The sequence below is a fragment of the Pseudonaja textilis genome, chromosome 2 (assembly GCF_049901715.1).
Source record: "Pseudonaja textilis isolate UNSWEBS1 chromosome 2, rPseTex1.2, whole genome shotgun sequence".
NCBI lineage: Eukaryota > Metazoa > Chordata > Lepidosauria > Squamata > Elapidae > Pseudonaja > Pseudonaja textilis.
The window spans coordinates 122,491,069-122,779,426 of NC_141991.1; the positions used below are offsets into that span (position 1 = coordinate 122,491,069).

The 288,358-nt window shown below is 38.9% G+C and overlaps 4 protein-coding genes across 11 annotated transcripts; 3 read left to right on the plus strand and 1 right to left on the minus strand.

Annotated features, from left to right (window-relative positions):
- Positions 1-2,041: 2,041 nt before the first annotated feature.
- CRLF3 (cytokine receptor like factor 3) lies at positions 2,042-33,899 on the plus strand. 2 transcript variants are annotated; one of them, XM_026711173.2, is made up of 8 exons: positions 2,042-2,254; positions 15,476-15,683; positions 17,670-17,757; positions 19,012-19,189; positions 20,313-20,535; positions 21,849-21,981; positions 29,436-29,548; positions 30,703-33,899. In XM_026711173.2, exons 1-8 carry the CDS (start codon positions 2,144-2,146, stop codon positions 30,954-30,956), a joined length of 1,308 nt encoding a protein of 435 aa, XP_026566958.2. In that variant the 5' UTR covers positions 2,042-2,143; the 3' UTR covers positions 30,957-33,899. The 2 variants fall into 2 exon arrangements, with proteins under 2 accessions (XP_026566958.2, XP_087781254.1); XM_087925128.1 differs by having other exon boundaries at positions 2,049-2,305.
- Positions 33,900-35,988: 2,089 nt separating this feature from the next.
- Positions 35,989-62,607, minus strand: SUZ12 (SUZ12 polycomb repressive complex 2 subunit). The gene is made up of 16 exons (XM_026711128.2): positions 62,013-62,607; positions 60,322-60,368; positions 60,171-60,235; positions 54,794-54,862; positions 49,318-49,367; positions 48,057-48,142; positions 46,072-46,303; positions 45,296-45,398; positions 43,370-43,475; positions 42,651-42,828; positions 41,563-41,654; positions 40,971-41,114; positions 40,495-40,652; positions 40,009-40,207; positions 38,465-38,544; positions 35,989-38,190 (listed from the first exon to the last, which is right to left on the minus strand). The coding sequence occupies exons 1-16, from the start codon at positions 62,377-62,379 to the stop codon at positions 37,842-37,844; spliced, it is 2,325 nt and encodes a 774-aa protein (XP_026566913.1). The 5' UTR covers positions 62,380-62,607; the 3' UTR covers positions 35,989-37,841.
- A 5,774-nt stretch (positions 62,608-68,381) lies between these two features.
- Positions 68,382-98,981, plus strand: UTP6 (UTP6 small subunit processome component). The gene is made up of 19 exons (XM_026711089.2): positions 68,382-68,640; positions 69,547-69,631; positions 77,736-77,777; positions 77,865-77,957; positions 79,744-79,791; positions 80,494-80,557; positions 81,425-81,543; positions 83,324-83,401; positions 85,619-85,700; positions 87,054-87,135; positions 89,003-89,187; positions 90,281-90,360; positions 91,955-92,032; positions 92,164-92,343; positions 94,227-94,307; positions 95,429-95,538; positions 95,647-95,713; positions 97,365-97,437; positions 98,160-98,981. Exons 1-19 carry the CDS (start codon positions 68,549-68,551, stop codon positions 98,315-98,317), a joined length of 1,797 nt encoding a protein of 598 aa, XP_026566874.1. The 5' UTR covers positions 68,382-68,548; the 3' UTR covers positions 98,318-98,981.
- A 2,875-nt stretch (positions 98,982-101,856) lies between these two features.
- Positions 101,857-172,214, plus strand: COPRS (coordinator of PRMT5 and differentiation stimulator). Of its 7 annotated transcripts, XM_087925134.1 has the most exons (5): positions 101,861-102,004; positions 106,804-106,888; positions 109,665-109,880; positions 169,677-169,773; positions 171,356-172,214. In XM_087925134.1, exons 1-4 carry the CDS (start codon positions 101,963-101,965, stop codon positions 169,760-169,762), a joined length of 429 nt encoding a protein of 142 aa, XP_087781260.1. In that variant the 5' UTR covers positions 101,861-101,962; the 3' UTR covers positions 169,763-169,773; positions 171,356-172,214. The 7 variants fall into 7 exon arrangements, with proteins under 7 accessions (XP_087781255.1, XP_087781258.1, XP_087781259.1 ...); XM_087925129.1 differs by lacking the exons at positions 169,677-169,773; positions 171,356-172,214 and adding an exon at positions 117,504-117,941 and having other exon boundaries at positions 101,857-102,004; XM_087925132.1 differs by lacking the exons at positions 169,677-169,773; positions 171,356-172,214 and adding an exon at positions 158,842-158,991 and having other exon boundaries at positions 101,858-102,004.
- The last annotated feature ends 116,144 nt before the right edge of the window (positions 172,215-288,358 follow it).

Genomic DNA, 288,358 nt, shown 5'->3' on the forward strand with positions numbered 1-288,358 from the left:
CTGCCTTCTGCAAGACTGATGGTGAAACTGTTTATTATTATTATATACATAACGTCAAATCACATCTCCCTGTTTTTTAGCTGGTGTTGGCCTTCATACACAGCAAATTATTCCCATGAAATTAGGATTTAGTATCATCTTAGTAGATACGTTGATTCAACTTGTAGAGTCTTGTAATTGACAGATGGAAATTTTTTCAATGTGCAGATTTTCTAAGGGCTGTCCAAGACTTTTTAGTAGGGCAACCATTGTGCTGACAACCACTGGAACCACCACAGGCATTTTATATCATAATCTTTCAACTTTGATTTTTAGATCAAGATTACAAACTTTGCAATCTTCTCCAGTTCAACTATTTATTATTAGTTGGTTTCACAGTCAGCCAGATGTTTAGACTGGATTTGGCATTTTAATTCATCTGTCAAGCCCTTCCCAAGTACCTGGGATAGGCAGATGTTGATATTTGATGGTATTAGAGGTATTGTCACAGGATGTAAGGCCCTTCCAAGTAAAACTGCCTTCTGTAATTGACTGCTAGTGATTTTGTCAATGCCAATGGTGTCTAGTGCTCCAGTTGTTTTGGGATTGCTCCCAAGTTACAGTAATTATTAGTAATATTGTTTTTGCTTTCTTTTGCCACAGTGTTCTATTTCTGCTTTATATTGTTATGTTTCCCCCCCCCAGTACTTTGTCTCCTATTCTGCTGTTTCTAAATATTGTAATGTCTGCTATCCAGACAATTTTATCTTTCTCATCAATAATTGTTAACTCCGGGGTATTATTTGGCAGGTGCTTGTCTGTTAGAATTCTGATGTCCCAGAGTACTTTGGCAAGTGGTATTACTGGACATTATTCCAATATACTATGCTACTATGTTATGGCATTGTTTTAATCTGTGCCACCTTTTTGTAACAGCTAACTTGTTGGTCCACTGTTTTTTGTGTTTTGCAGAGATGGCATTTGCTGGCTGTTGCTGTCTTCCCAACGCTGGATATATATGCATTTGTTTTTAAGCTATAGGGTTGGATGCTTCACAACTTATTCATATTTATGATGGTTGTAGTGTCCCAGGGTCATGTGATTATCTTTTGCGACCTTCTGGCAAGCAAAGTCAATGGAAAAGCCAGATTCACTTAACAACCATTTTATTAACCTAAAAACTGCAGTGATTCACTTAACAATTTTTAAAATGGGGCAAAACTCATTTAACAACTATCTCACTTAACAATAGAAATGTTGGGCTCCATTGTGATCATATGTCAAGGACTACCTCTGGGGATGTCAAATTTTCACCTTTCAATTTCCAAATATTAGGGGTGCTCAAAAGTTTTGACATACCTTGGGCATTGTAAATATATTTTGGTTACTTTAATGTAATTTAGATGTGTTTGGTAAGTAACTATATAAATATGACTTTTAACATTTTTTGTTTCATCTGTACAATAGCATGTAACACAAGTATGGAACAGTATAGCTTAGATTGTGACCTCAGAGCACACAATTTATCATTTTGGAATCTCTTGGCTAACTGAAAAAGCTATTCATAGATTCGTATTTACACTAATTGCTTTACAGTAATTATTGAAAGCTAGCGACTAATATTGAAAGCTAGTGATTTATATTTATAGTGATTTATATTGCCTCCAGCATCCTTCTCCATAGTACTATAACACTATTAGCTCTATAATGGGTTGGTGGATGGTGCAAGTCCCGAGTGAGAAAGAGGAACTATCAAGTTGACTGACTTATGAAATAGCTTCTCGGGATGACGACCCTATTCTTTTTAACACGTACCTGCCCATAATTTGGGTTTTTTTTTTAAGTCCTTTTTGGTGTAATTAACCACGTCGCTTCGGTTCAAATCAGTCAAGAAAACAGCTCCGGATTATAATCTTCATTCATTCTTCAGAGTTAGGCAATTGGAATCGGTGATAATTCCGAAAATAACAATATTAAAATAAGGGATTCGCATCACGAGTGGAAAACCTCGGAGACTCCGCCCCTCTTCCTGTCTCTTGCACGATTCAAATGCCCGGATGTTCTTCGCTTCCGGTTGTGAAGCTGCTGCCAATAGTGGGCTTGGCTGAGCCGAGGGCCTGCCGCTCTCGCTGCCGACTGGCGGTGGGTTATCATCGGGAGGGAAATGGAGACGGAGGCGTTGTTGCAGGAAGCGCACGAGAGCATCGAGGCGGCGCGTACTTACCGCCGTGAGCTGCAGCAACGCCTCAAAGGGCTGCACCTGGCTCGCCAGCAGGTAACGGATGCGGGGCGCGCCCGCCTGGAGAGCCTCGTCTTGCGGCGAAGGGTGTGTGGAGAGCGGATGTGTGGGGGAACCTGAGGAATGTACAGTACGCTCTTCATTGCAATGCCTTAGTCTCCTCTAAGGTGGAAATAGCGGGCTCCCTGTTTTTGCTGCGGCATCTTACTCTATCCGAGGGGCAGCTTTAGGCGTAGGTTGCCTTGCCCCCTCCGGTCTGCTCCTTTACGCGCTAGTTTGCAGGGAGAACTTTCCTCGAGAGCTTATCCTAAGTATTGCTTCTTTTCGCCGTGTACAGTAGTGGCTGCTTCCAGCCTGACCCAGGAAAGGAAATACAGTATAATTCTAGAAAGTTGGAGTGCCGTCTGTTATAATTTGAAGCATGCTTGTGGTCCAAAGGAGTGGGTTGGGAATGCAGAAGCGTTATCTCATACTAGATGAAGTATTGCTATGGTGCTGGCAAGAAATAATAGCACCAAAAGGAACTCTTAGCTCCAATTTTCGTGGCCTAGTCTTAAAATGGCAATATACCCTCGTTTTTATTTGTGGGCTGAAATAAGAACTTGCAAGGACTGCAAGCCTTTTAGGTAAGTTTGTGGGAACGAGTATTACAGAATGAATGATGTGGAAGGATAATATTAAAATGAAGTAAAAAGCTCCAGTATTGTTCTCTCTAGCTAGTTTAGATTTGTGTTGTAATGATGAGGCAGTCGAGTTGTTTGATCATGAACAACTGAATCATGATGAGCTTTATTGGAGTCTAGTCTCACATTTATACACATTTTTAGTTATCCTCCATCACTGGTTAACTTTGGTTACTGCTTAACTTTCATTACTGTTTAGCATAGTAATCCATACAATTAATTATCTCTAGTTAAAGCCTAACATATGTTTACTTCCTCTCTCTAATCCTCCTTTAGATTAGTGACTTTGTTTACCTGAGTTGTATTTGCTTGGAAACATTCTTTATCTGAGGTTTGCCATCCAAGATTGGAACATTCCTGCAATTACAACTCTACAGATTTGCTTTTATATTTTGAAATAAATTACTTATACAGATAGCCCTCAACTTAAAACCATTCATTTAAAGACTGTTTAGTTACAACAGCACGGCAAAAAGTGACTTCTTATAGTTTTTCACACTTACTACAGTTACAGCATCTCCATGGTCATGTGATCCAAATTTGGACTCTTGGTAGCTGGCTCATATTTATGAAGGTTATATTGTCCTGGGGTCATATGATCACTTTTAACTCATATTACAAAATACTGTATAGTGTACTTCCACTTTATGTATAGGTACACAAATATCAGACAATATATTTTTAGAAAGTGCTTACATCAGTCGAGAGTTTCTCAGTCTCTCCGTTACTCACAAGTTTTCATCTCCTTTATATATTTATTTACAACTTGATTTTGATTCCTTTTGTTTGATGAAACATCTTAAGGTGTTTTTTCATGTGGTATTCAATCTACATTCATTCAATCTTACCCGTACTTCTTGTTTTAGGGCAGACATGTTAAGAAAGCCATTCCCACTGCTTCCAATTTACTTTTATGTTTATCCTGATAAACAATTCTCCCTGTCACAAAACAGAACTTAGAGAAACATATAGAAGCCACTTTTGCTTCTTTGACCTTTATTCTGTAGAACAGATCACATACATACCACTGCCTTTCTACCAAAATTTCCATGTTTCCATACACAAACCTGGACTGATTTTTGACTTTGTATGTTTTTGTATATTTTTGAGTGTATTTTTAACACTGTCTATAACTTGAAATAGTTCATTCTCTTTTCACAAACATCCTCAGTCTTCAGTATGAATGCTGAGATTCATATATTATAGATCTGACTCTGACCATGAATTTAACATTTGCTGTAATCATTCAAGTTCTCAGTCAGTAATAATATGGCATAATCATGTTCAGAGCTACATTCATATTCATACTCCTAGTCAATATAGCTTTAATCACAAATATTCCTTACATGTTATTTAAGACATTCATTAAACAGTCAAGGGCTATCCTATATTCTTGTGTTACTCTATGTTTGGTTTTGAACCATGAAAATCTTATAATACTAAAGTCTGTTTACTACATTCTTTGATCAAATCTATATATATAAAAGCAAAATACCATTCATGCATCATCACAAAATCTCCAGAACTGTAAAGCCTACAAACTTGAAATTTGGCACATATGTTCCTCTTGGCTTCTGGGTGCTCAGTTTCAGTTTCATAGCAGCAACCAGCTTTAGTACAGAACCGTTGAGCTAAGCCATGCCCAGGCTCCTTGCTGTCTCCTTGCTCACACAGCAAATACTGCTTCAGTTTCCAAACAGCCCTCAACTCTTTCACACACTGACTGGATGCTAGCCAGATGAATACCGATGGGATGCTGGTAGGCAGAGACACAATTTTTTCCCCTTATTTTCCTCCTCAAAAACTAGGCCCGATCATATATTTTCATAGCGAAGCACAGGTATAGAGCTAGTATCAAATATCCATGTAAGATACCAGTCTCCATATTTTGATAATACCAACTAAACAACATTAAAAATTATATGTGGAGGTGGGAGGGAAACATCTTGCCCAGACACCCATACTTAACAGTTCTTACAATTTTTATGAAGACTAGGTAGATGGGTTATTTCATGTAGCAATGGATGGCTGCCTTTTTGGAGAGGGAAGAGAAGTAGCTAAAAGGTGGCTGGTATCTCAAGAGAAATGAGCATTTTCTTCTCTCCTTCTGCTCTGCATGATGGAAAAACCTCAAAATTAGTATAGTCCAATGTTCTGCTATCTAAAGTATCTCCAATGTGACTGATGCTTCTGAGTACCCTTGTCATGGCTGTTCAGTTTCATCTTAATTCTCGCCAATGAAATAGAGTTTATTAGCTCTTTGGGTAATCTGTTCTGCCTATGGTTCTTACTGTTAGGTCTTCAGAGTTGGACGGGACCAAGTTGGACCTCTCTTTGATTAGTTTCCATCTGTTTCTTGTCTTGCCTTTAGGTGCTTTGGAAAATAGGTTAATCCACCTCTTCTTTGAGGCAACTGAAATCTGCTTTCCTATAATTTTTAGCCACAGGTTCTTATTTGACTCAGCTCTGTCTTCTGTGATGTCCTTCAGATATTTATAAATTGCTACAATATTCCCCCATCTTCTTCTCATTTATGAAATAAATATATTTAGCTATTTCCATTGTTTCCCTTAGAGCTTTTCCAGACACTCAACATCCTGGTGAGTGTCTTTGAATGTATTCCAGCTCTCGCTGTCCTTAAATGTTGTGCCCAGTGTTCTAAATGAAGCCTAATTAACATGGAATACAGTGGAATTATTATTTCCTCAACCTGCTTCTAGGACTACATAATGCTTTTTTAAAAAAATAACTGCATCACACTGCTGAGTCATATTCGGTTTGTATTCCACTAAAAGCCCCAATTGCATATCAGTTGTCTGGGAAACACGCACACACACATTTTTAAATGACTAAAGTGCAAGATTTACATTCCTTTCAATTACATGTCATTTTAGTCACAAACATTTTACATGTATTGTGTTTCAGCTCAGTGTTCTTTTCTAGAGTCTGTCTTTTATTAGGTTGACTATCTCTACTACTGTAGAGTTAGTCTCTCTTTCCAATCTTTTTAATCTAATCTATGGAAAATGTTATATGAACCCTTTAAAAACATGAGTTTTTAAAGTCATTTATGGCTAAGAATGTTGTGTATGAACTTGACCAATTCAAGCTTATTCAATACAGTACTAAATAATAGACTAAATAATTGTTTAGTTTATGGGTTAACACTAGGACTAGAGAGATCCAAGTACATATTCCCGCTTAGTTATGGAGCTGATAGAGAGATTTTGGCCTAAGAGATAATGTACACCAATAGTCCTCCATTAGTGACCACAGTTGGGATGGGCAGCTCCATCTTTAACACTGCAATCACTAAAGCAGAAAGTCATGTGACCATGAATGTACAAAATCATTGCCTATTTGGTCATGAAATGAATCATCACCATGGTCATTAAAACTTCAGTGTTCTCTCCATTGTTGCATACTGGTTGGGAAACATGCAAACTGCAGTCCTGTGACCATAGAATGCTATCATGGTCATAAGTGCATGCTGGTTGAGAACTGTTGGAATGGCAATCATGACCATGGAACACTATAATTATATATAGTGCTATATAATAATAAATGTGGGGATTGGTTGCAAAACATTCTTTACACCCTTGTGACTTTGAGTGGTCACTAAACAAGGCAGTTGGTAAGTAAGGATTTCCTGTAGTCCAACCTATTCATAAGGTGGTTGCTATGAGAATAAAATTTGAGGATGATGGCTGCCTTAAACTTCCAGAGGCTAGATCATGGGATATATATGGCATAAATATTATTAATTTGTCAAATTTGTATCCTGCCATTTCTCCAGGAACTCAGACAGTGTTGTATAGGTATCTTCCTTATCCCTTAATAGGTAGCCTACAATAACCAATAAAGTTGGGGTCTAGAAGATAGGAGCAAAAACTTCCATGGCTTGGGTGAACTTGAATCTGAGTTTCCCCATCCCAGTTCAGATTTTAACTATAACAAGTAAATATGTGAACCAGATGGGGTTTTTCCTCCTCTCTCTGCCCACCTGGTTTTTCTGGGTGAAAAGCAGAGATTAACAAGTGGAATTTTCCTGGTTGGCTGCACCATTTCCAACAGCAACCATTTTATGATTAGTTGTGCCCCACTTCTCTACTATGCTCATTTTGTGGTTGAACCCATCATACTTTTTCAAAATGCACTGATTGAACCCAGCGTATCGACAGGGCTTCTCGTATTTTGTGTAGTAAGTAGTGTTGTAGCGTGAACTTCAGTGCAGATTGCGTTTCTGATAGCCTTTGCGGTCTGCATGGTGAGTAAAACAGTTTGTGTTCAGTGATATATGAAGATGTTCTGATCTAGGAGAGGGTAATGATACCATCCGTTTTTTATATAACTTTATTTTTGTTATGTGCTTCCATGGTGATTTTTCTAAGGGGAAGGAAATACAGTGTCAGCTTCTTAGTAAAAAAAATGGCTTAATTTTGCCTTAATTTTTAGAAAAGAGATTGGCCATGCTAGCTGACAGTTGTAGCCCCAGTACATATTGAGGATGCCAGATTGAGGAAGGCTGAGTTAATAAATGAATAAGTTTCTCCCTGGCTAATGAGCCCATTCTATTTTGTGCTATAGAACATTATAGAAGGATAGTTACTTTTATTTCAAGATCAGTATCACAATGCATAATGTGCCTGCAGATAGCCTTAACTTTTCTGGCATCCCCCATCTGCTTCCAGTCGCTGTAAAAGTTTCTTATAGTCATTTATAGATAGCCCTTGATTTACAACAGTTCATTTAGTACCATTCGAAGTTACAAGGGCACTGAAAAAAGTGACTTAGGACTGTTTTTCACTTACAACATGTAATATGATCATAGAACCATGGTTATATCTTCAAAATTCAGATGCTTGGCAACTGAGCCATATTTATGACGGTTGCAATGTCACAGGATCATGTGATCACCTTTTGCAACCTTCTGACACGCAATGTCAATGGGGAAGCCAGATTCACTTAACAACTGAGTTACTACCTTCACAACTGCAGTGATTCACTTAATAACTAGGGCAAGAAAAGTCATAAAAGGACTTCTGGTTTGAGCTTCTTCGGTGACAGACCAAAACCTTGTCTCTGCGAGGCTTCGATCCGTGCTTGCTGCTGGAGCATCCTGAGCCGGCTGGTTTCGGGGCTAAGCCACCCCGTAGAGGTGGTGAAGAAGGGGGAGACTGCCTGCAGGGTTGAGGAGAGCCGCAGCTCTCCTCCCCAGCTGGCCATTATTCCTTTTCCCGAAGGCGGTTGTAGCAGTGGTCAGAAATGGCCACCACAAAGAAGAACTCAACTGGAAAAGAATGTGCAGGAGGAAGATAAGAAGAGAAAGTTTTGGTTGACTGGGTCAAACAGCAGAAGCAACAAATAAGGTACCCTGGAATTGAAACTATTAAAAAACCAATAACATTGTTCCCTAAGAAGATTTTTAAGCTGCAAAGGAGAGAGAAAAGGGAAAAGATTTGTTTTTTTTTTCTCCTTTTCCTATACTGAGAGCTAAGAGACTTAAGCAAGAAAATGGAAAAAAATCCACTTTGACATTAATAGGCATTTAATGCTGAAAATAAAAAGTCAAAGGGATAATAAAGATTTCTGGATAATCAAAAGCTTTTGAAAACAGGAAAGGAGAGAAAAAGAATAAAAGGGCAGGATCTGGAAGGGAGGAAACTGCCTAGAATTAAAAAGAATTTACAGCAAAATCTCAACAAGACTTAACTGAAATATAGCAACAAAAAACCCAGGAAGAGAAAGTGGAAAAAGAAATAAGAAGAAATAACTTGGGATTATTTGGATTACTTGATGATTTCTGGATTTTTGATTATTGTATTTGAATGACTAAAATCAATCGGGTGGTTGTTTAAAACTGTTTAAAATGGCTCCACTTTTAGAAGAACTGAAAATGGAACTTAAAAAGTACAAAGAAGATGCACAAGAAGGGAGAGGTTCTTTTGGCTTTGTAGTTCAGTTTTTAGAAATGGAGATTTGGAATTATGAGAAACAACAAGAAATGCCTGCAGAACAAGAAGATTGCGACAAAGAAGAAGCCATCTTTAATGAACAAGTAATCTTAGGTGGGGGAAAAAGGAAAGGGGGGAAAGAGAATGGAAAGTTTAAGATTGGGAAAAACAACTCAAAAAAAGAGTGAAAAATAAGTATAAAATCAAAAAGCAACAGAAGAGGGAAATGCAGAAGAGAGAATTAGAAGTAGAGAGACAAGTGGGTAAAAAGGGAAGGGAGAAGATGGCAGGGAAGAAAGAAAGGAAAAGAAGTTATAAAGGACAGAAACAAAATATAGAGAAACAGGATCTATTTAGAGATAATGGGCAAAAATTTAAAGGAAAAAGGGATTCTGCAAAGGTACATAAAATAGTATTGTTATATCAGAAGCAGAAATAATTTTAGAAAATAAGAAACAATGTATGATTAAAATGTTTGATAAAATAGTTATTGTAATTCAGTGGAATACTTGTCAATAAACAAATGTAACAAAATGAATATTTAATGATTTACAAAACGTGAAGAGAAATAAGGGAAAAATTAATTATGGAGATTATATGTGTCTTTAAGGAAGTATGATATTTAATTGAAAAGATGTTAAGATTTTAATGATTATTAATGATAGAACTGAATTGGAATGGAATGAGGGTTTATAATTACATATATTTATAATCTTTTTTTTAAAAAGAATATAGTGTGCATTCTAAAAATGTACCAAGCAGAATTCAATGTATTATGTATTATATTGAAGGTCATAACCTTAAGGTATATATTGAAGTTTAAATAAGAGTTGAATGGATGTAATTAAAAGATATAAAGGTGTCATACTCCAATTAGTAACTACAGAAGAAAATTTGTTTAATGAGAAAAGATAATATGAAATTGAAACAGAACAGACAAAAGTATAAATATAATGATTTGAATTGAGATGAGACAATCAAAATAAAATTGAGAAAATTAAAAGCGGGGAAAAACTATATAGAAAATGTAGAATAGTATAATATATGGAATAGAACACAAAAAGGAGCATGAAATTGAGTTTTGTGTCTGTATAAAGAAGTTCAACCCGGGACCATGCTATTTTCAAAAAAGATGTTTTACTTGTATTTTGTATGTGTGAAAACCCAAATAAAACTTTATTAAAAAAAGAAAAATCATAAAATGGGGCAAAATTTACTAAACAACTGTCTTGGTTAGCAACTGAAACTTTGGGCTCAGTTGTGGTCATAAATTGAGACCTACCTATATATCCATGTCTACATTTCAATAATAAGGTTCTATTTGCATTTCAAAATTATGGTGTGAGCATATCCTTCCAATGTGAGCAAATCAGTCTACAGAAAAAAACTAGAATATAATAATTTCTAACAGACTGGTTTATACTTGGATGGAAAACCACTGAGGAATTTCAAGGCTACAGCTAGGCCAGAAGGTCCAATAAAATCAGAGAGAACCTTGGAAACAAATAATTTCTGTACCATTGCCAGAAAATTAGATGGATGCATTTATGAAATTGCCAGGTGTCAGTCTTGACTCATAACACTTTTATCTTCTATAATTTTACCAACTGATTGATCAAGGTTGAGTTTAGTTGAAATTCTGGATTTTCATTTTAAAGACTGCACATATATTTTGCCTTAGTATTAAATGCAAAAACACAAAAAACCCACTGGTACTTCACATTTCACCCCCATTATTAATTAAGAATAGTTTTAATCAATTGTCTTGACAGGTCAGAACTGTCAGCCTCATTGGGTACTGGATGATTAGCACTGGTAAACCACGGTACTCACTATATGGTGTAGTAATAAGGGTTTATTCCATCAGCAAATATCACACGTAATCTCAAATGGCAACACTGGATAAAATCCAAGTAAAGCTAGCGCTGCGAGCAACTGCCTCTCAGCGCTTATTATAGCTGCCTGTCCCATCCAGCTAACCTACATCCGCCCATGGCCTCCTAAGACTCCACCCCTCACCTATTTACGCCTAACCCATTTATAACCCATCACCTCCAAACCCCCAACACCCCAGGAGCAAAACCAGATAACCTCATCACCCAACACGCCACCCAACATTGCAGAGGGGCAAACAAGTCTGATGCCTTCCCATGCCGCCCATCATCTCCACACGCTGCTGATCGCCTCCACATGCCAAACACCTGATGGCCCGCCCTGGTGTTTCCGTGCAGTTGCAGCACAGTCCGTGAATGATGGCAGTTTGCAATGCTCCCCCACAAGCGTGAGGAGGCTGGTGTTGCTGTCCCCACCGTCTGCCGGAACAGGCTGGGCTCGCTCCCCCCACAAGCGACACTCCTCCACAGGCTTGAGGAGGCAGGCGTCTGCTTTCGCAAAAGTGTTGGGCTCCAGGGATGACTGCTCACCCTGAGCCCGACATGGACGCCTTTTAAAATTTTGTAATTAAGTGCCAGTCACTTGCAGTAAGCAGAAGGTGAAAAATCTGAGTGAATTTGAGGATGTTAGAATGTTTATAAATTTGATCTGTCCCAATTCTGGCTACTTACCAGGAGTTTCTTCCATGATGTCAAATTGGCATCGTAATCATCTATGAAGAGTGGAGGTAAAGGTTTCCCCTGTCCAGTTATGTCCGACTCTAGGGGGCGGTGCTCACCTTTGTTTCCTAGCCAAGGGGGGCCGACATTGTCCAAAAACACCTCTGTGATCATATGGCCGGCATGACTATATGCCAAGGCGCACAGGATGCTGTTACCTTTCCACTGAAGTGGTACCTATTCATCGACTCAAATTTGCATGCTTTCAAACTGCTAGGTTGGCAGGAGCAGCGGCAAGTAACACCAGCTCATCCCAGTGCGTGGCACTCAGGTCTCAAACTGCCGACCTTCTGGTTGACAAGACCAGTGTCTTAACCCATAGACCACCATGCCCCCTATGAAGAATATGTACCTGAATACATACATGTGTTTTCGGATGATAATATTGTTGTAAGAACAACAAGATCCTGATCAGTTGCTTGCATAACTTTGCTTGCTCTTCCTCCATTAACTTTAGCCCTAACTCTGCATTGTTGTCCAATTCATTGCAACCGGCATCCTCATACTTGCTCTGATGACAGTTTGCTCCTGCTTGAATGTCTTCTGCTGATGTTTTGCAGCAATGGGACAGGGATTGATAGAAATTAGAGAGAAAGGAAACCTAGCTGTACTTTTCCCTTCCACTCCTACAGAATGCTAGTGTCATGCGTGGCCATATCGCTATAGCTTTTGTTATGTGATGCTCTTATTTACCCACCACAGTGTAAAGAATTACATTCATGTAATCCAGATCTATGTCACCAGTGAGTCCTCCAGAGCTCTAATCTCCACCCTTCCCAGCACCCGTTTCATAGTCTCATGTTCAAGGCTTAAAAGAACTTGTTTTTTTTAAAAAATGAGAACATACTTATTTCATCTTTCCTGCCACCTCTGTGGGGTTTGTTTTTAACGTACCGAGGCATATACTTCCTTCTTTGAGTCATGAAGACTTGAAATAACAAAACTAACTGCACAGAGACTACAAAATCATACAAGTATGACATAAAGAGGAAGTGAGTTTTGCATAACCTGACCAATATAATGCATCCTATGTTGTTTGTTAGTACTTAAAGAGATCAAGGAGCAACTTCTGGCTGGTTTTGCTCAGCTTCCTCCATTCATAATAAGCCTTTTCCTCCTTGTCACTATTCATGACTATTTCCTTCCTAATCAGAATTTTAAAAATTGGATTAAACCTTATGGTGCTGACATGCCTTGCCTTTGCACTTCTGTACGCTCTGACTTTGTTTTAGGTTCTTTCAATTAAATAAAATAGATGAATGAAAACTTTTCAGATTGCAGGACACTTAAGTACGCTCCAGTTATGCTTTTTTTTTCTTTTATCCAGAACCCCACATACATCTTCTCAGGCCAGGGGTGTCAAACCTTGGCAACATTAAGACCTGTGGACTTCAAGTCCCAGAATTCCCCAGCCACAATAGGATACAGTAGCTGGCTGCAGAATTCTGGAAGTTGAAGTACACAAGTTTTATGGAATGAGGAATGACTGCTCAGATAAAATGACAATTCTAAGTTGCGATACTGCAGAACATTCTAGTTAACGTATCTAGAACAGCCAATAGAGAGAAACCTTTGCAGTTGCAATCACTGATCTTTGTAGGCATTTTGTGATAGCAACACAACATGCTGCTGAAGTTCCAAATGGTAAGAAAAGCAGCTTAATCTGTATTCTTGCTGCGTTTTGGCCTTTTCTCACTTATATCAGTCCATAGTTAAATAGCTCAGGAAAAAAAGGAATTAAAACTGATTCATTTTCAGATACATGTATTATTGTTACACACGCTCCTAGGTCTGGTTTACGGTCACAAATTCACAGGATCAACAGCCACATTGGAATCACTTTCAACCTAACAACTGAGGCACAACCCATTTTTTTCAGAATACTAGGAGATTTAGTGAATTTAAAATAACATCAAAACTTTACTGGTTGCGATGTACATTTGCTTTTTTCCGATACACACACATACACACTTACCTGTGTCCTTCTCAACTAGGTATTAGCCAGAAGGATGGAAGCCACCAAGCTGGGATCCAAAGATAACTCAAAGAGTGGGCTGGCTTCAGGATGCCTTTTATCCCCCAAAGTCCTTCCTCACTTTGTTGATTCTCAAGATCAACAGCAACACTTGCCTTGATTTTCAAGTCTGGTAGCTGTTGATGGGATGTGGGGAGGGGGTTTCCCATCATGCTCAGGCCCAATTTCTTTTGTCTGGTTCAGGTGATGTTTTTCCTTCATTTCCTTAGTGGATTTGTTCCTTCTTATCTATCTGCTTCTTACCTACCTCTTGATTCCTGACATGCTTATATGTCTGCTTCATCTTTAGGTATGGCAGTTTCAGCCTAGTCTCATACTATGAAATCTCTTTCTTTACTTTGGGATTGTTTTGGCATCAGATGCTACACCACAGAAAAGAGTGAAGGCCAGATAAGTGGGTCATCCATCTTTCCCTCCCCTTTCCCAGCTGAGTATGGTCCATTAATTAGACTTGGAGGTTAACAGGAGATTTAAAGTGGCTCCTTTTTTTGAATTTGCAGAAGTTAGACTTTTGAAGCATTGCTTTCTTGGAGGTTTCAGTTCTGATTTCATCTGAAATTGCAGCTGCACTGAGTTCAAGGCTAATTCTGGTCAATGAGATATGCATAATAACTCGTTCCTGCAGTTTATATGTCATGAGAATATGGCCTTGCTAGACTGGATATAAAGCAGCGTGTGGGAACCTGGAACTGACTCCAGGGTAAACGTTCTTTCCGGAAGATGTTTTCCAAACAACAGAGAAAAATTACTTCCAAATACCTGTTTTGAAATTAAAGTATTCTTCTTGGAATTCATTTCCTGCTATTTTTTTAATCTGCATTATATGTTTTCTTCTTGAATTAATATCGAGAAGAGAAACATCTGGAATGAGACATCATGCCAAGCTAGAATGTGATTTATTTGGAGGGCTTTTTGCAATGCAAGTAACAGCTGTAGTGTTTTATAAACCATGATTTATAGCTTAAAGCGGGGACCTCCAAACTTGGCAATTTTAAGACTTTCTGGCTGGGGGATTCTGGGAGTTTAAGTCCCTAAGTCTTAAGTTGCCATGTTTGGAGACTCCTGGCTTAAAGCATGGCACTGCAGGAGTTGTTAAACTGCATCTTAGAACAACCATAGCCAGTAGTGGGGGATGTTGGGAGTTGCAATTTAATGACATCTGGAATGCTAAAATTGTCTAATTCCAGACCTAGGTTGTATTAGGTTCTGGGGCTTGTTTCAGAAACCATGGCCTGGCATGACACATGACTTCAGCCACAGAGAAAATTTTGGAGGTACAATTGATCCTTTGGGAAATGGATGAGAATGGCTCATGCCCAACTATTTCTTCCTTTTTGTTTATTCTGTTTCAAATTTGAGAGATTTTATTTATAACATTTTTATGCTGCCCATCTCCCCTGTAAGGGGACTCTGGACTGTTTACAAATATGAAAAAGATAAAAAGTTATTAAAATATTAAAACTATGCAGATTAAACTTTTTGCATACTTTGCAGTCCTAAATATATATTTTTGGCTAGAACAAGTTGCAAAGGAACTTAATTTTATGGCTGAATTCACAGATCATGCAAACCCCAAAAGTGGCTCATTTGGTTCTTAGCTTAAAATGTGAATCTGACCTTTGTTACTTGAAAATGGTGGCCTACAGCAAAGGCTGTTAGAGATTTCCTGTGAAAAGCTTACTGCTAGAATTGTGAGTATTTTTATGTGATAAACAAGGACGCAGTTGGAGGGAACAGCAAAAAGAATTCAGACTTTTGTGGGGTTGCTGAATTTTTGGAAGAATCTGATTTTCTTCAGTTACTTTATGGGGCCATGGTTTGGTGAGGCAAACTCATTCAGTCCAAGATACGTTTTAATTCACCTGACATGCAGTGGTTGATAGCAGCCTTTTTGCTAGCAAATTCAGTGTGGTAGGAGCCTTCTTTGAGCCATTCTCCTTCAAGGCATTACAGATTTCTTTGTCTCCCTTCAGATCAAAAACAGTGCTGCACAAACCCGGGAAGTGCTGGAACAACATTTCAGCGACTTAAAAGGGACCTTGAAGAAGTTGCTGGATGAAAGATTGGCCTCCTTGCTCCAGGAAGTAGACAACATAGAACAGGAAAGTATCAAGCCCTTGGATGAGTGCCAGAAGCTCATAGAACAAGGAGTTGGGACAGCCAATGAACTTGTCCAGGAAGGTAGGAGGATCTGCCTTTAAAACATTTTCTTTGGGGTCCATAGAAGATTTCTATCAACCTAATGGCCACTGGAACTCTTGTATTTAATAGTTCCACCTGTCTGCCAAAGATATTCCATGTGTGTCTAGAGGTCTAAATTAGTCCTTTGTTCAAAATGCTTCTATATTTAAAGAGATATGGTTAAGACTTGCTTGGACAATGAGATGGCTTATACTTTGAACAAATAAGAACAAATAAGATAAGGCTGAGAAGGTCCACTCTTGAGGTGTAAAAGCTTGCTTGGTAAAATAGGCCCAGCTGGTATAATTTAACTGATCCTTCCTCATTATTGTTGTGTGTGTGTGTGAGGGGGGATCATGCAGAGAATACTGGGTTGTCAGGTTGAGCTTTTGTAAGAAAAACAGGGCATAACTCAAACAAATGATGATTATGCATAGAATGAGCATGCATATAAAGCACATTCATGAACCATTGAACAGAAATAAAATTTCAGATGCTATGTCTATTGTTGATCAAGAGTAAGGAGCTCTTGATGCATCTCCCTGTCTTTTTTTCCTCCATCTATATACACATTGGCTTGTCTGCATACTATGGTTTGTTGTAAAAACATAATGTCTGAGAATACATAAACACATTAATAGGTTTTACAGGCCATAGTATCTTGGTTTACATAAATAAAACATCAATAAAGCATGTTACTGAACTGTGGTGGCGCAGTGGTTAAAATGCAGTATTGCAGGCTGACTCTGCCCACTGCCAGGAGTTTGATCCCAATGGGGCTCAAGGGTGACTCAGTATTCCACCCTTCCAAGATCAGTAAAATGAGGACCCAGATTGTTCAGGGCAATATGCTGGCATTGTAAACTGCTCAGAGAGTGCTGTGAAAGCACTGTGAAGCAATGTATAAGTCTTAAGTGCTATTCCTATTATGGCTTCACATAGTGGATGAACCCTACCATTCTACCAATATTTTAATTCGATGAGATAAGTTTCAGACCCATTTGCTAGACACGCAGCAAATTATCATGGATAACAATATACTGAGAATTCAGAGCTGGGATATCTTAATCCAAAAAACAAATTAAAGATGTCTGTTGAATTGTTTTGGCTGTTGAATAAGATTGCAAGAGCCTCAATTAACAGGACTGGGACAAAAGGATGGAATATGTAACTCAGCTATCAGCAGTCTTGCAACTGCTTGTCACAGCTGTTCCTGGGCCTTCTTCTGCAAGGCCACAATAATACTTAATTAAACAAGTTGGGATGTCATTCTAGTCAGCATTTAACTCTGCATCATTCTGGACAAATGGCTGTCCAGCGTCTTCTTAAAAGCCTCCAGTGTTCACTTCTCATTGCAAGATGTTCCCCATGTTCAGGGGTGTCAAAGACCCATGGGCCAGATGCAACCCACGGGGTGCTTAGATCTGGCCTGCATGGCTGCCCTAGAAACAATGAAGGACTGGCCCGCGGTGCCTCTGTCAGCGAAAGAGGACTTCCATTTTTGCTGGCGGAGGCCATCCCAGCCAAAAACTGAGATCGGGAGCCTGTTTTCGCTGGCAGAGCATTCAGGCCGCCACAGGCGCCCCATCAACTAGTGCAGGGGTATCAATCTCACTTTCATCGAGGGCCACATCAGGATTGTGTTTAATCTCAGGGGACCAGGGTGGGCGTGGCCAGCTAGACATCACTCGTGTCAAGTGATGTCAAGCTGGGGGGGCCTACATGCGGGGGCCCTGATGCGGCCCTCAATGAAATTGAGATTGATACCCCTGTACTAGTTGATTGTCCTGTCAGGAAATTTCTCCACTGTGGTCAGAATGTAATGATCCATTGCATTTGGACCTCACGTGCTGTTAAAAATGGCCATAAATATACATGTTGGATGAATATCTGCAAAGGAGAAGTGAATGTCACAGAAGCCTGTGGAACACATGTCCTTGGCTGTGACGCCCTTCTTAATAATAACCCGCTGCTATTGCATTACAGGTGAAAATGCCATTTGTGGAATTACAACGGACAACAGTGACAAGCTGTGCAGTTTTACAAAAAAGGCTTTGCATATCCAGCTGGACAGGTAAGAGCCACAGGTTGGGGCTGGATTTTCACAGTTGGTGGCTGACAGAAGTATCCTTCGGTTGTAGAGGTCCCTTTTCCACTTAGGGTAGTTTATGTGAATGATGCAGAATTGCCGTTTCTAAGGTACACTTTAGACTACTTGATCTATTCAGATAGCAGGGTTGATGCTTATAACAACATCAATGTAACCTTCAGGTAGCATTATTTGACATTATTTGATTCAGAAGGCCATTGATTTACGTTGAAAAGCTTTCCTTTCAAAAGAGTAACCAAGTTAAACTAATCTTCAGCTAGAGTTGCTTTGGTTATTGAGATTATTATAAATTTAATAAAGAAACAAACAAACCATGTGCAGAACTATCCCAATGGGAAATCTGAGCACTCAAAAAAAAAAAAAAGGAAAATCTCAGCAAAGCTGAAAAGAATGTACAGGTAGGTAGTCCTTGACATATGACTATAATTGAGCCTGGAATTATGGTCATAAGTTGTGGCATCACCTCACCAGACCTGGGTTTTGTTTTGTTTTTTACATTTTTTGGTGGTGTTTGTTAAGAGAATTTCTCCCCAGTGGGCATTTGATTTGCCAAAAACCAGCAAAACAGTTGCAAATTGCAGTCACGGGATGGTGCAAATGGCTGCAAAGATGAGCTGGTTTCCAAGCACCCAGCTATCACATGACCATGTTTGTGCCTATTGTAACTTTAAGTAGCTTTATGTGTGTGTGTGTGTGTTGTAACTTTGAATGTTTGTTAAGTGAGTGGTCATAAATCAAGGATTACCCGTGTAAAATTTGAGAATCTCAAAATTTTAATGGAGAAAATTGTCTTCACGTTGGGGTAGACATTAATTAAACCAGCCCAATGAATTTTCTGAATATTTCCTTGGTGAAATATTCAGTCAAGGAACTTAATCAATCCAGAATCTCTTTCATGCCATCTTCACCACCTTTCAAGTTTATATTTTTCTGTTTGGGAAACACCAGGTGCACAGCTATTGGCTAGAACCCTGCCTTCAACCTTATGGAGGTAGGGTTGGTGAATAGAAGTCCATAGCCTAACGTTTTATACCTGTTTCGATATGCTTCTTTTTATGATAAAAATAAGTAAGATACGGATTGAAGTGGCTAGAGAAATTAATCTAAGACATTTGAAACAAAAACAAATCAAGCGTTCCAAACATCGTTAAAGGATCTGAATGGAAACAATTCCTTACCTACTATGCATATTGATAAATGAATGTTTTCTCTCTTTAGTTTACCTGAAGTGCCATCGCTGGTGGATGTGGCTAGCTTATCTGCTCAATGGGACGACTCCTTTTTTACAATAATGAAAAGCTACATCTTCAGCCATGGAACAGTAGCATCTCGACCTCCGATACAAATAGAGGAACTGATTGAGAAGCCTGGAGGCATCTTAGTACGGTGGTGCAAGGTGAGTTAACAGCCTTTTCAGGATCAGGTAACACCTAGGGCTTTTTCTTTTGTGTGGTGCTTTAACCCAACAGCCTGGTGGTGATTTTGCGATGGGCAGAAACACATGACAGGTAGTCCTCTACAGGTAGACTACATTTCAGCCCAGAATTTCTGTTGCTAAGCGAGATCGTTGTTAAGTGAGTTTTGCCCTATTTTGCCACCTTTCTTGCCATGGGTGTTAAGCAAATGACTGCAGTTAAGTTACCGGCATGGTATTTAGGTGAATCCGGCTTCCCCATACACTTTGCTCATCCAAAGGTCGCAAGATGTAATCACATGGCCCCAGAGACTGCAACCATCATAAATATGAACCAATTGCCAAGCATTTGAATTTTGATCATATGACCATGGGGATGCTGCAGTGATTGTAAGTGTGAAAAACAGTCATGAGTCACTTTTTTCAGTGACATAACTTTGAACAGTCATTAAATGAATTGGTGGAAGGTGGAAGAGATTTGGGATATTTTCTATTACATGAAAATCTCTTCCTTGAGAATAGAATGTAGATCAGGGGTCTTCAAACTTGACAGCTTTAAGACTTGTGGACTTTAGCTCCCAGAATTCCTCCTCCAATCATGTTAGGTGAGGAATTCTGGGAGTTGAAGTCCACAAGTCTTACAGCTGCCAAGTTTGAAGATCCTTGATGTAGATCGTAGTTAATGCAATGAATAGTGATTTTTATGTGGCTTATTGATTTCTGTTTGAGATGGCATTCTTTTTAAATTGCAACTAATTGAATAGCTGTCCGATAATTGGCACCTTGTGAAATAGATTCTATGTGATTGTTCCTGCTTCTTAATATTTATATCACTTTTCCAGATATGTTGGGACTGGAATTCTCAGGACTCTGGCCAATGTGACTGGCATAAGACTGGAACATATCTTTTGTGTCTAACCATTCACCTCACAATAGTAATTTCGCAACTGTGTCCAATGCACTTCTTGATAATGCCCAGTGTGCTTCTAATCTCAAAACACCGGGTGCTTCAAGCCTTCGCCTTTCAGAGAACAAGTTAGTCAAAACAAATGTTTAAAGAGGGAAGAGTTTCAAGATATGTGATAGTGTCATTTACTCTGCTTAGGTTGATGAGGACTTCATCCCTCAAGACTACAGACTTCAGTATCGCAAGAGCACCGCTTGCCATTTTGAAGATGTGTACGTTGGGTCAGACACTGAGTTCACGGTGTTGCACATCGACCCCAACGTCGATTATCAATTCAAGGTTTGTGCGCGGGGAGACGGCCGTCAGGAATGGAGCCCGTGGAGTGTTCCTCAGACTGGGCGTTCCACATTGGTGCCTCATGGTATGCATTTCATCATTTTATTCTGCAATAAAAAGTATTTTGGTCTTGCTTCATCTTCTTTCCCTGAGCTGTGAATCTAGCCTATTGCTATCATCTATTTTGCTCTGTATGATAACTTTTCATACTTGGGTACACTTGTTTGACAGTAAGGCCGTTTATTACACAAACATTTCATTCTATGGAATATTGCTGTATTTTCAAGTGCAGAGCATATGAAATCAATTAAATTGGTTTTTAAGCAACACTGTAACTCTGAGTTCTCCTTTGAACGTGTAAGTTTATTGATCCTAACAAGGCTTGTCTCATGGATTTAGCCCGCAGGTTTGTATGGGATCAGACCGTTGTGGGTTACAGTTAGTCCTCAACTTACAACCACCGTTGAGCCCAACATTTCCATCGCCAAGCAAGATAGTTGTGAGTTATGCCCCATTGTACAACCTTTTTTGGACACAGTTGTTAAGTGAATCACTGCAGTTGTAAAGTGAACCAGTCACTCATTAAGCAAATCTGGCTTCCCCTACTGACTTTGCTTGTTGGAAGCTGGCTGGGAAGGTGGTGATCAGGTGAGCCTGGGACAGTGCAACTGTGATAAACACATGCCAGTTGCCAAGCGTCTGAATTTTGATCACGTCTCCATGGGGATGGCTGCAATGGTCGTAAACGTGAAAAACATTCACAAGTCCCTTTTTTCAGTGCCGTCGTAACTTTGAATGGTCACTAAACAAACTGTTTTAAGTCGAGGACTGCTGTGTACAGGTAGTCCTCAAGGACCACCATTGAGGCCGAAATGTATGTTGTTAAAAGAGAAATTTGTTACGTGAGTTTGCTCCATTTGACAACTTTTCTCGCTTTGTTTGCAAAGTGAATCACTGCAGCTCTCAAATTAGTGACACGGTTGTTGAGTGGAACTCTGGCTTCCCCCATTGACTCTGCTTGTCAGAAGGTCGCAAAAGGAGATCACAAACGATCACCATCATAAATGTGAGTCAATCATCCGAATGACCATGGGGATGCCGTGAAGGTTGTAAGTGTGAAAAACAGTTCTAGGTCACTTTTTTCAGTGCTGTTGTAACTTTGAACGGTCACTAAATGAAAGGTTGTAAGTCGAGGACTACGTGTACATTCTTCTTTGTGCCCTTTCCTATTTTGGCATGTGTACAAAACCATAGCTAAAAATTGAAGCAAAGCACACATTGTTTTCTGAAAAGGCCGGGCCTGTGGGGGGTCAGAGAACGAAGAATATTATATTGTGTTTTGTAGTTTGTCCAAACTAGGCCGGGCCTCTGCATTACTGTTGCTTCTTCTTTCCTTAGAATGGACTCCAGGTATTGAGGGCTACAGCTTGAGCAGCCGAAGGAACATAGCCCTTCGAAACGATTCGCAAGCGGGTGGCATGCTGTATTCCAAGGCTCCAACTTATTGTTGTGGTCAGACGCTGACATTCCGGTAAGGAAAGATGGATCGATCAATTACCTGGTTGTATCTTCCCAAACTGAATTTTGATGGCATTGATGGCACTTAGACTCATATACCACTTCACAGTGCTTTTACAGCCCTCTCCAAGTGGTTTGCAGGGTCAGCCTATTGCCCCCAACAATCTGGGTCCTCATTTTACCGACGTCGGAAGGAGGGAAGGCTGAGTCAACCTTGAGCCTGGTGAGACTCGAACTGCCAAACCCCTGGCAGCTGGCAGTCAGCAGAAGTAGCCTGCAGGACTGCACTCTAACCACTGTGCCACCGCGGCTCCTCCTTTGATCTCTTCCTTTGTTGAGCTAGACTGTGTTCCAGTTACTCAGGGTTGACTCGCTAGGTGTCACTTCTGGTTTTTAATGCTCAAAACAAATGAAATCTAGACTGTAATATGAACATCGAAGGATTGTGTACAGGTAGCCCCATTCGAAGGGTGTCCATCCCACAGTGTATAGCTAAATGGTGCAGAAGTATGAAAGGATTTCCAGGAAAAAAAATTGCAGACTACAGGATTGAAGTGACACTGAGGGTGCAAATAAAGTTCCAAGTAGCCTCAACGACTCTCCGAAAAAGGGCTAATGACCACATGACTGCAAGGAATATAAATCCTTCCGTTCACCACCATTCAGTCAGAACTGAAGACGCTTCTTGGATGAGAGGTAAAATGTCTTCTAGTAAAACAAAGTCCAGTTGCCCCCTGAAAAAAAACAACACACATTTGGGACAGTCATGATCTGGACGACTGAGAATCTCCATAGGCATCTGGGAACAGAGTGAAAAGTGGAATCAGCCTAGACCTGTGTAGCCATAAGAATACTAAGTCCAAACCACCCCCACCACCCCCGTAGGCCAGACCATTGGCTGGAAAGATTCTTGTGCATAAACTTTTAGCAATAAACCAGTTTAATTGAATCTCCATATATAGGCCTGGTCTTTCCCACCAGGTGCCCTACTCTTTTAATCACTTCCCATGTTGCTGCTACTGCTTTTATAGCAGGGGTCTCCAAACTTGGCCACTTTAAGACTTATGACTTCAGTTCCCACAATTCCCCACCAGCCAGCATGGCACGGCTGGCTGAAGAATTCTGGAAGTCCATAAGTCTTAAAAGTTACCAAGCTTGAAGACTCCTGGCTTAGAGGTATTCAAAGCCCTCCATCCAGGGCACATAAAACTGGACGACTTTTTAAAGCTTATCTTTAAAAACCTACCTGATAACTTGACTGAATTTATTTTTCTACTTTAAAAAACGACCTAGAAAAATCCAGCTTTGGCTGAATTACAAGTCTAGCAGTCACCCAGCCACTGGGAGCCCAGCAACATCTGGAGGGTGACCAGTTTCTCCCTTCCTAGGTGGGTTCTTCTACTGTTGGGGAGCCTTTAATCACTTGAAATCAAAACATTCCTAGTTCAAGTGAAGTGCATTTCCTATTTCTGCGTGGAAAAAAGATAGGCTTCGTTTATTGGACATTTAGGTTTAGGGAGCCAGATTGTTCCAAGCTGGCCTATCTTTTGGTCTTAAATGTTGGCTTTCTCTGTTACTTGGCCTTGGGCTTCGTCCACCCCAAACTTTGTTTTCCAGCAAAGAGGAATGTCTGTCCTTGAATTCTCTAGATTTCCTTGGCCGGGCTTTTTCCTTCTCCTCCTCCTCCTCCTTTTCCCTGTGGACTTGATTATCTTTCTCCTCAAGGGTTGCTCTGCTCTTCTTTTGTGCTGGGGTTGACAGGATGTGTGTATGAAAAAGAGAGAAGCAATAACCTTTGCCAAACTGCAAAGAAACAATCAATATTCAACCGAGGGAAGAAAGTCTCTAGGGAAGCCAACGGGGTCACATTTCATTTCCAAATTGGGGGGAAATTATCAAAGGGCAATGCGAGAGAGTTGTGGAAAATGGCAAGAGAGATTTTTGTCACAACCTAAGCACAAGCAGGGCAGACATGTTGCTTTTATTGTGGGTCTTATTGGAAGAGAACCATCAATGAATTGAACCTCCTTTGTAATGACATAATTGCTTTTGGAAACTGGAAAACACTTTAAACTGCCCTCCTCCTAACCTTTTAGCCTAAGATTTTGTCTTTCAAAGCTTGGGTTGGAATTTAGAAGGGCTGTGTTTAGCTATTGGACTTACTAATATTGGATGCTTTGGTTTTGATTTGATTTCTATACTTTGTTTCTGCCAGACAAGCTTTTCTGGATAGATGTTGGGAAATGCCCAGTCAGGCAAGGAAAGGGGAATCAATCATTTTGCAGCTACAAGAGATCTAGGACTACCCTGTTCCAAGCTCTTATGAAATCTGATCTATCTGTTCCCAATGAAAGACAATCTTTGGGGAGATTCCTGTATTATAGGCAGAATACAATAGAAGAGTTTGCTTGAATTCTGCATGTGTAGCTCTAGTTATTTGTACTGCACAATAGGTGTGGGTGGGTGGGTGTAAGAGATTTTACTTAATTTTATATCATGGATATTCTATAAATGCAAATTCCCAAAAGAAAGATGTGCAAGCTTGATGGAGTCTGATTTGATATATGTTTTGATTTTATTTCTAGAAATATAATTTCTTCTGACTAAGAAAATCCACACAAATAAAATAATTATTTATTTAGAAGTCTAAACCTTGAAAAGAGGAGGAACATTCTGTAGCAAGGCTCAATAAACAAGCAAAACGATGAAGCGACTTGTAACAGCTTTGACATTTCAATAAGAAAGAAACGTTTAACGGGCCACAATGGTCTGTAGCCATTGCCACATACCTATGCTGCGGAGCAATTGATGGGTAAAAAGGGAGGTTGCAGAGGGCTGCGTGTTGTGTGGAGATGCATGCTGATTGGTTCTGACTTCCTACTGGGGTGGGGGAGGCAAGGCACATTCAAGCGGGAAATGTTAACATTTGCTATTGTATAAAAATAATTGCTGTGCAACCCACAAATGATAGCTGCTGTCATGCCCCTTTTGGAGTCTGAATCCGAGGAGGAATACGAACAGGGAGGGTGGCTCCATTGGCTGTGGAGGAAACTGGGGGAGGGCAAAGTCTGACTGGACAGAGCAGAGGAGAGATAGAACAAGGGACAGGGAGTTCAGAGGAAGACCCAGGCAGGGAGGAACAGAGAAAAGAGCAACGTGGGCTGCGTGGTTTACAGGGGAGGAAAGGGCCCTGATTCCCTTCATTAGCTACCCCTGGGAATGAGAGTTTAAAAGAAATGCATGCTGAGTGTGGCAACTGCTGGGAGCAAATGTGACTATATCCTGTGTTGTCTTTGCTTATCTGTGTTCCTGGCATCTTCTCAATCGTGTTGAGTTATTGCTGTGCTTTCACGCCTGGAATTCTTGCTCCTGCCTTGTTTGTCCAATTACTTCATTTTGCTTTGATTGGACTTATTATAATTACAGTTTTTGTTGACCACGTTTTGGACTTGATTCTTGGCAGCCAAAGGCTGTTCCTGGGAGAGTTTTTCTCCAGCCAGAACAGAAGATCGTGACAGCCTATGTGTCCTCGTATAGGGTGCCCTATTCTGTATTTCAGAGATTGCATTCAGTCATGATTCAACTTCACACATGTCTGGAGTTCCCTTCCCCATTCTGACTACTATGTAAGCTACCCGTGTTACTGGGAATCAAGCAATATCTAACTTCAATAAACAAATAGACGTATACATACGAGTATATGGTTTGCTGTTAGGTTGCCGTTTTATCCAGGGTTTGTGCTTTCTTGTAAACTTGCAAAACATTCTATTTTGAGCTTCTGTATCTGCAAGAAATTCCTGGATCGGAGCATAAGTTAATCCATATAACCACATGGCATTTCCATGAACTGCAGACATCCATCTAATAAAGATGCCGGGGTCACAGTTGGTAACCATTAGTTTCATGCTCTGCTTGGATACCTCCCAGAGACATCTAATCAGCTCCTTTTGGACATGAAACACTAGCCTAGAGGTTTATTCTCACAATGGACTGCTTATGTTCTTACCAGCTAGAGTTGTAATAAGAACTAAATGTAGCATCAAAGGGGAACATGTCAAGCTTAATGCAAAATTTCCACACCAAAATATATTGAAGTCCATGGTTAAAAACAGTCTTTTTGAAAAATGTATCAGTTAGCAGTGTATAATTAAGGATGAAACAACTGGAGATTGTAAATCTCAGTTTTTGCTTTTTTTTTTTACAAGTAACCTTCTCTTATGGATTGCTTCCAGATGTAAGAGATTCCTCCTCCCTCTCCCCCATTTTGTAACATTAGCCTTCAGCTGAGTCTCTTCCTGAAGAAAAGGAAGACTGGCTAAAATATTAGCAGGACAATATGGTTCCTGTTTTGAGGTCTATTCAAAATCGAGGGGAAGAATTAAGTTATTGCTGCCCGACCTGTACTCCTTAAAAACATGGGGGATGTTTTAACATTTCCCTGTTTCTGAAATAATTGTGCTTTCATTTTTGCTGGCACATGTACTGTATCTGCTTCGTTTGAAACACAAACTCTTATAAATGAGATGGTTTGTAAAATCAACCTGGATTTTTTCCCCCCCTTGTGTTGGAAGGAAAATCTGGTACAGGAGAAAGACACTGGAAATAAAATGGGGGCAGGCTGCAGAAAAGAAGGTCTCTGTTTATTTGGTAGCCAGAAACTTCAGTGACAGCAGCATGTCACTTGACAAAATGGGGTCGAGAGTAGGTGGGTTTGTATACATTCTTTGGGACTTTGTGATTGAGATGCTTGTTCCTGTGCAAGAACATGTCCTTCAGTATTCTGATGGCTGTTGCCAAATTCCTGTAGGGTCATGCAGGGGTCGTGGCTGGCTCTACAGGCAAAAGGGGAAATGCAAATCCCAATGTGTTTGTCTGAGCTAATCTTGTCTGCTTTGGCTGGACTAATTATATTGCTTATTTGGAGTCTCTTTGCTTATGAACAGATTGGCCCAGTCTTTCTGAATGGATACAAAATCTCCATTCCTAAAGACCAGCCTCTTCAAGCTTCTGCTTGAGGCTGCTTTCCTATGGCAGGAAGCCTTTGTTAAGCCTTTTCTCCATGTCTCCTTTGGGGCAAATATTCTATCCTGCCTCTTTTTAATATTAAGAATAAAGAATATTTTAATCTGGGGAGGGGGAACTTCCCTACACTTGTACAAATATACTGGCCAGAAGAAGCAGGCCATTTAAAGGTTCATTACTTTTCGGTTCTTATCTCCTACAGGGCAGATAACATAACCTTGTAAGGTTGAAAAAAAGACAATAAATTTCTAGCTCTCGCTCCTTTTTCCATTTTACTTCCTTTTCTTAGCAAGCAGGATTATCTCACATTTTATGGTTGCTACTTGATACAGGTAGTCCTCCACTTATAACAATTAATTTAGTCATGTGATCAAAATTTGGATGCTAGGCAACTGACATGTATTTATGACGGTTGCAGTGTCCTGGGGTCATGTGACCACTGTTTGCAACGTTCTGATAAGCAAAGTCAATGGGGAAGCCAGATTCACTAAACAGTTGTGTTACTAACTTAACAACTGTAGTGGTTCGCTTAACAACAATGGCAAGAAAGATCCTAAAATGGGGCAAAACTCACTTAAGAACTCTCTTGTTCAACAATAGAAATTTTGGGCTCAATTGTGGCCATAAATCAAGGACTATGTCTCAGGGTATCCTCAGAGTCATAACCATAAATTCCAAATGGTTAAATGAAACTTGGAAGATAACTCTTCCTGATTCCCCTTGTGTGTATATTCTGCTGTTCAGGCCATGACATCAACTTGTTTGAAATTTCTTCTCACATAGCAGATTTCTGCTTAGTATGGTACTTCCGACTGCTACCATTATTAATATAATGGAGAGCCTTTGTGCAACTGTGGGTTGTGCACCAATTACACCCTTTCCTGGACCAAAGGTCCCTAATCACAGTCACTCATGCCCCAGTCACTTCCCGTCTTGATTATTGCAACGCGCTCTACATGGGGCTGCCCTTGTAGAACATCCGGAAGCTCCAGTTGGTGCAAAATGCAGCTGCCCACATGGTTTTGTGCAGATCCCGGTGTGCACATGTTTCATCCCTCCTGTGGGAGCTGCATTGGTTGCTGATTTGCTTCCGGGTGCAATTCAAGGCGCTAGTTGTCACCTTTAAAGCCCTTCATGGCTTGGGACCAGGTTATCTGAGGGACCGTCTCTTGCTGGTCACAGCTACCCAACCCATTAGAGTGGGGAGGCAGGTCCCATCCCTGAGGGAGATACACCTGGTGGGACCCAGAAGAAGGGCCTTCTCCGTGGTGTCTCCCTCTCTCTGGAACATCTATCCCCCAGAGATTGGAATGGCCCCCACTCTTAATACTCTTCTGGAAGGCACTGAAGACCTGGCTCTGCCAGCGGGCCTGGGGAACCCAGAGCAGGATGGAGCCCATCAAGTGGCTCATGTGATCTGCTGTCGTTGGGGCGGGGGGTGGGGTGGGAGTTGGGGGTGATTTCTTAAATTTATTTTTTCCCAGATTTTGTTCTATTATACTTTATTAATTTATTTGATTCTTTTTGTTAGTTTTTGTTGTTTTTTATTTTAAATATGGTTTTACATTTGGTAAGCTGCCTCGAGTCGCCATGGGCAAATAGACGGTAATATAAATCAATCAATCGATCAATCAATCAAATAAATAAGAGCACCCGAACACATTCTCTGTTCTGGAGATTCTGACAATAAATGCTTATTTGGTTACTAATGAAAATTACTTTGAGCTTGTTTAAATAATGAAAAAGTGGGACATCTGTTCATAAATAAATAAATAAGTGGAGGAATGTTTAGTCTGAAAGTGGTACCCTGTAGAGAAAACTGAACAATTTTCCAAAGGAATGGTTTCAGGATAATTAGTTCTATCGGGAAAACCAACAAACTGCGTCACGACAGCAAATATCTTATTAATTAATGCTGGCAAGCAGAATGTTGCTTCTCCCAATATGACTGGAAGAAGTAACTGTATGGCAAATAGCTAGATAATAGGTGAGATCATTCATCTAGCTGTATTGTTCAGAGCATCAGGCATGGTTCGCTAACATCACTGGCAGATATTTTCACTAACACTTGCTCTAATGTATCATTTTAGCTAAAGAGGCCACTGATCCAATGAAGGCCTTTCCTTATGCAGAACGTGAGGGTGGTTGGTTTTCCCAATCCTAGAAATTTTCCATCTTTAAGAAAGATGAATTGAGGCAAACTGAAACTATCTCATCTACTAGACTAGTTTTCCCAAAGCTGGTAAGTGTAGTGAGCGTTGAAGACCGATATAGGTTGGGATTGTAGGATTCGGATTTCAGTATATGTGAGGAACACCAGATGGGAGAGAGCTGAATTGCAGATTCCTAGACTGTGAGATTTAAAGGAGGGCACATTTATCAAGGACGTGTTTTATATTAACATTTTCTTCTAAATATAACTGTCTTCCCCCTTTCTCTTCACAGAATTGAAACAGTTGGCCAGCCAGACAGGAAAGATAGTATTGGAGTTTGTGTTGAGCGGCTGAATGACTATGATTCTTTGCAACGGGATAGAGCTGTGTGCATTAGTACCAATGGTGAGTTGCAAAAAGATCTGATTTGGCCCACCTTCTGACCTGCAATCTCCACCTGTATCCTAAAGTACTGTTATTTTAAGACCTACTGTATATAGGATGACTGTATTATGACATGGAGGAATCCTAAATAGGTGATAAAAATAATAAATGTGATTTTCCAAGATTGCTAAGCACTGCTTTTGGGGAAAGAGGCAGTCAAAACACGGATGTCCATATCCTAGCAGGCTTCTAATTTTCAAAAGCCTGACTGGGCTAGAGCAAAGGTTCACAACTAACCCCTTCAGTACTTATCATAATGATGATGACAGTGTTATCCATTCAGTCGTGTCTGACTCTTTGCAAGGATCTCCACATCTTTTGACCTTGCACTATTTCTTGGAGTTTTTCTATGCTCTGGCTGATGTCAGCCTTGATGGTGTCCAACCCTCGTCTTCTTTGATGGCCTTGTTTTCTCTTAACATCATAATAATACATCCTTCTTTTCATTTGTCAGGGGGGAAATTATAAAGATCAGTAAATCCTAAGTTTTATGTGTCATTAAGCTTCTGTACAGAGAACGTAGCCCTTGACCTCAAAAACTTGGACAACCTTTTACAACATTATTTTAAAACATTTGCCATACCACTTGTAAATGAGAATTGTGAACTGAGAAAATAATTTTCCCTCTTTTCTTGCTGCCAGTATGGTAAATGAGTATCATTGATGTGTGTGTCAGACATTATGTAGAATAGTGTGGGAATCCTAACTATTTTGGAGGCAATGAGCACTCTTATAAAATGGTCTTTCTTGGGAAGTTTAACCATTAATAACTGTATTGGTCAGGAGACCAACTAATGAGAATGTTCTGCTACTATATCTAGTTCCCCAGGACAGTTTCCACCATTCACTTTTGATTTGGGGAGTTGGATATGAAAGGGAAGAGACATATTTGGGGATAATGAAATTGGAAATGCCCCTTTGTTTTGCAAGCAAGCCAACTTAGGGTCTCTAGTGACAGGAATGTAATTTAATAAGGTATCCATCAAGCGTGTTGCAAATCATTACAGATGGTGAATTCAGGAAGCTCAGAAGTTACTTGATTTCCATGGGAAATTGAAAAAAAAAAAACTCTTTTGTGACCGGGTAGGTTCACCAGCATTTCTTATCTATTGCAGGAGCTGTTTTTGTTAACGGAAAAGAGATGACGAACCAGTTACCTGCAGTGACTTCAGGATCAGCTGTAACCTTCGACATGGAATCTGTGAATTTAGGCTCTTGCAATAATAATGGGGGGAACTTCAAACTCAGAGTGACAATTAGTTCCAACAACAGGGAAGTAGTCTTTGACTGGGTACTTGATCAATGCTGTGGCACTCTGTATTTTGGATGCTCCTTCTTGTATCCCGGCTGGAAAGTTTTGGTGTTCTAACTCTTAGACGGAGAAATAGTAGTTGTTTTCCAGTGTCGTCATTCAAAGGGTTTGGACTCCAATGACACAATTATTTGCTCATCCAGGCTGTTAAATCTGTGTGTCTTTGGTATATACCGCGGTTGGTTCAGTGAGCTGCTTGAGGCCACTTTTCTGTAAGATGAACATTACTTGAACTCTGTCTTCTCTACTGGATTCACCTGAAACATTGGTGAAACGCTGAGTAATCTGGAAGAGTTTATGTGAGGTGTTGTGTTTGCTATCGACATCATGCATTTTGAGTATTATTGTTTTTTTTAGAACAGCTCTCTCCATTTGGATGTTCTCCAGAGGGGCTGGACATGATCTTCCACAATCCCTAGTCAAGGACTTAGTGAAAGAGGGATTATAGGAGTTGTAGTCCACCTCTGGAGATCACCAAGAGAGAGTGTGGTTTTGGAAGAAAAGGGTAGAGATAATTCTGTTACTGTGGTCCTGCTATCAAGGCTTGGTTATGCTTTATTAAGTTTGCCTAAGTGTTATTCTTTGGCTCAGGGTTAATGGACCAAAACTGTATGTATGTTTTCCTGTTCATCAGAGTCTGGTACTGAAATGCTGTACTTCCACCTGTTTCTGCCAAAAGTTTTCTGTCCACTGGGCAATAAGGCTTTTTGGCCTCTACATTATCCTCTTCCTTCAGTGCCTTGCTATTTACTGCAGAAGAAATCTGAGCCGAGCTGTTCGTTTTGGCGAGCGATACCGATGTGCCTTAATTTGATGCTTCTGTTGAACAATATTGCACATGTGACAGAGAAAATTTCATTCATGGCATTTGTCTCTTCAGCAGGATTTTCCCGCTCCTCTGCACTCATTGCAGTGCCTTCTACAACTTATGCCTTTTTCAAGATAATATCACACAGTCCCAAAAAATATTCAGGGCGCAAATGTTTTAGACCTTTCCTGAACAACTTGTACGGAGCCTAGAGTTTTGTGTAGCAAGTCAATTATGTTCACCACGCCTGCCTTTATCTAGACTTGCGTTCAGATAAATTGTATAGAAACGGGTCAGGCCAACAGGGTATGCAAGCCAACTTGCAAACAAGGAGGTACCATATAGAAAAGAATGCATTGTAGAGATCTCTTGTCATGCTTTTTAGAATTTGGTTGACGTAACCAAGTTAGCAGATGAGCCAGGTACTAACTTTAAGCAGAGAGCAACAGCTAAAGCATTCTTGCTCTCAGCCTCTGCAGTTAATCACCATTTTGCTGTTTTGACTTGGGCAAGTAAAATCCCTCTTTTGGGGATCCCTCCTTTGTATGATTAAATTGCCTGCATGCCCATCTTCCATTCTTGGCAGCTGTTTCCTTGCAGCAGGGGTATCCCTATTAAGTAAGATTTGCAACCAGTTTCCTTCTTAAACTTTTAAGTCTTCGTTCCCGGGGCCAGAGGCTTTTGCTGGAGTCCTTAGCTGCCATAACCCCGTGTGAAAAGTAAGCAAAGAAAAAAACAGCTGATAAAAAGAAGAGCAAAATTCCTCCCTTCCTTTTTTATACGGTGGGATTGCCAGCTACGAGTTACTCTGGTTTGATCCCAAAATAAAAGCTGTCAACCAGTATTAATATTTGATTAATGGGGTAGTAGGTCTTTTGGTTCAGGAATATGTAACCTTATCTCATGGTCTGTTGCAATCTGATGTTTTCTAGATATATTTCACTTCATTTCCTGTTGGTTATCAGAATTATGGGATTGAAGTTTCAATATATCTGGAGGAAGGATTTGGGGGAAGGCTAATGGGATATTCTGTGGAGCAGAATCTAAATAAAGATGGTTAGTTTCCCCCTCCCCCTCCCGATCTCAAGATATTCTCTAAGAAGCCAGGATTTAAGGATTATAGAATCCTATCTCTGCCCCTCCCCGGTTTAAAATCAAGCCAAACCAAAATTCTTCTCTTGTAATCAGATAAATCATCACTTGCCTGATGTTCATGTGAATATAGACTGGGGAAGGATATTAATGTATTAACATTCCTCTTTTAGTAATGTCAAATGCAAACCAGATCATCCATATACTTTTTACCTCTCATTATTGATCTCTGTGAAAATGTATCTGACATAAAACAAAACTGGTACAAAAAAAAACGAATGAGATACTTTAGTTCACCTTTAGCTTTGTATGTTCATTATATAATAGTAGGTAGAAAGTTCCCCCTTCTTTTTAGAATGCTACATATAAATCAGAATTTGCAAAGGTATTCAGACATGTATGTATGCAGTTTCCTCTTCTTGAAGGATTGCCACAGGACATTTGCAATCCCATGTATACCATACAAAATGCCTTTACTAAATAAGTAACTTCTTTATATCTGAAGACTTAATCCAAATGTTCTACTTTTAGAAGACCAAAAAAATGTAAATCAAATTTTAAAACAGCCGGATGCTATCCAGATGTCTGGATTGTAGTTCTTATCCTTCCCTTGGATAGAGTTTTTGAATATACCACAGACCTCTGTCTTGTATGAGGAAGGCATGCAGATGCTGAGTTAATAAGGAATTTTTTTCCCATTTCTGAAACTTTTGTAAAAGTTTTTTTTTGCTATAGAAATAGAAATTTGTTTCACCAGGAAAGACTGACTTGCTGCAGTTGGGGATGGAGGAGAAAGAGGAAATAGAGAGATTATATCTCTTGAGAGGGTAAAGTCTGTTTTTTTAAAGCTATAAAATAGGAAAGTTATTCAAAAGCTTACCTTGAACCTGATATGAGCAGCAAAAATTTTCAGAAGGAATTGAATCAGTATTTTAGAGCCATAAGAATTCTGAAAAATCAGACAGCATTATTCATATGAGGTGGCAATACTTGGAGGCAAAGCTAGCGCGGAATTATGTTTTGTATGCACTTGTATGTATTTACCTCAAGATACTTTGTATCATGACTTTTTAATAAAGATTTGACTTTATTGTACCCCACCTAGTTGTGGTGAAATCTTTTCTCTGGAGGTTCTCATTCATCCTGGTCAGGGTTGCATCAATGGTGCTTTTATTTTAAAGGCAAATGGATTTTCTGATTTAAAACAGAAAGTCCAGCTGCCTTTAAAATGAAAAAATACCTTTGAGTCTTTTCTGTGTTGATCTTCAGAGATACAACAGGAGATGAAAGCAAATAGAAGATAAAACAGTTGCTTAAAGCTAAGGAAAGGTTTCTTTGCAGGAAAATTTAGTTCTAAATTTAATCTATTATTTGTAAAAGCCTACAGTACCTTTTGATGGTGTCATGGCCCTCATTTCCAGGAATTTTGAAGCAGTTGTACACATGAACAGAGACGAGACTCAAAAGTTGTAAGATGGGATACAGAATAAATCTGATGTTTTTAGCATTTTTGGTAATGAGTCAATACAGCAACAAAATGAGCTTTTGTTTCTGTTCTGCGAAGACCCAAATTCTTTGAAAGTGTCTGATTGAAACTTCAGGTACAGAAAATTAGGAGCCATTCTTCAACATTGTAAGTCTTGCTTTCAATGGAAGCTCAGTAGACACCTGCCATCCTATTAAAAGTTTTAAAAGAAAAATTTAAATAATCAGAATTATTTACTTATTTTATTCAAAGTTTGAATACTGAAGAAGTTGCTTTTGGGAAGTAACTTAGCTCAATTTTGAAAATGTTCATTGCCTTTAGTACCAAAACAAGATACCAGTGTAGCAATTAGCAATATACAGAATAAGCCTTCAGGGCTTAGCAGTTTTATTCCCCAGAAACGTGGTGCTGAACATTGCATCAGCTCATAATGGAACATAAGAGAGTTTAGTAAATGTATGAACAGAGGTATACATATCTGCCAATTTATATCTCACACAGAAAAATTGCTCCTAGAAATAGCTGATCACCCCTCCTTAAATTAGGGCAAGGGGTTGGTTCAGAGGTTAAGGCGCTGATCTTGTCGGCTGGGAAGCTGGCAGCTCAAATTCGAAACCTGAGTGCCACACAACAGATGTAAGCTCCCGTCCTCACTCTGGCTCCTGCCAAGCTATTAGATATTACTGCAATTGATTTTCAGTATGAACAACTTCAAGAAACAGTTAGCTAAATGATGAAAGGACCTTATATGTAGCTAAGGTAGAGGAGGATGAAGCATGAACAATTGAGCAGGCCACATATTAAGTTTTTAAGCAATTACATTTTATGCCTTGAATTCAGCACAATACTAATAGCAGCTGAAATAAAATGCTAGAACTATTTGCTGAATTCCCATTAGAAAAAATTGAAAAACAGGTGGTCCTCGACTTAAAACCATCTAATAACTGTTCAAAAGCAAATGGCACTGAAAAAGTGACTTGTAACTGGTCCTCACATTTAAAACTACTGCAGTGTCCCTATGGTCACCTGATCAAAATTTGGGCAGTCAACCAGCATACACAGTCACATGATTGCTATTTGAATCTCCCCAGGGGCACCTGACAAAGTCAATGGAGGAAGCTGGATTTACTTAATGATCTTGGTAAAAAAAAATGACAAAAAATTGATGCGATTCAATGACCATATCGCTTAGCGAGGGAATAGAAGTTTGGATCCCTATTGTGACCCAAGTTGAAGATTAGAAAGGCTGCAGTTACGGCCCTGGTTGAATTTGTATAGATCAGAGACATACATTTGGAAGTATGTTTTTAACCATCTGAATTTTCTAAAATATTTCTACTTGATGTTAATGTTGTGAAAAATAATTGCTTTATGTATTTTACTGATTGGCAGACAGGAAAAGAAAATAATGTTTTGTTGCCTGTCTGAAAATTGACCATTTCTGATCCTTTCATAGACAATCATAGCATCAGACTTTGAGATACTATTGGTATGTTTTATCTTGATTACGTTTACTTTAACTGTAAATCTTTTTTTAAAGTATTATATCCAGAATGCAGGCAGAAAAAGCCCATTTCAAGCCCTATTAAAGATCACAATTAGTCCAAATGCAAATACTACATTCCCCCCGCCCCCCAACTAAATTTTCCTGGTTCTGAATTTACCATGGCATATATATGAAAAGATTCAACACGACACCTTCACAGATTTTACATATTGAACTTTATGTACAAAATTCAATTTCAAATAAACATTTAATGTAAAAACAAAAGGTTCATTAAACAATTGTCTTTATCTACTGTACCATTCAAATGTTCATCCAGTTTACATGATTTCTTCAAAGTCTCATTAAGAGTACATATAGAAAATCCATCTTTATTATAAATAGAAACAAAGGGATTCTCAGCTTTTATTATAAATGGACATGACATACAAAGTTTACTTGACAGAAGTAATTTGATTACTATTCTGGGGGGTCATCAACTTTTTGTGCAAAGAATGCTAGCCTCCTTTTAAGCATTGAGAGCGTAGCGTGACTGCTTAAGTGACATAAGCAATAACTCTACATCTATGTCTCTCCTAAAATATTTCTTTACATATGTGCACAGCTTTAGCAAATTAAAGCCCAAGAGAAATGCTTGCCGGCTATTCAGAGGTGTAATTAGAGTTTGCTACAACTCAGAGCAGACAAAAGACATCTAATGAAAACTGTAGTCTCCCTCTTTGCTATTGACACAAATCTGTGACTAAGAATTTAATACTGGATGACAAATCACATCCACACCATTAGTTAAATAGTCTCACAGTTAAACACACCTTTAGGGACCAAAGTCAGTATTTACAGTTTTTATAAAGTTTTGAAAATCTCCATTAGGAAGCTTCTTCCCCACCTATTCCAAAGCCAAAATCCAAAACAGGGAACTGCCTCCTTACGATGATGGAATGAAATAAAAACAAATGTTAAATTGTATTTACATAACTGATCCTTTATAAATAAGGAATATGAAAAATGAACTATAAGAATTTTTTTTAAAAAATGAGGTGATGTCACTCAACCACAGTGCTTGCTGGAACAAACCCTTGGTGCTGATACTGTACCAGTAGTGAAGCTACTTTCCATTGGAAAAAAAGAAAATCTGTAAACATATGCTTTAATGTGTTAAGAGCAGTGCAAGACTGCACCAGACTTTTAGTTAGCATCTGTATTAATGCAATACATCACGGAATACTTGCAAAAGAAGTGCAACACATTTTCTGGATCAATTTTACAGTGTATTTCCCCCCTTAAAAGTAGCATCTAAAAGTCCCAGGTTAACTGTGCTTTGATTCTGTAGTCTGTATACATGCAAATATAGGCAGAAGTTCCCACCATAACCTGAAAGTGTTAAAGCAGCATATCGTCATCTTCATCTGCCCTAAATAGTCTGATCTCATATACCAGATGATATCAACAAATTCTTTTAGGCTACTGGCACAATTAATATAGTATATCCCTGTGTTTGCAATAGATAAAGCAATTTCCCCCCTAAATGGACATTATAGAAGTGCAATATTACACTTGAATGCTTAAAAAGGTATTTAAAAACTGCAGCCTTCTAATTTGATAGAATAAAAACAAAAAGATCAAATTTAAATGATACATTATTTTCTACAAAAAGGAAACAGAACTTTTTAAGTACAAATTATAAACTGTTCCACTCTCTTCTCATTTTTAACTCCATGGTAGGAAAGTCAGCCATTACTGATGCAAAAATCTTTATATAAAAACTGGTTTACATATACTTAAGTTATGTAAATTCAGTACATCTCATAATTAAAATTTCCAAAAATTGTATTGCTCTTCATGCTCAAACTTTGAGTATTGTCATTACATCACTAGAACTGATATACATGTTGCACTTGCGTAATTATTTCAATAGGAACTGTATCAACACTGTGATGAAATCCTTCGTTTCCAGCAGTGCCTGTTAAAAATCTGTGTCTTATTAAATTCCTTATAGAGTTCATGAATCTTAGAATCTCGCTTCATTTTTTTTTGTCGGCTGGTCTCCTCTCTTCAGATCTTCTGTTTTCTATTCTGTTTTGTCATACAAGATGTAGTATCTATTTCTGAAGACCGTTCCCTAGAATTAGCATCGCAATAGCCATTAGTTGCACCCATCTGTTCTTCTGTAAACTCCTCAGATGCTGTGGCTGTAATGGACTCTCCTTTTTCTAATTTCTGTTGCATTTCTCGGAGCTTAGTAACAGCTTTGTCTATTGACATAATGCTTATAAGATTAAAGTCATGCATGCTGACTAGATGAAGCATAAAATTCCGACACAAGTTCTTCTTAATAATTTTGTGTCCATAATTTTCTACAAACAGCATACAGGCATGATTCATTTGATTGTCAGCAATAAATCTGTTAATATAAACAATAAAATAAATTATTACTACTTAGTTGGGCTCACCACTGAAAACAACAAAATTTGGATTGCTTGGAATGCTCTTTTGCTTAGAAATACCATTCTTGCTCATACTGCCACAATTTCCAACTTTTTAATTTTTAAAAAATTCTCAGTACATTAAAATAAGAATAGCAAAATATTTAATATTTTTTAAAATTTGACTTTAAAGTGAATAATTTTTCATCTGTACTTCTTGTTCTCATCCATTTTAGATTAAAAATAGCATACCCATGTTTCATAACATGTAGATTCCATAATTTCATGACTTCTTTTTCTCCTTCATTAACATCAGAAAATTCTTCAATTTGCTGCAGTAAGACAATAGTTGAAAGTTAGTTAAAGCAAAGGAAGTATTAACGAGGATGCCACAACACTTGTTTGGATGAGCAATATTAGGGTCTAAGTATTAAGAACTCTAGCATCTCTGGGAACAATTCCATCAGAAAATTATAGAATGTAATACCTAATAAAAAAGACTCTTTTTCTCATGCTAAATTGATTTTATGGGAAACACAACTTTAAAAATTGGGGAAGAAGATGTAACATAGAAAAATTGGATGGAAGGGGAGATATTTTGACTTTGAACCAATTGACAGATGATAAAGATGAATTTTTAACATATGCTGTGTTAAAAGATATATAACATCTATCAGATGTCACTCATTAGCAATAGTTACATTTTTAACAATACTATTTGGATCAACAGTATTTTTGGCTTCTGTGATACTAGAGCCATCAGTTAAATCCTTTAAAATAAAATAAAATACATAAACTACTACTAGTATTGGTTTTTATAGGTATTTGTTATCAATAAATCAGTGAGATATGCAGATGCCAAGAAACAAGCAGAATAAATAATTAATAAATAATTGGGTTCCTATATTGCCTAGACAATTAAAAAGTGTCTTAATTCTATAGCAAGAGTGTCAGTGGACCTGAAATTATGACTTAAGTCAGCAGCCCTCAACCTTTTGGGATTCAGGGACCGGAGAGGTTTGTCTGCGGACTGGAGGGGCTGTGATTTTGTGTGCTGCTTGCATCCCACAAATGGGGCTCAACTTGTTTATGCGGACTGGTTTCTGGCATGCTGCAAACTGATGCTGGTCCACGGATTGGGTGTTGGGGACCCCTGACTTATGCAACAAAAAATATTTAGAATTTATTGGACTCTCATTATGTTTACACAAAAAGTTTAAGACAGCATTTTATTGGAAATGTAATAATAATGTTTCTTTAAAACATGTGCTTTTACAATGTCCTACACATAGCAAGTTTTCGGAGAAAATAGTGGACTATATAATCAAGACAGTGCGACAAAAGCTAAAAATTTCAAATGATACCATTCTCTTGAAATATACACCTATATAAAATTTGACAATTGGACAATATAAATGGATTCTCTGGGCCCTTGCTAGAGAAAAAAAACCCTGATATTGTAAGATTGGAAAAATAAATATGGCCTCATTTTGTATCAAATACCTAACTATATTTGCCATCTATGAGCACCTACCTGTAAACTATGGAAATCTTATGACCAGCATCCAACCTTAACGTGAAAGGTTCTCTTCCCTACATTATATTATTTCCTTCCATAGTAATTAAATTAATATAGAAGAAACATTTCAGAATCTGATCGAGAATAAAAATTTTGTGTTCTGTACATAATCCAGCTCCTTGCTATTTACACCAGCAATTGTACCACCTTCATCTACTAATAATACCAGCAAATTAACAGGAGTTATCACAGTCTTCTGTGATACAGACAAAGTTACCGTTATAGTTTTCTCCCGTAGCCATTCAGGATCTTTTTCATCTTCACTATCAACTTCCATTTCTTGTGGGCGTAGAGGTAGACAAGTATCACTGTGAAAGTATAATCGATTATGGCCACTGCTATATGTTCTTTGCTGTTCTACTTCTCCATCTTCAGATTCAAGAAATTCTGACATGCTGGCTTTTGTACGCTTTGGTCTGAAAAATGAAGTGTTAATGTTTTCAACCAGGTATTGGAACATCTGAACAGCACAGCAACCCTACAAAAACCACTTGAGGACCGAAGCCTAGAAACCTGGTAGTTGTTTCCTGGCAGCAATATATCCAGATTATCAATTATTGTTGTAAAGTTCATTTAAAAACACCAACATATCACAACAGTAAGCTCTCATAATATCACAGTTTCTTTCCCTAATGTGACGAGAGCATCACAGATGTGCTTTTTACTCATATACATCTGCAGACGAACTCCATTTTCTACTGACCTGCATACAAGGATATGTGTTATTGGAGTTCGCTTGACTGGTCCATTACGACTGAAGGCAAACCCAGGCTGACGATGAATATCCTGAGGGTTTCCTGCATAGGAGCCATCATAACACTCATTGATAGAAACATCTATCCTAGCACCTTTTGGATGATACTGCAATAAATAAAAGAATGAGTTTTCCAAATCTTGCTGCACAAAGAGTCCAAACCAACTTTTAGTCACTATCCGTTTATTCTGAGTTACTGGGTACATTAAGAAGGATGACAGCACGTAATGTATATTTTTCACTGTTGTAATTAATATTGCTGAGTAGCATTGGAAAAAATAATTGTTCACTTACTCCATCTAGAAGTAAGTGGGCTCCATCTAGAAATTTACAATGTAGCTTTCTATAATAGAATACTCTTTCCCTAAGACAACACCAGTGGAAATAAAATATTAAACCCAAAGTGATTTTACTAGAATACTTACCACATAATTGAAAATAAAACGGCTGTGGCAAAGCTTGAGATGTTTAAGTAAGCTGTAAAGTTTGCGACAGTTCAACGTGCACCATGGGCAATGCAAATCATCTCTAGCTTCAGTCTGTTGCCTTGTGTTGTTATTATAAAGAAACTAAAAAAAGAGACGTTACCATGAGTTTGTTTAGAAAAAAAAACCTACATTGCAATTCATTCTCTTTTTAGTATGCATTTTATGAATCAGTGCATATTTCTACAAAAAAATCAAGTGATAGCTAGCTCCTTCTTTCAAAAAAAACAGGGAAATTATTATAAGCCGTTTTGCCTAGTGGTTAAAGCACCAGACTAAAAATCAAGAGGCAGTGAGTTCCAGTCCCACCTTAGGCATCAAAGCTGGCTAGGTGACTTTGGGCTGGTCACTTTCTCTCAGCCCAATACATCTCACAGTGTGATGTTTGTGGAGAAATTAGGGGGAGGAAGGAGTATTAGGTATATTTGCTGCCTTGAGTTATTTATAAAGTAACAAAGGTATAATAAACTCTAATAGACAGATAAAATAAACCAATGACCTGTAACAAACAGAAATATTTGATAGTCAATACCTGATAAAATATTCTCAATTTCTGGCGAGGCTCATTTGTAACATCTCTTTCTTTTCTTGTTTGTAGATCTGATGGCAAAGATTCCTTCACAGCTGAAATAGAACCTGAATAGTCAATGACTATATAGTCTTAATACAATGTACAAGACTGAAGTCTTTTGAAGGCCATTTTTGCTACATATGCCAATTATAGCAATCAGTAACTGAGAAATTTAGTTAAATTATTTATTTCACAAAGAGATGCTTTAATTAAGACAACAAATATCAGCACCTAGCTGATTTTCTTTAGGCTACAAATCTAAGAAGGGTTCATCCTGGTCAGTATTTTGATGGCAACTCCCATGATTCCAGCTAGACTGTGAAGGAAAAAAATCTGGAATATCTACAGTGAAGGAATGGTTGATGAATTTGATAGAATTATAGATGATAGAGTTCACAGAGATGGCAACGTTGACTTGAGTAGGGAAAAGACTACATTTGATAGTGATTGGAAACTGTACAGTGAAACCTCAGGTCACAGACTGTAATCTGTTCCAGGACTTCAATTGCAACCTGATTTGGTCACGAACAAAAGCGAGACTAATTGCACATGCATCTACAATTCTGCGCATGCACAGAAGGGGAAATCACCACGCCTGTGGTGACGCCCAAGGATCTGTTCGTGGCCAGAAACAACCATTTTCCCAAATTTTTGGTCGTGAACAGACATGTTCGTGACTCAAGGTTCCACTGTATGGACTTTTTGCTGAAAATGAACAAATAAAAAAGATTAACTTGTGTGATTTTTGAATTTTATGGATAGAAAGGATATAATGTGGAAGGGAGCCATTACATAACCTTATAGAGAGAGGATAACATAAATGTGCATATTTAAAACTGCTGTAAAGATCAGAAACCACTTTTATATATTTTTCTTTTTCATTTATTTTCTACTTACTTATCACTTTTAGTTTAATCTCAATATGTCTTATATAATATTTTACGTTTACTTTGAAATAAAAGAGTTTTAAAAATTGGCAAAGGAAGGGGGATCTACAGCAAGCAAGCAGCACAACTTAACTAGTATTTCTGTTTAAAATATTCACCTACCTATGGTCTGTGTAGGTTTAACAGAACTTGACTTATTTTCTTGAGGGAGACTCTCTGAATTCCGTGTTGAAAGGGGCTTAGCTATAGGAGTGGTAGGTTTATCATTTGTTTCTCCTGTCCATCGAAGTGTAAACTGAAGTGTTGGTCCCTGAGAAAATGTTTCAAATGGTGGAAGCCTCTGAAATAAAAAAGAGTGTTTTTAAAGAATTTTTTAAAGGAGTGTTTCATAAGGTGAAATGGAACAAGTCATTCATACAAAAATAATATTGAGAAAAGATAATTGTTTAAACTATTGTTAAGAGCCAAGTAAGCTTCACTGCAATAGTGGGACGGTGGAATGGTTTGTGTACTGCAAAGATTTATAGTGAGAACATATCATATTTTACATCTAATTATGTTCTCATGTGTCAATTTGTAAATTTTAATTCCCCCTTTTCTGTTCACTATCAGTCAGAAGACATTTCAAATTTGATCCCAACACACCAGTTAATGATTAGTCATCTGAACAGCAAACCTGATGTAGCGTATTCCTCTAAAGAAGTATTTATTTCAAAATATTTCATTTGAAACATTGCTGTATTACAGAACTAAATTGTTCTTTTCCCTTCTATTCAATTGCCCTATTACTAAAATTTCAAAAGTCACTAATATCAGAAGCTAAGGAAGTTCATCAACTCTATGCAACTTTTGAGGAGTTCTGGTGACATAGTGGTTCTTACCTTCCCATCAAGTATTGTTTCCCATGTTGCTCTTTTCTTGCTGATCGGACATTCTTCCATTTCTTGCATGGCTACTTCATATTCTCCATCAAGAAGCTGCAACCGTCTGTTACAAAAAATATTATTCAATATTTAATTAGTTGGTTTAATTTTTATGAATTTTATGGGGTTTCTTCATTATCTCTGAATTACCCGCTTTAATGTTGTCAAATAAATACAAATTTCTTAACGTGGAAAGGTAATAAACAATATAATTGGAATAAGAAAAAGATACAAAAAGTTAAAATGTCAAAACATACATATTAGGGTAAAGGATTAAAAACTATGACGCTAATGTGAACAAAATCATTCAACTATTTCCAAAACTAAAATCTGTTAAGGAATTCATAATTATACTACTGTATTATAATTCAACTGTTAACTATATTTCTATGTTATTTGGAAGAAATATAGTATTCTGAAATATTAATTGGCATTTTCCTTTACAAGTGATTGGTCTTTTTCAGACTGGCAAAATTTCTTTATCAGAAATATCATTAACATTTTTTTAAAGATTTAGTGCTAGAGATGTTAACTGTATGCCATATGCCCTTTGTCTGTGAAGGTGGTTTATATAAAATAACCTTCTACTTTAAAAGAAAAAAAATGCTGATTCTTTAGTACATTGATCCCTGCTATGTTAACTATGTATTCTGGACTGACTTATGACTTGGTTTAATAAAAAGAGGCTGGGTCCCAATAGCGTAAAGCAGCAGTCACCAACCGGTGGTCCGCAGACCACTGGTGGTCCATGAGAAAATTTTGGTGGTTTGCAGAAAAATTACTTGCATTTTTTATATTGCACTAAATGCTATTTATCTTTTTAAAAAATTCATATTAGTGGTCTGTGGGATTTAAAATTATGGATTTAGTGTTCCCTGAGTTGGCGACCCTGGTATAAAGGATTCTTGATCTATTTTAGGATTGTCAAATATAGATAGTTTTCAACTTATGACCACAACTGAGGCCAGGACAGTTGTTAAGTGAGTTTTGGCCCATTTTACAAACTTTTTGCCACAGTTGTTAAGTGAACGATACAATCATTAAGCAAATCTGCCTTGCTCCATTGACTTTGCTTTGTTGGAAGCAAAGTCAATGGGGGATTTTTTTTTCAGTACCATTGTAACTTAGAACAGTAACTAAATGAATAGCAATAGCACTTAAGACTTATATACTGCTTCACAGTGCTTTCCAGCCCTCTCTAAGCAGTTTACAGAGTCAGCCTATTGCCCCCAAAAATCTGAGTCCTCATTTTACCAACCTCAGAAGGATGGAGGGCTGAGTCAACCTTGAGCCTGGTGAGATTCGAACTACCAAATTGCAGTCAGGTGGCAGTCAGCAGAAGTAGCCTTCAGTATTGCATTTGAACCACTGCACCACCGTGGCTCATGGTTGTAAGTTGTTGACTATCTATATATAATATTATTCCTTCTATTATCTCTTCTAACAAGCTTTGTCTGCTTTTTAAATTTGCTCCCAATGACTGAACCCATGTTCAGACTTTTCTTGCTTCTTCCCACCCGTACAACCATACATTTACTTCTCATGTTTGGTCCATTTGGATTAATTCTTATTGTTTAAAAAACAGAAAAAATGTGGCATTTCAAAATATACTATACATATGCTTTGTGTGGTCCTAAAATAATACACAGTTTTAACATATCTTTTGCAGATATAACTACTTTTCAGTCTATTTAGTTGCCATAGCTACCATTGTTAATTGTGGTTAACAGAATTCTGACAAAAAGATAACCCTTTAAGTCCAGTAAAGGACCCTATTTTAAAGGTATTAAAATTAAATTTCATACAGAACTCTTAAGTTAAAATAAAATCCACATTTAAAAGGCTAATATGTCAGGAAAAAACTCCTTTTTAAGAGCACATTACCTATTTTTATCAAATACAGTCATTTGTGCTACAAAGGTCTTTTCCCCATCTTCACGGTTGGAAGAATTTCGTTTTCTTCGAGCTGGAAGCTCTTCATTAACATCTGTAATTAAATACAGTTACTATATAAACATACATATTAACTAATATAATTCACTATTTGTGTAGTTGAGATTTATTTATTTGAATTTGCTCATAAACAGCTGTTTACAGATAAATAGTAAAAATAGAAAGCAATGAAAAAATTAAAACCATACCCCTTCTTTGGTATAGAAATCCTTTCTAGGCAGCAAAGATTTAATATGCACAATAAGATTTTATTTAAAAAATCCACTGTTCTCAATTGCATATGCTCTAGATAAAGGGTACTAATGTACCAGATGCATAAAAGTAGATTCAATTTGCATTCTGCTAACATAGGCTCTTTGGATGATGACAGGAGATCCAACTTCAAGCTATGTTAAAAGAAAATGGAACTTGAAAATTTGTAGTCTTGTTTGGGCTGATCCTTCTTTTATTCAAGGTGTTTCATTTCTCAAATATTAGCCAATTTAGGCTCCTTTGAAAAATGAAAGATAGGAATAAAGTGATGTGAGAATCTTTTACAATCCTTCCTGAAAAAGAAAACCTTACGCAAGGACACATGGTGCTGAGACAAAACTGAACCTAGGCAGATAAAAGGTGTGCATAAAATATTATGCAATGAATGCCTACACATTCAAGAACTGGCTCCATCTTTTTATTTCAAGTGAAAATGAAACAGACTACACTCTTACCAATATTTTCATTTGTTTCACCATTTATCATCCCATTAAATTCTCTTCTTCCTGGGCGAGTTACTCTGAATAATAATGAATAAGACTTCACCATGTGGCTGTTACTGGGTTCAAACTCATTGCTGGAAACCGCCAATGATGGAAAGTTGCCTGGCTTTATTTGGTTGGTGTCTGGATTCAAAGGTACCTGCTTTTTCCCTGTAGGTACTTGTCTTATGGGACAACTAACATCCTGCAAACAAAGATATGATTTGCTGAACACAACAGAGCAGAACCCAGGACTACTTAATTTATTTATTGAACGGGATTTTATATAGTGCCCCAATACACAATCTGAGTGGTGCACAGCAGCTCCAATCCACATTAATATAAAGGAATAACTAGATGGTGTTCTGGAACAACCCACTGTGGGCCAAAGAAAGATTGTTTTTCAGGACCTTCCAAAAGGACAGGGTGTACTGGACAGTACCTCCAGTGGCAATTCCAGAGAGTGGAGGCTATTATCAAAAAGGCTTACATTTTCCTTCTCTTCTGTCTCTAAATATTTGAACCAGACAGGAAGAATCATACTTTGGACAATATTTTTTGTGGTTAACATTGGTCAGCTCACATACAAAAATGAAAACATCTTTACAGACTCTAAAGATCATTATTTTTATATCACCTAATTTGAGTTAGCTCATTTTGTAATTTTTCCAACATTTTCAGAAGATTTATTAATTATTTATTATTATAGCAATACACTCCATCTAAAATACACTGTAATAGACAATCAAACGAACAAGTTTTATATGGAAGCCTGAGGACTAAATCTACATTATGTCAAACACTAATCAGCAATACAGCCCTATCTTTTATTCTATCAGAAAATATATTTCCATTTTAGCTAAAAAGAGACTCCTGCCATCTAGATTCTTTTTGCATTCTGACCTTGAACTATATTAACATTTCATGTTTCTAAGCAGAACAAGGACTGGCAGTGTATTCACAATATTCAAGATAAAAAGGAGAAAGAAACTGCTGATTTGTAGAACAGCACCTGAGCCTAAACTATGATCCATTGACAGGTTTTACATCATTTACAAAATATCAATGACCAAAATAAAGTTACCAAGTTCACACATTTCATAATTTAGGTTTAACTAAAATTTTTAACAAAATATTTTCCTAACTTAATTATACCTTTCTAAAGTTGTAACACTATGCCTGAAATTCTGTTACATAATAATCTTGCTGAAATTCTAATTAACTTTAAAAAGTAGAATACTATGTTCTTTCAGTTTAGTCAGAATGTCTTCTTCACATTCCTTCCAAGCCCAAAGATAGAGAATCTAGTGAAGATTATCATATATCCACTTAGTTGCTCATCGACTCTCATCATTCTACCAGTGTTAAAAAAAATTAGGTGGCAGTTTCTAACAACCCTTTTCCAATGTGCCGAGGGGTCTAAAGAGGCACAAGGACTAACAAGGAGGTTTTGAACTTTCTCTCACTCTTGGTCTTTTGTTGGCACTTTTTAAGACTCACTATTCGGCTTGCAAAGCAAGCAGTTTTTAATTTTTTTGTAAAAATCTTAAGCTACATTTTTTTAAAAACCAACAAAGAGGAAAAGCCATCCGTTAAAAAATATTAAGCTTTTAAATTAAGTCTTTACATTGTATATTAAACTAAAGAGTTTGAGGCAAAATGTTCCCTCTCCTTAGAATTCAAGTAAATAAAGTGAAGAAAGTAAGACCTAATTAGAACATACTATTTTATCTGGCAGTAAAACGTGAAAAAACCCAGCCCTTAAATGAGAGATACGAATAAAACAACAGCGAAAGAGAAACTTGACAAAGCAAACAAACTACTTATTTAGATAATTTACAGTTTCTCATAAGAAACAGCCTAGGTTTAATAACACACTCTTCCTTTACCATCTACAACTTTTGCACACGTCTTTTCTATTTTTTCTGTTATTTTAACATTCACTTTCTAGTACTTACTTTTCGTTTTTTATGGCAAACTTTTACAAGTAATACTTCCAGAGTTACAGAACTTTGTTCATTTTCTGAATTTTGCAATGGCTTATCTAAACAGTCAATATAAAAAGAGAAATCATTAAAATCCTGAAAAGATTAAGAATTGAATTCTGCATAGCCAAGGTATATTTACAATAAGATATTTTGTTGGATGTCTTAGAAATGCCCACCCATCCCTAATAGAAGGCTCTCATATCAGTAAGAATTGCCTAATGTAGCTGCTATTTTTTTTGCAGAGGAATTTCTCAAGACACATTGTTAAAAAATGCAGAATTATGCAAACAGAAAAGCATTTGTCTAATGATGTCCATTAGCATACATTCTATATTTAAGCTCGACAAAAAAGCATGTTATTTTTAACCACCTTAGCTGCAAAAGCCGGACCTTTTTCAAATTCAAAAACATCCATTTATTACCTGTAAATGGAGCTGCCATTACTCAGAAATGATACAAGTTTATATTTTAAAATACTGAAACAATGTCCAATAAAATCTACAATACTCACCAACTAAATACAGTTGAAACACAAAGGCCCAGGAGCTTTAGATTTAGAGAAATACCATAGCACACAACATTCTTCTTGAAGCTCAGTTTCAATCCTGGGTACAGGTAGGCTTTAACTTACCACAAAAGAGCCCCAAATTTCCATTGTTAAACAAGACAGTAAATAAGTTGTGCCAAATTTTATAAATTTTTCTGCCACAATTGTTAAACGACCCACTTAAACTGCCAAGTGATTCATGCGTTTGTTAAGTGAATCTTGCTTCCCCCCATTGACTTTACTTGTCAGAAGCAATCTGGGAAGGTTACAAATGGTGATCACACAACCCCGGGACGCTGCAACCATCATAAATGCCAATTGTCAAGTGCCTGAATTTTGATCATGTGACCATGGGGAAGCTGCAATAGTCGTAAGTGTAAAAATAGGTCATAAGCCTTTCATAGTGCCGTTGTAACTATGAATGGTCACTAAATGGATGATTATAAGTTGAGAACTATAACAAATGTTTAGTACTCCACACTAATACATAGAAATAAAATCATTAAGATTGCGATTAACTTCAAGCCTTAAAGCCAATTAATTTGTCTGACAGACTGGATATAACTCATACTTTGCAGAACACAATAGTATTTTTATTGTCTTAGTTTTATTTCCCAATTCTACAACAAATGACATTTGTCAATTGAGAGAACAGCGCAATGGGAAAAGAGAAAAACTACTTACCATTTTTATGGAAGAAACCAGTAAAGGTGAGATGTAGATGAGCAGACAAGCTAAATTAAGAAAATAAAAATTTACTGATTTGAAGATGTGACATTTTTAAAGTCTTTATTTAAATAGTTTATGCAAACATAAAATTTTTACATTTTATCCACTAAAACCACATTTACAAATAACACATGTACCACTATACAACTACTTACATGAAATACAGCAAGTGTTATAAGTAATCATTTTGGCTCCTTTGCTAATATAACTTATATTATTAACTGGGCATTTCAAGTAGTTGAGATTAGATGTACAGATAGTTCTGAATGAAACTGTACTTTTCTTCTTCTAGAATCTAGTTTTAATTACTGTTTCAGATATGCTTGGTTAGCTGCAGTTGGCACTTCCTTACATTACACAAACTAACCTAGCATTAAGTCTTTAATTCCCGAATTGTCTGGATTAATATTGTACTCTACATTAGAATGCTTAAATTAAGAATTTCTCATGCTTGAAAGTACACTGCTCAAAAAAATAAAGGGAACACTTAAACAACACAATGTAACTCCAAGTCAATCATACTTCTGTGAAATCAAACTGTCCACTTAGGTAGCAACACTGATTGACAATCAATTTTACATGCTGTTCTGCAAATGGAATAGACAAGAGGTAGAAAGCATAGGCAGTTAGCAAGACATCCCCAATAAAGGAGTGGCTCTGCAGGTGGTGACCACAGACCACTTCTCAGTTCCTATGCTTTCTGGCTGATGGCTTGGTCACTTTTGAATGCTGGTGGTGCTTTCACTCTAGTGGTAGCATGAGACAGAGTCTACAATCCACACAGGATGGCACATCAATGCGAGCTGTGGCAAGAAGGTTTGCTGTGTCTGTCAGCACAGTGTCCAGAGCATGGAGGCACTACCAGGAGACAGGCCAGTACATCAGGAGATGTGGAGGCCATAGGAGGGCAACAACCCAGCATCAGGACTGCTACCTCCGCCGTTGTGCAAGGAGGGACAGGAGGAGCACTGCCAGAGCCCTGCAAAATGACCTCCAGTGGGCCACAAATGTGTATGTGGCTGCTCAAACGGTCAGAAACAGACTCCATGAGGGTGGTATGAGGGCCCGATGTCCACAGGTGGTGGTTCTGCTTACAGCCCAACACTGTGCAGGTCGTTTGGCATTTGCCAGAGAACACCAAGATTGGCAAATTCACCACTGGTGCCCTGTGCTCTTCACAGATGAAAGCAGGTTCACACTGAGCACATGTGACATACGTGACAGGGTCTGGAGACGCCATGGAGAACATTCTACTTCCCTGCAACATCCTCCAGCATGACCGGTTTGGCAGTGGGTCAGTAATGGTGTGGGATGGCATTTCTTTAGGGGGCCGCACAGCCCTCCATGTGCTCGCCAGAGGTAGCCTGACTGCCATTAGGTACCGAGATGAGATCCTCAGACCCCTTGTGAGACCATATGCTGGTGTGGTTTGCCCTGGCTTCCTCCTAATGCACAACGCTAGACCTCATGTGGCTGGGAGTGTGTCAGCAGTTCCTGCAAGACGAAGGCATTGATGCTATGGACTGGCCCACCCGTTCCCCAGACCTGAATCCAATTGAGCACATCTGGGACCTCATGTCTCGCTCCATCCACCAATGCCACATTGCACCACAGACTGTCCAGGAGTTGGGGGATGCTTTAGTCCAGGTGTGGGCGGAAATCCCTCAGGAGACCATCTGCCACCTCATCAGGAGCATGCTCAGGCATTGTAGGGAGGTCATACAGGCACATGGAGGCCACACACTACTTAGCCTCATTTTGACTTGTTTTAAGAACATTACATCAAAGTTGGATCAGCCTGTAGTGTTTTTTTCCACTTTCATTTTGAGTGTTAACTCCAAATCCAGACCTCCATGGGTTGCTAAATTTGATTTCCATTGATAATTTTTGTGTGATTTTGTTGTCAGCACATTCAACTATGTAATGAACAAAGTATTTAATAAGAGTATTTCATTCATTCAGATCTAGGATGTCTTATTTTTGCGTTCCCTTTATTTTTTTGAGCTGTGTATATTTTACTAATTATGACCTGTATTTACTTCATATATGCCAAAAGTACTCTGGGTCCAATTCAAAGTGTTCATTTTAATATTTAAAGGCCTCCACCAAACAAGACAAGACCTGGAAGACTCATTCACTAAGCTGGCACTATAACAATAGGATGGGGATGACGAGTTACACTGTAATATATCTGATGTCATTAATTGAGCAGGACGCTCCAAAAAAATTAAGTCAAAATTTCTGAACCTCTTTTTCTTTCATTATATGCCTAAATGGTTTAGTTTTTAAATAGAGTCAATTTGAAAGAACAATGTCATAAATTTACTTTGTTAAAATATTTATAAACAATTCTAGTTATGTGAATCATCACTCAAGGTATCTCACAATGTTTTAAAATTCAGTTTTGTAAAGACCATACAATAGTAAAGTCGCTGAATAAGAAGACAGAATCAATAATAGTATCCTAATCAAAACATTAGCTTCAACAACCTGCTGAAATCAAATGACCCTTAACAAGTACAAAACCAAGAGAGGGGAGTCAACTTCAAAGCATTCAATGAGATGGTACATCTTGTAAAAACAGGTGACGAGTTCGGCAGTAATTATATGAAAGTTATATGGTGGAAGTAATTGTACCCTAGCATTAATATGACTATGTTGTATACTAATAAGAATGCACTACAAAGAAATTTTAATAATGCAGACTTTTAAATTGGCTACTAATTATATGATTTATTATGTTTGCTTTCATTTCTTTCTAAAAGAAATATATACTACTTCCTAGATATAAAGTATTAATGATTGAAAGCCTTGTTTACTGAGAGAAAAGCATTGTCAGCAATTACTACACAATTAGTTTTTCTTTCCTTATAGTATTCATCAAAGCTTGACCCTTTCACGCACACTATAATACCAATGTTGGTGATCTCAGGATAAAATCACTGTCAAGAGCCATTTTAACCAATCTGATAAATATCTTGTTTAATTACAAGATTAATTGTTTAATTTATCACTGGCATCTAAAATGTACAAATTTAACATCTTAGTACTTTGACATTTTGATGGATGTTTATACTTTAAAACATATAACAATCTGTAATTTCCTATGAAGGGAAATGGTCGAAAATTTTATTTCAGAAGGACAAATAGGAAACTAACATCAGTTCCTAAAAACAAATGAACTCATCAACAAAAGCCATTAGGGTCATAAGTTAATTAAGCAATTCTTCACTTGAAGGATTTTGTTTTACATGATTTTTAAAATGTGTATGTTATGAGCCTATGTCATCCCCGCCAAAAATGAACTAGCAGCAGGTTCATGGAAAATAAAATGGTGTATTTCATAAGAAAAACAATTTACAGCCCTAAGAAGAGATGCATTTGGCTTGAGAAATTAAAGACAAATCTATGTTTGTACCTCTGCATATAATGGAGTATCTTTTTGTCTTAGAATTCAAAACAACTTACTGCTGAGCTTTAATGTAATCTAATCTGCATATAAGCAAAGTCTGAAAACATACTCTGTGTGTAAAAGTACATGGCTCATTCCCACATATTTTTTACTCACTAGAAAGCAATGATTTAGGCATTCTTGGGAAATAAATTTCCCAGAATAGAAGCAATTTTCATAATTATTATAGTTTTGTACAGCCCTGATAGCCTATCCTTCATTTGCCATATTTTTTCATTACATAAAGAAATGATTTCATTTGAAGTAAATTCACATTTCTAAAACAATTAAATAAAAGCTAATAAAAATATATACAACAGGTGGTGTTTATTTCACAACCACTTCTTCAGTGATCATTTTCCCGCAAAGTAAATAGGGAAGCCAGCAGGAAGTCTGAGGTTATAGTTACATGAGGCCCTTGCTTAACAATGACAACTGGGGCTGCTGGAACTGCCCTACTAAGCAGCACAGTCACATTTTTTTTTTAATTATGACAATATTGCTGAATAACAGACTTTCCAATCCCATTAGCATCATTAAGCAAGAACCACCTTTATAAACCTGATACCTAAATTAAAAAAAATGTATAAAGACATCATTGAAGGAAATACAATTCCTTAAAAGAAACAGCAAATGTCATAGCAGTGTATACCTATCTATCTCAATCACTAAAACGTAGTGCCTTCCTAAAAAAATAATTCATGCTGTGTCAAAAAACCCAGAGAAGTCAGACCAATTTCTGAAAGATAAATAGGCCACTCAACAGATTCCTTCTCCAGTTCCAATAAACTGAATTTCTAATTATATAAGAATTTTTCAAATACTGTATTGTTTCAGCAGGATCACACTTTTTGAAATATAGAAGTCCAAAACTATGTCAATGCACTGGGGGTAATAAAGTAGCACTTTGAACTGGTTCCAGAAATCAGCTGACGCTGCTGAATGTTTTAACTGCAATGTCACAATATTTTTGAACATAGTTTAAAGGTAGCCAAAAAGAGCACATAGCAGACATCTAGGTGTGATGTAACTGAGACTTGTTATTATCATTCTCAGGTTTGTCTTTTTGAGGAACAGATACAAATAGTGCGAGATAAACATAAACTAAAAAACAGCTATAATTGTTATCACCTGGGCATCTATGGACAACGCTAGTTTTAGCAGGAGAGTCCCATTTCCTCGAAACGTATGATTAAAATACACATTTTTAGAAAAACAATGTAGCCTCCATAAACGTGTCTAATAACCAAAAGCAGACACAATCGCATTACTTTTTGATTTAGCAGCCTTCTCACAAATTAACTCACAATTTAAGGATAATGCAGAAAGAGTAGTAATACTTGGATTTAAATTTTAAGTGAGTTTGGGGCTTTACATTAAGTTGAACAATCAGCTTGCATAAAAAAGAAAACCGATTTGTCACAAAACCATATGCTAGTCAATTTATGGTCAATTTTAGAAAACTTCCTAGCATATTTATTGGCTCTAGTAACTTGTTCGTAAGGTGTTGTAGCAATTAATGATCAGCAGCAAAAAAAAAATTAGAGAAGTATATCCTCATATGCAATATAACATATGTAATACTGATCCCAATCCATAGTACAATGCATAGTAAGTGGAAATTGAACTACATAATGGAAATCAATGAAATTTCAAAAAAAAAAATCAATCAGTGGATCAGCCTATATACTACCCAAAAATAAATGTCTACAGAAGTCTCCTTCTGCAAATACAACATTATTTATCAGTGTTAACTGGGACAATACACTATCAAAGTACAAAACACACACATCTTTTTAACAGAATTAATTTATGGATATTTTATTATGGGAGAAGCAGATGCAAATTATCTTCACCTACATCACATTTTTCACTTCCATTTCTGAATAAATTTTATTGACACATTATTTAATCTATCATGTATTCATCATGGCTGAAACATTGCTACTGAAACACACTGGTTGATAAAACAAATGTTACCTTTGCAAGTCGTGTTCTCCCTTTGTTTTCTCTACTTTCGTCAGCATCCCGTCTACTCTGAAAGTTTTCCTGCAATAGAAGTTGGCTTTTGAAATTGCACTGATTTCCATTATGTATTTTATGCAATTTTGTTGCATAAAAATTTTCTTCCAAAAAAACACCATCCTTCAGGAACCAAGTTTTGGGCTGCCCCCGCCCCCGCCCCCCCGCCCACCAAACATACTGAATTTATGAGGAGCATCCCAGCAATTCCTATTATTTTAGATTTTTTAATATATTATTTGTTGAATGCAATTAAAATATTGCTATGATAATATCGCTACATAATATTTAAAAGGTTTTAACCCAAAGTTAGAGATCACTCTGAACATAGCTAAAGTTACAACTGAAATTCACTTTTGCATTGAGGCCATTATGTCAAGTTACCTACCTATCCTTCCCATTTTTGATTCATCCAACATGCCCCCCACCTCCCCCCCCGCCCAATTTTGAAGTAGCTATGAATAACTACAGATAGCTATACTTCCTTAGGTAGGCAACATAATCCATTAATCTTAGCATTAATTACCACAGGAAAATTCCTGGACCCCATGCTACATTATTTGGGAGACTGATGCCAATGCTGAGTCACCAAAAACGGAGAAACATTGGCTCATCTATAAAATAATGGACCAACATAGAAAGCATCGCTGTAACCTCCTTTCAGGTTTTACTATTTCTATTAACTTTGTTCTATAAATGATATAATCAAGCTTCTATTGGTTTTCTATTGAAAACCAATAGAAGCAGTATTTGATTTTGAAAATATTTACACAAGGCAATAATACTGAAAAGGAGTAGAAAATGCTCCAAGCAGCCTCCTTATATTCAGAAAATCCCCAGCAACAAAGTGGCAACATTTCATATCTTCTTTATCAGAACTGATGACATTAAATCAAAGATTTTTCACCCTTCTAAAACATTTTTCATTATCATGCACAGGATATTAAAAAATATTAATATATCATACTGTGGCCACTGTTTTGAGATGCAGTTGTGAAAATTATTTGCCCCTTAAAGTTTAATATAGCTTTGCTGCTGAATGTTATGAGTTTCACATAGAGCTACTGTTATGTTATTGCTTAAATCTTTTAAAAATACTTATATATTGCTTGATACTTATAAAATTATATCTGAGCTTACTGGCATTTTTGAAACACTTGGGAAATTTTAGCCTTTCTTAGTCACTGTCTTTTTATGTCTTAGGCTGCTGCTATAGATCTGTAAACTGCTTTTTGATTGCTAGTTCTGAATGTGTTTCATGCAGAGAGACGATAGGTCATTATTATCTGAGAAAATGGAGAACAGGCTTTATTGTTGAAAAACAGCAACTGCCTTTGCATGATCTAATGCCCTCCCAACACAGTTTGCAATTCTTTTAACACACATAAAAATAGAAACCATAGATTAAAAAACAAAGAGAAAAGACAAGTAAGGTTAAGATAGTACATAATCATCCTTCTCTTCTTCTGGCTCATGGAGGTCAATCTACCTTACACTGTCTTGAGGAATTTGAATGATGCACATCAGAAGTTGCTGAAGAATTCATTATTACAATTATGTGAACAGAATAGTTAATCCTGGCTTTATGTTCTGGGTAAGAAGAGCTTGATTTAGAAATGGTAGAATTAAGTAGTGGTTCCTTTGACAATCCCTTCAAGCAACTATCCTGCATAGTGTGAAAACTAGCAATATAGTCTTGCCTCTGAACTGCACAGATCCACTGAGAAATCTACTCAAGAACATGAGTTTTGGGGAATCATAGTATGGGGAGAGCTTTCAGCTTTCTACAGCATGTAGAAACAATCGTCTCTACCAGTAGTCAAACTCAGCTGCCAAGCTTAGTTACCTTAGTTAGCTTTGTATAGTCAGATGGTGGCAGACTGTCTGAATCAGACTACCTACAAGTTATGGTTTCCGATCTATGTCCTGATCCAGGTCTAGGAATTAGTTTTACTTTGATTACACTGTATCTATTCAAAAGCTGCTTACAGCCTAGCCAAAGGAAAATAAATTGGATAGAAGATTCTCAGTGTCTAGTTCATTAGTACAATTGTTCACATCCACTTTGATCAATAGCACACATTTTACAGCTGGTCTTGAGTAATACTAAGGTTCTTTTTTTTTTCTACAAATACATCTAAACATATAAAAAGATGACAAATTTATACTATCTGAAGAGAATCCAGAGTAAACTTGTACAATCTAAATATGAATGTATAGTTTTGTGGCAGAATATCCTCATATATTTCCTTTTTTGCATACTGATTATAAAACCACTCAAAGTAAGTTACAGTGGAAAATGTATATTTGAAACTGAGATTCCGATAGTATTAAAATTGTTGGAAACAGCTTTAGAAAACATCTTACTCAATTTTGTTCATATCAAAAATCAACTGACTTGGAAAAACACCAAACCCACTATTATTTGGGTCTGAAGCAGGTCTAGAATGTACTGCTTTGCAACAGATATAGTATCTCTTTAAAGGTAGCCTTTGATTTATGTGATCAATTTGGCCTCCCATACTGTTAACTAGAACAAATTCCTAGATGACATAATTCTAACAGCTAGATCAGGTACCACAATTATTTGAATACCTGAATATATTTCATGTAGTGTTCTTTGATCGAAGCACAATAATGGAAGGCTAAACTAATGCTTAGGAATAACTGAGTATTAATTAAGATATATTTCACATAAGGTAGAATTTTGGGCAAGGAATCTGGAAATAATTTATTCTGCATGAGAATATATTTCAGCTAAACATTTATAGCCTGGACATGGGCTCTAGATTAAGCATTCAGGAAAAAGCTAAGATAAGGATTCTTTCACATATATAAGGAAGCTATAGCAGGAGTCATACAGTCATCTGACATATTTTGGTCATGATCAGGTTAGATCACTATAATAGGCTATTGTGCAAGAACTCCAAAAACTAGAATGGTATGTTCCAGCAGAAGCCAAGAGATCATCTCTTTTTCATTTGTTATACAGCGCTTGCAAATTTCTAGGCTGATTTAAATCCTAAAAGGTAGAATCAAAAAGTACTGAAATCTTATCAAAACCCATTCTATGAGTTAAGCAAGACCTTACGTTTCTCTGCTATTTAAAGTAAATTGAATTGATCTTCTAACTACAGTGTTCAAAATTTATAATACTTTCCTATCGGGAAAGTTCATTTCTATTTGTCATTTACAAAGTTTTATTTAAGTGAGAGTCTTTTAATTTTATTTTTGTAATAACCACTTTGTAGTAATTCATTAATCATGAAGCATCATCTTACATTTACTTGACAGAATAAAAATACCATAATTTACAGGACAAAAAAATCATTTATGAATATTTTATTTTAAAAGAACATGGCTAATTAAACTAATCATTTTCAATACAGATGTTTATTGAATTTTGTGTTATATCTCCCATAGCTATTTAAAAACACTTTTAAAGAGTATGTCAATAAATAGCTTGCAAAAATTCAGCAGACTACCTATGGTGTCAACTTTTCTGGATTATGAAACATTTTATTGGGACTTATGGACAGTGAATTATAAAAGATTTAAGGTAGACTGATTTTGTATATGGTAACTATAGCAAGATCATTCATTATATGAAGAACAATAAAAAAATAATGAAATCCGCAAAGTGGAGAAGGAAAGTGTGAAAATGTCAGAATTCGCAGGAATGGCAAAGCTGATTTGTTTGATCAGAGGAAAAAAAGCCTTTTTGAAAGATTGGAAACCTTATATGGATTTTTTGCTGGAAGAAATGAAATGATTCATGGATTTGAAGATTAAAGTGGACTTGGATAAAATGAAGAGCTGAAGGGATTTGTATATCATTTAAAAGGGGGGGGAGAGACAATATTGTAACTATCTTTTGAGAAGAAGTTCAGAAGTCATTTGTATATTCCTTTATTTTCTTTTTGTTCCTGCACTTCTTTTTCTGTTTTCATTTGTCTTTTATTATATTAAAAATAATTTAATAAAGTTTTAAAATTTATAATAGCTTCACTATCTAGCATCTTTGATTTGATTGCTTGTAGGTCAAATAATTACTTAAAATATCTTTTAAACCAGAATAGAGACCCTTGGATTGAAATAATTTATGATTCTCCCTAACAAATACTTTCAGAGTATACCACACAATAGGAGAGGTATATTAATCATTATGCACTTTTGAAGCAGAGTGAAATAACTGCATTACAGCAGTACAAGCTGGATACAGACTTTATATATATCAACACTCATTAGTCATGCTTTTTAAATACTTTCAAAACTGATAATTATATTAATCTATACATCACATATGGCACAAATTCAAAACAAAAAAATCATGGCTAAATAAAATAAATGGACTCAGTCTCAATATTGGGGAAAATATTCCAAGAAATTAATCTCTAAGTATGAAAACAAAGATTCAGAAGAAAAATTAAAGTCACACATTTTCTTTCTATTACAATCCAACAGCAGCAGTCATTAACAAAGTTTCAGTTACGCTGAATATTAGAAATTAATCCAAAAAATACCTCAGAATTAATCATACTTAAAACTTTATCTACTACCTTGCACCAGCAGCCATTAAGTCATGCTCCAATGTTCCTACATGATTTTGTCCAGTCACAACAGTGTGAAAGTATTAATTTTAAATTGCCGGAAATAGTTTTAATTACTGATACCTGTCCATTACACGTTTGAAGAATTCACACTGTAGCTTTTCCCCTACTAAATATATCCCATTAGCTCAGACTGTGTCTTCTTACATTACATCCCTGCATCTTTTTCATCATTGCCTAACATGTTACCTTATATTATTTAAATGGCACTGCATCATTAATGCTATGTAAGTTACAAAATATCTATAGCTTCTTACTAATATGATACTACAAAGAATCTAAAGAAAATTAAACCCACTAAAAAACAAATGTTAGAAATGCTTACTTTAAAATAGCCAGATAAACCTTAAGATGTTTAAAAATCAGCCACAATAAAACAGCAGAAAACTAGTGTTATAAATAGCAAAAAATAATCAATGCATATTTTTGTTATTCAGCAAGCATTTTGAATTACCTGTCTTGATTACTGGAATTGTATTAATTTATAAATAAATCACAGAGACAAAATTCCCAAAACTATCACATTAAATATGGGCACATCAAACAAGCAATAAATGTCAAGCTTCCTTGACATGAAATACCTGTATCAAGTTCATCTCATTATGTAGATCAGAAAAAATTAGTTTCAGCTTCAATGGCAGTTATAGACAAGACACATGGACACATATACTATTTTGTCACTTATTGGAAAACAAAGCCATTGTTTTAATTACTGCTTAAGTTACCTTTTAATATTTGTTCGGGAGTTTCTGTGAGACATATAAGTGAGAGTTCTATGCAAGAATATTGGCTGCAACAGAAAACGGGAAAAAAATCAATTCAATGCTGACATGAGAGAATCTATGAAATTAAAGACAAAGATTAATAGTTACTCACAGCTATAATATTGCGGGTACGTAGAAATCTATATATTTGTGTGGGTTCTGTGAGGAAAAAAATGAAATATTCTTTACTCAAAGGTGCTAATCTGAGACTTCACTAGCTTTTGTACAAGCACTGCAAAGTCATACATAAAACATTCTCACACATATCAAACCTGCGTTCATATAGATTTCAAATATGAGATGAATAGGCATTTTAAAATGGTAACCTAATAAATATTAACATCACTTTGTTGCAGAGATCACAGAAAGTCTGTGGAGATTCTCAATCATCCAATGTCATGATTTTCCCAAAGGTATTTTTTAACCCCAAAAGAGGCAACTGGGTTTTCTTGGTGTTTTTTTTTCCTCCCAAAACTTCGCTTCTCGTCCAATTCTAAGTTCTGTGATGAGAAGTGAAACTTAAAAAAAAAACCAAAAACCTACCAAGTTGCCTTTTGGAACAAACTTTGGGACAGGTCACAGAAAGATACCTCAGTTGGTAAATATCCTACTGTACAGCAGACAGTCAGGGATCTTAACATACACTAGTAACATTTATATGGAAATGGAGCATACACAACCTTGTATATTGGAACCTGTGGTACAACAGCTAGAGGAGCCAAGTAAGGAGCATAATGAACGAAGATTCTAACAATAATTTTAAGTATTTTAAAACTTTTCAAAAATCAAGCTGTGTTTATAGATAACATTATGCATAGCAGTATGGTAGCCTAGTTTGCACAAATCACCTAATGTATTATTTACAAATTAATCAAAGCTGTTAATTGTTTTGTTAAATAGTTAGAATTGTTTAGGTCTAAAAACCAGTCAAGTAAAAAAACCAATCTTCCCGTATTTTGGCTACTATATGTCAATGTTATAAGGTATCATACACTGGATACTCACCCATCTATTTAACATGTTACAATGCTCTTTAACAAGTTACTCTTTTTTTTGTTTGTTTAGTCCAAGAGTGTGGATCAACCTCAGCAATCCACTTCTCATGCACTAGTCTATCACCTTAATTAGAGCACAAGCGTTACACAGTTCGTTACAAACGAACTGTTGGGGCCGCATTTAGTACGTTAAATCTATTTACTGTACAAAGACACCTATATTTCTTAAGGAATTCTCGAGGGCAGGAAGACGATACTGGAAACAACACAAGTATCGTCCATACAGCAACCCCTCAGCTCCATCCCCATCCCTTCGAGAGAGAAAGAGGGCGACCCGAAAGGCAACTCTACACCGCGGTGCGCAATCCCACGGCTCCCGAAAGGCTCCCGGAGTGGGCGTGCGTGCGTGCCGCTGGCTCGTTAACGAAAATGATTAGCAAGGCACGAGTTTCCCCTAAAGAGATCTCCCGGACTGACAAGCCAGACCCAGAAGCCGCAGCAGTTTTTTCCTCCAGCAACCACCTCCCGCCCAAAGGTCCACGGAGTCTCTCCAAACATCCTGGTCGCCGCCGTTGTTCCCCAAAGGTGCTTCTCCAAAAGGCAAACAAGTCCAGTCGCCTCTTGGAAAAGCACCTCGGGGACTCCCGCCCGATGGGTCGCGGGGACCCAAAAGCCGCGGCTGCCCCCCAGCCCGCCTTGCCCCCCGCTCCCGCGCCGCAACTTGGGGCGGCGGGGGTGGGGGAGAAAGCGGCGGTTGCCGTGGCCCTTCATCCCTTCCCAGCCACCCCCCACCAGAGCCCACGCTCACTCTCGAAGGCCTGAAGGAAGAGCTCGTGGTCAGCCTGGATCTGCTCCATCTTCGGTTTTTTCACCGGAGGCAGGGCCGCCGCCGAACCGGCCGCCGCGGAAGATGCCGACGAACCCCCGCCGCCGCCGGAATAACTGCCGCCGCCGCCGCCTCCACCGCCGCCGCCTCCAACAGCACCGCCGGATTTGCCGCCCGGCGCTGCGGCTGAGGTGAAGCCGCCGAAGCTCCCGCCGGCGCCTCCGCCCGTGGCGGTGGCAGCGGCGGCGGCGCCTCCCCCTCCGCTCGGAGCACCTGAGCTGGGCCCCGCGTTACTCCCGCCGCTGCCTCCTCCTCCACCACCACCACCGCCGTGCTTTTGAGGAGCCATGAGGCCTTTTTTCCTGCGGGGCGGGAGCCGGACGGCAGGTGCGGACCGACCGCGAGAGGGGAAAAGGGCGCAGGAGCGCTCGCGAAGGTGAGGTGGCGAGGAGGAAGTGGAAGCGCTTCAACTCTTTCGGAGTAGCCCCGCTCGGTTTCTCCTCAAGCGCCCTCTCTGCCCAGCCAAACCCGACGGCGGCGCCACCGCCGCTCCCGCCCCCTCCGCCGCCTTCCTACTGGCTCCCGCGATGGCGCCGTCCCGCTTTATTGGCCGACGGAGATCCCGCCCAGCCATGACGGCAGAATGATTCTGCAAGAGTTTGGTTGGACCGCGCGCTTCACCGCCGGGAGCTTCCCTTTTCCCCTCCCCCTCGCTCTTCCTTTGAACTGAATTCGCGGGAAAACGAAGCTGTTGCTGCTTCGTCTCTTCCTTCCTCCTCCCCCCACCCGCCACCAACCTCTTTCCCCGGCCCCGGAGTGCATGATGGGAAAGAACGCGACTTGGAGCTCTGGATTTGCTCTTCTTTGAACCAGCGACGCGTGTCGGATTGCTAAGAGAAGCAACGGCGACCTGCAAATTCCGTCCGTGTCTCGGGGAACGGTTTTGAAAATCTGAAAAGCGACCACGCGCTAGTAAAGCTGGTCCCACACGTGCTGCGGAGTTTAGTTTGGGGTGCCATCTTTGAGATCCTATCTGTTGGTCAAATTCTACCAGTAGAAATTAATGTCTCGTTGTGGGAACGATTGATGATCCTTTTCTCCCCCCCCCCCCCAATTCCCTGTTGCGAACATGTTCTAGTTGTAGGATAGCGTTTGACGCGTCTTTCCTTCCATTATCTGGTGAAAAAAAATAGGTTGAGGGGGAAAAAAATTATCTTGAGCCCTTTCTAAGTTTTAAAAGTGATGTAAAGGTTATTCCTTAGCATCGATGCTACAAAACTTGAAAGGTGCAAAATGTTTCTCCTCACAAGATCTCTGAGACACAACCCAAAGGCAAGTTTAAATAAAACAACTACATGCCACAAAATTGTTAAAGGATGTAGTTTCTCTCGTGCAGGTGAACTATTGATAATGATCAAACTGCCATAATGTAGCTGTTCTGTTTAGAGTATGAAACAAACACATCAGAAGAATAAATATAAAAATAAAAAGTATTGCAAATGCAGGATATCCTAGTTTGTGAGTTTGTAGTGAAATTCCATGGAAGAGATGAACATAGTATGAACATAGTATGAACATAGTAAATTAGTAAATTGTCAACAGGGTTGAGCTTTTGGATACACAATGATAAGCATAGTATCAGAAATAGAATAACAGTTGGAAGGTACCTTGAAGGTCTTCTAATCCAACCCCCTGCCTAGGTAGGAAATCCTATGGAAATGGTTATGCAACATCTTTTTAAATACTTCCAGTGTTGGAACATTCACAACTTCTGGAGGCAAGTTGTTCCACTGGTTATAATTGTTCTATCAGGAAATTTCTCCTTAGATCTAGGTTGCTTCTCTCCTTGATTAGTTCCCACCCAAGAGCTTGACTCCCTCTTTTTTGTGGCAGCCCCTGAGATACTGGAACACTGCTCTCATGTCTCCTCTAGTCCTTCTTTTCATTAAGACTAGACATATCCAGTTCCTGCAACCGTTCTTCATATGTTTTAGCCTCCAGTCCCCTAATCACCTTTGTTGCTCTTCTCTGCACTCTTTCTAGAGTCTCAACATCTTTTTTATATCATGGCAACCAAAACTGAATGCAGTACATTCAGATATTTTTATTATGGTTCTTAATAAATTTGGTGTGTTCCACAGACCTCTTACCTGGAATGACTCTGCAGCTAATTAATATATGACAAGAAATAAAAGCAGCAAACAGTTTTGATCAAGCTTGTGATACAATAATTGCCACCTATCACTGTCTAGTTTTTAAGAGGCTGGACTACAGTCCATGCTTGCCTGAGGGAATCGCTGAGTCTTCGGACAGTCAATTTGTTTCAGCCTAATTTACCTTGCTGACTTGTAAAGAAAATTAGCGTAGGAAGTGCAGTGTGTGTCACTATGAGCTCTTGGAGGAAGGTGGGATAGATTTCGAAGAAATAAATATGCCATTTGCCTGATTCTGGACCTTTTTACCATCCATTTTAGAAACCAAGTATAGGGAAAATGATTCTTCATAATGAGTTGTTTTCCTTTCTTTCTTTTAATGTGTGCGCCTTTGAGACAGTTTTTAATTCCTGAATTAGTTTTCTTGCCAAGATTTTTCAGACGTGGGTAGTCCTTATCTGCTTCTCAGGGCTGAGAGAGAACTGCCCAAGGTCACCCAGCTGGCTTTGTGTGCTAGTTTTTATCCTGTTGTCTTAACCCCCACAGTACAGCAAACCAGCTGTCTTGTCTTGATATTATGAGAGTATAACTCAGAGATTTCCATTTTCTCCAATGTAAAAAACCAGTGTAAACAACTAACTTATGTATTGATACTAAAGGTTTGTTTTCAATGGAAATTCCCAGATGTTGGGATAGTACCAAACATTCATTATTTTGATTACACAACAGGTCTTTTGTTGGCATTGGAATTGGAAGATTAATTTTAGATACTTAATTGGGAATTATAATGAAAAGGATAGAATTGGCAACTTAGTATTTAAGTTAAAGGTTTAGGAGCAAGAGGGAAAAATTATTGTTTCCATGTAGATTAGCAGAACATGAAACTTTCTAATATACATTAATATTAATGAATAGATAAAGTAACTGGTCTCAGTGGCTTAATTCATTTGTGGCTAATATGAGAGATAAAATTTTAGAAGTACATTTTACTCACTGAAAACTGCACTCAAAAAAAAACTACTAAAAAACTACTTTTAATAAGTATAACACTACATTCTATATTTCAGCAGTTAACACATGAATGATATTTGATTGGTATTTAAGGGGAAATTGACGTCATAACCTATAGAAAATGATTCGCCTACATACTAGTTGTCCTCCAGATGGAACTAAGGCACAGTTAATTTTGGGTCTGAGTAATAAGAAAGATGACTCATAAAAATTCATGCTCAAGTTGATAATATATAATATTATGTAAGATCTCTGTTCACATAAAATCCCACAATTTTTGGACTTAGCTATTTGTCAGGATAAAAATTCAGAAACTTATGTTAGAGATTTCTGCTGCTGATATAAACACAAAGCTTGCTAGTTTAACCAAATAAGACATGTGATTCTCTAGAATATTTATTCCATATATTTACTGCTTTAGGGTATTTTAGTTTTGCCTCTTTGAAACTGCTATTGGTGGAAAAGCATGTTTGACTAGAGATTACCTGATGCTTTGTCTTAAAGCAGAAAGAGATAAAGAAGATACTGGACAGTAACAGGACTCTGTTGATGTGATTATTTAGGAATATTGGGCCACTAATTCTTGTACCGTAAAAAATAGTTAATTTTTTATTTATCTTAATATAAAATGTGATGTCTTGAAATAGTTTATATTGCATTCAAATAGGTTAAAGTGATCATTCTGATGCAGAATAATATAGATAATTCATATTATTTATTTGACTGTGGACCCATATTTTGGTAGAAGCTTACAGCAGTAGACAGATTTACAAGAATTTGCACTATAAATATCAGATTAACATATAGGTCTTGATACATTTGCCCAAGGTAAAACTACTCTGAAATTAATATGTGGTTAAAACATTGTAATAACGATAGTGAATGAAGAACAGCCACTGTCATCTATTCATTATTCCTTTGGCTAAGACTTTAGTCTCTGCTACTTAAAAAATCGATCCTTCACCTCATTAATTTTTTGTTATATGCTCAAATGGTGAACTTAAAGGTACATGGGAAACATTTACAGGAGATTTTCTGAAAGAGGCAGGAACAAAAGACATGTCAAGTTGCATTTTAGTTTGCATTCCAAATCTACTGAGCAGGGTTCTTACAAATCAAGTTCTTTCTTGCCTGCCAGACACTGCATTTGTTCCTCAGGTCTGAATACTTTTGACAGTCCATAATGTTAATTGTGCTAAGATAATTAGAAGCAGAATATTCTTCACATTTTCAGGTATACTTATATAAATTATATAACATACCATCATCCATACATTTGTCCCAGCATTTTCAACATCTTGTTTGTTGCTCATTGTCTCTGTTTTAGCAATTTGCGTTTATGAACTTCCAGAATAGAACACTGTTCAGATTATATTGTTCTGCCTGTATTGCTTTCTTTCTAACAACTATGGATCATGTAGAATGGTTTCAGCTTTGCTGTGATGGAAACTATGCCCCAGTTGTGGAATTGTTAAAATTCTGACAAGTTTTCACACATGGTTTTAATGGCCAGTTGGCCAGTATTGCAGTGTATTGTAATATAGAAAACATATGAATATTTAGTTTACTTTATTGTCATTGCACCTCGTACAAAGAAATCAAACACCATCTTCAGTGCACATCATGACCATGAAAATAAACACAAACCCTTCACACTCCACACATTGAATTGAAAACCCCGATATGTGTGTGTGTGTGTGTGTGTGTATGTGTATATGTATGTATGTATATATACGTTTTCTTAAGTTTTTGCGGTTACTTACATGTACATGTGTGTATATATATATATATATATATATATATATATATATATATATATATATATTTATACATACACACACACACACACACACACACACACACATAAACTATATATAAAGGATACTATAAATATGAATATAAACCACATTAAACAATTTACTGAAGCATGTTGCATAATATTACACAGAAAACATACATATCTGGTCTTACAAAAACCTAGGAGTAAATAAATAATGGAAAAATGTTTATTGAATTGGGATATTTGTTAATCATGTTAATTATGGATAATTTATTACTGTGGAAATAACATGGTCATTTGAATCAGTGAAACAACCCTCATAAGGAAAATATACAGATAGTTCTTGGCTTACAGCCATTCATTTAGTGACCATTTGAAGTTACAACAGCACTGAGAAAAGCGACTTATGACTGTTTTTCACGCTTAATGACTGTTGCAACATCCCTGTGGTCACATGATCAAAATTTGGGCACTTGGCAACTGACGTGTATTTATTTATGATGGTTTAAGTGTCCCAGGGTCATGTGACCACCTTTTATGAACTTCTGACAAGTGAAGTCATTTGGGAAGCCGGATTCAGTTTGCTAACTTAATAACAACTGTGGCAAAAAAGGTCATACAATGGGGCAAAATTCACTTGACTGGCTTAGCAATGGAAATTTTGGTCTCAATTGTGGGGTAAGTTGCTGGCTACTTGTATTAAAATTCTGTGGCTATTGGTTTGTCGAAGTACTTTCTCAAATCTGTGTTTTATATGATCAGAAAGCCTTTGCTTATCTTCCCCATCCTGAAGCAAATTCAGACAATCAAGGTGGATTTTTTTTTTCTGCTTTACCTGGCATGGGTTCCTTCAGGGAATCCTGAAACTGGAGTTTTGCAATAATGAAGAGCATTGTCTGCTGAAAATTCCTTAGGATCTTGCCACTGGAGCAGCAGGGTGACTATTAAACACAGTTTAGAGGTGCTCTCTCATGAGATAAATTGACTACAATGGGGGCAATGCTTGCTTCTAGCCTACAACTGCAGCAGTGCAAAAACCAAACAGGGTTTTGACATTCGGAAACACAAAGCTGGAAGTGGAAAACATCTCACTTGGTGTGCCATTTTTTTCCTGTAAGAAAGCGAGTTTTTCTAAGCAAAGCATTAACGGACGATTCCCTCACTCTATCAATTCTGTTAATACGGTACTACAGAGAAAGTCCCTAATTTAACTAGTGGGACCGCGAAAATCTCCTCTATCCCAAACAGATAATTACCCTGGAGGGTAGAGCTGGGTTGTTCCCATTTCGTTTTTTACTGCCCTTCTTTGGAACAATTTTTTTTTCTTTTTCCTAGTAACTTGTAGGCAGACATGGAGCACAAACGGCGTATTCCTGTGATTTTTTTTCCTCCCCTGTCCGAAACCAGAAAGGCTGCAATTATTCCAGGAGCCGCAAGGTGGAAGCACCGGGAGTCCAGGAAGAGAAAGGAGCGCCCCGGCTTTTCGAGGCAGCTGGCTGGGCTACAGGAAGCGGAGGGTGCTCCACGTGGGTTTCGGTTCGGTGTAGAGCCGAGCGGCTCGTCTTTTGCGGGTTATGGCTGAGAGGATCGAAGAACGCATCGAGGACCGAATTCCGGAGCTAGAGCAGTTAGAGAGAGTCGGGCTGTTCACTCGTAAGGAAATCAGGTAAACAGGGGAGGCCTGTGGAAGCGGGGCGTTCACATAACTAGGGAAGAGTGGGAAGAAAGTGTGACAAATGTAAGATTTGGGGGGAGCGTGATGGGGAAAAAAAGGTGGAAGGAGACCCTAGCCTAGATGCTTCTACTTGCAGCATTATCTTTCCGATTAAGAATCAACCATCACAAGGATGGCTTTATCCCCCCTTCTTCAATCTTGTGTCTTCCAGGTGCACTGGCATTTCTTTTAGTCCCAATACAAATGCATAAGATCACTTTAAGGGAGGCTTCTTAAAGGCTTTGTGCTGGACCTCCTAAAAGTCCTATATATACAGGTGGTCCTCGACTTTGCTAAGATGCAAAGTGAGACACTTGTGAGTTTTGCCCCATTTTATGATCTTGCTTGCCTTAGTTGTTAAGTGAGTCATGGCAGTTAAGTTAGTAACGCTGTTGTTAAGTGAATCTGGCTTCCCCATTGACTTTCCTGGTTGGAAGGTTGCTAGGGACCCCGGGACACTGAAACTGTCACAAATATGAACCAGTTGCCAAGCATTTGAATTTTGATCATGTGACTATGGGGATGGTGAAATGGTTGTGTGAAAAATAGTGATGTCGCTTAGTTTATTGCTGTTGTAACTATGAATGGTCACAAGATGAACTTATGTCAAGGACTACTTTTATTTATATGTGGGTATCCTTCCATCCTCCACCTATATTACACAGCAACTTGTCCAGGGTAATTGGCTGCATTAAAAAAATTCCATCAGCTCCAACAGTTGAAAGAAGCTGTGCTTGACAAGGTAGCGTGGAGAGCATTTTGCCTATACGTTGCCAAAAGGTAAACACAACTGAACTGTTAAAACTACTACTAATATGGATCAGAATTTGTGAAAGGATTCTGGCTTCATTTTTGCAGGGCGGTCATTAAGAAGGTCTCAGCTCTTGAATATAAGATACAGCGGAGAGCACTTCACAAGAAAGACTTCATTAGTTACATACAGGTAGTTTTCTGACAAAGGTCTTTTTCTATGTATTTTTATCTGTTGATATGAATACATCTATGATACATTGTTTATTCTGCCACTAACTACTTCAAATTTGTTTGTTTCTTAAAGTGAATCTGCAATGTGATGCGATAAAATGTAACTTAGGGGGAAGGTAAACAGTCTTTTAATTAGTTCACATGATGTCACAGGAACTTTCCAAAATATTTAAATGTTTGAAAATAGAAAACATAATTGAAATCAATTAATTTTCATAAGATTTTAGGAAAATTAGCAACCATTGTAAATTCAAGCTATTTTGCATTTGTTAAAAAGTTTTAGAAATTTGAGATCAGTAGGGAGAATGCATACATGTAGTCTTCAATTACGACCACAGTTGGGCCCAACATTTCTTCTCCTAAGCAAGGCAGTTGCTAAGTAAGCTGTGTCTCATTTTACAACTTTTTTGTCACAGTTGTTAAGAGAACAACTTAATGCAGTCATTAAGCAATTCTGGCTTTCCTCATTGATTTTGCTTGTTGGAAGCTGTCTGGGAAGATTAATGTTGACCACGACAGTGCAACTGCTATAAATTCATGCCAGTTGCTAAGCACCCACATTTTGATGACTGGCCCTCAGAGCTTCCAGTTCAGGAAGGAGCACTCCCTTGCCAAGCTTTAATTTTCCTCCTTCCTCCAAAACAGGTTTAATAAGTTGAATTAAATTCGGAATACATGTAGAAAAGGAATGAAAGCATGGAGAAAAATGGGAGAGGGGTCTATCTCAATGGTTTTTTTAATAAAATATTTTTTCTTTTTCTTTTTTTCTTCCACCTTAATTGGAAATTGCAAAAAAAGACAAGAATTTTAAGTGCTTACAAAATATTGATTGCAAGAATCGGTGACTAGCAGATTTATAGTATAACCAGTAAGCATATGGATCTACTTTGGTGCAGTGGTTAAAGCACCAGGTTAGAAACTAGGATGAGATGGGGAAACTGAAGGCTGAAATGAAAGCGGATATATCGAAGGTGGAGGGTAAGATAGGGTCTCTACAGCAGGCCATGGAGAGAAACGAAGTGAAAATAAAAGATATAGAGAGTAGAACAACACGCATGGAGACTAACTTTGAAAGGATGGATGAGGAATTTAAAAATGTACTTAGAGAAACGGAAGACTCTCTGGTCCACCTCGAGATGGACAAAGCAATGGCGTATTTAAGATTCCAGAATGTGGCGGAAGCCAAAAATGAAGAATTGGAACATTTGATGGCAGAAATATTGGCTGAATGGCTAGGAAAGGAAAAAGATGATCTAATTAAAGAGTTTGATCAGGTATATAGGGTTAGCACAAGCTACGCCAGGAGTAACAACTGTCCAAGAGAAATTCATATCCGCTTCTCTAGGAGATGTCTGAGGGATTTAATTTTGAAAATGTCTAGGGAGGAAACAATATCATATAAAGGCAGAGAAATTAGGATTTTAAAACAAATTCCAAAGAGAGTGAGGATGATAAGACAAGATTATAAATTTTTAGCTAATGATTTAAATAAAGAAGGAATCCATTTTAAATGGTTAATCCCGGAAGGGATGTTAATTACATGGAAAGAGAGGAAAATCAAAATAGAATCGATAGAACAGGCCCAAGTTTTTCATCAACAGCTCACAGATAAGAATAGTCAACCCACCAAAGAAGAACCTAAAACAAGACCACAGGAGGTCCGATATTATCACAGAACCCAAAAGGAACGACTTTCTCCAATTTCAGGAAGTGATAATCCACAACATGGGAGAGAAGAGCAAATCCCACAACAACAACAACAAGAGAACCGAATCATTACTAGGCAAAAATCTAAGCAGAAGTAGATAAATGGTGGAGGGGAAGAAGTTGCTCTCCATCAATATAAACGGATTAAATTCATTATCAAAAAGAAAAAGGATATTCTCAAAACTTATTCAACATAACACAGATATAATATGTCTTCAAGAGACACATATTTCGAAAAATGACGAAAGACATCTAATTTGTCCAAAATTAGGTAAACTTTTTACAGCACCGGCCGACAAACACAAGAAAAAGGGAATTGCAATTTACGTAAAACAAGATGTAAAGGCAGAATTAATCTGGTCGGATCCCGAAGGAAGAACTCTGGTTATACAAGTTTGGATAAACCACATCACATTTTTACTTGTAGCAATCTATGCCCCAAATGATGACCAGGGAAATTTTTTAAACACCTTCACCAAAAATAGTAGGCTTTGAAAAAAGAAACATTTGCTTGATTGGCGATTTTAACTCCATTGCAGACTACCAGAAAGACCATAGTAATATGGGGAAAAACAAGAAGGGGAAAAGGAACTTTCTGCGGCATGTAAGGAAATGTTGAGAGAGCTAAATTTAAAAGATCTATGGAGGGAACGGAATCTTGAAGGAAAACAATTTACATACTATTCTAACCCACATAAGACTTGGACCAGAATAGATATGGCTTGGATGGATTTGGACTTGGCTAATGAAATAAAAGAAATCAAAATCCTACCGAATGAATGGGCTGATCATAACCCAATACAGCTAATTTGGAGAGATAGGAGACGAATAAAAAAAAGATGGACACTAAACAACCAAATTGTAAACGAAGAAGAGTATATTAATAAACTGAAAGAGGAGCTAAACTATTTTCTAAAAGATAATAATAATGAAACAACTTCAAAACAGAACATTTGGGATACTATGAAAGCAATTATAAGAGGCACAACAATTTCCTATAATGCTATGAGAAACAAGAGAATTTATGCCCAACAAAACATGTTACAACAACAAATCCAAGACTTAGAAATACAATTACAAAAAACCCCTAAGGTCCAAGGACTACAAAATCAGTTAATACTAGCCAAACATAAGCTGAATTTAATTGAACAAGATAAAATAGAAGTTAGCTTGAGAAGGTCCAAACAAAATTATTTTGAACATGCCAATAAACCAGGAAGATGGCTATCTTATAAACTTAAAAAAGAAAAAGAAGAGAGATTGATACACCAATTAATAGATGAGAAAGGCATCCCACAACATGAGATTGAGAAGAAAAAGGATATTATATTAAACTATTTTCAAAGATTATATAAAAAAGAAGAAATCAATGAGGATAAAATAAGAACTTATCTGGAGAATACGAATGATAAAACAATAGGGGAAGGAGACAAAGAATTACTAAATAAGGATATTACATGGTCTGAGTTAAAATCTGCAATGGAAAATCAATGTAATAATAAATCCCCTGGTCCAGATGGGATTCCAGTAGAATTGTATAAAGCCACAATAGATTTAGTAGGGCCTCTGATGCTGGAAGTGTTTAACGAAGTACTTTTGGCTGCCAAAATGCCAGACTCATGGAGGGAGGCGTTGATTGCGTTAATTCCGAAGGAGGATGTGGATGCCAGATATATCAACAATTATAGACCAATCTCACTTTTAAACGCCGATTATAAATTATTTACCTCAATTATAGCGAATAGAGTAAAACAAGTTTTAAATTTATACATTCATGAAGACCAAAATGGTTTCCTTCCATTCCGCCAAATTAAAAACAATTTAAGAACCGTTAATGACGTCTTAGAATATTATGAAGCTCATCCAGAGAAACAATTTACACTCATGTTTCTAGATGCGGAGAAAGCATTCGATAACTTACATTGGCACTTTTTAATACAAAAATCTATAACATGAATCTGGGCACTAAATTCGAGAATATTATCACAACAATTTACAATACCCAACAAGCCAATATACTAATTAATGGTGAACGAACAGGCCCACTAAGCATTGAAAAGGGCGTTAGACAGGGTTGCCCTCTCTCACCCCTCTTATTTATATTTGCTTTAGAATCATTGTTAACGCGGATAAGACAAAATTCTGAAATCCAAGGAGTTAGGGTCAAAGCAGAGGAATATAAATTACAGGCGTTTGCAGACGATATGGTTTTCTTCCTAGAGGATCCCATGGAAAAAGGACATAATCTAATAAAAGAACTAGAACAATATGGCTCAGTAGCAGGATTAAAGATTAACAGAAATAAGACGAAATTACTGACTAAAAATCTAACAGGGAACCAGAGGAAAGAATTAGAAAAAACCATGGGGATACAGGCAACAAAAAAGGTCAAATATTTAGGCATATGGTTAACACCACATAGTAAATCACTCAAAGAGAATAATTATGATAAACTGTTACAGCAAATTAAGAAAGATCTAGAATCTTGGAATAAGTTGCAGCTTTCTCTACTGGGCAGGATTGCCACAATCAAAATGAACATCTTACCAAAACTCCTTTACTTATTCCAGACAATCCCAATAAAATTACCAAAAAATTTTTTGATGATATAAATAAGGTAACTCTTAAATTTATTTGGCAAGGGAAAAAGCTAGAATCAGTATTAAGGCCTTACAAGATGCAAAAAGTAGAGGTGGGCTAGCGCTTCCAAACTGGGAATTATATTATTGGGCAGCCAACTTATTATGGTTAAAAGACTGGGTCAATTTACGGAACAAAAGAACTCTAGTCTTGGAAGGGCACGACCTTCAGAGAGGATGGCACGCATTTCTATGGGATGTGGGGAAAACTAAACAGGCGTACTTTCATAGACATCTTATTAGAGATTCACTATTAACTAATTAGAAAAAAATATGTAAAAAACATTATTTAAAAATTCCGATTTGGCTTTCAACAATGGAGGCAATGGTTCATCCCAACAATTTGGATATAACAAAAACGACTAAATATAAAGATTTATTAGACCCTTTAGGAAAATTAAGAACTCGACAGGACTTACAGGAACAGGGATTTAAAATTGATCAGTGGTTATATATACAAATCCATAGTAGATACAAACAAGATATCAAAGAGTTTGGAATCTATAGCAAATTACAACACTTAGATAAAATCTTATTAGGATCAAATAAAAAGAATATCTCTAAATTTTATAAATATTTATTGGAGGTAGAATTAGAGCAAGAGATAGTGAAAGGGAACATGACAATGTGGAGTAGGAATATTGGAAGAAGCATTACATTAACAGAATGGGAAAAGATCTGGAATAGAATCATTAAGATTACGAAATCTGTGGCGTACAAAGAAAATATGTATAAAATGTTATATAGATGGCACTTATCCCCTTCGAGGTTAGCGAAAATGAACCCAAACTCTAGTCCAAAATGTTGGAAATGTAAAAACATAGAGGGAACCTACTTTCATATGTGGTGGACCTGTAAAGAAGCCCAGAAATACTGGCAAAAAATTAGAAAATGGCTGGAGGAGATAACCAAAGAACAAATCGAATACAAACCAGAGTTCTTCCTACTAGGGATCTCTGATAAACATTTTCCTAAAAAGACGAAATATATAATAATTCATATTCTAACTGCGGCCAGATTAGCATTTGCCCAGTGCTGGAAATCATCCTGTTTACCTACAGATCAATTGGTCATTCAGAAAATATGTGACTGCGCAGAAATGGACAATTTAACCATAGCTCTTAAAAATAAAGAGTCTTCAGCATTTGATAATAATTGGAATGCGTGGTATAATTGGTTATATCAGAGATAAACTGTTCAAGGAATAATGGGTAATTTAAGCATAAATAGTGATAAGATGTGTATATTTAAAGTAAGGTAGGAGAATTGGATCTTGCAGACTGTCAAAAAGAATATCTGTTTGGTTTTAACGTATTTTCTTTTTCTTCCGTCTCTTTGTTTTTTTTCTCTCTTTTATACTTCTTTTTCTCCTTTTTCGGTCGCAAGACCGAGCGTTTTTTTTTTCTTTTCCTCTCTCTTTCTCTTCTTTCTTTTTTTCTCTCTGTTGCATATGTAATGTTGTTATGTTATTTTTTAATTGTAAATTCAATAAAATTTATATATATAAAAAAAAGAAACTAGGAGGCCTAGTCTTCCTTTAGCCACCAAGCCACCTGGGTGACGTAGGGCCAGTCACTTCTCTCACACTAAAAAGAAGGAACTGGCAAGTTACTTTTGAAAAATGCTGCCAAGAAAAGCGCAGGGAGCAGGTTATATGGGTTAAGGACAAAATGACTTGAAGGCTCAACTTGCAATTGTGTATATGACATACCTTTTCTAGTTTCTGTATTTTAACTAAGAAGTATGTAAACATTTCCATATATTTCTATTGCCCATATTTGCAGTTTATAGATTTGTGCACAAATGCATGATTTGTCATTGTACAAGCAAATTTGTGGATAGTTGATGGGTGTGTACAAGTAGTTCTCGACTTACAACAATTCACTTGGTGACTTGTTCGAAGGTACAATGGCACTGAAAAAAGTGACTTATGACCATTTGTCACACTTATGACCCTTTCAGCATCCCCATGGCCATGTAATCAACATTCAGATGCTTGGCAAAGGGCTCATAGTTATGACGGTTGCAGTGTCCTGGGATCATATGATCTCCTTTTGTAGCCTTCTGACAAGCAAAGTCAATGGGGAAGCCAGATTCACTTAATAAACGTGTTACTAACTTAACAACTGCAGTAAGTCACTTAACAATTGTGGGAAGAAAGATTGTAAAATGGGACCAAACTCACTTAACAAATATCCTACTTAGCAACATAATTTTGGGCTCGGCTGTGGTCGTAAGTTGAGGATATCTGTACATATATGAAGATAGGAGGTAGGAAAAAGCAGCTGTATTATAGTGGGTAATATGTGACCGATCAGATTGTTGTTGAATTCGGTTCCGATTCCATGTTTGCTAAGACTGCTTGGAATTCAACAAGATGTGAAGGTGTGTTAAGAATGTAAGAAACCTGCACCCAGCCAAGCCCATTGCTGAATATTGCTTAGCATTACTATTCCCCAGGCTTTCGCTCCTACCTAAAGGTATTTCAGTGGGAGCTTATGAAGAGATTACTTGTCACTCAGCTACGATCCTTTCTTATAAAAAAATAGATTATTTGAGATGTGGCAGGCCTAAGAGATTATCGATGGAGAAAATGGTATTACATTAAATATGCTTGTTAGGAGAGGAATATAGAAAATGTACAAATGAGCTACGCTGCAGACTGATGCAAGTAGATTGAGGAAAGCAGAGCAAAGCTTCCCTGTAAGGGAATGATGGGTAGACCTTGTTATCTTCTCCCCTCCCTCCCCTTTGGGGAAGCAGTTAAGTAGAGGATCCCTTGGGGAGATGGGTTGTATATAAATTTAATAAAACAGACAGACAGACAAATCATGGGGATCTAAGCTGGTGAGTAACCTGAACTATACATTTCAATAAAAGCTGAAGTGACACATTTCTTTATTTTAGAATTCCGAATGGTTATAAATAGCAGCAGGGTCCTCACGATCAAAATTGAGCCCAAAATTTATTGTTGTTAAGTGAGAAATTTGTTAAGTGAGCTTTGCTCCATTTTATGACTTTTCTTGCCACATTTGTTAAGTGAATCACTGCTGTTGTTAAATTAGTAACACAGTTGTTAAATGAATCTGGCTTCCCCATTGTCTCTGCTTGTCAGAAAGTTGGAAAAAGTGTTCACACTGCGACCAGGCCGTCATAAATGCAAACTAGTTGTCAAGTATTCCAATGTAAATCATGTGACCATGGGGAATGCTGCAACGGTCATAAGTGTGAAAAATGACCATAAGTCACTTGTTTCAGTGCTGTTGTAACTTCAAATGGTCACTAAGTGAACTGTTGTAAGTTGAAGACTACCTATACTTTTGATCAGCTTGTTGATCACAACAACAAGAGATTGCTGGTCTATCCCCTCATTCCATTCTTCGCTTTCTGCAAACTTTGGGGTTTCCCGAGTGATATTAGTAATTGCCAGGAAGGATCAGGACAGTAAATCTTGGGTTTCTCCTTAACTTGCAAATACCCTAATTAGTGTGGATAGTGCTTGGCTGCCTTAGAATGAACATCTAGAAAATGGCTTTGCTATTAATATATTGGATTGAGGGATTAGAGTAATTCTTGATTAATCGTTGCGTTATTGGCAACTTGTTTCACTTGCAGCTGTTATCGTACGTTCTAGAAATGCTAAAAATGTAAGGCTTGATAGTGACAAACTATACAGCACAGTAATCCTTGAATTATTGTTGATCATTTTTCTCGCAGTATGAAATCAATCTCTTGGAACTCATTAAGACACGAAGACTGGTAAGTTACCCAGGGACTGATCATTTGAAAAAGCATATGGAGATTTTAAAGTCTGTACCAGTGACAGCCTCTGTTCTTTTCCTTTAGCGCATTGGATATTCATTCAAGAAAGAAGAGATTGAATATTCCATTGTGCAAAGAATCCATGGCGTTTTCAAGCGTGCTACAACAAAATGGAAGGTAAACCTATCATTGGTACAAAAATTCCTTTTTTCTAATTTTTTGATGCTATTAAAAATAAATAGAATTATCTTTATATTTGAATCAGATACCTACATCAAAAAATTAGCATGTGCACAATCTCCATGTTTAGTGATTGGAATTTATCTCAGAAGCAAAATGATTGTTAAGCAAATATGTTGCAGAGAAAGAGAGAGGTTGCAAAGACTGGTTCATGAGGTCTTATTTAGATAAAGTTTTCTTATACAGCTCACCAGCGTGTGTTATTGACAGGCACGTGAAATTTGATTATAAGTAAGTTCATTGGTCAGAAAAATGATTTTTTTGGTTACTGCCATTGTAGTTGTGAACAATTGCTAAACAAGGCAGCTGCTAAATGAGAAGTGGCTGTATCTAGTTTTTAGTAGTAAATTTCCTGTTTTTCATTATAAAATATATGACACAGGATAATATATAGGTAGTCTTTGCTTTCAAATCACTCAATCAATCACTGTTTAAAGTTGTGAATGAACAAGTGGTACTTGCGACTGGTCCTCAAAGTTCTGGCCATTGCTGCATCCCTGCAGTCACATGATCATGATTCAGGTGTTTCCAATCAAATTGTGCTTACAATAGTTGCAGTGTCCTGTAGTCACATGATCACCATTTGCAACCTTCCCTGCCAGCTTCCCACAAGCAAAATCAATGGGAAAACGGACAGGGAAATTCGCAAGTCGCTCTAGTAATTCTACCTTTGCTTCCCTGGGCCTTCTGCTATGCTTTCTTTCCCTTGGCCTCCCTGCACGACTGCAGACCTCTTTCTTCCCTTGGCCTCCTTGTGCTTGTGCAGTACTATTGCATCCCCTCCCCCAATTTACACGAGACCAATACAGGAGCTTTTCCACCTGTGTGTGTGTGGGGGCATTTCTATGCTTCTGCAGTTTAATCTGATCTAGAAGTTTTGTGGCGTGTTACATGGCATTGGTTGCCTTCCAGCAGGACCTGGGTAAAGCATGGAAGGGGAAGCCTTAAAGTACAGCAATTTCTATATAAATTCTAAAAATTGTTAGATATTTTCCATGAGTGGTGTGGTGCCCTAGTGGTGAAGACTCTCACCTCCCACTCGGAAGGATAAGAGTTCAATCCTACGTAGTGGCAGATGTTTCTCTCCTAGGGTGCAAAGAAAATAAGTGGCAGGAGTCCCAGGTAAAAATTGTGGGAAGGTAGACAGAGTTTGGAACACCCAGCACAGGCCACACATGAGTCAAGGGATACTGGAGAAGGACTGGAGAAGCCCAGCGTAGGCTTGCCCATGAGTCGAGGGAGGCTGGGGAAGGTTTTGGAAAGATCCACTACAGGCAGGCAGGACTGATTTACCAGTGATTTGTGACCTTTCCTGTTGGCTTCCCCATTGACTTTGTTTATCAGAAGCTGGCAGGGAAGGTTGCAAATGGTGCTCATGCAGTTCCCTGTGATGTTATAATCACAAGCAGGGCACTCTAACGCCCGGATCGTGACCGTGTGATAGCAGGGACTGGAGCTTTGAGTATTGATCATCATATGTTCATTTTTTTCAGCACCACTGCAATTTGAATGGTCACTGAGCAAATGAATGTAAGCTGAGGACTATTGTACTTATATCTGTATAAATACAGAAATCCTCAATTTCTAAAGTTGTTGCCCTATCTAAATGTTTGCTTGATTTCCTCCTTTTCCTCCCAATTCCTGATGATCTAGAGAGCATTGGAATGAATGAGTGGTCGTAAGTTCTCAGCTGATTCCTTTTCCCTTTGTCTCACTCCAACAGGATGACCTTCAGCTGTGGCTGTCTCACATTGCATTTTGCAAGGAATGGGTGAGTGGATATAATTTGCTTGGAATCAATTTGTGATTTATTATTTGAACTAAGCTTCCTCCTTCTGATTTTTATACTGTGGTGCTCTGTCCCATTTATTGGAATATGCAGCTTGAATGTATCATTTGCAGTGTAAAATGCTGTGGGCCTTCAAAGAAATTAATTAAGGGCAGGAAGCAAAACCATCCGTTGTGGGCCAAATGGATATTCAGGATAAGATACTTAATTTTGATACATTTTTTGTGGAAAGTATTCCTTTTTCTCTTCTGGAAATCACATCAAAAGTATTGCTGGAGAGTCTTTGCTATATGAAAATTGTACAGTCAAAATTGGTTTGTTAATTAAGCTAAGTCAATTAACCCATACAATCTGCCAAGAAGTAAGACAATCATCCACATTTCTGGATGATTAGGGATATTGTTTGTTGAGGTAATTCCCCGTTAGGAGAATGAATGACTTATATTCCTAACATTGTTTCTTTTACTTCTCCACATTTAATGCTATTTAATTGTTCTCAACTATTCCCAACTTTAATTATGGGAAATGTAGATACAGTGAGTTCAATCCTTGCTTCAATCCTTTGAAGGCTTGCATCTGTCTCTATTCTTGTTAGATCAAGAAAATTCAAGTTCTCTGCAGTGAAAGTGATTGGGTTTCATATTGAAATGCATAATTACAATTGTGTTTTCTGTTTCATTACAGAACAAGAAAATACAGCTGAGCAAGGTGTTTTCTTCCATGTTAGCGCTTCATCCCAACAAACCAGGTACATGTCTGTAATTCTTCCTACAAGAAGCACAAACCTTTTAAATTGCTAGTCCTTGGACATATGAACAGAAGTTGAGGACAGCTGGGGAGTGAGAGGTTTTTCTGATGTGTTTTTAATGACAGGTAGGCCTCAACTTATGACTCAATTTTATAATCTGTTTTTTGGTGGTGGTTTTGTTAAGTGAACGCAGTCATTCAGCAAAATGTATTCATGGTGCTTTTTTTGCTGCAAACTGAAAGTAAACATTTGTGGCAAATTTGTTGTAAATTATAGTCATGTGATCATGGGATGCTGCAAACCTTGCAACTGGATCGTAAGTACCTGTTGGGATGGTCTGTTGTAACTTTTAATGGTTGCTAAGTGACCGGCCAGAAGTCAAGGACTACCTGTATTGTTTTAAATGTGGTTTAATTTCATTTAAATGCTTTCTTGCTTGTCTGTTTTTTCTTACTTTTGCAAATCACATAAATAACTTCTGCTTCAACAAAACTGGATAGAACATAGAAAAGTGAATAATTTTATGACTGTTACACACAGAGAGAGAGGGAATTGCTGTAATTGCAGAAGTGGTTTGACATGAATGAATTTCAGGTGTTACAGAAATGAAAGAGATGACCCATGCTGAAATATGAAATGGGGTATTTACAATGCATCATTTTGTCTAGGAATCCTAGTAACGTTATCTAGTCCGGAATAGGAACCTCTGACTTTCGCACATTGTCAAGTTACAACTGCCCTCTTCAGGGGCCATGCTGGCTTGGCTGTTGTAAACAGCAAAGATTAAGGATTTCTTTTTGGATTGACTTCTAGTTTGATGCCTCATTCTGTATTGGCTGTCTTAAATAAGTCTGTCTCTTTGATTAGCTTTGTGGATCATGGCTGCAAAATGGGAGATGGAAGACCGCCTGTCATCAGAAAGTGCTCGGCAGTTGTTCCTGCGTGCATTGCGCTTCCATCCTGAATCTCCTAAACTTTACCAAGAGGTAGGCAGGTGATTCTCCCTCCCTCCTCTCTGCAATAGAATATAGAACAAATATAGATGACCTGTTCCTTGTCACGAAGAATAAAATATCATCGGGGTTGTTCATCTTTGTTCGGAAATTTTATCTTTGAGTTATTATAAGGTATGCTTTGGTGTACAATTGACCGTGCTTAACTGCCCTATTTAGCAACTGGTCAAAGTTATCACAGCACTGAAAAAGCAATTTTATGACCGCATATGCATGACAGTCACAGCGTCCCCTTGCTCAGGTGATCAAGGTTTGGGCACTTCACAAGTTATTCATTCATATTTTGATCTGTTGCCATCAGGGAAGTGTTATAGATGTCTTAAAATGAGGACTAATAGATTGAGAAACAGTTCCTTTTCCAAGGCAGTAATTGTCTTGAATCAAACAGTGCATTTGTGATTTAGTCCTATCATTATCAATATTATCATTATTTTAATTTTTAAGACTGTAGTGTGATTGTGATGTGGTGTGTGGGGCACTGTGCTGGAGTAGCTTGCAAATTTCATTGTATTCGTGGAATGCAATGACAATAACTCTATTCTATTCTAAGTTGTATTTATAGCTGTCACAGTGTCCCTGGGTCATGTGAATTTTATTTGTGTGTTTCACAAATGGCTTCCAACAAGTAGAGTCAATGGCAGTAAAAACACAAGTTGTAAAAAAATTCCTTAACTGTGAGTGATTTGTTTAATGACCATGGCATGGTAATGTGGTAAGTTTGTTATGGTCACGTGATGTTTTTCTTAGCAACCTGCATCATTTAGTGGCAGAGTTGCCAGTCCCAGTTGTAGTCACTAAGGAGGACTACCTCTATGCTTATATGTTTCAGGAGAAAAAGAAGTAGATTTTTTTTAAAAAAGATTTTCATCCCACTTTTTTTTTTTATATACAACTCAAGGCGGCAAACATAACAGTCCACCTTCCTTCTCCTATTTTCCCCACAACAACAAGTCTGTGCTGAGAGTTGGGTTGAGAGAAAGTGATTGGCCCAAAGTCACCCAGGGGGTCTTTGGTGCCATTCCTACCAGCAGCTTAAGAGTATTTTTGACAATTATCCAATCATTGTTCTTCCAATATAGTACTAATAGAGATACACATTTTGTCTCAGTAATGTTAGGTAATGCTAGTAGCTGCTGTATGTATAATGGAAATATATATATTTTTTAGCAAAAATGAGAAAACCATGCTTTTAGGGGGCTTTCTGAAACATACCATATGTTTCATGCCTAATGAAAATGCAGAAGAAATGTTTTGTTTTTTTTAAATCCCACCAGCCAAAAGAAGACACAATAGCTTTTGGAGTTATGCTGCCAGGTTGTCTTTGTGCTCTTAACATTTGAACGCCATGTACAGTGTCTATATATGGCAGGCTATTGTCAGCGGTAAATTCCAATTATGTATTCCTATCTTTCAGTTATGACCTTAGTTTTCTGATTAAGTGGCAGTAGTTGGAGAAAGAGATCCAGTCCACGAAAGTGACATAATTAATCAGGGCAAAAGTGCTGTTGGGGTGCAAATATAATACCGAGTCCCTGCAATCTTCGTTAAATGATGTGCCTGGGTTAGTTATAGGATAAAAATATCTTGTAGCAGAAACTATTCAAGAGTGCTTTAAGCAGCAGTATTAGCAAGGACTTCTTTTTAACCAGGAAGCTCTGATTATGTTCTTTGTAATTGTTGAATGCCTTGATACATTATTCTCTTCCCCTTCCCCGTCTTCCTTTCTCCTTTCCTCTTCCTCTTCCTTTCCTAGTATTTTAGAATGGAGCTGATGCATGCAGAAAAGCAAAGGAAAGAGAAGAAAGAATTTGAGCAAGCAAAGATAGATTTAGTAAGAAATCATTATGTTTGTTATAAAAAATATTTCTTTCTCTCCGTGGTACTTATTTAATTTAAATTGTCAGGTGGAAGTATTTGAACTGTCAGTTTATAGTGAGAGTAATTATTGCATATTTGTGCAGTGCTTTCCTGCACTTGCTATAGTTTAATAAATGAATCCAGTAACCCCTATCTGTGGTGCCCACCTGGGCTTCAAAGCAGGTTGCCTGACCAAGAAGAAACTCTCCCACATTCTTCTGTTGCCCGATTTTGATGTCCTTCCATTGCTAAATCAGGAATGTGAAAACACAGCAGATAAACAATGAAAGGACTTTATCAGCAGTCAGTGGTTGTTATCAAAGGCGGGATGCAAATGAGATCACATTTCTTTGCTTCCCTTTGCACTTCTAGGGGTCGCAACTTATATCAACATGTACCAGGTGTTGTTTTTTAAAATCTACTTTAGATCCTTCTTTCATTGAATTAGAACCCATCCAATTCCAAGATTTTGTAGCAGGTAAACAATATGGTCTTCCCGATGCCTAAGTACCAAAAACCAACGAGGAAAAATGTTTTACATTATTTGTAAAAGATGTGTGGGTCTGATCCTTAGCAAGTTACTGGAATTTTGTGACAGTTCTTTGTTTTCAAAGCCTTTCTTCTACCCTTCAGTTGCTCATTGAAAGCAGCTGCACTAGAAAGGTAAAGCATGACAATTAGATGTAGTAGTGCTGTTGTTGGGCTATGTTAGAGATGTCATTTAAAGAGGAGATACTCACGTTTTCTTAACAATGCCCCCCACAATCAATTGGGAATTGATTTCCATTTACAGTAAATTTGCAATTGATTCCATATGGAAACACTGTAATCCCCCATAATTCCAGACATGATTTTTGAGCTATATGTGGCCATGATTATTAATATCAGGGAAAGAAGAATATGATGCAGAATAGATTTGAATCTCACTGAAAGATGGAATTGATTAGGTGCTGGTATGTTGGCGTTCAAGATTCCGCACCACCATTTGCTTTTTATTAGGAGTGATAGATCAAATTTGACAGAGTTTGATAGAAAGATCAGAATGCCATAAGGGTTTCTACGAAAGATTATTCCTTTTGTGGATTAGGAAGTATGAATTCTGCCAAATCACTTTTATTTAAAAAAAGACAAAGGAAAGAAAATGGCTGTGCCAATTTTCAACATATGTAGTCAGTTTGGAATATTCTCTTTAGTTCTGAGCTCAGTTAATTGTTTACTATGATGGCCTCCTCCACTGCTAGATAAACCGAGAGAGCATGTGGTTCTCTGTTCTGTGCAGAGCTCCGTTCCAGAAGGGACTGTGTTATCTTTTCCACAGCAGAGAACGTTCAGTATGAATGTAATGACTCAGAAGCCACAGGTGGTACAGAATGCAATGGCTGGCCTGTTAGTAGATAAGAGCAGTTCCTCCCAAATTCCACTGCAGGCATTGTCACTGGGGTTATAGGCATCATCCAAAATGTTAGGTGTGACACTTACAGAACCCTAAATGGCTCTGTTCAGCATTGGTTTCTCCAGTAGAACTGGTCTGTGTATATCAAAGGTGTCAAACTCGCGGCCTGTGGGCTGGATGTGTCACACATTGGCCACTCTCTGGTTTAGCGAAGGAGAAAAAGTTGTGATACGTCCTGCGACAATGTGTCATCGGGAATTTGACACCCCTGGTGTATATGTTCATCCTAGACGGGAACATTGGGATTCCCACGATCCAAGAGATCGAGGTTAGTGGGAGCGTGGGTTACTGCTTCTCAGTTGTGTTCACCCCCAATCCATTGGGATAGTCTTCTCCCAGCAACCATTCTGGCCTCATTCCAGAAGACAAATAAGGGTTTTTGAAACCTGAAGTTACCTTACACTTGTGGGTTACCTGTAGGACAATTGTGTATATGTTTATGACAAGGTGTGTTGTTGTTTTTGTATTATCACTGCTTTTATTTGTATGGTTTTATAGGTTTTGTGGTGATATAGCACAAAGTCTTTGAACACTGGAAGCATAGAAATAATATGCACATGCAATGTTATCCTGACACTGGGAGACATCTGGCCTCCCCATTTTATTTAAACATTATAGCCCTCCAGAGTGTCTGAGTCTTGTGGCAGCTGAAGCCTTGGACAGGTGCTGTAAAGGTTTTTCTAGAAAAAAAAAGAAATAAAACTATAATCATAAAAGCCATTTTCTCTTGGTTTTTAGGGTGAGTTCAGTTTTTCTGAGGACATTCTTAATGGTGAACTGGCTAGAATTGTCTACAGAAATGCCACTGAAAAAATAAAAGGTAACCTATTACTCTTTAACTTGTAATCTTACCCACTTGTACATTATCTTGTTGTTCTTTTAATTTCAAACATGAGTATAGTTCATCTCAATTGTTTAACTATTTAGTTGCTTCAAGTCATTTTTGACTCCTGGAAACTTCCTGGATTGGTCCCTGCGGTTTCCCTAGTAAGATTTCAGAAGTGGTTTGCCATTGCCTTCTCCCTAGGGCTGAGAGAGGGTGACGGGCCCAAGATCACCCAGCTGGTTTCCTGTCGAAGGCGGGACTGGAATCCATAGTCTCCCAGTTTTTAGCCCGGTGCCTTAACCAATACACCAAACAGCTTAATGGTGCCTTCTTGATGCATCGAAATCTGGTCGCTCAAAATGGTCGGTTAGACGAATTAGCTAGTCAGCTATCTAGAAGTCCTAAAAATGCAGTTCATTTAGTGACTGTTCAAAATTACAAACATCACTGAAAAAAGTGACATGACCATTTTTTATACTGTTGCAGCATCCCCATGGTCATATGATTAAAATTCAGACTCTTGGCAACTGACTCACGTTTATGACCATTGCTGTGTCCCAGGGTCACATGAACACCTTCTGGCAAGCAATGTCAATGGGGAAGCTAGATTCATTTAACAACTGCAGTGATTCACTTAACAACTGAGGCAAGAAAAGCCTTAAAATTGAGCAAGGCTCATTTAATATCTGTCTCACTTAGCAACATAAAGTTTGGGCTCAATTGTGGTCATAAATCAAGGACTACCTGTATTTTCTTCAAGCATTGGGGAGATATCTTTTCTCTATGCAGTATTAGTTTAGAGTAAAAATGCTCTTATTTCCTTTTGTGGGTTTAGGGTAGACGTGCTTCAACTTTTTTAACACATTGGTGTTCTTTGGGCCAATAAGCAAGCATATCTGGAATTTTAAGCCTGTGTCATTAGTTGTTTAACAAAGGGGCTAACGCTGATGAGACTTGGAGACAGGTAATTGGCTAAGAAAATGAATAGGAGGAACAGAAAAGAGTCTGAGGAGAATAACTTGCATATTTGATGTCACCAATTGCAACAGAATATTCATTTCAAAGAAAATCTAGTTACTGACACTTGATTTGCATACAAGAGAAAAATACCAAGGTACTGGGCAAAATATACACAGCAAACATACCCTAGATAAAAATCACAGGGCCTGAATATTTTTTTGACAGTACGGCACAGAGGGAGTTTATTTTACAACATGCCAGCACCCCATTTATGTTAGATGGGGCAAGGATCCTGGGAACGTCAAAGGAGGTAGGGGTACAATTAGGGAAGCTGCAATTCTTATTATGATGCTTGGAGTACCCTGATTAATGTATCCTTTGTTATAGGTGCAGAGTTTGCACTTTCGCTTTTGTCAGTTGCAAAATGTTTCGATTTTACACAAGACCTTCAGAAAGAAATTCTTGAAAAGTAAGTTCTGGGTGCGGTTTGCACCCTTCAACAACCATTATTCTATCATGTGTTAGTCTACCCCCCAAAGACTGCATGTTTAAAGTTTAGAATTATTTCACCATATTCCAGAAGTCAGGATTAGATTAATTGCATAACTTGGTCTCATTTTTGGTTTGGCTCTGGCAAAAATGAATATTGTTTCTCTTCAACTTAAGATGCTCCAGTGCAAAGATGCAAGTCTTGTTATTATATTGGCTCTGTTTTTAATTAATAAGATTTTAATATGTATTTAAAAAGTAAAATTATTGAGTACTTGTCAGTGGCTTATGTTTGGGCAGATTTTCTTTTCTTAGGCTGTAACCATTTTTCAAATTCCCTTTTTCCCTGGAAAGCTCAGCCAGGTGAGAACTGCAGCATCAGTGCCTTGTTCCCTTCTGGGGAAAAGAGGTTAAAAGTGATCGTGCTATGAAATATTCTGTTTCCAGTCATGGTGCTTTTAACTATACCTTTGATATTCTGATGAATATACATTGATATTGATTATTGTGAATGTTTTCTAATGCAGCTTTTTAAATATGAGCTGCTTTCCAGTCCTTGGAAAGGAAGACAGGCTTAGCATACCATAAACAAGGGAAAATTCTTTTTAAGTCTAGATATTTATTAGCACAGCCTTGCTTTTAAACAGGTATCTTAACAGCTGATGCAATTTGTTTTATTTATTTTCATACATACACATATATACTGCCTATCTTTGCTATCCAAGATGGATAGCATCTGCCATTTATATCCACAAACAGCAGAATCTTCAGGCCACGATCAAATGTGTGAAAATATTTATTTGCCCATTTAATTATCTGGATTTGCCTTATGTACCTGCGTGAATTATGTGACTTAAAAATAATAGTAAGAAACAGCATAATTTAAGAGCTGCTGTTCAGAAAAGAGCAGGCCTCCCTTCCGCTCCCCTATTTTTATCTATTTGTATTTATTTTGTGTGGCAACCTGACTTTCACCTGGTAGCTCAACGTGCTGTAGCTCACTTTGTTTATTCTTACAACAGTACAATGGTGAGATTTGTTGGGCTGAGGCAGAAAGTAGATAAAATTGTCAAATGGGTCCCACGGTCAGATGGGCCTCCAGAGTCTTTTCATTCTGAGTCCATCATCTTAGCTGTGAGTATAAACAACTGATAAGCACACATCTGTTTAGATTTATGTATGTATCTCCCTTGCACTAAAAAATAATGTCCTTGATCTTCATAACTATGTTGTGTCTGCAGAGGCTTTGGGTGCAAGATAACCATTTTTTTAGTACTGGCACGTACAAATTCCTTTTAAGCTTCTAGCACGAGAAAAGAAAATGTGTTATCTAACTTACTTCTTCTTGTGCCAAGTTTCCTATCTTCTAGGATGGGTGGGCCGCTATGGCCCCTTTATGACCTGTGGATTTCAACTCCCAGAATTCCTGAGCCAGCCATCAATTCTCAGAGTTGAAGTCCACAGGTCATAAAGGGGCTATAGTTGTCCACCACCCCTGTTCTAGGAGGTATGTACATATTTAACACAATGAGCATGTAAATGGGACTGCTACCATCTGAAGGGATGTAATTCTAATGTAGGACACAGAAGCAGGAACGCGTCCTTCTCAAATCATTTGGCTAGGCTTATGTAGAGTGTGTGTTCGCCAGTCTTCGGAACATCCAAAGTACTTCTAGCTGAAGGCATTCCTGTTTCTGTGCACACTGGGGGAGTTCTATTAACATAAGCAAAATGTTCCTGCTTATGGTTGCTTACCTTTTATGGAACAAAAGCACTCACAATTACACCAGAGCTTTATAGGAAGGGAGTCACTCATAGCTAATAGCATAATGCAACTTTTCTTTTAGCTTGCAGGCAATGTATGCCAATGATCCTCTTGTGTGGGATTTCATGGCACGCCGGGAACTGGAGATGGAATCCCTGCCTCCTTCAGAACAACCTAAGTCAAAGCAGTCCAAGGCTTTAGAGGTTGCCCGCAAAGAAGAACGGTGTTGTGCTGTATTTGAGGAGGCAATCACACACCTTCCCACTGGTTAGACTTCTTTTTTTTTTCCTGGATACATTCTGAAGCTATGGACTTGAGAACTCAAATACAGGTAGTCCAGTTCATTTAGTGACTGTTCAAACAGCACTGAAAAAAAGTGACCTTTGGGCATTTCCCCCACTTACGACCATTGTAGCATCCCCATGGTCACGTGATTTACATTCAGACACTTGGCAACTGACTCACATTTATGACATTTGCAGTGTCCCAGGGTCATGTGATCACATTTTTGTGACCTTCTGACAAGCAAAGTCAACAGGGAAGGTAGATTCACTTAACAACCATGTTACTAATTTAAGAACTGTGGTGACTCACTTAACAAATGTAGAGAGAGAAGGTGTAAAATGGAGCAAACCCACTTAACCACATAAATTTTGGGCTCAATTCTGATCGTAAGTCTAGGACTACCTTTACCTGTCCAAAAAGTCTGTTCCATATACTCGAAATTATTGTCAAAGTTTTCCATAATAAAGGGGGCCGCCTATTTTTGTGTGAACTAATATTGAAAATCTGTATTCAGTTCATGGGGTTCAGTTCCAACAAGCAGCAGATGGAAATAGGCAACGTGTGGCCGAATGTTATTTGGCAGGCTGGCTCTTTTTGTCATTAAGCTTGCGAATTGCTTTATTTCATTTTTGTACTAATAGAGCATATCTAGCAAAGGCCCCCACCTTTTTATTCCTAAAGTCCACAAATTCAAATCTTCTAGTACCCATTTCTAATGTACTCTTGCAGTGAAATGAGAAGGAACATGAGGAGGATACGGCAGTTTGCGCCCTTAACAGTTTCCTTGTCATACTTTGGTATTGTCTCTGTCAGTCAACGTCGGGTGATTTGTACAAGGAAGCTAAGTGGGCTGTGTATGCTGACTTATCAGAAAGATGCAGAGCACCACAGTGCTCCCTTGAGGCTTAATGTGGTAATGCCACGTCTGCTGAAGGAGGAAAAGAGACTTGTGATGAATGAGCAGAACTGATGCTGACTTGAAACAGATTATTCAGAAGTTAGACTCCGCTTCACAGTTGCGGATAAATTTGTCTTTTGCTTTCAGAAGAAATAACAAGTGTTTTGAATTTTGCAGAGGAAATGTGGAAGTGTTATGTCACTTTTGCCTTGGAAAGATGTAACCGAAAGACCAACAATGAAGAATTAAGGAAAAAGGTAAGTGCTTTGCCTTTGGAATAATACCTGTGTCTTCTGTTACTGATGCTGCTATTTCCCCTGAAGGGACTTCACTGGCAAGTCCCTCAGTTCCCAGCCTGAAAAGATTTTTAGAAAATTGATTTATTAAATAGAATATTACGGCTTGATTAAGAGAGAGAGACTTCATTGAAGTAAACAATGGTCTGGAATGTGTGTGGCTTTGATTTGTATAGTTTGCCTGTGTTTATCTGTTCTTATGATTTTAGTGAGGCATGGTCAGAAGTGCCGTTCCACGCCTATAGCATATGCCTATGCAGGATGGACAGGCATATTCTGACTTATCTTCCCTGTTCTGATTACTCAATAATATAGTACTTCACTTAAACAAAGAGACACCTAGTCTCATCTTGAGAGCTTATCTGGTTGGCTCCTAATTTCTAAGGTTGGACTACAAAATGGCTATTCTGCTCCAAAATAAAAAGTAAAATCTTTGATATATGCCCTTAATGACTAATGGCTAGTTGACGTTTTTTTTTTTTTAAATAGGAAGATTTTGTGAAGAATCTTTGTGATATACAGTAATATTATGATAAAGCTAAGCTGAGCTAAGCTAATGAGAGACAGTTTGGTCTAGTGGTTAAGACAACAGGCTAGAATGTTGGAGACTGGGTTCAAGTCCTGCCTTAGCCATGAAAGCCAGCTGAGCGACTTTGGGCTAATCACTCACTCTCAGCCCAATCAGTCTCACGGGGTTGTTGTTTTGGGGAGTATTAGATATGTTTGCCACCTTATTTGTAAAAATAAAGGCCGGATACAAATGAAACAAATAACATTTAAAATTATTCATTATAACATTTTACAAGTGCTGGGAACTTTAAAAAATGATGGAAGAATATTAAAGTAGACTTGGATTCTCCTGTTAAGTTCAGCTTGTGATGCAGTTATAGATGTAACATCTAAGTATTCAGTTGTTGGCTGCTTTGCAGAAAAGCTGAACAGTCTTTTCAGTCCTGAGGGCCACATGTAATTATAAATACTGTAGATGGCTATTAATCTGGGCATAGATTCATGCCCAGTACTGCACTTCCACCTCTCAAGTTCATTGGAGTATGGAGAGGAGGCAATGGCTGCAGTAGTGAGGAAAAGAATTTGCATTGAGAAGAAACAGCAGAGGGCTACAAAAGAGTGCTTCTTGGCAACTGAGATTGTGGGCTACATGGCTCCTGCAGCAAAATCTTACAATATGGTATGCACTACAGGGTTTGAGGTTCAGCCAGATAAGAGAGTTTTCAGTATCTCCAAATTTTAATCCTTCCAGTTTTCCTCTTCTCTTCCCATCAAGTCAGTTCAAGATTCATTGATTTGATTGGCCTGGTGGGTGGAAGATTTTTTCCTTAATTTTTTAAACTTGGTTTTTGTCTGTTTCTTGAAATTCTCCCAAACCTGCCACTTTTTCCTTTGGTGCCATAAATAATATCATTTTGACTACACACAGTTCCAAAAAATTTAGCCATTAGTACTCAGGATCACGACTTCAAAAGCTCTGTGAGATTTTATGAAAACTCATTTGTACTGCAGTAAAAGTGTTTTTATTCCTTCCATCTTGTTTCAGAGACTGGAAAGGGTACAGAATGTTTTCAGCCAAGCTCATGAATCACAATTGCTGCCAGCTCCTCTCTATAAACAGTGGGTAAGGAAGGATGTGGTCCTTGCAGTTAAAACGTTCCTACTCACATAAACCGGAAAGGGTGGATTTGGAGCCGAGAAAACCATTCCTGGAAGCAACCATTTGGTGCTTATTTTGATGTGGTGTCTTTTCAGATTCAGCTCCTGCTGGAACTCGATCATGAGGACCAGGCCAGAGAGGTGGCTGCAGCAGCCACAAACCGTTTCAGCCAATTGGTGGATATGTGGGAAATGAGGCTGCAGTTGCTGCTGAAACTGAAGAGCAGTGAAGTGGCTACTTGTGCCCAGGAGGCTCTCAAAGTGGTTAAAGCTAAGGTAGGAGCTCTCTTCTGCATTTGAGGTTGTATGAAGGAATACTTGGAACCTGGGAGTTCTCTCTCACAAATGAAGGTCATCAGGAACTAGTAGTAACAGTAACATTCATTGAGTCATTGACCAGCAAAGTTTACCAAATCTACAATGCAAAAGTCAAATCAAATGGGTGAGATAGAATACCATCATAACAAGGAGTCTTATTATTAATAAAAGTGCAGCACAAGTTACGGATATAATGTGTATTAATAAATTGTGCAAGTATAAAATACTACAATCTATGAAGTAAAAATTCCATAAAAGTAGTCCTCGCTTATTGACTGACTCATTTAGTGACTGTTCAAAGATATTGTTGTGGGAAAAAAAAAAGCTTTGCGACTAATCTAACATCTTTAATGTTCTGCTGTCACGTGATTGCCATTCAGGCCCCTTCACAACTGGCTTCCAACCAGCAAAATTAATGAAGAATGTAGAAGTGAAATTTGCAAGTTGTGATCATGTGATTTCGCTTAATAACCAGTGTGATTTTCATAAAGACCAAATGGGAAGTAAGATCATAAGCCATCGTGGTCATATGACTTCCTGTGTTTAATGATAGAGTTGCCACTTCCAATTGTGGTCAGTAAACAAGGACTATATGTATTGCCTAAAATGAAGTAACTAGCACGATTTCAGAATCTGCTTAGTGATCTGAAATGCTTTCTCCATTCATAAGATCAACTTTTGACAGTCGCACTGTCAAAAAGTCAACATTTTACCACCTAGGGAAAGATGAATTGGCAGGGCTCCTGGCAGAGGCAGTGAAAGAGCTTTTTTTCATTTGTTTCTTGCACTTAACAGTGGGCTATCCCAGGCCTAGTGGGCTTGTATGAGTACCTGCTTACGATTGTCCATAGGATGATGAGCAGTGGTGGTATTCAGCAGGTTCTGATCAGTTCTGGAGCCGGTAGCGGAAATTTTGAGTAGTTTAGAGAACCGGCAAATACCACCTCTGACTGGAGATTTTACAGTATCCTTCCCCTGCCATGCCCACAGAACCAGTAGTAAAAAAAATTGAATCCCACCACTGATGAACACTTGTCATCAAGGCCATGGCATTCTATTGTGGTAACTGTTAGTAACTCCAGCACTATTACAATATAGTTCTTCACACCCCTTATATTTTAAAGATCCCAGAGACAAAACCATTTAGCTATGAAAATAACGTAGCTTATTTTCTGAGTTCCCCTTTTGTTTCTTTGTAAGCTTTTTGCATGGCCTGTGTAATGCAGGACTTCACTTACTTAAACTAGTCCCTTTCTATAGTAGAGAGGCTCCTTAATTTCATCATATTTTCTGCCATACTACAGGTAGTCCTTAACAGTTCATTTAGTGACCTTTCAAAGTTACAGCGGCACTGAAAAATGTCACATGACTGTTTTCCACGCTTACGACCATTGCAACATCTCCATGGTCACATGATCAAAATTCAGATGCTCGGTAACTGACTCCTATTTATGACGGTAGCAGAGTCCCGGGGGGGTCATGTGATAATCTTTTGTGACCTTCTGACAAGCAAAGTCAATGGGAAAGCCAGATTCACTTAACAACTGTGTTACTAACTTATCAACTGCAGTGATTCACTTAACAACTGTGGTAAGGAAAGCCGTAAAATGGGTCAAAACTCACTTAACAAATGTTTCACTTAGCAACATAAATTTTGGGCTCGTTTGTAGTCATAATTTAACTGTACTACCTGTACTTCAGGCATTTTGGTGCCTTTTAATTTGCCTGCTACAAAATCAAAATTTGCCAGCCATTCTCCAGTCTCACCTTATTACAGGTATTTTGTACAACTTGTATCCAATATTTTCTTCTCCTGGTTTTTTTGTTATTTTTCCCTGTAGGACACCTTACCCCTGTGGACTTTATGGCTAGAATGGAGTGAAGGCGCCAGCAGTAAAGCAGAGACTGAAGCTCTCTATCAGGTATTGTATTTTCCATTCATAAATGAATCGTGGTTTTTGTTGTAGTTGTGGAGAAACTAGGAGGTCAAAGGAGTACTAGGAATAGTTATATATAGATGCCTTGAAGTATTTATCAAAAATAACAAAAAAGGCAATAAATAAATAAATAAAAATAATATATTCCACCTAACAATACCAACATAAGATCATAAAGAGTATCCTGAAATGGAGTAATAAACATATGGAAGCACAGTCTTTAATTACAAATGAATGGTTTCAGAAATATTGGTTGTTTTCAGTTAACAAGGGTAATTAGGAGCAGAATTTCTATCGCTAAGCAACGCAATGGTAAAGCACAATGTCACGTGACCCTAGCACTTAGCAATGCAGTTCCATCATTTCCGGTCGCTATTGTTAAATGAATCCCAAGCCGTTGTTTTAAAAGTGCAGTGTCTTGTGATTGCCACATGTCACCTGCTGGCTTTCCTATTGACTTTGCTTATTGGAAACTGGTAGTGAAAGTTACAAATAGCAATCACATGATCATGGGATAGCAATAGCACTTAGACTTACAGAGTCAGCCTATTGCCCCCAACAATTTGGGCCCTCATTTTACCCACCTCGGAAAGATGGAAGGCTGAGTGAACCTTGAGCCCGGTGAGGTTTGAACTGCCAAACTCTAGGCAGCTGGCTGCAGAGGTAGCTTGCAGTACTGCACTCTAACCACTGTGCCACAGAGGCTCCTTCAACAGAGGGATGCTGCAACATGGTAATTGCAAGCTGATGGTCAAGTACCTGGTTTTCAATCATATGACCGCAAGGATTTTGAGACAGTTGCAGCTATGAGGACCTGTTCTAAGTTCCCCTCATTCTGCATCATTATAATTTCAAAAAGTTGCTGAATGAGTGAGTGGTTGTTAAGCAGGGACTGGTTGTAGATTCTCCAGAGCAGGTTTACTAAAGAGCAGGATTGCCTGCCTATGTATATCCTCTAGCCGAGTCAATAGATCCAATTTGGTGTGGGTAATTATCACAAAACAAAGTAACCGATCTTCTTGACTTTGGTTTCAAAGTCCACTGTGGATGCTTCAAAGCTTTGTGTCATTTAATGGACTTCACAATCATTTGCATTTAACTGGCAGAGATCTTTCCTTGCCACATGTCCTGCTGACTCCATAGCCTTGAAAGAAAAGTACCTTGAGTGGGCTCACAGAACCGGTGGCTATAAGAAAGCAAAGCAAGTCTTCACCAGGTTAGGACATCTCTTTTCTAAAGCATTATTCAATCACTTTTTTTCTATATTCCTCCACCCCCATTTGTTATTAAAATCAAGTGAGTTACCCCATTACTTCTCTCCTAGGCTGCAGGAATGCCGCCCGTTTTCACTCCAGTTCTTCAAAAAAATGATTGAGATTGAAAAGGAACGAGTAAGTTAAGAAGTATTATAAATAAGTGTAGGGATCGATTTCTTGGTTGTGTTAGTAATTATGGAGCGTACTATTTTCTCAGGTACCATGTGTTTTAATTTTTGTATGGTTGTATTTTTATTTTAAATTTGTTGATCACCTGGTGTCACTTGAGATGGGTAGCTAACCAAATCAAATGAATGAATAACAGCAGAGGTGGGTATTCAGCAGTTCTGACCAGTTCTGGAGAACCGGTAGCGGAAATTTTGAGTAGTTCGGAGAACCGGCAAATCCCACCTCTGACTGGAGATTTTACAGTATCCTTCCCCTGCCACGCCCACAGAACTGGTAGTAAAACAATTTGAATCCCACCACTGAATAACAGTGATATTAGTGGAAATATTTACCGATTGTTTGATAGAACAAATAAATGAATAAATAATGTGCAGTATTTGTAGAGGTATTTACCAATGTGAGGTTTCTAATGGAAAGCATGCTTTTCTAGGACTGGGCCACAGTAAAATACTTGAGCTGATTTTAAAAGCCACCTGGAAATAGTCATCCTGAAGCTTATAGGCAGATTATTGACACATGCCCAGTTTCTTGAAAATCCTGGCCTCATTGGCGTTCTAATGGAAAGGATGAGGCAGACCTCTGGATTCTCTAGATACTTCAAACTACAATTAAGAAATCCACTGCCAGCTGTTAGTGCTAAGGAATTGTAAATCAGCAACATTGGAAAGATCAAAAGTTTCTCATCTTTGTTTTAAAACATTAAATGTCTTAAGAGCTGAAAAGCCACTTATATTATTATGTTTCATACACACTGGTTATAGTGGTTGTCTTGGGTGCATAATGTCTTTGCATTATGTAAGTGTGTCTTTTGTGGGAGTATTTGAGGGAGGGAGTGCCCTGGAGCTTAATATAATACTTCCCTCAAAGGAGAGAAGCTGAAACTCCTACCCTGACTGCAATAGTTGGGGGGTGGGGCTTGGAAAAAAAAAAAGAGAGAGGGAGGGTTCTTTTGGTCCAGATGTTGTAGCTATAGGCCTATCAGGTTCCAAAACCAAGAAAGACATACATGATTATCTATAAATAGTTCTTGTCATCGTTCCTCTCCTATAGACAGAAATCTTGCTAAACTAAAGCAAATACTTGCATCATTAAGGATATATTCCCAGAGTTTATTCATTTTGAGAGTATATCTTAGATATGCTCTGAGAAGAATTTCTAACTCTTTCTCCTAACTAAACCGGCTGTCACTTTCATCCTCTGGAATGCATTCCTTCTCTCCTGGGAATCTAGACTATATGCCACTATAAGGGCTGAACCCCGTAAAGGGGCTCTGAGGAAGTCAGTACTGTAGCCAGCTGTGATCATGGAGAAAACCAGTAGGGCCTCTGAAAGAGCTGCCTTCTCTTGCCCTTTCTTGCTGTCCTTCAAAAGCAGCACAGTCAGGACTGTTCTTCTCTCACTTGCCAGGATTTCTTGTGCCTGGATTGTCCACATGCAAACTGCTCCTAGAAATTGGGAAGGAATGCCCCAAAAGATTTATTTATGAAGGCTGCATAAAGTTTCAGAAGATGATTAAGATTGCATGACAAATGTGCTTTATTCCAGTCATTTTATCATTGTTAAGCTCAGCATGGTAACCACCCACCATTTTTTAAAGGAATCCAGTAAAATATTTAACATCCGAGAATATTATGAACGTGCCTTGAGAGAATTTGGTGCTACAGAACCTGGTAAGAATTTTTACTTGTTGGTTTCTAAGACTACTCTCAGTTGTATTTCTGTTATAACTATGGCAATCACCTGCTTCTTCCTGTTAAAAGTCTTCTCAATGAACTAAGCAAAGCTTATTGTGGCAGTTGCTGATTTTCCTTTCTGTCTGTCTTGGAATTCTACAGAATACTGTGGAGTTGAAACATTCCATCTTTTTTTTATTCTATTCAAAACATTAAAATACAAATTCCAAAAAGAAAAATATAAAAGCAGAACAAGACAAGACTACATAAAAATGTGCATGAAAAGATAAAAACAAAACAAACATAAATTGCCCCTCCACCCCACTGAATAATGACAAATATCTTTCAGAGATAATAACTCCTCCCCCTTTGTGAAGCAAACACACTATTCATAAATTTCTACAATTTACAACCCACTTGGCCTGACATCTACTATTATGGAAACATAGTTAACAGATAAAACCATCAGCCAAATTTCAAAACCTTTTGTTAACAGTCTCTTATTGTAATTCATATGCAGAAAGTCCATAGTAGTTTCTGATCCATCATCAATCACCACAGTCATTGTCTCTGATCCATCTAGGATCATTCTACAGAATACAGCGAAGTTGCCACATTCCAATCAAGTACATAGTCAATGTTCTTTGCCGTGGGGAATCGCCTTTTTTGTAGCATTTCCATTATTAGAGTTATAACTATGTTTTTTTTTTAAATTGAAGATCTTTGGCTGGATTATATCAAAGAAGAGCTGAATCATTCTCAAGGCAAACCAGAGAATTGTGGCAGTATTCACTGGAGAGCTATGAAAATACTGCAGGGAGAACAAGTGGAAACTTTTATTTCAAAGTATACGCTGTTGCAAGCTGGGCACCTGTGAGAAATTATTTTTTATTCTAATGGCAAATTAACCTGTTAATTAAACAGGTTAAATTAACAACTATGGAAACTCTTGGCTTTTAGTTGAGTCAAGTGTATAATGAATGCTCCCTGAATAAATTACTTGCTACTAAAAATTGCCTAACATCCGTATTCTCTCCACATTACTGGAGTTAACATAAATGTAACAGTTTGAGATTTTAATTAATATACATTTATACTTTCAGGGAAAGTGGAAGAACAAACTTAATTTTACATTTATTTTGCTACTGTTTTGTGATAGGAACTATTTATATTTTATATTATTGTGATAGAACTGGATTTCATTCTGGCTACTGAATAGTTGTTGTTTGCCAAACAAATGTAAATGGTCACATAGAGATTGTTCCAGGAACAGCTAGTTTGGGGTGATTTGTGTAAAAAGTAAAACATGCATGCTTGTTCCAGATGGCAAACGGAAATACAGTTGTTTTAGGCAAAAGTATTTTGGTGCATTTGGGAGGGAAGGAGATAGGACCCCCCCCCCCCAAAAAAAAAGCCTTAGTGAAGTTAGGCTAACTTGTACCAAGCTAGGCACGTTTATTTTTATTTTTTAAAAAAAAGAATGAATGCATACTCATTATGTACAGATTAAAATAAAAAAACTGAATATATCAACTGTAAAAGTTTGGACATCATCTCTTCTTCTAGGTTGGGCATTTCAACCATACAACAATCTGAAACATTTCCAGAACAACCAGCAAAGCCTTACTGAAAATAAATACAGTATAAAGGTTCTGGAATGGTCTTCCATGCTTGCCAGACTTAACTTTTATTCCAAGACTGAAAGGAGGTCTCAAATGTGCAATGCATGCAGGGAGGGTTCTGCAAGGGAGAATGGGGAAAATTGCCTAAGCAAGAGTAGAAAATGTAGAAAATATTTACTAAGGAGATACTACAAAGCGATGATTAAAAATGGGTCTCTAAATTTTTCTCCTGGATATCTCTCAGAAATTCTTTTAAATATTCAGAATCCACTAGAACTAAAAGAGATCATCATCTGAATGCAGTCCAATTGCTATGACTAACCAAGGTCTGGAGTAAATTTACCAATCAGATGGTAACCTGGAAGAAATATGGAGAAGCGATAATCAGTTAAAGTCATCCATTTACACATCAATTTCATATAATGTGAACACTAAGATATTCCTTAACGTCATATTTGAGAGATGTCTTTTCCAACTGATAACAAAGATGCACATAAGTGCATCATCAAAAGAACAAGATGGTTCCAATGGGTTTTTTTTTCCTTCACAGCAATCAAAATGATTTAAAAGCTTTTTGTTTTATTTTTTAAATGAATGAACAATCTTCACAAACTGTTGTCATCAGGCAATTAGTGAATGGCCGTACCAGAAAACCCATGCCCCATTGCATCATTGTTTCAGAAATATTTCCTTACCTAAACGGAATCGGAATGACCCAAGAGTAGGCAAAAAAGCAATGGGAGCAGCGTGACATTGAATTTCCTTGTGGGAATCAGGCAGGGAGCATTCTTTCCTTACCTTCCCAGCAGGCAGGTAGGTAGCTGCTCTGGGTGAGGGATGGAGAGAAGGCTTTCAAATGTGGCTGGGAAATTGTTAACAGAAAATGGAGATCATGTGATTACAGCAGCAGTGTAGCAACAGTAAGTAGCACTGAAGCAGTCACAGCTTTCCCAAATTCCAGGAGATTTGGACACATTCTGTATTTGAGGTATTTGTATTTGCCCATTTGAGGTTCAAAAATTGTTGCCCCATGATGCACCGTTTCATCCAGTTAAAGGTCATGACAAGAGTTTTAGGTAGTAGTATATAGATTATCAAACCTAGTTTTATTTAACTGGATTGACACATCACAAACCAAGAATCAAATCCATTGTGGCTTAATGCAATTCGTAACTTAGTGGCTGAGTTCATACTTTGGGCTAAGTTTTAACTGTAAAAAATTTCAAAATAACTAGATTTGTGAAACAACACCAAAAATCACCTTTTACTTTAGCATGATAGATGAATTCAATTTATAACCCCTTGTGCATCAGAAACTAGCTGCAGGTAGTTTGGATAGACTTATAATAGCATGTACCTTGATCTGAGAAGTCAAATGGCCCTCAGGAGCAGTTGGGCTTGTACTCTGATATTTTGTGATCTGGTTTATAAATTGTAATTTACTGAGGTCACAATCTTGTCAACGATACCTATATATGAGAATATGCTTTATTACTAAGAAATAAAGGCAATTTCTTGTTTATGAATTTCTGAATGTCTTGATGTACAGCTCCTTGAATTATTTCCCCACTCTTGATTTCTACCCCTGATCAATTATTTGTGAAAAGATTTGAAATAAGTCATCAAGATTGTTAAACTGAGATGTCTGTTTGTGAGGTAAACGGCTAACACAACGAGGATTTGGGCCAGGCCCAGGGAGCTCTGAAAACCTCAATTTTTACATTGAAGACGACTTCAGAATGTTAACGTCAGAAACTTTTCAATGTCAGGCTTCACCTTTGAAAAATGAGCATTTCTGAGTATTAAATAATATTTAACTTTGTGTCACTGAACTCGACTAACTTTTGGCAGCTTACAACATAAGGAAATATAAAAATAACTATTTGCATAAGCAGCAAGCAGAAAACAAATCTGGTCCACACATGAATCAAATATCGGGTACCCAGCAGAGATCCAGTTGCCCTGGTCTAGCACCCAAGAGTACATAAAAGGGCATTTTTGTTGTTGTCATATTTGAGGAAGCACAGTTGGTACCAGGTTTTATTGGGCATGTTTCACCTTGAAATCAAAGATCCCTGAATGGAGTTTATGTATCTTTTCTTTTATGTATACTGAGAGTATGTACATCAAGACAAATTCCTTGTGTGTCGTCACACTTGGCCAATAAAATATTCTATTCTATTCTATTCTATTCTATTCTATTCTATTCTATTCTATTCTATCCTATCCTATAGGTAACACCAAGGAACTGGGATTTTCATCAAAACATTTTCTCTTTAGCCAAGGTATTCTCCCACAAGTAATGGAAAGATGGTGGTGCATAAAATGAAGTTCAACTCAGTTTCCTGGTTTTCTCCAGCAACACAAATCTGGCTTAGCTTTCACACACACACTCTCCATAACTTTCCAACATTGGCAGTTTTAAAAGGCAGATTTTCAATGTTGGCATGACCATCTAAATTCAGGTAATGATACGATTCCTTTGCCTGTACTCAAGAGAGGGGTTTCAATGAACAAGCCTTTCCTTCTTTCCTCTGAACCATTAAAAGTTTTTGAACACATCCATAGACCATGATCATTCAAGCACTTAAACCAATTTCTCACTTAGCCACATAAATTCTCGGCTTAATTGTGGTCTAAATCAAGAACTCCCTTTATTGGTACTGCGCGTTGGCTGTCTTGAGTTGTCTATGGGGGGAAAAAAGGCGGGATTAAATTAAAATAAATAAAAAAGGTGCAGCAGGCGCGCGCGCCAAGTCAAACAGACCCGGCCGGCGGATCGAGTGCAAAGCTTGGGCTGGCCACGTGAGCCGCGCCTTTGGCGAGTTTTCTCGTGAGAAGCTTGTTTGTGCGTGTGGGGCGGAATCTGCTTGGAGTCGGGAGAGCCCTGTCGGCCGGGCATGGAGACGGCCACTCCCCAGGGGCGTAGCCTAGATTGCAGGGTGAGGCAGGAGCCCGCGTGACTGAGGGATACGTTTCCCGGGCGCAAGGGCCGGGCAGCGGGGCAAAGGGTTTGACGGTGGCAGCCGAACAAGCGGAGTTGCAAGCCTTGAGCCACCCTTGGGGAAGGGAAGGGCTTTGCTTCCCAGGATTAGGAAACACGTTTTAATTGAACCGGTTCAATGAAATGCTTATTCTTCAATGGAGAACGGCGAGGTCGCTTATACGTGCCATTGACTGGGAAGCTGGGTAGATAATGCAGATAATTACCCACGAGACTCGAGAATTGGATTGGTGGCATTTCAAACTCGTGCTTTCGAGTTGATGCTTTAACCATTTTTTTTTTAAAGAAGCAGGTCGTTGTCAAACTCTGGAATATGCGTTACATATTCCCGCTTCTTGCTAGGTAACGAAGCACAACGTTTGAAATTAAAATAGCGTGCTGGGCGGGGTGTCAGGCGACCGTTGAACGCTGTCCGGGACGAGTGGGATTAATTAAATTCGAAGCACGCTAATTTCACTCGGAGGCGGTTTTTTTAAATGCAGTGGAAGTGCTGAGTGAACTTAATTGAATAAGATTAGGCAGCCATGTATTTTTCCTGAGGTAAAAAATATTTTAAAGCTTTCCCCATTCTGGTACCTGTTGGTCTACAACTCTCATAAGTCTGGCACCAGGAAGGCATCGATTGAAAAATATACATTAAGGGATCAGATAATCCCTTCTTCCAAGCAGTGACTGAAGAAACACTTCCATATCCTATATATGGTATCCTATTCTAATCATAGGCCACAAAGATCAGCTGATCTTTGTATCTAAGTTTAGGGTGGTTTTTCATACTTTACTCATTTACAGTTTCTTTAGATATATTTAAACCCATTCTGATTCTTTTTTGATCATGGCTATAATAACACATGAAACTGGCTATATAGTTAAGAATCCAAGCTATTAATTTTAATTATTAGCAAGCATCAAGAAGAGATGTTTTACCATTTGTGCCTCAGTGTTGCCATATCAGTGGAAATTATCTCATGCATTCCAATTAGCTAAAAAGATCCCTGCCTCTCTACTGTTAATTTTAAATTCTGACATATAAAGCACACACACTGATAGGCTTCCTAGTGACCTATTTAGCATTGCATCTAACTTTCAGGTTGATATCTGTTTGAATAGTTTCAGCATTTATTCGGTGCATCAAGTTTTTCTGTAATGCAAAGAGTCCTTGTGTGATGAAGCATCAGACAGACTGAAGAACAATAATGGTAGGCAGTGTGTATAAGATTTAAAATTCTTGGAAAAGCAGAGTTGTCAGAATACTTAAAGCCCAGATTTTTAAAGAATCATTTTAATGTGTAATTAATCCTCTCATGGACCCTAGCAATATAATTGGATTTATTGAAAAGGCTGGGCAAAGCTCATAGGTACAGAAAGGTAGAGAATTAAAAAGCTGGATGAGTGGAAGAAGGCTTAGTAATAGTATCCTGAGGGAGAAAGATGTGAGAATGGACAAGGAGATGTTTAAATAGCAGTTTCATTCATCTTTGAGGGAGATGGGTGGTTTAGAAATATGAAATATAAATGCATAAACTAAATGTTTTTCTTAATAATACAAAGTTTAAGAATATATGCAAGGGAAGTTAAGAGATGAAAGTACAGGTAGTCCTTGCCTTAAGACCACAATTAAGTCCCAAATGTCTGTTGCTAAGTGAAACATTTAAATGAATTTTGTCCTATCATGTCCTTTATTGCCACAGTTGTTAAGTGAATCACTGTAATTTTAAATTAGTAAGACAGTTGTTTAGTGAATTTGGCTTTCCCATTGACTTTGCTTATCAGAACATTGCAAAAGGGGACCACATGATCCTGGAATACTGTCACCACCATAAATAAGGATGTGTTGACAAGCATCTGAATTTTTATCACATGACCATGAGGATACTGCAATGTTGTAAGTGTGAAAAACAGTTATGTCACTTTTTCAGTGCTGTTGTAACTTCAAATGGTCACTAAATGAACTAAGTTAAGGAGTAATTGTAATAGGGTAGGGTAAAACCATGGTTCCCAAGAAATAACAGATGATGGTGATATATTGAAAAAAAGATGAAAAGGGTTAACGTTTTTCTTTTTTATCTTTCCTCACTTCTCTTTCCCCTCCCCCATTACTACTTTTCTGTCTATTTTGTATTTTATATTTTATAACTTAATCAAAATGCTAATGGGAAAAGAAAAAAAAGATGTGGTATGGGGAAATAAAAGAAGTAACAGTTAACAGAATAATTGGATGTTACAGGTTTAAAAGATTCTGGGTTTTAAATCTAGATTTACAGACAATTTTGTTAATCATGACTTCAATTGTTGTAACACAATTAATTGGTAACAAATAAGGACAGCAAGGCCTAAGAAACAAGGAACATGCACTTTATACAGTAGTTTGAATTGATATAACCAGCTTTTTCCTAGGGCCTAGGCTGTAAGCTTCCTGCTGGTATTTATTGCTCCTTTAAGAACTTCTCTAATCTGCTTAGGCAAGCATGTTAAGATTTGCTGAAAACTCAGAAAACTTATAAAGGGTACTGTAACAAACTACAATAGTGTCTTCATGATAGTGCTGTTGTAAAATATAATGGAATTGGATTACAGAGCCTGATACCGTTGCTTAAGTCATGGCATTGTGTCATGTCATCATTCCCCACCCCATCCCATCCCATAAAATGAAATACAAAAATGCAGTCAACTGAAATCTTATAGTGTGGAAACTCAAGTATGTTTACAAGCAAATGATTCCTTTGAAAATTGCTAGGAAAAGAACCTTTTACAGAAAATTGTCAGTATTTTTTTAAAGAAATCAGATGGCCATCAGGGATTATTACTATCAATTTTTGAATTCTAGATGTTAGTTGGAGCAACCCAGTGAAAATCAAACTGCCATCCTTCAGAAATTACTTGAACATGCTATATAATTAAAATGTTTTTATTCCTGAGTACACTTTTTATCCCTGGTAGCAATTTAATTAAATTCTGTTCTTTGTGTTCTACAGGTTAGCTGTCTTATATTTAACAAAGTATTTTTTAAATGTATGCCTTCTGTTTAATGTTTTAGATTGTGTATATGAACACTCCAGAAATACTTTCTGGTCTTATCATGATTCTTAACGCATTAATGTTTTAGGAGAATGGATTTTGGAGAGCTACAGCCAATAAGTAGACACTGCATTGAATTAGACAAACACGGTTATTTTATATGGGCATTCATATTTTGGGGAATTGTAGGAAATGGTGCCTCCTTTGGCCATATTCTCTTTTCTCAACTTTATTCTTAATTTTAAATAAATACACGGGAGATAGCCACATAACAAAGTAAAACCTTAATTTTCAGATCATATTTGTTTATATGAATGCTTGTGGACCATGTATCAGGCCCATGAGAACTTTTAGAAAGCCAGCATAGTGTAGCTCAGTGCTGTTCTGTCTAGAAAAAAAGACAAAGCTACTTTGAATTCATAGAAAGCATCCTTTGCTATAATATGAATAACAGAAATCTCAGTTTTTCTTCTGATAAATCTAGGTTTTGTGACTCCATGCATGCAACAACTATTTTGTGAAGAAGCAAATCCATTGATGGCCGCCATTTTGTAAATAGACATAGCACCCTTTTAAAATTCTAAAACATGCCAGGCAGTCCAAAAAATTGCCTATACCTGATCTGGAGAAATTTATTTTCTGTAGATTTTTTATTCCTTGAAAAAAATATTTACATTTTAATCATGGATTTCTCATTGTTATTCCTAAAAATTAGACAGCATTGTCACTTGGTCAGGTGCAAACTATCTGGGTAGAGAAGTGCTTGTTTTTCTTTTTTTCTTACTTTAGGTCAATGCTTCCCAACCATTTCCTTCATTATGCAAAATTACTTATCAGAAAGTATTCAAATATCTCTTGTGATTGTGTAGTGCAGGGGTATCAAACTCAAAGCCCAGAAGCTAGTCTGTGGGATACTTAGATCTGGCCCATGGGCTGCCCTGGAAACAGCAAAGGACAGGCCCACGGTACCTCTGCCAGTGAAAACGGAGCTAGGGTGGGCTGCAGGCTCTGTTTTCGCTGGCAGAGGACTGCAGGAGGCCATCGCAGCTGAAAACGGAGCTCGGGAGCCTGTTTTTGCTGGCAGAGCGTACAGGCCATCACAGGTACCCCCCAATATGAGTGATGTCAAGCTGGCCACACCCTTTCTGGCCACACCCATTCTGGCCCCCTGAGATAGAAGACAACCCTGATGCAGCCTTCAATAAAATTGAGTTTGATACCCCGGTATAGTGATTTTATGGTCATTACCAAAAGAATCCTCACTTTTATCCAATATTAAGTTATTTATCCAGGTTTGGGGAACATAATGTTAAATATTAAAAGCAGAATTTCAGAATTCATGATTATGTTATTTGCAATTCTGAACTGAGGAAACAGAATATTACAGTATTCTTATGGCAATTGCCCCTGCTTCTTTATGACAAATACAAAGATTGGTCTTAGAGCTTCACATGGTTTATTTTTCAAGAAGATATTTGAAGTCATTGTTAACTGACAAGTTAAAGTTTAATATTCTCACTATGAATTTAGCATCAAAATACATTTACAATTCCATATTTTAATAACAAGAACTTAAGGCCAACCTTTCCCCAAAAGACAGATTTAATCCAACTTTCAAGAAATCAACTATATTTGTTATCCAGCAATTTCGGGAGCATTTATATGAAAACAGTAGGAGATAGGAATCATTTTTTTTAAAAAAAAAGCATTTTTGCCTTGCAGATTGAAGTTAATGGATCCTCCACTACTGAACAGGAAGAAGTTGAAGTAAAGAAGGCAAAGGCATTCATTTGGAGACCTTGGAAAGGTACTTAGAGAAAAGTAACTGCATTTCTAGAAGAGGAAACAGTAGCTCAGTTGTAGAATACATACACTGCATGAGTGGATTTGCATGTTGCACTAAATCATAGGCTCTGTTCAGCTGTTGTGCAGTGCAATGCAGGAGGAAAATGAGGATCTAGATTGTTGGGGACAATGCTGATTCTATAAATCGCTTAAGGTTGTAAAGCACTATGAAGCTACATATAAGTCTAAATGCTATTGCTATTAGTAATTGAGTTGTTACTGAACAAGTTGGTTGATGGTCTGCTTAAGTATAGTGTCACTGACTGTTGCTGACAGCTTTACTATGCATGTCTAGGCTCCTATGTGAAATGCAATCTGGCATTATTATGGTTTAATTCAATGAGACAAAACCCAGCACCATGGCTTATTTTACCAAACTAGGCTTACTGTTGGATTTTCTAATTTTTGTTCTTAATTTAAGTCTTTTACTGGCAAGATGAAGCACAGAAAAAATAACCACATAAAATAGAAGCAATGAATTAGTCACAAGAGACTTAAGAAATTGGAATTAAAAAGAAACCTTAAACAAGATAAACTGAAATAGAATAGAACGTAGCAAATAAAAATAGAACAGGAAAAAATATTCAAAATGTCTCTGCTTCAATATTAGGACAAATAGAAAAAGAAAACAGGAACATAGTTAAGGAAGCCACGTCTGATTTTCTTCACATCAGATATAAACATATTTAAAACCATTTTTTCCATTCAAAATTATATAACGTAGTTCTTTTAATATGCTGCCCTTATTAATTGGTAAATCCAGATAATCATCACTACTGTGGATTAAATAGTACTTAAAGGCATTTGATCATTATAGGCACATGTCTGTGAACTAGACAAATTATGAAATACAGTTTTAGCTTTTAAAAGGATGGTAGGAACTACTCTCTTTAGAATGGAAAAGGCCCAGAATTGCCTTGGCACTGTTAGCTTTGGCAGCAATAGATCTAATTTGTTCTCTTCAACTTCTGGAAGCTTAAAAAATTATGCCAAGGTATTTAAAATCTGGAACATGTTCAGTTTTATTATTTCCTATTTGCCATAGATATCTGAAGGAACTTTCTTTCCCAAGAAGATTAAATCTTGGTTTTGGAAATAGTTGCTTATAAGACCTCCCTTTTTGAAAATATTTATTTATATCCTGCCATTATTATTTTTGCTCAAGTCTTAAGCTTCTCTTAAGGGCCACCTGGGAAGCAAAAGAATAGTTGCTTGTTGGCATATAGCGGTATTCATTGGCATGTAGCAGTATTATCAAATGTTTGTAACTGAATTTAGATGGAATTTAGAATGGTTGGAGCAATTACCACTGATATCCACAGAAATATTGAGCCTGTTTTGTGCCTCAATGGGTTGCAATGTATGCAGTAAGATAGCCAGCTCTATTCTCATCTGACTTGATGATTTTATGTTCATATTGTATCCTTATTAGAGTGAGTGACCACTGGTCAATGAATGGGAGGGACATTTTCATCAGTCTGTTCCTTGAAATAAAACTGAAGAATTGTTTTAAATAAAGACTATGTATAAAGGGTGACTTTGCTTACATTTATATTTTTCTGTTAGAAACTGTAAACTGACACACTGATTCACTACCTTTCTTAAGTTCTGCTAGAAATTTATCTTGATATACTCAATCCAAAAACTTATAATAAAAAAATGGGCATATGTTTTAAGCTTATTTTGTAGTGTAGGCTAACTGTGAAGGATTTTTATTTTTGCCATTTTTAGAGAAGGAGAATAGTTACAGAACTCTAGTCATCAAATGTTTGAAGTGTTTTACCGATGTGTTTAAAAAGGGACACCAAGACAGGGACCTATAAAGCAGCTTTTCCCTTTAGCACCTTAGGTGATATTAGATCTGGGGGGCTTTCCTGCTTTTCAGTTCAGCTGGGGGCTTTCCTGCTTTTCAGTTGGTCAATTTGTTTAAGAATCTGAATGGAAAAACAGTAGTAGAGGTGTGGAGTGAAGAAATATGGGGTATCCAGAAGAGAAAAGGCTAAATAGCTTACTGCAATCGCTTTCCATCTAGCATCTGAAATCCTAGCCTTCAAATATGGGTTCCCCTTATATATCAAGCAAGCAATTAGCTTCCAAAATAGGGAAATATTCCACAGCCTAAAAAACCCTACATTTGTTGGGCAAAGGCTTGTATTTTTTCCTTTTCAATTATTTTTTTCTAAAGCTTTTTCTGAGCAGTTAATTGGTTAACAAGACCAATTGCTCACTCTGTGTAGATTTTAAAAACTGTTACTAAACCTACATTATCAAATACAGTATATCATACCTGGGTTTCTGAGCGGCGCAGGCAAATGTTCTCCTAGCATGTTGCATTAGCATTAGATAATAGTGGCTGAAAGATAAGATGTCTAAGATGTTTATACATGGCTTGGGCCTTTGATGGGTTTGAAATTGTTAGCAGATGTTCCTGAAACTGATCTAGCAAATCTGAGGGTAATGCAAAATGTATTCATTGCAGTTCATGTGGTTAATTCGGGCTCCATAACTGCCATCCTTTCTCCTGATGTTAGTTGGTGAAATGGGCAAATGGAGGTAGTTGCTGTCTTGTCAAAACCCAATTATAAATGCAACTGTCAGATTAAATAAATTGCATGGAGCCAGCCTAACATTAATCGTACTTTATCTCTGCGTGCCCCTCCCCCCCATACTGCTATATAAGATCATTCTTATGATTGTTTATTTTTCTTTATTTTAAATACTGGCTACTTTCTTTGTAGGGCTGACAGAAAAAGTGGGGGCAAAAATAAGTACTCTTGAGGACTCTGATGATTTTGAAGACTTCCAGTCAGAAAATGAAGACTGGAAATCAGATGATGAAGATTACGATGTAGCTACCCAAACTGTTTTTCCTGAAATGACAGCAGTTATCCAGTATGAAGAAGAAGACTGGGATAAGGAGATGGAAGACTCTGAAAACAATAAAAACTCTTATGGTAAGGGAATGCTTATTTATGATTTTTTTCAAACATGTTAGGAAACTTAATCACTGGGAAAAATACATCATGTATTTGTCAGAGTCCTCATTGGTCAAATTAAAGCACTGATACATGAATTTCTTGGTGCTTCGTTCTAGGCTGTATCTAAATTTTAAATAGATACTAGACTGTTACTGATCTTTGGTACAAATAATGCTTATGGCATTGTCCAAGCTGGCTCTTTGGCTGTGAGTCATGAGATAAGCACTGTCCCCTAGAGTCAGATATGGATGATGGGGGAAATTTTACCTTTTATATATATATTCAGGTGCATAGAGTTATATCTATTGAAGAAATCTAATTGTATGTGAGCGTGGCTCCCTGCCTTCTTTCTAGTCCTAAATAATTGTAATGTTATAGCAGGCACAATTCTGAGCTGCAGTAGACTACACAGGAGCATGTTAAGAGAAAAAATAAGCGAGAATTGCAACTAAGCACTTCTATTATTGTTAATTTGACAGAAGTTGCATTATCAGAATATAAACATATTACAATTCTTAAAATTGTAATCTGCCCTGGGATTAAATAACAGAAACTCCTAAGTAGAAAGGCCTTGTCATTTGCTAGTAAATAACTGGTATAAGCAGCTGCATCTTCTTTTTTTATTCATTATCTCTGAGATTTTTCTTACATTGTGAAGATTTTTTAAAAATATTTATACTGCTTCTTTATTTTTTTCCCTTTGCATATTTTACAAATACTTGTCCCCAATAGTTTAATTTCATTGCCATTTTAATTATTGATAATGATTCCTTAGTAATCCTTCAGTAACTTTCTCTTAAATGTACACAGTTGGACTGTAAATTTAGAATAGTTGTGTAATTTCAATGAAGAACACAGTCCTCTGCAAAACCCTATTTGAAAACACAAGTTCTTTCTAACCAGAGCTATAACTTTAATTTTACAATTGTTTTGAATTAATAAATAATTTATTCAAGATATAAACCTTCTTTCTGTTAATCAAGTAATGTAAATACAATATCTACAATAATGTTAGGATAGTAATATACTAACTTATTATTTGAAGTGGAAGAATAGCATTTGATAATGAAAAATATACAGGGTTATTGCCAAGAAACTCTATAAAGCATTAGTACATGTACCCTCTCATTTTATGAATGTACAAATTAACAGACAGAAGTATATATTATACTTTAAAATTATAAGGTAAATGTATAGAGCAACTGCTGCACATGTAATGAATTGCCTACCTTTAAAAAGAGAAAAATTATTGCTAAGAATTTACTGTATTTTTGCACTTAACAAATTAGCTTATTATACAGTAATAGGACACAACCCTCTTTCTAAAGATATGCTCTTAGTGTTTATGTTTCTGATCTAGCTTTATAAAAAGATAACATCAAGTGTAAAATCTGCTAAACTGCTAAATTTAAGATAATACTCTGCTAAATTTAGGTTCCCAATATTTCTGTAATACAGTTATCATTGGGTTGTATCCTAGTGGATACTAATTTTTACTCTTAACTGTCTTGTCATGATAGAAACAAAAGGTTACACTTTTCCAAATAGGGATGTGTGATAGGCATTCTATTTTAAGTTATTTAGGATATGTTCAAAAATACACCACTTTCATTCTACCCAGGTTGCTTCCCCAGGTAAGAAATATAGTGCTCTATAAGAAATATAAAGTAATGTCTCTACCTCTCTTTTGAGGACAACTATAATAGTTCATTAACCATCTGTTCTATTATTTAATGGTTATGTCAACTAATTAAAGACATATAAAACTATGGTATTATAGACTAATTAATTAATTTGATATATTTATATGGCTACCTGTCTTGCAATAGTAATTCCTGGCAGCTAGCATACAATTCAAGAAATCACGATACAAAAAGCCAACAATATAAAAAAACATAATAACAATAATAGTTATTATTCTATTATTTTAAATGTGCCTGTGGTGACATAGCATATTTATTTTTCACAGATATGAGATAGTTTATGCATTTATTCAGTTTATAGGACTACTTATTTGTCTGGTTGACTCAAAAACATAAATGCAACTGCCATAAAAAAAAGAAAAGGTCCTCTCGGATTCACTGGATGCTGTTCTACTGGACTGTTCAGCAATGGAAAAAAACCATATATTGAATAGGAAAAGGGGGTTGGAGAGTTCACCTGCAAGAAATTTGTATTTTCAACCGTTTTGTTTTGCTTATTGACATGCATGACTGCCACTTGCTGCCATCTTCCAGCTTACCAATGCTCTTGGGAAAAGCCCTTGATCGTGTGATCAGAGAAGGAGTCACTCTAAACAATACATACCGATAGGCATAATGCAGATATTATTTCAAAATAGTTGTCAAACTCTTAGATTGCAATCACATGACCCTGAGAGTGGTGAGTTTTGAGGACCTCTTGTTAGTATCTCTTGTTTAGCACCATCATTTACTTTGAATGGTCAGTGAACAAGTAGTTGTTAAACAAGGATTATGTGTAGTGCCATTTTTATCTTTTGGCTCAATTAGCAAAAGAACAAACTGTCTTGGATACTTTTATTCTTAATATTTTTGTCTTCCTTTGATCTTGATTTGTCTTATTTCTTAATGTTTTCAAGAACAAGCCTGTGTTTTCAATCATTATTTAGAGGTCTGAAATTTAATCAGAATTTAATGTAATTATCAGAAGGATTTGCCTAAAGGTAATATAACAAGGATAAAATACATTTATTTAAAAAAATGGTAAAGATTTCTCTTCTTTAGTTGCCATTTTTCTTCATTTCTGTAAAATGTTAAAGTACTTGTGTGATGTGGAGAAGAGTTGCATATTACCATTTAAGGAATGCACATTTTTCTTTCTTGTCTCTAGCATTATTTTTCTGAGTCTTATGCTAGCAAACATAGATTCTTTTTTTTTCTTATGAGAACTTGCTGAAGTTTTTTGACATCAAGTATGAATTGGAGAAAGAAAGGAAATGAGTTACTGAGTATTGCAAGATTTCACAGTGTGTCGATTAGTAGTCCTTCATAAAATATAGCTTATAAATTAAAAGCATGTGTAGTGTTTATATTGAAATTGAAAACAATTTTTTGTAAAGTTAATTTAGTTACTTTTTTCTGTAACATGAAGATTTTATGACTTCGGTTCCTGGTTTAACTGGATGAAGAGGATAATTGAATCCTAGAATAATAAGTTTTGTTTATAGCTGCTGCAATATATACTTCTGTGTGTTAACTGAGCTTTCTAATCATATTGGTCAAAGAACACATTTTGTTTACTCTTTCTTTAAAAAAAAAAGAAAATAGCATGTTCCCGGTGCCATTAGCTGAAGCTCCTTGAAGGAAGGGCTGAATATAAATGGGCATAGTAATATTTATAAAAAGCGTTTCTTCAGAAGTTAATAGAACCTTAGCTTGGGTAATTTTGCAATCTACATATATATATTAACTTCAGCATTGTACAACAATATATATATGCATATATATATATATATATACAGTGCATTTTTACATTGTTCCCAAATTACTTCTTTAGATTTAGACGATATTATCTACTGTGGAAGTTTCTGGGATGGCAATGGACAGGCATCCTATTCAGTTCAAGAAGAACCTCTGTATGACCCAAGCTTACACCATGTAGCACCGTTGACTTTGATTCACTTAAAAGCTGTGACAGAGGATGGCCAATTTGAAGATGCTGTTGACTGAAACATTCCCAGCAGTAAGACAGAAACACTAAGTTCTAAATCAGATTTCTCCGTTCAGCTGCACAAAATGGAAATGACTGATGCTTTATATCTAGAGTACTGATCTATTAGGGACTGGATGAACGCAACTTTGTATCACCTTTTGGTTTAAACAAACTTGAAATGATTTAGGTTTAATTTGTAAAGTGGCTATTGCTGTTAAAGTGCTGTTAACTATTTTGTGTTATTACCTCAGTTTTAATTTTTAATTTTAATTTTGGGTTTGTCTTGCAAGCCTTCACTGAAATGACAATACACATTTATTTCCATCTATTAACACTCAGCAGGGGTTTCTGAAGCTATAGTTCTATGTTTTGGTATGTTGGATGCTGGTATGTCATTGGGATGCTGGTGGGATGGGTAGTAACAAGATTATTCTTCAGGAATACACGCTATTTCATTTTGTACAGCGTATGTATGTATTTAATTATAATAAACATGGAGAAATGCTGATAGAATATACTGTTTGGCTAGGGTCTGGATAATTATGTCCACATCTGCTGATTTTTTAAAAAATATTGCTTTTAAAATAATAAAAAGGAAAAAGAACAAACATAAAAAGAAATTAAAAATACATCATCGTACTTAAAAATAAGTGAAATAAGATACAAGAGAAAAAAGATTTTAATGTTATTAGAACACTATACAGTTACAATTCAATATACTGTATAATTATCTAATGCAAACAGTGTTCAAGTGTGTGTGTGTGTGTGTTTCTGATACACTTATATGACTATCATGCCTTTTTAAAAAACATTCTGTACTTTGTATAAATGAGTCTCATATTTCCTTATATTTGTCCATACAAAGTCTATTATCCGTAGGCAGTCCTCTCATAGGTAGCAAGTGTAATCAGGTATTCAGTCCACTGAGTGAATGGGGCTATGCATTTATCTTCCCAATGTTGCGATATCAGTCTTTTAGGTATAATAGGGGCACAGAGAATCCATTTTCATTGTATAATTTCACTATACATTCATATATGATTTATGCAGACTTAATAGAAATCTAATTGATAGTGGCTATATGGATACATAAATAAAGACTGGCTGCCATTATTAAGTCTAAACAATTATAGTTCTAAACTGTCCTCACTTTGTTAGAATGGTGTAGAAAGTTTCATTGGATTTTGAATGGATGGATGGATAAATATATAGATATTCTGAATATGCAAGATACATGTATGATAAAATTCCAGAAACTCTATAAGCTTAATCTTTTAGACCCTAGAACAGCATCTAGGGACTAGATTATTTGGTTCTACTCTACAAGTCTACAGGGCCCCTGTTGGGAGCTGAGGGAGGGCAAGGGATCTCCCTCCTGCCTCTCTGTCAACCACCGAAGTTGCTGCTTCCCAAGGAAGTTCTCTTTTTTGGAAAAGGGTGGGCCAAAGTTTATAGTGAGATGGGTGGGTTGATGAGCCACAAGATCTACTGCCCCTGCAGCATTCTTGTCATGCCTTGTGACCTCAAGGCTGAGGGAATGTAGACAAGCCTTTCAGCTACTCTGAAGAATTTTTCTTGTTGCTTCAAAGGCAGAGAAATATTTTGTTTTATAAAGAGCCCCAGAATTGACCAGTAAGAGGTTGGAATTTTTTGGAATGCTATGAAGTATGAGGAGAGTTTTGAATTGCTCTTTATGATTATAGTTAGTTATAAGCTTATACTTCAAAAATTGTATGTTTTGGCATAAGAAATTACCAAACCAAAATATTCAGATAAACTCAAGTATTGTTTACCTGATTTTGTGAGGTGGGGTAAATAATGCACCTACTCCCTCCTAGCCAGATTCCATCTACTTTTCCCTACTAAGTATAGACTGGGCTTGTCCTCATGTCCTACGGATTGCTATCCAAAGATACCTTGCTAACACGTCCACCTGGTAACCTGAAGCAGTTTGAAATCATGTTTAGTTCCATTGTTAAAATTTTCCCTGGCCCAAGTCTTGCCATAAAAATGTTTCCCTGGCCCAAGTCTTGCCATAAAACCCATCTACAATACATGTCATGGGGATGGGAATAATACAGTCACGGGTCTGTCGAGGTCTAATTGGTCACCTAATTCTGCTGTGTCTCCTTTTCTGATGGCTGGGCTCTGTCCTATGGCTATTTTGTCTTGGCTGACAGAGACCACGCTCAGGGCTTCTAGTCTCCCACCCCTTTTGTTCTTTTTCAATAGCAGTATGGACAGAGGACTGGCACCTCTGAAATGAGGTTAACGCAGCTGTGAAAGTTCTGACCTCACCCTGCTAGCTGAGGTTTGTGTTAAGCGATTCCAGTTGAAGTATGAAGTAAATTTGTATATTGTACTCTGAATTCCACACGGATTATATATTTATAATGTTTTTGGTTATTTTTACTGTAATTGCTCCACAATGTCCTAATACTAATATATTATTTTAAATATCTATAGAAAAAAAAATAGTAACTAGTACACTAGTATAAAAATTTCCCAGATGCCCACCCATATTTTATGCAACTGCGCTGTTTTGGATGGAGAATATGATATCTATTTCTCCCTGTCCAACAGGTCATAAAGTTGGGCACAACTTACCTAACAACTGCTTTGCTTAACAATGGAAATTTTGGTCCCAATTGTGGCCATAAGTCAAGGATTACCTATATACACATTTAGGTAGCGATTTAGGTTATTGAATGCTTCCTGCTACTATGTGGTTCAATCCCATTAAAAATTGGTATTTGTTATTCAGTCTTTCAAAACATCTATGGTATATGTGCATACATAGGCAGACCTCCGCTTTTTGTATTATTTTAGATTTTTACTGTTGCAATCTATAGAGTACAACCTATAGAGGGCAGCAGTCATCCAGGCCATAGTAAGTTTGTGCCTTATTTTTCCGAAATGTGCCTCTGCAAAAGTGATGCACTCTATTCCAGGGGCAAAAGCTTCTGCTAAGATGTTGAGATGAAATGAGGCCTGTTCAACTAATATATAAAGTGAATGCTTTTGAAAGATGTGTTTTGTCCACCTCCAAGGATTAAAAATAAAATGTTTAAGATCTGTCTGCATTAGCTTTGAAACAAATGTTGCATTTCCTTGTTTGCACAGTCCACGGCCCAGGTGCAGGTTATATCTTTATTCTTCCAATACACAATAGCTCAAAATTAACTAGTTAGAAATTAGAAAGCAGACTGAACCTTGTACCTAAGTTTCCCTTTCTTTATTTTACTATATTCTAATTGCACCTGCTCTTTTATACAAAAAAATGCATAACTTGCTCTGCTGGATCATAGTAAAGGCTTATCTTGTATACTATTTTTTCAAAGTGGTCCAATAAAGGCAGTACACAAAATATAGTAGGATAACATGCACACGTACATATTTTCTCAATAATTACTGACAGGTAAGTTTCTGATATTTGAAGTAGCATAGGGCATCAGGACTAATGGAAATTATTGCCTTATCCTCTGTGAATTTTAAAGTTGGTAGTAATAAAATCAATGCTTAACACTACATTACATATTTGTGGATAATTTATTTAAAATATTTTTGAAACCCCCTTTCAACTTGAAACAAAAAACAGAACCTTTAAAAAAACAAGATGATAAATACATAATGCAGAAAACCCCACAATTAACATTGTAGATTATATGGAGAAAAGTAGTGCTCCATAATGTAATGGTTGAAATATTGGACTTTGAAGAAACTCAGTGAGTGAGTTTGGGTCAATCAGTTCTTTCAAGCTTATCGTTCTTCATAAACTTCTATATAAAAGTCAAGTGTGTATGTATGTTTGTGTATGTGTGTGCATCATCATAAATTAAATATATGTGTATTATAATTTATAATGTAAGTAATCTATGTGTATATATGCACAAATACAATATACACAGTATTTAATTTTTTTTTTAGCCTGGCATTCAGCCTCTTTGTCCTGGTTGGAGTTGCTTCTCAGAGTGCCAAAGGATATATCCTCACAATGTTGCTTCTGTCTCATCTTCAACCTGCTACCAAGACCGTCCAAAGATGACTTTATTTGTTTGAGAGTGGATATCTTGGCACAGGACATTACAAGCAGACTGTTTACTACAAAGGAACAGATAGTTTCATTTCTTTTAAGAGTAATTTTATTTAAAAATATAGCTACAACAATAAAAAGTAATAAAGACTTTTAAAAAATGCTAGGCATAGGTATGAAAAATAGGAAGAAAACTCATTTGTCAACTACTGTAAAACTTTAGCACCTTACTCAGCAGCTGCACAAGTGATCACTAGATGGCAGTAAAGTAATGCAAACACCAACGTTTTGGTGCCATCTTGTGGTCAACAAGTCAACTAATAAAATAGTTGAAAAAATGTGTTGATGTACAAGAACACTCCACAGATTCACATGGCTTCTCAAATTGTTAGGTTGCAGTCAAAATATGTACACCCTTTCTGGCCATCTAGTGTTCATTAGGTCAATAGGTTGGGGAAGGGGGGAATTTAAAAAAAAAATGAATAGAGTGCCCAGACAATACAAATAGCTGACATATTCGGTGTGGCAGTTGGTAGTGGATTTTTATGCAGTTGGTGACATCTGAATTTCAGCCAGGGGAATGCAACAATGTTGTTCTTTCAGTATTGTGTGGTACAGCTGAAGGAACAATGGCACAATGGAGTCCCACTTGAGAGCATGGCAAAAGCATGCTATAGGGACAGCAAGATTAGAGTGACAGGAATCCTTGGCTCTGAAACAAGCAGCTATACGATTTCAAATGACATAGTAAGATTTTTTATTTTCATTTTTGGGAAGAAAAACTTAGGCTTACCTTTTAAAAAATATAAAGAGTAGAACCGGCACTTTTAAATTGCAATTGGAGATGGGTTGGAAGCCAGGGCATGGATAAAAATATAATTTGCATGGATGGTAGCATGTTAATAGCATGTTACATTCCATATAAAAGTGTTTCCCAATTTTGGGACAGTAATTCTAATTGTCTGCAGCCAACATGCCTATCCTGTTAGCTATGAATAATGGGGACCATAATCCAAGCTTCTGAATGACATCAGTTTGGGGAATAGTGTAATATAGTAATATTCCGTTTCCAAGTGTAAATCTTTATAAGGCCAGTATTACATATTCAGCAGGTCAAAAGGAGTTATAGAAAATCTTTCCTAAATTTTATATGATGAACACCCCAAAGAAGAACAGTTGATGTATCATTTCAATGCAAAACCAATTAGTTTTGAATTAATTTTTTGCTCGCAAACTATCTTGAAAAGTAGCCTTACATAGACCAGTGAAATGATCTAATATCAAGATTGTGAAACAAGGTTAGCAAGATGAAAATTGGAGCTTTGGTGCACAAGTAAGTCCAGAAGCCCCTCTAAGGTGCCTGATTAGAGGATAAGAGATAGAGAGCTAGCCTCGTGAGGCAACCTACCCATTCCTCAATAAAGGAAAGTGTCCTCTCCAGTCCAACATCTGGAGGATCACACTAGGTGGTTTTAATTTCTTAGCCCTTATTTATTCACCATTATTACAAGAGATGGTTGTACAAGATCCTTGGTAATGATTTATAGTGTAGTGTCACCTAGCCATGCTGTGATGATATAAAGCCTGTCTTCATTAGTGATTTGTTGCCACAGCAATGGCAGGGTAATGCTATAAGTCACAGTAAATCTCTAGCAAGGAAATATTCAGAATTGTGTAGGATTTTTGCTACTTTACTTTTTTTTCCCATTTACATTTGCTTGCTTGCTTGTTTGTTTCTAGACTGGCCATTTTTCTCAAAAAGGGGCTGATCATCTAGAGAGCCAAATACATTCTGCCTGGGGTTGCCTGAATACTTGCAAGTCTTTTTTTTTAAAAAAAAAACTTCATTACATTTCAAAATATATATAAAATACAAAATAACGAAAGGGAAAAATCGGGTGTGTGTGTGTGTGAGATGAGATCAAAAAAGACCAGAAGAAAGAACGGAATGACTTCAGATTTTCCTCAATGCAAGTAGAAACATATACAGTAAACTAATTTCTTGCTCTTAAAGTTAAAACAAAAACATGTAAAAATATACACATTAAACAATCAAGATAACATTAAAACCATGCAAGGAAAATCCTTGAATGGTTGCAACACATGATCCTGCAAAGGTCCCTTCAGCCATCAACATTTTTATTGAAGCTACCCAGTAGCTGAACGTAGAAAGTTAAGGACGTCAGCATTCATGCTGTCTAGCTTGCTAGGTGTAGAATTTAATGCCTCCTGCCCTCTTTCCAAGTTTTAAATCTTCAAAAATACACAACCACCTTTCCTCCTCCCTTTACAGCATCCAGCATCATCTTTCCTTCACATGCATCACTCATGAATTTATCACTTTGTGTGTGTGTGTGTGTGTGTGTATTGGGCTGGTAATTGGCCAAAAGCACCTCCTGAGGTGAAAATGGTTTTCTTAAAGCAATCAAGCAAATCCACAGAGAAGCCTGTAAAGCCTTCTCTATGTTAATGCCACATCAGCTCTCCTGGTGGGCTACATTACAAATTGTAACCAACCCAGGAAGAGTTTCATGCCAGAAAAGCAGTTTTCCCGGGACCGAGTCAAGCGTGGTGGTTCACTGCCGAGAGGCCAGGAAAATGAATAGCATTTTCTCTGGTGGGAACAGCATCCACATCTTTAGAAACAAGCCAATGAAATGTTGCCATCTATTCCTGAAGTGGGGTGAAGGGAAGGAGAAAGCCTTCCTTTTGCAAGGAGGAAGAAGAGGAGGAAGCAGATAATTTGAAAGTTTGCCAGAAGTCAGCTGGTAATATCTTGAGCCATGAAAGTTACATGTTCAAAATACATGAAATACATGAAAAACTCATTGTATGGCAGGCTCCATGTTAAAGAGATAAATATGAGTCAATATCCGCAGAGCTGAAGTCCCCAAGGCATCCTTTTCTAGAACCTGTTATGCAGATAAGAATTTGTGGGAAACGATGTTTTCATTCCTGTCCCTAAAACAGTGGTCCAGAAGGACATAAAACTAACTGGGAAGTCCAAGAAAATCAGTGAGATCCAGTTCTCTTGTCTGCATCCCACAGAAGGTCATCAAAGGGATATTCTTTATGGAAAACTGGAACTGAAGCCAAACTAACAAGCTTTCTACATAATCATTAATGTGCAATAGTTGTTTTTTTTTTTTAAATTATCCTGCTGGCACATGTTTTCTCATCTTTCCCCAGACTAATAATGTGGAGCGCATGCAATCATTCCTCAGCCTTGGCTTTTCCTCTCCTGGTTTTTAAACTCACAATCTTTCAGTCAATGTGCTATTTGTTTTTTGTTAATAAGATTAAATGCTTAGAGTGCTTCTAAGCAAGGCACTATATTGCCCTGCCTGATTCACTGAATTTTATGAGGGGCCTGGAAGCCAACATCCTCTGCTTGAAACCCTTCCATTTTTTTTCTATCACTTTTTAATTTTCCATTTATTAAAGAGTAAAGAAATCTGAATTGCCCCACCATTTCTTTTAACCAGTTAAGGTTAGCAGCCGTCCATCTGAAAATGGCCTTAATGACCAGAGATAATTACATTAGGCATCTGTTTCAATTTAATCCCCCTCCTCCAAAGAAGCAGAAGTAGTAGTTTTGTTGTTGTTCGCTGTTAGTTACATCATGAGTCTGCTTAACTTGCAAATGTCTCTGTGGCTATCTGCATCTCTAGCTGTAAAATAGGGCATGTCAATAATTTCAGAGACAGAAGAAAATGCTGAGTGCAGCAGCTCACTGAACCATCTGCTGTGCCTGGAGTTTCCAGGCTAAATCCCAGAGTCTCAGAGGTCACTAGATTGAGGAGGATGATAAGTTCCAGTACTGTATGTCTAAGAAAAAAAAAAAATCCGTTTGGAAAATACTCTGGGGAGCCTGAACGAAAAATGTGTAGTTGGCAGCCTGGAGTTAGCTGGGAAACTAGCTGTGTTTGCACGTGTTCAAGTCCCAACACTCTTTTCAGATGCAGGATGGAATGCTGGCCCCCAAAAATCAGCCTCTGAGGTTTGTAGACAGTATAAAGCCTCAGGATTGGCCAGGACTGGTACAGATGCTGGAAGCCAGTTTGAGAAAGTGTTATTGACTGTCCTTCAGGTCCCAACTTTCAGCATCTAAATAGCCTCCAGCTCCTAACAAGATTGATTGATTAATTGATTGATTATGTGCCATCAAGTCCTGGCTGAGTCTTAGTGATCATGTAGATTTTCTTCATGACAATTTGCCCCTAATCTGATTGTTTTGGTCTTCCAAAGGTGCACTTATCACCACCGTAAATGAGTTCATCCACCATGCTGTTGGTCATCCTCTTCTCTTTCCTTCCACCTTTCCCAACATTGGAGCCTTCTCCAGATATAATGGCTGTAAGTCGTCCAATAAGTTCATCTGAATTCCAGCCTCACCCTCCCATTCTTTATTGTGCAGATTCATAGAGACAAATAGATATCTGTGTCGTAGATTTGGAAAGGGATATTTAGGCCTATAAGGCAAAGTTTGTGCTAAGTGCTGAGATCCAGAATAAAGCATGATCAATGAATAGTGATTCAGTTTGTTCTTGATCACATTCAGCAAAGAGGAACCAAGGGATTTATACATTAAATGTAAATGTATGTCATGAAAAATAAATTGCAGTTTTTGAAAAGACCAGGGTTAAATGTCTGTTTAGTCTAGCTTTCCTAAGGTTGGAAATTGCAACTTTCAGAATTCCTAGGCAGCAGGAAAGTTGGCTAAATTGGTCAAAGTTGTTGCAGCTCTTTATCATCCAGTTATTTTCCCATTGAAGACTTCTATCAGCATAAATATGCAATTAAAGCAATCTGCATGGGTTTAAGAAGGCCGGCAGAGAGAGGGTTAAGCACTTTGATAGTTCCTCTTTCTAGAGCATCATCCGTCAGAGGGCTTCTTTCATTAATATAGGTAAATAAAAGGTTATTTGATCAGTGGGTCTATTCAGAAGGTGAGAGCATGTAGGTTCTGTGGAGGTAAGAGTTGATCCATTCCCCAAATCTCATTCTCCTAGGGTGGTCTGGCTAGTCTCATGCCAGATGGGATCTGAATGACAAGGTGACCAAATAGATGTCTGCAGGCATATGGATGCTCACATGCACCATATTGAGGATTTCTGATGTAGAGCCTCATAACACATAATTGCTCTTTAGTCAGTATATGGAATCACAGGCCATCCACACACAAACACTGTACTTAGCATTTGTGAACCAAATAAAGTACCGTATTTTTAGCTCCATAAGACACACTTTTTTTCCTGGGCCGCACGGCAGCAGGGTCCTTTTACAGTGCTGAACCCTGCCTCTTCTGTCTTTGTCATTGCCTGCCTCCTCTATCTCTTTTCCACAGTGCAGGAGTCAATAGGCAGAGCTGGCACATGAGAGGGCACCTATCTGTGGTCCTCTCAGGCTCTGCTTGAATTTTTTTTTCTTGTTTTCCTCCTCAACCTAGGTGTGTCTAATGGTCAGGTGCATCTTATAGTGCGAAAAATACGGTAAGTTTATTGCTTAAAGTTGCTTAAAGTAAGACCTTTGCAGCTTTGATTAAGCAGTTTCTTATGCAACTTGAAGACGCTGTTGCAAGCTAAACCGTGGCATTCGGGTGGGATTCAATTTTTTAACAACCGGTTCTGTGGGCGTGGCTTAGTTGGTGGGTGTGTCTTGTTGGTCATGTGACTGGGTGGGTGTGGCCAACTCGATATCACTCACATCAAGGGGCGCTTCTCCTCGCCTGGCCTCTCATGACAGTGGGGATGCTGCAATGGCTGTAAGTGTGAAAAATGGTCATAAGTCACTTTTTTCAGTGCTATGTAACTTTGAATGGTTACCAGTTTTAGACCAAAACTCAAAAAGAGTATGTAAACTCATGTTTGAGTGTCAATCTTTCTAGCTAGCCAAGAAGCCTTGCTGAATGTCACTCATCTTGGTTTCTTGTCATTAAAAGCTTCTTTCTGGCAACTCTGCTTCATTATTCAATTATTTTTTCAAAGTGCTAACTCCAACGGGAGCATTTCCTCCCAACAGCAGTGTAACAAGCTTAAAACAACCCTTCTCCTTTAAGAAAGTACCAGCAAAGGAAAAAAAAACCTCCTTCGGAGACAGTAAGTCTAGGCATACTGCCAAGAATGTAAGAAGGGTGGAAAAAAACAAAAGATTTCTTTCAACAACCAGTTCTCTGAACTGCTTAGAAAGTTAACAACCGATTCTAGCAAATAGGTGAGAACCTGTAGAATCTCACCCCTGGTGCCATTGCTTGCAGCTAACACTAGCATTTGGCAACTTGCTGCTTGAGGTTTTATTTTAACAAACAACAGTTCCCATCTCTTCAATAAGTGCAGCGATCTTTCTGGAAAAAGCCCAGTAGTAAATTTAGCCTGATCTTTGTTATTTTCCTTGTCCCTCCCATCTTTCCTTCCCTTTCAGAAATGATTTGTTTCTTATTTAGTGTCCAGTTGACATAGAAATGTAATAGGACGTTGCAGTACACTCGGTGCTGAATGGGAGAAATTGAATTGATTTGTCACCTCTAGAAGACCATTTAATGGGTGTTTAGAAATAGCCCAACTAACAGGTCACACTCACAGAGAAGTGCTGCATGAGTGAGTGACAGGAAGCATCCCTGTTTCACCAGGATAGTTCCTCCTGGTTCATCTTCCATTTCTCCCCATGCAGCTTGTCACTCCACAACTTGAAAGGTGCCTGAAGTTGCCATTTCAAGCACTAAGCACTGCTGGAATCCCTTTCCAGAACTCGGACCACATTAAATTTGGCAGGATTGCTGCCCTTGATACTGAGGGCGGAATGAAACCCAAGATACGGTAATTTTTGTTGGCCAACTTGCAGATTGGTAGAATGCACATGAGGGAAAGCCCGTAGAATATTGTCACTAAGCCTTAACTCTGTCATAGTCACATCCTGCATTGAATATACTAAGCTTTGCTAAGGTGCTCTACCCAGACTGCACACCCCACCAAAACTACTAATGAGGTTAGGTAAGATAAATAAGATAAGATAACCTTTATTGTCATTTTTTAATGTGGGCACACTGGCACACATCCAAAATGAATTTCTGCTGCCTGCTCTTGAAAGTGTACGTATACATAACACACATATAGACGTGCTGTATGCATACCGGTATATATGTACACGCCTACACCCTAGGAAGCTTGAGAGTTCACCAGATTGATACTGTATGGAACAAAACTGTCACTGTTCCTTCTGAAAACGGGCCACACTTCTTATGTGCTCCATCTTTGTATGCCTATTATCTGAATGTAGTAGCCAAATGCTAGCCTTTTCTTATTCCTATTATTTAGTTCTTGTAATTTTTTTCTGTCATTGTTATTATTGATCATCACACAGGCAGCCAGATTTCAGGCTGGGTTCTGGCATTTTTGTCTACCTATTGAGTCCTGCGATAGGCAGATCTGGATGTTTGATGGTGTTACAGACATAGTCTCAGGATGGAAGCTGTCCCCTGTAAAGCTGCCTATTTGAAATTGACTGATGGCAAATTTGTCAAAGCCAATGGGGTTCAAATGGTGCTTCAGTTGTTTTGGGATTGCATCCAAGTCCAAGTTTGTAGGTTTTTGCATTTTGTTATCTTCTCCAATTCTTTTTTCTTCTATTATTATTAAAAAATTAATCTTCGGTTCAATTCAGTCTGGGAATGGTAAAAATGTAACAGTTCAATTCCTAACCATGATGATGATGAAGGAGGAGGAGAAGAAGAACAACAAGCAGGAAGAAGAAGAGGAAGAAGAGGAGGAATTGTTTAGATCAGATTCCGTCTCAGGAATGCTCACCTATACAGAGAATACCTCAACTTCCATTATAAGCCCTTTTAAATACAATAATCAGAAGCAACAAAGAAAGTTTTAAGCATTTCCTCAACTGAGATCTGGGACTGGACCAGAGAGGATGTTTTTCATCCATTACCCTCTGAAGGCTTTTGGAGGTTCTGCTCCACAGATAACCGGATGTGAGATACTCTGGTTGAAGTTGTGTTTGCTACGGATGAATCCTGCTGTGTACCCAAGGCTGCTGGCGTGAGGAGATTTAAATTTGTCACCCTGTGTTATAGTATCTGGAGTAGCTCAGACGTTTGTGGCTTTCATAGCAGCCATGAACTTGTTTGAAATATCACTGGCCTGACGCATACCAGAAGCCAGCAGCCAAAGAAAGCCTTTGCACAATTCCATCTAGTAGGCCAGTGGTGACTTTTCCTGGATCAGGATGCCCTTCTGATCATACCCTAGTCACCGTATGTCTCAGCTTTGCAAGGTGCTCTACACGTGGCTGCCTTTGAAGATTCCTTCAAGTTTCAAATAGCCCAGAATGCAACAGCCTGGGGAGTTACGGATGGGTGGGTCTTGGTATCCCCCGCTGTGACATCCCTGCTTTGCAAGCTGTACTAGCTGCCAGTGTGCTTCAAAGTGCAATTCCAGGTACTGGTCATCACCTGTAAAAAGCCTTACATGGCACAGAGCCAGGTTATCTGAGGGACTGGTTATTTCCTGTGATGTCTGCCCAGCCAGTATAAGCCAGCAGGGTTGGCAGGTTCCAAGTCTCTTCAGTGAAAACAGTGTCATCTATTGAGCCTCAGAAAGTGTGCCTGCCTCCTGGGATGAAGCCCCTGCCCCACCCCGATATCCATGTGACTGCCACCCTGTTGACATTCTGGAAAGCCTAAAAGACCCGGCTGTCTCCCAGGCTGTAGGTTATGAAGGTTGGGGCTCCTGTTTGGTATGTTTGCATGTGTGAGTATTTTTGGCCAGACTCTTTATCTTGTTCTTTATTATTACTCTGTTTATTTTATACAGTATATTCTACCTTGTTTGGCTTTATTGTGAGCCACTTAGAGTCAGTCTGGAATCGGTCGGCATCTAAATTGAACAAATTAAATTAAATTAAGCTGAACTAAACTACATGAAATTAAATTAAGCCTCACACATAGGAAGTGAATAGGCATTCATTCTTAACCAAGTCTTTAAATGGGAAAACAAAATATTTATCTATTTATATAAATAATATTTTATATTTCCTAATCTAAAAATTCCAGATGATAGAAGATAGTGATAGGAATAACCATACCTCATAATTATAACAACATTTAAATATAGCTAGCTAGCATAACTCTAATTTTTAAGAGCTCTATTTTTATATTGTATACTTTCTGCACTGTCTCGCTAAAAATAACCTGGTCTCTTTTGCTGAATAGTTTTGAAGTTTCTCTGAGGTCCTCCTTTATATTAAGAGAGGTGACACATTATTATAATGAAAATTTTGCAGTATCTGACTAAAAAAACCAGTGCACTTGTCCCTGAAAGATCTACCCTCCCTGCTACTTTCCTTCCATTCTGTCTATAAATAAAGCATCTGCAGATGTTTTCTTTTGTACCTTCGGATACCTTCAGATACATCTATTTTTTTTCTAGTCGAATCTTTAATTGGTTCAAATCTAATTGGATTGCTTTGAATGTGGAAGTATAAACTCAAATGGAAATGAACCCTATCCTGTTTGAACATTACATCTCCCTTTCAAATTGAATCAGGGCTGGTTCTGATCGGTCTGGGGGAAAAAAATTGATCATGTATGAAATGTGGGGCGCTGGCCTTACTAGTGAGATGATCAGAAACTTGTCGGATGTTCGTGTAGCATGTTATGTGAATGAATATCCTGTTTTTAATTATTCAGTCAAGACTGCTATGGTCTTCCTCATCTTCCTGTGTTTCCATTAGACTGAAAGTGAAGACGTCAGGAAAGAACTTCACGCAGGCCTCAGGGGGCTTCCTCAGTTCATGAAGCAAGTTGTGTATCCTTGGAGATTGCGGAGGACAGATACATAACAGATCCGAACAGCGCCAGCAGCATTTCTTTTAAAAAAAGTAAAGTGCATTCAAAATCATCACAAAGAGATTCTAAGGAAGCTTGAGAAAAGTTCTTTTGTTCAGAAATGAAGCCTTCAGGGAGTTAGATTTGGGTGCAGTGTCTATTAAAACTTACGCAGAATGAGAGGATATTGGGTTGAGTAATGGCTCCCTTCCCCTGACTCTTATTAATAGTCTTATTAAATATCCAAATAACAGATGCATTAATAACATTTACGTACAACTTTTTTACTGTGTATTTTTAATGTATTTTCTCATTAAATGCAAATTTCTATACATATTGCATATTCTGCATACATACCCCCATTTGCAGAGCGTACTGTGCATTTATATATTGGGGATAGAGCTGAGCACTATAGCACAAAATTGGGAGAAGTGCAAAATCTGATGATTAACTTCTTTCTGGATACAGATTGGGTCCATTGATATGAGAACTGGCAGAACATCAAGCTTCTCTGATTCTGCTGGTTTTTATTTTTTAAACACTTGGTGCTTATATTCTTACATTTTTCTCTTTCTCTCTCTCTCTTTTACACAGACAAACCCACAAACACATACGAACACAGAGTATACATACACTATGGTTTGCTATGTAAAACTGAATATGACCTGTATCAGTATTTTGAGGACATTGGAGGAAGTGTTATTTTAGTGAAGAACAACATACATTTTTTTTTAAATCTTCAGAAGGAAAGCCCTTTTAGAAGAATATAGTTCCTCAGTAAGACCCACATTTGCCAGTAGGGGACGATGTTTAGCAATAGCTTACACAATTCTCAGGAACACTGAATATATCTCTACAAGAATAGCTAGTATTATCTTGGTACAATAATCCTGTAGAACAGGCAAATTGAGTTAAAGGAAAATGACAAACATCTCTCCCCCACCCCTTTCCCTAGTTGTACAGGGCAGGGATGAAGCAGAAAAACATGGTTGCATCTATAAGTGTTGTTAGTAGTAGTAGGTTCAGTAGGAACCTACATTTCCTCCCAACTAAGCAGAGCGAATGCTAATCCGAAACGAATATAGAAAAAAGCTATTTAACACCCCTTCCGCCAATCATTTTAATATGTTAGGTTCGCTATAAAACTGATCTTCCTCCAGAGCAATTGCTTGTGTTCAGAACTATACCTAGATGTGTCCAAAAGCACCTTATCCAAATCATCCTTTGGGGGAATCCTTCCTGACGGTCTTTCAGCAATCTGTTCCTCCCTCAAAGTAGAGTCCAGTAAGGATTTGAAGGAGAAAAGTGACAGCATCCATCATAGATGGTCTTCAAAGCTATTCTGAGTGCCACCTTCATTGGTCGGAACTCATTTTGTCTATTAAAAATTGGTCCATTTCTATTTTAGTCTAAATCTTCCATGACAATTAATTTGAGTCTTTATCAGTGATGTAAGGAGGGGGATGTTTAGATTTGCTGGACTATAAATTCTCTGATTCCCAACCAATGTAAATCTTGCCCTTGTTATGCAAGACTTACAACTCAACACATACCTGATGGACACCACATTGGAGGAGGGAGGATGGGAACAAGGACATTTAGTATTGCCCTTATTCAGGATCAACAATTACTATTTTCCCCCTGTGAAATCTGCTGTAGAATATGGATATGGAGACCAAAGATAGACCCATACTAGTATTTTAGCCAAGTGTACTGACATCTGTCTCACTCTTCAATTCAAATGATGCACTCTGCAACCTGTCATCTTGAAACTATTTTTCTCCTTAGTTATACCAGTGTACTTACATACTTGAGTTATAATCACAGTTTCTGTTTTAAACCAGGGATATTATAACATCTTGGTATGTATGGCTTCTGTCACCGAGATAGATAGATGGAGATTGCATATGTCGCTGAGACTGGGGAATTCGCATCTCCTTTGAGTGTCGTATTGCTAAGAGGGAATAAAAAGAAGCTTGAACAGGGCAATCAAAGATGTAATTGCTTTGACTCCAGCAGAGAGGAAATGATTGGGGAAGGAACAAAGGGTTGAAAGTGCACAAGCACATAATAATTATTCACTTTTTAAGATTTCATTATTTATAATTACCCCCCAAAAAAATATTGGATTGGACTTAAGCAGTGTTATGGATCATAAAACGTTTTGACATTTCCAACACCTCCTACGTCTCCTGTAGCTATAACATTTTGCTTTGATGGTTGCTTCAGGCTCATGTCTTCAACTCAGTGGATGCTGCCTTTTATTTGTCATGTTCCTACTGAAGAGCAGTTTTGAGAAGCCATAGCATTTGGGGTCTTGAAGTCCAACATAACTGAAATGCATCAGCTTGGGAAATTGGCTAAATATTTTTGTTACGTTACATCCATGTAAAGCTTCATGGAGAGGATGGGGGAAACTAGGGCTTTCCAAATACTGCCGAATTACAGTTCACAGCATTCATTACTGATGTCCTTGCTGGCTGGAATTTGGCAATTGAAGGATCAACATGTTTTATGATTCGAGTTGTCTTTTTTAAATTACCGGATGTTAAGCATATTGGCAAAGTGTTCGTAAGAGGCAGTTTGAATCCAAAGAAGTGGTGGTGGACACATTCCTAGATAGCAGAGCTGAAGACAGAAGTGGCAAGCCTGCAGAAATGGGAGTCAAAGCCAAACGAGAATAAAGAGAGTTTCTCTGTTAATATTATTAGCTCACTATCGATATTTGAGAAGGATGGGAGGAAGGTGGCCCCAGCGGTTCACGCAGCTTTAAAATAGCCCTGGATAAGCTTCAGGGAGAAGATCTAGAAATACCCATCTGAACAAGCATTAGCATAGCTTTGCAAGCAGGTGCATAGCTACAAATCAAGATATTTTTTTTCTCCCTAAGATATTGCAGATCAGATGAGCCCAAACCCCTTGGATTATAGCCTTGAGTTAATGTTATACAAGTGGACAATATAACTCTGGAGCAGGGAACACAAAAGACCAGGTCATGCCTTGAAAGGATGCCTATTGAGCATACCATCCTTCTCATTCCAGATTGCTCAAAGTCCCAGCCCGGAAAGGAATATAGCATGAGCCATATTTTGCGTTTGTCCCAGATCGAACCTTGGATTTCTGCATGCAGAGCATATGTTCCACTGCTGATCTATAGCTGTTCTGTACCAAGTTGTTGCTGGCTGGTAACTGTTCTTCTTTATTTCTTGTTGCTTCTGCCTCGACTAAACTTCTCTAACGTTTCAGAAGGAAAATTGCAAACCATATCAAAAACCGAAAGCAGGAGGGGGAAAAAAAATCCTGCAAGTCTTTTCTTCTTTCGGACTAGGAGCTTCTTTTGCTATGGATGAGTGATTACAGCCGAAGTTCTTTCTTCTCCTCCTTGGCTGTAATTTATTTATTTAAGCAGCTTCAGAGCTGGCCAAAAGGGCACAGATGGGGAGGGGGGTATAAGTAGGCGGTGGGAGTTGAAGTGCCCCTGCGGTTGTGCCAGAAGTTTGATCATGTGACCGCAGGGGTGCTGCATTGGTCATAATTTCAGACATGGGCCATCGGACCGTATTTTCCAGCGCTATCATCAGTTCAAATGGTCGCTGAACAAATGGTCCTAAGTTGAGGACTACCTATAACAATCAGCACTGCAAAACAAAGATACCCATTGTTTATGTAACCATTTACTCAGTTACTCCAGTGCCTGGACTCATATGATACACGGAGCCATAATGTTTAGCCTTGTGACAGGGGTAGGATTCTACCAGTTTGCACCTATTCGCTACAACCAGTTGTTAATATTCTAAGCAGTTCGGAAAACCGGTTGTTAGAAGAAATTACTGGCCTAATCCTGTAAGGAAGACAGGAAGGAAACATTCTGGTGTTGCTTACAGAAACTGTCTCTCTGTTAACCCTTATTACATTCTTGGCAGATCTAGACTTCCTGTCTCAGGAACATCTCTGGAGTTTTTTTCCCCCTCCTTTGCTGGTACTTTGCTTGTGTGGAGTGACTATTGAAAAAAGTGACTTATGACCATTTTTCACACTTATGACTGTTGCAGCATCCCCACAGTCATGAGAGGCCAGGCGAGGAGATGCGTGCCTCGATGTGAGTGATGTTGAGTTGGCCACGCCCAGCCAGTAACATGACCACCAAGCCACGCCCACCACCTACGCCATGCCCCTGGAACCAGTTGTTAAAAAATTTGAATCCCACCCCTGCCTTGTGAGATAGTTCAGACAAGAAGCATAGTCAGGATTACTAGCTCTATCTTTACTGCAGGGTTACATGAACAGACTCTTACAAGACTAAGACTATTCCTCTCCTTTCCTTTTACTCTCTGGAAAACTGGGGAGGGCCCCTTCCGAAAGGTTTCTCATGCTACCCTCCCTTCTGTGGAGCGGAGACATCTTTCACATGCAGGTTGTATAGACTGCAGCTTTCCCTCCTATCTCCCAAAATCTTTCCCATACACTATGGCAGGGGTCACCAACCTTTTGGATCTCAGGGACCACCAAACTCATAATTTTAAAACCCGCTGACCAGAGACCCTGGGAAAATGCCCCCCAAAAGTCTGCAGAAAATTACCCATCCCGTTTTCCTACCGATCAATCATTCTTTATTTAGGATCGCAGGATACCGTCTCCAGCTCCATTCTTGGCGGGGGGGCGGGGGGGAGAGAGACTTTTGGCTTCATGCAAGGAAAGCAGCAGAAGCAACAGAAGTCTTTCTTTCTCTCCCCCAAATTCTGCCAGTAATGAGTCTTTGCTGGTTGTAGCCTCTTGGAGCAGGATGCCTTGCAGGATCCCAAAGATTCATATCTGGCAGAGTTTAGGGGAGAGAAAGAAAGGCTTGCTGTTTTCCTTGCGTGCAGCCAAAAGCAAAAGAAGAAAGAAGTGGAAAGAAGCAGCCCGGTGGCCAGGTGAGGCTCATGGGGTGAGTGGGACAAATTCCCCCCCTCCGCCCTTTCCCCACCCCTCACTACCTCGTATTGTTTGCAATGCAAGGGATGCAAGCCTTGTGTTCCCACAGGCCATGTGGGCGGCGCAGCCTTGTGTTCCTGTGCATCCTGGATTAATTGCTTGGGGGTTCTTTGGGGGGTGACATTTATCTGCGGACCACCAAAATTTTCTTGCGGACCACCAGTGGTCCCCAGCCCACTGGTTGGCGACCACTGCACTATAGAAGCCATGGTGGCTAGAATGCTATATTGCAGGCTAATCCTGCTAACTCCTGATTGCCAGCAGTTCAGCAGTTCAAATCTCACCAGCTCAAACCTTCCATCCTTCTGAGGACAGTAAAATGAGAACCCAGATTGTTGCAGGCAATATCCTGGCTCTGTAAACTGCTTAGAGAGAGAAGGCTGTGAAGCGGTATATAAGTCTAAGTGCTATTGTTATTGCTGTTATGCAACATGGGCTGGGCTTGCACATCATGCTAGGTGAGAATATGATTGGCTGATTTCTCGATCAACTTCATTGCGAATATAGCACCTGCAACTAAGGGCAGCTACTGGGGAAGATCTTGGGAGTCTTAATAAGCCAATTCAGGAACTAGAAGCAATTTCATATAGGATGTACAGGGTTTTTCAGAAGTGTTAATATTGAAGACACTGTGTCCTCCTCTAATATAGTTCACAATAAAATTCCCTCTCCTGATACTGATTTTTGATTTTTGATTTGGAGGAAGAGATTGTTGGTGTTGGTGGAAAATTTATTTCCTGATACAGACAGCAATATCTATGAAGGGGTTGTTTTCATGACCGTGAGGGAAGAAAAGAAAGATCATTCCACTTCTCCAGGTTACAATAGGAGGCATAAATAGAGGAAAAAAGACGAGGATGATAGAATATTGTCAGTAAATATTCTTCTTAAGAGTGGAGTGACTCTGGAACTATTCCTGTTTATAGGTCTCTGAGTTATGATTGTTTTTGTATTTTGCAGATTGCTTTCAGACATAGTTTTTAACAATGGTTTTATTGAATAAGGCCCAATTGGCTGAATTTGCGGAATATACGAAGCCACAGTCAATATTGTGACTTAGTGGGATGTTTGAACCTAGTTATAATTTAACACAGTAATCCAACGCAGATTTCTTCTGTAGTAACTTCATTTGAATCCAGTAGGACCTATTCCAAGTAAGCATGTCTGAGATTGACCCCTCCTTTATTTTGTTCAAACTCTGTTTTAAAAGTCTTGCAGTGCCATGCAACTCTTTTGATGAATCAGGAAGTCTGAAAGGCTCATGAACAAATTATTTCTCCTCCTCCTGGGGGGGTTCAGGACAAATAGATGTTTCAATTCCCCCCACACACACACTTTGTGACTTTGGAATTAATTATACCAACTTCGTTGTTGGCAGCTCTTGCTGCCATTGGTTCCTGCCAATTTGTATCTCTTACATAAAGCAAACATATCAAAACATTTTTCCTGTTAAAACATTGTCAAGAGCGCTGATGGCAGAAGTGGGAACAATTTAGCAATTTTTCTTTGTCAAAGTTGATAGGAAAATTATACGTTACAGGCTTCAGCAGGCACAAACAACTCCCTGTAGAAAAAACTGACATTGAACCTCACTTCTGTGGTTGACAACTAGCAGAATTCCTAGTTATTCAAATGCACCATTTTGCCTTGTGATTATAATTTGATATTAATTACCCTTGTTGCTATGCTAACTTCAGAGATTAAGATCACACATATGAAAACAAACTTATTCAGAAGCAGAGTCTCACTAAGCAACATGGAAATGTCAAACTACAGTATTGCAGTGTCAGGCAACCAAGTAGTAAACTTTCTGAATTCAGTTACTATACCAAGCTTTTATTTCTTTCAACCATGGCTTGTCAAAGAAGTGATGCTAGGCTTAGTTCAAATCTTTTTGCCACTGTGAGCTGTTTGGCTTTTTTAATATTCCAAATTGCCTCTTGTTTGCCTGCTTAACTGGCATGTGTGTAAATAGTAAAGTTTTGTTAAGTCTTGAGATCTAAAATAAAAAAAGTTGCTGCAATGTATGCAGAGATACAGATGGAGTCTCTATCTACCACTCCTTAAATCTGTTCCTGGGATTGGGTGGCTGTCCTCTGCAGTTGCTACATGATCCCGGGACAAGTTGTACAAGGTTTCAGGAGTTGCAAACAGGTGCTGTGCTTGTACCCCAAAGCAATCTGAATAGCAATAGCAATAGCACTTAGACTTATATACCGCTTTATAGTGCTTTACAGCCCTCTCTAAGTGGTTTTACAGAGTCAGAATCATTTTTAAAATTCCTGAATCTGAAACGTTGTCTTTTTTTTAGGGTTGTGTGCTCCTTATAGGATCCATACTATCAGTCTTAGGGCCTTCCCTAAATTTGGGGGTGAGGGAGGGCAGATCCAACCACAGATTGAAATGACCCCTTATCATCCCATAGGGCTATTGCTATTCATGTGTTGGCAGCACAATGTAAGATCAGTGTCTGCTTGTCCTGTAAACGGGGAGGAAATCAGTGTAGCAATCAATGTTGTTATGCATATTTTGAATTATTTGGATGAGACCGTTTGCTTGCTTCATTTCACCTTAGCATGTGGTGGATTGAAAAAGAGTCCGATTTCTACTTTTGTGACATGAAATGAAAATACCATAACATTAGTGTAAATGTTTAGTGAGGGCTGGACTAGATGACCTACAAGGTCCCTTCCAACTCTAATGATCTGTTTTCTGTTAATATATCCCTTTTTATTTTTAGTACACAAGGAAAGAAGTATAAAACAAGGCAAGGTAATCAGTTTCTGGCCAACAACCTAGAACACTGCATGTCTTCATGCTCAGCTATGGACCAAAAAGGTCAAGTGCTGATTGTTCCCAGCATGTAAACCTGTCTCACTCTGGGGTCTGAAAAACTCCAGGACAACATTGTGTATACATTAAATTGGACTTGTTTGGGAATAAGAACCTGGGTTGTCTGAAAGAGTTCTTAGCTAGAACTAAATGCGGGACAATGAATATGAGATGTTAAAATGGGCTTTGCTTGCCCAAGGAAATGCAGCATTAGCTGGGAAATGCTAAGATGATCTCTCCTATTCTCTGCCAGTGGTTTTACACTGAATGCTAACTCACCTCCATAAATCTTCCTTTTGTTCTCACATCTGTATGACACACGCATTTGGCCATTTCTCCATTGTCTCTATTTGTATACGGTTGATTTTCTAAGAATGATCTAAGTCAGTGAGGTCCAGTACGTCTCAAGATTATTAATTCACCAGCCTTTACCATAGTGTGTTATGTGTTTATTTGCAGCCTGTCTCTTATTTTTTTATCCAAAAAAAAAGAAGGTACACATTTTAATCCATTTCGTAATTTTGGGAGATACAGCAAACGGTGCCATCATTACCTCTTGGCAGATTTGTAAAAAGGTAATGTGTGAATCAGAACTACTTATGCTTCTTAATTATGTTGGATTTGTACGTGCAACTGTACAAGTGTATCGTTTCTCATCTCCGAATACATTCTCTTGTATCTGATGAGTCATCTATATGTAAACACTTTCGCTCTGCTGATACCTAACGCTGAGGTATTACACAGCGGCATGCTTGTACGCACACACCATTGCTATCAGTTCCATCTCTCTCTAATCCAGCTTTCCTAGGCAAAAATCTAACATCATAACAATGCTTCATGCTTATTCTGCTATATTTTCCCCAGTATTTTCACCATTTCTAGTTCTGTGCTGACTTCTTTTTAAGACTTCAGAAACATGAGAAATAGACAAGCATTGCACAAATGGTCTCAAAGAATTGAAGCCAGAACTCTTTTAAGCAAGGGCTGCAAAAGTTTTTTAAAAATGCACTCCGCTTTCCCCCTCTCACCCCCCACTCCCCCTCCCGATCAGAATATCTGTGGGCAAAAACACTCTTTCTCTTAGGCTAAGGTACAGATTTTGTTCTTTAATATGGTATGGCTCTGGCCATAATAATTGCCCTAAAATATTATCCACAGCTGCCTGTGACTTAGCAAAGAGATAAATAAGTGCTGAAGTGCACAGAATTGACTGTGGATGAGAACCATATGTGCTTGATTCACACATTTTTTTAACATTATGCACAGGCAAAAGTTAACTCCCTCATCTGCCCTGCCTAGAAAAAAAGTAGCACCTAGAAGAAAGTAAGATTGTTTCTGTTGGAACTTTGCCAGGGCTTGCTACTCTCTTGTCTTTTATTATTTATCTTTGGAATGTAACTGCATTTTTTTTTGGGCGGGGGGGGGGAGGAACAAAGTAGGAAAGCCAACATTTTGGGCAACGTATTGTTTGTGCATGGTAAGCATTTCTATCTAGCTATCTTTCTCCTTGTCTCCCACCCCCCACTCCAGTGATGGGATTCATAATGTGATTGGTTTGGGGTGGTATGTGATCTTAGACACTGGTTTGTAAATCATGATTTACAAGTTGGGCAAACTCAGCCGATTTTGGCTTCTTTCTTTTCTGCTCTGGGTAGCGAAGAGGCGCACTTAATATTTTTTAGGGAACTGTGAAGCTGGGGGGAGGGACACTTGTAAGCTGGGCTGGGTAGGAGGGGAGAGTAGAGGGTTTTCTTCTTTTACTACAATGTGCCTATTTTAGGGAATATATTTCATTGCACATTACACAGGGATGCAACAGTGAGGTCTTCTCAGTTTTGGCACTGATTTATGGAATTCCCTCACTATGAAAGATTAGCTGGCAGCAACACTGAATTTATTTTGGCACCAGGTTAAGGCAGGTCTATTTACATGACTTTTGTTTCTAATTGTCTTGAGTGCAATTTTTATATCTTCCTGGGTTTTATTTTTTATTTTTTAAATTGTGGGCTTTATTGGATTCTCCCCGCACCCCACTTGCCATTTTGCAGTGGCAGTTACTACCTTGGGATCTGTAATGTGGAACAGTTTAGACATACTCTAATGAAAATGTTTATGGCATGTTAATACTTTAATTATCAATTTTGTGAGGCCACAAAGCTTACGCTTGGCAAATTGTACAAATAAAACGAATATTGCCTGCGTGCTGGAGTTTCAACATTCAGGAACTGGAAAAACCTCCTCTGATTCAGCACAGGGGTTGCAAAAGGATGGCTGCGTGGCTGTGCTGTCCTTGGCAGGCAAGTACCTAAGTCAGCAGGTGACTTGCTTTTTTACCTAACGGCATTTATACCTATTGTTTCTTGGACAAAAGGGCTGAGAAGAGAGAAAGAAAGAGGTCATAAACAACTTGATATGCATTTTTAAAGAATAGTTTAGGATTTTAAATCTGAGCTCCACAAAAACCTACACAACTGGGAGAGCTAGAAAGGGATGTTAAGCCATTGATTTTGTCCATATTTCTAATAATGCAATCATACCTCAGGCCTTGAGCGCTTCAAAACTCATCAAATTCTGTATTCAATGTGTTCTGAAGCAGAAATCTTGTCCTGGCACTCGTCTTTCTCCTGGTAGTTGATGCTCAAGGAAGACCTTGTTGACTTCAGCTGCCTTATGAGTCTCTATTTCTTCCAGCCAAAATAGGTGTGTGTGGGGGGGTCATGTGGTAAGTCACATGATTTTCTCAGTACGCATCAGTTTTAGTATTTGTTATGTCTTCTGGAACGAATTTCTGACAGGTACTGAGGTATCATTGTACCTTCTATCTGAAGCTGCTATTTGCATTTTCAGTAAACTTTAAGTTGAACTTACATGGAAAATATAAATTGTAGGTTTAGACAAAATACCTTTCTGTCAAGATCTTAGTCTAGAGACCCACCACATTTTTAAGGCTGCTCTGGCCTTCTCCTCAGCCTCAATTTTCGTAATAGCCATAAACATGCACATGAATTTCAGTAATAGTTTGGCTGTGATTGGGTTGGAGCATAGTTTAATTGTACTTTCAGGACTAAAACTGTTGTTAACTATCCCGAAATGTATACAAATAGTTCTCGACTTATGATCAGTCACTTAACAAGTGGTTGAAGTTATGATGGACTTCCCCAAAACTACTTATGACCCATTTTCAGAATTACAATGGCTGCATACACACCCATATTCACAATCACATTTTGAGTGCTTGGTAATGGCCTTTTGCAGTGTTCCATGATCATGTGACCATGATTTACAATTTTTGTAATGGTTTCTGGTATTTGCTTCTGGTTTCTAGCAAAAATGGCCATTGGGGAGAATGGATTCTCTTAACAACCACTGTAAAGAAACAATGATAACTTTGAATGCAGTCGTATAATATCAGGACTTACAACCGCAAGGATTTACAGTAGTAAATCTGGGCTTAATAACATACATAAGTCTTTGATCTGGTTAAATTTCAGAGTATATGTCAAATACTCCTAGCATTCCCTTGATTTCCTTAAGAATTCAAGTTCTGTCAAGAGAAGGAATAATTGCTGAATCAGTTTGTGTGATAAAAATAGTCTGAAATTAATTGTAAAAAAAAAACTAAATAAAAACCAACATAACATGAACAATAAGAGTATTCCTCCAAACCAGCAGGTGGAGACAAATACCAGCTCACTTGTGCAGGGTTTCTTTTCTTTCAAATTGCTAAAATTGCTTGCATCATTCTAGTATTATTTCATTTGTATATAGGTTTTGGTTACATAATTATTACATCCATGTAGTGTATTTACCGCCCACATTTAATGAGTACATGATTTTACTTGTGCCCTTTTTCTTCAACTAGCTTCTATTCCTCTTTTGAACCATTGCTTTAAACAACATTTGAAGGGCATTTCCGGCTACCCTAGGCTCCGCATGTCAGCACTGTTTTAATTCGTTTTGAGGCTCTTCTCTCTTATGATTTCTAAAAGTTTCTAGTTACCTGTAAACTTTGGCCTGCTTAAATTTGAAAACTTCCTTCTGTTATGTATACATAAGGTAGATGATAACGTGAAAAAATAGACTATTGTTTTGTCTTTCATGCAGCACTCAGTCTGGCGTCCATCTTAGAAATACCCTACAAATATGTTCAGTTCCAACATTTCTATGTTTGCCTCCTCAGCATTAGATACTAATCAAGGAAATTTACCTTACCATTTTTACATTGGACTGGAGGTCTGAAAATCACATTTTTTTCCTCTATGGTGTGGAAATCTATGGAAGAACCTGGGCACATGGAAGAAATCCAGAGAACCATTGTGTTCCATTATGTTCCTCATTAAGAGCAATGTCATTTGCTCATAAAATAGGGCAACAATGATATGGAAAGAAGGCACAGATTGGGCTTCTCTTATATGGCTTGAAATATCTCACATTACCTCTGTGCCAAAGGAAGGAAAAGTCCCACAGCTGCTTCCAAGACAACTGTGTAAAACTAGTGCTCTAGCCTAGGAATTTGCCGTATCCATATCTTATGCCATGCAGCATGGCACATTACACATCATAATTTTTAAAAATGCCTTTTCTGGGTTCTGTTGTTTGAGTTCCCAAATGAATCAAAAAGATAAGAGCAGCTCTGCTTAAGGGGAAATATTAAAGCATATTAAGTTGGTAACAACTGTAAACCCTATTTAGGGTCAGAGCATATTAAGTCAGTAGCAGCTGGAAACTCTATTTAGGGTCAGTTCAAGAGAACGAATCACTAGAATTGGGCAGCATCAGCCAATCCCAAAGATATTATTTGCTCCGTACAAATGCTGAATGTTTGTTCTGTGAAGAAAAGTCAGGAGGCTTTGAAGACCCTTGCAACATTCCTTTACTGTCCAAATGCAGGATCTTGTAGAGAGGAAGGAAAATGACCATGAAGGAACTGTTATGTGCACAAAAGGGATTGAAACCGACCTTTTTCAATGATACCATCTAAAAGAGATGGACTGAATCTCTGTAGCCACCAGCCAATATTGGCAAGTTTAAAGGAAGTTTCGCAACTTTTGGGCAGTTTAACCGGGAAAGCTGGAGTACATGGACAATAGTAGAAGGGTCAAGCGGATGTTGAGATTTATTGTTCTACTTATAATTTATTTTCTTTTTGTTGTTATAAAGTGACTAATGTAGCAGCGTTGTACTAGAAGGTAGAAAAAAACCCCCATAAGGCTCTTCATGTCGATCATTGCAAAATTATGCAAATGTTTTTTCAAAAAGAAAATGTGATATTATCTCTACATCTTGCTTGTATGAATTTCCCCCAAAATAGCAATCAAATCTCAGTCTAAAAGAGGATACCCTGCTCAATATATTCATAAATGTTACATTCTGGAATTCAGCTATGCTTATCCATCTCAACCCTCACTCTGGGTGGGAGAGTTATCCTAGTTGCTCTATGAAATCCCACAGGAACAGCTAAATGGAATTTGGGGAAGCAGTGAGACAGAATAAAAACTGGTTCAGCTCTTCTCCCCCAGTTTCCCCATTTCAGGGTCTCTCACTTAGTATCACTGACTGGCTTTTCCATACCAACCTACCAGATAATTTTAAAGTATATTTAAATGGGGCCTCTTCCATGTACGTCACCTGAAATGTGGCTTATCTGTGATACTGTTATAAACTGGCGGGGAGATAATTTAAAAATTCCGTGGCAGACTCTTTCTTCCAAGGGTTCCCCAATTAAAAAAATAATTACAGACTCTGCCATCACTCAGGCAGAATCTTCTGGCACCCTTTAGTCTGCTTGGCAAGTAGCCCTCCTACCCAAGACTTTCCCCTTTAGCCTAGGTGTAGGAAGGTTAAACAGAAGGGGCTTTGGATCTTTCAGCCTAAAAAAGCCTAAATTACAGAACTAAGAAACTGTGTGCTTATCTTGTCACTCAAGGGGTAGACATGTAACTATGAAGTCTTGCACCTTATCCTAAGATAAAATTTCCCTTACCAGTTTTAAGGCAGTTCAGCTGATGCTATTACAGTGGAGACAGTAAATACTCAAATGCTGGATACAAATGATGCATTTTGCATCATGTGTGGTTGGAGTCTCAATAACGTAATGCACAGCATCTTTTTTTTACGTCTGTTATTTTTATTTGATTTTTTTAAAATGAGTTTTATGAAATGGGAGAAACTGTTTTGAGCTGAGAGGTGCACTTAGTGTGGTGTACTTGAAAATGTTATGGGAGGGGGAAAGAGAAAGTGGGTGGGATTAAATGAGGAAGAGATTGGGGCCAGATAAGAAAGAGCAAACAGTCAAGAAAACTTAATTTTTTAAATTAGAAATTGATTTAATTCATGTGACATGGAAATGTGAACAGTCCCATTCCAGAGCAATCCAAGGCTTAAGATAACCCCTGGAAATTCAGCAACTACAGAACTTAATTATGTTAAGAATTCTGTGTGGTGGGGGTGATATATACATTAACTATCTAACTGATGCATATTAAAATCCCCTTCTCACCTTCCTGCGTTAATATTAGAACATAATGCAGTTGGCATTCAAACAGCTGAACAGGCAAGCCTGAAATTGGCAGGAATATTGCTTGCTGTTGATCTTTGGCAGTAAAGGACAAGCAGGCTCCAGAAGCTACCCAGCTGGATGACTTTGGGGCTATCACTTTATCTAAGTTGTAAACTAGGGACGCTAAAAACATCAAAAAAATGTGCACTGGACCAGGAGAATAAACCATGATCCACAACTTTCAACGAACAAACCTTCATCCTGCAATGGATTGATTGTACATCTATCTATCTATCTATCTATCTATCTATCTATCTATCTATCTACCATATATTTATATCTATATACCTAAATATCTACATCTCTCTCTCTCACACACACACACACATCATTTTTTAAATTTTTTTGAAGTGTTTTGGGAAAGTAGACTGGCCAATTCTGAACACTTGTGTAGCTTTAGCATTGTTTTAAAATACTAATCATAATTGTTGATATTTAAATGTCAAGTATAAATTTCATAAACGTTTAAACAATTAGATGGGAAGATACAGATAACACTTTACTGAGAAGCTCTTGTTTTTCCTTGAAAGGCAACCTTAGAAACGCTTTCAATAAATGGAGACAATCAATTCAATCAGCACTGCTGACTTTATTGGAAGAAGCAGCAGTATAATTTCCTTGCCAATCCTTGAGTTGCTTTGCATAGCATATTTAAAAATCATTGTTAAGTACACATTTTAGCAGATGGAAATCCACTTTCATTAACTTGGCTGTCCTTTAGAAATCTGTGAGAATATAAAAAAAAAAAAGATGGTTTTGCAATCCGTTTATCAGTTGTCCTACAACTTTATCATCATTCCATCTACAGCCACCTCACTCCCCCTAGTAAAATTAGAAATGAGTTTGGATTTCTGTCCTACTATTCATCAATCTCCTGTTCCAACCATTTGCACCTGTCTATAAAATTGTAGTTTGGTATTCTTGGATGGAAAAGGGATCTGGTCTGGAGAAAAGTTACACTAGTGGGAGACTGAAGGAGTTTTAAATCATATATTCAACCTAGTATTGATTCATGTATAAAACATACACTTTTAAAACATTGGGCCACTATAGGACATAGCTGGCTATTCAATGTCATTCAATCAGGGAAGCATAATCACCAGCATAAACAATGCTTCATTCTAATTCTGAAATAAGCCTGAGGATAGGAGATTACATTTCTCCAGAATAATTTTTATTCACCTCTTAAGCTCAATCAACAGTTGCCAAGATTCTGCCACCGAGACAGAAAAGGAGCATTTTGTGTATTAGATCAAGATCAGAATATGCTCTTCCTTGGAAGTATGAATCAGCAGAAATAACCTCTGTAATTAACAAACTTTTGAATTGTACACTCTTCACAATGAGAAAAAATATGAAACAAAAATGTTTCATCTACTTCCAAGAAAGTGTTGTAAGGGATGCCAACTACAGCTAGAAGCAAATGGATTGTATGAGGATGTTCTGGAATCCAGCCTTTATGGAGTTGATAATCTCAGTTCATAATGATCTCTTTGCTTATCAGAGTTTGAAATGGAGTTAACTGCAATATTTCCAACAAGTTTGTAGAGCATATAACTTCAGTTGTTGCAGAGGACTCCTGTACCATGCTACTCACATTTTGTATGCTTTCTCCTCTGAGAACAGCAGTTCCCAACCTTTTCCTTAGAGTAGATCATAGAAAGCTTTTGCAGATCTTTACAGAACCATAAGTAGTCACTGTGACCCCCTTCATTCAATTTTTTATGAGACTCCTTCAGAGGATATTTGTGGGATTCTAAAGTTAAATTAAAATTAGTTTCATTTTTTAAATGAATGATTAAACTCTTTATGGGATTTTGCGATTTCCATTTGAAATCTTTAGTGATTTTGGATAAGGTTAGCCAGAATACAGATAGATAGATAGATAGATAGATAGATAGATAGATAGATAGATAGATAGATAGATAGATAGATAGATAGATAGATAGATAGATATGAATGGATAGATAAATAGGTAGATGTATATTTAGATAGATAGGTAGATAGATAAATATGGATGGATGGATGGATGGATGGATAGATAGATAGATAGATAGATAGATAGATAGATAGATAGATAGATAGATAGATAGATAGATAGATAGATAGATAGATAGATAGATAGATAGATATGAAGGGATAGGGAGAGATGCAGGGTTAGATAGATAAACAGGGATAGATAGATAGATAGATAGATAGATAGATAGATAGATAGATAGATAGATAGATAGATATGAATGGATAGATAAATAGGTAGATGTATATATAGCTAGATAGGTAGATAGATAAATATAGATGGATGGATGGATAGATAGATAGATAGATAGATAGACAGACAGACAGACAGATCAATCTCTGACTAACTGAAATTTTACTTCTTTGCATATACTGATAGTTATGACACTTTCATACTCAAGGATAAAATATAGTAATATTTGACTCTCTGAAATACAAGATTTATATTCTGCCTTAGGCTTTCTAGATAGCAGATATGGGGAACTCCCTTTTATTTACTCTTAGGACCACGATCTTGAGAGTTTGGTTGCGTTAAAAGATAGAGATTAGACCAAATTCATTCAGTGAATGTCATACTTGGGAAAGAACTCTATATCACTTCATAAGAGCTGCATAAGAGGTTTCCATGACTGTCCTGCACCCAAGAGCTCAGGGTGTAGGTGGTGCATTAACTATGTTCCTATGTAACAGCCCTTACCACAAACCATGTTCTGAATGTGTATGGATTGATTGTATTTGTGTGTTTGTTTGATGGTGCTCAGTGCAAGAGTTAATTGGGTGGTGGCTACTTGATATGTTTATCTTGGTCACCAAATCACAATCGAGCTTGGAACCCCCTTCCCCAAACCCTTATCGTATAGAATCATCCAGAATGCTCTCATGTTGGAGTTACAAGCTCAAAGACCCCTGGTGCTTGCAATCCAAAGATGCAAGTGCCTCCTTGAGCAGAAGTCTTGCACCCTGCAGAACTGACTTCCTCCTTTTCTGGCAGCATTGTTCCAGGGTTCCTCTCAAAGCTCACTGTGTTTGCAGTTATGTGTCACAATGTGGGAAGCCGCCATCTTCGATTGACCTAAACAAGGCCCAGACACCAGTGGCCAAATTTGTCATCTGCGCTGTCCAACTGAGTGAGCCATGCTGCAGCACACTCTCCTTCAACAGAAAGGTAAAGAAACAGAAGACCTCTGGACGTGGCTATACTTAACTGCACTCTCTTATAAAGGCTAGTTTTTCATAAGTTGTTCCTGAGGACTGAGCCAGTGGGACTGCAACACATTCTTTTAAAAGGTAGTTTCTCTCAGGCCCTCTGACAGAAGTGTCCCAGCCTTTTTTTTTTTTTTTTTACTATTTTTAAACATCATCTTGAATCAAGGGAATTCCTCTCAAAACACAGAAAGAAGCTAAAGCAGAATAGGCACCATCTACCTTCCTTGCAGCACATCTGAAATTCCCTTTGATGAGTGTGCAGGCATCTGCCGCCTGCCTGCTATTACCTCATCTGCTACTTTCACCAGCTGTAGTCTTTGACACAATGGCTCACTTTTATGTGGTGGAGAAGCATGTTAATGAAAGGCTTTTGGCTGCTCCATCTGAAAGGATAAAAGGGAAAAAGAATAATGAGAGAAGTTTCTTACCCAACAAGCATATTTTACATATTAAATATGTCTCTGATCTTGAAAAAGGGGGTTTGCTGCCAAGCCTGCTCTTTTAAAAAAAGAGAAACTTGACTCAGCCTCATGTTGACACACAGCATGTAACCCCAGAGGTCATGGAATCAGTTTAATTCAATTGTATTAACTAAGGTTAACTTGAGAAAGATTGCAACTGGGAAGAGATTCATGTTGCGCTGATTGAGAAAGGAGTTAGACATGAATCTAGCCTTGTACTTAGGGATGAGTGCCAGCCCATTAAAAAGCAATGAAAATCTTCCCGTGTTGATATATTTCAGGTGCATCAGCTTAAGTCGGGCTTCTCAGAGCATTGTGAAACACAAGCTTTGATAATCCCAAAGGGCTGTGGAATAAGATCTCCACATGCATCGTTTCAAAATGTAAAAATAAAAGTTTGTGAAGAGTGGTAACTGAAAAGTATGCGGTAGAAATTGGAAACCGCTTTCCAAAACCGCCCATAGTAGCTCCTGAAAGACAGGAATTCCTTTATGAATTTGTAAAACCTCTGAATCACACTTCAAAAGAAGATCAATCAAATTCATGACCATCAGGAAAATAGGGCATTCAGGTTGATTGATTTCCTAATCCTTGAATAATCTGAGACCGGGAAGTAGATCTCTTCCTTAATTTCCCTGCTCAGTCTGTTCTAAACTTCCCAGTGCTTTAAATTTGCCCATGGATGAAATGCTGGCAGGATCACTGAGTTGATACATCAAAACTGCTCTGGAAATATCAATTGGATTATGCTCAAGTCTACATGAGCTGGACAAACCTGAAATGTTTAGAGTTGCATTTGGCCCATGAAGTAGGGAGAGTCCTAGAACCCATCTTGATTACATTTGCTCATTTTTTTAGGGTGGGTGAATGAATGGGCACTTCGAGACGCACAAAAAACTAGTATAAGCTCTTAAAATATGCTTATTAAGCTTTTTTTTTTAAAAGGAAAAAACCCCCCTGCTTTATGCAGGTTCCAAGTTCCCACACATCCCCACATGTGAGAAATTCAGTAATCCTGTTTCTCATTTAACGAGGTTCTGCTGAACCTGGCAGCAACAAAATTATGCTATCATGTTTCCTTATAGTAGGCAAAAATGAAAGAATCTATAAATATAAAAGTGGGCAGCCCAGGACATCAATGACAATAAAAGAGGTTCCCCCCACCTGCCCCAGATTTGATATATTGCTCAAACTAATAACTTTCTATCAGAGACAGCATCCTGGCTGGTAGGCTTGTGTCCATTTCACTTTAACTCTCTTACTCTGCTTTCAAAAAGCAGATCGAGGAAGCAATTCCAGTCTTCTGGTGGTGACATGCTGAGTCACGCTCCTTTCCTTGTCTCTTTTTTTGCCAAAGCGTTGATATCGATTAGTGTCTGGCTGGCTTGGTTGTTTCAGATCAGAAAGAGGGTTTTTTCTGACATCCCTTCATTTGCAGAATAAATAGGGAAAGGTGAAACCCTGGCTTGCAGAGGGTTTCATGATCTCTCTCGTTCCTAGGAACCAAATAATGTCACAGCCAAGAGTACAAAATGTGTGGGGTGCTGGTATAAAATGTGTGGGGTGCTGGAGTGGGAACTAACCTTCGGCTCCGGTTCAGTTCCCAGCCCTGATTTAGGTGCAGTGACAGATCACTGACACTATTTTTATATTTCTAAACAGGAAGCTTATTCTCCATGTTCAATCCCGGGATATCATTATGGGGGGGGAAAGGCAGTTGCAATTTATCCACATGCCCATATGCTTTTATTTTTCAGTGGGGAAACGCAATTCAGCCCAGCAGTTGCTGTTTCAGAAATGGCCATGGCTCCCTTGTCTTGTACTTCATTATTTATTTATCTATTGGTTAAATTTATTTGCCGCCTGTACTGTTGTGGAGCTTCTCTAGGCAGCTTACAACAATTTTAAAAAAAAGGAAGAAATGAAAGGAATGTAATCAGAACAAAGTTAAAACAATTGAATAATAAAATAAACAATGGAAAAGAACAGGGGAATACATCAATACGATAAGATGAAGATCAGAGATCCGGGTGTGGAGGTGGGGTCTTCATGTGACAGTCGCTGCCCGGTGGGATGGAGGCATTCTTGTTTCCCGCTGCCTTAGCAGAAAAGCCCAAATGTAGTGACCTTACTTAGAGGTTTGGAAGACAGTGGATGTTTGCTGCAGTGATGACTGGGGACTTTTGAAGAGTTTCAGTGCATTTTTTCTTTCTTTCTTTTTTTAAAGGCTCGAACCTCCCCTGTCATATACTAAAACTGCCTCAGCTGAGGCCTTCACTGCAAGACAAACTGACATGACTGTTGGGATTTACATGAAAAAAAATGGATGCCACTGTGCTGTTGAAAGGGCCTCAGGGGAATTAAGCTATTATGATTTATAACTAACAGCCAATAAACAAATAAAGAGTTACAAAGTTCATCAACATAGCCAACAGATCATGGTTTTTTTTTTAAAAAAAGCACAGATTTACATAATTTGAGCTACCAAATAAGTTTTGGGATCCTGAGTCATGGTTGTAGTCTGGGTGTTAAAGTCTGCGTATCTTAAATTGTCAAGTTTGAGAAACACTCTTTAGAAGGCTCTGAAGCCTCCCCCCACTCCCCGAAATATTTCTATGAAATGTAAAATCACCAGAATGTTCATTATTAGTACAATTCTAGCAATATATTCACTACAACCATAGAGTTAATTTGGACATTCTCAGGAAAATAGCGATTGCAGGCTAAAATAGGGTCTTATGTAATTAGTTTCCTGCCTAAGGAGGGGGTTGGATTAGAAGGTACCTCCAAGGTCCCTTCTAACTCTGTTATTCTGTCATCTTGCTTTTTGTTTCACTTACTGTATGTAAATATGTATTTTGATTCCAGATTTATATTTCGAAGGTTAACCAAAGCATCTAACATAGAGAAGGAATAAGAGAAGCAGGCAGCAGGACTGAGCTGGCTGTGGCCCATCCTAAAATCAAAGTTAAGTTAGATGCAGTTCGTATGTGGATGAGGATGACCAGTAAATCCCAGGACTGTTCGTTAGGTTAGAAAATAAACGTTGGCAGAGTGAAATGTATGTTTTTAGACCTTTGTTTTTTATTTTTATTGTCCGTTTTCCATTGTTACACATTATACATTGTACATCACGTTGTACAGTTTTCTTGGTTGTATATAGGATTTCTATATTTACATCTTTGTGAAGATGTAGGTACTTTGTAATGGCTATCTTTCATTGTTTTCATGGGTTTAGTATAATCCAATTAATTAAACAATTCTGTTTATTTATATATCATCAACAATTCAATGAATACATCGGTTCCTTCTGTACCTTGAAAGGATAAAAAGATAGTAAGACCAGGGAATTTCATTTGATTCTCAACTGGATATTACACTGTTAAATGCCTCAGGATGTGTCTGGCTTCAAATGTTCCCTTCAGATTGCAGAGAAAGTTGAAACATAATCAGTGCTGCCAGATCTATGAATTGTGTTGCTCCTCTTTTAATTTTTTTTTTTAATTCCATAATTGGCCTGGGTCCATGATGTTTACTTACAAGTACCAAAGAAGATTATGGCTCAGCCATTTATGCATGCAGATGGAAGCGATGCTCGTAATGACTTGCTTCCTGGTTGGTAACGCTGAAAACAGAGGAAACTGAGCCTTCATAAAGTAAGTGTTTGGGATAAAAGTATAAAGAAAAAAGGTTGGAAAATATTGTCCTTAAATAAAAATGCACATTTTTCCCCAGGCCTTATTAAATCTTTGACTGGCGTGCCAGAAAACACAGTTGAAAAACTAGAAAGGCCCAAGATTAAAAATTAAGTGGGGCCAAAATAAAAGTTAATCCTGATTTAATTAACATTAAACATAATGCATTAACATAAAATTAATTAAATGCAATATGATCGTTCTTTGTGTATCTATTGATTTCCCTCTTCTATTCTGATAAATATTTCAGTGGCAACCTATAGAAGAGGAAGGGAGCTTTGTGGGCCATGTGTAGCTCTGGGGCCTTCGATTGCATCCCACTTTCTTAAATAAGTATCCTCTGAATGATCACGGCAAACTGCAGAATCTTTTTTCGTTTTGGCAAAATCAACAAGGGAGGCTTTAAGATAAGTGGATCTCTGGAGAAAAAGCTTGACATTGCAAATGATCCACAATCACTCAATAACTCAGGCTATTTATATTTAGTAAATAGCCTTCACAATTACAAGCTTACAGAATATATTAAGGAGTGGGGTATCTGTGGGGACTTATATGTTGTGGGGTGGGGAGGGGGGCAGAAATCTCTTTGAGAACAAAAATGTGTGACCTATCCAAAAAGTGTTTCCCATTTCACCTCCTCCCGCAAATGGTGCTAGATTTAGCAACTTCTTGTGCGTCAGAAGTAGAATGCCAAAAGTTGGCATGGACCTTTATGTGCGAGCCAGCATCATTTTGTTCCAGTATCTTCAATTAAAAAGCAACAGTAATTGTTTTTTAAACTATACATTATGAAATGAAGAAAACCTGTGCAGAGTTTCCTTATACAGAAAATGGTGGAACTTGATCTCCTTCAACTGTTATTAATATTATTTGCTGTTAGTAAAGGTATTGTTTTGTTCCCCCTCCCCCCACTCTGGCTTTATTCCTGTAAAAACAACCCTGTTAGATAAATTTGCCTGAGAAATAGAGACCGCCCAAAATTACTCTCTGTGCTCCCATGGCTAAGCATAGACTTGGAACTAACGTTTGTTTTCCGGTATATGAAGTGTTCACATGGATAGACTTTTTCCACCTGCGGCTGGCAACATTATTGCTTTTTGCTGTGTTCCCATGGCTTGCCTATTCCAGCTTTAATTTGTTGCCAGATTTTTTTGGGGTGGGTGGGCTTCAAGTCAGTTTTGACTCCTGGTGGCTGCTTAGTCTATGCCCTGCAGGTTTTTTGGCAAAGACTTTTGGAAGTGATTTGCAATTGCCAGCCTCCTGGGGCTGAGAGAAAGTAGCTGGTCCAAATACACCCAGCCGGCTTTCTTGCCTAAGACTGGAGTAGAACTCACTGTCTCCCAGTTTCAACTATTACAAAGTCTGCACTGCTATTACTGTTAATCTTCTCATCACTCCTTATCACCCATCCCCTCCCACTTGTGACTGTATGACTGTAACTTTGTTGCTTGTATCCTTAAGATTTATATGGACTGTTTCCTAGTATGATTTGATTGCTTATTGTGCCTTATGACTATCATTAAGTGTTGTACCTTATGATTCTTGACTCTTGACAAATGTATCTTTTCTTTTATGTATACAGAGAGTATTTGCACCAAGACAAATTCCTTGTGTGTCCAATCATACTTGGCCAATAAAGAATTCTATTCTATTCTATTCTATTCTATTCTATTCTATTCTATTCTATTCTATTCTATTCTTCTATTCTATTCTAGCCTGGTGCCTTAACCACTACACCAGAATGGATTCTCTTGTCCCCAGATATGCATGTGTTGAAAAAGTATTTTTACCCTGATTCCCTGCCCCCACTAAATGCTCTATAAATCTGTTGGGCTTTCTTTTCTATAACTTTTGGAAGTAAAGGGACTGCTCATCACATTTGTATATGAGATGGCTGGGTAAACTACCACTGGATTCACTTTTGTAGAGATTCCAAAATGAAGGGTGTTATGTACAGCAGCTGAAAGTGACATCTCTTGGGATAATGAGGTTTAATATCATTAGAATGAATGATTTATTATTTGAGCGGAGTGATGGCCTACTGATGAAGACATTCACCTCCCATTTGGAAGGTTAAGAGTTTAATCTTAGTAGCGGCACATATTTCCTCGGGCACAAAGAAATAATATCTACTGCAAACTCTGTGTGGCATCAGGAAGGGCATCCAACCAGTAAATGCTCAGCTCCATCCAGTCACCCTGACTCTATCCTGAATGAAGGGAGTATAGGGTGATTGAAAGGGATGATTAAGCAACTCAAATGTGGTGAAGATAGTTGTTACTCCTTCCTCCTCCTATTTTCCTCACAACAACAACAATCCTGTGAAGTGAGTTAGGCTGAAAAAGAGGGACTGGTCCAAAGTCACCCAGACAGCTTTAATGACCAAGGTAAAACTAGAACTCACAGTTTCCTGGTTTCTAGCAGGGTGGGATATGACAGAGTTAACTACCAGTTTGGGATTTACGAGCTTCCCTGCCTGCTGTGAGTCGGGCGCCTGTTAATTGTCATTAGCACGCTGTGTGCCGAGAAGCAGCCTTTGAAACAGCTCACATTTCTTGTTTTTTTAACTGCAGCTGTGCCTCGTTCGGCAGCTGAAGTTGAAAAATCAGGAAATAAAGATCAGGTAAGAGCCCGGGTGGGCAGGTGGGCAAAAACATCAGCAGACATAGAACCAGTTCTGTGTCTGCTGCCCTTCAGAGCTACTGGTTCTACAGAGGTGGACAGAACCGGTAGAAACCCACCCCTGGTTTCTAGGCTAGTACCTTAACTACAACACCAAAGTTGCTGTCTTACAAAAGATTCCTAACCCCTTGCCCCTTTACTGGACTATTGTTTTCAAAGAACAATTATAACTTTATAGGAGAAAACACGTTCATGTCCTATCACAATTTTAGAACTCAGATTGAGGACCATCTGGGAATACCAGGGCTGTTGACTAGAGAAGAAATTTGAAATAATCCTAGAAGAACCATGGCAAACTACTTTGTGACATCCCATGCAGTCACCAGGAACTGAGGTCAGTTCTAAATCAGCTTTATTTTATATCGTGTACATTATATCATGTACAGGGCATTTAGCTCAGTTTGAAGGTCAAACTAGATAAGGTGCCATTCTCTCAGTTAACTATTGATAAGTTAATAGCAGGTATGGGAATCCAATCCAGGGTGAATACTGACAAAGTATTTGAGAGGTTGTGGCAGAAGAAGATGAAAAGAGAGGCAGGGTCATTTTTATGGGCCAGGTTAAAGATTAGCCTCCTTTCTGGATTTTTGTATAACTGCTACAATTTAGGTTTAAGCATTGCTATTTGAACTTGCTGGCTCCCCCCTTCTCTCCTCATTTCTTTTTTTCTTTTAGATTTATATACTTTAGTAAGCACTGGGTTTTCCCATCTGTTTTATATATATATGCAAGCTACCCTTGGAACCTTTTTGACTTGACCTATAAATAAGGCAAAGCTTTAAACAAACAAACGGCCTATAAAAAGAAAGAAATCCTGTTGTGTCTCTATAGTCCAAGTCTGAATTGGATTCTGGCTTATAACTCCTATTTGCAGGGAAAGAAATGTGTCAATTGATACCAATGGGAGCTTTGTTTCCAAGGCCAATAACAGGTGTAGGACATATTCTCTCATTCTCATTCTCATATTCTTTCTCTCTCTCTCCCTCCCTTTCCCTCCCTCTCTCTTTCACATAAACACACACACACACACACACCACGCACATCAAGACCACAAGAAGACTAAAGAGGCTAAAGCCTCTGTCTCATCTACCAGGGATTCCTCTGTTTACAAAGCCATCCAACCAGATGAGGATGTGAGTAACTTTCTCGCATGGAATTGCCCCTGGATTTCATAAAGAATGGCTTTGTAACTGGAGATGTTTACCTTGTTTTTCATTACGGCTGTGAGATAACATCTCCCTTCCCTTTTCTCCTGCTCCTCATTCTTCTCACTTTCAAGGATGCGGTTGTTGTGGCAGTGATGCCAGCTAGGGTTATTTTTTTTTCTCCCCCTTTCTTTCTTTAAACCAAAATAGATGTGGTGTTAAAATTTTTGGCCCAAGAAAGCAGCCTTTATTCAAAAATAACCTTGCGGGCCTAGTCTGAAGATATACAGTTTTGTTTCCTCCTGCCAAGTTTCCCTGTGAAAGAAGCCAAGCCTGCTGAGGCAGGGCAGAAGTTTGACCCAGGTGGAGAGTCATGCCAAATGGGAATTGGGCTGAGGGACAGAAAAGGTGACTCGCTACATCTTTATCTCCAAGAAATCTTTCCTTTCCTTTCCTTTCCTTTCCTTTCCTTTTGTCTCTCCCTCCCTCCCGTCCTCCTTCTTTATCTACCATTAGTAATAGGAAGTTGTTTTTCAAATCCTTGATTTTTTAAAAAATAGATTCATTAGAAAATATGTTATATTTGCAATTAAAAAAAGTGTTCTCCCGCCACCCTTCTAGAATTCAGGCCACATTTATTAAACAATAAAGGTTTCCCCCGTCTGTGTAATAAATCCCCATGGCAGGCAAAATTGCACAGTGTCGGGCATCACTATATATGATAATTCACTGATCACAATCCCAGGAAAGAAGATTTATTGCTCTGTTTTAATTGTGTGGAATACATGTGTATGTGTGACATTACCCTAAAAGATAGGCTTGAAAGAATGTAAATGTAAAAAATATCACAAGCAAAAAATCCATTACTGGGATAACAACACAAAACTGTCCCCTGGTTATTTTATAACCCTTGTTTATGTGGAAGATTTCTTGTGTCTTTCAAAGTGACTTTCATACATAAATCATTCTTTGTAATAATGGGGGAACAATGGTAACCTTTTTCTAATGTAAAAATAAAGCTGTTTTGTTTTGATATCTCTAGGTGAAGGAATTCAGAAAAAAGAAATCCATAACTAAGAGGTCTATAAAGCCATCACCATTTTTCCTCATCTCTGATGAATTGGAAAATTTATATGTACTATCAGTGTGACTCTAAAACTCAATCTGTTAAAAAGGTGGAATGTGTTATTTATTTTTAAATTGTTGTTTGTTAGATTTATAGTACCCATTTTGCAGAAAGTGACTCTGGACAACGGGTACTGTAGTTTTTGTAGAAGCATCAAAACAAGGAATTAGAAAATGAAATACAATAAATGTTTGGAATAGAATCTTCTTTCAAGATATTTCATTCTACTCAGGGTCTTCCCTTGTTCTGGCCCAATGACCAGGGTAAGAGGTTTTTAGGATCTTATGGAAGGACAGAAAGGATGGGACCATCTGAACCTCAGGGGAATGTTGTTTCTCTCTGAAATAGCAAACATTTCAAATAAATATTTAATGCATGAAATGCTAAGAGGAGGGACAGTTCTCTTCCAGAAATGGTATAACCAATGGAGAGAGATGGGGAGAGTTGCAGTCTAACTATATTCCTTTGTTTTGTTTTGCTTTGCTTATTTATGAAATTGATATGCTACTGTAATCCATAATTGATTGCATTGCAATATGATAATATGACAAAAGTAAACATACAAAAATAACAAAAATAATTATAGGGAGCATGCTAACAGAATAATCAAAACCTCAAACACTTGCTATAGAATGGCCACAACCATTCCCTATTCTTTGTAATGGCTGGATCTTGAGAGCTTTCTGGCGTGTTAACAGGGAGATAGGTAATTTAATCTTGGGGAGGAAGATATTGTTCACGAGAAAGGGGCCTGTGCAGATGACCTTCTTTTAGAAAAGGACTCAAAGACAGCCCAGGTATTAGATGGGCAAACCAATAGAACAAGGTGATCCCAAGATGTGTCGGCCTTTATAGGTGGCAGCCAACATCTTTTGATTACAGATAAGGAGGACCACAGATTTCTCATTCCTGATTACGACAATGAGGCAAAGGTTGGTCTGAAGCAGAAAAGCATTACGTTTTGGGAAAATCAAATATTATATATATATATATTTCCTAACTAATGATAGCCGTCCATTTACCCGGAGCCAAGCTGCACTAAAGGCCTCCAATAAAGTAACACAATGTTGCCAGCCAATCAAGAGACAAAAAGAGCCAAAAAACAGACAGGAGATATTAGAAACACCAATCAAGCAGAACACAGCAAACTCCAAGACCAATAAACACAGACCAAGGCTCCCAACCAATCAGGGTGAAGAAAAAATCATTCTGGCACAGCAATAGGCTGCCCCAAATTTAAATCTGAAACCACTATAAAAGCCTGACTCACAGATGAACACTATACAGAAGCCTGATGATGGCAGATGAGATTCTGCTGAAACGTCGCTACAACTTTAAAAGCACAACTACAATGATGTGGGAAAATACCAGAACAAAGCTGAATGCCATACATGTAAGTACGCGCGAAAACTTAAGAAAACATGCCTTGCAAATATATATATATATACATACATACATACATACATACATAATACATACATATATATATATATATTTGCAAGGCATGTTTTACTTCCTTTTTATACAATGCGGCCTTCCTGCATTTTGTACTTTCTTTCTCCCCTGACCCACCCCTTCCAAGGAAATTATTGTGTGCAGCATCATAGCTTTTTACCATGAGCAAAGATTAAGGCTTCCCTCCATATGGCTTCTATGAAAGAAGGGCAGTGATTTAGATGTCAGGTTTCTGGCCCATTAATATAGCACAGTCTTGTGATATATAATCTTGAACTGACAAATGACCAATAAAAAGAAGTTCTCAGCTATCAGTTCCAGATAGCAGTGGAGAGAAAGCATTTATGTTGAATTTATGATTCAGACATGTGACTGGTAGCTATGCCAGTTAACCCCAACTGAAAAACTGGCTCTGTGTACCTACAATATATCTGGTGCTTGGAAATGGGAAGAAATTACTTAGCCTTCCCAAAATGTGCATTGCGAAACTTTCTCTGGGATTGTAACCAAAGTGAAAGAATAAAATATCTGAAGTTACAATATTGGCATTTTTTTTTGCAAACAACTGGAGGAGTATCCAAATAACTTCAGATTTCTTTATTTATTACTCAGTCCCGGCGACTCAAGGCAGCGTACAAGAAATAAACACACAAGATAAAAGAAATAAATATAATAAAAAATAATAAAATAATAAAATAATAACCCCCCCAGCCCCCAGCCCAGTGAAAACACACACTCATAACAGCCATTTAATGGGCTCCATCCTGCTCTGGGCTCCCCAAACCCTTTGGCAGGGCCTTCTGAAAGATGCATTGTTATATTCTCTGCTGGTTGGCAGGTCTATTTTGACCCAGCAGTGGCCTCTTAAGACAGTGCGCAATCCCCAGGGTCATTTTTATAGGGCCAGTTGTATGACATGAGCAGCAGTGCTTTCTGTAATATAGTTGGAATGCTTAGGTTGCTGCATTCTAACAATCCAGGTTGTTGATCACCATTTTATTTTCAATCCAAATAGGTTCATAACTGCTGGATCTGATAAAAAAGTCAACTGCTGCTGAGATTACTTGCCCCGCCAGTGACCCAATTCGATCGATTAGCATTCTCCAAGTTGCAAATCTGCTTGGTTTGAAAGTGCAATCCCATTTACAGCAGGTTGAGCGCCATTTATCTAGGCAGATGAACCACCTAGTCACAGAGAATTCATCTTACCTGGAGGGAATATTATTTAGTGCTCCTCATTCATGCTGCCCACAAAGCAAAGGAAAGACGCTCTGTGGCCTCTGTCTGTTTTAGCCGTAGTTATTAAAAGCCAGGCAAAATGGCAAATTCCAATTTAAACCATCAAGTTGTAAATATAGTACTGTATTGTCTCTGCAGCACTACATATTTAAATTTTTTCATAGTTGTATATAACAGTGGTCCCCAACCTTTGCAGCTTGGTGGCCCAATGGGTGGGGGTGGGGGGAGAGGAGCTGGACCGCATGAGTAGCCAGTTGGTGCACTTATGTGCATGCGCGCAGCTCAGCTTACACAAGGGGTAGGCGCAGCTCAATTTGCACAAGTTGAGCTCAGCACATGGGTGCATGCACACTGGCCCACTGCTTACATGGCCCAGTTGCAAATAGGCCATGGCCCAGAAGTGGGCCACAGCCCGAGGGTTGGGAACCTCAGGTATATAGCACCCACCTGTCCAAAATATTTTTTCTCTCTGCTAGATAATATGACGAGTTGCCATATTGGCAGAGGGCAACCAGTTGGAGAAGCCTTATTGCCATGATTGCAGGAGATATTTAGATGTGAGATTCTATACTTATATTTTTTTCTGTTAATTCCTGATCTATTTCCTTGTATTCAGATATCTCCTTGTATGAAATATTATAGGCAGTCCTAGACTTACAACCATTTGTTTAGTGACTGCTCAAAGTTACAACGGCACCGAGAAAAAGTGACTTATGATCGTTTTTCACACCTACAACCATTGCAGCCTCCCCATGGTCACGTGATCAAAATTCAGATGCCTGGCAACTGGTTCATATTTATGATGGTTGCAGTGTCCCAGGGTCATGTGATCATCTTCTGTGACCTTCTGACAAGCAGAGTCAATGGGGTTCTCTGGCTTCCATGCCACTAACTTAATAACAGCAGTGATTCACTTAATAACTATGGCAAAAATGGTCATAAAATGGAACAAAACTCACTTAACATCTGTCTTGTTTAGCAATAGAAAGTTTGGGCTCAACTGTGTTTGCAAGTCAAGGACTACCTGTATAGCATTTTTATTTTGAGCGCCTATTTGCATCTATGTGTGTGCATATAGAAACACAGACAAATATACACATTGTGAGAAGAGATAGGAAAGGAAATCCTGGTTCTGTTTAGCAGCATGATGTCACATAGTTCCTCCTCTCTTAAACTGTAAGGTAATATTTATTTATTAATTTTTCTAAGATGGGTTTGGAAAATTAGTCCTGTCCTTCAGATGCAGTCGAATATGAACATGCTGTATCCTTGTAGGGTTATCTTAATCAGGTCTCCATGCCATGGAGTGAGTGAGTGAGTGAGACCCTCGCTCTGAATTACCCTCAGCCATATTAATGTTAAAAGTAATATTTTCCCTCTTATTATGGCACTTTGGAATGAACGGGGTTCTTCTATTTTAGAAGCTGACTATATTGATATCTATGACCATAATTTTTCTAACACACACACACACATAAATGAGATGGATGAAAAATAGAAATTGAGTAAATAAATCAAAATAACTAGTAGTATCACCATCATGCCAGGCATAGGAAAAAGTATTGCTTCTTTGCACGTGGGTTGTATGGTACATGTAAGAAAGTAAAGTTTATGTCTCCAATTTTAAAAACAGCATGCACATGTGTTGACTTAGAAGACAGGTGGACAGTGAACACAGAGAATTAACTGACAGATTCCAAATGTAGTAGTTTTCATTTAACAATCACAATTCACCTGCTTAGGTGAAGCATTTGCTAAATAAAAGAGCAACACTGCTTACAAAACTTTCCTTCGTTTTACAGAATGGAAAAGATTGTAAGTGTGAGGATTGATTGCAAAGTTCCTTTTTCATCACCATCATAACTGTGAACAACAGTCACTGTGCAAAGCGGTCATTAAATGGGGATTTCCTATGACTTATAGCAGATCATAAAAGATATCTGAATCTTAATTTTCAAATAATATAAAGGTAGAATCTCTCAAGTCCTTTGCTTTCTGATGGCTTCACAGATGTTTTGGCAAAAATAAGGAAACAATTTACAAGAGAGAAGTGGAGAGAAGTATCCATGCTGGCCTGCAGGTCTGGGATTTTCTGGTGGACCTCCCATCCAAAAAAGAACAAGACCTGACTCTGTTTATCTTTTTTTTAAATAAGGTAAGTTCAGTCCAAAAGCTTCTCTTCTTACATAAATCTGATAAAGGTGCGCTTGCAAGAAATTAGGGATGGTTTTGGTGCACACACTGTAGAGAACACAATTCCCGAATGAACTCACAGTCAGAAAGATCCTGTCCATCAGGAGCCACAGACCAAGACTCATCCTGAATAACACCATAAGCACCTCAAATGCATGCACCTAGTCACAGTCCACCTCCACCCAAATGTTTCCGATAATTGTCAGAATATCCTTCACAGTGGCCCTGTTGGCTGGGTCATCTTAAACAGAGTCATCAGATGTCTATTGGCGGGCAGGATAAGAATGGAGAAACATTGACTTTCACTGCCTTTATTGCCCAGAAATAATCCAGAATATGATCTCTTGCTCCAGTATGACAAGATCAACTCTTCTTTTTCCTCCAGTTGTACTCCAGGCATCCCTTCTGGCATTTATTTATTTAATCAGTTGCATAGCCACCCATCTCAATAAGTGACTCTGGTCAGAGAATAATATTAAAATAAACTTTAAAACAACTGCAATCGCAAATCAATAAAATAAAATAAAATATACAGTTTCCCAGAGCTACTCAACAAACCAAGGTCTCCCCTGGGATCAACAGGCTGGAAGAAGGTATATAGGGGAATGTAGCCCAAGATTCCTGCCCCTTTCAGGCTGTGGTTAAAATGAGTGAAGATAAAAATATGTATCCCAGGATGATGTTGCAGGATCCAATCTGAGTTGGTTCTTGGGACCAGAGGTTTAGTCTTCCAAGCTTTTGGACTCGTGCTGGGACCCATCCTCAGGAAATTTCTCTCTCTTCAAAACATCATTTTGTAGGCTAGGTTCCAGCATGAATCCAAAAGCTTGGTCCTGGTGACCGACTCAGATTGGATCCTGTGATTAAAACCTTGGTTGAACTGATTTCCCTTCTCCCCAAGATCCCAAAGGAAAACCGCAAACTCTTTTTGGAATCCCGCTGGATCCAAGGGCAAGTCAATTGAATGAATCCTGTCTCCCCACTGGTGTCTGTGGAGTAAGTTGTGCCAGCAAGCTAGAGGGCAATCAAAGAGTGAGGTATCCATAGCAATGGATTGAAGGTAATCTTCTCCAACACTAAATCACTTCCCAACTCTTCCAAAGCAAAATCGGATTCTGGAAAAAAAAAAACACAACTTTATTTCAAAGCTATTTAGAAAGAGGCACAGAACCAATACAATGTTTTGGATCTGGCTGGCTGTTGTTTTGGAAGGAAGCTAGCTGACTGCAGTGACTGGGAAAAGTAGTAATAGAGGCAAGATAGGCATTGTCAATAGGGACAGCAGACTTCATGCCAATGTAGCGTAGACAGATTGCCATTCAACGCAGCGCTGGGAATAGCCCCTATTAAATTTGCTATCATCCTCACAGAAAATCAGAAAGCATAACCCTCTGAATTAATTTGGTTTATTTTCATTTTTAAAAGAAAAATCAATAAGATCTTTCTAAAAATGAAGACCAACTGCATCCTCTGCCAGTGATTACTTCCGTGTGTATTCGAATGAAATTCTTTATCAGGTTGTTTATGTCCTACTTGATTCTGTGTGTGAGAACTGATTTTCTTTCCCCTCGTTGTCTTTACCTGCTTCTTCCACGTCTTCATTTTCATTTCTGGAACTCTTGCACTCCTCACTCAGTAGCTGGTTATCATACAATCCTTGCCCCATCTCTTATTTCCCAATGAAAAATGGAATGCAGCAAAATTGACTTCGTCCTCTCGTCCCCTTCTCCCTACCTGAATTTCTCTCCCTGCCTTCTCCTCCCCCTGTCCCTCAGCACACCCATCCCCAATCATTACTCCCATGGGTTTATAACTATGGGTAATCACAGTCTCCCTTGGGTGGAAGCTGCCAATTATGGTTGTTAGACCCACAGCTGCAGAAGACATCTGTCTTGAATGAACTCTGCATAGACCTTGCCTTGGAAAGCAAGTACCCATTTGTGTCCCTTATGTCAAGGACAACAAAGAATATATGATTTAGGGACAATTACATTTTTCATTGGCAAGCAATGATAATATTTCCTTAGGTATCCTGTACCCAGCTTGCAGCTCGCACTGGCAACAGAATCAGTGCACACAGTCAATTCTGGAAGAGGAAAAATTGTACAATTATACCATCTACAATAACACACTTCTTTTTGCTATTCCCAGAGTTGTGTTTGACCTGAGTATGATGGTAATTTATGGAGAGGAGAAGGAAATATTTGCACTTTTGTAACTGGGGATGTTTAATATTTAAACATACATTGTAAAGGCAAAGTCTGTCCTTCGCTTCTTGGTCTAATTTTTTTTTTTTATTCTCCCTGGACTCCAGTAGTTTAATTCACTAGAATATTATTATAAAATGTTGCATACATTATTCAGCATCTGTGGTTAGGATTGTGGATGGTTTAGCTCTCAGGGTCGGAGTTGTACAGAAACTATTCCCATGCTTCAGTTCTTCTGTGACTGGAGTGTTCCACTTCTTGATGTAATAGTTCTTTACAGTTAAAAATTAGGCATTTATTCATGATTTAAAATCCTAGCATTTTTTGTAGGTCATGCTTTCAGTGTTACAACTCTACACAGCTTATGAAGTTGTAATACATATTTCGAATAGATGATGATGGTGGTTTATCATACCAGATATATCCAAAAGAAACATGATCTGGAATTTAAGATCGCAAAAACTAAAAAAAAGAGAAAAATCTGGTGTATTGCCTAGGAATTGCAATTCCCATTGAAATCAAACTTAGATCATTTTTTTTTCTTCAACAGATACATGCTTCTGACATATTTGTATCTGAGTGTGCATATAAATAGGGGGCCACACTCCACAAAAGGGCAAGACCAGGGCAAACCAAAGGAATTATTATTGATTAAAATAATTGCACCAAGCCTTTTTTCCTCTTTGATCGTGTAAAAGAAAATAGCAGATAACATAACAAAGACGTGCATGCTTTCTCGGTAGTAAGTCTCATTAATTTATTTCGGTGGCTTTTTCTCCCATGTAAGAATGCAGATAGGATGCTGCCTAGCAGGATCTATTTCTGAACTGCTGGACCTTAGGATTGATTCCCCTTTTATATATTCAATTGTGGGGTTTGGTGGCAGGGTCTGGCACAATGTCCTGGCCCTGTGATGACACCCATCACTTGGAAGCGAGTGGTACAGTATGTCTGCACTGCAGAGTCCCCTTGAGGAAATGGATTACAGGTAGTTCTTAACTTACAACCAATTCGTTCAGCAATTGTTCAAAGTAACAATGACACCAAATGAAGGGATTTATGACCCATGCCTGAAGTTATAGCTGTCGCAGTGCCCCCCCGGTCATGTGATCAAATTTCAGAAGCTTGGCTGTCCACCTACACCCGTGATGGCGAACCTATGGCACGTGTGCTGGAAGTGGCACACAGAGCCATCTCCGCCAGCATGTGAGTCGTCGCTCCAGAGCAGGTGCACTGCGCAGGCAAGTGTGCTGCCCGCCCACCAGCTGATCGTCGGGTAGCTGCCGCGCATGTGGGGGGGCAGGGCACACATGCGCAGAAACGTGCATCGCACGTGGTAGTTTGCACGTGCATGCGCAGAGACATGGTGTGCATGGGGGGGTCGTGCGCACATGCACAGGGGGCTTGGGCTCCCCCGCATGCATTGCCTTATGATGCTAGCAGATGTGCACGCGTGCACGTGTGTGCGCGCACACTTTTGGCACGCAAGGATGGAAAGGTTAACCATCACTGACCTACACTTAGCATTTCAGGGGTGCTTAAACTCCTCCACCCACTTAATTCCCTGCCAACTTTCTTGCTTCTTGCAGGGCAAGGCTTCCTGGCATAGACCTATATAGAATCCATCAGGACTGAGGTCTGGACCAACTAGCATAGTTTTCTATTGTAGATGAGTAGTTTATCCCTCTTGGTTCTCCTTGACCTGACCTTTGATATCATCCACCATAGCATCCTTTGGAATGCTCATGAGAGTTGCCTGGCACCTGGGAAGCTGTCCTAGGGTACACAGGATTGTCCACAGAACAGCTATGTTTGTACAGTGATTCTTTTTTAAAAAATGTATTGCTCAGCCTTCATCCATATCAGAGTTATATGAGTTATACTGAGATGCGGTGGCGCAGTGGTTAAAGTGCTGCTTCTTCTGCTGACTTCCAAATTTGTCAGTTCGAATCTCACCAGGCTGAAGGTTGGCTCAGCCTTCCATCCTTCTGAGGTGGGTAAATTGAGGACCCGGATTGTTGGGGGCAATATGCTGACTCTGTAAAATTGCTGAGAGAGGGCTATAAAGCACTGTGAAGCGGTATAGAAGTCTAAGGGCTATTGCTAGTGCTATAGCCACTAAAAATAGTAAAACAATATAAGCAAAGGAGCAACAAAAATCAAAACTTGCAGTGGTCAAGATATCCAGCCAACCTTAAAACCAGAGGTGGTATTCAGCAGGTTCTGACCAGTTCTGGAGAATCGGTAGCGGAAATTCTGAGTAGTTCGGAGAACCGGCAAATGCCACCTCTGACTGGAGATTTTACACTATCCTACCCCTGCCGTGCCCACCAAGTCACGCCCACAGAACCGGTAATAAAAATTTTTTGAATCCCACCATCCCATCAAACCTGATTCAAAGTAGAGGTAGTCCTGACACAGTTACAGCACTTGGGATAGGAATTGCTGTGGCTTAACCTTGGGGATGGGAACAGTTCGTGAGCTCCCCGCCCTCTCTTGCATTCTGAAAAAAAACAGATATAGAGAATTTTATCACGGTAGACTCTTATTTTCCACTGGCATTGCCTCATTTTACCATTGCACAACTACATGACTCTTCCCATTGATGCACGGGGCAAAAAGTGGCAGCCAGACAGTGCCCCGCCTTCCCTCTCATTCTGCCTTCATGGTAGCGGTTTTTCACGGTAAGGGGAAAAGGCTAAAAGCCCCCAACACTGCAACTGGGGAAGGTGAGAATGACTGGCAAAGAACAAGAAAGGGGATTGGAGAATTCTGGGAGTGGTAGTGAATGGGGTGGGAATTTTTGCTGATGGAAACCCACCTGCTCTGCAGCTCCAGAGACAATGCTACAAAATATTCTTTGCAACATTTCCTCTGGAGAAGGAGCTGGGCCAATAATGAACTGGCTCAATTTCTCAAGCCCATTCCAGCCCCAGCGCCTTAAAACAGGGGTCTCCAACCTTGGCAACTTTAAGACTTGTGGACTTCAACTCCCAGAATTCCTCAGCCAGCAAAGCTGGCTGAGGAATTCTGGGAGTTGAAGTCCACAAGTCTTAAAGTTGCCAAGGTTGGAGACCCCTGCCTTAAAAAACACACAGAGATTTCTGCTGCATTCTGGTTAGTATAGCCCTTGTGCTGGGAAGGATCATCTGACAAGATTTTTAAAATGCCTTTGTGCAGAGTCTATCATTGCAAGAAACTTCTGTCTGTATCTTTTCCATTTTTAATGGTGCTTGTGCAGAATTCCTAAATGGATCATGGCCTTTGGTATCCACCCTGAGTCTCTGCGATGAGATAACCCATAGATCCAAAGGAACCATACTGTGCGTGTGTGTAGGATTTTGTTGTTAACTTAACCTAGCTTGGCTTTCTTATAAGGCGGAAGAGCAATAATTTATACGTAATACTACTTTTAAGGAGGATATATAAATAAGCACTATATGTTAACAAGAGTGCAAAAATTAAATTAAAATATAACACACTCAAAAGATCCAAAGATTTAGCTTCTCCTCCTTTGATATAATTTTGGAACAGTTAACTTCTAAACATCCTAAGAACCCTGGGATGATCTGATGATATCTGACTTGTGATAGAGCACACAAAGTTGGAAAACCTATTGATTTCTTCTTTCTCTTTTCATTTAAGTTACTTTTAGAGGCATTAGCAAATTTCAGGCCAAGAGCACAAACAGAGATCATGAGGTCTAAGAATGAATAAACAAAGCAGTGTTAAAGCTGGCCAAGAACAGCGCCCTCTCAGTGTTCTTTGCAATATGTGATGTTGGGAGTGGTGCAAAGAACTGGATCATATGTAGTGCATGGGACACCCATTGCTTTTTAGCCAAGAAGCATTTGGAACACAACTAAGCAACAGCTGTAGTCAGGGATGCGAGAGGGATCAATAATTCAAAAATGTCTGGTCTGAGATTCAGGGAAATGACGAGAAAATAAAATTTGAGAACACTGACTAAGTCTTAACAAGGAAAGTTGAATGTAGCACAATCTGCAATCTTTATAAATGTTTGTGGCACACCAATCTCAGATATGGGTCTAGGAATTGGCAAAAGATATTGTCCAAGAACTTTGGCGTCTTTCTTCAAAATGGAAAAGAGCAAAACACAAAGATAATAATGATGGAGATGCAAACATTGAAAATTCATTTTTATTGTTTTTTTTTTAATTAATGACAACAAAAAGGAAAAGAGCAAAACACAAAGATAATAATGATGGAGATGCAAACATTGTCAAAAAGAAGAAACACATAAAAAAGTGCTTTAACAAAAGAGTGAAAAATTATGACAAACAAAAAAATGTAGTATAGGTCATTATAACAATAATAATTACAATTCTATATTCAATCCGAATGAAATGTAAGTAGTCTACAAGCGTTACACAAAATAAAACACAAAATAAAATACAAAATAAAACACAAAATAAAACACAAAATAAAATACAAAATAAAACACAAAATAAAACACAAAATAAAACACAAAATACAAGATAATAAAATTATGCTATGTAAAACAAACATAAGAGTACAATAAAATTAATTCCATTGTTGATGCAATCCTCAAAGGACCTCCAAAAAGAACCAGATCTTTGATGTTTTGGGGAGGACATGAAACTGGGGACTATCCTTATTTTGGGAGTAGGCTGTTCCAATAGGACTTCCTTATAAAGTCTCTCTTATTGTAATTCCTGCAGTTAGGGACATATAGCAGGCACTAACTGTCCAATCCGGGTGAGTAAAATTCATCAGGAAAAGTTGATTTCCTTAATAGCCAGCCCCAATCTGTATAGAATTTCAAAGTTTGCCTGATTTGTATGAAACAAGAGGAAGGAATAATAACGTTAGAGACAAAAGAAGAGGAGAATATGAACTTCAAATGTCTTTAAAAAATTAAAAAAAAATTAAAAAAAATTAAAAGTCAATGGAGCCATGATAAGGATTGGCCTGGGACAACAAATTTCATGTCATTCTTTTTGGCCAACTCAAGAATGGGTAGCATCATTACTTGGCACTAGGAAAAGATCTAAGGCGGATTCCCAAGAATTCACTTTGAAATTAGAATCTACCTAAACTAAATATATTTGGAGCTAAGACTTGCAAAGTCTGTCACTCCCTTCCCTTTTGCCGGGTGGCCAATCTTGTAGGGTGGAAGTAAAATGAAAAGGAGAATGAAAATAACTGATAAGAATTTCTCTAAACATTTAAACAAGGAAATAAGGAATAGTGGAGTGGTTCTGACCTTATAAAAGTGACAGATGGCCAGGGGATTTTCTCTTTTATCCTATCTCCCTTTCTTTTACCTTTAAAATGTTGTCTTACGCTTGCCATGTCTTGATGCTCTTTTCTTACAAGTTCTAATCTTCCTAGAATGTCCAGCTGAATCAGTTTCTAAAAAATGTGTAATTTAATTGATTTTATTTCAAAATTTTCCTGATTATGGAACAGCCCGTAAAAGGTGATTTTGTGAATGTAATTGGCAAATTTGATACAGCATGATCTGTTTATATCTTCTTAAAATAGACAATTTAAATAGATATTTATTGATGAAGGTTTTTCTGGAAAATGCTGAATAAATACTCACTGTCATAAAATTAATGTAGATTAATTTAGAATATTTGATTTGTATTCCATAATATGAGCCCATCTACACAGAAATTTGAACTCCTCACTCATCTCAACTGCTTCTATAGCAAAACCCACAAAAAGTAACTGCTACTCCATCCCTTTTGTCATTTCGGAAATCCCTCAAGATCTGGTTACATTATCAGGCTTGGGTGGGGCTCCTAGGTTTGCTTAGATGGCTCCATTGTTGAAGTGGCCATCTTTATCTTCTCTTTGTCTAGGGGTTTGTATTGAGAGTTGTTTAACCTGTGCAGAGTCTGAATCCAAAATGTATAAATTTGTCACAAAACCAACTTTAAAGAAATCATCAAAGAAGCAGTAAAATGGAAACACAAGTAGGCTTGGCACGTTGTACTCGTGGCTGGCAACAAAAGAGCCAGAGGAAGGACATTCTGATGGTTATATAAACTCACAAGATTGACCCTGATAAGATGGAGAGACAGAGTGATGAATGCAGAAAAATCTTCAGCCCAGATGCAACAGAGCAATGGACCATATGTAATACCAGCATTGATTGGCATTGTGGATTTAGGCACTGAATCCACCTGAGTGAATATGAAGTATTAAAGTATTTTTAAAACATGACAACTCAGCAGGATATATTTTCCCCCTTTCATTTGGATTGAGGGTAGGGTTGAGGAAAGGATGGCGTTATTATTATTAATACAAATGCAGAGCCATATTTATATGTAAGTACATGCACTTCCTCAGTTAACACGATCAATTCACATTTTCTTTTCAGAAGGGCTGGCATTGCTTCACTCTTTGCCTGGTTCAGATGATGCATATTCATTTATTATGCTATCCATCATTGAATAATATAATACTTTTCTGAAAAACAAAAGAGTGAACAATTGGATAGGCTGTGTTTCATTGGCTCGTCTCCCGAGTGTTGCTTGATATTTCCAACTGTTCTCCCTTTTTCAGGAAGACAATGTTTCAGTCTTGTCATCACAGCCCACAACAGGACAAGGCAGAAGATCCCTTCCTGGTCATCAGCAACTTTCCTTTAAAATCACCTCGCTGGACAACAGTGACCTCAGTAACTCACTTATGTCTCTTGCCAGATCAACATGGCCATTGTCATCATCAACAACATGGCCGTCGTCATCATCACCACCACCACCAGCCAGCCAGATTCTTAATAGAAGCGCAAAAGGCAATGCAGCTTTGCAGATGACTTTTTAAGTCTGTTCAATTTCAGCAAAAATGTGGAAGTAGCTCAGCAGCTGGGCTAATCCTGATAGTTGTGTTGGAGATAAAACTGGAGTGTTTTGATTTGTTTATTCAACCATTCGACAGAGATTTTTTTACAGAGATCTTTACACTTACCATTGAGCTTATATATTTTCTATTATACCACCAAGCTTTTCTGCCTCTCTTCTCACCAACTTCACTCTCCTCCCCACCAGTGTCTTGATGAAGGCTCCCCCCACCCACCCCCAGGAACTAGTCAGGAACTCGATTACATTTCAAGAGTACCAAACTGCAGGAGGCATGCCAGTGAATACCAAGTGGGCAAGGGACATTTCTCTCCTTCCCTCCCTCTCCCTCCCTCTCTCTTGCTCTCTCTCTCTTTCTCTTACACACACACAAACACAAATTTTGGGAATTATTTTAAGACTTTCAGCACAGTGTACTTCACTGGGGAGGATATCAAGAAAAAGGTTTGGGCCCTCTGCAGCCCTAGGCTTATAGGTTGCTTTCTTCAGTGGAATGGGCTCAATTTATCTGTGTTTGTCTGTTTTTGTGGTTTTAGTCTCTAGTCATTAGATTCTATTGCATGGCAGGAATTTTATCAATAGGGATTAGTATCAAATGATCAGTTTCAGATCTAATTAGAGAAGAAAGGGAGTACATGCCTCAACCCGCTCAAAAAACCCTAAACTAGCCACCTCTAATTCTGCCTTAGAGGGGCAAAATGTTAAGTGAACAACAGCGTTGAGCATTCCAGCAATCAAGCATTGGACATCCATTCCTTCCTTCCTTTTTACTTGCTGAATTTCGTGGATAGCTAGCAATGCATTTATGACTGGAGACAGACTAACCTCAATAAATTTAGCAAAAATACTAAATGCTGCCCTCTACCAGCATTTATTTCCAGAACATAAAGTCTGAAACATGCCATTGCTTAGGCTTTAGGAAAACTCCAAGAAGGAGTGCTGCAGAATTTGGCACATCAGCTGCTCCTTGGGATTCTTGTGATATTTTCTATTTTGACATTTCAATGGTATTATTACAAGGTAGTTCACATACTCGTGATAGAGTGTAATAATGCAAGCTAATTCAATCAAGGGGAAAAATAGGCTGCATTAAAAAAAAAGCCAAAATTCCAAAGAGCCCTGCCAAACTCCAGTACTGCTGTTCCTCCAGTTGGAATATACAGGGAGAATCTCCTTTACTTATTTTCTCAGAATGTCAGTAATTTATCATCATCCTCTCACATATTTTTTTACTTCTCAGTTTAATCTACAGTTCATAGATTTTATGATAGCCTCTCATCTAGGTACTAACCAAGTCAAATGTGCTATGTTGTATTTTTCCGCTTGAAACATACTTTCATCAGGTCTGGAATGGAGGCCCCCTTTCCAACTCCGAACTATTTTCAAAAATACAAACAGAGAAGAGCTTCTTAACAACTTGGTCAAAAGCTTTTTAGAAAGTCTATCTCTGACCTTCAACAGTACATAAAATAATTTACAACACTGTAATTAAGCAAAGAGTTCATTTAAAGCTATTAATGCCCCATTAACATCCCACAAGCATTACGTAAAGGAAACAGCTGCTTATTGTTTTTGTTTTTTTTCTCCTCAGAACACTTTGCCCTTAAAAAGACCAAAAGAATAAAGGACGGCAGCACTGAAACACCAGCAACGATCCACATCCAGGGAAACCAATAAATAGTAAAGCAGTAAGCAGTAAGTGCTATAAAAATGCGAGCTCAGTAACATCTGCCATGCTTACGTACATAAAAGATAACGTGTTCACTTCTGGCAATTATGACTGGATGACATTTTTTTTAATTTTCTAGGTCTGTGAATTTTCTGCCCAATGAAATGTTTCACAAGTGCCTTAAGCTGTCATCCTGAGTCATGATGTCTTCTTGATCTCACCCTGTCATTTCCCTTCGCTCAGCAAAAGAAGCAAAGATGGCTAAGGAGCTGAAAATAATACAGGGAGGGTCAGCCGGAGCTCCCTATTACTCTGCCCGTTCACTCCAGCTGCGGTAATTGAAGCCATTTTCCTAAAAGCAAACCAGAGCAGGCTAACCATGCTCTCCAGATCAGAATCAAATGGGCGGCAAAAGGCTAGAGAATTCTAGGATTCATCTGGCCTGGAGTCCTTTCACTATTTGAATGCCTAAAGAGGGGTCCCCAAACATGGCAACTTTAAGCCTTGTGGACTTGCAGTGGTGGGATTCAATTTTTTTTACTATCGGTTCTGTGGGCGTGGCTTGGTGGGCGTTGCAGGGAAGGATACTGTACAATCTCCAGTCAGAGGTGGGATTTGTCAGTTCTCCACACTACTCAAAATTTCTGCTACCGGTTCTCCAGAACTGGTCAGAACCTGCTGAATACCACCTCTGACTTCATCTCCCAGAATTCCTCAGCCACCTATGCTGAGTGAGGAATTCTGGGAGTTGAAGTCCACAAGTCTTAAAGTCGCCAAGTTTGGAGTCCTCTGGCCTAAAGGAAAAACAAAACAAAACAGGGTGATGGGAAGGAGGTTAGGAAGCAAGTAGACAATACTAACAAGATTAGCATTTCAGTGAAGACAGAAGAGCCATTTCTGAATATTCAAGATTCCAAAAGAAGGGATGTCACAAAAGAGAAGGTCCTATATAACCTGTATCTACAGGTAGTTCTCAACTTACAACAAATATTACAAATGGCCCTGGAATGCTTTTGTTAAAAGGTAATATAAACATACACAATCTATACTGGAGCAATAGCTTTATTGATCTGAGGAAGGTTACAAATATTTTCAGGCTTTCAGGTTTGCAAAACTCCTTTTGATATATGGATTATGGATTTTTTTTTTTTTAAATTGAAGATCCAGACAACTCTTGAAAATACACAGAGAGGCTTCACTCAAGTTTGAGATGGTAGTGTGGGTCGTGTCCATTCCTCTCTATTAAATCAATATTTTGCTCCCACCAAAGCTGCAGCATTGAAGAGAACAGGCCTGTCAGGAGAAACCACAACCACTACGAATGAGACAGTATTAAAACAAAGTCTTTTGCAGGAATGGGTGTTGGGGGCTCAAACAGCTCAGTAACTCAGCTCAAATGACTCTTAGAAGGTGTGAAAGGAAGGCAAAGCACTATTTGTTCAAGCAGTTATTTAGGGAAAATGTGGTTGCCTCATCTACTTTTTTTTCCTGCCTTATATACAGACATGAATAATGATCAATTGCCCCCCCACCCCGCTGCTACGTCTGGAGGAAAACAGAACTGAATTTTATAACCCTTCCATCTCTTTTCCCCACCCCAGATAATCATTTTCCTGTCTGCTCATCAGGCCACCGAGGAATATGGACAGATGGCTTCATTCAGTGAATATTTGCAAGCAGTTTTCAGCTTGTTTCTTATTTTTAGATACCATGGCAAGGTGAAGAATAATCCCTGATTCATTTTCTCTCCCTCTCTTATATCATTTTATTTTTGCTTCTTGGAAGGCAGAGCTTCCCAATTTTTAATTAATTAATATAGGTCCCTATTTGAATCTTAAGACAGCAGTCTCCCGCCAACGCATATACTGTGGGCCAATAATGGAATTTATTAAGATTAATAAGCAACAGGGCCTCAAGAAGAGATTTGCAACAGAAACAAAAGCAGAGCCTAATCTCTAAATTAAAAAAAAATCTTAGTGAAGTCCTATTTTATTTATTTAAAATAAATAACTATTAATATACAGCTGCCTACTTTATATATAATAACCCTGGGTAGTGTTTGGCAAAATCTATAAACAGAAAAGGTAAACAATGCTGCCTAACAACAAAACTACACAAAACCGTCTTCAGTCTGATCTAAGTATGGTACATAAAATCATACATTGCAATGACTTACCAGTCAATGAATACTTCAGCTTCAACCATAACAACACAAGAGCACACAATAGATACAAACTCAAGGTTAACCGCACCAAACTTGATTGCAGGAAATACGACTTCAGCAACAGAGTGGTCAATGTCTGGAATACTTTACCTGACTCTGTGGTTTCTTCCCCAAACCCCCAAAACTTTACCCTTAGACTGTCTACTATTGACCTCACCCCTTTCCTAAGAGGTCTGTAGGGGGCGTGCATAAGTGCACCAACATGCCTACCATCCCTGTCCTATTGTTTCTTTTATTTTTCTTATATGTACCCATTTCATGTATTCATAACTATGTATATACTTATACCTATGATTTTGTAAGTGATTGACAAATCAAATAAATAAAATAAATAAATAAAACATGCCTCTGTGTCCCCAAAATAACATTTCCTCTAGACAGTTGTATCGTATATGTACCGGTTACTCTAACTACTGATGCTGAACCTATGATACGTGTGTCAAAAGTTAAAGTACATGTTGTGTGGCCCTCACGTGCCTCACAACATTTTGGGTGACTCACCAGTGTTCACCAACACCCGACAACAGCAGTTCTTGAAACCAAACCCTATTATCACACGGTATTCAGAGGCTGCAAAGGTCATGAAAAAATGGGGTGTGCTCTCATATAGCCTCTGGACCTTCCAGAAATTGTGCAAGAGGACCATGCTCTCACCCAACCTCCGGGGCCTCCAAAAACCATGCAAGAACAGGGTGTACTTCACAGTTTTCAGTCGATCCCTCAGATAACCTGGTCCCAAGCCATGAAGGACTTTAAAGATGCCAACAGCACCTTGAATTGCACCTGGAAGCAAATCAGCAAACAATGCAGCTCCCTCAGGAGAGGTGCTACATGTGCATAACTGGGTCTACACAAAACCATGTGGACTGCTGCATTTTGAACCAATTGGAGCTTCCAAATGGTTTTCTTGAGCAGCTCCATGTAGAGTGCGTTGTAATAGTCAAGAGGGGAGGTAATTAGGGTGTGAGCGACTGTGAGCAGGCATTGTTGGTCAAGGAAAGGGCATAACTGGCATGTAACCCATAGTTGTGCAAAGGCCCTTCTGACCACAACTGTCACCTGTTCCTTGAGCAGGAGTTATGAGTCCAGGAGAACTGCCAGATTATGCATTGTGTCTGTTTGGGGCAGTGCCACCCCATCCAATGACCACTGATGGCAGTTCTCCATGGACCAAAGAACCCCAAATCCAGAGCCACTTGATCTTGCCAGGGGTCAGTTTCAGCCTATTGTTCCCCACCCAGCCCTTAAAAATGTCCAAACATTGTGAGAAGGAGATCATGGCATTACTTAACTCACCATGGGCCAAGATATAACTCAGGTGTTATCAGGGTATTGATGATATCTCAGTACATGGTGACCGATGATCTCACCTAGTGGCTTCGTGTACATGTTAAATAGAAGCAGAGAGACTGCCAAGCCCTGTGGAGCCTCACAAAGCAGTGGAAGAGGTCTGGACCTCTCACTTCCTATCAGTACTGACTGACAGCAGCCACACAGGAAGAAATGAACCAGGACAACACCGAGCTTCAAACTCCCAATTTGCATTCATTTGCATAACATCAGACTGCTGAGAGGAGTAGCTCACCACAAGTTGAAGGGAATTAGCACGTCATCCAGTGAATCAAGCTAGCTACCTAGCAATTGCATAGCCCCAGAGATTGCTAGGAGGAGTAGCTCACCATGATTTGAAGAAAGCTGGGACTTTCTTTGTCCAATAGATCAAGCTAGCTACCTGGGATCTGACTTAAAGGTTGGATTTCTATTAAAAGCTCCTTAAAAAGACTAATAAAGATTCTTCTGCAGCTCCAACTGTTTTAGACTTCAAATCCCTTGAACTTTGTCCATTGTCTGAGGTTGGCTTAAAGAAGTTATAGCTTCAAACATCTGAGATACTTAAGATCAGGAAAGCAACTAAAGGGATGAGTGGCATCCATTGTGATATACTAAAATGTTTGGTCAGACAATATTTGCAACCATTTATCATTCTGAAATAAAACAGGGGCAAACCATTTCCTCTTTGTTTCCCAAACCCTCCCAAACCAATATGGATATGACTAAATAATCACCCAAAAGTCATGCTTGACTCAATAAAGTCCTGAAGAACTAAAGAAGCTTCTTGGAAGACAAGCAAAACGTTTTCAAGGAAAAAAACCAAGTCCAGTTGCCTTTTGGAAAAGCATATTTGGGTTCTTTTAACTGCTTCTCAGAAAGAGACAACATGGGCTGTGTTATTCCTAGGCCTCAATATCTACAGACTTTTACACATAAATGACCTTGTTAGCTTCCAAAAAGGACTCCTGTAAAATCTGCAATCACTTCATTTCAGTGGTTCCTGAATCTGAGAGTCACCTTCTTTGAATTTATGATGTTGGGGTAACTTCTGCCCTCCATCTTAAATTTAATGACATCTCTTGGATGTAGTTTAATGACAGGCTGGATGTAAACGATTGCTTCCCACCTTTTCTAAAAGCTATTGGTACAATTAGACTCTCTCTCCACAATGCTTTTCTATCTGGGTGGCCAATGATATGGAGGCCCATATCGTTTTGATGTCGGGGGGGAAAAGTAAGAAATAGGGTAAGATAGTTATATGGACCAATAGCTAGCAAAGAAAGAGTAATGCAACTCCTTCCATTGTTCTTCCAATCAAGTCCAGTTTGTTGAAACTGAATCATGAAATGATGTGTCACTTGTAGCTTGTTCCAAGACTCACATTTTATGTGGATTTCCTAGCAGTAGATAAAAGTTACAGCCATTCCAAGAATCAAAGAAGCCAGTTTCTTTTAACATAATTTAAGGAGCCTTGGGATGTTTGAACATTTCCACCGACAATTTAATATGATCATTTCTCCATTCTCGCTCTCGCTACAGTACAGCAATAGAAGAAATGATTATGGAACAAGAAGTGATTTATGAAATGTGTTCTGAACTTTCTCAATTGCCCGAAATATTGCAAACGCTCCCAATTTAGGCACAGTATGAAAACTGGCTTCAAAGATTTGAGAGTCTCCTTTAATTTGATTTCTTGGAAAAGGGATCATTGCCTGAGCTAGGACAAGCACGAGTCCAATATATTTCTCCTGTGACTAATAGTTTCTGTTGGCAGAGAATTAAATGCCCTGATAGATGAACCTGCCTGTACAATTGAGCAACCATCTAGCATCCGCTTGTAATATGAAGGTTCATGGCTAGAGAACATAATCTTAGTTTTAGCATTATTAATGGCAAGATGCCAAAGAGCAACTCCCCCGCCTTTTTTAGTGATTGTCATAACGCTGCACTTATGATCGTTTTCCACACCTACAATCATTGCAGCATCCCAATGATCACATGATCAAAATTCAGATGCTTGGCAACTGGTTCATATTTATGATGGTTGCAGTGTTTTGAGGTCATGAGATCACCTCTTGTGACCTTCTGACAAACAAAGCCAATGGGGAAGCCAGATTCACTTAACAACTGGGTTACTAACTTAAAAAACTGCAATGATTCACTTAATAATTATGATAAAAAATGTCATAACGTGAGGAAAATTACTTAAATGCCTCATTTATCAACATAAAGTTTGGGCTCAATTCTGGTCATAAATTGAGGACTACCTCAATTTATTCATAAAAAGGATCCCTTGTGGACCATGGTAAGCTTAAAAAGTGGGGCTTGTCAGCTGATATTCAAAAGCCCCACCCCCTTTTGATCAGGTTTCTTAAGGGGGTGTGAATGCACGCGCGCACACACAGAGACATTCTACAGCTTGAAAACATTCAAAAAGCTCCAATGTAGGTCATTGTACTATATAACTTTTGAAACATTTACTGTATTCTGTAAACTCAATTCCAGTGGGATCTTCTTTACCTCTTTGCATTTATAATTTACAAATAAGGCTGAAATAATATGGATCAGTAGATAGAAACTGGATTGGATTCAGCATAAGCCTTCCGTGTCTGGAAGCCTCCCTTCTACTTACAGAAAGATTCTCATCCAGAACGGTCTTCTCCTAGAAAAAATGGGAGATAGCCTTTGTTCTTCAACTAACAATCTTTTGAACTGTACGACAGGACTCTCCAAAATTGGCAACTTTAAGACTTCTAAACATCAACTCCCAGAATGGGAATCTTCAACTCCCATGCTGGCTGAGGGATTCTGGGAGTTAAAATCCACAAGTCTTAAACGTACCAGGTTTGGAGACCCCTGCTATAGGAGATTTCACCCAATCTGTTCCACTGATAGGAGCATTTTAAAAATATTTTTTAATGTAACAAGCTACATGCCTTTTTTACAATGTTTATGAATCCATTAGGAACAGGTAGATTTTTTTTCAGCTCTTTGTATGACTCTTAACACGTCTCAGATTCATAATTGAAACTACCATAATTAGAATAGTACTGAATAATTTGACTTCAAAATCACAGTGGGAACTTATTCATCTATGTAGGAAGGAAATATTTTGACTGGGGAGAATTTATATTTTATTGATTGTGTATTGATTGTTTTCCTTATCTCAGTGCCGTTACTTATCTTCTAACTTTGCTTCTGTTTCTGGATGATGCAAGACTGTCAGGGAACATGCGAACAAAAAAATTATTTACATTTATTTGTATGCCGCCTGTATTATTTTTACAAATAACTCAAGATGGCGAACTTATTCTTTCTATCACAACACCAGAATCTAATTCAGTGGTATATTAATGCTATTCAATCAAAAGTCACAGAAATCAATAAAGAATATTGTGTTGGAGAGCATCCTTGTTGGCAGGAGGGGTTAAGTGGGGAATCAGCCTGGACTTATTTTGTAAACACAAGAGGGCAAAGTTTTGACTGCCCTTTGAATGTCCTTGAGCCTTATCTAGTCTTTCCCAGGCAAAAGCTGCCAGTCTGGGGAGATTCCTGTGAAATAGGCATAGAACAATAAAGGAGCTAGTTTGAATATGTGGATCTGGTTGTTTGTGCCTGTTAGGATATTAACTCCAGGGACCTGCTAGAAGAATATCAAATCGATTCTTCAGTTGCTACCTTGCATTATCAAAAAATAAGTCTATAAATGCATTCTAAAAATTTGAGACATTGTTAATAAGTTCACCATTGCAACACGTCTTGCTTGCTCTTTCCCCATTTCCCACAGATCTCCTCTATGATCAGCCGCACTGGAGTGGCCAACCACTTTATGCGACCTCTAGAGCTGCTCTCTGAACCAGATAAGCCTCTGTGCCCGGCAGTCATGGTGGAAGGAGGAAACCCTTCTGCCTCGCTCCGTAGTAATTGGTCTCAGTGCAACGAGGAGAAAGGCAGGAAGGAAGAGCCGCTCTTTCCGTTTTCTGCCTTAGATTGATGATTTTGCCTGCCTCACTTCCTAGTATGCCCTTGGGCTGGGGGAATGGAGGCAGTTTGACTGATAGGACCAAATGGGCAGGGGTTATATCAGACATGATACAGACGCAAAAGAGGAGTCTCTCTCGCAAGCGACTTCTGATGGATGGCGCCATTAATTATTCACTACACCGGATGTATTATGTTCAGCAAGAGCGGTAGAGAAGGGCATTAGACTTTCATAAGGAAAATAACCTGGAAGCTTTCCTTTTGTAAAAGGGATTCCTGTGCGAAATGGGGTTGGCTCATTCCTTTGGGGACCCAGAAATAATGTCTTCCTCTAGACTGCATCAGCATTCTGATTTTCCAATGTATTTGTTAAGATATTGAAAAATTACCACATTTATGCTCTCCAGGTATCTAGGATCCAGTTGTTTTAATTAAATCCTCTTCCTTTTAGGACATTACATCCGCTGCCTAATATTGATTTCTGCGGGAAAAGTGAAATTGATTTGCCTACCACATTAGGGTAAAAACCATCTAAAATACTGATTTTTTTCCCCCCTTAATAGATGTATACAATCTGAAGAGAAACTAGGTATTGTCTTTAATCTCCTAGCTACTACCGCCAAGTGGGTATGCTTGTTCAGAAGGTGGAGAAACTGTCTATGTGGTAGACGTTAAGTGAGCCTGATATTGATTGTCTATCGTTTTACCTTTGGGCTTTACTTTAAGCAAATCTAGCTAAGAATGGGGTTGCTGATGTCACATGAAATACCACATGAATGTTATCTTATCCCAGTCCAAAGTTATTTGATCTTTGTGAAGGAAGAACGCCCAAACTTTGACAGGGTTGACATCTCCTCCTACATCCTCCCTCTGAGTGCTTCCTTTCCTTATAAGCACATTTTCTGCAGTATCAGTCTGGGGGTTTTCCCGCTCCCAGACACGTTAATGTGCATTCTTCTAACCTCTGAGTCGGCAGAAAAGTATGCTGGTATAAATTGCAGTGACCCAGTGGCCAAGCCCTGTCCTGTCTTAGGAAGGAGGCAAGAGATTGGGGCTGCCTTTACAGGTTCAATATGGAGAAAAATCTCATCTACAGTGGCCACGAGTGGCCAAATACCTTCCTTCAACCCATAGAATCTTCTTTCTGACTCTTGCGTCCTTAACATGGGAAGGGCTGAGAGGGAAGGGAGTCCTTCCTATGATTTCCCACAAGTATTTTGGGTTTAAAGAGAGGCTGGCATCAGCTGAAATGGTGTAGTTCCAGAATAGTGCTTTTCTAGAATAAAATCCATCTGGAAAAGGAAAATGAGGCCATGTTTAGAAGTGAGAAACATGTGGTAGGCGAAGAAGATAGTTTTAAAATGAAATTGAAAGAGCTCTGCCGCTTGTATCAAGCCATGCTTCTTCCTCATGTCTCAGCCATTTTTAGAGTAAAGGTAGATCTCAATTCACGACCACAATTGAGCCCAAAATTGATGTTGTTAAGTGAGAAATTTGTTAAGTGAGCTTGCTCCATTTTATGACTTTTCTCACTGCATTTGTTAAGTCAATCACTGCAGTTCTTAAATTAGTGACGTGGTTGTTGGGTGAACCTGGCTGACTTTGCTTATCGGAAGGTCGCAAAAGGGGATCACATGACTCTGGGACACTGCAACCGTCATAAATGTGAGTCACTTGTCAAGCATCCAAATGTAAATCACCTGATCATAGGGTTGGCGCAAAGGTCATAAGTGTGAAAAACGCCAATCTCAGCCATAATGTTAGTATTGCCTCATTTATGAGTGTGTGGAGGGAAGTTTCATTGATGCTGAACTGAACATTTAAAATAAAAGTTCCTAACCTCCAACATGGTTACATTTTAAAGTACTTTACATAATTCTAAAAGAAAAAAAGAAGCTTTCTAGGCATTATATTGAGAGTGGGAGAGAGATTAGGGGTTTGTGCTGGTTTGCAGGCTTTATAGGAAAAGTCACTGTATTCTATGATTCCAATGGCTTTAAAAATTGCTTTGCATGTTGAACTGGAATTAAGTGACATTCAGGGAGCAGGGAAGAAATTGCTGTTGCCGTGCAAATACACAGTTCATCAGTTTCACCCGCCTTTTTTTTTTTTTTTTAGTAAACTCCACTTTTCTGCTAAATTTTGCAAGCCTGGGGGAGTGGAGATAGAGAGAGGACTCTTGAGGTTTGTAGCAACTAATTGAAAAAGAGGGCAGAACATTATGCAGACTGAATGATGTCTCTCTCTGTATGGCTTTGCTTACAGATACTTTAATAAAGGAAAATTATTAATTCATTCATTCATATTCCAAATTTCTGAACTTGTCATCTCCCTCAATGATGCCATGTGGGAAATAGGAAAATAATCTTTGAAATGAGCTTTTTTGTTACCTGTATTTTCTTCTCTGCCTTGTCACAACTATTTGTTACACATTTCTGCCAATGAAGGACAAAGTTTGTACTTCTCCTGAAAGAACTCCATATTTTGTCTTTTCAAGCAGGTTCCTGACAGTCCTCTCCACCTCTTCATTTAAGTCAAACCATGAAGGTAATTCCTTCCATTTTGGAAACGAAAAGATGGACAACTGTTCATTTTCATAGCATCACAACAATCCTGGCAAATTTCACCTCTTTCCAATGTGGCCAATGTTGAAGCAAATTCATCCAAAAGTTCTGATAAATTACTGAGCTGCTTCCTAGTTTTAAATGGAAAATTTGATACAGCAGAGGTTAGTTTACTTTACTCCAATGAAATTAGGGGTGCTGAAGCCTATGTGTATAAGCAGGGGTGGGATTCTACCAGTTCGCACTTATTCGCTAGAACCGGTTGTTAACATTCTAAGCAGTTCGGAGAACCAGTTGTTAGAAGAAATGACTGGCCTAATCCTGTAAGGAAGGCAGGAAGGAAACATTCTGGTGTTGCTTACAGAAACTGCCTCTCCATTAACCCTTATTACATTCTTGGCAGGACTAGACTTCCTGTCTCAGGAACTTCTCTGGAGTTTTTTTTCCTTCCTTTGCTGATACTTTGCTTGTGTGAGTGACCATTCAAAGTTACAATGGCACTGAAAAAATGACAATTTTTCACACTTACAATTGTTGCAGCATCCCCACAGTCAGGAGAGACCAGGCGAGGAGATGCGTGCCTCGATGTGAGTGATATTGAGTAGACCATGCCCAGCCAATAACATGACCACCAAGCCACGCCCACCAACTAAGCCTTGCCCACAGAACCAGTTGTTAAAAAATTTGAATCCCACCCTGTGTATAAGTATTTTCTAGAGAGTTCCCAAAGAATTTCCCAATGTAGTTCAATAAAGTCAGAATTCACTACTTGCAAGTGCTTCGTATCAGGAAATCATGTCCTTTAATATCTATTTCTAAACCATATTCATGGCCATAGGATTTTCTAAAAGGAAAAAAAAGGGAATGTATTTATCAAACCATTGTCATCTTTCCTCATTTTGGTATATAGTAACTCTTTCCATAGCTATAATATTTAAATCTTCTTATACGTTAAAAGTAGATAGTTCTAGAAGCAAAACAAGTGAGGTGTTTCTTTCCATAATATTTTGTCAACTATATAAATAGAATTTTGCTTGTTTCTCTGTTCCATGACATGCTGTTTGTCCAAAATATTGTAGTATAAAGTGTAATATAGTATCCCTGTGATTCAGTATATTGGAAAATCCAAAGGTGTTTTTTCAAAAGGCAACTGGACTTTTCCAAAAGTTCCGTTACCTTGCTTTTTCAACTGGCTTTTTCAAAAAGCACATTTGGGACAACCATGACCTGGATGACTGAAAATCTCCATAGAAATATAGCAAAACATGACTACTGATGGGTGAATGATTGGTTTATTAGCTTTAGAATTCAGAAACAGTACATCACTGATTACTGGAATAATTTGACACCAACAACAGCTACAGCACAAATATAACTAGGATTGTTAGAACTTTGTGACGCTACTAGGAATCCCACAATGTTAAAATGCTCTCTCATCTCTATACCAATAAAGATAAATAAAACTCTGAGTATATTCATTATAGTTCCTGTCGACAACAGAAAGCCCTGTTGAATTCTTTTACTCCGAGAGCCACCTGCATGTCTCTTTTTTTCCACATTTGTCTTCAAAATTAAATTAAGGTCATCGCAAAAGCTACACCTCATGCCCTGCCCGCAGTACAGCATAGCGTAGAAATTCAGAACCAATTTGTAGATTAAGATCTGACTGTTATTGTCCTCTTTGGGGGTCTTTTTGGCTGCTAGTCATCCTGGCCATAAACAAGCTTTGTATTTGTTGGACTGCAGTTAATTAGAGCGCTGGAGTAACAGAGCAATACTGAAAAGTGCTAGCCCTGAGGATATTTGGTAATGAGGTTTGTCTTTAGACTCATGGAATCCCCTATTCTCCATGTTGTTGACTATTGTATTTTCCCCCTCCAAAGCAGTTAAGACAAGGGAAATGCCATCGCTTTCAGCCTATTTCCAAACTCCAGAGACAGAATGCATTTCTTCAGACAGATGCTGTGGTACTCTGAGATAAAACGGCATTTATTTATTTGTCATATTTAGATCCCACCCATCCCATTTGCTCATGCCTATTAAACTGGCTATAAATGAGTCTGGAAATTCATGTAAGTTTTGATCTTTGGAGAACTGGAGGGAGACAATCAGCACAATGGGAAGAGGGGAGGATGAAGAGAAGATAAAGGACTGGCCCTTTTGCCCTCCAGTCAGACGTTACAGTCTACTAGGACTTTTCAGTCATAATGCTTTATGGAAGGAATGTTGCTCCTACAATTTTCTGCTTGCATTATCTATCTCATCTGAGCAGGAATTACAGATAGTCCTCAACTTATGACCACAATGGAGCCCCAAATTTCTGTTGCTAAGTGAGGCATTTGTTAAGTGAGTTTTGCCCATTCTTTCTATCTTTCTTGCCACAGTTGTAAAGTGAATCATTGCAGTTCAGTTAGTAACCCGGGTGTTAAGTGAATCTGGCTTCCCCATTGATTTTGCTTGTCAGAAGGTCGCAATATGACCCTGAGACATTGTCATAAACATGAAGCAGTTGCCAAGCATCCAAGCACAGGCTTACAACTTCTGGAGGGCCTGGAGACCACACGAGAGCACATCCCATTCTCACCTAGCCTCCACAGCTTCCAAAAATCACACAACAATGAGACTGAGAATGAGAAAGAATAATTGTCGGGTTTTGGTGAACATTCATTCTTTACTCACCTTTTGGAGAGGGGCAGCATTGTTGTAGTTTTCTGTTGCAGTTGTTAATTTGTAGTCATTTTTTGCCCAAGTGAACATTTTCAAGACTGCACATGGACTGGAGTCTACCAACTTGGACATTTCACGGGAGGCTTTCCTCCTAGTCATGATATCCTGTTATTTTGTGGTGGTATTGCTGTTGACTAAACACTGCCATCAACACATTCTTATGTCCTCAGGGCAGACAGCTCAGAGCTGATCAGAGTTTTTTTTCCCCACTTTCAAAAAGCCATTACTTTATTTCTCTCTCTCTGATAAAAGTGAGGTGGGGAATGGAAGAGCTGTTCAAGAATTTATCAAATGGCTAAACTGGCCCTCTGTAAACTTTATCACTGTTGTGTTTTATTAAGTGTGGGATTCATGGGCTTTGACATCCCTGCAAATTCATGTCTGGAAGAAAATCCCAGCTCACCGAGAAAAGGAAAAAAAAGAAAGAAAGAAAGGAAGCAAAACATAGGCTTTGCAGATATGGTCACACTTTGAAGTCCACCAGGCTTTGAATAATCAGAAGTCAGAAAATGAGTCACAGGCTAAAGGATTAGATCTCATATTTTATTCTACTTTACAACCTGCTAGGCCAAGTAAAAATGCAGTATAAAACAGCTGTATCCCTATTACATCTGGTAAAGGCTGCTGTTCTTTCCCACCAACTTATCTAATGTAGCAGTATGAATTATTTAAATTTTATACAACTTTAATTGTTCTAAAAAGTTATTGTCTAAATAATTCTGAGCATTATGGTGCAGCAAAGACACCGTGGGCCATCTGAAATAATTCCTAATGCTGTTTAGTACAGAATAATTTCCAGAATTTTCTAGGAAACAAGAACATATTATAGTGTTAAATACAGTTATCTTGCTCACACTCAACAAAACTGATATGTGAGACTGTACTGAATGAAAACACATGTAACATTAGAGCTGAACTAGTGTTTGAAGTATATTCTTTTCTCTGTACCATGATGAAAGAGCTGGCTTTCTTTTCAAGGTTTTCATAAGGGTTGCTGAAATGCTGTGTGTGAAATGCTTTAAGAATATGAAATATTCTTCATATGGAACATGAATTCCCAAGTCTTTCAAAGAAGGAATTTGTTATAAAAACAAACAGGGGAACATCCAACTAGTCTTTGCCAGATGTGGGGAAGACATTTTGACAGATGTTTTTTGAAACAGCTCTGCATAGACAAATTGAGATTGACTTCTCTTGGGGTTTGTTCTTCAGCCATTAATTGTACCTTCCCTCCCATTTTTACCTCCCTGTCAGGTTTGCAATCTTCCTTCCCACTGCCAGCCTTTAACACAGAGCCCTAAATGGGTGCAAATTGTGTTGAAACCATCAGATTCACTACTCATTCCTGAGAACAACCTAAATAAACCAATGGCTTTAACAAAGAAAGAGAAGGCTATGCTAATAAGTACAAATCAGACAGCAATTGACTAGTCCTTGAGTTATATTGACTTTATTGATTTATTTCTCTATGTGTCTCACAATGAGTCTGCAATGATAGGTATCAGTATGGATTTGCCTCAGGCTGGATTTTTTTTTCATCTCCATCTTTGAAATTGCCTGTAGAAAATGGCTGGCACTAGTCAAGGTAAATGTAGTGAATGAGAAAGGGATCAGCAGCTGAGGTAATTGATGCCCACTTTTTTTCCCAGGCCAATACTCCTTCTTGTTATATCTCTATTTTTGTAGCTCAAATACGATAGCTTTACTTGAGGAGAAGGGGATATACAGGTAGTCCACAACTTATGACATTAATGGAGCCTGCCCATCATGGTTGTAAAGCAGGTCATTTCATGATTGACTTGATTTTACAACTTTTTTTGAAGCTTTTGTTAAGCACAGGCTGTGGTTCTTAAGCAAATCCATGGTTCGCTATAGAACATTTTTGCCAAAATGGGAAGCAAATGGCAGTCTTCATCAAAAATATCATAAACTGCAGTTGTGACTAGCCAAACCCAAATCCTGCAGCCGTTCTTATGTTTTAGTCTCCTGGCCTTTAATCATCTTAGTTGCTCTTCTTTGCATGTTTTCCAAAGTCTCAGCATCTTTTTTTAATGTGGTGATGAAAACTGGATGCAGTATTCCAGTGTGGTCTTACTAAGGCTTTATAAAGCGGTACTAATACTTCACGGGATTTTAATTCTATGCCTCTGTTTATACAACCAAAGATTGTATTACCTTTTTTGGCTGCCGCTGCACACTGCTGACTCATGTTTAAGTGATTGTCCACTAGGGCTCCAAGGCCTCTCTGTTTTTGAGCCAGGTTTCACCTAATCTGTATTTGTACCTTTGGTTTTTCTTGCTCAGGTGTAAAATCTTGCTTTTCTCCACATTAAATATGATGTTGTTGAATAGTCTGTCAAGTCCATTGTTTAAGTCTGTCAAGATCTTTTTGGATCCTGGATTTGTCTTCTGGCTATTCCTGCCAACTTAATGTCACCTGCAAATTTGATGAGTTCCCCTTCTGTTCTCTCATCTGAGTCATTTATAAAGATGTTGAAGAGCACTGGGCCAAAGACAGAACTTTGTGGTACTTCACTGCTTCCTTCCCTCCGTGTAGATATAATACTGTTAAGGGCTACCCTTTGAGTATAGTTTGTCAGCCACTTACAAATACATCTTGTTGCGATGCTGTCTATCCCACATTTTTCTAGTTTACCAAGAAGTAGGTTGTGTCTACCTTGCTGAAGTCTAAATATACTATGTCCACAGCATTTTGCTGGTCTACTAATTCAGTCATTTCGTCAAAGAATGAAATAAGATTGGTTTGGCATAATCTGCTTTTAACAAACCCATGCTGGCTTTTTAGTTATAACTTTATTTGTTTCTAGATGTTCGTAGATCTGTTTTTTATTATCTTTTCCAGTATCTTCCCAGAGATTGATACTAGGCTGATTGGTCTGTAGTTTCTTGGGTCTATTTCCCTCCCCCTACTTTTTTGAAGATGGCAACCACATCATCTCTTTTCCAGTCCTCCCATAATTCCCTGTTGTTCCAGGATTTTTGAAAGATGTGGTACATTGGTTTTGAGATAACATCTGCCAGTTCCTTCAGAACTCTGTGATGTAATCCATCAGGTTCCAGTGATTTATATTCATCAAGATCAGACAGATGTTCTCTAACCATTTTCTTGCTAATTTTTTATTTCTAATCTATCTTTTACAGTTAGGTTTTTGGTAGGTTGGCTTATAGTTGCATGAAGATTGATGCAAAGAATGAGTTAAGCACTTCTGTTTTCTCTCTGCTGCCTCTTGCTTACTTGCCATCTTCTTTGTTAAGTGGACCTATTGTTTCCTTGACTTTTGGTTGTTATTTATATGTTTAAGGAATCTTTTTAAAAATTATTTTTGACTTTTGTTACAAGTCTTTGTTCATTCTGAGCCTTTGCTTTCCTAATTTCATCTTTGCAGATTCGGGCTATCTACTGATACTCTGCCTTAGTTATGTGTCCTTCTTTCCATTTTTTTGTGCTCATCCTTTTTGTCTTTCAGTTTATCAGAGATATCTTTGTGCAACCATGCTGGTTTCTTCTAGTGCTTTACATATACTCTGGGTGGTTTACAATGTAGAAGCGTTATTTGCAAATTGCCCCAACAATCCAGGTCCTCATTTTACTGACCTGGGAAGAATGACGGCTGAGTCAGCTTTGAGCTGGCCAGGATTGAATTCCAGGCTGTGGGCAGAGTTTGCCTGCAATACTGCAATTCTAACCAGGTATGCACATAAGTTTGAATGGTATTTCTCTTTTGATTGTTCTGGGATATTTTTTGTCTTTTTGTTTTTGGATATCCTGAGCACCAGGGCTGCTTCCATGAAAAGAACCAGAGCAGGATCAAGTCCCAATAAAGTCAGATTCAATACCTTGAAAAATACTATTTACCAAAGTGGCAAAAAGCCAACTGATTAAGAGCTGCAGCAGAATATATTGCTCTGGAGCTCCACATTTAGGTCAGCTATAAAGACAAATGCAGAATTATGGGATTGGAAGGCTACATGTGGTATATAATAGCGCCATTTATTTTCCTTTCACCCAGTACACATTACATGCTGGCACCTATAGCTAGCTGACAGATAAACAAACTGTGCTCTCTTTCTGGAAGACACAAATAGGGTTGCGCATTGTCAGCTTTGCAGGCCAAAAAAATAACAAACACAGATGTATGCTAGAGAGAAATAGAAATAGGGTTCTGGAACATAAGCATTCAAAGGGGAAGAGAGAGGGCTGTGTGTAGTATTAAAATACAAGCCTCAGATATAACATTTATTAAGTAACGTCCAGTCTTGCCTCAAGAAAATATGTCCTCATTTCAGCCTTTCACCAGACAACAAGGAAAATCCAGCAAGTAGCTTTGGAGAACCCGTACAAAGGCAATAATTATTGTTGTGATTTCTATTTGCATAAGCGAAGCATTTCAAGGCCTTCTACATACTCTTAATAGTATATATGTGGGCATACATGAACATGCAAACATCTTTTGAACTTGTGTATCAATCCACTTTAGGTTTGCATCCCAAATTTTTGTTATTTAGAGCACTTTTGTTATTTAGAGGACTTTTGAGAATATGTGGGTTCTTCACCCCCCACCCCCGAGAAACATCTGCCAAGTGGGGAATGGTCAACCTCAACTCTTTGCAAAAAGAACTGTGAGAACAGATTCAAAGAGAGCTTGTCAGAAAGGCTAAAACAGAACTCAGCCTCCTGGCTCCCAAAAGCCATTGCTATGTGTTCTTAATTAGAAATCATTCATTATAAAGTACGTAGCTGAGAATTATGTTCGAACTTAAATATGCTTAATGAAAAATGATTTGCTTGGGAAATTATTGTGACACAGTTATGCCCTCCCAAGGAATAAATTTGTCAAAACTATTTAAGCCCCTTCCCTCTTACATTTCTGATACGAAAGAAAGTAATGCTTCTCATAATTTCCCATGTATCGAGACTGTAAATATTTTCCTTAAGCTAAAGTTTGAAGGGTTGATAGCCACAACACAGCCTCCTGATCTTCTGAAGGATCGCAGGAGGCTCTCTAGTGAGGTAGCTGTATGTTTGGGTCCATTTTAAAGCTTTTTGGAGGTGTGCTAAGGCCAGGAATGGAGCTAGAGGTCTCCCATTCCCACCCTCCAAGCTTGATAAATGGGGCAAAACTGGGCTGTTGAAATTCAGTCAACTTGTCACTAGATCTTGAAAATGTGATCCCAGTTGCTTAGGTGCCATTTTATATTCTCCTGGGTCTTTCTGGAAAAAAAGTGGAAGTGAGACAGGGGTGGAATTCAAATTTTTTAACAACTGGTTCTGTAGGTGTGGCTAAGTGGGTGTGGCTAGGTGGGCATGGCCATGTGACTGGGTAGGCATGGCTTTTTTTGCAGCAGCACCCTCCCCCATTTTTTTTGCCTCCTGGGCCTCAGGGAAGCCTCCGGGGGGGTGGGGTCGTTTTTGCTCCCAGAAGGCCAAACCAGTAGAATCCCACCACTGAAGTAAGAGAAGGACAGAAAGAGGAGGTACTGGGTGCAGGCCGGCCCTGCTTCTGTCTATCCTGGTTCAGAAAAAAATATTCTCACAATTTGATAATCCCTTCTGTATCCTTCTTTTGTTTATAGCATACAAAGCCTCAGAGACGTTAGCAAAGATTGCCCGGGTGGAGAGTTTGTAGCTTATGATGGTGCAATGCAGTGGTCCTCAACTTATAACCGATAATTTAGCAACCAATCAAAATTACAAGAACAATGAAAAAAAAAAGACTTTTAAGACAGATCCTCGCACTGTGCAGCATTCCCCACCATCACGTGATCAAAATTCAGGTACTTGGCAACTGGCAAGTACTTATGATGGTTGCAGTGTCCAAGGGACATGGCATCACCTTTTGCGACCTTCTCAGCCAGCTTCCAACAAGCAACGTCAATGACGGAAACTGGATTCGCTTAATGACCACATGATTGCCTTAACAACAGTGCAGTGATTCACTTAATAACCGTGACCAAAAAGGTGGCAAAATCAGATGTGACTCACTTAACTGCCTTGCTTAGATTGATATATTATGAATCCTCAGGGCCTTTCCTCAGTCTCTCTTTCCCAGAACACGAACACACCCTGGCAACATCTTCAATCAACCAGAAGGGAGGGGAGCTGAAAGGGACCTTGGAGGTCTTCTAGTCAACCCCTTTCACAAGCAGGAGATCTTATACCATTTCAGACAAAGGGCTGTCCAGTCTCTTTTTAAAAGCCTCCAGTGATGAAGCACCCACAACTTCTGGTGGTAAGCTGTTCCACTGGTTAATTGTCCTCAATGTAAAGAAGTTTCTCCTTAATTCCGGGTTGCTTCTCTGCTTGATTAGTTTCCATCCATTGTTTCTTGTCTGGCTTTCTGGTGCTTTGGAAAATAACAATAATAGAATAACAGAGCTGGAAGGGACCTTGGAGGTCTTCTAGTCAACCCTCTGCTCAGGCAGGAAACCCTCCACCACGGGTGTCAAACTCAATTTCATTGAGGGCCGCATCAGGCCTGTGGCTGATCTTAGGGGGCTGGGTGGGTGTGGCCAACTGGGTGGGTGTGGCCAACTGGGTAGGTGTGGCCAGCTTGACACCACCACCCCCAAACTGTTGTCATGCTTTCTGTTTGCATTGGGTAGACCAGGGCGAAGCCACGTTGGCCTGATATTTCCTCTTTGCATTGGCAAGTACTTATGATGGTTGCAGTGTCCAAGGGACATGGCATCACCTTTTGCGACCTTCTCAGCCAGCTTCCAACAAGCAACGTCAATGACGGAAACTGAATTTGCTTAATGACCATAAGGGGCTGGGCTGAAGTGACACTGGACAGCCCCTAACATTTTCCAGGACAGCCCCACGGGCTGGATCCGACCACATCGCAGGTTGGATCTGGCCCACGGGCCTTGTGTTTGACACCCCTGCCCTATGCCATTTCAAACAAATGGTTGTCCACTCTCTTTAAAAATTTCCAGTGTTGGGGCATTCACAACTTCTGGAGGCAAGTTATTCCACTGATTAATTCTTCTATCTTTCAAGAAATTTCTCCTTAATTTTTGTTGGCTCTCCCCTTGATTAGTTTCCATCCATTGCTTCTTGTTCTACCCTCAGGTGCTTTGGAAAATTGCTTGATTCCCTCTTCTTTGGGGCAACCCCTGAGATATTGGAACACTGCTCTCATGTCACCCCGAGCCTTCTACCGAAACTCCATGGGATGGCTTCCCAGATAGTCCTCAGATTACAAACATGAGTTCAGCAACCATGCAAAGTTGCAATGGTGCTAAATGAGGGGGACTTAGGACCAATCTGCAAAGCTGCAGCATCCCTGCAGTCATGTCACTGTGATTCAAGTGTTTGGGTGCCCAGCTCATGATTACGATGCCTCGGTGAGTTGCGGACACATGATCACCTTTTGCAACCTTTCCTGAGGAGTAAATGGGGAAGCTGGCAGGAAAGGTTGCAAGTTTCTCCTGGCCTGCCTGCAACCAGTAGTGCCTGCCTGCAACCTCCATTGGCCAGACTGTGGTCAGTAAAGACTCACTTGCAGCACCCCCAGCCTGCCAATGCTCAGTAGCCCCCCTCCCAGCACTCGCCCTTTCGCCTGCAACTTTCACCTGCTGACATGCTTGCCTAGGACTCCAGTCACATTAGGTCCTGTATTAATCACCAGTGCAGTTTCTGAGTTATGACAGCAATCAGGACTGCCATCGCTAAGCAATGAGGTCATATGATAATGCGTTCTATGACCGCACCATTTAGCAATGGAAGATCTGGTCCCAATCGCCATTACAATGTGAGGACTACCTCCAATTTTATCCCTAGTCTGTGGGAGAGACTGACTTGAGTTTCCTTAGCTGCACTAGTTTTAATGGGGCTGGTTTAAGTAGTCACTGCCACATGAAATGTGTGGGATCTCACCCCTATGCACAATCCCAAAACAAAAATCATGGGGGGAAAAGAGATTTTAAAATACATGCAAAATGGAACCCACAGAAGCTGGACAAAGCATGAGATATGAAGGAAACGTTGGATACAAGATCTAATGATTTATTGATTTAAAAAAAAATAAATCAAATATTTCTTTTGAGGGAGAAGCACATTTTTTTGGCAGAAAAAGAGGAGGGAGAAGACCAGAGACGTTTGCTATTAATTTTGAAAGTATGTTTTCCTTATTTTCTGTCTTCTCCCAAACTACTATAGCAATTCTTGGAGACGTTTCAACTGCATCAAGACAATTATTTTTTTTAAAAAAAAAACAGAGCACCATGAAAATCCTAGAAACATTTGAAAATAAATAAATTATGCTATGCATTCACAATTAACAATATTTAGTCTATTTTTTTTAAAAAAATAGAAAAGAGACCCCCCCAAAAAACATACAAAACTAAGAAAGAAAAGAAAGAAGAAAAAAGTTAGGATAATTAGCGTAATCTACTTTATATTTTGTACTTATCAGTAGTGACTTGTTTTGTAATGAATTTATTGCTATGATATAATATTATTGTAGTGGATACTTTCAGAAGTAATAATTTATTGGTCATTTTATTTCTTGATTCTGTTTACTGTCCTTCAGCTGTTGCCTATTCATGAGAAGATTCTTACTACACAGATCCTAAGCCTCAGATCCCAAAACTTTTTCTGATTCATTCAGTTGAAGAAAACTGGAGAGCTAAATAATAACTATTGCATGATTTAATTCCAAGGTCATCAAGAACTATTTTTTATTCTTCCAGTAGTTATTATATTTTAATTTATTTGCAGCTTCGAAGCTATGACTGTTAAGTTTCTGATTATACGATTGGTTAGAATTAGAGTAGCTTATGGCAGAGCAATTAAAGAATGAAGAACCCAATAACCAGAAGAATATTTGGAATGACAAATATGTAGCTTTTGCAGCTTCACAGTATACTGTGAAGCTGCAAAAGCTACATATTTGTCATTGAACACAAAAGCTTGATTTTTCATGGGGTAAATTATACAGTGTTTTCTTGATGGCTTTTCCCTGGGTTCAATTACACTACATTTTCTTGATGCATCTTTCTTGTGTTAAACTATACTACATTTTAGCTTATTTACTGCTCTTGTATGAGTTTGCATTCTAACTAAAGGCAAAATAACATTATAAATCTTTGAAAGTTTTATTCCAATTAGCTTCATTTGCATCAGTGGAGCTGGTTGTAACCCCCCTTTAACGCTATGATTAATTTTCTTCTGGTTTTGGATTCCTCTCCTTCTCCCCCCCCCACCCCTTCCCCCAAGCATTACCTCATTGTTTTATGGATAGAAGTTTCCACAGTGGGTAACATATATTTCATTGGGAGAAAACTATTGTGTTGCCTTGCCCATTTCTATCCCTTTTCCTTAATGCACAAAATTATTTTCATGTCATGAAGCTGGAGTTCAGTCACTGAAGAATGAATAGTGCCTAAGTGCACCATCGTGCCTACCATCCCTGTCCTATTGTCCCCATTTATTCATACCTATTTCCTGTATTCTTTCTCATGTTTGTACTTATATCTATTATCTTGTAAGCGATTGATAAATCAAATTTTTAAAAAATGAATCGAAGTTTAGAAAAGTTATGATGTGGACACAACTTTGGCAAGCAGAAGTGCATGTTAACATGATGGTTTTGGTGGGAGGTTCTTGTGGAAATGACCAATCAGCACTGGCTAATTCACCAATCAGGGACAGGGTGGTGCTGACTGCCAGGCCTGCCATTTTTAGCATATTTTGCTTTGCTGGCATTCTGCCATAAAATGAAAGGGAGGCAATTGGGGAAGTAAGGAATGGTAGAAAAGAGGGGGCGGGGGCGAGGAGATGACCAGAGATGTCAATCCAGAATAAACCAGTGGGCCAAGGACTCAGCCTGAGAATGTTAAACTACATCAAAGAGGTGCCAAACCTCAAAGCCATTCCCCAAAACATCAAAAATGAATGCTACTGCACAGCGATGGCCTAGTCGAGGGGAGCAGGGCCAGGGAAAGGAATAAATTGGAGGAATAATTTGCATGGGAATACACAGATCCAGCTTCACCTTTACTGTAACCACTTGGGTTCTCCCTTTCACTTCCAACAGTGGAGTTGAGGGTCTTTATTTCCTAAACGTCCAGGTTGGGACAAGCCTGACATTCGCTCTGCTGAAAGACATCCTCGTAATCTAAACAGGAAGTCAGCCAAAGGAAAGTAGCGGTGACACAGGGTGAATACTATAGACCAGCAGTTCCCAAACTCCAGGCTGCGCAAGCAGCCGGTGAGCGCGCAAAGCTTTATTTGTGCACGCACGGGATTGGGTTGCATGCACACAACCATCCACTCTCCCACCGCCGCCACCAACGCCAGAAAGGTTGGGGACCACTGCCTTACACTGTGTGAGTCTTGGAGCTGTCATTGGGAGTTTGAGATGCAAGAGGCGGTGACATCAGAGAAGGGTAGACAAGTTCCTGTGTGATCTGTAAAAAAACAAAAACAAAAAAACCCCCAAAGAGTTTAAATGTTCCTTGGAGTCTTTTGAATAGTGATTAGCCATGTTTCTCTAATATCTACTTAGGCATTAAAGACATGTCACACCAGCTGTTCTTTCTCCCTCCAGTATGTTTCCCTTGATATGTTGGAACAGCTGAATCAGTTAGCAGAGTTTCCCTGGTTAATTCCCAGCACTGACAACTGAACTTCTCTGCCTTCCCTTCCCTTCTCTCCCTTTCTGTTCCTTTTTAAACAGGCCTTTACTTTCATTGTTTTAGTTGATTTTTATCGTGAATGTACCCAATACAGGTAGCCCTCGAGTTAGGACCACCCTTCGCGGAGCCCAACATTTACATGGCTGAATGACACATTTTGCCAAGCGAGTTTGCCCCATTTTACGACTTTTCTTGTTGTTAAGTTAGAAACACGATCGGTGTAAGTGACTCTGGATTCCCTGTTGACTTTGCTTGTCGGAAGGTTGCAAAAGGAGATCCCATGACCCTTGGGGACACGGCAGCCGTCCTAACTATGAGTCGGTGGCCAAGTGGCCAAATTTTGATCATGTGACCTTGGGGATGCTGCAAGGGTCCTAAGTGTGAAAAACGCCCCTAAGTCCAGTTTTTTTTTTTTGAAGGCCGTTGTAACTTCAAACGGTCACTACATTAACTGTTGTAAGTCAACTACCTGTACTCTTTCTTCCTAATTTCCCCACAATAGCAGCCCTATGAGGTGGGTTGGGCTGAGAAAGAGTGACTGGCCCAAAGTCACCTAGCCACCCTGCCTAAGGAGCAGTGGTGGGATTCGAATTTTTTTTTACTACCGGTTCGGTGGGCATGGCTTGGCTTGGTGGGCATGGCAGGGGAAGGATACTGCAAAATCTCTATTAACTCCCCACTCCTGGGGGAAGGTTACTGCAAAATCCCATTCCCTTCCCACCCTACTAACCTGCTTTCCAGCTCTGTTCTCCTGTGCAGGGCAACAAAATTCAGCTGGGACTCGGCAGGCAGAAAATAGATGGGGGCGGGGCCAGTCAGAGGTGGTTCTCTGAACTATTCAAAATTTCCACTACTGGTTCTCCAGAACTGGCCAGAACCTGCTGAATGCCATCTCTGCTAAAGAGGAACCAGAAGTCTTGAACTTTTGCTTCCCAGGCCAGCGCCTTAGCCACTAGACCAGACTGGCTATAGTGAGTCAATGAGTAAGTCTGAAGGTCCGTCCTAGCCTAAGAATATAATGGTCTGGGAATGCTTTTCCAAATTCCAAGCTTTTCAAGAGGCAATTTCTGGCCAAGCCAGGGATTCTTTATATGAAATGCTATGGAGCTCTGCCCCAGAGCTACTCCCTATTCTTTCCCTTTATTAATCACAGAGCTTATTAGTCACATTAACTCCTTTCTTTACTCTCCTGGTTATAAGCTGTGTTCTCATAACATACTGAACCACAAAGGAGCCAGATGCATTTCAGTCTGTCCTGTTTTGCAGATCCAGCCACTGTTGGCTAGGCTGTGATTCAGTGAATTTTGGAAACCCAGACCTCTCTTTCAACGAATTCTCTAAGCAGTGGTTAAGTTAAGTGAACACAGCCACCGCTCCTGCGGGAAAAAAATAGGACTTTCCACAATCTCCTTTTCCTAATTGTCATGCAAACAGCAGCAGCACAAAGGAGGATGAAAGAAAATATACATAGAGAGAGAGATGATCTTAATAAATGATGATCTGAAAAATACTGTGTTGAGAATTCTCTCTGCTTCTACCATTTGTGTAGATGCCTGTTTGGGGGTTTGTTTGTTGCAATTTATAAAGCTGTACAAAAAAAATGAAATAAGGTACTGTCTTTGACGAATACAGATACAATTTTGGAGCCAGGTAAAAAAAAAAAATCACCTGTGAGGTGAATTAGGCTGAAAGAGAGGGACTAGCCCAAAGTCCCCCAGCCATTTTCATACCTAAAGTGGAGCTATAACTCACAGTCTCCTGGTTTCTAACCTGGTGCTTTAACCACTAGACCAAACTGACTCATAGCTAACGTTTTCACACAGATACATTCTCTTGAGATTGGAACTGTAACTAAACTCATTTGAGGACAGCTGATACTGGCAACACCTGAAGAATTTATAAAGCTCATCCCATGGAGAGTTCATTTTTGGCAGGGGTGTAAGTGATGGTGTGAAGGGAGAGGGCTGCTGCACCTCAAAAACATTCACTTTGTTTTGTAGTTTGCAGTGGTTCACAACCTTTTTCCCATTGACTTCTTTGTTCGGCCACATTGTCTGATCATGCACAGACGACTGTCTAGACACTATTTTTTAAAAATGACATTTATTCTACTGTAGCATAACATGTCTTGCAGGAGGACAGAGAGCGTGGGCACAGATTGTGAATTCAGGGGGTGGAAAAAGAAGCTCGGAACTGACAGCTGTACAAATCCACGACAGTGGTCAGTCATGGACAATAGCCTGGCTCTAGTCAGATCCTGACCTACCCGTTAGACATTGGGAAGCTACATTATTTTTCTTAATTAAAAACTTACCTCAGGTATTCCATTTCCGATGATTCATGGCTGTTGTCAGAGGTGGCTTTTTGCTAGTGGAGCAAAGTAAAAAAAAAAAATCCAAATAGCCTGTATCTTGTGTCCTATGAATCTGAATGCCCTTTTCCTGCAAAATTTTTTCATGTTGCAATAAAGAGCAAGCAGCACCGTTAAACTAGGTCTGTAGAGACCCCGTGTTGAACACTAATTAATGTTGGGCTCCCGCTCCCTCACCCCAAAGTGTGCTTCCTTGCCCTACATTTGTATCCCCAGTCTTCCCCGACTGGATGCCTTCCAGATGTGTGAAAAGTAGCTCCCAGAATTCTCAGAAAAATAGCTGTTTTTACTGGGGAATTAAGAGGGGGAGGTTTTTTTGAAGAGGGGTAGGCGATTATTAAGTGAGCTGTGCCCGATTGCATGACTTTTCTTGCCACATTGTTAAGTGAATCACTGCAATCGTTAAGTGAATTATGTGGTCATTATAAGACCATGGGCTTCCCCCGTGGACTTCACTTATTTGAAAGCCAACTGGGAAAGAGAACGGCAATCACAGGAGCCCGGGAGGCTGCAACTATTGTAAATACATGCCGGTTGCCAAGTATCCAAAATTTGATAACATGACTGTGAAGATGCTGCAATTAGTTGTAAACGTGAGCATCGGTCATAAGGCAGGTTTTTCAGTGCTGTTGTAATTTTGAATGGTCACTAAATGAATGGCTGTAATTTGAGGACTATAGGAGATGACCAAGCTGGGCCCAAGGGAGGAGTAAAATGCCTTATAAGCCATGAGTCCCTGCATACCCACAAGTCCAGCCCATCTTGAATGCCACCTTAATTCCCTCTCACTCATTTCTCTTGACCATTAGTAGCTCAGATTTTTATAGAGAGCTTAAGCTTGCAATATACTCACTTGAACTGCCCGAATCTCCTGATTTCCTCGGCGCTTCACAAGAACTATGTTACAAGAATCTTGCCAGACTGCATTCCCTTAGGAACCATCAGATAAGGCTTCAGGGATTTTTTTGGGGGGGAGGGGGGAGATCAGGCCTGTGCTGCTTTCTGCAGTGCAAGGACTCTAAGCCCAGTCCCCTCTTAACACTTCCCTCCAATCTAGCTGGAGATTCCACCACATCATAGCTGTGCTCAGCTTTCTCCTACCTCGTTCCCTCTGCACTCTTAGATTGCAACAACTCCTGTCATTTTCAACCAAAAATGCAATCAGGCTAGCACAGATGGATAACCCCAGACTGGGGAAAAAAATGTGGAATGGACAGTTGGTCCAAAGGATTTGGGAACATATTTAGGAGAGATTTCTGGGGATTGTAATCCAAGGGTATCAATTTGGAGAAAGGCTAGCCTGGAAAATCCTTTGTGAGTCCATTCAGTGATTAAGCAAATCTAGAATGTGTAAAATTGTTTTGAGTGGGTGTTGGGAGAGCTGGAATGACTCAGCTGAGTCATCCAAATACTTCTGCAGTTTCTTCATCTGCTAAGCAGTTCCGGTTGAGATTGCATGGAAGCATCCCAACCAATGTTGCTGTTCGTTTTTTTAGGCTTTAATCTTCAATGATTCAACAGTAAAAAAAACCCAAAAAAAACACTGTTCCTCTTCAGCTTTTGCAGAGATCCCCCATCTCCCTTATGTTTGCATGCATTAACCTTTTGCACCCTTCAAGTCACAAGATTTATTGTTCATTGCATTGCAGTGTTTGGGGCATGTCTTTTTTCTTCTTCTAGCATCTCCTGTTCTTGCCTATATTTTTTTTCATTGTTTATTTATGTGGACCTACCAAACATTTTTGCAAATTTGAAATGTCCAAAATTGGTTTTATATGAAACTCCATGTGACCCGCTTCTATAGATTGCTTCTGAACCCCCAGTTTAGACCACGTGGTTCTTCTGAAAATGGTGGTGGGAAATTAACCACGACAAGCATGCATAGATGTGTCAGTGGTGGGATTCTACCAGTTTCCCTATTGGTTCGGCGACTGCGCACATTGCGTGCGCGCACAGCTTTCCAAACACCAGCTGAGGCTCTGCAGCGCCAATCAGCTGAGAGGATAAAGAACAGAAAAGCGCAAGGGTAGATGGGAGGGCCGATCCTGAATTTTTCTGTTCTTTCTCCTCTCAGCTGATCTTCGGAGCTTTTTTTAAACTAGGTTCAGCTGAACCAGTAGCAATTTCACCACTGGGGTGTGTGAGTGTGTGTGTGTGTGTGTGTGTGTGTGTGTAAGTACGAATGTATGCACTGGATAGCAGCCTTCCTAAACATGTCATTTAGATGTGTTTGAATATACTAATGGCCATGCTAGCTGGGAATTATGTGTATTGTAATCCAGCAAGGACACCAGGAATGCACGCAGGTTGAGAATGTGTCTTACTTAACTATACTTCTAGAGTGCTTTGAGAAAGAGAAGAATGGCATTCTCAGGCAGAATCAGAACCACCCATGAATAGTGGAAGCCTTTAAATTGGTTAAACAACTATTATTTCTATTATTATTATTATTATTATTATTATTATTATTATTATTATTATTATTATTGCTATTATTATTATTATTATTATTGCTATTATTATTGCTATTATTATTGCTATCATTATCAATATTATTATAATTGCTATTATTATCATTATCATCATTATTATTGCTATTATTATTATTATTATTATTATCAATGTTATTATCACTATTATTATTATCAATGTTATTATCACTATTATTATTGCTATCATTATTATTAGTAGTATCATTATTATTATTGCTATTATTATTATCAATGTTATTATTATTGCTATTATTATTATTAACACTATTATAAATGATACTAATGTAATGAATACTGTTCTAAATGCTTTGATTATTATGTCCTAAAATGATTTGTACCCAGACAACACACTGGTCAACTGAAATTGGATTCTTGTATGTTATAAAATAAAATAAAAACTTATTACAGATGAATAGTGGAAGCTTTACAGGTAATCCTCAATTTAGGACCACAATGGAGACCAAAGTTCCTGGGGTTAAGCAAGGCAATTTTTAAGTGAGTCACTCTATGTCTGACTGAAGTAGAGAAATTGGAGCCAATACAGCGGAAGCACAGAATAGAATTATTTGCTCATGACAGTTTATTTAGGTTATTTATGGTATTTCTTAATCAAGTTTTGAAACTGCCCATCTTCCTCACAGAGGGAGCCTGGGCGGTGTACAAATAAAATAGGAAAATAGGAAAACCGTGTATAAATTTTAAAGAGGGGGCCATGGCAGGCAAAGCTTTCTTCCTGGACCCTGCCAGTCAGAGTGACGGGGTCTGCAACATACCTTCCCTGCCTGACCAGATGGGATGCTCTGATGTAATAGGCCAAAGACAGTTCTGTAGGTAACCTGACCCCTCCTACGTAGGGCTTTAAAAGTCAACCAGAATTTGGTTCACCTTTAGATCCTTCCATTTGTTCACCACCAGCCATGGCCCTCTATCAAAGCACCAGAAAGCCAGACAAGAAACAATGGATGGAAACTAATCAAGGAAGGAAGCAACCTGGAATTCAGGAGAAACTTCCTGACCGTGAGGAAAATTAACCAGTGGAACAGCTGGCCTCTAGAAGCTGTGGGTGCTCCATCAATGGAGGATTTAAAAAAGAGATTGGATGGCTCTTTGGGTAAAATGGTGTAGGGTTCCCTATTTCAGCAGGGGGTTGGACTAGAAGACCTCCAAGGCCCCTTCCAGCTCTATTCTGGTTGATCGATCAATCATGGAACACAATGGAATCTTATCTCTTTGCTGCTTGTCATCTAATGCCCTTTAGGTGGTGCTAAAATTAATCTTCTATTACTCTTCACCAGAATTTTTTTTGGGGGGCGGGGTGAAATAGTAAACCAAACATTTTTAAAAAATATAACATTCCCGAATATTTGTGCACTTCATATTTTGGCTCACATGAAAATAGTAAAGTATTGCTATTTTTTAATAAGTAGGCTACTATCAATGCTTGGTGTCAGTGTTCAACTTGATGGATCATAAGTTCACCGGTCTCACTTTATATTTTGGCTTGATTCATTCTTTCTACGTGTTTAAAATGTTAATTGATCGTATCTTTCTCCTGCTGTCTTTGGCTCCCCCCCCACCCCCCAAATCATTATTCAAGAATCCACTGATTTTTGACTTGCACTTTTGGGGCATTCTGTAAAAGATGAATTTGAAGAGAGAGAAAAAAATGAGAACAAGTTTTTAATCTCTTTAGGATTCTGCAGCACTACTATTTGTGTCTGTTGAGTGAATAGTTTATGTTAGCAACAGCAGCAGCTTTCTTAGTCATAAGAAGCTTATTTATAATTGGTAAGAATCCGATGTTTATTCCTGTATTTATTTGGATTCATGCACTGTTCGGGTCAGATAGATAACTGGATTGAAAGCAATGCTATGCCAAATGCTTGATCCATTTCCTTTCATCCCTTTCATGAAGCTCCCTGTCTTTGAAGGAAAGCAGCCATTTGGCAGAGCAGTGCTTTCAGCCCAGTTAAACATCCTATGACTCTATTGATTTTCAAACTGAAAGGCTTGCATGTTTATTGCAATAAATATAAACACATGTAAATAATGCCTCTTCAAGTGGTTATGAATAATGCAATCTGAAGTGGGTTGAACTGAGAGTTGAATCCCCTGCAGAACTGGGGGAGGGAGGGAGGAACTCATCGTAAGGCTCTTTTAATTAAAAAAAAATCCCTAAGTGTTCCCACTGATACATAAAGGCTCCTTCCTTCCTTCCTTCCTTCCTTCCTTCCTTCCTTCCTTCCTTCCTTCCTTCCTTCCTTCCTTCCTTCCTTCCTTCGCCCTTCTTTTTTTCTTTCCTTCTTCTTCCTTCCTTCCTTCCTTCCTTCCTTCCTTCCTTCCTTCCTTTCTTTCTTTTCTTCCTTCCTTCCTTTTTTCTTTCTTTAGTTCCTTCCTTCCTTCCTTCCTTCCTTCCTTCCTTCCTTCCTTCCTTCCTTCCTTCCTTCCTTCCTTCCTTCCTTCCTTCCTTCTTGTAAGATTTCAGAAGTGGTTTATCCTTGCCTATTCCTAGGACTGAGAAAGAATGGGATTGGCCCAAGGTCACCTAGCTTGCTTTGTGACTAACATGGAACTAGAACTCATGGTCTTCCAGTTTCCATTCAATGTTCATCAGGGGTTTTTTGTGTGTGTCAATGGATTTGATTTGACCCTCACTCATTTCTTACTTTCTTTTCAGTTATAGCATTGATTTCTATCGAATGTTTCACATTCCCAACAAATCTCTAAACTATTCCAACATTCCTTCCTTTTACAGTTATCTCAAATATTTTGTCACTTTTTTTTAGCTAGTCTCTCTGCAGGAGGTGCCCTTTTCACTCACTACCAGAAAGACTTTTTATCTTTATAAAAATCAGTGTGCTTTCTCTGTCTCTTTTAATCTTAACCATTCCTTCCTCTTTAGTACATTCTTTTCCATTTTTCTTTTCCTCAAAATCTTTTTCTAATCTTATATTTTGCAACAATCATTCCCATACATGTATATTTCCTCATCCACAGCCTTTTTCACTTCATCACTAACCTTCCCTTTTTCATTTTTTTAAAATGGGAACTATGTGCATACTATGAATGGGTGATTCCACTTTTCATAACACTGTCACAAAGTATGCACATGGGTTTGAGAAGGATATGATTGAAAGAATGTGCCAGGTAGTATTCCAGTTTTTCCTGTTATTTTGTTTAACCAGCTTCCAGCTAGCACATGACTTATGACTCTGTAATTGTTTTACATTTTACAATGAACGGCTCTCTTCCCTTCCAGCACTAGAGTTTGTTATAAAAGTAAAAGATTCCTACTTTTCCTCTAGACCAGGAGTGTCAAACTCACATTGTCATGGCATCATCATGTGACATATCAGGACTTTCCCCAGCTTCGCTAAACTGGGCGAGAGCATGGCCAGTGTGTGACACATCCAGCCCATGGGCCTGGAGTTTGCTCTAGACTCTTCATTTTTATTTGAAGCCATTCCAAGCACTAATAGAATAATAGAATAACAGAGTTGGAAGGGACCTTGGAAGTCTTCTAATCCAACCTCCTGCTCAGGCAGGAAACCCTACACCAGGGGTGTCAAACTCATGGCCCATGGGGCAGATGCGTCCCATGTTGGCCACACCCACTCTTGGTTTAGCAAAGGAGGAAAAAGTTGTGATATGTCCTGTGACGACAATGTGATGCCACTAGTTTGACGCCCCTGTTCCTATACCATTTCAGACATCTTAGCATGTATTGATATGAATTTAGCACCTTTCAGTACTGCTAAACTCTAAATTTACACCCTCCAAAGTTAGGAAAAGGGCTTACGGAACTTACAAGTAATATTCTGTGTAGCTCAAGATTCAACTGATGATCACATGATAGGTAAGCCTTTGATCTTTCTTTCTTTCATCTATCTTCTGGCAAATATCAGTACTGCTTAGTAATTTTGTCTCACATTACTTTTCCTTTTAAATGGTTCACTCATCATTGCGTACTTTGCTGACTTCCAACTACTTCTGAACTGATAAACCTTCAATGGTACACACGCTGTCCAATCCACTTTAGGATTACTAGCTATCCTTTCTCTGGATTAAACCCAATAGTCGTCTGTTTTGTTGCACGGTTGCTGATACGCACACACAAACATAACATTCAAAGCTATCAGATTTCAAGCCAGAGTCAAACTCTGAATTGTGACTTATAACACCATCTGTAACATTCTTCTTCCCCCAACAAACTGATGGGTTGTTTTAAGACCTTCCCCTTTACACCTGTGTTTGCCAATTTCTTTTATAATCAATTATGTCTTATGATAATTTAAATGATCTTTTACACCTAATTGTGTTGTATTATATTGAAAGGTATTGTATGTGTGGGAATCATTCTTGCTTAATTTTAAACTATATACATATACAGATTTGTCATAGGTTCTTTTTAAAGCAGCATTCATCGTTTTCTCTTCCTGAAGTCATTCTGTTTTCACTCTAGTTTCTTTCACTTATTTCCTTTACTTCCATGCCCATTTTCCCCAGATCCAGTAACAATATGTGCCACATTCAGAATGTCTCATCACCATTAGAACTTAGAATAACTTTGAATGTACACTAATCGATATACATTGAAATGAAATTTTGTTGGATACAGCTCTCAAAGAATCACCACCTCCAATATACACTACATAAACATGATTAAATAAATAAATACAAAATTATGCATATACCCACATATATTATATAACACAGAGAAACAACATAGTCTAGTTTGGATGTATATACATGTACGTGGTGAGAAACGAATCATTTACCAGATGGATGGCATAGGGAACAAAGCTGTTACAGAATCTGGTAGTCCTGCTAGAAATACTTTGAAACATCCTCCCAGAGCAACAGAAACAGACCATGAAATGGGTGTGGGGGGTTTCTAACAATACTTTGAGCACATAGCGCTTGTAAGCAGTATCCTGAATAACAGGAAGCGAGCTTCCTATAATCTCGGTTGTCCTCACCACTCTCTGTATGGACTTTCTATTGGAGGCAGTGCTGCCATCAAACCAAATAGTGATGCAGTTTGTTAAAATGTTCTCAGTTGTGCCTCTGTAAAAAGTGGCCAGGGCAGAAGGAGAAAGATCATCCGATGCAGGAAATGCAGACTTTTGCAGACATTGTATCTTTTGCTCTAGTTGTCTCAGTCTGTCTTGACAAATAGTCAAATCAATCCTGTTACTAGAGTTATTTTAAGTCCTTGGCCATTTGTTAATAGACTTATGACTAAACTCTGTATTTATATAAAGTAGATGAAACAGATACTCAGCAAGCAGTCACTGTTTTTATTTATTGTTGGATCTTCAAAGAGGCAAACATTTTTTCCCTATATTTTCTATCTATTCATGACAGGGAGCAAAATAGTTTGGATTATATTTATTTGGAATGCTGTATAATTTCCCCCTAAATTCATCTTTGATTCTTGCTTCACCTCCATTCACTGCAGTATAATTTACAAGTACCGCTAATCCGAGGATTCTTACACCCACAACAGCTACTTACAGACATATGGTTTAGGCTTTTCATTCATAATTAAACCTACATTTTAACTTCCCTGCATATATTCATGAGCTCCGCTTCACCAAATCAGACATTTTTCTTTCAGATCTTAAGGCTTTCACTCTTAGTTTCTAAGATGTACAATGTCTCTCTTTTTTCCTTTATTTTTATTCAATAATTCATGCTCTTTGTCACTTCGTCCTCTTATATTCTGAACGGGAATTTCCATATGGCATGGTCATCACCAGAGGACCCCAAAATGCTGACTTCTGTTGCTTCTCATGGCCTTGAGCAATAAAATCTTTCAGAATAACACTTTTATAGTATAAAATAGTGAAGGTACAGACTTGGTTACCAGCCTCACACCTGTACCACATACAGGCAGTCCTCAACTTACAACCATTCATTTAGCAATTGTTCAAAATTATAAAACTGGTCCTCACCCTTGACAACCATTGCAGCATCCCTACACATGATAAAAATTTGGGTGCTTGTATTTAAACCAGCATGTATTTATGCCAGTCGCAGTGTCCCAAGGTTATGTGATCACCATTTCCGACGTGTCCAGCTGACTTCTGACAAGCAATGGGAGAAGCCAGGTTCACTTAATAACTGCATGACAACAACTGCAGGGTTTCACTTATCAACAGTGGAAAAAAAGTCGTTAAAAGGTCACTTAATAACCACTTTGCTTAAAAAAAACAAAAAAAAAATTCTGGTTCCCAACTATGGGATCATAAGTCAAAGACTGCCTGTCTTTTCTCCCAGTTGTTAAAGATGGTATGGTTAATCTGGGCACATTTTGGCCAGCATCCCAGTAGCACAAACTCAATTTTAGTCCAAATGATATGATATTCTGGACAGGCTAGGACAGGGGTGTCAAACTTGATTTCATTGAGGGCCACATCAGAGTTGTGTTTAACCTCAGAGGGCTGGGGTGGGCGTGGCCATGGTGGGCATCACCAGGTTGACATCACTCATGTCAGGGGCTCCTGTGGTGGCCCGAGAACTCTGCGTGCAGCCCTTCCGAGCTTGTTTTTCATTGGCAGAGGGTTGCAGGAAGTTGTGGCAGCTGAAAATGGAGCTTGAGAGCCCATTTTCGCTGGCAGAGGCACTATGGGTCGAGCCTTCACTGGTGGCCCCATGGGCCAAGATCTAAGTACCCCATGGGATGGATCTGTCCCCCGGGCCTTGAGTTTGAGACCCCTGGGCTAGGAGCTCTAATTGAGAGTCTGTCTCGCAAGCCAATATCCTGTGCCAGCCACTCAACAGTTAGGAGGTCTATCTAGTATTACGATGTGTCAACTTTTCCAGCGTTCAATTTCCAAACTTTAGGGGTGCTCAAAAGTTGTGACCTGCCTTGGGGTTGTAAATATATTGCAGTTACTTTAATATAATTTAGATGTGCTTTGTAAGTAGCTATATCAATATAACTTTTTAACATTTTCTTTGTTTCATTGCAGTATAATGACATATACCAAGGAGGTTTACATGAACATTGGTTTCCATGATCCACTGAAAACAAACTGATAATTCTCTTTCCTGGCTCCTCATTTAGGGAACTATTTGCAATATATACTTGTAGAGTTTTTCAAGCTCAGAAAGACATTTGTCCCATTTCTTCATGGAGAAAATTTAGCATTTAAGAAGAGATTTTCCCATGTCATCTAAGAAGTTTACAGGCAGGAAAGCTTCCCTTTGCAAAAGAGTGGCCATGGATTATGTCCATACATCTGTTCACCCACGTATACACCCATATGCACCCACTTGCACTACTTTACATTTGGAAGCACACCCATCTTTTCAATGTGTGTGTGTGTGTATGTGTGTGCGTGTGTGTGTGTGATACATCCCCCCCCCCTTTTCTTAATGAAAACTTGGATTTCAAGCCTGAAAAGTTCTGTGCTGGTTAGTTGTGAAACTTTGGAAGCTGTGTGTGTTTCTAGCCATATGTGTTATGTCATGGAATGTTAAAATGCCAGTTGTAATAATGATTCATTTTAATATTCAGATGCTCCTTCACAGCGGTTTGCAATAGTAATATGCAGAATCAGATGAAATTATAAGATTAAAAATGTTCACCTTGTATCCTGAAATCAAGATTAGTCACATTCAGAACACATAAGGAGACAGTCCAGGCATTCTGCTTATCACACAATATGTATAGAATTGCTGCTTAAACATACACGGTCAGTTCTCAATCTGATTAGTATGGGTGTTTTCCACATTAGGAGTTGATTTCCTCCTTTCCTTTCCTTTCCTTTCCTTTCCTTTCCTTTCCTTTCCTTTCCTTTCCTTTCCTTTCCTTTCCTTTCCTTTCCTCTCCTCTCCTCTCCTCTCCTTTCCTTTCCTCTCCTCTCCTCTCTTCTCCTCTCCTCTCCTCTCCTCCCCTCCCCTCCCTTCTCCTCCTCTCCCTTGGACAAATAAGTTGCATTGCAAAAAGCCATTAGAAATAATATCGTTCATAATTTCCCCTTGAAACTCAAATTCATTGTATCCTATGAAAACCCACAGCTTTCATATGCTTTCCAAGTTCCATATCTCAAGAGACGAAATAATCATTCTGAAAGCTTTAGAACAATATTTTAAAGCAAGCCAATGCAAATATTTTTATAGTTACTCTGGGTGGTTCCCAATCAAAAATTGAAACAGTATATAAAATCAGAACAGATTATTCATTAAAACAACAAAGACTTGGCACCAGGTCAAACTTCTGACTTATCATTTCATCTAATCCCAGTGCTTGGGGGAAGAAACAGTTTCAAAGCTTTACAGAAGACTAGAAGGGCAGATTCTGCCAACGTTCAGGAGGCAGAGAGTTCCACAGGGCAGGAGCTGTCATGGAAACAGCTTGCTTCCAACATCCCATCACTTGGCAATAGGGGAGGAGACTAAAAAGATGCCCGTCTCATCTCACCAGGTAGGACCAGTAGATGTCCTTAGGGAAAGATGGTCCCATAGATAGCCTAGCTCTGTGCCATATTGGACTTTAAACATGATGATGCTTGTGCATGACAGTCGCATTTTTTCCCCTGGATTTCCATAAATTTCTTGTAGGATTAGCTGACAATTTCCAATAAAATAAAATAAAAAATAAAATAAAATCTCAGACCCAATCACAAACACCAGCTTTAGAATCACCACTTATGAGCTCTATGAAGGGAAGGAAATGAATATTACCTGTTCAAGACTGAGGCCTGCATATTATTACAGGCAGTCCTCGACTTACAACAGTTCATTTAGTGACCATTCAAAGTTACAATGGAACTGAACAAAGTGACTTATGGCAATTTTTCACACTTAAGACCTTTGTAGCACCCCCCATGATCATGTGATCAAAATTCAGATGCTTGGAATCCGATTCATACGTATAACCCTTGCTGTGTACCCCGGGGTCATGTGATCACCTTTTGCAACCCTTTTGACAAGCAAAATCAAAGGGGAAGCCAGATTCACTGAACAACTAACTGGGTTGCTAACTTATCAACTGCAGTGAGTCACTGCATCAAGAAAGGTCATACAACTTACTTAACAAATGTCTCACTTAATAACAGAAACTTTGGCTCAATGGTCATCGTAAGTCGAAGGCTATCTGTATTTCCTGATTCCAAAACATATGCAATTTGTATTTCTGCAACACAGACATAGAGTGAAAACTGGGAATGATTGCAGGTTCCTCTTTTGGTGTGCATACAGTGTGAAGCTTTCGCGAGTAGTAACGCACAGTAAGATTTCATGTTACTTTTCATACGTAAACTCTCAAAAATATGCAATGTGCAGAGTGGTTCTGTGAAAATAAGCTAACAATTTTTGTGGTTACATTATAGTCATCTTAAGATTTATAAACTAGGGCTGAGCAGGTGGCGGCAGCTGGCTGGTTTTGGTCTGGGTCAGGCTTGATTAATACAGGTAGTCCTTAAATTATGACCACGACGGAGCCAGAGATTTCAGTTGTTCAGTGAAACATTTCTTAAGCAAATTTTGCCCCGTTTTATAACTTTTCTTGCCACAGTTGTTAAATGAGGTTTTAGGGGAATAACAGTTGTTATTCAGGTTTTAGGGGAATCTGGTTTCCCCATTGATTTTGCTTGTCAGAAGGTTGATCGAAAGGTGATGGCATGACACCCCAAGTCACTGCAACCGTCATAAATATGAACCAGCTGCCAAGTGTCTGAATTTTGATCACATGATCCTGGGGAAGCTGCAAAGGCTATTACTGTGAAAAACCGGTCGTAAGTCACATTTTTCAGACCATTTGGACGGTCACTAAATGAACTGTTGTAAGTCAAGGATTATCTGTTGTTGTATGGAAGCAGTCTTGGAATCGCAAAGCCATAATCTAGATTGGGAAGTAAAAAAAAAAACCTCACAGAAGCAAATGCAAACCACTTCTATACTAGAATGAAGAAAACTGCATGAGTACCTCCTTGAAATCACCAGGAGTCAAGCATGGCTGAAAAACCATTTTACTTCCACATATTTAAAATGACCATTGTAACATTTTTCACGCACGAAGGTATATTTAAAATGACCATTGTAACATTTTTCACGCACGAAGGTTTTCAATTTTTTAAAGCTGGCTTCTTTATGATGTCATGGGAGCTCTCCAAAGTGCTGATCACCCTAACAATGTAACCAAACACCACTCCAGTCTGCCAGGAGTTAAGTGATTTGCAAATTAACAATGTAAACAAGGAAAATACCAGGGTAGGGAACTGACAATCTTCTCTTCAAAGCTGTCAGCTGTGAAGAAAATGATCTGGAGTGCACAAAGCTAACAGTATAAAACAGCATCGGTTTACTTGAGGATAATGAGAATGGAATGGTTTTTGGCATTTTAGGAACACAAATGTTAATGTTAAAAATGTATCCCAGAGATTCTGCCTATATATATATTTTTTTTTGTTCCTGATTTCTGCAGGGTTTATATTTATATTCTGCAGGGGGCAGTATTTATATTCCCACAGGGTAACATTTATCTGCCTTATATCTTGGGCCCTTTCTCTTTGCTTCTCTGGCTCCATTGTTCTGCCCACATCACTATCCAAAGCAATCCTTGAAAGCCAGTCTCTGACATTCCATCAAACTCTTAAATTATCGAGAAACCAAATGCAGAGTTGGTCTACATAGGTTAACATAATCGATATAATATTTCTTGCACTTGGTCCCCTCTTGACTTTGCGGGAGGAATCACTAGCAATGTGCCTGTACTGATTATCACCCTTGTCTACTCTACATATTTATCAAGGTAGATAAGCTGCTCAAAACTGAACTTGGGTTACTCTACAAAGCATTCCCAGATTCAAACTCAACAATACACTGTCTTATATTTTATATTGCAGGCTTTGGAAACCTACCTCTACTTAACCATAATGAAGTCATGATTTCCAGAGGATAAAGAACATTGATCCTGTTTGTGTAAGACCATCAAAGAGAAGGTATAGATTTTCCTGTTAAGTGGAGAAGGGCAAACATGAACCTCGTGTGACATGAGTCAATAATGATACCGAATACCTGGCAGTTACATTGCAAGGTTTTGCTTTTACCTGAGATCCTTGAATCCAAAAATACGATTGGAGAAAAGACTCATAAGCAGAAGCACAGGCCAAATCGGTTGGCTTGAAATAGAAGCACGAGATTGGATTGATGGAATCTACATGGAAAGGAATCACATAGTTACATTAAAACAAAAATGAAAACTAAGGTCAATGACATGAAAAGTAACTGAAAATGCTAGCCAAGGAAGAAGAATGACAATGTTGGTGGGAAGGAACCAAAAGTGATGGACTTAGAAAATGGCTTTCTTATGATCAGTAATGCTTCCAGTCCTGAGGCACTGGTCAAAAAAATTATTTCGGCCCTGCTCACATGCTTTCATTCTCAGGTTCTTGACAAGTGTTGACAACAGAAGGATGGAATGGGGTTGTCAGGTTGAAGAGCTTTTCAGAGAGGAAATAGAAATATTACGAGTTATCAGCTGATTAGTAATGATGGAACTAAAAAGAAAAAGGGTTTAGATCAAAAGTGACAACCTACAGCCACAGGTATTCTTAAAAAAACAATTCCCAGGATCCACCAATTGCCATATTGCTAGAACTGCTGGGAATTATAGTTAAGGTTCCCACCCCTGCTTTACAGTTTTAAACAAAAAACCACGGACACTGTCCTAATTTGATTTCTTTGATTTGAGCTTAGTGCACAGAATCACTGTGTGATATTTAACATGCTGTGGGAGCCCAGTCAGATATGATTTAGCATCACGTGTGAATCCAGCCATAGAGAAAGAAAGCAGTTATTGAAATTAACGAAGACTTGCTGGAGACAACGGAGAGTATAATATAAAGGAGGAGAAGCCGGAGAGACTAAAGCAATGTGCAAAAAAAAAAAAAAAAATTGTCCAAAATTTTAAAATAATGAAGAAAACAGAGATTTTAGACCTGGCAAGAGTTTGAAGATTGAGTAGGGGAATGCATACCGTATGAGTGAAAATGAATTCCAGATTCCAGACTTGGAAAGAAGAAAGAACAATAATCTTAGTAAGAGCAAGATAACATGTTGAAGAAGGTTAAAAAAAAGAACAGAAAAAAAGCAGAAACTCTACTAAGTTTAAATTTGAAAAAAAGAGAAGAAAAAAGAAAAGGATTCTGACTGTCAAAACAGAGATGGATTGATGAACTTTCTGATCCCAAACATTTGTAATTGCATCTGCCCAGAGAGCCCAGAGACATGTCCTGGTTTATATACTGCTGATTCAGTATAAACCATCTAGTACATTTATTTGCAATTGCAGTCAAGTCTTAAATTCAGATCTGTCCTAAAAGAAGTACACATTGAAAACAGCCGTAAATCTTGTGGTATTAACTCTAATTCTTGGAGGGAAGTTGTTTGTTTATGGAAGTGGAAAACATCTATATGGTTACCAAGGCAATGTATAGTAAATCTTTTATCATCCAATCATGTAAAATGGGCGGAAATGCCACCTCATACGCAAATAGCAATTTCAGTCACTGTTCAGTGGCAGAGGGAGCAGGCAGAAAAGTATCTTGGCAAACAAAATATGGATTACAAAAGCAGAAGCAAAATAGAAATAAAAATAAACACCTGTCAAATGGAATATCAAAATAAATGATCTTTCAGCATTACGATCCATAAGCAAAATAATGAACAATGCTATGAAAATGTAAACATTGGGGAGGGATTTTTTTACATTTTGAAAACAGGGTTGTGCATTGTTGAATTTTTAAGCATCATCATTGTCCTGAGAGGCAAAATTTCTAAATATTAAAATTAATACAAAAGGGAAGTCAATATGTATTTCATCAACTATAGACAGTCTTCAGTCACATAGGCAGACCATGTCAAGCTGTGGAATTTGCCTAGAAAACTGGCAATCCTAGAACATGTCATTGTCCCCATATTGTCCCTATATACCCAGGAAAGGAAGCCATAGACTGGACCAAACATGGTGGAACCACGCCTGGTCAATATAAGAATGAGACAAGGCTGTATACTCTTCCCTTACGTATTCAATCCATATATTGAATATGTGTTGAGAGGGTGGATTGGAAGATAATGAGCATTTTTTAAAAACAACAACTGGACTTTAAAATCAAAGTGAAAGCTTGACTTTAAAGCAGAGTGTCAAACTCACAGCCCGTGGGCTGGATGCGTCACATTCTGGCCACGTCCAGTTTAGCAAAGGGGAAAAAAGTCCTGATATGTAACTTGATGACGACGTGAGTTTTAAAGAAATGCTTTTGAGCTTTGGTTTTGGAGAAGATATCTGAGATAGCATGGTTAGCCAAGAACAACAAATGGTTCATAGAACAAATCAATCCAGAGTACACAACAGAGGCACATATGTCGAGGTTCAACTTATATTATGCAAATTATCACATGATGATAATAGAAATTATATTCAATGAATGAATGAATGTTTTTATTATGGTCACTGACCAGAATTGTTCCAATAAATGTTTATCTGTAAATGATCATTGAAATAGGATCAGCTCATCACATTATGCAATGACCTAGCTCCCTTGAAATTTCTATAATGTTGGGAAAGGAACTCAAAGAGGATGACCCAAAGCAAGGTGGATGAATTATATTGCAGCAATCAGGGGGTGCCCTGTTAGGAGATTGAAAGGCCAAGATGGGGAAAGAAGAACTATCTACCGAATTGACACTGACTTAATGACACTTAATCATTGATGCTTCTCCAACTGCAGTGCTTGAAAGAATCTCCCCACAAAATAGTGGTGAAGAAAATCATCACAATTTAAAAAAGCTTCAACCCCTTTAGTCACCTTGGTATTCACCATCTTCTGTGACATTATCAGTTGATTGGGGATAGACTCTGAAATGTAGAGTCATATTATTCTGAAATTGATAGTGTTTTTCATTCACCTTTAGCCTGGTGAAAAATCCTCTCTTGTAAAATGCAACTATTCAAACAATTTAACAAGCAAGCTCATGGAGCAATATTATAACCCAGTGCATATTTAAGTAGATGGAAATGCTGGTCAATTCAGTGCCTCTTACTTATGATAGTATAGATTTCAGTTTAAAACATACTGTGCTTGAAGAAGTTACCTAACCAATCAGAAGATAGTATTTTGCTTTTAGTTAAAAATATAAACTCTCTTGCAATGTAGAGTTGTAAATAAAACCTTGAACCAGGGACTTAAGAAATTGCTTTCTTCTCTAATAATGTATCAGAATAGTGATAGAATCTGAAAAACCAGATAGGTATAACTTTCACAGTTTAAAGAGTACACCAAACTTTGAATAGAGTATTCAAATATTCAAGAATCTGACTGCCAAAGAGAGTGTGCGACATATAAAATGGTTCCAAATTGTAAAGGTGGAGAGCCAATGAATGTGTTAATTTAATGTATTTGGCTGTTAAATGGTGGCTATATAATGATCTTACACTGTTACTTACTGCAATTCATTCATCTCTTCATGAAGTATGTAAACGAAAGTTTCCATACATACACAGAGGTATAAACTTGCAAAAACAAGAGTCACTTATAGATGAGCTGTATGGGTGAGGCACTGAGCTTTCCCCCCTTTCTTTGTGAAATGCTTTTTGAATGTTTAGTAGACATATCCACATCTTGCTTTAAAAAAAAACCTGACCTGCCTACCTCTTTCTGAATTCTGCAAACTCCCTTTACTCTTCTGGTTTGCTTATGTCTTAATTCCTTTTGCAACACAGTCTAGAATGCTGCTAAATTCCTTCATTAAGAGAAATCAAACAGAATTCTCTGAACCATCTTTTTTTAAAAAAATGTTTGGCCCTTTTTTCACCGCATCAGATCAACCTGTCAAGTTGATGTCTTTGGTTTCACTGGGATTAATTATAGCTCTGGCATACATATTTTAAAGAGTTGAGATAAGAAGGACATCTTAAGCTACCAAATCTGCTTGACCCTTCACCAAGAGCCCACTTGGTCGTACAATCTTCTTAGGATACAGGTTGCCACCCATTAGATGAGCAAGCTGGTGCTTTGCTTTGTGGTTGTTGTTTTTAAAGGCATCTTTTTATGTTTAAGTGGGGACCCCAAAGAAGAGCCTCATTAGTGAGGCTAATACAGTACTCTGAAGTCCACTTAATGAATAACCCGCCTGCCATTCAAGTGTCAGGAAGCAGACACGTGGAGGCAGGTGCTAAGGAACAGACTGCACTACATTTTCAGTGTTTATTGATACAGCCTGTGATGTAATGTTGGAGAAAGACCTCCTTCCCTAACTGCAGCTCTTCCGGACAACAGATGGAGACTGAGTGATGAAAACACCAGCGATCTCTTTTCATTTGCAGCCTCTCCTGGGAATATTCAGTAGCATAATATGAACTTCACAGTTGCTGGGAGCCTTTTGCAGTCGGAAGAATTCCATGCCACTTGATAATCAAGAGAGAAAGCAAGCAAGAACGCTTCCAGTAAGCTCCTTGTTTACTGGAAAAGGGGTTTAGAGCGGGGATTTCCAACCGTGGCAACTTTCAAACTTGTGGATTATCAACTACTTTCCATGTGGCTGCCTGGAGAATTTGGGAGTTGAAGTCAACAGCTCTTAAAATTGCCCAGGTTGGACACCCGTGTTTTAGAAGAGTCAGTCCCTCAAAGGATCAGTTTGTAGGTGGGTCAGATGCAATCTCAAACTCTGTTCATGGTTCCTGTAACTTCAGATACACATTATTGTCAAAGTTTGGTGGAAAGCTGACAAGACTGGTGGTAAAAAAAAGCTAACTAGGATAGGTGGCTTGCCATAGATGAGGAGTTGACAATTATCTGTGCTGCTTTTAATGCTTGCTGTTGTAGGGTCCCAGTCTGCTCCTTTTCTCTATGTGTTGTGCATTTTAATTTCTGAAGGACCCAACTGCAGAAGTATGAAGCATCTGGCCTGTAAAAACAAAAAAAAAACATTTTAAATACCAATTATATCTAGATAATTCAAAATGTTTTCTTTTGACAGATATAAGAATGTGGTGGGCAAACCTCATACAATGAATATTTCCCTTGACTTGTTCTGAGCTTGGGATGATTTATTTCTTTCCCTTGTCTTACGTAGATCCTACGAAACACAGCACTTAGCCTTCTTTAAAAACCTATGCATCAAATTACCAATCTGGTATTTTCAGAGTAGAGTTTCAGTTTTCCTTGTTAGTTAGATTTTGGTTGAAAGGTGAAGTGGGAAATGGAACAGGAAGTGATGAAAGGCTTTGGTGACCTTTGACCTAATATTAACCAATTCCAACTCTTTTTGGGCTCCTGTCTTTGCAGGCTGACCATACATCATGTTCCTAACCCAATCTGCCACAGATTTAGGCACCAACACTATATTATACGTACCTCCAGTTCTTGCAAAAATTCTTTTTCAGAAGGTAGCATTCTAGATCAGGGTGTCAAACTCAAGGCCCGATGGTAGGATTTGGCCTGCGGGGTGCTTATATCCAACCCATGTGGCTGGCCTGGGAATAGCAAAGGACCAGCCCACAGTGCCTCTGTTAGCGAAAATGGGCTGAGGGGGGGTGCAGGCAGCCCCCACTGGCCCATTTTCAGCCTGGACGGCCTCCTGCAGCATCCTGCTGGCCAAAATGTTTTGGCCGGCAGGGTGCTGCAGGAGGCCATCCATCCCGTCTCCTCCCCCCCCCTCCACCAGCCCACAGAGTAAAACTACAATGAAGAAACAGATGTTCATTTTGAAATGTCATGGTAGCAGTGGTGGGATTCAAAAATTTTTTACTACCAGTTCTGTGGGTGTGGTATGGTGGGTGTGGCAGGGGAAGAATACTGTAAAGTCAGAGGTGGTATTTGCTGGTTCTCTGAACTACTCAAAATTTCCACTACCGGTTCTCCAGAACTGGTCAGAACCTCGCATGGTAGATTGCAAGACCAAGCAACAGTGATCTGCCCAAGATTGGAAGTGAGCACCTTCTTTCTCTCTTCAAAAGTCATTCAGATAACCAAGCTCCCTTCATCTTACTGGAAACATCTCCATAGTATAATACAGAAGAACTTTGAATTCTGGTCCATGTTAGATACCATAGGTGCATTTCCTCGACTAGATGTTCCATTGAAATCCTTCATCTTGACAGCTTGAAGCAGATATAGAAAGTGTGGTACATAAACATATAATTGTACAGCAATGGTAAAGTGAGTAATTTTTCAGCCTTTCTTGTTTTTTAATATATATATTTTTTACAATAGATCTGCTTGAATGGGCAGGGGGGCGGGAGGAATAACTTGTGCTCTGTATCTTTTCAAGAAGTGTGGCTGGAATGTTTGCATTCTTTTGGAACTAGTAGGAAGACTATTAAGAAGCAGAAAAAAATAGACTTCAACATTCTTAAATGATTGCAGCACTTCTTCAAGTTAGATAGAAATTGGCATTTCTCTGCATCTATGACTGTGTGCAAGAGAGGGGGAGATGAAATTCATTTCTTGATTCTTCAATCCATGGTTTCTTGTGCAAAAATAGTGCCTACTTATTAAAAACCATCTCAAAAACATCTCATAAGACTGAAAACTGCCCTTGCCTTGTTGTCTATTCCTATTCTCCCTTTCTATTAAGAGAAAATTTCTTTTCTCCTTTTTCTCCTGAAGTAGGGACCTTGGGGAGGAAGATGAGTAAGCGAAGCACTCCAGACTTAATATGTAGGAAAGAGATGTTGACTCAAAGTTTTCACTCTCATTTCTTCTTTATATCTGTAACATTTGGAAACACATCACTATGTTCAAAGTTCTGTAGCAAAAATCACATGTTCTATCAGGATTCAATTGTATTTTGATCAGATATATCTTTTAGTGACCTGGAAGAATAATTTTTTTTAACTATCATTTATAAGGCATCAACTTGATTTCTTTGAGGGCCGGATCAGCATTGTAGTTCTCTTCAGCAGGCTGGTGGTGGTGGGCACTCTGCAGCACTCTGCCAGCCAAAATGGGGTGCGGGAGGGCCGCATATGGCCCTGTTTTTGCTAGCAGAAGCACAGTGGGCCAGTCCTTTGCTATTTCCGGGCTAGCTCTGCAGGCAAGATCTAAGCAACCCACAGGCCGGATCTGGCCTGCAGGCCTTGAATTTGACATCCCTGATTTACAGGATCTTCTCTTCTTTTACAGTTGTCATTATAGATACAACTTCCTCTCTTCTCTGTAATAATGAAAATGTTCACCATTCTAGTTAAGGCAGAAGAACCGTTAGGGCTATTTTTATGAATTGGGAGAAAACAAACTGGGCGGGGGTGGGGGAACAAAATTGCCCTGTCACCCTGATCTTGTGACACTGAGGTGATGTGAGGCTTCTCCAGTTTCTTATGCAGGGAACAGGTGAAAGAGCCATGCAAATGAGAATCTAGCTCCCGCTAGGACCATCTTCCCAAAAATATTAAGGGCACTGCTATACCATTGCTATATCAGCTTATTTCTTACCAAGTCACAGAAATGCAGAAATAAACCTACTCACTTAGATTCCGGCTTGGTCAGCAAACTTCTCAACGTGCCTCACCTACTTAAGTGAACGTACCATGGTAACATATTGAGTGTCAGAACAGCAACGTGAACAGACACCCGCAACTTAATCCAAGGGCATTTCATCCTGGGTTTCCTACAAAGCTTAGATAGCTGATGATGTGATGATTGAGTAAACATACCTTTACGGTATAAGAAAAAAAAAAAAGGAACTGGGCACAATTTTGGAATGAGTCCCATCCCCTGATCATGATATCATGAGGGTGACAAGTGTACACCCAGCTGGTGCTACTTGCCTAAGGAGCAATGTGAAGGTTAAGGCAGGTGCTTAGTTTTAAGAGAATCAAGAATGGTTTGAGAAGAGGACTGTGCTTCTAACATTGCCCGTACCACTTTAATTTCTCTCTTTCTCCCTCTCTTTGCTTTTAGTCAGACATTAGGAGTCTGAAACTATACAACCCTCTGCTCAATCTGTCTCCTAGCTGGAAGAGACAGATAAACATACTCTCTTGGTTTCTCGAAAATGTAACTCCTGAATAAGTTTCCAATATGCAATTAGATTAGATACATTTTCAAGGAATTTAATGGGCTGCCCATTTACCCTTAAGCCCAATGCAAAGTGCTGGGACTTTAATGTTTTAAATGTTTTAAATTTGTTGTCAGTTCAAAATATTTCTATCTGCTCAGGAATCTTAATGGATGTCCTTGTTTCTGTGCTTGAAAAGCTTTTCGGATGGCTAAGTGACTTGCTTGCTTTTGCAGGACTATTTCAATTTGGAATTTTGAAGCTAGCGTGTCTCCCTGGAATCTACTGGGAAGAAACGAGGGTTCAGCCATATTTAAAACAAATAAGGAAACTTTGTCTGAGCTCATAGAGAAATGGGGGCTTGATGGGTAGCCTATTTCCAACTTTGTTGTTGTTTTTTGTCTACCTATTCTGGAACTACTAATTCAAGGACTGGCTGCAACATTTCCAACATTCCCAAAGGAAAGGAAAGAGTGATGACTGAGAAAAGCCAACCCATTTTGTTTTCTGAAATAGGGGTTGGAACAAACCCAAAGAGAACAGCCCCCAAGGCAAGTGGGATAGACTAAGAATGCTTGGCAAAATGAAGTTCCCAGGCTCTGTTCAAATGATTTGCCACTCTTTTAATTTAACCTGAATGAAAGCCCTGTGAGCCAAGTTACTTAGGAAACTTATTTGTGAGTAGTCATTTGATTTTATTTTTAAAGTGTGCCTGGAAAGTTAAAAATTAGCCTGGGGAAGAGGTAGGGGAGCTTTCCAGGTGAGCCACCCCCTCCCCAGCTCCCTGATAAGGTATAAGGAATGGACAGTTGTTGGTAGGAGCAAGATATATTTTGACAATTTGTATTTGGCAGACTTTGATGAAAGACGCCAGTTCCTGCTTTGTCTTTCACTCTTAAAGGAAAGGTGAAGACGGAGGGGGACATCTGAAGAAGAACCAATAGGACATGGGTGATGGTGTGTGTGTGTGTGTGTGTGTGTGTGTGCGTTGCTCATGTCCTTCATCGCTCATTTGCATTCCCTGCAACTTCTGGCTCCAACAAGGAATTTTAACTCTTTTTACTCACTTAAACTCCTGAACCAGAGGTCTTTCTGGTTGGCAAAACAGTAAGCTTTGGGGGAGATTTGTTTATTGGGGAAAAAAAAGATTTAATGTCATCCAGTTCGCCAATTCTCTTTATAAACGGGTGTGTTTGTGCCTGACTCTGGAGTGGCCCCTGCAGTTTTTTCTTGGTAGTTTTTTTCAGAAGTGGCTTGCCCTTGCCTGACTTCCAGGACTGAAAGAAAGAGTGCCTGGTCCACACCACCAGCTGGCTTTTGAGTCCAAAGCAGGACTCGAACTCCTGTTGTCTTTGGGCAACAGGCCTCTGGAATTTGTACAGTCATCTCACAGAAGTGGGCCCAGGGTTGGGATTCTACCAGTTCTATAGAACCCCTTGTTAACTTTCTAAGCAGTTCGGAGAACCCATAGTTAGAAGCAATCTCCTTTTGTTTTTTTCCACCCTTATTATATTCTTGCCAGTTTGCCTAGACTTCTTGTCTCCAGAGCTTAAAGGGGAAGGGTTGTTTTAAGATTTTTACACTGCTGTTGGGAGGAAATACTTCCCTGGACAATCAGCACTTTGAAGAAATAATTGAATAATGAAGCAAAGCTTTTAGTGACAGGGAAGCAAGATGAGTGACATTCAGCAAGGCTTCTTGGCTAGCTAGAAAGATTGACATTCAAACGTGAGTTTACATACCCTTTCTGAGTTTTGGTCTAAAACTGGTTTTTGATGAAGGTTAATTCTGTGCTTGGTGAAGTTTAATCCTGTGTTTATTGATGGGATAATTTTCCCTATTCAGCTTCAATAAGCAACAGCTACTGTTGTGATTTAATTATTTGTATTGTGTTTGAATTTTTTCTTGCCTCGTGGTTTCTTTTTCTATCTAGGGAAGGGGTCCTCCTTCACTGCTTTAATACTATCTGGCACTGTCCTTTTGGGGTATACTTCCAAGAGGCAGGATGCAAGCTTAGCACTGATTTTTTTTAACTGCCTTTCTGGGGGGCATGTGACCTTTCCTTAATTCTGGATGATTTCCTTAGGATATCTTGTGAGGGGAATGAGACCAGCTGCTTTTTTAAGTGGTGCAAATGGATCTAAGGATTGCTTTTCCTAGGTGTGCTTTTTCTGGAGAGCTTAAATAACCTCTCTGCTAAAGGGTTTCATTTTATGAGCAAGAGATGGCTGCTTGATAATTATCACTGCATTTTAACTGTTTTCATTCCTCAAGGTGCTCTGGCACCCTGCCTGATTTGTAACTTTGGTATTTTTACTCTAATGATTGGTATTTAGGGCAGCTTTTTGCAAGCAAAGAATCTTTTTGTATGTTTGTACAGTAATCCTTGACTTACAACTGTTCATTTAGTGACCATTCAAAGTTACAATGGCACTGAAAAAAGTGACTTATGACCATTTTTCACACTTATGACCGTTGCGGCATCCCCACTGTCATGAGAGGCCAGGCGAGGAGAAGCACCCCTTGACATGAGTGATGTTGAGTTGGCCACTCCCACCCAGTCACATGACCACTAAGCCACACCCACCAACTAAGCCACACCCACAGAACCAGTTGTTTAAAAAATTGAATTCCACCCCTGAGTGGGCCTGACATTTTCAACCAGTGTTTTTTTCCCCATGGGATTTGGATGCTTTTTAAAAAATGTTCACACACAGAGCCACCCGCCTTCACTACAGGGTTTAAAGTCTTCCATAGGTGCAACTTATCCAATTAGGGTAAATTCAGAAAAAAACCCTCCCAAAGTACACTATTGGAGATTATTATTTTGCTTCCAAACATACAACATTTTGGAAGTTACAAAATTATCTGCTAAGCTGTATGTATTTTGCAGATCGCAGGCTGCCCATGCTTGCCCTAAAGCTGTGAGAGGGTATCGTCCCTCTCAGCTTCGTGGCAGAACAAGTGTTATAGGAAGGTGCAGAGGGAAATTTTTCCTACCCAAAACAGGAGAAAATCCATGGGAAACACACGTGAATCTGCTGGCTGAAGGCCTTGTTTTGGGTGGTGAAACATTGAGCTCATATATCACCAAGGTTCTCTCTTCTTATTTCCTGTCCACACTGCACGTTCCTATTTTGTTTCTCGAAGCCAACGGCTTGAATATAACCAGATAGATCTTTCCAAGCCATGTTTACCACTAACATGCAAATTAATCTCTTCTCCCCTCCTTTTTAAACTTTTTTTTTCTCCCCAACACAGCCTTCCCATTGATTTCATTCACTGGGGAAAGAGTGAATTCTCTGTACACAGAGTTATAAATCAGAAACCTAATTAATATAATTTGACAATAGGGCTGAGGAGGAGGAAAGGACAGTGCCAGTTGTGAGCACAATGGGCTCATAGTGTTGTCCACACAAATGGTTCTTGCCCCTCTGACTCCTACTGAACTTCACACAGTGAAAACTCAGTACCCCGTTATTCAAGGCTGCTGCCCATATTAGTTCTGACTACTTGGTGACAGCAGCAAGGAGTAGATGTGGCTTGCAGGCATCTCAGTTGGTTTTTTACCAATGAGGAATACTCAGGTCGACTGAACAGAATGTCCCGCTATCTTACCTGCAGTTTTGGATGTTGCAGCATGCTCTGGATGGTTTATAAATAGTTGCAGTTTCTTGCTTTACCTCATGGAAGATGATCTAACTTGCAGTTTTTGGTGGGCTGTCTTTACCTGGAACGGAAGGTCGTTCCTGGTGACTGCAACTTTGGTAATTTTATATTCTGAATCTTGTGTTCTTTTAAAAATCTGTATGCCGTCTGTCAAGTCTTTTTTTTTTTTCTAGAATGGAATTACAAAAGATTGAAATCTACAACGTTATTTAAAAAAACATAGAATTGATTGATTATATGCCATCTAATCATCTGACTCTTAGCAATCACATATATCAGACCTGGGAATTTTATGGCTCGGGGGCTACATCCAGCCGGTGGGTAGTCCCAGTCTGGCCCGTGGCATCAGTGATGTGGGTGCCATGGGGTGAGGCAGCAATGGTGTTGGTGGTGGATCAATGGCAGGGCCCCTGGCATTGATGCAGCATCAGTGGCTGGATGCATCAACAGCCCTCATGTGGCCCCTTGGAAAAATTAATTGCTCATCCCAACATAGATAGTCATTCAGGCCCTGGTAATCTCCTGACTGGATTTCTGCAGTGTGTTCTACATAGAGCTATCCTTGAAGCTTGAAGTGACCTGGCCCCATGCCATGAAAGGCTTTAAAGATCATAACCAACACTTGAATTGAACCAGAAGCAAACCAGCATCCAATGCAGTTCATGCAGCAGAGGTGTTATATGCATAGCCCTAGAGGTGCTCAGAACTGACTGCACTGACACATTCTGCACCAATCAGTGCAGTCAGTTCTGAGCACCTCTAGGGCTATGCATATAACACCTCTGCTGCATGAACTGCATTGGATGCTGGTTTGCTTCTGGTTCAATTCAAGTGTTGGTTATGATCTTTAAAGCCTTTCATGGCATGGGGCCAGGTCACTTGAGGATCTGTCTATGCCCAGTTACACTAATCTGTCCCATCCTGTTGGGCCAGAAGGGAATGTTACAGACATCATTGGTCAATTGGCCGGGTCTAAGGAGGAGAATATTCTCTGCTTGCTGCTGTTCCCGCCTTATAGAACATCTTGTCCCCTGAGCTGAGGTTGGCCCTCATTCTTCTGACCTCCCAGAAGAGTGTCCAGATCTGGCTCTGTCAGCTGGCCTGGAGTTCCAAATGTGGTACACAGCCCTGGGGCTGGTTGGTGGTTTGAGGGCACTCTCTCTGTCTTTAACTTTGTCTGTTTTTGTAAGGATTTCATAGTTTTTATTTTTTTTTTACTTGTAAACTGCTGAGAGCTACTTAGACAGTGAGATGGGCAGTGTATAATTTGATTAATAAATGAAACAAATTCAAAGGCTGAAAGTTAACAGATTGTCATCAAACTAAATTTTAGTGTCTGGGACTCAGGATTCTTCCTACATAATCTCCATAATCCAATCTTTTAGATTGAAAGATACAAATTCTCAGAAATATTTGGATATAGAATAGAGTAGAGTAGAATAGAGTGGAGTAGAATTCTTTATTGGTCAAGTGTTTTTGAATGCAAGACACACAAGGAATTTGTTTTGTTGCAAATGCTCTTAGTGTACATAAAAGAAAAGATACATTCATCAAGCGTCAAGAATCAAAAGGTACAACACTTAATAATAGTCATAGAGTAGAATAAGCAATCAAATCATACTAGGAAACAGTCAATAAAAATAGCAAGGATACAAGCGACAAAGTTACAGTCATACAGTCACAAGTGGGAGGAGATGGGTGGTAAGGAGTGATGAGAAGATTAATAGTAATAGTAATGCAGACTTTGTAAATAGTTGGACAGTGTTGAGGGAATTATTTGTTTAGCAGAGTGTTGGTGTTGGGGGGAAACTGTCCTTGTGTCTAATTATTCTGGTGTGCAGCGCTCTATAGCGCCATTTTGAGGGTAGGAGTTGAAACAGTTTATTTCCAGGATGTGAGGGGTTTGTAAATATTTTCACAGTCGTCTTTTTGACTTGTGCAGTATACAGGTCCTCAGTGGAAGGAAGGTTGATAGTAATTATTTTTTCTGCAGTCCTAATTACTCTCTGAAGTCTGTGTCTGTCTTGTTGGGATGCAGAACCAAACCAGATATTTAAGATAGTAAATATTAATATCTTTAATTTTTAATTTGTTATCCAAAAATTGTGTTTGTTATCATAATAATATCTAGCCAATAAAAATTTACATTATAATTTAATATATGCTGCAGCCTGGACCTCAATTGTTAGTTTGAAGTGTTAGCTAGATTGTTTTAAAAATATACTGTGTTTTAACTCTGTCTTAAACTTTATTTTCTTTATTTCAGAACACACACACATGCGTGCGCGCGCACACACATACAGAAACCCAAGCACATTTTCATTGATTGATTGATTGATTCATTCATTCATTCATTGATAGAGTGCTCTGCTTGTACTGGTCTATAACCACAGTAAACTGAACTGAATTGAACCAATACAGAGTTGCAAGTGAATAGGCCCATAAATATCTTTCAAATTTATTATATCTCAACCATAGAAAGTATGAAAGCAAAAAATATTTTTGATTGTTTTTTTCTAAGTTTTTAAGCCATAAGAATCTTATCTAACATTTATTAAAGCCTGAGCCATTGAAAAAGCAATATAAGATATACCAATCTTCTGCCCCAAATTTCATATATATTGTCCAAATGTGTATGTATGTATGTATGTGTATATGTGTGTGTGTGTGTGTGTGTGTGTGTGTGTGTGTGTGTGTGTGAGATAATCAAGCGACAGTTAAGTCTCAGTAGAGGCTGTCTCTCATATAGTCAATGCCTCAGGAGCTTCAGAGGCTGCATCGGAGTCAGCTGCAAACTATTATCCTCCAGCTCATGATATTAAAACAAACAAACAAAAACTCACATCCATAGTGTGTCCTACCGGAGGGTGGTCTAATAACAAGTTAGAACTAGCTTGTGGTTCTCATGCCTCCCATGAAATCACAAGCTGCTCCAGCTATGGAAAGCAGGAACTTGAATATCGAAATCCCCCAGCCTCATCTTTCTGCATCTCCTTCAACCAAATCCTCAGCTGAGGCAGATGGACCACCAGGCTTTAGAGCGAACAGAGAATATCCAGCTTGTTCTAAATGCCTGGTATAGGTAGTCCTCAACTTATGACCACAATTGAGGGACATTTCTGCTGCTATGTGAGACATTTGTTAAGTGAATTTTTCCCCATTTTACGATCTTACTTGCCTCAGTTGTTAAGCGAATCACTGCAGTTGTTAAATTAGTAACATGTTTGTCAGGTGAATTTGGCTTCCCCGTTGACTTTGCTTGTCTAGAAGGTCGCAAAGGGGATCACATGACCCCCCGGGACACTGCAACCATCATAAATATGAGCCACAGTTGGCAAGTGTCTGAATTTTGATCATGTGACCATGGGAATGCTGCAATGGTCATAAGTGTGAAAAATGGTCACATCTCACTTTTTCCCCAGTGCCACTGCAACTTCGAATGGTCACTAAATGAATAGACTAGACTAGACTAGACTAGACTAGACTAGACTAGACTAGACTAGACTAGACTAGAATTCTTTATTGGCCAAGTATGATTGGACACACAGGAATTTGTCTTGGTGCAAATGCTCTCAGTATACATAAAAGAAAAGATACATTCTTCAGGAGTCGAGAATCATAAGGTACAACACTTAGTGATAGTCATAGGGTACAATAAGCAATCAAATCATACCAGGAAACAATATAAATTGTAAGGATACGAGCGACAAAGTTACAGTCACACAATCATAAGTGGGAGGAGATGGGCGATAAGGAGTGACGAGAAGGTTAATAGTAATAATAGTGCAGACTTTGTAATAGTTGGATCGTGTTGAGGGAATTATTTGTTCAGCATGAATTGTTATAAGTCGAGGACTATCTGTCTAGACATTGATTGGCTCTAAAAGAGACAGAAAAGACATGATAGAGAAAGGGATTCCTATAGGCACTTTCGTCACCCTCCCTTGACTCAAATACAGACTTGACTACCCAAAATAATAATTTAATATTGATCCAGCCGACTCACTCAGCCACATTTGGCACAAACAAGGCCAGTCATGTAATCAACAATCAAATCATGGATGAAGGAAATCTTACTATTCTCTGACCTGGATTTAAGAACCGATTTAGCAGACCAATATATTAACCCAATATATGGAATGGGGCTGTGATTTTTTTTTTTTAAAAAGGACAGGTGCACCTTATCTGAGCTCTTTGCTTATCTAAGTTCTTCTCCTTTGGTATTAAATGCCTCACATATTTCAAGTGCAGAAATGGTTGCACCTGGAGCTGCTCTGCTGAGTAGGAGGCTTGTTTAAGCTCTAAATTGCTGACCCTGTTAGTTCCTGAAAGACACTCTGCTCTTAATTTGGGACTCTGTATCATCTCCTTATAGATTCTGGCTGCTCATTCTAGGTGAGTCCATTTCTCTATTGATTTCTTTTTATCAGACCCAAAGGATAGAAATCACTCAGGGCAGATCTTGAGACAGTTGCCAGTGGCTTGTCAACCAGCATAGGCCACCAGAAAGCGTATACACAGGTTTATAATGTTCGCATCTTGTTCAATTATGGTAAGCAAAAACCAAGAGTCACACTCTGGATCCAGTTACTAATGCTGTGCTGTTTCTGACAGCTATGAAATATGGTGGGAAATTGAGACTTATATTGATACAAGGTTGATATCAGGTTCTCAAAGATCTATGAAATGCACAAGAACCAGAATTCCCACTCTTGGAATTTCTGTTTTTAAAAAAGAATCCAATATAGCTTGAAATGGGCTCTGTTTTAAAGATCTGGTTTGTGTTCTAATTTTGATATAACAGATAACAGAGTTGGAAGGGACCTTGTAGGTCATCTAGTCCAACACCCCGCCCAAGCGGGAGACCCTACACTATTTGTGACAGATGGAGTCCAATCTCTTCTTGAAAGTCTCAAGTAATGGCGCTCCCACAACTTCTGAGGGCAAGCTGTTCCATTGGCTGATTGTTCTCACTGTCAGAAAGTTTCTCCTTATTTCCAGGTTAAATCTCTCCTTGTTCAGTTTCCATCCATTATTCCTTGTCTGGCCTATAGGCGCTTTAGAAAATAGCTTGACCCCTTCCTCCCTGTGGCAGCCCCTCAAATATTGGAAGACTGTTATCATGTCTCCCCTGGTCCTTCTCTTTACTAGACTAGCCAAGCCCAGTTCCTGAAACCGTTCGTTGTATGTTTTAGCCTCCAGTCCCTTAATCATCCTGGTTACTCTGTACTCTGTATTTTTTCTAAAGTTTTCTAGTTACTTTTCAGTATGCACCAGCTACTTTCCCTCCACAAATCTGGATGATTAATGTATTAAAAAATTAGGTTTTTATTTTATTTCTAAAAATGCCGCTATGGATATGTCTTTTATTAATCAAATATATTCTTGGGCATTTATTTGTGAAAACATTACAAGCACATTTTTACACATTTGTCTTTGCAGAATAAATTGTTTAGATTTCACACAGCCAACTGCTGAAATAATATAGACCACCAATCCCCCTCCTTTTTAAAAAAACAAAACAAAAAAACTATCAGCCTCCTATGAAAGGCTGGAAGAGAAGTAACTGTGCTGACTGACATCTTTTTTATAATGTGAACAAAACTGGATGCAGTACTCTAGGTGTGGACTTACTAAGGCTTTATAGATTGGTATTAGTACTTCCCTTGATCTTGACTGTATCCCTCTGTTAATACAATTTAGGATTGCATTATAATCCATACCGTACATTTTAAAAGGTTTTGCAGAAAACTTTAGCATTTATTTGAATCACTTGGATTCTTCTGCTTTTCTCTTTGATTAGCCAGTTGCTTTTTTTTTTTACTGTATTCTAGATGATAGCTAAGAGATATATTTCAGTAGCCATGTTTCACACAGTTTTTACCATCTCCAGTGACCAGCCTTGTCTACTTTACTCCACCTGCATCTTAACGATCAGCTCAGTTTCCAGCAGAGAGAATCATTAGCCAAGGTAGAATAGAATAGAATAGAATAGAATAGAATAGAATAGAATAGAATAGAATAGAATAGAATAACAGAGTTGGAAGGATTCTTAGAGGTCTTTTAGTCAACCCCCTGCTACACCACTTCAGGCAAATGGTTATCCAACATCTTTTTAAAAACTTCCATGTACAAATATGTACAAATATTTTTGCTGATTCTAAAGTTTTTCAGAGAGGCATTAGTAGAAGAGTTGTGTGAGGATTGTGTGAGAAGAATAATTTGGGGTTCCAACCAGGGGTGGGATTCAAATTTTTTAACAACTGGTTCTGTGGGCGTGGCTTAGTTGGTAGGCGTGGCTTGGTGGTCATGTTACTGGCTGGGCGTGGCCAACTCAATATCACTCACATCGAGGCATGCATCTCCTCACCTGGCCTCTCTTGACTGTGGGGATGCTGCAACAGTTGTAAGTGTGAAAAATGGTCATAAGTCACTTTTTTCAGTGCCATTGTAACTTTAAGTGGTCACTCCACACAAGCAAAGTACCAGTAAAGGAGGGAAAAAAACTCCAGAGAAGTTCCACGGTCAGGAAGTCCAGTCCTGCCAAGAATGTAATAAGAGTTAATGGAGAGGCAGTTTCTGTAAGCAACACCAGAATGTTTCCTTCCTGCCTTCCTTACAGGATTAGGCCAGTAATTTCTTCTAACAACCAGTTCTCCGAACTACTTAGAATGTTAACAACCGGTTCTAGCAAATAGGTGCAAACTGGTAGAATCCCACCCCTGGATCCAACTCAAGCTGAGGTTGCCACTTGGATGGACTTTTTATTAAAAAGGTGCAGATCCCTCCTCCTCCTCTCTCTCTCTCTATATATATATATATGGCTTTGATATGAAATGAGACTGGCAATCACCCAGCTAAAACTTGCGCATCCACTCTATTTTTCCACACACAATCTACTGTGATTCACAACCCCTGGGAGTGCTAATCCCCCTTGCTACCCAAAGTCTCTTTGTCACAGCCAGGTGACGGTCACAAGAATTTGGGGTAGTTAGGAAAGAGCATAAAATAAAACAGTAGTGGAAAGAAAAGAAGGGAAAACCTCACACATAAGCACACACAATTCCCCTCCCTCCCTCCCTCCCTGGGCACAAAAAAAAACCCAGAAATTTGGAGGTACTTCCAAGATTATTCTGTCCGAGAAGCTGTCTGGTTCAAACTCAAAGCTCCTTTACAGTCTGGGAGCAACATCCATAGACAAAAACAGTCTGTTCCTAGCTGGATGAATTTACCCAAGCTAGGTCCGCTGGTCATATAGGCAGAAGAATAATTTGGGGTTCCAACTCGAGCCGTGAGATCCAGACAGCTTTGAGGAAAGAAGAAATATTTATTCCTAAAAGCAAAAAGTTTGCTTTTAGGGGTAAGCTGCAGAGAAACGGGGTATAGTGGCAAAAGGCGGAGCTTGTTTGGGGTGTGGAAGTGTCTACATGGTGAAGGGTGCTCGCATGTGTGTGTGTGTGTGTGTATGTGCATGTATTCTTGTAAACATACAATTCTTTTGGGAGACTTAATTTAATTAACTCTATTTGTATTTGCAGACTTTATCTTTTGATATGGGAATTAGGTCTGGTAACTTATTTCACGATTTGAGGAAGTTTGCTAATTTGATTAACTTGGAGACACCAATTCTCAGACCATTGTGGATTCTGTTAATATTTTAAGAAAAGATGGAGACAGTATGAAATATATTTGGATTTAAAACTCCTCACAATTGTTTTACCAGAATGAAATGCCCTCCACTTCAATTCCTTGTTTCCCCAAGGGATTTGTGGACAGAATTTTCAAGAAAAAAAATATTGGTTCTCTTGATTGTCTTCTAAAGTTTGTGACACCATTGCAATGCAACACAGTTGGGACACTTAGGTTGGAGACCTAAGTCTTTGTGCAGGGCCATTGTAACTTTGAATGGTCAGCACAGATAGTCCTCGACTTACAACAATTCGCTTAGTGACCGTTTGAAGTTACAACAGCACCGAAACAAGTGACTGATGACCATTTTCACACTTATGACCATTGCAGCGTCACATGATTTATATTCAGATGCTTAACAACTGACTCACATTTATCACGGCTGCATTTGTCCCAGGGTTATCACCTTTTCCTGACCTTCTCACAAGCAAAGTCAATGTGGAAATCAGATTCACTTAACAACCATGTGACTAATTTAACAACTTCAGTGATTCACTTAAACAAAAGTGGCAAGAATAGTCACAAAATTCCCTTAACAAATTTCTCCCTTAGCAACATAAATTTGGGGCTCCACTGTGGTCGTAAGTTGAGGACTACCTGTAAATGAATGGTTGCAAGTCGAGGACTAAGATGATCTCTTCCTGTTAGTCCTTTTGGGTTTCCTAAAGCCACCACCTGAAACTTTGGTGCTGAGAAGCCACCGTAACATGAAGATGTTCAGCAGTACATTAATCCGCTTCCTGCACTTGTGTTCTCCATTAACGATCTTCTCAGCCCCAACTGTCAAATTTGACCTGACATTTAAAAATAGCTCCTTAAGAAGAGCTGAGAGTTCTTCAGCAGAGGTTGCCAGCGAAAGAAAAGTTGGCAAGCTCGCTCGCTGCTTAATGTTTCAAAATTAATTTTCCCTGTCAAGTCTCTTCTTCCTTTTCCCTCTGCGGTTTATATAGGAATGTAATGGGGAACAATTAAAACAACCCAAATTTCAAAATTTAATAATTTAATAATAATATAAAATAACAATTTAATGATATAAATAATAACTATAATAATAATAGTATAATAATATATTGATAATAATATAAATGATAATAATAAAAAATACCAGAATACAGTATGCTGTGTCATTAAGATGTTGAACTAAGATGAGATCGCCATAGATGGGAAACAAGTGAACAGAATGCTATGAGCGTGAGCTTCTGATAAAAATTATAGAAACCTAGCTAATAAATAAAACAAGAAGCCATAGTTTCAGTGGCAATGGGACAAGACTCTAGTATCAAATAGAAAGGGGAATGGACTTCTTTCCATTTTAGATTGAAATTGGTACTATTTAATCTCATATGGGAGATTATTTAATCCCCTATGGGAGGCTATTCCACAGAATGGGCACCACTAAAGAAAAGGTCTTCATGGCTGATTCCAGTCAGAGGCATCAATGGGACACAAATATAACCAGGAAGTTGAATTCCTTACATACCTGCCTTCTGGATGCTCTTGATCCCTCCCCATAGACACCCCTCTGCACCGAAATGGGTCCCAGCCAGGAGTATCCTTTTAGGTCACTTTAAGCAAGATTATTTAGGTTGACACTAAAATGGTAAACTCGGACCCATAAAAATTGTATTCTAAGTTCGTAGAGTTAGGTGCATGACACAGTGTGGCCATTTCCTTTTGCTGTAGCTTAACTTCTGGTTCATGCACAGCCATAACCCAACAAAGAGCACATTATATTATATCGTTGTGCTGATGGCACCAACTTCAATAACTTTGATGATTGAAGCTGAACATCCAAGCAGAAGTCCTCCTCCTGATAAGAATAGCACTTAGCAATAGCACTTAGACCTACATACCTCTTCACGGTGCTTTACCACCCTCTCTAAGCGGTTTACAGAGTCAGCATATTGCCCCCAACAATCTGGGTCCTCATTTTTACCACCTGGAAGGCTGGAGTCAACCTTGAGCCAATCAGAGTCGAACTGCTGGCAGTCAGCAGAATTAGCCTGCAATACTGCATTCCAACCACTGTGCCATGAGAAAGCAGACAACAGCTACTGGTGATCTTGCATAGATCCTGATCAGCATGGATTAAAAGGTCTACGAGCCTTGTGTCAAAAGGGACAGCTTTCTTCATTTTCTACTCTATTGCCTTTAAAGGCAGCACAAATTGGCCACCATTTTGAAACGGTTCTTCACAATATATCTTATTATATGTTGGATGTTGGAGCAGTCACCACTTCTGGAGGCAAGTTGTTCCACAATTAATCAGTGGATCAACTTGCCTCCCGAAGCTGTGAATGCTCCAGTACTAGATGTTTTAAGGTAGAGATCGAACAACCATTTGTCTGAAATAAGTATAGGGTTTCCTGCCTGAGCAGGGGGTTGGGCTAGAAGACCTCCAAGATCCCTTCCAACTCTTTTATTCTGTTCTGTTCCACTCTGTAATTACAGAGTTGGAACTAAAGTGTGATTGAGACTCTGGACTTCTGGAATGACAACCGGGAATTCTTGCAGACCCATTTTCTTGAAAACTGCAAGGTTAAAGCTGCCAACTTTCTGGATCACAGGAGTTTTTCCTTCTTTATACAAAACTGAACATGGGAATGTGTTCACCTGGATGAGGCTTGTCTTGTTGCAGCAAGGGGAACAGCCTCCTTCTCGCCCCCTTCCCCCTCCCCAGCTAAACATTTTTCTAACTGTGTGCTATTAAAAGAAGAAAATCAATTGAGGAAAAGAACTGGCAACTCTAAGATGGGAGCCACCCACCCTTTCCCACAATTGCAACTGTATTGTGGTTCTGAAAAGTACAGTGTGTGCGATGGTGTCATAATAGAGTGCTTTCATGCACCAGTTTTGAAACCCTTCCAATCTAAAAATTCCCCTATTCCTATGGGGAACATTCCGCCTTAAAAGTTGAATTCAAACTAAGCAACACCAAATTCCTGTCCATGATGCTCCCTACCCACAAAATAATCAGAATGAGGAGTTTCTTTTATCTGCCCCGCAGAGCTTTGTCTTTTCCCTCTGTCTGCTGCCATATTGATTTTTCCCCCCTCCAACACCTCTGCTGCTTGTACATTTTGACCACTCTGGTTCCTTCAGTTTGTACCATTCTAAAACAAATACAAGGCGTGAGAAGCTTGTGCAAAAATATTTGCGTCTTACAGTTGTCTGATCCATACGAAAACAAGAAGAAAGGTTGCATCATTAGCGACGAGGCCTTGGATAGTCTTCTGGAGGTGGACGTGAGAGAGACGAGTGCTTTAGCAAGCGTCTGAGAGATGGTGAATAAAAGATGGGGAAGGGTCACCTCATCCTGGAAGTGAAAGCCATAAATTCTATGATGGGTCCCATATTAACTGCAGAATTTCCATTAGGCACACTTGGGTTAAGATCCAGGCTTTTCTGCAATAAATCCATAGGGGAATAAAGTTGCGCTACATTTTCCAGGACTTTTGGCTTTCAAAAGTTTTCAGTCTCCATTCAAAGTTTGTTGAGCTAAACAAAGTGCATGAAAAATCAAAGGCATTTTTCAGTCCCACCTCCTCCCTGATCATATCTTAGGGAGGGGGGAAACTCCCAAATCTTGAAGTAAAAGCACCTTACAAATCAAAATAATCAGTCTAAAGTTAGGGAAATTTCTAAGACAAATCCTAATGTATATACTCCATAAAACATTTATCCAAGAGTTGTATGTTTGCAGGCAAGACTTGGAGATGGACTAGCTAGCAAGATGCACCTGCCACCAGGTCTTGATCTGTGCAAGCACATAAAATCTTATATACTGTCTAAATTTGATTCAATATCATGAAACAAATACGAAGGCAAACATTCTTAAGCAAAATGCAAGCAGCAACACAATGAAGCACATAAACAATAAATGTAAACAAGTGTTGTGTCTTGATATAATTCTTTATAACATTTCAGATAATGTTTACTATTTTGGCATCATCCTCATGCATGTGCTTTGTTCACTCGGGGGGGCCTCGGTTCTCTCTGAGCTTGGTGGTTTTCTTGTAGACGTTTCATTCCCAAACTAGGTAACATCATCAGTGTTAGCGAGGGCCCTACAGTTTAACCCTGAGCTGCAAATATTGCTTTCCAGAATTGTGAAAGGAGGACTCAAAAATAAATGGAATTTTAACAATAAAATGAAAATGAAACTAAATACTGTTTCCCTTAGTTCTAGGTTATGTTTCTTCTTTAGATCTCCCTTATTCCTAAACACATCCATGTTTACATTCCTGGTGCATTTCCTAGTAACTTATGACAAGGATATTATTATGGCTGCTTAGATGAATGTCTAAGCGTCCACTACAAATAACAGGATCCAAACTTCCTCCTGCCAAGGGCGTAACAGACCTTGTTTATGGGAATAATCTGCACTTTTGCAACAATCAGCATTATTTCCAGGAGGTTCTAGTTACGTTTATCTTCAAAATCTCATTTGGTGCAGTTTTAAGAATATTTAAATTGCAGCAGTGATGCTTCTGCCTAATGTCAAAGGTATTGTTAGTAGTTTCAATGTTATAAAAGGGGGAAAAAAGTGCAAGAGATAGATAGCCGCCACCGCCACCCTCCGTGTAACATACTTCTCCAGTTGAATACAGATGGGTTTAATGAGGTCAAATAAATCTTTTCCATCATGTTGATGGGGAATGATCTTGCTGAAATTCATGAATCCCATTTGAATGGTTACAAACAAATAGCACTATTTTCTTCCTTTTACAGCAGAGGTCCCCAGACTTGGCAACTTTAAGACTTGTGGACTTCAACTCTGTGCTGGCTGGAGAATTCTGGGAGTTGAAGTCCACAAGCCTTAAAATTGCCAAATTTAGGGACCCATGTTTTACAGAGAAGAGATTTCTTTTGTGGTTTGCATATCCCTTCCAGTGAAATGGACTAAAGTGCATGTTAGTGACATTAAATGGCAGATATTGTTGGCATTGATTTATATCTAATATTTTGGGACAGGAAAGCAATACTTTCCTCCTAAAATTCTGACTCTATGTGAGGAATTGCGGGGAAAGGGGGGATGAGATTTTTGAATGCTTCTCTCAAAGAGGAGATAACCCTGTCCATATGCCTGTAGACAAGGGGATTTTTTTTTTTTTAAAAAAGAGACCACCATAATTAATTCACTGAAAATGAGGCTGAGACATTCCTCTTAAGCAGAGGCGGTATTCAGCAGGCTCTGACCAGATCTGGAGAACCGAATAGTGGAAATTTTGAGTAGTTCGGAGAACCGGCAAATACCACCCCTGGCCCCGCCCCCATCTCTTCTCTGGCTCCCATTGAGTCCCAGCTGATCGGCTGGGTCTTCTTTGGTTGCCCTGCACAGGAGAACAGAGCTTGAAAGCAGGTTAGTGGGGTGGGGAGGGAATGGGGATTTTGCAGTATCCTTCCCCTGCCACGCCCACCAAGCCACACCCACCAAGCCACACCATGCCCACCAATCCATGGCCACAGAACCGGTAATAAAAATTTTTGAATCCCACCACTGCTCTTAAGGTTCTGTATTTTAATTAACCAAGTTTACAAGAGGCAGATTTAATATTTAAGAGATCATTTTAAATCACCATCTACATGGAAACTGCAGTTAAAGATTGTATAGAACTGCAATTAGGAATAAAAGAAAATGTGAATGAGCCTGCAATAGCATACAGAGATTAATATATCAACATGAACTGTGCTCTCGTTGTGACAGAAGTTCATAGACACCAGCTGAATGTTAATGTAAAGGTAAAACCTGCAGAAAATGGAATATACGGGGAGCTTGCCAGAAGGCCTGTTGCTTAGAGAATAAGCAAAGCATTTGCTAAAGACAAATAAACCAACCATTATTTAAAAAGGAATACAGTATCACAACCAAGCTTCTTAAATCATGTCTAGGTCCATATGTCATGCACCAAAAGGAACCCCCCAGGTAGGACAGAAGCTGAGGGAATTTTATCAAAATTTGACTGAAACCCATTGGCTATCTCATTTTGCCACAATTCGGGGGAGGTGGTGGGGGGAATAAAACCTATTTTTCAGGCTTTGAGAAAAATGCCCCCAAATCACCTGGCAATCTGGGTGGTTTTCGTGTTAGTGCTAATTCACTATTACAGGCTGACAATATTTCTTTGTCCAGAATTAAGGATATTTATGCTACTTTTGCTGGGTGGTCTTTAAGCAAAATAGATCTAGCAGAAGCTTGAATCTGTAAATACAGAAGAATATTTTGAGGGGCTTCTCAACAGAAATACGATCCTTGCAAAGAATTGTACTTTTATTATTACAGACTTGCTTGTGGAGCACCATCTGCAGAGAGACAGAGACCAAGTGCCACCAGACCTCGCTGGGCACCTGAGGCTATTTAGATGATATCACTGTCACAGCAGATAATGATGAAGTGTATCTGCAAAACTTCAAGACAACATTGCAGAAATTGGCAGAGTTTACACCTTAAAGCAGAGTTCCCCAATCTTTCTGACTTTGTGGACTAGCGGGAGGTGGGTGTGGAGAGGGGATAGTTCTGCATGAGTGGCAGGCAAACGCGCATGTGCAATTCCATTTGCACGAGCAGCAGGCATGTGTGCAAGCTGCTTGCACAAATGGAGCATGCATGCACACACTCGCCTGTTGCTGGCCCAAGTGGGGATGTGCATGCATGCACCGCTCACCCACCACTTCCACGGCACAGTTCGTAATGGCTCAAGACTCAGTAGTGGGCCATGGCCTGGGGCGGGGGTTGGAGACCCCTGCCATAGAGTGTAATGTGACAATTGTGTTTTTAAAAGCTATTATTACATATCGTTGCCATATCATTAACATATAAGGCCTAGGTCAGTGCTGGCTGGGGAATTCTGGGAGTTGAAGTCCACATATCTTAAAGTTGCCAAGTGTTCTATCTCTAGAACAAAAGCAGACTCGAGATTGGAGTTGAATTCAGCTCTTTATTAACTGTCAGTAACTTCAACTACAGTCGAGCCGCGGCAGCCCTTTTTATAGCGGCTGCTCACAGCTCGCAACCAATGGCATTTATTTAAACTTCCCGCTGCTTAGGTGGTCAATCGGAACTGTTGTTATCTACCAATCGCTAGCGATGGTATCTGTCCAATAGGAATGCAGTATTACGAGTATGCAAACAAGTACACTACACCCCTCCCCTCTTGGTTTGATCCAACGTTACGTGACGTAGTCGCATAAGTAGGCAGGGCTTTTGTGGGTCCTAGTTGACCTACGCAGTTCAGTCTCTGTGTTGACCTTGGTTGGTTCGGACAGGCTCACTGTCTTTCCCGTTCTTCTCTCTGGAACCTCCTGGAAGGATGATTCAGCCATGCTGCTCCTGCCGTGCCTTGTTGGGTTGGTTGGACAGGCGCTGTTGCTCCTATCTGACGTGTTCGGGCAGGTAGAGTCAGCTCGGCTGCTTCTTTCCTGGTTCTCCTTCAGCTCTCTTTTTTCGAATTCGCCCAATGGTAAGTAGTTTTTATTTCTTTTGGGGCTTTCAGTTTCTGGTTGGTGGTTTGTTAATAGAGGGTTTTCCTTTCCTTTATTATTTAAAGGTTCCCCCCCCCTCTGGTTTTATTATTATTGTCTATCGGTTCTTGTGGATGTGTCTTTTCCATGTTCTGGGGTGTGTTGGTGTTGCGTTCGATGTATCGAGACTGTAGTTGATCAATGTATCTTTTCCACGATCTGCCATCAGTTGTCTCTAGCTGGTACTATCGTGGGCTTGTAATTTGTGTTATCGTGGCTGGTAGCCACAACGGTTCTCCGGTAAGATTTTTTGCATATACCAGGTTGCCTGATATAAACGTGCGGTACTTACTGGAGGAGTCTGGTGGCTTTTCGGGGTTGTAGGTGGGGTGTAGTCTGTCCAAATATGAGCGCAATTTTCTGCCCATTAAACGTTCAGCTGGGCTCGTGTTTGTTGATGTGCACGGTGTTATATGTTGGATGGTGAGCATGGTGTTGATTTTGTCTTGCATGTTGCCTCCTTCAAGTTTTTCTAATGCTTCTTTTTATTTATAGTCCTTATATTCTTTTCATCTCGAATATTTCTATTTAACACTTCCAAAGTTAACACAAACAACAGAGGTGATAGTGGGCACCCTTGTCTTGTTCCTTTTCTTATATCAATAGAGTTTGTCAGTTCTCACTCTATCATTACCTTTGCTGTTTGCTTATGATATATAGCTTCTATTGCTTGAATAAATTTTCTAGCAAAGCCCATCTGTTGCAGCAGTAACAATATGAATCGCCGATTCACATTATCAAATGCCTTCTGTGCATCTAGAAATATCAAAGCCATTTGTTTTTCAGGATGTGCCTCGTAGTATTCCAAAGTGTCCAAGATTACTCTCATATTGTTTTTAATTTGTCTCTTTGGCAGAAATCCATTTTGATCAGGATGGATAAAATTATTTAAGTATTTTTTAAGTCTTTCTGCCAATATTGAAGCAAAAATTTTATAATCTGCGTTTAGTAAGGAAATAGGTCTATAGTTCTTGATTTGTAATGGATCGGCCTCCTCTTTTGGAACAAGTGTAATATAGGCTTCTGACCATGATTTAGGTGTCCTCTTCTTTAACATAACTTCATTCATAATTCTAGCAATGGAAGATTCAACGATTCTTGTAACATTTTGTAAAATTCTGCCGGAAGTCCATTTGGGCCTGGTGCCTTTCCATTATTTTGCTTCTTAAGTGCTTCAGTTAACTCCATCATCGTTATATTGCTTTCTAACATTGTTTCAATCTCTTTGGATATCTGGGATAACTTAGCATTCTGTAGGTACTGTTTGACTCTTTCCTCATCAATATTCTCTTGTGTGTATAGTTTCCTATAATAGTCTCAAATGATTTCCTTCGTCTCTTTACTACCATAGCAAACTTGGCCTTGATCATCTATTAATTGCAATATTTTCCTTGATTCTTTCTCCTTTCTCAATTTATATGCTAACCATCTACCTGGTTTATTTGCATCTTCAAAGTAATTTTGTTTAGCACCTCTAATTTTCTGTGCTAATTCTTCTTTTTCTATTAGACCCATTTTATGTTTGGTTATATCCATTTTTAACTTAATGTCCTTTTTCTGTGGCATTTTCTGTAGCTCTTTTTCAAGTCCTTTATACTCATCCTCTAATGCCTTAGAGGCCAAACTTTTCATGGTATTTCTTTTCCTTGTATAGTCTATTATCAAGCCTCTGGCATATGCCTTCACTGTATCCCATACATTCTGGATTGATGTGTCTTCTTTTTTGTTTTCTCTGAAGAAAAAAGCCAATTCTTTCTCCATCCACTGTGTGAAGTCTTTTTCCTTTAAAATAGTATTATTTAGCGTCCATCTAGATCTTCTTCTTTGTCCTTTCCATTTAATTGTCATTGGATTGTGATCTGCCCAAGTACTTGTTTCAATATTTATTTCTTGAATATTAGTTAACAATTCTGTTGACATCCATATCATATCTATTCTGGACCATGATAAATGTCTATTTGAGTAGAAGGTGTATTGTTTAGTTTTAGCATTTCTTTCTCTCCATGTATCTTTTAAGTTTATTTCATCTACCATATTAAAAAAAGATTTAGGGAGAGTCTTTCTGTTTTGCTTTATTGTTTTCTGTGCTGTATAGTCCAGTTTGTTTTCTACAATTCCATTAAAATCTCCCATCATAACTATATTAGCATAGTCCAGTTCAATTATTTTGATATGTAATTTTTTATAAAATTCTTCTTGTTTGTCATTTGGGGCATAGATTGCAATCAGGAGTGTTTTCATATTATTATCCATTATTTCCACCATTAGTATTCTTCCGTCGTCATCAGTATAAATCAATTTTGCTGGAATGGTCTCTTTAATATATAAAACCACTCCTCTTTTCTTGCATTGTGTCAAAGAGGTAAATATTTTCCCTTGTTTTGGCTGTATCAACAATTGTTCATATTGCTTTTTAATATCTACTTCTTGTAGGCAGATTATATCAAATTTTAATTTCTCCAATTTATGAAAAGTTTTCCTTCTTTTAACAGCTGAATTAAGTCCATTTATATTAATTGTAATCAATATTTTCTCTTCCATGGTTATATTTTATAATTAGATTTGGCAGCTCTCATGGATCTTGGTTCACGTTGTCCTTTGGCTTCCTCCTTTCCACCGACTGCACCTTCCTCTTTTTCAGTCGTCATTTGGCAGTCCTCTTGGAATTCAATTAGTGAAATTTCTTTTTCTGCCTCTTCCTCTTTCCCTCTGAAAAATTCTGTATAAAATGATTCAGCTTTCTCAGTTGAATCAATTCTGTATCTCTGTTCTTGCCATGTGAACATTAAACCTTCTGGAATCAGCCATCTAAAATTCACCTCTTTTTTAAGTAGCAATTTGGTCAAGAATCGGTATTCTCTTCTCTTCTCATCTCTTTCACTCTTCTGGGTACTTGTTTCAAAACCACAATCTCCTTATCTTTATATTTCAATGTTTTCTCTCTTGCCATTGCGTTTTAATGGCTTTCTTTGTAAATCTGATGTGAACTTCTCTTGGTAGGCTATTTCTCATTGCGTATCTTGTGAAGACTCGATAAACCTCATCTATTCCATACATCATCTTCTCTTCAGTTATTTCCAAAGCTTCAGCCAATATTTCTATCATTATCTCAGCTAGATTTTGTCCTTTTTCTTCCTCTGTTTTGGAATCTGAGATAAAATTCTGATCTGTCCATCTCCCATCTCAGCATACCACTTTTATCTTGTTCAACCACAGTTAATCTGTGTATCAATGTCTCCAATCTTCTTATCTCTTTGTTTATCTTCTTCAATTTTTAATAGTCTCTCATCATACATCATCATCATTTGTTGGATGTTCTCGACTTTTTCATCGGTTTTCCCTGTTCTTTGTTCGATGTTCTCTATTCTCTTTTCAATATTCTCTGATCTTGTTTGAATGTTTTGAATTCCTTGCATAATCATTTTCAGGGTCACTTTTTCTTTTTCTTGTTCTTTCTCTTGCCTTAACATTGTCTGTATTGAATGTTGTCCTCTGGATGGTGGAGAGGAGGAAGTAGAAGTTGAAGAACTAGTAGCTGTTAATTTCCTACTGATTTCAAACAATTCAAAATCTTCAGGTTTTTCTAGACCTTAATCCAATTGTGAAGTAACCAATTGCGATTCCAAATAAAAATAGTAGGGAAAAGGAAGCCAAATAGTAATAATAATAAAAAAAGAAAAAAGAATTTCTTCAGGTTCTTGTATACCTTAATCCAATCGATTAGTTAGATAACAATGAAAATGAAGGAAAATGAAGGAAAAAATGAAGGAAAAAAACCATAAACATACACAAAGGAGAAAAAGTTGTAAAATCCTAAAAAAGACGGAAAAGTGAAAAATAAAAAGCTAAAAAAAATAAAAAATTCTTCAGGTTCTTCAACACCTTAATCCAATTAAGAGGTCTCAAATATAAAAGGCTGCATAAGAGGAAAAAAAACAAGATAAAAAGAAAGAAAAAACCAGTATTGGAGGTAGATGGAAAAACAAAAGTACCAGAAAGGCAAAAAGAGAAAAAGGCTACTCCCTTAAAAAGAAAAGGAAGGGAATAATTAATACTAAAACTTTTCTTTTAAAATAAAAAACAAACATAAAAAATTAACTTCCAAAGACAAGCATAAAGAAAAAAAAAGCAAAGACAAGTTCCAAAGAACTAAAAGTCCAAATAGCTATTTCAAAAAGTAAACTGTTGAGGAGGGGTAGCACAGCTTAGGAAAAATCAATAAAACACACTGCACTTTGTTTAGTTATCCAAGGCTCTTGTTATAACACTCTTCTCCAGAAACTTGTCACCTTTTCTTTTCCTATAAACTTCAACACCAGACTCCAGCTGTTGATAGAAACCCAGAAGAGCATCTGCAATAATACTCTCCCATGCTCTTCCCTCTATCTTATCAAATAGCAATGTCCTTGAAAAAAAAGTCTCAGTTCTTTCTTTCTCAGCTTTGTCTGGTCACAAGAGAAATAGAATATTTCCAAGCCTCTAGTTGGCAGTGCTACAAAGTTTCTTTGCTTTCACTCCCCCGCCCCTTTTTCCAAGCAAAATGCAATAAGAATTAATAATAATAAAAGAAACAAATATTTTAAAAAAAGAAATAACTAAAAGGGAGTCTCTAGCCTAAAATGGTTAGAAAATCAAAAAGGAGAAAAGAAAAATAGATGGAAAAGAAAAAACCAGTCCAGTTTCAAAATATACGATCATGGATAGAAAATCCAGCAATGAGAAAAAAAAGTTACTTTGACATTCCTGTTTAAAATCACTGCTTAATCACTTCTGTCAAAACTTTTACAGATTCTTTCTTTTCCTTAGGGTGTCCTTTCAGATCTTAGAATAAAGAAAAAGTTCTCACCAAACCGGCACACTCTCTCTTTCTGTTCTCTCTGTTTCGGAGCTGTCCCAACTTCAGCAGCTTTAATGGCTGCCTCTTTGCCGCTGGCAAGAAGAGCTTCTCCTGGATCTACCAGGGACTTTGTGGTGTCCCTGGGATTGACAGGATGTGCTCTTCACTTTCACCAACTCTTCGGGACGGTTTATATCTGATAGGATCGTCCAGGAGCAAAGATATCAGCAGCAATCTCAGACCTCCAAGATCTCATGCCGTATCGTCGCGATGCCAGCTCCGCCCTCCCTGAAGTTCTTTCTTCTTGTTCTTCAATCGCCATTTCCATTTCTTCTAACACAGAGCAAAGTGATTCGCCTCTTTCCTGTAGTAATTCTCTCATATTTTTAAGTTCCATTTTAATTCCCAAAGAGATATCATCATTACACACTCTTATATTTTATAATTGTTGAAGTCCACAAAAAACACTTTTACTTTCCTTCTTTCTTCTTCAAATTTTCTAAAGTCCTCAATTGGTCCAACCCAGGGTCTATACCAAAAACATCAATCAATCCCACAGTCAGTCTCTCCTTGCTTCTTTCTTTAATCTGGTTCTGTTTTCACTTTCTAAAATTCTTACTTTTTTTCAATATTTCTTTAACATTATATCAACATAAGTTCATACAAAAACAAGATGATTTCCCTTTTGATTGAGTTTAAGTTTTTGTCAGAAGATGGCACTCTCCATTATGCAAAATCTTCACCTTTCCCCCCCCTATTTTATTATTTAGGATTTTTTTGAACCTCAATATTCCAGCACAATCCAGTCTCCAATTTGTAAATTTTACTATTATTATTTTTTGACAATCTTAAGTCCAGCTTTATTTTATGCCTGTTTATTGCCGAAATATTTTAGTCCAATTTAATTAAGTCTTTAGTTCTGGCTTCTTCCTTTCCCGGTTCGAAGCCCTGCTTAGCTGTTAAAAATTATTTTCTTATTTTTTACCTGTCCCTTTGTATTTCCGCCGCTCACTTTTCTTTTCTTAAAAGTTCAATGTTACCTTAATCCCGGGGTACTTTTGTTTAGTTGTTTTTCCCAATTGACCCTGCTCAGATGTTATCCACCTCTTTCTTCCCTCCTGCACAAATCTTAGTCCAGCTGAGTCCTCCTCTTTGGGGTGGCCATTTTAGACCACCGCTTCAGTCGTCTTCGGGAGGAAAAAGACCAAGCCCAGGAAGGGAGATGCAGCTCCCCTCAACCTGGCTTGTGGCTTCTCCTTACTCCACCACCCCTCCAAGGCAGCTTCAGCCCCTAATTGCAATGATCGGGGCTCTCCGACAAAAGAGCATGGACCATAGCCATGGACAGTTGCGATCTACGGTCCATCAGTGAGGAGGGCTCAACCCCCAGGCCACATTGATTTTTGATTTGTTAATTATAAAAAACATTTCCCTTCCAATTTCAGCCATCGGGAATCTCCCTCTCGAACACTTTGCCAGTGGGGAGGTCATGGGAATGGAAAGGAGAACTTGAACAAGCAATGTGTTGAAAGAAATATCCATCTGGCTCTGTTCCAAGCCAGGAGAAAGGCCCTGGAGACAAAATGAAGGCTGGAGGCTGATTGGGAAAAGGGTCCGTTTATTGATGAACAGAAGCACAAGTTTGTGTTTCTGGTGCAGCTGACCACATGGAATTGAGAATGGGTGGGGTTTATATCTTCTCTTGGGCTTTGCACTTGAGCTTCCTGTTCCTGTGCAAGAACATGTATTCTATTGGCTGTTGTAGGGGTCATAGCTGGCTCTGTGGCTTGTCTGAGCCAAGCTTGGTTGAAACTTGGTCTGCTAATGCAATGAAGGGGTTTGTTGGGCAATTCCTATTGTGGCTGAGGGCTAATCATACCTTTGTTCAGACCTTGCTGCAGGGAATTTTTGCCTATGAATAGAGCTACCTAGATCTCAATAAGCTGTTTATCTCTTAAATGCTGACATCTGCTGAAGGCCATCAAGAAAGTTGGGGAGTGCTTTCTGTCTCCAAGAGCATGTTTCTCAAATTCTCATCCAGGGAAATATAATTTTCTGCCTTGTTAATATTTCTCAAAATATTTCATTCTTCTAGAAGGGTAGGTGCCAACTTTCTACAAAAGAAAAGAGTGGCTTTGGACATTGTCATCCATTTATATTACTACTGAAGGTGGCTTATAATTCTTACAATATGGCGTTGACCTATTTGTTGTGTTCTGTATTGCAGAGGAGAGCAGTGAATGCCTAACAGCTTTCACATCGTAGCAATTTCCAATTTAAAAAAAGAATCATGTGTAGACTTGGAAGCCCCGAGGTCTATTTGAGGATTTAAGCATTTCAACCAACCCTGGTTTAGAAGGCAGTTTGTTCTCATCATGGATCATCAGCCACCATTATCAATCTTCAATGCTTTAAAAGTGATTCTGCTTAGAGCAGCTGCTTTAATCCAGCACTGGGCTTTTTATTCCTTGGAGAATGCAGAAACAAGACAGAATTCAAAAGGACATTCAATATGCAAATGCCAATGGGTTGTTTGTTTGATCCTTGTAGAATAAACAGTTTGAAAAATCAACATTAGATGGAGTTTCCTTTGACATGTTTTCTCTCCCAAGGACTGAGAATCTTCCTGTCACAGCTGAGATAGTTTAGAGAGAAACAAAGAGAGACTTAATACTGTCTTATTATTCTGGAATGACAGAAGTATCTAACAAATATCTCAGTTCTTGGAGTTTTATATGCTGTGATGAATGTATACTTGATGGCAACAGTATGATGTAGGGGTAGAGGGTCACCACACCATCTGGGTTAAAAACTTGAGTGTTGGAAGAGCTAACCACTTCCTATTTTGGGATAGTAAAGGAGGAGACAATAATTCATTATGCTATTTCATGGCCAGAAATAGACTCACAGTTCAAACAATGTGCAATGGTTTTCATGTTATCAGCATGTCCCAAAGTTATTAAAAGCAATACCACTTCACCTGTGAGAACCGTCCGCTTAATATGGCAAAGGATTAATACAGACATCACCGCATTATTAGAGGCATCATATTTTTCAGTCTTAGTCGGTGCATGTTCAAAAGTGACTCAAGGTGTTTCCAGGAACTTCAACAACAAAAACCACTCATACCAGATATGTAATAAGAGACTTCCTGCAGAAAGCAGATGTTCCAGAACAAATAGTAAGTGACAGTAGACCACAATTTTTAGACAAACAGTTTTGGCATTCCTGAAAAGACATGTAGCATTAGCACCATTTCACTGAGCTGCAAATGGATTGGCAGAACAGTTTGTTTGAAGTTTCAGGGATATTTAAGAGTAATATTTGAATCGAAAACTTCGATGATTTTTGTTGGCATTTCTCAGTACGATTCACGTAGCAAAAAGTCAAAGGCCAGTGATGCCGTGATTGTACCTCATGTTCAGGGTTGGGCCTTCTCAAACCCAATTTGAGAGGAAGTGTTCAGAACTAACAGCAGGTATAACTAGTCCTCGACTTACAGCCATAATTGAGCCCAAAATTTCTGTTGCTAAGCAGGACAGTTAAGTGAGTTTTGCTCCATTTTACAATCTTTCTTGACACAGCTGTTAAGTGAAGCACTGCAGTTGTTAAGTTAGCAATGTAGCTGTTAAGTGAATCTGGCTTCCTTGATGACTTTGCTTGTCAGAAGGTCACAAAAAGTGATCACAGGACCCCGGGACACTGCAACCATCATAAGTACGAGTCAGTGGCCAAAAGTCTGAATTTTGATCTTATGACCACAGGGATGCTGCAACGGTCGTAAGTGTGGAAAATGGACAAAGGTCACTGCTGTTGTCACTTCAAACAGTCACTAAATGAATGGGTATACGTTGAGGACTATCTGTACAAGCTGGAGTGGCCTACATAGCCAGCTGAAGGTCAGAGGTACAGAAACAAGTGGAGGCAAGTGACAAAGTCGAAAACGCAACTGTATTTCCTGAGTTATCAGCAGAAGTGCCTCTTGCCAGACTAGACGTATAACTGGTAACTGCTGACAGTTGAGTAGTTAGATATGTCCCAATGGAAATCCCTGTTTGTGGGACAAATGATTTGCTTACGAAAGCCATCAAAACACTTAGATATGTAAACATAAGAGCATGTGTACTTTGGCAAGGAGATGCATCAGGTTATTTTTAGTATTGGTTAATTAATCATGACTAAGATCTTGCATTTTACTGACTATTTTAACTTTGTAGATATGCTGTAATGCTTCACATTGACTGGAGATATCTTCTAGAAATTTCAGTGTGAACAGCCCAAAAACCTTACGCTCAACTCAAGTGTCTTCATTTGATCCGAAGCAAAGGTACAACATAAAGGACCCTGGTAACTCAGATCTGTCTCTTGCCTGGGCTGATATATTTCTGGCAATACAGAAAGCAGAAATAATATCTTCAGATCAGCAAATGTAGAGATTAATTTTAAATAATGCAATCTCAATGCCCAAACACTACAATTGGAATTTTCACACAAGTCTTTATGAAGATATGCTGCTAGGAAACTGTTTCATTTTGACAGGAGTCTGGGATTGATTCAGCCTTTACTGGCTATTGGGTATATTTAAAAAGAAAACTATACACATGGAATGGATATTATTTAGATAGATGTTGTTTATATGTTTCATTTTTTAGCTTCGCAAACTGCTTGGAAGATCTGTGGATGGAAGATCTGCATGGAAATATTAAGATGAAAGAATTTACAATTATCCTCCCTCAATCTCAGATAATTGTGGGAAACTACAATGATGCAAATGAATTGTTAATGCTTCCCTACATTCCATGTGGTTCTCAGAAAATAGAATTATGATGAAATCACAGTATGCTCTGAATTGTGTTGGCTGAGCATGTTTGAAAACTGCAACCTGTGCCCTCAGAATGAATGCAAGGCACACGGAAACCTCAGCAGCGACCATAAGCTATTATTCTAATGTGCTACACAAAGCTTGGGCTGAAGCTCTTGAGCTGAAAAAAGTTGGCACTTCTGAATTAACACATCGTTTGTTTCACATAGTGTTATCTTAATCCCCCAACCAGTCAGCCAATTAATAACCATAACAACTCTGCTATGCCACAACCTGAGGTTTCCAACCCACAGTGGCTGGATTCCCATGCTGCGCCATGGCAAAATCCAGCTGCGTGATGGTTTAGTGTGATGAATAAACTGGGAACTGACTTTCATTGGAACTTGCCATGTCTGCTCTGTTTTGTTGGGAGGATAAAACAAATAGGTTGCCTATTAAAAAGTGCATCAGAGCGATCTGCAGTCCTGTAACAGGGGGCAATGCAGTTTTGAGACTTAAAATGCACATGCCCTCTCTGCCATTTTAATTGTATACATTTAAAAATGGTAGGAAGACATGGCATTGAGGCAGTTCTTTAGGGAGGATGTATTTGTTTTTTCTACCCCGCTGCAAAGCCGAGTTGTTCAGGCAGGGGCAGCTGATATTTTAAGGATTTAGGATTCCTGCCAGGTATAATACCCAGATTTCATTGGCAAACCCTGGCAGGATTTCAACAGAACTTTACATGGCCTGTTCAATTGTATGTCGAGGAACAGCTGGGGAAGTGGTTTCAGTTACTCAGGGTTCTGCTGGTGACTGCGGTTAGCCTGAGGGAGGGAGCAGCCTCCTCTTAATGACACACTTGAGCTCTGCTTTAAAAGTTGAGTGGAAGGCAGCTTTCCATCCACACCACGGTGAGCAGGACACAAGAAGAGCCGTTTTGGGGGTGGCGGTGGGAATTAAGTTGTTTATTTTATGGATAAGTATAGTTCCAGCTATTTCCTGCGCATTCCAGTTGCACAGAAGATTGCCTCTGCCAATTTGTTCTTGACATATTTACAGATGGAGAAAGCTGTCTCTGGACTCATGCTTGCAAACATTGTGCTCCGTGATGAAAATGTTCCTTTGGATCTGAACAACACATACTATTTGTCCCCCTGTGCAGCAAGAGCCAGAGAGTCTGCCAGCTCTATTAAAGGCTAATTCTACACCTTTTAAAAGGAGGGATACACATCTGTACGCCAGCACGCGCATACAGGCACACAGAGATCATTTTTTAGCTGGCATAATAGAAATCCAAATCCTTTCCAACTGGCTTTCTTCAGACTCCATACCCAAATGAGTGAGATTAAGTGATTATTGTTTGGAAGAAAGAATAAATGAAGAGGGTTTGGGAGATGTCTCCCTTCCTGACAATGGGCATGTCTGGAGTTTGTTAAGAAACTGACTGGTATCAGGGGCTGCGCCTTCACAAGGATTTGTGGGGAATGGAGAAGGTGATCTCATTCTACTCATCTTGTATTTGATTCCAACCTCAGCACTGGAAAAAGGCGATGCCCCTAGAGTGGGCCTGCTACAGGCCTTCATTATTGAGGGTCTGCCAAGTCACACTTGCTTGTTGTTTTTTTCTCTGTCTCTCTCCTCTCCCCCCCCACCTCCAACCCCAATATTATGGAATTTTAAAAGCTATCTGGATGTGTTTCAAAGCTTGGAATTTTGTAGTACGTAGTATTGTTAACATGATGGGTATCTTTCACATCATAAATTGCTTACATTTATAACAATGTACTCATAATAATAATGGGACCCATTTTGGGGTAGTGGTTAAGATGCCAGCCTAGAGGCTGTCAATTCTAGTCCCATCTTTGGCACAAAGTCAGCTGCGTGACCTTGGTCCACTCACTCTTCAGCCTGTGGAATTAGGCAAGGCAAACCACTTCTAAAAAAAGTTGCCACAGAAACTGCAAGGGCCTGACAAGGTCAACACTGATTGAAGGCAATCATCATCATCATCATCATCATCATCATCATCATCATCAACATTAATGAGACTTTGCATATAGATTGTCAAGCCATCCCCTACACAGATATTGGAATGGAATTTGGCCCAGAGAAATATAGCATAATATCATTAAATCAGAGTAAAATCAGAAACATAATGGAATTGAAATGCCAAATGGTCAAAATCACTAGAAGCCATCACGATGAAATCTATAAGCATCTGGGCATTTTACAGTCGGGTAATATCAAGTATGAACAAGTTAAAAATGTAATTAATAAAGAATACATCCAAGAGTGGGAGAAAATTGCTAAAGACAAAACTAAATTGTAAACACCATCAAAGCTATTAACACCTGGGCCATATCTATGATATGATGCATTGTTGGAATTGTTAATTGGACAGTTTGGACCAAAAATTAAGAAGGTGATGGCTATTCATCATGCATTACTTCCCCATGGTGATATTGATAGATTATATATGCCCCACAAAAATGGAGGACAAGCTGTTGAAGAAGAAAAACATGCATTGGCTGATTATTGTAAAAGACAACCAAGAACAAGCAGTGATGTAAGTTAAAAATTGGAATTTACTCAATGAACGATGAACAAAAAGTGAACATTGAAATAATATAATAAAAACATGAATAGATTGCTGGCAAGGAAAAGCATTACTTGGTTAATTTCTACAAAAGACTGAAGAGAAAAATGGATAAAGATTAATGGCTTACAAATGAACAATAAAAAAAGAAATTGAAGGCTTGATTTTGGCTTCTCAGGAGCAAGCTATTTGAATTAATGTAGTTAAGGCCAGAATTGAAAAATCAATCATTCAAAGTGAAGATTGTACAAAGAAGCTGAAGAAGCAGTAGATCAGTATAACAACCAGTGAAACAACCAGTTCGGTGAGTGTGTGCTTTGTGAAGCTGTGACTTCATGTTGTTATGAATTGATAATAATAATAACAACAATAACAATGATAAAAATAACAACATACATTTTAAGAAGATACTTGGCTGATACCTAGGATGCTGGCAGCAACCTGTATCAACCATCAGTCAATGATATTTGTGATACATTTTTAAATGTTTAGTTGACTGAGTTTCATGTTTAATGAATAAAAGTTTATAATAATAACAATAACAATGACAATGACAAGTGTATACAAAGCCAGTATTGAGAAGACGGTAACAGACAGTAAGTGCCACCTATGCAAAGAAGCTGAGGAAACAATGGACCACCTAGTAAGCTACTGCAAGATCGCACAGACTGACTACAAGCAGCTGCATGACCAAGTAGCAGCAATGGTGCACTGGAAGATCTGCAACAGAGGTTGTATTCAACTGGCTCACACCTACTCGGGCAAACTGGTAGTGGTTATTTGGTGTGGATCACTGAACCGGTGGCAACCCCTGGCTGGTCACGCCCCCCAACCAGTTGCCCGGTCACTCACTTGTGATCGCTCTCCTAGCTTTCCGTTCCCCACGTCCTCTTTCTCCCTGGGGGAAAGGAAGAAAGGCCTGGACACTGCAAGTATCGCTTTCCCTGTGTGAGTTAAAGTGTCGGGAGTGAGAAAGAGTGTGTTCTGACAGAGGTGGTGGGGGTGAATCGAGCCTTGGAGCACTTTTGCAACGTAAAAGAAATGCATTTCAGAAGCAGCAGGTCCTTTAAAAACTTCTCCAAGGATTCCCCATGGACGCTGCAAGTATTGCTTTCCCTGTATGAGTTGAAGTGTCTGGAGTGAGAAGGAGTGACAGAAGGGCTGGGGGAATCCACTTCAGCCTTGAAGAAATTTAAAGGAACTGCTTCCAAAATGCTTGTCTGTTAAGTGCTCTGTGTGTGTGTGTGTGTGTATGTGTGTGTGTGTGTGTGTGTGTGTGTGTGTGTAAGAGAGAGAGAGAGAGAGAGAGATAAAACTCTGTGCTATTATTTTTAATTGTTCCATTATTTATCATGTGTTAATATTTTACACTGTCCCTACACCTAGACTGATTTTTCTGCCTTTCTTTTGCCCAGGGCTACCACATATTTTTCAGGGTTTACATGCATTCAATGTCAATAGTCCAGAGCATAAAATACACATGTGTTTAACGAGAGTTGAAAGGGACCTTGGAGGTCCAACTCCCAGCTGAGGCAAGAAAACTGAGGATGCCAAACAGTAGAACTCCTGGGAAAGGTGTCAGAATAATACTTAGAAGGGACCTTGGGGTGAACCCTAACCATTTCAGAGAAATGGCTGTCCAGTCTTTTCTTAAAAACCTCCAGTGATTGAGCACCCAGAACTTCTGGAGACAGGCAGTTCCACTGGTTAATTGTTCTCACTATCAAGAAGTTTCTCCTTAGTTTTAGGCTGCTTCTCTCTGTTCAGTTTCCATCCATTGCTTCTTGTTTGCATTCTGCTTCTTTGGAAAATACATTGTCCCCCTTTCTTTGTGGCAGCCCCTTAAAAGCCTGTTGCCTATCACACACTTGAGTAAAGCATGTGAGCCATTTCCTCCTTTCAGTGGTCCATGAAAGTACATCTATAGTATGCAGATAATAAAGTCAAAAAAGGTGAACAACATTTTTACAGAACTATAGATAAGCTGAGGCTGGGTGACAAGGAATGGCTGGGAGGGGAGGGGCCAGGTGAGGCACCCCTTGATATGAGTGACATTGAGTTGGCCACGCCCAGCCAGTCACATGCCCACCAAGCACGACCACCCAGTCACATGACCACTAAGCTACACCCATCCAATCACATGACCACCAAGCCACACCCACCAAATAAGCCACACCCACAGAACCAGTAGTAAAAAAATTTGAATTCGACCACTGATCTGCAAGAAATATCAGTTGCCTGCAAGCAAGAAGTGGTGGGACCATAAAATAGAGAAAGTTATAGAAAATGAAGAAGTTAAATTGCTCTGAGACTTTAGAATTCAGACAGGCACCTGCCAGATAACACCCCAAACTTAACAATTGTCGATAAGAAAGACAAAAAAGTCTGTTAGAGATTACATCCTGCAACAATACCTTTAACAAACAATAACATTTGCCTATTTCAGATCATTGGGAAGGACTCAATACAGGGATAAAAATGCCAAATCCAGTCTAAACTTCTGGCTGACTGTGCAATCAATCATAATAATAACGTACATTCTGTGATGATATCTTTAATATTATTAAATTACAATAATTAATAATATTATTAAATAGCCATGAAACTTGTTGAGTGACTGTGCTGGTCACTCAATCTCTCACCCAGCCCATTTCACAAAGTTTCTGTTATGAGAAATATAGGAGGAGGAAGGAGACTTGGATATGTTCACTGCTTAAAGGCGAGATACAACCAACCAACCAACCAACCAAATAATTTTTTTCTTTTGTCTAAGTTGCATAGACCTAGAAAAAGTCCTGCCCCAACCATTGTCAATGCAAAACTGGATCCACGGATTTTTAAGATTCCTGGAGATTTAACTCTTCTTTAAACAGGACATCCTGATGAAACTGATGGAGGGGGCCAAAACTTCTCGCTGATCACTTAGCTTGTTTTCAGGAAGGCTTCTTTTCGTGGGGGTGGAGGGGGCGGGGCGGGGGAGGGCAGTAAATCTTCCTCAGTTTGTCCTTCACTGCTGTCTCCAAGTTTGCTTCTGTTATTGCAAATGCTGCCACTTTACTAGCAGCCAGTCCAGCCCAATGGGATTTGAGGTAATTACATCTTTTTGCTGTTACTAGTCTGGTGTTCTGATGAATGGACATTTCATGTTGGCTTGGTTGAGACAGCTATTTTTTCCCTCTCATATTTTAACCCTTAGGGATCAAAAGACTTAATTTGCTCTTCTAATCAGAACTACACAAATTGTGAGATGGGGTACAGGGGTGGCTATATGAGGTTTGCAAAAATGTTGGGCACATTCCCCAAAGCCTCTGTAAAAATCACCATTGAGTAGTTGTAATTTTTATGAGACGGGATGAAATCTGAAGCTATGGGGAATGCTATTATTACATGGCTTTTACAATTAACCAGGTGTGATTTTGTTTTTTAATAAGGACACTGATGTACCACCCAGAAGCAACATGCACTCCTGAATTTTGCATTAGCACAACTGTCCTCCCTTCTTTGGGGGCTGTCACTTTTCTTATTTTCCAGGAATTATTCTTCTCTCACAAGTCTCTCTTGACTCTCTGTTCATCCTGTATCTATTGTGCATCCTCCAATTTTTCCACTCATCCTGATGTCCTCGTGTCCACCTCAAACTCTTCTTCTGCAAGACACCTAGTCCAGCAGAAATCTATGGTCAGATTACTTTCTAGCATTTTTTTGGGTAGAGTTGGACAGCTAAGTACGTTAGTTGACAATATTGTCATTGCTGTTGTAATGTTACTCTCTCTGCTGTTTCAGCTATTCTGGGCACTCTGTCCCTTCCAGACTTTTGGCATCAAAGAGGTGGTACCTTTGGTAGTGCTGGCAGAGCTGTTTCTCTGTGGCAAGGACCTTGGAAGCTTTCCCCCCCATAATGTGTAAAACTTAATAGTTGGCATGTTGTTCTGCTGATTCAGCTAACTTAAAGAGGACTTTTAGCTATGATGAGAGAACCCTATGTCCACTTCTATTCTATTTTTCTAAGGAAGAGTTAATATAAGAATTTGGAATCGCCTCAGGTGAAAATAGACTTGGAACAACATTAACTTGTGGGCTTCCTTCTCCAAACTTCTAGATATATAAAAATGTTCTCTCAGGAACCTCCTAGCATAAAGGACCCATGAGTATAGATCTTTATTTCAACATTGCTCCAGGAGCAGGGATGGCAACTGAATAGATGAATTTTTTTTTAAAAAAAGGAAACAGATATCATATTTCAGAGCTGTATTATCTCCTGAGAGCAATATAGTTGTTTTTCTACAATTTGAACATTAAGTTATGCATAGTCACTTGTTAGTCTGATCCCTTGTTCTTTCAATGTTGTGAATATGAGCAATGATTCCAATTTTTTTGGTATTCCTAAAAATTAAGGGTTGATAAAAATGTGACTTCTGAATTGGTTGATTATGGTTAAGATGCCATATAAATCTACCCTGTAAATAGCCAAACACATACTATACTTTTGCTATATAACTATCTGAAATGGTGTTTTTTTAAAAAAAAAATGCTGCAAAAGAGCACTTCCCACAGTGATGGCTGAGCCAAGGCCTTGTCTCTGTTAAACCTCATCTCCTCAGTCAACTTTTTACAGCCAAGTTATAATCCCCTGGAAAATAGAATTGCAACAGAAGTCCTGCTAACTGCTAACCTAATCTTAAATATAAACCACATTGCTTTACTAAAAAAGGACACAACTACTTATTAAACATATCCATGATTCAGCAATGTGAACTTTATAGCAACCTGAAGTTTACAGTTCTTATACACTTGGCACAGGTAACCCGCCTTGCTGTCAAAGGCTGCATGCCTTATTTGCACACTCACCGAGCTGTGGGCTGCAATCCATTCATGGCACTCATTCAACTATCACAAACATTGATGTGAGTGCCCCAATATAAGCTTGGCAATGCAACTGGGTTGATACATCCTTATAAGAGGAATGGCAGCTTCCACGTATGTGTTTTTGCCTCAGTGCTAAGAGGAAGGTGCTCTTAAAATCCTTCAGCTGAAGAATGAGAAAACAAGATCTAAGAGCAAACAAAGATAGCAATACTGATTTTTATAGCAATTTTGTTAACACGTAATCTTTTTCCCCCCACACCGTAATAATGTTTAAATGCCTAAAACTGAAGTCCCTAATGAAACACAATCCCACCCACTTATTTGTGGATTGACACCTCCAGATTTCATGATCTACCTGCTTTTTTACATTTTAGAAAAAATTTTTAATTAAAAGATGGGAAGCTGGCATGTGGCAGATCAAAGGGATAGCCCCTGGCCCCATTTTATTTCCAAGAAAGCCTCCAGGATTCCAAAGGGACCCCAAGGGAAGACGGAAAGGGATCTTGAGGAGCTAACAGTGGCAAATGGAATAAATTTGTGCTTTCTAAATGCTTAACCTCCACCACGGCAGTAATTTGAAGAACAGGCAAATATTACTCATCAGCCATTTTAAGAGAATGCTCAAAGCATCTCCTCAAAATTCCAAGCATGATTCTCCAGTCTCAAAAAGTTGAAGATCTTTGGGTTAAGTTTTCATTTCCTATAATGGTACAGCAGTGTTTATTTCTTATAAAAGGTGATATTCCATCCTTTGAATGCTTATGCTTTGATGGACGAGATGCATAATAGTTAAAACTACTTTTATTTATTGAATTTCTATATTCAATTTTTATAGCCACCCATTTCTACTCTTAGATTGACTCCTCAAGGAAAGAGACATTATGTAGTAGCAAGGATATATGAACTACAGTAACATATGAAATAAAATTTATATTCACTGTATATCCACTGATAAATGGCTGCCAAAAAGGGATCCAGGCAGCTTGGAGCTTGGAGGCAGGGAGTCTCATTCTTTAAATTCAGACCTTACTCTTGTCTGTATCAGTTCAGGCTTCACTATAACTAGGACACAAAACACGGCCTCACCATCTAGTGATTAGACTGACTGATATAGGATGAGGACCTTTAGACATTCTGGATCTAAGCCTTTCTTCAAGCTTTAAAGGTCATTATTAGCATTTTGAATTTTGCCAAGAAATAAACTGAGAACCAATGCAGTTTGTAAGACAGATTGAATTCCTGATAGAGGCCTTATGCTTCCTGGTCTATTCTGTTATTATGTTAGGATAAATGCCCCGGAATTAGTGAAATGAACCTAATAAGAACTATTGGTTGTTATTTTCATATTTTCAGACATTAAGACATATGATTGTAAATGTTGATTGGGGGTTGTTAACATTCACATGTGGCTATTGAAATCCCAACACACAGATAATCCATAAAGCATCTACTACTCTCTACCTAGTGTTCTTTTTCTTTGTAGGCATTCTGAAGAATTTGGCAACTTTATCCTAGATCAGACCATTTATTTATTTTAGATCAATATTACCTGTTTTGAATCATGGTTAGAACTTTATTATGTTAGAATAGACATAATAAATTTTCAAATAATTTACTTGAGGTTCTTTGGCTTAGAGAATCCAGAGATTAAACCAGACATTGCCCTACTTATAGACCATGTTTGTTTGTTTGTTTGTTTGTTTGTTTATTTATTTATTTGATTTGTCAATTGTTTACAAGATAATAAGTATAAGTATATATATAGCTATGAATACATGGAATGGGCACATATAAGAAAGATAAAAGAAACAATAGGACAGGGACGGTAGGCACGTTGGTGCGCTTATGCACACCCCCTACAGACCTCTTAGGAAAGGGGTGAGGTCAATAGTAGACAGTCTAAGGTTAAAGTTTTTGGGGTTTGGGGAAGAAATTACAGAGTGAGGTAGAATATTCCAGACATTGATCACTCTGTTGCTGAAGTCGTATTTCCTGCAATCAAGTTTGGTGCGGTTAACCTTGAGTTTGTATCTATTGTGTGCTCTTGTGTTATTATGGTTGAAGCTGAAGTATTCATTGACAGGTAGGACATTGCAATGTATGATTTTATATACCATACTTAGATCAGACCGAAGATGGCGTAATTCAAGGTTTTCTAGTTCTAGAATTTCAAGTCTGGTGGCATAAGGTATTCTACAACGAGTAGAGGAGTGGAGAACTCTTCTTGTGAAATATTTCTGGACTTTCTCAACTGTGCTAATATCAGATACGTAATATGGGTTCCAGACTGATGAGCTGTATTTGAGTATTGGTCTAGCAAAATGTTTTGTATGCTCTAGTTAGTAGTGTGATATTACCAGAGAAAAAGCTACGTAGGATTAGGTTAACAACTCTTAATGCCTTTTTGGCTATGAAGTTACAGTGGGCTCTAGCATTTAGAGCCCACTGTACCTTATCATTGATTACTATTTGTCTCAGCATTCATACAATATTGTTATACTTAAGTCCTGAAGAGCACCCATTTATAAGTGTTGTTTTTACAAACAGTATATTTTTATGAAGCCTCCCTGTTCTACTTTGAGGCATCATCTCGATCCAAATTGTTGTAATGACCCCAGCTGAAAATTGCTCTGCCTCAGTGCCTGAAAAGACGGTGACAAAGCAAACCAACTCAATTTGGCCAGCATTTCTCCTGTGGTTGCAAAAGGCCTCCCACTAGGTTCTGAGCATGTATAGAAACTTATTTAGCATCCTGGTCTGTTTCTTCAACACCAAACTCTATTTCAGTCTAGAATGCTGCTTTACTACCCAAAGTATTCTTCTGGCATAGTGCCCCAAAATTTAGGGAGCTATTTTTTTTTAAAAAAAGCATCTTGAGGACTATTGTTTCTGTAGTCCCTGTTTTTGCTACTTATCTGTTTATCTGTGGCCATACCCCTGTGGCCATACCCCTGTTTTAAAGAAAAAAGAACTGAGTTAAAATCATGACCACACTGAAATTTATTTCTTGCCATGGATAATTGCTTTCCTTATCTACCAACCACATGCCATGACAGCTTGTCAGTCTTACATAAGGAAAAAAAATAAGGCTCTCTTTTAGGACAGGCAGTTCAGTGCTTACATTCCTACAGTCCCAAAAAGTATTCTCTAACAAAATCCAAGCACTTGTTCCATCCTGGACACCTCTCTGAGAACACAAGTTTTGAAATATTGAAACAGAGAACGTGACAGAAAGCTTTATGATAACCATAGCCAATTATTTCAGTCAGAAAGTTATTGATACCTGTGTTATAGCTAGTATTTACTGGCCTCACTTAAGAAGCAACCTCAAGCTCCCAGGAAAGGAAAGGAAAGGAAAGGAAAGGAAAGGAAAGGAAAGGAAAGGAAAGGAAAGGAAAGGAAAGGAAAGAGCTTTGCCATTTCTGATGGTCTGCTTGGAGGGGAGGTTTCCAAGTGGACAGAGCAGTTCCATACCTGGAGACCTCATCTTTGCAACAGGCTGCTCTTGAGCTGAAAAAAGTTGGCACTTCTGAATTAACCCATAGTCTGTTTTCCATTAGAAGAATTCCCTTCCTAGTGAGATCTACCTGACATCTTCACTACATGTATTGTGTAGATGTCAGCTAACATTTTCTTCCAACAAGCATTCAATGTTTAACACATAATAATTTTTGTTTGCTTTTTTCTGAGGAAAAAAGGGAAGAGGAAGAAGTAACTTTATTGCCCCCCCTTTTCTCCACTGTCAATATTTTGTTTCTAACTTGCTCCAACTATGTGCTCTTACCCCTAATTGTGTTGAGTAAGTTGAATCCAAAGTCCCTTTGTTTCCCTCATAAACATAAAGCGCTCCTGCCCATTCTCTAGTTACCACACTTAACATTCTGTCTTGTTAACATCGGGATAAAGGAACATTTTTAACAAACCTCAATGTGATCACTTGTTGTAGTCAGCTGGACACAGAAAGAAACAGATCTTTGCTGCATTTTTCCAATCAAAAGACTGCTTTGCCATCTTGATTAGAGGATATGTATGGAGATGTGATCGCAAGTTCAAAAGCAAGACAGATTTGCTATTACTCACAGGCAATGAGTCAGTGGAGCACTGGATTTTGATTAATTATGTTCAATTTCTTCCAGGAAGGAAGACCGGCAATTTAGGCATTTCTGGTGTTTATTTATGAATGTTTTTCAAACAAGCAGATGTTTAAGAGCCAAACATGACAGGGTTGGCTGCAGAAGAAAGAGCAAAGCACGGAAACACCATACTTATCTCATCGGGTTGCCTGTTAGTGAAATTGTTTCCAATTGAGACCTAATAGGGTAGTGGTAGAGGCTTTCAGAAGAATTTGGCAAAAAGCCCACTACCCATTGGGGAACAACAAAGTAAACTAGCCTTTTCTCTGTCTTCATCTTCTAACAAGGGTGGAATTGACTTCTTTTCCCCAGGAATCAGATCTTCCTGTATACAATTTGGAGATGGACCATTTCAAGATGGATCACATTCTTTCCTCTCTTTGAGTCATGATGCAATCTCCTTGTTGAAGCTATGCAGTTTGAGCTGAGTAGTTGGATGCAAAGCAACCTAAAATGCTGCCTTGAGTTCCATCATCTGAAAAGTTCAAAAAATCTATACAATTATATACCCAATCAAATATCTCTTGAATGTTGGAAGTGTCATCTCCAGTAGAATTCTTGTTTCTTTGCTGGGGTTAAAATGGGTCTAAATGTGATGGGAGGAAGAGAGTTGTTGCCTTTGCTTTTGTAAGGCTCCTTTTTTGAATTTTCTCCATCTTTTGGTGCAGCTGGACAATTTGAGGTAGAGTAGACCAGATGTCATTGTCCTCCAGCTCTTACCATTATTCATGCTGGCTGGAAATGGTAGAGAATGACACTCAACAATATCTAAAGGGCTACAATCCTTCTCCTTAAAATAGTGTTCCTCTAGGGCTGTGGCTTTGTGTCTGTCTTAGGACTTTGAAAAAAAACTGGCTCTCGTATCATAAAATAATGGCAATTCCCAAACCTTTAAAATGTTTAAGCAATGTGTAAATGTATGTTAGGCTTCAACATTCAAGATATAATTACTACTTTTGATCAACAAGCAGTGCAATTATATGCATGTTATAAGTCCTGTTAAATTCAGTGAAGCTTCCTATTAGTGCATTAGGGAGGTGCAAATGATGGTATACACATTTTAGGAGACATATGCACTTTGGCTGGCAATTTTACCCTAACATAAAATTATGGCAAAGATTTCCCTCCAAAGGAGGGATAATTCCTAACCTCTCAAGGTCATGCTACAGATTCAGAGGGCTATTTCATTTGCCATTTATCTCTTAAATTTATTTGGTTGCCCATCTTGCTTGCATATGATCCTGGGCGATGTATATAGGTAAAATACAAGTACCAATTGTAGTCTTCCACCATTAAAGACCATTTAAAACTATGTTTTAAAAAATACGGCAATGAAAAGAGGAAAGTGCACTCTACAGTGTAGATATTAATATGTATGAGTGTCTCATGCTCAGCACAAGCAAAGTCCTCCATCAGGATCATGAGAAGAAGCAGGATCATTTCCACTTATTTCCTCCAGTTCCTTTAGATCCATCTGATTCAATAGTGTGTCTATCAGAAGTTACTGTAAAAATACAGAGCAACAACATAATCTACCCAGATAGAATTATCTGGAGTTGAACAATTATTCAGAGAAACCCAGCATAAATAAATAAGCAGCCACCTTAAATTTGTCTGAGTCTGTGATATGTTCTGAAAGAAAAGATCCCAGATCTCCTGGGTTATTAGCTTAAAACTGACCAGACATACGTCAATGTATCTTTTGTCTCTACTCCAATTGTTCTAAGGCTAAAAAGACCACAGTTGTAGAGATAACAGTTTTCTTGTGACGTTCTATGGAAGTGAAAGTTGGACTTTGAAGAAGTAGGATGAAAGAAGCATGGACATTTTTCAATTTTGGAGAAGACTCCAGATAATTCCATGATTAGCCAAGAAAACCAACAAATTAATCCAGAATTCTCATTCAAGGCTCAAGCGATCATATTCTGAACATACTGTGTGAAGAACTAGCTCTCTGAAAGAGTGTTTAAAATCTTTGGTGGAAGGAAAAAGAATGGGTGATCTCGGATGCATGAAGCATTGGAAGACTGATCAATGGCAAAATGGATGGACTCAATTAGAGTAGCTATGGGTTGAAAGACCAAGGTAGAGACAGATTATGTTGGAGAAAATCTATTCTATGAGATGTCTAAAGACTTGACACCAACTCGATAGTGCATAATCAAAAACCATCAAGTAAAGTACAATAGAAGGACCAGTACTTTCTCTTCTCTTACCTCAATTTGACCACAATGAGGCAAGTAGGATTCTGGAAGTTTTTGACCAACAACTGAATGACATATGTTGGCTTCCTGCTAGAATTGAGTTTCAAAATGCAGCTTTGCAGCAATCCCCAGCCTGAGTTTGGAACCTTAAATTTTGCATTGTCCATTCCATTGAAATGCAATTTTGAAAAAAAAAAAAAGGAGAGATCCAAAGTGGTAGTAAAAATATGGTTATGAATTCCACATTTAATTCTATAAATAAATGCAACTCTTTCTTCAATGTTACATCTGGCGTCTCTTTAGCATTTTAAAATATGGCAAAGAGTGCAATCATTTGGCATTCCAACATTTCCTGTGATTTTTCTTTTTGTTCCTATTTTCATGGAACGAATTCCCAATGGAAGGAATGAAGAAGAGACAAATAACAGAACATAGCTAGAAAGGAAAGGAGGCACAAATTGTTGAATTTCTTACCCTTTTGAGTAATGGTTCCCCCAAATTATTAATGATATCACTTAGGAAATGCCAAACAATGTATGAAGTAGCTAAAATTTATTTGTAAAGGGCTGTACAATGTTCTCTCCCTCCTATCCTCCCTCCCTCCCTCCCCCCCCCCTCTCTCTGCCTGTATGTGTGTAGAATGCTAATAAAAATTAAGCAATGGAGTAAAACATTTTGGGCAAGAAATAGACTAAAAGATTTTCAAGATGCCTTCCAATCTATGGTTCTGTGATTATAATCTTTTTTTGAAAGACAAATTAACCCTTCTTTTAGATTTCGGGTCTAAGGCAAACAACCTTTCTGGCACACTATTACGTGTGTGTGTTTGTGTTTGTGTGTGTATGTCTGTGTGTATGTGCATGTGTGCGTCTCTGTGTGAAAATGTATTTATTTATTTTTTACATGCTACTATGCTGTTTCAATCATAACAATGCTAGATGATTTTTAAAAAATCGCAACATACATACACTGCAGTAAATTCTAATACTTCATTTTTTACAATTATATAGTATTAATAATGATGATGATACTAAATAATCTCCATTCATTATAATCATAACTGCATCATGAAGACCATGATGTGATGTTTGGATGGCTGGATGGAGAAAGGGAGGGAGATAGGAAAAAAAGACCAGAAGCAGATTGATCTCCAGTCAGGTGCACCTCTCATCCTTACCCCAAATGCATGTTTAAATGTCGTGTCTTTAAAAGCATTCTGAGTCGTAAAGTCAGGGGGCGGTTCTTCTATTTGGTGGGAGGGCATATGTGGGTAGGCAGGGGCGGAGTTTCCTCTCATCTTCTCAGCAGGCTCTTTCGAGCAAAGCAAGATCTGTGTTTTCATCCAGCTCAGCAATTTTGTTTCTTCTTAATGACAAAAATATTGGAAACCCTGAAATATAGAGAGACACTTTATGATTCCCCCTGCCCTCCAAAACAAGTCTTTAATGGTGGGTTGTTGTTTTTTTGTAGAACAGTGTTTGGAATATGGATTAACCTGGCAATATGTATGTGCATATGTATGTATGCGTGACTGTGAACCTATAAATATGTCAGCCAACTATACTGTGGTAATTTATACTCTGTTATAATTTTAACAGGATATTAGAAATTACAGAATTATGGGAGCAGATTCTATAAAATAAGTTACAGCAAAGCAGAGAGCAGAATTCTATGTAGTTGACAATCTGGAAAGCTTTAAGAGTCACAAGAATGAGATGGGCAGCTATATAAATTCAATAAATGAATAAAGAAAACAAGCTGATTTTCCTCAGTGAGATTCAACATAAGACAAAGGCTGATCTTTTTAAACTTTTTTCTCTCTCTCCCTCTTTCCCTCCCCCCCCTTCCCTCAGTTTTTTATTTCTTTCATTCAGTTATGTTCAGCTCTTGGAGACTGCCTGGTCAAGTCCATGAAGTTTCCTTGGCAAGATTTTTCATTGTTTGGCCTTGCCTTTTCCCCAGGATTGAATGAAAGTGACTGGCCCAAGACCACCCAGTTGGCTTTGGAGCTAAGGTGGCACTAGAACTCCCGGTCTTCTGATTTTTAGCCTCATGCTTTCACCACTACACGAAAACCATCTTTATTTCTGCCTTTACCAGGGAATGACTCAATTGTTGAATAAAAATGCCATCATCCAGTCTGGTTGTGCAATGAACCACAATAATAACACAGCTCCCTCAGAACGTTGCTCCTCACACAGCTCTATGGCCATTGTGGGCATTTTGGGGGATGAGGAGATGGCTTTGGTCACTAATCCAGAAGAAGACATTCCTTGTTGTGAAACTGACCTCAAAGAGGGAGAAATTTTAGGCAACTCCAGTTTTACTCTCTCAGCCCCCAGTCCAATCACACTTAGCTCCTCCAGTCAAATCTATTACAGATCTTGCAGTATTTTTCTTTCCTTCTGAACATTGATAGGTAACTGCCAACTTCACTGGAAATGTTGGAGGAGTGAAATGTTTAATCTCGGATTCAAGACAGTCCAACTGGCCTCACGAGATGGATGTTGAGCAAAATTGGAGGAGTGGGAGCTATAAACACAGGAGGGAAAGGTACCATATATATACATCTCAGAAATGAAACAAAGTAAGTTACAATACAACATCTGGAATAAAGATTGTATTATCTTTCACATAAAGATGGACAAAATAAAAATGATAGGAAAGGGAGAAAGAAAAGAATAATTCTGGAGTGTAAATTCAAGGTATTTCATATCATATCTCTGTATGCTAATTAAATACCGTGAAGTAGAAACTAATGTGAAACCATTGACATGATAGCATTTAAACTGATTTTAAAGTCTTGTGGTTTTAGCAGTTTAATACAATCATTCGCCACTTATTCTGCTTGGTTTTGATTCCTCCCTCCCTTCATCTATCTATCTATCCATCCTACACATTTATACCAAAACATACCACCTACCTACCTACCTACCTGATACAGATCTATGAATTACTATTGTTCCTAGCATCAGAAGATATCTGCCAAATTGACATAGAGGTATTGTCAAATGCAAGATTATTTAACCTGGAAGTGAGCTGTAGCAATTATAGGACTTTCTGAATTTGAAAATTGTGAATATATTCATGTTTGGGTGTGAAGTGCAGTTCTGTGAGTGTTTTCCAACTCATTTTTGTGGCAGGGACTTCTTCCGGAAGGTTGATGGCCAGGAGTCTCCACAGTGTCTGCTTTTGAATCAGGGTTCACTATGGGATAGAAAGATTGTAAAGAGAATAACAGAAGAAGGGACCTTGGAGGTCTTCTAGTCCAACTACCTGCTCAAGCAGAAAACCCTATACCCATGATGGCGAACCTATGGCACGGGTGCCACAGGTGGCACGCAGAGCCATTTGTGCCAGTATGCGAGCCGCAGGCAAACCTACCTCACTGCGCAGGCGCGTGCCTCCCAGCTGATTTTTGGGCTGTTTCAGGCCTTTTTGGCCTCCTTGAGGCTTGAGGACAACTTCTGCAGCCTTTGCAGGCTGAAAAATAGGCCCGATTTAGAACTTCCTGCATTTCCAGAAATACTGGAAGTGACAAAACGGGCCCATTTTTTGGCCTGCAAAGCTGTCCTCGAGTCTCTGGGAGGCCGAAAAGGCCTGAAATGGGCCAAAAATCAGCTGGGAGGCACAGTGCAGGTAAGGGGGCGGTGGGTGGATCGTACACACATACTCAGGGGCTGTGGGGGGCGCATGCATTGCCTTCTGGGTGCTGGCACATTCTGGGTGCTGGCACAATTTTTAGCACTGGAGCCCCAAAAGATTAGCCACCACTGCCCTATACCATTTCAGACAAATGCTGATCTAATCTCTTCGTTTCTGCATTTTCTGCCAATGCTCAAATTAAGATGGTTCATCCCTGTTTAGGGATGTTTGCTGACCCCCCGGGGGAAAAAGGGTGTCCTACAGACTCATCCACACAAGTTTCCATTGTGCACTTTTTTCCTCCTGCCAAGTTCTCTATTGGTCATGAGGGCCATTAGGATCCAGAACAGCAAAACCCATTATGGAAGGTCCCAGGGAGCTCAAGCTGGATTTGCGGGGGGAGATGAACCCTACTTACCCCAGTTGTGTAGTCAGAAACCCACAGATGTTTTTTGTTATCTGGCTTTGAACAGAAATTAGATGTCAGAAAACAGATGTCCAAGTGATCATAATCATGTTTCTCCATGTAATATGCAGATGAAATTACTACTGTTTTTCAATTTTCAGTTTACACAAATTTCTCAATGTAGTCCCGAAACAACAGAAATGCTTATATTAGGAGGAAATATGCCCATAAGTGAGTATATTAAAAAAAGAGCACACAATCATTACGTAAGGTAGCAAAACTGCAAGCTTTTTAATGCAAAAATGAGACTGACTATGGGGAAAATCAACTCAAACTGAGTCAAGCTGAAGTTGGCTGTTTCATCTGTTCTTTTGAACACTGGGCTGAGATTAGTGTGTTTACAAACCAGTTAGCCACGGCTCACAGGTATCGTATTCAAGTCACATTGCAAAGCTGTAGTTTTTAAAAAGAGCCATTGGGCTAAGCCCTGGATTAAAGAAGCATCTATAGATAGTTTCCATCTGGGTATTGATGGTGATCCTGAAAAACAAGCACTTCAGATTGCTAGAGATGTCTAGAGAAGTAACATAAAACTTTGCCTGCTAGGCAGTATTCCAGTCTGCTTCAATCACAGCATAAATTGGATTACAGGTAGTCCTTGTTTTGCAACAGTTCACTTAGTGACCGTTTGAAGTTTTAAAGGCACTGGAAAAAAAGTGACTTATGACCATTTTTCACATTTATGATCATTGCAGCATCCCCATGTGCATTTGGATGCTTGACAACTGACTCACCTTTATGATGGTTTCAGTAGTCCTGGAGTCATATGATCCCTTTTTGCGAGCTTCTGATAAGCAAACTCAATGATTCACTTAAGAACCATGTTATTAATTTAACAACTGCAGCGGTTCACTTAACAACCATGACAAAAATGATTGCAAAATTAGGCACTACTCACCGAACTGCCTTGCTTAGGCATGGAAATTCTGGTCCCAGTTGTGGTGGTATGTCAAGGACTACCTGTAATGACAGAATGCCAAAGCATATCCAATCGGCCATCGAGTGAAATAATGCTAGAATAAGTTGTCCTTTGATTATAGAGCCAGCCCAAGAGTGAAAGAGTGCCTTGAACAAGGAAAAAAACAGACCCTCTCCTCAACAGCTGGCTTACACAGGTAGTCCTTAATTTATGACACAATTGAGCCCGAAACTGATGTTGTTAAATGAGACATTTGATAAGTGAGTTTTGCCCCATTTTACGACCTTTGTTTCTTGCCACAGCTGTTAAGCGAATCACTGCAATTAGTAACACGGTTGTTAGTAACACGGTTGTTAAAGTAAATCTGGCTTCCCCATTGATTTTGCTCTTCAAAAAGTCACAAAAGGTGATCACATGACTTCGGGACACTGTCAATGGTCATACGTATGAACCAGTTGTCAAACATCTGAATTTTGATCACATGTTCAGAAAGATTGTAAGTGTGAAAAATGGTCATTTTCAATGCCGTTGTAGCTTTGAACAGTCACTAAATGATCTACAGGACTACCTGTAGATTCCTGTATGTGCATGTGTGTGTGTGTGTTTGTGTGTATGTGTGTGTGTATAGTGTTCAGAATATTTTTATTGCTAATAGTTATGCTTAGATAATGTCATCTTATATTAAAGCTGCATGTAACTCATTTTTGGTGTAGAACAAATTATATCAAACTATAAATGACAAAGAAACATTAATTAAATCCAACTATTTCTTTATTTGGCAGCCAGATGATCTTCTGAGGAGTCCTGTCCTATCATTGTTAATTTCCTACTGTACAATTTATTTTAAAGGCAAACAAACAAACAAATAAAAGTAGACCTGTTCCAGCACTTCCTGCATGCTAAGGAATAAAAGGATCTCCTTTTCGTGTCTTCTTCTTGGGAAGGGACACGGCAATTGCAGCAGCAGCCAATTTTCGTTTCTTCTGGAAAGCTAAGCTGAACCATAGACATTAAGCTGAATGCAGAAACTAATGAGCAGATCTCTGAGGCAGTTTGTGAGTTTTATTAAGTTTGGAGTTGGGCTTCACCTAAATGAAATGAAATGGAGTTAAATTAAATTAAACCAAATGAACGGATATAATAAAATGTTTTCAACATCTCTAGCATCCTGGAAAGAAGGTGGATCTGGTTGCCTACAGCTTTGCCTTTCCGTTGTATAACCCTTCTGGGAGAAAGTGAAAGAAAAGATCTTGCAATAATTGCAAGTAGTCCTTGCCTTACGAACCTAATTCAACTCAACATTTCTGTTGTTAAGTGAGACAATTGCTAACTAAGTTTTGCCTCATTTTATAAACTTTCTTACCACAGTTGTTAAGTTAATCACTGCAGTCAGGGGTGGGCTACTGGGGGTTCGCAGGGTTCGAGAGAGTCCCTAGCTAAGATTCTGTACAGTTTGGAGAACCCCCAAATGCCACTCCTGGCTGGGCCTGCTCCATCCACCCCTCCCCTCCCCTCCCCTCCCCTCCCCTCCCAGGAGTCCCTACCTGGCCATTTTGGATGCAGGTAAGGGCAAGGTGCGCTCGGGGAAGGCAAAAACGGGCCCCCTGGAAGTTCCAGGAGGCCTTTTTTTTTAAAAACAATTTTATTGTTTTTTTAACAAACAAACAAACAAACAAAACATAAAAACATCATCTCTCTCAGGAGGCCTGTTTTTTGCCTTCCCTGAGCGCACCTTGCTCTTACCTGCATCCAAATGGGCCCATTTCTGGCTTCCAGAGAGCCTCTGAAGCCTGGAACCCTTTGCTAAAATTTTTGAAGCCCACCCCTGACTGCAGTTATTAAATTAGTAACCCGGTTGTTAAGTGAACCTGGCTTTGTTTGTCAGAAGGTTGCAAAAGGGATCACATGACCTCAGGACCCAACAACGGTCATAAGTATGTGCCAAGCACCTGAATTTTGATGTTATAATGGTTGTAACTGTGGGAAACGGTCATGAATCACGTTTTTCAATGCCATTGTAACTTCCAATGGTCATTTAACAATGGCTGTAAGTCAAGGACTACTTGTACTGAGTATGGATGGGGGAAACAACTTTTGGGAAGGGGCTTCTGAACTCACACCTGTACATTTGCCCCTAATTTCCCCATTGTCTGTTGAACTTGAGGGAAAAAAGAGGCTGAGATACTCTCTATTCCTTAGTTGTTGCCTAGAATTCACTGCCAATAAATGGCCAGTAAACGCTCAATTACTGAGCGTATTCTCCCCATCCCCATAGCCTAGGCTGCTTGATTGGCTTCAGCAGCATTCTTGTTTTTATGTGTTGGAGGAAGAGTTTTGAAGCGTGCCATGTCATGTTTAAGCAAAATGAAGATGGATGTTCTTCGGAAGATGGATGCAAGCGAACAGCCCAGCCAAGTATGCTCCTTTTCCACCAGACGCTCCTGGAGATATGTCAATGATTTCACAGCATTTTGCACCGAGAGAAACATCTCCACTGGGTTTTGGAACCTCTTACAGGTTCCAATTAACTGCCGGACTCTGGGGAACGAAATTTATTCCAGTTCAGCTGCCCTGAATGAGCCAAAAGAAACAAATGAGACCTGAGGTTAAAATGTAAAAACTCATGACTGTGTAAATATCTCAAAGCCAGATCCTTGAGCCTCATCAGGGAGTACAAGACGTTACAGAAAACAGATATTTCCCCTGCCCCCACCCCCTTTGAAAAGGAGTAATTCTTTGAACACATTTTCCCCCCCCCCCGGTCATTTACTTAAGGCTGCTTCAGTTGTCTCCCTGGGCTCAGTTAGTACAGCAAGCCATAATGGAGTAAACTTTTTGCAACTGCTTCCCCAAAGAATCTCCAACACCTTGTTTGGAGAGGGACAAATGCAGACTTGTCACCACATGTATTCTCAATAGGAAAAGCCAACCAGTCCTTTACTGAGTTTACCCACATGTTCCTTATGCGAGTTATTTACATGTATGAGTTTATTAGCATCTGTACCAAGCATAGAATTCCATTTGGGCCAGTTTGACACTTTGGGCCATAGCTTGCTTCAAGTTGGATTTGAGAGAGATCTGAAGAAAGATCTGAAGAAAAAAAAAAAGATCTGAAGAAATGATCTCAGTCTCCTGCCCATTGAGCAAGCAGGCCTTGGTGCCTTTAATGTACACTTCAGCCTATTGACTAAAGAAGGTAAGGAACTTGCTAACCTTTCAGTGCCTTTTAGCTAGTGAATGCTTTATATGAGCCTCAGTGGCACAGTGGTTAGGGTGCAGTACTGCAGGCTACTTCTGCTAACTGTCGGCTGGCTGCAATTTGGCAGTTCGAATCTCACAAGGCTCAAAGTTGACTCAGCCTTCCATCCTTCTGAGGTGGGTAAAATGAGGACCCAGATTACTGGGGACAATATGCTGACTCTGTAAACCGCTTAGAGAGGGCTGTAAAAAGCACCGCAAAACAGTATATAAGTCTAAGTGCTATTGCTATTGTTATATCAGACAGCTACAATTTTTAACTAATAAGTTTGTGAAATTCACACTCACTTCCAAGTATATTCTCTCTTTGTATGATTCCAGTTGCAAATATTCAGGAGGAAGTGAAAGTACTGAAAGTTTTCAAAAATAGATTGGGCAGCCATTTGCCTGAGCTGGTCTAAGGTCTCCTGTTTTGAGCAGGGGGTTGGACTAGAAGACCTCTGAGGTACCTTCCAGCCCTAAGATTCTATGTTTCTGTATTCCTGTTAATTAACTTGGGAAATCCGCAATGGCTGCTGACTTTTACTTTTCATCAGAACAGGATGAAATTTTCAGTCCTGGTTGATTCTATAATATACCCAGTCTTAGAGAAATGCATGTGGGGGTTTCAGAGCCGAACTTTATCCCCTGCTGATTTGGTTAAGCGATGAGTTTAAAGTTTTCTTTCTTTGTTTTAAAACTGAATTGGATACAATACACATGCTTAATTGTACCTTTCTGAGTTACCAAGTACAAAATATGTGCTGGGGTAGGCTTTAAGGAAGTGGTCCCCAACCACCGGGCCCCAGACCGGTACCGTACCGGTCCGTGGATCATTTTGTGCCTGGCCACCTATTTTGTTTGGGCGCCGCCATCTTGTTTCGACAGCGCTTGAGAAAGTGCTTCCGGGTGAGGTTGTCAGTCATTGGTTGGAAAGCGGCATTTGGGTGCTAAAGGAATCCTCGTGCCTTAGTTTCATCGAAGGGGGGGGCGGCTTCAAACTGCCCCGATGATGGTGGAGTCTCGTGTTACTCAGGAGGAGATTAAGAAAGAGCCCCAAAAGCCCATCGACTGCCAGAAGGTACAAAGGAGGAGTTGAAGGTGGCGGGGAGAAGCGGGGGACGCCTGGCCGGCCAGTTGCTCGGCTCGCCTTGCCTTGGTCGTGTGTGCTGATGCTGGTACCGGTCCGTGGATCATTTTGTGATGCCGGTACCGTGCCGTGGTACAAAAAAGGTTGGGGCCCACTGCTTTAAGGGATTTTTTTTATCACTAGGTAGGAAAACATTTGCAGCCTTCTCTCTATGAATAATATCTGGAAATGAGGTGAGTAGTATCTAGAAACATTTCCGCTCTTGTAGGAGGAACAGTGTAAGTGCTATTGTTTCAGAATCCTACCAAATTCTAGAAAGGCACAGGTTTTGGAGAAGGACCCCGTCTCATGTTTCTTATGGAATAACTGAAATATTATATGTTGTTGCCCATGTACCCATTTCCCCTGTCACCTGACTGAAACCAATGCATACTCCTAGAATTGAATTGCCCACAGGCAGGGGGCGGCGTGTGGGGGTTTGCAGGGGTTTGGGACAGCCCGTAGCTAAGATATTGTGCAGTTTGGAGAACCCCCAAATCCCACTCCTAGCTGGCCCCGCCCACCCCCCTGCCCCACCCCTCCCAGGACTCCCCACACAACCTGTTTTGGGTGAGGTAAGAAGAGCAAGGCGCGCTCAGGAAGGTGAAAAATGGGCCTCCCGGAAGTTTGGGAAGGGTGGAAATGGGCTTGTTTCTGGCTTCCAGAGAGCCTCTGAAGCCCGGGAAGGCTGTTTTCAAAAATGCCTCCCTATGGTGTGGGAGGCCGACTAGGCCCTGCCCACCATGGTCACTCCCCCCACCAGCAACTGGACAGAGAACCCTTTGCTACAATTTTTGAAGCCCACTGCTGCCCACAGGAGACTACAACCTACGTTCAATTGAGTTCAATTGACTGTCCAACAAGAACTCAACAAAAAAAAGTGTTGCTCTGGAAACAGGGAGGATTTTTTTTATTTGCATTCTGTTACTGTGCCAGAATTAAGAAAAAAAAAAGATCTAAAAATGCAAAAATTATTATCCTCATTTCCTAGAGGACTATTGCTGAATACTAAACATTTTTTTTACATCCTTGGCAAGTTGCAACACAGCATTAATAGTAGGATGAAGAAGGCTGGGGGACTACCTTCATTCTATCTCTTTAAAATAAAATCCATTCCAGGTTTTCCTCCTTTCTCAGACACCGCTCCCATCTACCCGTTGTTTTTTTTTTCATTGTTGTTCTTGATTTATTTTAATGGTGGTGTGGAGGATATTTATACAAATCCTGGTGAGGATGTTTGTTTTCTGCTTCCTGGTGGGAATATGGAGAGTATGAGGGAATGTCCATGGTAAGGCAGGCCAAAGAAAAGAGAATGGTACAAATGGCAGAGAAGCAAAAAGATATGGAAAGGGCGGTATGAGATCGCATTGGGTTCAGAGGTGGTATTCAGCAGGTTCTGACCAGTTCTGGAGAACCAGTAGCAGAAATTTTGAGTAGTTCAGAGAACCAGCAAATCCCACCTCTGACTGGCCCTGCCCCCATCTATTTTCTGCTTCCTGAGTCCCAGCTGATTGTCTGGGTCTTCTTTTGTTGCCCTGCACAGGAGAACAGAGCTGGAAAGCAGGTTAGTGGGTTGGGGAGGGAATGGGGATTTTGCAGTATCCTTTCCCTGCCACACCCATCAAGCCATACCATGCCCACCAAGCCACGGCCACAGAACCGGTAATAATTTTTTTTGAATCCCACCACTGCTCTTAAGGTTCTGTATTTTAATTAACCAAGTTTATAAGAGGAGTGGGGCCAGCCAGTGGCGCAATTTACTGGTTCTCTGAACTGAGCAGAATCATAACAACCAGTTCTAGTGAACTGGTCTGAACCGGTAGAATCCCACCCCTGAAGCCATGCCCACAGAACTGGTAGTAAAAAAATTTGAATCCCACCACTGGGTTCTATTTACAAAGCAAACCTTTAAAGACGTGCTTATTTCTGGGGGTATGGGAAGTATCTGGAAAGCATATATTCTCAGGACTGAGGGTAGAAGGAAGGGAAGGAAATAAAACAATAAAAAGGGGAGAGGAAGAATGGGGACAAAATATTGAGCACTCCCCGGTGAACAATTGGAGAGGATGTGGCCAGTTATTCTCCTCAACCTTCATTCTACACTTCCAGGAAGGAAGGGATAATGGAAGAAACATCATTCAGAAGTAGGAAAGAGGTTCTCTGTCTCTGGCGTCCTGATTAATTACTGTGATGAAACTGAAATTTTTCCCAAGATCAATGGCTTTCTTGCCCTGGGCTTGTTGGAAAATAGGATTTATGAAATGCTGCATAATTCTTGCATTCACACCTTAGAGGGGTGTCTAACCTTGTCATATTTACTTTTGGAATTCAATTCCTAGAATTCCCCAGCCAGCATGACATATGAAAAGAGAAATGCTTCACCTCATGAGCTCATGGTAGTTCTGGCACTGAAGGCTTTTCCACGTCCCTTCAGCTGCTTATCTACTGGGTATAAACCAAATGAAAACAAAGCTCCTTGAAAAATCCCTTTCTGGATTCGGCCACAGGAATAAGCAAGAGTTCCGCTGTATCTGGACCACAACTGGTGCTGCTTCTTTTCCCTTCCCAATCTTCACTCTCCTGTAGGCAGATCTCCTGAGGATCAGTGGAGAAAACAAATCACTCCACAGTTTTACAGATCTTCCAGCTACTTAAGCTGGAAAAGAAAAGAAAAACTTGGCAGGGCTCCTGTCAATTTAACAGAATAACAGAGTTGGAAGGGACCTTGTAGGTCTTCTAGTCCAGCCCCTTTCTCAACAGGAGACTCTACACCTCTTCAGACAAATGGTTGTCCAATCTCTTCTTAAAAACTTCCAGTGTTGGAGCATTCACACAACTTCTGGAGGCAAGTTGTTCCGCTGATTAATTGTTCTCACTGTCAGGAAATTTCTTCTTAGTTCTAGATTCTTCTCTCCTTGATTAGTTTCTATCCATTGCTTCTTGTCTTGCCTTCTGGTGCTTTTCACTCAGTTGAAACATGGGAGGAAACCCCCAAAGGAACAGCACTTTGCAAATCCATCACTGAACTTGTTCGCAGGGAAAAAAAGAAGGTCCATCTCTACATGGCAAGCAGTCCCCAGTTTAAAATGGTCACTGGGTGCAGAGACAAGGGACCAGTGGACCACCTTGCTTTCCAGAGCATCTACCAACCAACTTTAACAGAGGCTTTTCTGTGAGATAAACAGAAATATTGTATTTATTTATCTATCTATTTATTTATCTGATTTGTCAATCGCTTACAAGATAATAGGTATAAGTATAAACATGAGTAGAATACAGGAAATAGGTATGAATAAATGGGGACGCCCCTTACAGACGCCCCTTACAGACCTCTTAGGAATGGGGTGAGGTCAATAGTGGATAGTTTGAGGTTAAAGGAGTGGGGGGTTTGAGGATGTAACAACAGAGTCAGGTAGGGCATTCCAGGCATTGAACGGTCTGCTGCTGAAGTTGTACTTTCTGCAATCACGTTTGGAATGGTTAACCTTGAGTTTGTATCTGTTATGTGCTCTTGTATTGTTGCGGTTGAAGCTGAAGTAGTCATTGACTGGTAGGACATTGTAGCATATAATTTTGTGTACTGCTGCCTAAGTCCAACAGTAGGCGGCGTAGTCCAAGGTTGTTCAAGCCCAAAATTTCAAGCCTGGTGATATAGGGTATTCTGTTGCAAGCAGAGGAGTGTAGTACTCTTCTCATGAAATACTCCTGGACTCACTCAATTGTTTAATGTCCAATATACAATGTGGATTCCAGACAGATGAGCTGTATTTGAATATTGGTCTAGCAAAGGTTTTGTATGCCCTAGTTAGCAATTCTAAATTTCCAGAGGAGAAGCTTCGTAAGATTAAATTTACAACTCTTAATGCCTTTTCAGCAATGCTGTTACAGTGAGCTCTGGCACTTAGGTCATTTGATATGAGTACTCCAAGGTCCTTGACAGAGTGAGAATCATCAATGAGGTCATATCTGCCTAGCTTGTATTTGGTGTACTGATTTTTTAAACCAATGTGTAGGACAGAGCATTTGTTGATCGAGATTTGGAATTGCCAATTGTTTGACCATTCAAACAGCATTGTTGGTGGTGTTGAATAGTTTTACATCATCCAGGAAGAGGATGCAGTTGCTTATAAGGTGATCGCAAAGGTCACTTATATAGAGTATAAAGAGTGTGGGTCCTAGAACGCTGCCTTGGGAGACAGTACTATTAACTGGAGCAGGATTTGATATAGCGCTCCCTATTTGTTGCCTGTTTGACAGGAATGCAGTAATCCACTTATGAAGGGATCTGGAAATGCCGTAAGAGTTTAGTTTTAACAAAGCAGGTTAGTTTTAAAGCAGGTGGACTGGACTGCCCTCCTTGTGCTACCAGAAAGGGGGCAAAACATGACTTTTCAGGCAAACCCAAATCTTAGTCTTAGTCTTCCTAGCAGACTTAGTCTTACCAGCAGACTAAGGCTGGGCTGAAGTTTATATCACCACTCCTGAAAGAGGAGATGGCCTATTCTTTTTTTTTTTTTTTGTAATTTTTATTTGAGTTTTCACAAAGAGAAAAAAACAAAAACAAATAAAACATCTTTTTTGAAAGTAGCGTAATCCCGGGTTACATTTCTTCGTACAGACACAAATTCAGGTTCATGCTCATTTTTATATTCTATTCCATATCTTATTACTATTTTATATTTTCTGCATAGCTTCTCCCCTCTTTTATTTTCTCAATTTTATTTTAATTATCTCAATTCAAATCATTGTATTTATATTTTTTGTCTGTCCTGTTTCAATTATCTATTATCTTTTCTAATTAAACAAAATTTCTCCTGTAGTTACTGTTTGGAGTATGACGCCTTTATATCATTTCCCTAAAGTTGTAACATTCAATATAATACATAACTTCCATTCGGATTCTGCTTGGTACATTCTTAAAATACACACTGTATTCTTAAAAAAAGAAAAAATTATAAATGTATATAATTAAAACAACATCCCATTCCAATTCAATTCTATCATTAATATTAATATTCATTAAAGTCTTAACATCTTTAACATTACTTTTCAATTAAATATCATACTTCTATGGGAACAATTATAAGCTTTCCATAGTTAATTCCCCCCCTCTTCACTTATATTTTATAAAACATTAACTAATTAAAATGTTCCCGTTCCTTCCTAATTCAATTTTCTCATTTATTTTATTTCACTTATTTTATGCACAAACATTTCACTAAATTACACTAACTATTTTATCCCTCATTTTAATCATACGTTGTTTCCAATTTTCTAAAGTTATTTCTATTACTAATATAACAATACAATCTTATGTGCCTTTACAGAATCCCTTTTTCAGTTAGATTTTCACCCATTATCTCTAAATAGGTCCTGTTTCTCTATATCTTGCTCCAGTCCTTTGTAACTTCTTTTCCTTTCCTTCTTCCCTCTCTTCTTCTCTCTCCCCTTTTTACCCCCTTGTCTCTCTACCTCTATTTCTCTCTTCTGTATTCCCCTTTTCTGTTGCTTTCCAATATTATACTTATTTTTCGAATTATTTTTCTTTTCTTTGGTTGTTTTTTAAATCTTAAATTCTCCATTCTCTTTTCCCCCTTTCCTTTTTCTTCCCCACATAAAATTGCTTGTTCATTAAAGATGGCTTCTTCTTTGTCCCAGTCTTCTTGTTTTGCAGTCTTTTCTTGTTGTTTCTCATAGTTCCAAATCTCCATTTCTAAGAATTGAAAAACGAAGCCAAAAGAACCCTTCCCTTCTTGTGCATCTTCTTTGTACTTTTTAAGTTCCATTTTAAATTCATCCAGAAGTGGTGCCATTGTATAAATTTTTAAACAACCACCCGATTGATTTTAGTCATTCAAATATAATAACCAAGAATCCAAAGATCCCCAAATAATCCAAATACATGCAAGCTGTTTCTTTTTTGCTCTTTTTTTCACTTTCTCTTCCTGGGGTTACTATTTAGTTGCAAAGTTTCAGTTAAAATGTATCTTTTAGAAGTCTTGTTGAAGTTTTACTGTAGATTCTTTTTAATTCCAGGCAGTCTCCTCCCTCTTCCAGATCCTGCCCTTATTCTTTTTCTCTCCCTTCCTGCTTATGAAAAAGAAAAATTTTAATGTCCAGAAATCTTTATTATCCCTTTGGCATTTTGTTTTATTTTCAGCTTAATTGCCTATTGATGTCAAAGCGGATTTTTCTGATTTCTTATTTAAGTCTCTTAGTTGTCAGTATAGGGAAGGAGAGAGAAGGGGAAAAAAAGCCAAACCTTCCCCTTTTCCCTTTCCTTCGCTGCTTCCAACTCTTCTTTGGGAGCGATGTTATTTTTTGTAAGTTTAAATTCCATGGTACCTTAGTTGTTGCTTTTACAATTTAACTCGGTCAGCCAAAACTTTCACTTCTTATCTTCCTCCTGCACATTCTTTTCCGGTTGAGTTCTTCTTTGTGGTGGCCATTTCTGACCACCGCTGCAACTGCCTTCGGGAAAGGGAGAAATGGCCAGCTGAGGAGGAGAGATGCGGCTCTCCTCAACCCTGCTGGCAATCTTCCCTCTCTTCACCACCTCTACAGGGTGGCTTAGCCCCGAAACCAGCTGGCTCAGGGCGCTCCAGCAGCAAGCCCAGACAGAAACCATGCATGATCGCGGATTTCTGTCTGTCGCCGAAGCCCTTCAAACCGGAAGTCAGAGATGACCCATTCTTGAACTGGAGAAGCAGGAAGTGTGGATCTGTGCAAAGAAATCTCAGGATCTGATTTCCACATCTGCTGAATTGGGTTCCTCTTCTGCCAATTAAATGGGCATGCCTAACTACTTGTGACAATGTAGGCATAAGCCACCCATTAATAGAATTAATTATTAATTTATTGGGGATTGGACTAGAAGACCTCCAGGGTCCCTTCCAACCCTATTATTCTATATACTATGTTCAATGGCTCCAATCAGAGGTGGTATTCAGCAGGTTCTGACCAGTTCTGGAGAACCGGTAGTGGAAATTTTGAGTAGTTCGGAAAACCAGCAAATACCACCTCTGACTGGAGATTTTACAGGATCCTTCCCCTGCCACACCCACCAAGCCACACCCACAGAACCGGCAGTAAAAAAAAAATTTGAATCCCACCACTGGCCCTGACATATTCTCATATCACATATTCTCATACAGCCTGCCATTGTAAAACTCCTATCCCTTAACTAAGTAACAGTGAAGTGATAAGTACAACCCCAGGGCCAGTCCCTGTTTCACAATCTCATGCCCTGCCATGAAGGTAGAATTCAATTCCCCTGATTTCCAGCTGTCAATATCCTGCAGTAAAGAATGATGAGAATGGTAGCTTGTCACATTTTTAGGACTTACCACTTCCTGTAGCATTGTTGTGGTTAAGTGCTCTTCCTCACTGGGGACTCTCAGCATCTGCCATAACAAGCAATGTCCAGCCTGGCTGCCTTTCTATTCCATTGGCCCAGTGAAAGTGGGAGGATGCTGGAATGCCATGGAAATCCCTAGTGAGGAACTGACTTCCATCCCATGTGCACGCTTAACCTAAATGTAAATCTCTCTAAATACAGAGCCTTCAATCTGCGTAGATGAACATGCAGAGTGTTGTGGTGTAGATCTATTAGAAGCAGGCAAGTTCATCTACAAATAACCCAAAACAAACAAGTCCAAGAATACTAGCCCAGTCCCGAGTGGGGAAGCATCACCATATTGAGGACTAAAGACGGAAATTCTCCAGTTCAAACACCCACAGACACTCGGTCTTCTTGGGGTTTATTTGAATCTATTACCCATATTCATTTAATCCTGTTTCAGTGGCTCCCCGTTAATTTTTTGTCCCTTGAAGTCAATAGTTTACAAAATGGGAAATTAGAAGTAGCTGTTGCTCTTAGATTTTAGCCAAATCAGTTTAAATTGAATAAAGTATGTCTTTCCATCTGTTCATTTCAAACACAGAATACCTTGGATGGAACTCATTCCATGTGTGGTCCGGAAACCATAGGCATCCATTGTCCTCTCTTCTTAAAATGATTTTGCAGACACAGGATAATCGTTCTGGCAACACTGAGACTGGTTCTAATATGTAAACCACAACATCAGTTATCCTTTATTGTCAAGATCCCCCTCCAGGAAGGAGATGAACAGAAACATGGTGCCTTATCATTGGGAGCTGACAAAGATATGTCTCTGTCTCTCTCTTAAAGGTGCCTAATATTTGCACCTAGATTCTCAATATTTTTAAATGGTCTGTACTGTATTTCATTCAGGCAATGAACTAAGAGCAACTTTCCAAATAAATGTCATTGATAGAGAATCAGGATATCCCCTGGACATGCATCAAATGTGAGTATGGTAGGGATGGAATCTGTGTGCAGATCAAATTTGAGGTAGCAGAACTGTGAGTTTTATTTATTTTTTCCCCCTATAAGTATAGGGAGAGGCTTTCCCGAGAATGCTAAATTTGATGCCCCTGAAGTAGGCAACATAGAAGATACTGCTGAGCCCAGAAGACAAGCTGCAATCCGAAGGGACTTGTTAAAAAGTTGGGTTTCGCTAGGAAGACCCAGGCTCTAGTCCACAGTCCATCATGGAAGCTCACTGTGCAATTTTGGACAATCATTCCTTTCTGTTGAATCCATGACTCATGAGAAAACTTGAGGAGTAGTGAGCTGTCTTGTGCCTTGATTTCCTAGAAGAAGGTAAACCATGCATCAGGGTGTCTGCACCTACCGGGCCATGGCTGATCTCAGCAGCTAAACACAGCCGATCTTCTTTGGACTATTCATGAGAATCCCAGGATTGTTGGCTTGGCAGGTAGTCCAAAACTTACCACCAAAAATGAGCCCCAAATTTCTGTTGCTACATGAGACAGTTGTTAAGTGAATCACTGCAGTTGTTAAGTTAGTAACATGATTGTTAAATTAACCTTGTTTCCCCCTTGACTTTCTTGTCAGAAGGTTGCAAAAGGTGATCGTACGACACTGGGACACTGCAACCAAGTGGTGGGATTCAAATTTTTTTACTACCAGTTCTGTGGGCATGGCTTGGTGGACGTGGCAGGGGAAGGATCCTGTAAAACCTCCAGTCAGAGGTGATATTTGCCAGTTCTCCGAACTATTCAAAATTTCCACTACTGGTTCTCCAGAACTGGACAGAACCTGCTGAATGCCACCTCCGCTGCAACCATCATAAATATGAGTCAATTGCCAAGAAGCTGAATTTTGATCATGTGTCCGTGGAAAGTCTGCAATGGTCATAAGTGTGAAAAATGGTCATAACTCGCTTTTTTCAGTGCCGCTGTAATTTTGAACAGCAATTAAACAAATGTAAGTTGAGGATACCTATAATGGAGAAACATCCCAAAAGAACCCAATGACAAAATACTTGTGCAAGAGAGCCAGAAGAACTCTAAAGAGACCATCTATTTGAGAGTGTCTTTACACTTGTGCCACACTCGCAGTCATATAGTAAGAATGCCCTGCGCATGAGTTTGGGAACCTACAGTGGAGTCATCAGAGGACATGGAGTAAACTTGGTTTGCAACACAAGCTGGTGACTGGAAGGAGCATCAGAGAACCCAGCTTCTAGTTAGAACAGGGGTGAGGAAACAGTACGGTAAGAGCAGGAGAAGTAGGTACTGGAATAGCAGGATCTCTGTTTCCATCCCAAGGAAGCCAATTAGGGCACCAAATTCTTAATTGCCATTTGAAAGGAAGAAAAATGCGATCAGAGCTTTTAATTAGAAGAAAGCTGTGAAAGATACACGTTGTTCAGCGGACGGCCCTTTGCTATGGTTTGCTTGAGGCTTCTACCTAATGATTGTCAAAGAAGATGCCCACCAGAGTCCACTGGAATTGGGTGACTAATAAAATATAATTTAATTTAATTAGTTATCATTAATAGCAATATTGGCACCTGGTGTAAAGGTTGCTTTCATCCAGATTTTCTCCACTATACTTTACTTTTTGTGTGGATAGGGAACAGTTTAAATTCATTTTATCTAAATTTTATTGTACTTTAGTGCCCGGAAACCTTTATGAAGAAAAAAGAGAGAAAAACAGAGGAAAAGAAAAGAGAGAAATGAATATGCGATTTATGGGCTTGAAGATGAGAGAGAGGGGGGTGGGTGGGAGAGGGAGAATGCAAAATATAAATCTGTCTATAACCACTTTCAGAAAGCTTGAAGCTTTTTCTTTTTTCTTTTTTTTCTTCCTCCCTTCCTCCCTCCCTCCCTCCTCTCTCCCTTCCTCACTATTTACTATTTTTACTATCTTTTTTCCTTTATGGTTCTTTCTTTGTTAAACATATCTTCAATAATATTATTTTTAAAAAATTAAATAATTTTTATTTTAAAAGATGAATTGTTGTAAAAAGCAAGACAAATGCCTCAAGGAATAATAAAGTATAGTAAAATGTATTACAACTTTTACAAGGTATTTCCTATACAACCCACTATAGATATTATTTTGTGACTTCTATTTATGACCTGGAGTACATGTGTAACAGGTGTAACAGAGATTGCATGCTTATTATTAGATGTTTTACAGTATTTGCTAGTGGGGAATGCCAGAATCTCTTAAGAAACACCACTGTTTTTTAAGTTTTAAAAAGACATTGGGATTCAACATTGCTACACTAGAGGGAGCTAGAGAGTGATTTCTTTTCAGCGAGGCTAATGATTTATTTATTTTTTTAATTCTGAAACCATCCACAAAAGAGTCAAACTTTTAAAAGATCCTTTAAGTCCATCGTTGAGCTTCCTAATTCACTCTGTTAATGCCACCTGACAGCTGCCTTTCCTGCCATATTAGTATCACCTACAAAAAGCATTTATTTGGAGAGTCTTATTTAACTTTTATTAGCCCTGTTCATTTCTTATTTGCACTGATTATGCCCCAAACCATTTTCAACAGACCATCCCAGAAGGGCTGGGAACGCTGAATCTAACAATCCCAAATACATCTAGAAGTCGTCTCAGTGGGAAAAGCTCCTACGGAGTTCCCAGCTTTTATTGTAACTGTTGTTAACAAAGAGTTTTTAAAATAAATAAGATCCTAGACACTAATAATGCGTCATTGAGCAGCCTACGCCTTTAGCCACCCTGATCCTGGATGTGAGAAGCGGTATTTGGAAGGAAAAAAATGGCAGCCATATTTTGAAAGGAGGGGGGAATCTGTCTGGTGGTTCTGTGGGAATAATTATTGTAGCCCTAATAGTAGCAATAATAACACTGAAATACTCTTTAATGATGCTTTCCCGTAGGTATAACTTCACATTACATACCAAAGAGAGAAATCAGGAATGATCTTCATAGGACCTCTGTTAACTGCCTTGCCTGGAGCTGTTCAAGACAGGGCAAGACTGAATAGGGTGTTAATACCACAGAAGAATTAACTGAACATCTTTTCATTTATTGTTTCTCTTTCCATCCCAATGAAGTAAGCCAGTGTTTGGCTAAGGGTAAGATCTCTGCTTCATTTTCTTCAGTGAGAATATGTCTATTCCCCCTGTGTATATTTATAATTCAAGATCCCCTTTGGGATCTAAAGTAAATGGTTGGGTGACCACTGGGCTACTTGCTGTCTTAAGTAATAAAAGAAACAGAGGTAATTTTTGAGTTTATCTCTATGTAGATGTAAGGATGATAGCATTCATCTTTCACACCAACATGAAGTTAAGGAGTTGAGTGAGAGACCCTTGTCCAGCCACAACGAAGCCAAATGTCACTATGTGCTTGAATTCCTGGGTCTAAACCCCAAATATACAAGTCACAACATTTCTGTGATGACATCACCATGCACATATCATCTCCCACTCTCCTTAATCCCCTACAGAAAACCTATAGATGAATGACTTGCCTCCAGAGATTGTGGGTGCTCCAACACGGGAGGTTTTTTTTCAAAAAAAGATTGGACAACCATTTGTCTGAAATGGTATAGGGCCTCCTGCTTGAGAGGAGGTTGCACTAGAAGACCTCCAGCCTTGTTATTCTGCTCCAAGCAATATTGTTTAGACTTTTGGAACCGCTCTTTGACACCCTGACTAGCTGCCTATCTAATCTGCAAGGACCTTGTTTATTGTTTATTTGGTTTCTTGTCAGCACGGAGGCAAAAATGCAGTGTTGATAACTGAGTCCCAAGTGTGCAGATATAAACACGGATCCTGACTCCGCAAATTGTACACCAGAAAAACCAGAAAGTGGATGGCTTTGTTGCAACGTATGTGCCAATATGTGCAGGTTTTACATGCAAATGGGATGGGAGCCAAGGAGAAGGACAATGGTTTTCTCCTTCAATTCATCTATATATTTTGATAGTCTTGCCCATGATGGCCATAAATCTTCCTGAAGAGAAACATATAGAATGGTAGAGCTAGAATGAGTTGCAGATTGAGAGAAATTCAGCCTAGGGAATTAAAAATCTTTGACGTCTTAGTATTTCCATATATATATATATAGACAGATTCCCCCCCCCCAAAAAAAGACTTGTCCATTTCTATTTTGACCCACTAATAATTGCTTCACATGTGGACCCCAGGTCGGGTTCAAACACACATTTTCTTTGTTTTCATTTACATTATCTCAAAGTTTTGCAGCATATTGTAGATTGCTAAAGCTAAATAAAACATAGACTAATTCGACTTTCCTGTAGATCCAATAAAGTAGTATTGCAGTTAGTTAAGTCTGCTCCCGTCCAATTACCACCCAGGACTCAAAAATCCCCTCCAATTTCTGCTAAAGCAGAAGTTGTTAGTCATTCTCAGCTAGCAGCAATTATGACTTTGCAATCTTTGAGTCCCTGAATTAGGTTGCACTTTTTTGTGGGGTGGGAGGAGGGCAAGGCACAGCTTTTGCGGTATTTGACCAATGCCATCTTTTGTCAGGATTTCTCTTCACATGGCTCCCTTGACATCTTTGTTCAGCGGAATTTTTTTTTTAATCAAACAAGCCAGGTCGCTTCATCTCCTTGCCACAGGTTGTTGGCCTTTGATCGGAGAGAACAAACGGGTGTGAGTCAGCACTTTCCATCTTGCACAGGCCAGGCTGTTTCCACCCTTTTTGAAACTTCAAAAGACCATGATCATGACTTCACAGCTTGGCGCCTGTGGGTTGCAGACACCACCCTTGGGAAGGGATGGTGGAAGCCCAGATGATCTCACCAGACTGTCCTACCTGAGCTAGTCACAAAAAAGTTTACTCCTGGGCATATGGAAGACTGTCTGATCAGCCTCTAAAGAGATTATACACCCAGAAATGTTTGAAAGCTCTTAAAACAAGTCCTGTGGGATGTGTTATTGTCTGCTGGGCCAAGTTCACGTCTCATGACTTGGTTTTGATTCATCACTCGGGGCTGGGATAATTTTGCTTTCCCAAAGCTGGCAGCAAAGAGAGAGTCCAAGGTGCTAAGTTCCTTCAAAGGGCTGCGAGGCCAAAAGCAGGATGGAATTTGCACAGTACATTATAGATTGGATGAATGAGAAGGAATTGTTGCCCAAAGGAGGATGCAAAGATGGGGAAGAAATCTGTGTGGTTTGCTTTTGATGTGAATGCATTTCACGTTGCCTTTTGAAGATAATTCCCGAAGTACAACTCAGTGATCCTATGTAATTTGCTCTTTTCCAAAGTTGGCAATGGAAATCATCGAATTTAAAAACAAAGGTTGGCACAAAACTGTGTGTATTAATGAAACCAATGCACAAAATGATGCATTATAGTAGGAAAAGACATTATACAGTATTACTACAAAGCTATATTTTGGGCAAAACTGTCAGTGAACGTATTTCATAGAAAAAAATGTTCACAACGACACATAACTTCAGATAGAGATGTTTTTAAAAATGTTAATGCAAAAAGATTAACTGAACTTTGATTAGAAAAATAAGAAACTGGAGAAACTGAGCCGACAAGTGAAACTTCAGCGGAAGCACATGTCCTTCAGAATTCACACTGCTGTTTAAACCTTTAGATTAATGTGTAGTTTTATTTTTTCCAGGGGTGGGCTTCAAAAATTTTAGCAACAGGTTCTCTGCCTGGTTGCTGGGTGGGTGTGGCCATGGTGGGCATGGCCTAGTCAGCCTCCTGCACCGTGGGAGAGGGGGCGTTCTTGGCCTCCCTGGGCTCCAGAGGTTTTCTCGAGCCTCCAAGAGGATGAAAACAGGCTCCCGGGGCTCCCTGGAAGCCAGAAACGGGCCCATTTCCGGCCTTCCTGAACTTCCGGGAGACCCATTTGTCACCCTCCCCGAGCCTCCGTGAGCACGCTGCATTTACCTGCATCCAAAATGGGCCGCGTGGGGGCTCCTGGGAGTGGAAGGGTGGGATGGGCGGGGCCGGCCAGGAGTGGGATTAGGAATTCGTCCAAACTGCACTGAATCTTATCTAGGGGGTCTCCTGAACCTCCAGCAGCACACCCCTTATTTTTTTCCCTTCTAAACATAAAGCACTAAACTTTCATTAGGAAACCTAAATGAATCCAAGAGAGCCAAGGACCTTCTGGGTTCTGTGCTAATTAGCATTCATGTGAACATGAAGGTGGGATAGCTACTACTTGAGGGGCTGGTTTGTTTTTTGCACCTGTGTCAGAAGCAGCAAGGAGCTTCTGGGTTGAAGTGACATCATGCCCATGTGGGGGCTCCTTTCATGTCCCCAGCAGGAGCTGGAGCAAGGGATGAGAGCTCAACCCCGCCCCCATGGCAGATCTTGGGTCTCAGACGCAGGCTTGTTAACCTCCTGCCCAGTGCTCGAATCCCACGAGCCACTGTGCTCCTTTACTAGTTGAGATAACAATACATGTGAAAGCTGGCAACAAGATAAATTGCACAATCCTACTTGCATCTTGGCCATTTCTTAACCAAGATAAGATGCATGAACACTCTGATCATCAGGTTGCTAGAAAAACTTGTTGTTCCTGGTTTGTTTCTTTTTTTCAGACTGGTAGCTGTATACATTGCTGTGAAAATAATTAATGTGGCAATTTAGAGACTATAAATTATATTCAGTTGGTTTACCTTAAAGGAGCCACAGGATCAAGGCTGTGTTCGTTTCATTTTCTCCAACTTCTGATCAGATAAAGTGCAACTAAAAGAACTATCATAATTATCCCTAATGTAAGCTTGAATTTCTGTTTTGATTTTGGTTAAATGGAGACTCCCTCTTGCACTGTATTGTATTCACATAGACTTGTTGCTTCCACTCCAAAGTTTAAATTACTCATCAAGGTAAAGAGCAGATGTTTATCTCCCCACTTTGGTTAGCTCGCTTTTGTCTCATTTTATTTTGTTTATACTTTCTCGTAATTTTATGTTAATAAGCTTTGAAAAAGTGCAGTACATTTTCTGTCAAACCAAACCATCTCTGAAATGCTGAAGTAAGTCTTTGCATGCAGGAATCAACAGTTAAAATTAGACTTGCTACAAAATGGGCTTACGAAAGGCTTCCTACAGAACTGCTTGGTAGGGAGCACTTTACCCGAACAAAGATAGACAGAGATATTTATCAGCAAGTGCTTTTGACCTATTATTCAAGCCTATTGAAAGTTTTGCTTTTCTGGAGAAAAGGGTTGTTATGATTATTGAATAATCAGAATCAAAATAGGATTCTTTGTAATTTCGGAACGCCTGAGTCTGACTGCAGGTAACAAATTCTCAGCCATATTCGAGCAGATTAAATTTTCTTGCGAAAATTGCAAGGAAAAAAAAAAGTTCTAACTCTCCCCTCCTCCGCCACGGCATTCTTTGGGTTTTCAGTGGGTCTGCTTTTATAACTTTATGGTACTCTGTCTGCAGGCCTCCTATCCTCTTGTGTGGAATTTGAATTTCCCTCTTAGCTATGGACTTGGCTGGTAGATCACTTTGGGCTGATCAAATAAGTGTGGTAAATGGCAAAGTTGTTGGGCCAGGAGTACTGTAGAGTCCCCAACCCCCGGTCTGTGGACTGGCACCAGTCCACAGCATGCCAGAAACCAGGCTGCACGAACAAAGCCCCATCTGCAGGATGCAGGGAGCACCCAAAACAATGCCCCCTCCAGTCAATGGAAAAACCTCTCCCCACAGAACTGGTCCCTGGTGCCCAAAAGGTTGGGGGCCTCTCTGGAAGCCAGAAACAGGCCCGTTTCTGACCTTCTTAAACTTCCAGGGAGGCGTTTTTTGCCCTCCCCAAGACTTCATGCATGCCCTGCACTTACCTGCATCCAAAATGGGCCATATAGGGACTCCGAGGAGGGAGGGGAGGGGTGGGCGGGGCTAGCCAAGAGTTGGATTTGGGGGTTCTCCAAACTGTGCAGACTCTTAGCTAGAGGATCTCCTGAACCCCTGTGAACCCCCAGTAGCCCACCCCCTGGGCAGATTGCTTCCTCTTAGCCCAATGTTTTTCAAAGGATTGTTGAAGATGGAGTACAATGGAGGCTGCCCTTCACACCTGATAGAAAGCGTGATATAAAGTTCATAGATAGACAAAGTAAAAAAATTGTTTCGCTTTTTCTAATAGGAATGCTGGCTATATGCAACAATAGCTTTCAAATTGCAAATATGGTTAGAACTGAAGCACAGATCTGGTTTGGACCAATTGTGAATAGTGATAATCATGATACTTGAATAGTTCCAGCATAGGAATTATTCTAAAGGAGACAAGAGAGGAAACAGAGGGAAGAGTTTTGTGTAGAATTGTATGGAGTATATTGCTGCCATGTTTTTAAAACTAATTGCCATTTACAGCAGTTTGTATTCAGGTAGAGCAAATGGTCTATTAAAAAAAAACCCATTTTCAGAGATCTTGACTATTCCTAATTTTTGTTCATCTGAATGTCAACTAACCTCAATTCATAAATTTGAAAACGTGAACCCTTTTGAATACTTATTTAGCACTGGGCCAACATATAGGAAACCGTTCATACAATATATGGAAACGAAAAGCACTTCAAATTATCTTGCCTTCTAAAGTCATTTGCAGGATGTTTTGCAAAGTAACTAACTCATTACAAAGTTTGAGGGAAAATAATAATGAGCTGTTTATTGAACTGAGAATCTCAATCAAACATACAGATATGTGTATTGCTCTGTCTTCGGCCTGCACATGAGGAATTGCTTATTCCCTTAGTGTCAAAGGGTAACAGAAATTGGATTTTTTTTCATGCATGGATTTTGGCAGAGGGCTGCTTTCAAACAAGTGATTTCCCTCTGCCTTGTCCATATACTTTTAGTGGTATAGTTATGCTAAATATTTGTTTCAGCATGTTTTTTGGTTGGCTCAGTTCCAGCTGGACTGGAAGTTGGTTGATCTGATCAAGCAAATCCAAGTTTTCTCCTGAAGGAGCTTGAATTATACATTGTTTTCTTTTCCTATTCATCTTCTCCCCCAATTTTATGTTCTGCAATTTTCAGGTACCTGGAGTGCCTCCCAGAAAAATAGGAGATGGAGCCAAGACATTGAAAAATGAGATTTTTCCAACTATTTCCAGAATCTGGGTAGCTGAAGCATGGATTTGCATGTCTTGGAATGTTCATGAGCCTCACACAGATAAAAAGAGGAAAGAAGAGGAAAAAATGAGTGGAGAAACAAAGCAGCGCTTTTAGGAAAATGCATGAAAATATAAGGGGTCCTGGGCAATGCGCTGATTGGAAAGCTACTGGTACTTATGTCATTTCATATTAGTGATTTATTGAGGTGTGTGGTATAATCCCAACCATGTTTGCTGAAAAGTAAGTGGAACCAAATTCGGTGAGGTTTACTATCAAGGGATTATTTTCCTCTTTGCATCTTACCATGTCAGAAGCATGCTTTTGTGACATCTTTATGAGGACATTTCTCACAGACATGCCATGCATCTCATCCACAGCCTTTGCATGGCTGTAGAGAAGTCAGGTGAGCTTTTAGGAAGCAAGAAGGGCCTGTCACTTATTGGCTACTTTTGGCAGGGCCTATGGGCACCACCCCTTCCCTTGAACTCAAGGGCACTTGCTTATCTTGCTATGGGGTAATGGGCAAAGGAGGAAGAGAAAAAGAAGGCAAGAAGGTTTTGTGAGCTCCCCTGACTTTACAGAGTGATCTTAGGGGAATCTGAAATGTGGTGGTGTTCACCCCAATGTTTTCCCCCACTGCTTCTCTCGCCACCTATAGCAAAAGAAGCAAAAAAAAAAAAAGGTAGAGAGCCAGTTTGGTCTAGTCTAGTGGTGAAAGCACTAGGCTAGAAGCCAGGAAATGGTGAGTTATAGTTCCTTCTAAGCCTTGATAGCTGCCTGGTTGACTTTGGACCAGTCCCTCATTCTCACTGAAGACACGGTGATTTAGTAATAGCAATAGCAGTTAGAGATATATATTGCTCTACGATGCTTTGCAGGGGTCTCTAAGCAGTTTACAGAGTCAGCATATTGTCCCCAACCATCTGGGTCCTCATTCTACTAACCTCAGAAGAATAGGGAAGGCTGAGTCAACCTGGAGCCTGGTGAGATTCGAACAGCCAAACTGCTGGCAGCTGGCAATCAGCAGAAGTAGCCTTGCAGGACTGCATTCTAACCACTTGCGCCACCATGACTCTGTTCGCCACCTTGACTTATTGGTAAAAATAATAAAGATGGAATATAAATAAATAAAAAAAACAAGGTCATGTGACTCCAGGACATCGCAAACATAAATACATGCTGATTGCGAAGCCCCTAAATTTTGATCATATGAGCATGGGGATGCTGTGTTGGTTGTAAGGACTGGTCATTTTTTTCAGCATCATTGTAATTCTGGCCACTAAACAAATACTTGTAAATTGAGGACTATCTGTACCCATGTGCAACTGGATCCCATCTGCTGATGATTCACAATGAAGGAAGGTCCATTCAACTAAGGAGTGGCTATTTTAAACCCTTTTCCCAATACTTGATGCTGTTGTTGTTGTTGTTGCTGCTGCGTTTTTACCTTTCCATGGTGACCTGATTGATGCCCCAAAGGGAGAGGGGGAACTTATCCACTGGTGCCACTTTTCCCCCATTTGCTATCACCAGGCGTCTGGGGTCTCTGTCTGTGTACTAAGAGAGGAAATTCCTAGAGAGGCCCCTGTTTGTGGGGAGAGTTTCTCTAGGCCATACTCTCTATGCTAGCAGCAGCAGGAGAGAGTAAAGTCTTCAGCTTTTTCACACTGCAGCCTTAAACAGTTTGACTCCTGTGTAAGTGAGCTGAAAATGAAACAAACCCCGCCCCCATTTTTTTTGGATGTATTCAGTCCCTTCCTCCATGTTGGCCAAAGTGAGGGCCTGATAGGAAGATCTGTCTTGCTTGCATTTACTATGGGATATACTTTGTGAATTCCTCTACTTTTTTTTATCCCTCCCACCCCATATTACAAAAACGAACCTTAATTACTTTTGGTCAGTAGATCAGTAAGAATATGTGGTTTTCAGGGTCAGACCTTTTACTGGCCTTCCTTTTGATTTCCCATTGTACTTGATATCAGCAATGTCCACAGAGTGTCCAAAAGATCCTTTTCCCTCAAGAGGCAACTAGACTGTCTTGTTTTTTCATTGAAGATGTTTCACTTCTCATCCAAGAAGCTTCTTCA

What these genes read in the sequence shown, in the direction of transcription:
- SUZ12 (XM_026711128.2), bottom strand. Translation starts at nt 62,379, where the DNA reads ATGGCTCCTCAAAAGCACGGCGGTGGTGGTGGTGGAGGAGGAGGCAGC. An exon ending in TCCCGAACAAATATTAAAAG is followed by an intron (nt 54,863 to 60,170) that starts GTAACTTAAGCA and finishes CTTCTATTGCAG; the next exon opens with GAAAACTTTCAGAGTAGACG. An exon ending in AATTGAGAATATTTTATCAG is followed by an intron (nt 41,115 to 41,562) that starts GTATTGACTATC and finishes CTCTTTTTTTAG; the next exon opens with TTTCTTTATAATAACAACAC.
- CRLF3 (XM_087925128.1), top strand. Translation starts at nt 2,144, where the DNA reads ATGGAGACGGAGGCGTTGTTGCAGGAAGCGCACGAGAGCATCGAGGCG. An exon ending in CAATGAACTTGTCCAGGAAG is followed by an intron (nt 15,684 to 17,669) that starts GTAGGAGGATCT and finishes ATTGCATTACAG; the next exon opens with GTGAAAATGCCATTTGTGGA. An exon ending in TGTGTGCATTAGTACCAATG is followed by an intron (nt 29,549 to 30,702) that starts GTGAGTTGCAAA and finishes TATCTATTGCAG; the next exon opens with GAGCTGTTTTTGTTAACGGA.
- UTP6 (XM_026711089.2), top strand. Translation starts at nt 68,549, where the DNA reads ATGGCTGAGAGGATCGAAGAACGCATCGAGGACCGAATTCCGGAGCTA. An exon ending in TCATTAAGACACGAAGACTG is followed by an intron (nt 77,778 to 77,864) that starts GTAAGTTACCCA and finishes CTTTTCCTTTAG; the next exon opens with CGCATTGGATATTCATTCAA. An exon ending in AATCACACACCTTCCCACTG is followed by an intron (nt 89,188 to 90,280) that starts GTTAGACTTCTT and finishes TGAATTTTGCAG; the next exon opens with AGGAAATGTGGAAGTGTTAT.
- COPRS (XM_087925129.1), top strand. Translation starts at nt 101,963, where the DNA reads ATGGAGACGGCCACTCCCCAGGGGCGTAGCCTAGATTGCAGG. An exon ending in GGCGTAGCCTAGATTGCAGG is followed by an intron (nt 102,005 to 106,803) that starts GTGAGGCAGGAG and finishes TTTGCCTTGCAG; the next exon opens with ATTGAAGTTAATGGATCCTC. An exon ending in CATTTGGAGACCTTGGAAAG is followed by an intron (nt 106,889 to 109,664) that starts GTACTTAGAGAA and finishes CTTTCTTTGTAG; the next exon opens with GGCTGACAGAAAAAGTGGGG.